Raw genomic sequence first — 222,758 nt, forward strand, 5'->3', positions numbered from 1 at the left:
ACTGCCTTCAAAACACCTAAGTATTGATCATTTAGTAAGAATACCTCAATATCATGAGTAGAGTTTATCAGACTCAAGAGCAGGTGTAGTAGCTCTGATAGCCAGTACAAGTGGGCAATTTAAAAGGATGTGTGAAACAGACTCAATCTCTGTTCAAGCAAGTACATAATCTTCATATGAAAGGTTGGCATATCAACCACTGTCACCCTAGGAGGGAGAGCATCTATATGGACTAGGGATAAAATCCTATGTGGGGCATACAGAATCTTATAAAAGTAATTGGGGAGTGTCCAGGGACATTCATAAATGTTACTGATCTTATTTGCTGTATTACTCTAGTCTGGTCTGATTTTGATCAAAATAACAAAATTAGGGAAAATGTGAGTATGAACATAAAATGGGATTTATATTTAGCTTGGATAGATTCAAGGAAACTAAAACCACAGTATTAGCAAATTTGTGCATATTTGAACTTAGCACTAAATATTTTGTTGGAGTTGGGACATAATTATTTGCCGTTGCAATTGGCATATCATAGGATAGCATTTATTGTTTGTGGGCTAAGTGGTAACATCCCTTCATTGTTCTTTCCAGATTGTTGATGCCTGAAAAGAAACATCCACATATTTAAATATCTTTATTTGGTTGACACTAAAACCTTTGATTTTTCAGTAAAAAGAGCAGGTGACAGGTCTTTTGAAGAAACAAATTGCTTTATTGTAGATTGTGACAATACGTCTTTCCTCTGCGATAGAGAGCAAGAGCTTCAAAGCTGTAAAGCCAACATAAATGATACCATATGGGCAATTAAGCAAACACTGATCAAGGGTCAACAGCTGCCTGAATCCAGCTTGCTCCGCTGCCACTTATGTGACAATAGACTGCAAATCAAGTGCAAATATAAAATAAATAAAATTCCAAGATATTTAAAAGGATACATTCAAAAGCAAGTAAAATTTAGACTGAAAAGCAAAGACAATTCAGAAAAATGCAACATTTGATTATGTGCCTGTTGTTGGGTCTCAGCAACCACATAGAGAGATTTTCTCCATCATGATCTGTCCCTAACCTGGTCTTTCAGGTCTTCCAACAGTACACTCATGGCCACTGTAACTGAGTCTATCCACTTTGCTGGTCACACTCTTCTCTTTCCTTCCACCTTTCCCAGCAATAGAGCCTTATCCAGACAGCTAGGTCTTTGCGTAATATGTAGCAAAGTAGAATAATTTGAGCCTTGTTATTTGTGCCTTGAGTGGGAACTCTGGGGTGATTTGTTCAACAATCCATTTGCTTGTTTCTTCAGCTGTCTACAGTATTCTCAGGAGTCTTTTCCAACACCAAAGTTCAAAAGCATCAATACTCTTCCTATCTTGTTTTTTTAAAGTCCAACTTTCATATTGTGTCAGAGGGAATACCATTACTGCACTATTGTGAACTTTGTGTGTGTAGATACATCACAGCATTTGAATATCTTTTCCAAGTCCTTCATGGCTAGTCTACCAAGTGCTAGTCTGGCGTATTTCTTGACTGCTTGTTCCTTTGATGGTTGAGCCTAAAAAGCAGAAACTATCCACCACTTCAGTATCTTCATTGCCAGTTCTAAGGCTGCTTGTTCTATTGTCGTTTGTTTGGTTTTCTTTAGATTTAATTTTAGTTCCATTTTTTCACTGTGCCCCTTGACTTTTATTACTAGAACTTGCAGATCCTTTTCATTTTCAGCTGTCAGGGTAGTGTCATCAGCATAGTGTAGGTTATGTTTCTTAAGTTTTAAAACCATGCTCATCTTCCAATCCAGTTTTCCTTAATACACAGTATATTCAGCACATAGGTTGAATAAGTAAGGGGAGAACATACAGCCTTGTCTCACTCCTTTGCCAACCTGGAGTCATCTGTTTTATCAGGTTCTATCTGTACTGTGGCTTCCTGACCTGTATATTTCTCAGGAGGACAACGAGATGTTCTGGGATTCCTATTTTTTAAAGCACATTCTACAGCTTGACATGATGATCACAATCAAATGCCAATCTATAATCAATGAAGCACATACTGTACTGACTTCTTTTTTGGTATTTGGCTTTCTCAATTATCTAGTATGCATTAGCAGTAAAGTATTCCCTGGTCTTTTCTAAAGCAAGCTTGAATATCTGGCATATCTTTTTAATTAAATGCACAAAAATAAGAAATATAAGTATAGCAAGGTTTTTGAGAGGATTGAGTCATATTTCTATTTATTTGTAAACATGCATAGAATTGCATGGTAATTCAGTATAATTCTGTATGAATACAAGCTGTCAGAAAAGTAAATCCCATTAAACTGAGAAGCTGTTTCCAGAAGTGTCTCTTACCGCTATCAATTGAACATTTTTCAGTTATTCTAACTTTGTTTCATTCCTTTCTTTTTGCTAAGAAAAAAAACTAATACTTGGGAAAAGGGGTATCATTTTGTACCTCATAAAATGATAAGGCAATGGTAGACCACTTCTGTATTTTTATGAAGAAAACCACATGGATAGAAAATAAGGAGAAAATCTATCTGTGTGGTCGCTGGGAGTTGAAAGCAACTTGATAGCACATAATCACCCCATAAAATTCTGTGAATGAGAAAAACCTTGACCAAGCAAAGGTCTTCTTAACACAACTTAGTGACAGGATTCGCACATCACAGTAAGCCCTAATGTGGTTTGGTTTCAGATTAATCTATTATATGAGCTTAGTCAAGCTGTAAGGCAGGCATTCGGTTCAGAACTGCTGGTTTTTAACTGCTGGTTTTAGATCTTATTCTCCCTTAAAAACCAGAGCAGTCAGTCACAAATAAGTACATATACATAGGCCTCCATCATTCACATCACAAATTTCAGTATGTCTAAAGATACATTTAAGTACACATTTGAGTTAAAGGGAAGTAAAACTTGGAATAAAAGGTCTACAATTATACGCATTGCCCATTTTCTGAATTATAAACAATTTATAAGATGTACAATTGAACCCAAAGTCTAGTTTTGTCATTACCTTTCATATAATGCTTGGGCGCATCTTACCTGTATATTAAAGGTAACAACCTTTTCAACTCAAGTTTTGATAACTATCCTTCCACCCCTTTCAGCAGTCTTGTCTTCTACAAAACCATGTTGTCTGGCATACACTGGTACAGGTAAGTAATTTATTCTTTGGATTGAACAGCATATTAAGCATCTGTAACTGTCCAGTCAGCTGCCTCTTGACTATGAAGTGCTCTTCGAAAAAAGATGCAAGCAAAAAATATCAGTCCCAATGTATCCTTATTACATTAACATTTAATATTAGATTTGATTGTAGCTATCTCTCACCTGCCATAGCTCGGGGTGGTCACTTGGTGGCTCTCTTGGCTGCTGACGGGTTGCATTTTGGCCCAGAGGCCAAACCCTAACGCTGCTAAGCCATTTTATCCTGCAAGCCGCAGTTGGAGGAGGCGGTCGCAATGCTCCAGACCGTATTATGGCAGGCGAGGGATGACAGGTTGCTTTCTCGCCAACAACTGTACACTGATCTCACCTACGATAAACCGGAGTTCGCTTTTGACGTTCGTGCAGAGCCTCGCTGCCAAAGTACAAATCGCCGACGTAACAATAGGAGAAAATTCGTGCTCGCTTAATCGATTGGGGTTGGCCCAGAAAAAGAAACCGATAGACCTGGGTGGTTTGGGCTTTCCAAATCTACCAACCCGTAAGATCGTTCTTTTAACAACCATGTGATAAAGTTTCAGCAGGTAAAATAAAATCCATCTATTAAACTTAACAAGAGGCGTGCTGGGAAGGGGAGAGAAGAAAGATCGATAACCTGGCATAAAAAGCTGCGTAACTTAGCATCTGAAATGTTGCTACCATTAATGGGTAGAACAATTGAACACAGAGATCTAATTACGTATCAACAGCGGCTATACCTTCAGCTTATCTTCAGAGCTCAGGTAAGAAATACGGTCATTTGCTCCAAGGCCGCCTCAAGAAACTAAAACCCGGTTTGAAGGAACGTTTTCTAGCTTAGGAGAGTTTTGATATAATGATCAACCTTACGGGCCAAGCGCTCAGGTACCATGGTTTGTACAGGGCTTATTATGCCATCCTGCGCACCTTTATTTAGCCGCAAGTCTCGCTATCTTGGGCTTCCTCGCAGATAAAGAGGCACGGGCGGAAACGTTTCTAGCGGAAACGTTGCAGAAACGAGGGCAGGAAAAGAGCTCCCTTTCCCACCAACATTCGAAGGGCACTTGTCCTCTGACGGTGTTCTGAGCCCGGTTCTTGCACCTCCGCACCGAGGAAGTGGATCACGAAGCCATTCGGCTTTGCTGCTAGACAGGGCTACAACTGAGCTCTGGGCCAGCTCACTCGCGCGTGAGAAGGCTAAGCAGCGAAAGGCGGCTTTCCCGCCGTCCCTCACGGGGACGAGGGAGGCAGCGACAACTACTCTTGTTCAATAACAATTCCCGCCGGACGGGAGGGGGGAGTTATTACCATGGCAACCTGGGCCCGCCTCTTGGGACTAGGCCGCCACGGCGGCGGCCTAACAGCTATGGAGAGCGGTGGTGGTTTGACCGGTTTGGCCACCGGGAACCTTGAAGATCTCGGCCCAGTCCCGAGGCCTGCGATCGACCCTCCCGTTCTCTCGACAGGTAGTGGCGGTAGCTCTTGGCGGCACTTGGAGGTTCAGGGCGGGCCCGACCGAGACCTGAGAAGCTCGAGAAACGGAGTCGAAGAGGGGCTGAGGCTTCGGGCGCGTGGCTCGGGATCCCGCTGCTGGGGCTTCCACGCGCCACACAGGCGATTCCTCTGCATGCTCGCGCGCCTCTTACCCTTTGATGGCGTGCTTGGAGCTTCCGTGTTTTTTTTTTAGTTATTTTTCAACCCCCTTTTCCACCTTAGAAGTTTCCCAGTCAAATTCCAAAACGAGAAGGAATGTCAACATTCCATTAAAATATTTTAGCAACATACACAAACTGCCAAAGAGAACAACGTTCAGAAACTGAAAGAAGCACAGGGCCAAGCCGAGTCCTGTTTACTTTTAGTAAAATAGAAAGAAAAAGCTTCACTCTTATTATTTCGTGGCTTTAGGACCAAACCAATGTGATTTACAGCCTAGATTTTTGGTCTCCCAAAGTCCAGGCAAATTTATTATTAAAGAGGAGGAGAGAATAGAAAAAGGCAAATGTTAATGAAGTTAGCCTTAAAAAAAAGTCCTGTGGCTGACAGAATGCAAGGCACCAACTAGGATGCCTGAAACCTGTGCAAAAGGGTTTGTAAGAAAATGGATTTCAAGGGGAGTGGAAGCCCAGAAGAGAAATTTGAAAGAGATGGTTATCCAGGCTGTTGAAGATGTCTATCCTTACCCCAGATTCCAGAGCAGAGGTGGAAGAGTTCAGTGTTATGGTGGATAAGCTGCACCAAACTACCCATGCCACAGTCATATATTATTTCAGTCTTCATTTTCAATTCTCAAATCATCACACTGAGTTTTGAAATAGCCAAATCTTAAAAGAACTATAATTTCTCACATTGCAGAACCAACCTGAGAAATCTTGTGTGTCCCCCAAGATCATGAACTCATGATCAATTAATTACATTTTCTTGCACTGCCTGCTTCTATGAATCCAAGGCGGTATAGAGTGTATGTGTGTATGTATATATGTCTGTGTGTGTGTACGTACACACACACATACATATTGTTAGAATATACACAGATAGTGTATATACATAATAAAGAAGGAAAGTGCACTTTAGTGGGAAAGTGGAAGGCAAAATGAAGAGGGGCCGACCAAGGGCAAGATGGATGGATGATATTCTAGAGGTGACAGACTCGTCCTTGGAGGAGCTGGGGGTGTTGACGACCGACAGGAAGCTCTGACGTGGGCTGGTCCATGAAGTCACGAAGAGTCGGAAGTGACTGAACGAATAAACAACAAAGCACTTTAGTGTTAGGTATCTGGTATAGTTGTATTATTATTATTTCAGAAATACCACAGCTTGCTGTCATGAATGAGGAACCTGCCACAATTTGTTTCAATGAAGATGATTATTACTGTCCTGTCTGCCAAGATGTGTTCAAAACACCTGTCAGGATTTCCATTTGTCAACATGTGTAGGTATCCGACCAACACATTTTCATTGTTTTTCTTCTTTCCCTCCCACTCTTCCTTTCTATTGTTAGAATACATCTACAGTAGTAATATTACTCCTTTTCCACTCACTCATTCCTGTTTCAAGGTACTGAACTGTAAAACATAAATAGCTAAAAACTGGGACTGCTTCAGCTGCAGCCTGTCTGCTACTCCTAACTTTTTAAATATATCCCCTTGACAAGGGTCATGAAATAAGGGCATCATGCATAGTGGAGCCAACCTTGATAGAACCAACTCAGGGCTTAAAACTGGTGTTATTACCATGTTTGAAAAACAAAACCAGGAAATGTGAGCTGCTCAGTCACCACAAACGTGACTGAGATACCATCCAAAAAGAAGCAACCAGCAAACTGTTGCTGCCACAGAACCCATGGATTAGTATTTTTCCAATGATTAGTGTAAAATTGCTATAGTGAGCATTCTTATATTCTAGTATGTAACAGTTTCTTACAGTGGCCAACCAGGACACAAGGAACTCTTTTTCTGTTGTTTCCTTGCAAGTTTAGAGGTGTTGTAGAGAGTAAAAAAGATGATCTTAACAGAAAAATTCAGGAACTTTTACATAGGCAAAAGGGGCCAGAACATTTTTTAAGTCCAGAACTATAAGATAACATTCAGAAGCAGCTCAGGCAGACACCCCACCCCCCTTAATTCACTGAAATATAAGGAGGAGCAGATATAGAACAGTCAGACTTGCAGATTTCCGTTATTATAGCCAATCTCAATAAAAGTAGCTTTAGCCTTGCTGTGGAGTTGATTTTCTGGTGTGGTCTACCTAGTAGGGCTGATGTATATTCTGCCTCTCATCATGATTAATAGCCATTGATGTTCTTCTTCCAAAATCTACCTAATCCCTTTTTACACATTTAAATTGATGGTTATTACAACATCTTTCCTGATTAGCCTCCATTAGTGTAGGCCCCATCACAATATATATATGAACTTAAGATGATGTTGATTTATCTTAGAGTATGTCACTTGCTTTGACTCTGATTTGCCGTTTTCATGCCTATTCATTCACTGCCACTTTATATTTGGTTAAGATTTTGTAGGAAATGTTTCTTAATGGCTATGAAAGAAGGTGGAACACACTGTCCATTATGCCGAGGCATCGTAACTAGAAAAGAAAAAGCACGTCCCAACAGAGCCTTAGATGTTGAAAACAACATGAAGAAGTTGGTGGGGAGTTGTAGATGCTGTGAAAAACAGGTACGGAGCATGCAAAATAGTTACTTTTAGAAGTGGATGATTGTTGCAAATATATGCATACTTATTCCAGAGGATCTTCCAAATTTGTAGAGCAAGTTTGGGATTATTGGGAAGAAAGCAGATCCAGTCTATCAACATTATCTGATTCAAAAGCAAATAGACACACTTGGATGCACCCCAAAACTGCATAAGCTATTTGATATACTCTTATCTATCCTTTGAGATTATTTTTTTATTTATTATCCCTCCTTTATTTTTGGTCAGCTCAAGATGGCATACATATCTAATACTCCTGACTTCTGTTTTCCTCACAGCATTATCCCTATTTGGTGGGTTGTGCTGAGAGAGAGTGGCCCAAAGACTCCCAGCCAGCTTTCATGCCTAAGAGAGGACTAGAATTCATGGTCTCCCAGTTGCTAGTCTCTCCCAGCATCTTAACCACAACACTAAACTGACTTTCTGAAATATTTTTTTCACACCAGTATTTTAAAATCTAAATACTGTAAAATGTATCTTCTTTTGCAGATTAGATTCTCTCGTATGAGACAGCATTATAAATCATGTAAGAAGTATCAAGATGAATATGGTGTTTCTTCTGTAATTCCAAACTTAGACATATCTCAGGATTCAACGGGAAACAGGTAATGTGTAGTTAGTTTTATAATTTTTTTCAGAGAATATCCAAACCACGTTTTAATGCCTGCTTTAGATTTGGCATGAGGAATATTTATAGCATAGAATTTTCTTCATGATGTTGGCTGAAATACAGAGTCTGTACACTTTATAATGTTGTTTCCAAATCTTTTTTAGGAAAGGGCTAAAATAAACCTTTATCTTTGAACTTTGGAGCTCTGGTTCCACTGTGAAATAAAATCTGAAAATTTCCTTATCGTGTAATTCAATGTGTAAGCATTTGTTCGGTTGTAATTGTGATCTATCTTAAAATATTTAAGATTCTGCTATGTGTATGGTTCATAAGATTGCTTTTATGTAAGACTACTTTTTTAAAAAAATATTTGAGCTGAAGCAGAAAAAAAGCACTATATCAATGTATTGTTCAAGATTTGAATATAATGACATCAGCATTTGCTTTTTTAAATGCATTTATTTAGATTTCTTAAATGTTTGAACAAATAAGAGCTACTGTCAGCTCTCTGAGGTTGGCCAGGTCAGGAAATAAACAGAGCAAAGGTTTCAGGAATGCCACTTTACTGTTGTAAGGTATAATAATAGAATCCTGAAGGCCTGCCAGAAAATTCCTCTGCCCCCTCTTACACCAAACAGAATCAAGTTGGGGTCGTTTTGAGTTTCTTTCTCATGACTTCTCCTTTGCATTTCCTTTCTTGTAGTAATTCTTGCATTCTTCATCAAGGTTATCTCCATTCTCCTCTACAGCCACTGAGTTTCATAGTATTTATTACTTAAATAATAAATAAATTTTCCATTGGAATGCAGCCATATTTTTATTCTTTTTACTTGTCATGGTCAGAGAGTTGGACTAAAATCTGAACAAGCAGTTTGTTTCAACCTGTTATAATAGTTATTTTGTAAGTGTCAAGTTTCCACCTGTAAATTTAAAGTTTTATCAAGGTAATCTCCTTTATTACAATTAATTTTTGTTATTTAGAAATTAAAACCTGACTCCTGGTTTGTTACCTTGGTGTACTGACTAGGCACAGACCATGTTTGCATAACATAGTAAGTCTCTCCAGTTGATTAATGGGAATGCATGTGCTGCTGTCTTTTGCTCAACCTGTAGTTCCTTAGCCTTTTTCTCTCCCTTTCCTCTAAATTTAAAAATGTCTTTATTTCTGAACTAATCCTCGGGAGAAACTTAAGAGATAAAACAACTATTTCTTATTTTGAATATGTCACTAATATTTCTGATAAAATCACTGAATGCATTGTTATTTCATTCATTTTTATATGTTCTTATTGGCTGCTTTGAAGGCATAAATATTTTAAGGTTCAATTACATACATAAATATAATTATAATTAATATTAAATATGTTAGAGGAAATTTTGTAATTATACAGCCATGGTAAAAGTGACAGCAAGAGCAAGAAGTCTTGTCTCAAGTTGCAAACAGGGAAACAAGACAGATCTAGTTAGTATTTGGAGAACCACCTGAAGCCCAAGGACTGTAGGCTACACTGGAAGTTGAAATGCATGCCCATGTATGTGGGGCGACGGGGGGTTGGGGGTGGGCGGCGTAGTTTTGCGCTGGTTTGCCTCCTTTCTCCAGGGTCAGTCCCAATCGGTGTTAATAGGGGAGGAGAGATCAGCCCGTGGCCCCTCCTTTGTGGGGTGCCACAGGGTTCAGTACTCTCTCCACTCCTTTTTAACATCTACAAGAAACTGCTGGGCAAAATCATCCATCTCTATGAGATGAGGTATCATCAATATTTATTTATTTATCAAATGTTTATCACCGCCCATCTCCCCCACATGGGGAACTCTGGGCGGTTCACAATAAAAATATGCTGATGATACTCAGCTATACATCTCCATCTCAGGGGAAGTAAGTAAGTGATGCTGTGGCTGCCCTTTCTAAGTGCCTGGGGGCTGTTGGGGTCTGGATGGGGAACAACAGGCTTCAGCTGAACCCTGGTAAGACGGAGTAGCTGTGGGTTAATGGCCCCTCGGTTCCCAGGAATTTGCCATCTATAGTTCTGGATGGGGTCCCGCTGCCCCAGACAGACCTGGTGCATAACCTGGGGGTCCTCTTGGACTCATGACTCCTGCTCAAAGAGCAGGTGGCAGTCATGGCCAGAAGGGCCTTTGCGCAACTTCGTGTTGTGCACCAGTTACACCCTTTCCTGGAGTGAGAGGCCCTTCGAACGGTCACTCATGCCCTGGTCATCTCCCATATAGACTATTGTAAGGCGCTCTACATGGGGCTACCCTTGAAGAGTAACTGGAAGCTTCAACTGGTACAGAATGCAGCTGCGTGGGCGATTTTAGGTGCTTCAAGATCAGCACATATAACACCTTTGCTCCACGAGCCGCATTGGGTGCCAGCCTGCTTCCGGGTCCAATTCAAGGTGTTGGTTATCACCTTTAAAGCCCTACATGGCATGGGACCATGTTACCTGAGGGACCATCTCATCCTCGTTACATCAGCCCGTCCCACCCGGTCATGCAGAGAGGGCATGCTACAGACCCCATCTGTAAGAGAATTCCATCTGGTGGGGTCCAGGAGGCGGGCCTTCTCTGCAGCAGCTCCTGCCCTGTGGAACATTCTTCCCCCAAAAGTGAGGTTAGTCCCCTCTCTCCTGGACTTCAGAAAAAAATTGAAGACCTGGTTTTGCCACCATGCTTGGAGTGGGGAGAGGAATAGCCATTCTTGAGGCTGGCTGGTTCCCTAGTCCCTCCCGGGACCGGCCTTACCAGCTTATGGGATGAATTAGATCTGCTGTTACTTGGATTTGACTATATTTTATATATTTATTGATTATTGGTATTATTTATGATTTTTATTGAATTTTAAATTGTTTTTACTGTGAACTGCCCAGGGTCCCTCCTTGTGGGGGAGATGGGTGGTGCTAAAAATATGATTGATTGATAAATAAATAAATAAAATGTAGTCACCTGCAGTTTAGCTTGACTTGAAAGCATTTTCACTAGTATTTTTTAACAGTTAGTAGAAAAAAATGCTACCTCCTTGGTTCCTATTTCTGTTCCTCCCTCCAATTACAAGCACATATACTGTATATTTGAGGACAGTCTGGAAGAAATTATATAGATTAGACTATCCTCCTGAACTCTGACAGAAGTAATATTGTCCACATATTTTATTCAAATGAATTTTGTTTATCAAATTTAAAGACACTGCTTATCAACCAGAGTCAGAAGGATTTATCTGTTAATCATAATGCTTAGGATTTTTTGTTTACTTTAAAATATATTCTCACTCAGTTTTAGGAGTGATTCTTCTACTTCGGAAGTGGGAGAAAATTCTAATCTACATGTTCCTGAAGAACCTGCAAGGTAGGAATAACCGTGGATATTAATAACTGTTAGGTTCTCTGACTAGAAAGAGGGCAGACAGTTACTCAACAGAAATATATACCAAAGTAATATGAAATTCGCAACACATTTGTGTGAACTGCTAGTTTTTAAAGTATTGTATGAACTAGTAAACAAATAGGTAATGCAATATGTGCCCAATTAAAAGCTATTTTTAGTAATAATGCAGTTACTGTAGATCACTGATCATAGGAGCCAGGATAATGGGAAAGTTTCACCTTCCTTCCCCTGGGAAGAGTGCATTCTTCCTCCCTGGAAGAACTCCATGGTAAGGGAAACAGTGTTGGCCCTAGTCATTGGTAGGAGAATAAATTGCCAGCAAGCCTTTGCCCACCCCACCCTGAAGGAAAAAAAAAACAATTCTCGTATCAATTGCCTGTAACTACAGAAGCAAGAGAGGGATATGTCATGGATCCTGTTCCAATGTTCCTGTGAACATCGTAACCAGTTCCCATGCCATGCTGGTGCTGACACATGTTACTGTTCGGGAGGGCGCTGCTCTTGTTCTTTTGTACCAGGCACTGATGTAGAGACTTTGGAATGTCTATTTGGGTTATCTCGCCTGTTCAAGGACACTTTCCCAAAGACCAGCAGGAACCATTAGGAACACCTGCAGGCTGCAGGAAGTGGGCTCTTACTGACTCTGGGGGGAGGGATTGGAACTATCTAAGCTTTAATTGTTTGAAAGACCCGTGCTTTTGCCATTCTCAGCTTTGCTCTTGAACTTGCATACTATCCAGTAATAAATCAGATATCCATAAGCTTCTTGTATAAGTCTGGCTGGAAACTTGGGTAGGCATTCATCACAGATACTCTGATCTCTGCTACCAGTCAGAGGTGGTGTCTCTGTCAGTCACTACAACTGACTGTTGTCAGTATTGCAAAAGCACACCAAATTACTCACTTGCTGCAAATAGCAGATGTCCCTGTGAGCTTGTTTTTCATCCATTGAGTTACTTGTACATATTGCATGCTGCTTCTCTATTTTTTATTTGTGTGACTGTTTCTTGTTGTTTGTATTTCAGTGAGCAGCCTACATTCAAATGCCCTCTATGTCAAGAAAGTAACTTCACAAGGCAGACGCTATTGGATCATTGCAATGACAGGCATCTTTATCAAGTAGACCCAGTAGTGAGTACTTGTATAAAACTTGTTGTATGTAAAATAATAAAAAGTCTTGTGACACCATAACTCAACTGGTATAACAGATGGTGTAACAAAGAGTTAATTTTTAAGAATACGAGTTTTAATTATTTATTATTTTTATTGTTATTACTAATGAAATGCCATAAGAACATAAGCACTGCGCTGCTGGATCGGGCCCCTGGCCCATCTAGTCCAGCTGTCTATTCTCACAGAGGCCAACTAACTGTACAAAGAATCCCACTAGTCTCCCAGCTGATGGCCTTCAGAGGCAGTCATACTGCCATCAAGGCTATTAGCCATTGATCCCCCAGACTTCCTTGAATTGACACAACCCTTTTTTGAAGCCATTCAAACTGGTAGCCAGCACCACATCTCATGGTAGTGAATTCCAAAGTTTAATTTTATTGTGTTAAAAAAAAAAGACTTTACCCTCTGAAGAATACTTACAATGGTAAGTTACTTTTTAAAATTATGTTAATTCCAAGACATGTTAAATAAGAGAGAATGAAGTGGCCTATTTCTCCTCCAGATTCATCTTACACTGTTAAAATATCCTCTTCCCCTGTAGACCACAGATCATTCCCTGCTCCTCCTCCTCCTCCTCTTCTTTGCCACTTCTTTTTCAAATATTTAAACCGTAATTTAAAACATTTAACCTCTTTTTATTTTGAAAGAACTTTTCCATTTTCAATAATAATAGTATTTTCACTTTATTTTTTCTCAAATGTGACACAGTTCATTCCTTGATAAGTACACAGAAATTGCATTTAATTCAGTGGACATACCTGAGCACTTAAAATATTTAGATTTGGCAAGATTTTACCAAGCTTTATATTAACATTGCAGAACTGGGTGGGAGTGATTAAGTTTTTAAAAAATGTCTACTCAAGCTTACTCAAGCTGACTACATGGACACATCTGTGTTATTTTCCTGGCAATAGTTCAGACATAGTTTGCTGTTACCTTCTTCCCAGGCCTATATCCCTGGGATTTCCTGGTGTTTTTTCCATCCAAGTGCTAACTGGGTCAGATTCTGCTTAGCTTTTTCAAGTTCAGCCAAAAGTGGCTTGGTACTGGTACTGGTGGAGATTAGTGGCTTTAAAAAATAAATAAATAAGCACTTTACACACATTCTAAAAGCCTCCTTAACCTTATGGGTAGAACATGACTAGTATTTTCTCCTTTAAAAGTGGAAATACTAGATGTACTTTTAAAACCCAGAGATGTTAGGTAAAGGTAAAGGTTTCCCTTGACATTAAGTCCAGTCGTGTCCGACTCTAGGGGGCGGTGCTCATCTCTGTTTCAAAGCCAAAGAGCCGGCGTTTGTCAGTAGACACTTCCATGGTCATGTGGCCGGCATGACTACACGGAACGCTGTTACCTGCTCGCCGAAGCGGTACCTATTAATCTACTCACATTTGCATGTTTTCGAACTGCTAGGTTGGCAGGAGCTGGGACTAGCAACGGGAGGTCACCCCGTCACATGGATTCGAACTGCCGACCTTCCGATCGGCAAGCTCAGCGGTTTAACCCCAGCGCATATTCCTTCTATAACTGTCTACTTGTTAAAATCAAATACCTATTATTATTATTATTATTTATTAAACTTGCATGCTGCCCAACTATCAGCAACATTGTTTAATCGAAGGAACCCCGAGCATGCCAATCCTGTAGGATCGAATTGGCCAGGCAGATGCTATGGGAGACAGGCAGTCCCTCAAGTAACCAGGCACTATGCTGTGTAGGGCTTTATAGGTAACAACCAGCACCTTAAATCACACCTGAAAGCAAACCAATCACCAGTGCAGCTCGTGAAGCAGAGGTATTACATGGGCATACTGAGGCATGCCCATTACTGCTCACACCACCACATTCTGGACCAGTTGAAGCTTCCAGGTGGTCTTCAAGGGCAGCCCCACGTACAGTGAATTGCAGTAGGCGAGCTGCAAGGTGACTAGAGCATGAGTGACTGTCTGAAGGCCCCCCCGATCAAAGAAAAGGTACAGCTGTCACAGCAGATGGAATTGTGCAAAGGCCTTCCTGGCTACAGCTGGCACCTACTCTTGAAGCAGGAGCTGCAAGTCTAGGAAGACCCCCAGACTGCATACCAACCTTGAAAGGTTGCTACCCTATCCAAAGTCAAAGAAGGAATATCTCCAGATCTGGGTGACCCAAACACCCACAGCCACCCTTCCCGACCACACCCCTGTGTGTCCTCCCCAACCCGCACAGTGCCTCTTGTGCACCCGTGCACTCTACCCAACCCATGTGGCACCTCTCAACCCCACGTACCCTTCCGAACCCACGTGGCACTTCTCGTGCACCCTCCCTGCACATCCCCTCACTCCCTCTCCCACCCAGCAGCAGCCACTTACCTGCCTGCTGGCCTGAGACTTGCAACTTCCTGCTGGCTTCCCCACTGACTTTGGTTGTGGGAAGCCAGCAGGAAGTTGCCTCACCTTATGACTGTGGGACTCAGTTAACAACAGCTACCAGAACTGCAGAGATTGCTGTCACTAAGTGATGTGGTCACACTTTATGACCGCATCACTTAGCACTGGAAATTCCACCCCAGTTATTGTCATAAGTGGAGGACTTTTTTTACTTTTTAATAGGAAGTAAAGAGAAATTCAGGATTTTATGTAGTCCGTATAAGGTGCTTCTGATCCTTTCTCATTTTTTAGGTCTGTCCTGTTTGTGTCTCTCTTCCATGGGGAGATCCTAACCAGGTTACTAGAGATTTAGTTGGCCATTTAAATCAAAGACATCAACTTGACTATGGAGATTTTACGGTAAGAAATTTGTATGATAGCTTTTTCTGCTCTTGAAGACTGAATTAGATCTCCGTAATCTTTGATTAACTTTTGTAGAAGTTCAGTAGTTGTAGTTGCCTATATGCTTTGAAATGCCTACAGCTCTTAGAGACTAGGCAAATAGGATGAGAGCAACTATTCAAGTATTTAGCAGAAGGTGCTTGATATTGTACAATTCCAGCCTGATGTTTGAAGGAAAGACTAGGCTGTTCTTCAGGTTTCATTCCATACCTGGTGACAGTAAAGGTAGAACTTTCATATTAAATGTTCTATTTTATTATTTTTGTGATGGCAGTTCAAATGCTGGACCTCATTCTGGATTAAATTGTTGAACCAGCATGTATCACCAAATCTTGAGTGAGAGAAGACAGAGTATTTATCTCATCTAGTTGTACCAATCACGGTAGTCTGTACTGCAGCAGCTGAGAGGTTAAAAGTCTGAGTAGTAGCAATTTATAGGAGTTACACTGTATTAATCAGATTCTACATCCAACTTTGAATGCATGATTTTTTGTAGTTTATCCACCGTATGGCTAACGGTTTCCTTTCTTGAACTAACTAGTTTGATCTTGAGACTAGCTATATATTGATACTGGTATATTGATAGTGGCTCATGTTTTCATGATTGCCATGGTAACACTATACCTCTCCTAATTAGTATTTTATCTCAGTAGTGCCCCCTCTGAATTTGGTATTCTATTTGGGTAGAGTTACTGCACTGAACGTAGAGAAGTTATGCCTAACTCCATTGCCACTGGATACATCGCTTTTCCATTGTCTTTGGACTACTGGTTGCTATGGATGTCTGCAACAGTGGTAGTCTGTCTAAATGGTTCTCCCTAAACATCTGTCTTTGGGGAATGTTCTGCCTCTTTTGTTGGCAGTGCTGTCAAAACCATAAGTGACTTCTGGAATATGTAAATGACATTGTTGAAATACACTGCCAAATTCTGATATGGGGCAAATGAAATTGATACATCCTCGACAGCTGCTTGTTTGTTTGGATACTTTTTAGTATCCAGATTCTCAAGATCAACACTGTACATTGCAAGAATATATTTATGGTATATGAAGAAGTTGGTGGTTCTCAGGAAATTAGTGTGGTAAAATGTAAAGAGCATTAAAATACTGTTCGTATAAATATTAAATCAAATACCCATCAAGTTTAAAATGTACAAGTATATGTACTGAAGAAATTGCTTATTCTTTGAGGGGGATCATGTCTTCTGCAATCACAAGTAATTAATACTGAATAATAGAAGTAGATGCAGTTGTACAGTGTTTAACTCTTACTAAAATTGCAGATGGTCTATATAGTGTTGCACTTTCCACACTTTTATTCTTCTGGCACTTACAAAGATATGTCTTACAGGCTTTAAAATTAACATAAATACTTTCAACATTTAAGTATGAGGTACACAATTTTTAATCCATGCAGATATGCTTTTTTACCATATATGCTGCTGTAGCATATTGGTGAAACAAAAGCCTTACATACCTTTGCTCCTTAAATAGCCTTACTATAACTGTCTCCTCCCTGCCTTTTATTTGGGAATGGAAGATGTTCTTTCATGCAGAATGTTCTGGGTTTAATACTAGACATCTCCAGTTAAAGCTATTGGTGTAGTATACTTGGTGAAATGGAGAAACAGTCTATCCTAGAATAATGATGGGGAAGAAGAGGAAGTCTGCGTGTACTGTAAGTGCTAAAGGGCAAAACAAAGATTATGGTGTGAGAGGAACAAGTTCAAAACAACTGTGATGCGGGAGGGAGAGACACCAGTAAACTTGTGGAATGATAGGATAGAAATGATCTCTCCATCTGGAAAAGCACACAATCCTACAACTACAAAAGCTATCCAGGTACAGAAAGTCAAACCTTATGTCTTAAGATTTCTTCTCTCCCCTCAGAGAAGAACAGAGAGATGTGCAAAGGAAGACCTTTGGACTAGGAAGTATCTTGAATCCTTTGAGTAATGGCAGGATACACTAAAAGGAAGCTTCCCGCGTGCTCTTGGAATCTGGACATAAATTCATTTAGTTTATTTTTAAAATCATTCTTGAAACATAAACAGAGTAAATGAATTTAACTCTTTTACTCTTTAACTGCTGCTCTTAATATGAAGATAAATCTAAATAAAGATCAATCATATAAGAAATGGTATATTTACAATTTCCTAGGTAATAATGCAGAGGATTAGAGAAAAATAGCTTGATTTTGAAGGTTTTGTTTCTGATTCACTGCTACTTTGTTTGTTATTTAGAATCTTCAACTGGATGAGGAAACTCTGTTTCAAAACGCTGTTGAGGAATCTTGTCAAGTGAACCTTTGAAGCCTCTAATTTGCTTACATCACTACTATCTACAAGGGGGGTGGGAGTCAAGTCTGGTCTGATGTTAATAAAAAGGAACTCTGTATCCAATTCAGTAGCAATTGTTTTCCCCTAGGCAAACTTCATTTTAAAATACTTTAAAAACATGTATTACTACATTGTAGTATGAAGTATATCTTCTCCAACTACAGTAGTAATAGAAATATTTCAAATATCTGGAGAAAATATCATTGCCTTTGAAAGAAAAGCGTTTTGCTTCTTTTGTTTTTTATTTAAATTCTTTGATTTTACAGAACTTTTTTAGTTGCAGTGAAATAAATTGTAATATATTAGAGTGAGGATAAGGGGGATAATTATCCTTTCTTGAATAGTTCCATTTTTTTCTTGCATGCTTTGTATTTTGAAGTATATGTTAAAAGCTAAATGGTTTTATTGTGACCCGTAACTTAACTTTAACTATTGCATGCAGGGATTTTCTTAATTGTTTTCAAAAGTCTCTAAGTACAAAAGCATTTACTGAGCCTAATAGAATGCCAGAATTCAGACGCTTGCAAACTATGGCATGTTAGTCTAAAAAAAAAAATGATATTCTTTTCAGTAACACCATAGCCTCTACCGCTATGCTTTTCTAACCCCTCCCCCTTTTTTTCCTAAGTATTTCATTGCTGTGATTAATTCACATTAGTCTAAGACCTGTATATGACTTTTACGATGGCAGCATAATTCACCTGAAATGTTTATTAGAGTTTTTCCTCTTGTTTTTTAAATAAAACTTTGAACAGAAATGTCAAATAGTAAGTTCTAATACTTTGTAAATGTTATCTTACTAAGGCTGCTTTTGTAATAAGAAGGAGGGTTTCATTTTTTAAAAATGCAGCACTGTTTTAGGCCAGTATTAAATTGATTTGATTCCAGTGTTTAAGTTGACTAGAAATTTCCACTAATTGAATGTCACTTGCTTTAAAAATTAGTTTGGAAACTGTCTTCATTGTAGCGTTATGATTATGGATAAGCAGATTCATCTTATATCACTGCATTGTTATTCTAGGTTTCCATTAAGCCTTTGGTTTTGCTCTATTTATATTCAGGAAATAAAGAGAATTTTAGAATTCAGATAATGGAATCTCTCCATGCATGCTCATGATTTGATTATTGGACACATTCTCTTTTTGCTTTATTAAGTAGTAGTATTTAAATTTGGCTTTTCTCTCAAACACATCACTCCTTCATTGAAAAATTTTACAGACTGATCCAGATTTATGGATTTGCTTTTGCAGAATCCTCCGGCCCCCAACCCCAGTTTTGGGAAGAGCAATAATGTTTAACTGCACCGTTAACAACAACAAATTTTTTCTTTCTTCTGTACTTCCATGGAATAGAAATTTTATTTCTTCCACAGAAATAAAACAAATTAGTAACTATTTTAAAGACATTTCTTGATTGGGTATAGGCTTCAGATAAACCTAAGTTAATTAGCACATGTAGAGAAAGGGAAAGCACCAGTAGCAAACTGCAAAAAGAAGTAATCAGATAATAAGTCCTTTATTAAATTATCAGAGCAGTGCAGAATACTAAGTACTGTGATTTCCTTCTGTATGCCACCGCTGGCAGTAATTCATTTCTATCATTTATTGGATTGTTTGATTTCTGGACCTTTCTGGTATTGTCATAACATTAAGTCAGTATGACTAATGATTCTGTAGAAGGCAGTGTTATTGGCAACATGAGAAATTAAACTAGCTCTTTATATCCTTCCTGGATTATGCCATAGAGATTTTTACTTTTTGGCTATTTCAGGAAATTGACAAGGTTACCTACAAGATGTTGCCTGCTGTAAGGCAATAGGTCACATTTAAAACAAAAACTTTTCGGTGAACTGTAGGAACTGGGGTACACTTTCACTAGAACATTCCTACTTCAGTAGTGTGCCTCTGCTATAAAAACAAGCAGGGTGGCTTATTTAGACAGATCTACCTGTTTTCCTTTATACACTAGGGTGTGGGACATCAGTTAAATATAATTATTTGCAAGCAAAGCATTTCTGAGGAGATTTTTACTGATTTTCCTTTAATTGTTGGCACTGAGGGTAAGCATCTAATCAGTTTCAGAATCAGATGTTTTCTTGAATGCAGGCTAATTTCTCCACCAATGCTGTTACCTTGTAAAACAAACATAGTTGGAACAAGTAGCTTTCTTTCAGGAAAGAGATGGCTAATAGCAAATTTACTATCCTAGGTCTTGTAAAGCAAAATTGCTTTTAAAAAATAATAGAAAAATTCAATATATGTCTATTTCCTTAATTTCCTAGCAACCTACAAATTTTATCTGAAGAGCAGTATATATATTTGTATATAAATAAATAATACATTCACTGAAAGGCTGCCTTGATGGCTTTAAACAAAAGCCTTTTTTAAAGAAAATTCAAATAATGTCAAATCCACATAATGTCAAATCCTATCCTCAGAAGGCATGGAAGATGAGAGAAACAGACAAAAGGCATTGGTAACTAGAAGTGCAAATTGAGATACATAGCTTGAGCTTTGATTAGATTGATAGATACTTTGTGTTACCAACCAGGTACCGCTTCAGTTGTTCTTAAAAACCAGCAGTGCAATCATTTGGATTTTTAAGAGGGCAGGACATAACACAAATTTAAATTCCAATATATGCTTTATTAATTTATTTCTACAATCAACTTGTTTTTGTACTCTTGTAGAAAAACGTAAGTTGATGAATGAGCCAACATAAAGCAAATTATAGTGCACCTGAAATAAACTATGTTCTGACAGGCATTTCTAGCAGTAAATAAGAATCTTAAGCAGAGATGGGCATTGGGCAGGCTTCAGGAATGTATGATCTTTGTGTTGATTTCATTTATTTATTTCATTTGTTAGATTATATCCTACTTTCCCACCAAGAACTCAGAACAATTTACATCGGCATCTTTAACAACCCTGCACCACTGAGATTGGGCTGAGAAAGTAACAGCTCCAAAGTCGTGCAAGGGCTGAGGGTAGATTTGAATGTTGGTTTCCCCAGTCCTAATCCAACAACTGCACTACACTAGGATCCTGAAACAATGTCTCAGATGATTGGCTAGCAAAACGTATGAAAGCTTTAAGAAAGAATAGCTTTAAGAAAGTGCAGGAAGAAGTACAATTTATGAAGGAAATAGCATGTGAAATACATTTGTGAGTGAGAGACAGTTCCTAACTGTCTGCTTAATATTTTAAACTGGTTGAAGTATCTTGATTGGAATAAACCCAAGTAACACAATGGTAAGGGAAGTATTTTTGGTTAACAATTTGTGTTTTTTTAAAGGAAGCAGAATAGATTCATGGACCAACAACAATTTTTATCCAAGGAAATGTACAGATGTAAATTTTAAAGGAAAATCTAAATTATTTTTCCACAGCAGTTAACTGAAACATCATTCAGATATCTAGGGAAATTGTCAAGCATGTCTGTATCTGAGAGAAAAGAAAATGTGTTGAAATAATATATAATGGAGTCTTAACACCAATATTGATTAATATATTTAAGTAATTAATATATACTGAATAATATGATATGAAGTGAATTTGGTTAGTTATTTCAGGAAAATCTCAATTCTAAGTATGTCTCAGATGGGCTCTAGAAAGCATTCAGGTGAAATGGAAACCAGAAATTTTGAGCAAGCCAGAATTTGGGCTAAAGAAGAAGGTAGTAGCCAAGAGATGGATCAAAAATAATCCAGGGCATACATTCACACTTTTCAAATTGAGAAAAGTAATTTTGTTCAGTAAATTCTGCTGTATCAGGAAGCTGTTCAGAAGGGTTCAATGATCTCTATGAACAGGGTCAATCCAGGACTTGAAAGGATTTAACTGGCAAGCTGCTACTGCAAATCAGTCCTTCCACATGTAAGGCTAGACACATGGATCCTGCAGGTATACTTCTACAGAAGTAAGACCCATGGAATTCTAAGCATACTTAGTAAGAAGTCTGCCCTCAGTAGTGTCGTTTAGTATCCTTACTTGTGTGCACAGAAGTCTGTATATAATTCTTCAGGAGATAAAAACTGCATGCCAAAAAACTAAGGATATTTTATATGCTATAGAAAAGATAGAGGTAAAGATGGTCTCGTGTTTTCTTGGTAGCAGTATGGAGGTGGTTTATTGGCACCTTCTCTTAGGATATTTTTTCAACTTCCCAGTCAATCCTAAAGCCCTAGAATTTCCTGATGGTCTTTTGTCCATGTATTAACCAGGACTAAATCTGTGTAGCTAGATAACACGCTTTATTAAGAAGCTAGTTTATACACAATCTGATTTTTGTTCTATCTTGTTCAATATTGTTTGATATTGTTTTGTAATGACATTATTGTTTGGTAATAACAATCTAGGGATTCAGATAGGGTACCCCCACCCTAGTCCAGCCCATCCTTATCTAGATAAGCTTGAACTGAACAAATGGCCCAAAACAAAGCATTGAGCTATAGCCAGGAATAATCAAGTTATTTGATTGACAGTTAATTTGCTATAATTGCTGCAGCTACCAGGTAACTATGTTCAGGGAAACAGATGAATGTTGATTTGGAAACATACACAGTTCCTGTTTACATCTGTTTCACCCTTGTTTGTCCCAATTATGTCCCAAGAAGTCTGTTGCACTTTAGTTGAGCTGGAGGAAAACAGCAGCAGGTCTCCTCTGCTGATTCGTTGCCTGAAGTAGAGTCATCTCCTGTCAAGATTTCACCCCAGGCTTTACTTGGCACTTGGGGACTGGGCATTGCAAAGCAGAGGTGGCCATTCTAAGCCATGGAAGCAGTGGGGCTATGTCAGAGTTCCTATTTTCCATGAAACCAGGGACAGAAAAAGGCAAAGATAAAAGAGAGGGACATTATCCTCTTACCAAATGTCAAATGTCAGGATGCTCTTCCTTTGATTCCATGTATCCATGGAACCCCAGAATTCCATATGCTACATATTTGGAGAGCATAGTGTCATTCCTCAAGTTCTGGCAATTCAGAAGAGTGATACACTTTTCTCTCTCTCTGGCAGAACTAAGACATCAGCCTTAGCAGTGAGATGGGAATTATCATCCAGAATATCTAAAGGGCAGCAGATTTTACCTGTTCCATGATGTCCTCTTGAATAACCCTTTGAAGGGATGAGACACCTCTAAACCATGATACTGAACTGATAAGATTTTCTTCTGAAAGCCAATGCATATTCCAAGTGGATGGTGGTAACTTTTTCTTTCCAAATTGATGTGAAAATCATCTGCTGGTTATAATATTGTTTTACCACTAGAGGGTACCAAGCTCTTTCAAAGGCAAGCCCTTTAAAACATATGAAAATAGAGTTGATGAGACTGGCTGCACACATGTCGCTTTAACACAGAGGTGCATTACCTGAGGGCCTGGGGCCATATCCGATCCCTTGGGTTCAACTCCAAAAGCTGTTATCAGATTAAAGATGGGAATGTCTTTAAATACATCACTGGAAAGTAATGTTAACTATATTCCACTTTAAACTGAAAATGAAATGTAGGATGGGTGCTGGCCCCCTCCACTACTTTTTGCAATGCAGCCTCTGGCACACTACTTAAAGCCCCTGGCACACCATCCTTGATCTGAAAAAGTTGTACATCAATGCTTTAACTGCACCCCATTTGTGAGTTGCTTATTTATTTATTTGAAGGAAGCATATTGCAGTCAAAAATGTATCTTGTAGTACTCATAAATATGTCCAAGTGGTTATAAATGAAGAGGGATTTTAAAGGCTGTTCAGAGTTATTGACAGGTGGGCTGCTTAAAGTGTGACATGTTTATGGCTTGTCTAAATAAATGTATGGCCAGCATTGCAAGGGAATATATATTGCTGATGCAACAAACGTAACTAGTTTGCTTTCTCTGTTGCCTCTTACTGTAAATGCTTTATAAAGTAGGTGTATTCACTTACAGGTAGTCCTCACTTACCAACCACAATTGGTACATAACGAGGTTGTGAGAAACATCTCAGTAACCACCAACAGACTGTTACAACCACATGGCATCACCGTAGCACATAAAACAAAACTCTTCAAAACCTATTAAGCAACCCAAAAGACCAAGAAGAAAAAACAGGAGTTATTTACAACATACAATGCAAAGACTGTAACAGCTACTATGTAGGACAGACAGGCAGAAGACTAGCACAGCACATCCACGAACACCAACTAACAGGCAGAAGACACAATGAGAACTCCTTAATCTCACAACACATGGACAGACTCAACCATAGTTTCAACTGGGAAATGGTGAGCATCCTAAACCAAGCCAAATCCAAAAACGCCAGAGAATTCCTGGAAGCCTGGCACTCAGACAAAGCAGCCATCAACAGACACATAGAGGTAAACAACATTTATATACCATTCAAAAGCCAAAAGACCAGTACACTCCCTTGCCAGCAATCAACACCCAGATATGCAAAAATCAACACTAGGATTAACACCAGATGAACCATCAAACAGCACAATACACCCTAATCAAGGAACTATTAACTCAGGCAATCAACCAAGCAGCAAACAACAGCCCAATCAAAGAACTCCCAAGGAGAAAACAACACCCCCACCAACACAAGCAGGGCAAGCCACAGTATATAAACTGAGAGCAAGGCCCACTCCCTCTTTACACTGAAGATGTTGCCTAGTCTGGCAATGAAACCTCTGCAAGAAAACAACAAGGCTCAGAGAACACCAAGGACTCCAGTGTCTTTTTTTTTATTAAGAACTTTATTCAATTTCAACATACATAGTTGCAATACAGTATAAAAAATATAGAAAAGCAAGAAAAGACAGCTAAAGAACAAAGAAGAGGCTATAAAAGTCTGATCAGTTGAAATGGCCAATTATCTGAGTCACGCAGGCAAATGTTGAGATAGAAGTAATAACTGGAAGTGTTGACTTAATGCAAAAAGGGATCCCTTCAGTGAATCTTCATCTTCCAGCACTCTGTCTCAATTAAGAACCCTATGCTATTCTTTCTCCTAGAAGTAGTTCTGCCACACCATAACTTTCTTAGAACCCAAGTCACCCATGTTTTTAGAGGCAGTCTGTTCGCTGTGCTAATTATCAGGCAGGAAGGAATCTGCCCAAAAGTGACATTTAGCTTTACATGCAAATACGAAGCAGCTTGTATTTAGAGGAAAGTTATTGGCAATATAGGCAATGACTAACCTTTAAAAAAATGCACTGCTGCCATTTTTCCATTTAATTCAATCTCAGTTGACTGATCTCACAAGCAGGGTTTTTGCTATGTACATTAGACTGATTGCATGGATTACAGGTGCTTATACATTCATCCTGAGTTTTATGAATCTTTTTCATGATTTTTCTTCACTTGGCTGCTCTCTTGTATCAATATGGAAGAAGTTGATGGGTCAAGTTATTGACTGCCCTGTTAAGTTTTCTGCCAAATTATCTGCTTCCCATATACAGGATTTCAAATCTGGCCAAAACTCCAAGCCTGCACAGCAGCAAATTGGCAGGAATAGGAGAAAACAGATTTATGCTAGCAGCTGTTGGGAAGAGAGGACAGTTACCTCTATCACTGATACCATTTTTATTCAGGAAAGCTTTTGGCTTTTAAGCTAGTAGAATAAACTTTTCTGTCTAGGGATATTTCTTTTTTATTCTTTTTGTATTGATTTATTTTATTCAGTCTGTATACCATACCAACTCTGTATGTTTTTATAATAATTATAATTTTGTATATCATCTATACTTCTATTGTTAGCTGCACTGAGCATTATTTTTAGTGGAAAGGGAGAAAATAAAAGTGCTGAAATTCTGACAGTGTATAATAAGACTGGAATAAATGCTGCCATCAGGGTGTTCCTGGGTTACTGCTTCCAACAAAGGTTTCTTCATGCATAAGACCAACATCAAACTACAATCTTATCTGAGGCATCATGAATGATTTCTCTCAGTATCTTAGCCATAGATGCTATGCAAGGCTGGAAATTCTCCCACACAATTGTTTTATTGCAGAACTGATGATCCCTAAAGCTGCCTTCCAGAAATAGGTGAAAATGGAGCTCTTCCTGAGGTGATTTGAGAAGTGGCACCTAGTGTTTTGGATGCTTGGGTTTTTATATGTTTTTAGTCTTTAAATATTTAATTTAACACTGTGAATGTTTTAGTATGTTGTATACTCCTGTAAAACTGCTGAGATCCTCAAGGGATTGCAGCAGGTATACATGTAATTAATTAATTAATTAGATTAACTGGTTCACTGTTGACTGTCTATAACCATTTCATATCTAAAGTGTTTGAAACTAAACTTTACACCTATTGTTTGTGACTTACGTTACAATTTTTCCATGTTCCAGCACCCTCAGGAAAATTATGAGTTCTGGGATCTGGAGCCTTACTGAGGTTTTGCACCTTTAGAGATGTATCAAGAACCTTCAATAAATCAGTTTCATCAGTTATTAAAGACTTACCTGTTCTGGATGTAGTTGCCATTGATTCATACATACTGTAGATTCTAATTGTAATGCTTTTAATGATTTATCATTTTTTTTAGTTCTGTAAAGCAGTCTGATTTTTTAAAATGAACAACAGTATGCAAATTCAATACATATAATTACTGCAACTCTCATAATCCATTCCTGTTGGCTGGGTTGTATGTATTTCAATGTATATGGCCACCCATCTCGCTACAGTGTCTCTGGATGGCCAACACAGAAACCAAATGCAGTAAAAACAAACAATAGCCGCATTAATAGATGGTGGTGGTGATGATGATGCAGTGGCAGTCAAGGACAACAATTACTATAAATAGTATCCATCTCGGCTTCATTAACCTCCCAACTTCTACACCCAGAAAAACAGCCATGTTTTTAAAGCATTACAAAATGCCAGCAGAGTCAGGGCTAACCAGATTTACAGGATATGGTGCTCCAGAGGGCAGACACTGCAACAGAAAAAGCCTGCTTTCTAAGTTCTGCCAGATGACATTCCCTGATAGATGGCACCAGGAGCATGCCCCTTTGCTGGACCTAGTGGGATGGTACAAACAATCAGAGTAGCAGTCCTGCAAATAATCTGGCTCCATGCCATGAAGGGCTTTATAGGTATAGAGTAAGGGAGATGGCCTTGACAGAAATATTTAAGAACCATTGCCTAGGCAAAGAGGGCTGAAATGTTCTCTAAGTTCTGGGAAACAGAATATTCAGAAGCAGTTCAGGCAAACCTCTCCCCAATTCACTGAGTTATAAGAAAGAGGGAAGGTAAAGCACAGTCAGACTTGCAAGATTCTGTTATTATAGCCAATCTTAATGAAGGGTAGTTCTAGTCTTCCTGTGGAGATAATTTTCTGGTCTGGTCTACCTAGAGGGGCTGATGTCAGGTCACAACCAGCACCTTGAATTGTATGCGGAAGCACACTGGAAGGCAGTGCAGCTTTGCATAGCAGAGGTATAATATGTGTCATGGCCCAGGACTCAGATTCTGACTTTGAAGAAGCTGCTGCAGCTGAACCAGTGGAATGTCAGCCTCAGGAGACTCCAAGCCAGGAGTCACCTGAGGCTGATCAAACACAGGCACCACTGGAACAGCTGGAGCAGTCAGATGATGATGCATGGTCTCCAATGCAGCAAGTAGAGTGGAGAGCAGAGCAAAGATGCTCAGTGAGGCTCCTTGCCAAGTAAGGGAGTAACTTTCTTGATTAAGGACAGCTGGCTGCAGCCTGATTTAAGAGGCAGCCCTGACCCACATTCCTGCCTTGGAAACAACCATCTGATTTCCTGCTGTGGTGTGGCATAATCTTGCTCATGAAACTGATCCTGGATTGGCTGACAAACCTGACTTGGCGCTCTCAAGTTTGGACTGGAGTTTGACTATTCTTCTGTATGCTCTTGTTGAAAGCTAAACCACTCAGGCAAGCTTTCTTTCCAAGAGACTTTGTTGATTTGCATTTCTTCCCTTGTCTGTTATCTGCTCGGCCTTGAATAAATTCCTTTCCTCACCTAGCAACTGTGTGTGTGAGAGTTTGAGATCTGAAACAGGACAATATGGATGTACTAAGGTGTGCCCTAACTGGTCATGCTGCTGCATTCTGGACCCATTAAAGCTTCTGGATGTTTTTCAAGAGCAATTCTATATAGCGTGCATTGCAATTAATCCACTCAGGAAGTATCAAGGCATGACTGACTGTGAACAGTGCCTCCCAATCCAGGAAAGGACACAAATGGCATACAAGTTGTAACTGCAAAAGCCCTCCTGGCCAGAGCTGCCATCTCACATTGCTTCTGCATGGGGTAGTCCCACTCCATCTAGAATGAAAAATAGTGTTGGAAGAAGTTAAGATCTCTCCCTGCCCACCATGTTGTCTTCCCACAGAACACTGTCTTCCTGCAATATTGCCTTCCCCTTGAGCAAGGTAAAAGCTTGAAAATTAGAAAATAGAATAGGTTCATACAAAGAGGATGCCAGAAAATTTAAATATGACAAACCAGAGGAGAGTGACCCTGAACCTTTTGGATGTAACCAATGCAACTCAATGTATAATCATAAACATCCACTGCCCTCCAACTCTGTTTTTATTGGTGAAAAAGTCTACAATATCTCCTGTGCCTCCACCCCTTCATTTATACCTAAAGGTTTCTTTTTGTTATGTGGGCATGAGGAGGGGCTTGTGCCATTGGGCGCTTGACCTTTCTATATACCCTGCTCCCATGCAATGAAGCCCATCACTCCAACTTAAAAGGGAAATTGTTCAAATCTTGCTGTTTGTATTATTTGCCTTTAATGTAATTTCCTCAATCTTTCAATGTGTTAAATCTATTTTCCTGAAATATTGTATCTCCATGTCAACTGGACAGAAAATCTATTGGCAAAAATACCTTTAAAAAGCCCGTAATGCTCTGAGTGGGTGATGAGTGAGCCCCATTTTGTGGCATCTCCTGTTATGCCTCAGTGTTCAGTTGGAAGTGATTTGTGTGTGTTCGTAATTATTTCCCAGCTGTTGACCGGGGCTGTGTGTCTTGTCTGCTCAAGCTGCACCTATCTGGAAAACCCAGGTAGAAAGCAAGGGGGGCTGACAAGATCCACATGCCTCAACAGGCTGTGAGCATGTGAGTGAGTGACCATAAGCTGAACCTGGGAGCAGCGTGTGTAACAGTTACAGCCAGGATTGGTTTGTGTGCTTAACTTTAAAGAAGCCGTATGCTGGAGTGGCCCTCATCTTTTGATTCCCTTGAAAAAGTTAAAAAACCTCTTTCAACACAAAATTTGCACCCCCAAGCTGTCACCACTACTGACCACCCATATCTACTGTATACTTCTTTACTTGCCTCTGGTGAGGCAGGTGATAATGTTCCCATGGTGCCTATATTCCTTGTTAGGACTGTGGAGCAGTGGAATTGGTTCCTGATTCCAACTCCAAAGGGAGGATTGAAGGAGTAAAACAAATTCCTGAGCCAAGATTTCCAAACCACCCAGGCCCCTGAACCCAAGTAAACCTCCTTAACAGTTTGCTTGGGCATTTGCAGATGCTGACTCATATGTTATCTTAAATCAACACTTGTAGTTTTAGATGGAAATTAGGAAGTAACTAACCACGAAAGTCATGCCAACCACCATTTTACTCTGTATTCTAAGCGGAAGATCTAACCCATGTTATTAAGAATAAGATGATTCACATTTGACATCATTACAGCATTTATTATACAACCATATAAGGGTTGTTTGTACCCTCATTAAGTGGACATAACCTTGTGGCCTGTCCTCAGCACTGTTCAAATAAACTTGGCTCAAGCAGATCATGTTGTCTCCATTCATAAATTGGATCATGGGGAATTTTTCTCCTTCAGTATCAGCATATTTACGATACCTCACCCTGCGCTGGCAGATGACAATACCTTGTAGTTCAAAGCATCTGGAGGACATCAGATTGCTCATTCTTCACTAGAAAATGGGTTTCTACAGAATTATGTAGTAATGTATTAAGAGATCATTTTAGTTCTCCTTTGTGGTGCATACAGATTATTGATTCAATGCAATCAGAGCAGATACCAGATAACTGACTAAAAGGGTTAAAATTTATTTCTGGTTTAAGGTATATATAAAGCCACACAACTTCAGAGAACACTAACAGAAGTGTTACAACATGGACTTTTGGCTAACCTCTTTGCTCCTAAGTGGGGTTCTACCAATCATATGGGGACTGGTAAGGAACATACTATTTTGATAATTTATCTGCATGAAGTAACCATAACTTAATCACTTTAAAGGCCAAAATACTGTTTGTATTTGACATTCAGGTCTTCACAGTAGCCATGTGCTAAGTCATAATGTGATTGGTATGGTTTTGATTTAGCTTGTTGTAGGAACCCAACTGTTGGGTTTTATAAGCCATGACTTCTGATATTACAATGTGTGAACCAGCTTTGAGCCTTTACAGAGGTCTGTTTCTATACATGTGTACTTGATAGGTAATTTACTGTGCTAAGCCATAAGCCATAGATTATACCAGGGTTTACATGGTATGTTAAAAATAAACTACATTGTGTTTTAGTATTTATGTGTGAACACAGCCTTTATGTATGAGTGGGTATGGGAAAGAGAGAGTGTGAGATCAAAGCAAACAGAAAGAGGAGAGAAACCTTTTATCTCCTGCTGTGGTCCTGATTGAAATTGCTCTTTTGATGCTTTCTGCACTACAAGGAATCACCGATTTGTGCCATCACTTAAGTCAATCCTGCAACTAAGGAGAAATTTCCCTCTTTCTGCCTATTGCAGCCCTAATTGTTAATGAAGCCCACTGTCCCTGTAGCTAAATTTAATGAATCTGCAAAGATGCATTTAATATCATGTCAAATTTTGTTGTTAGCCTAAGTTTCACTGGATTTTAGGCTTTGGTAACACAACTTTATATATATATATATAAAAAGAATATTTATAGACAGTACTGTCATTTTTCATCTTCAACTAAAGATAAAATAGAAAATCAACAAAGCTAATAATTATTGTTTTAGGACTCAAAATATAAATATGGTAAAAGTTGGATGCTTCTGCATCCATTATGATATCCATTAAGCACTGTACAGGTAGTCCTCATTTAGCAAATGCCTTGTTTAGTGACCATTCACAGTTATAATGGTGATGAAAAAGTAATTTTACAACCAATCTTCATATATACAACCTTCACAGGTCTGTAAAGCAAAGGAAAGCTGATCATAAGCACAGTCATTATTTCACTTAGTGACCACTTTGCTTAATGACCAAGTTACCGGTCCTAATTATGGTCGCTAAACAAGGACTACCTGTAATATCTATGGCAATAATTCATGTCAATTTGGTTGTCTATTGTTAAAATATTTATCCATAAACAGGGTTTTTAGTGTGCATATTTCCTACAGCTTTTTTTAGACAAGCAAATGTTTCTAAAATTCCATGCAGGCTTCTGAGTTGCAAGGAATTCTAGATCAAGCAAGGATGGGAAATAATATGACCACACTGTGCTACAGACTTAGACTATAGGAGGTCCATCCTTGTGCAAACTGGGCCTTTTGGAATCAGACAGAAGATTGCAGTAGGGACTCTCCCAAATTCTGCTTGGAGAAGGAACAAGATAATATTTGTTCGTCTCCCTATATCACTTGCCTTTAGATGTCAACTAAATTCTTACCAGAACATTCATATATCTTATTATTATTCTTTTTTTCTTTTGTTCTAGCCTGTTCAACTACCACTGGGTAAGTTTTATGGTTCAGTCTACTAATGAGTATAAATCAGTAAATCTAAAATATTCTTAATGATAGTATGTTGATATTCAGATTTTAAGCATATTTATTTTGAAATATGCCATTGCATGTAATGGGTTTTATTAATAAGTATACTATTCCATGCAGCTTTACAGAATTCATAAATATAATGACTATACTCATCCTTCATTTTGTTTTTCAGAAATCACTGAAGACAATGAAATTGATCAAGATATCTTTGATATCAATGAAGGTAATTTTCAGGTTGAAATTTATTTCTTTTTGTCTATGATAATAACATAGATAGTCACTAAAATATACTAATGTGTGTTGGGCTTTGTTTTTAGCTTTAGGTCTGGATCCGTTTGAAGGTGACATCAAACGTGACACTGAGGTGAGCTGAAATGATAAGCATATGCTAAATGAATATCTAGTGGGAAGTGGCAAGCTTATGTTTTCCCCTTCTGGAAATGGTACCTTGTATTGGGTCATTCCATACTTCATACGTTCTTTTTTTTATAGTAAATTTTATAGCTTTCAAGAGAAGAATAAAAACTAGAAAAAACCAAAAAACTAGAAAGAAAAAAACTAAAAAAGTGCAGAAACACAGAATTTTTTTTCAAATTTACAAAAAGATGTGGCTTCCAATTTTTAACAGCAAGGATATACAAAAATTTCCACAATCAATCTCTATATTAAATCAAAACACCACATTATTTCTATAAGTCATTCCACTTTAACACATAATAAAAATCACTAAGTACAGTTACTCCTCCCCCTTATATTAAAATAAAGGAAAAAAAGTTCATATAAACCTCCTAAACTTCTTTCTCCCCTCCTGAGGATAACACCTATTTAATTATTCCCTTCCTACCACTATTCTATGCATTTCTGTCTGCTATAATAAGAATCAAATTAAAAGGCACATAAGTTGTCTGCTATTGTACTTAATAGGACAATTTTAATAATCCCAGACAATTCAAAACAGTAATTCCATATCTTTAAAAGGGAATAACATCAATCAAATCCTTAAAGCAAACCAGATAAACATTCTTTAACCCTAATACAACCGTTTTAATAATTTTCATCTTAATAAACCCAAAAAACAAAGCCAATTCAAAACAGTAAATCCAAATCTTTAAAGGCAAATATCATCCATCAAATCCTTAAAGCAAACCAGATGAACATTCTTCAACTCTTATCCCACTTCAAAATAAATCAGAGCAGTTACATACCCCCACAATGTGCACAGAACTTTCCTCTTGAAAGAATCAAACAGCCCAGCTGCCCCCCTCAAAGATTCCAGGTTCTTTTCATGGCATTCCACCAGGAGATCAATTTTACTTATGGCTTGCAGATCACTCTCTTAGTTTTCTCCAACTCCACTATCCTATCTTCATCCAGCATCTCAATAAAAATCTCAATCTCAGTCTTAAAAATACCTTTCTATCACTCTTGAATTCCTCAATTTCATCCACCACATCCCCTACCTGATGGCACATTTTAGGTCTCATATTTTCCACAATGTCCTGGATATCTTGCATAAAAGCTTGATAGAAGTCAGAAGAAATCTGTTTAAAATCTTGGTGGAAGTCAGAAAGAATCTGTTTGAAATCCTCCATGCCTCATGCAGTAAATTATAACACCCCCTAGGAGCTTAACCAGCAAAAGTCAAAGATATGGAAGTGTTCCAAAGTGTGTTTACATAAAGTGAGTGTGAGATAGCAGACAGTTCTCAAGGGAAAGTGAAAACAGAAAGCTGAAGGTTCAAATCAGCCAATTCAATGTGTAGGAAAATGCTAATATCTTCAAATTTAATACAAAAATAATAACAGGAAGACAATTGTTTAATCTTTGGAATTTTCTTTGGAAGGAAAATGAAATCCAAAACTTAAAAGATTCTTTTTTTAAAAAAGAAAGTAATCTCAAAAATAACATTGAGCACTAAGAGAACCAGCTTCTCCTCGCTGTAGAAAGCCTCCCTTGGGGTACATATACTTAAAAAAAATACAAATTGGTGATTTAGAAATGGGGTGGCCAGTCTTAGTGTCCCTTTAAGGCTACAGCACAGCTTGGAAAGTGATGAAGTCCCTGCCTCCCAGCTGGCTCTTACCAGTCAAATGCGAAATGCTGTTTGTGATCTTCTGGCTGCAAGCAGCCATCTGGAGGACAGATGGGATGATTGCAGGTATTCTCCTTTATCTGGAAAATGTTTCTGGGCTTCAGGAAAACCTGCCTGAGCCCGAAAAAGGTTACCGTATTGTCAGCTCCACCCACGGGCACCGTCATTCAGTCTGCCATTCCCACTGGAAGCCCCATACTTCATACATTCTGATGGAGAAGGTCTGTTTAATTTATTCTAAGAATGGCAGGATTAGAAGATATGAAAGCTGGTATCAAAATAAGAAGTAGAAACTTTAACAATGAAAGATGAACCATGGGGGGCAGCAAAGTCAAAATGGCAATTATGTGTAAAGTGAAAAGGGTAAACACAATACGACCCATGACTGAACCTCAAGGGACACTCCCAATGAAAGAGAATTCCTGGAATTGTAATTTACCATGCAATGCTACAAAAGAATGGGAAGAGAGAAAAGACTCAATCACTCTGACTACCCAGGAACCATAACCTAAATAATATCTGGTAGGTTAAGTGTATCAAATGCTGCTGCCAAGGATGAATGGGATGGGGTGATTACAGGAAAGTCCTTGGAAAACAAAAACTTAATGCTGGAGACAAGTCAAGATGGAAAGCATTGTCTATGCAGTCACCAGCTGATGGCAGTTATCTAACCAACTAATATAGGGAACAAATTATAATCTTAATTTCTTATAAATTTGGCTGTTCCCCTTTTTAAGCCACCTAAATTGTCAACCATCACTGTTACCTTATGATAAGAAATTCTGTAATTTAAAGATGAGCTTAGAACTAATACTTAGAAATATTGTAATATTTTTTACACTTAAAGGGATAGAACGATGATCAAGAAAAGGACAGAAAGACCACAGGCCCATTTAAACAGTCTGGTTACTGTGGCATGAGGATTTCCCACTTACTGTTTGCTGAGGACAAAGTCTCCATCTTGTAGGCAACTGGCTGGTGAGGTAGACTGAATCTGGTCCAAGGATCTGGTATGAAAGTAATGTTTTCCCTGGAAAAATGTAAGAAGACTTCCTGTCTGGACAATCCATTGCAGGGAGAGGCAGCTTGAGGTGACTTACAGTCTGCTGAGCTACAACTGACCCAGCAGTTCTGCTGTGCGATTACACCCTTCCATCTGGCTCCTGGGTTGGTGCTTGTTCTGCAGTGCTATTTTGGCTGTGAGGGAGACCAGAACCCTGACTTCTGCAGCCACTCCTTTTTCTTTTTTAAATGGTTTGGTCACCAGTCAATCTAGAGCAGCCTTTCTCCACTTTTTGGCCCTGGAGGAACCCTTGAAATATTTTTCAGGCCTTGAGGAACCCCTGCACATTCAGGCTCAAATATAGGCCAGAAGTTACCAACTTATTCTATTCGTTTTATGCGTAGGCCTATATATATGCATTAACAGTGTTCTTAAACTAAAAATAAAGAATGAAACTTGAATTAAACTTCACTCTTTAATGTGAAGTTGCCCAAATTTGAAATAATTTTTTAAATAAATCGTGATCTCCCTGGGAACCCCTAGGGAGGACCTTAGGGTTCCATGGAACCCTGGTTGAGAAACCCTGAACTAGAGTATGAAGGCAGAAATTGACTTTCCTGTCCCCAGCCTAATACAGTTAGTCTTCATTGAACAACCACGTATTCAATCAACTGTCTGAAGTTACAATGGTGAGGGGGACTTACGATGGGACTTACGATGGGTCCTTATAGTTGCAGCTGTTGCAGCATCCCCACAGTCATATGATTATGATTCAGGTGCTTGGCACCCGACTTGCAATTATGAGATTGCAGTGTCCCGCAGTTATGTGATCGCCATTTGCGACCTTTGCTGCTGGCTTCTGACAAGCAAAGTCAGTGGGGAAGCTGGCAGGAGGTTGCAAATGGTAATCACATGACCACGGGATGCTGCAACTACATGGGATTCGCCTAACGATGGCAATTGGGACTGCCGCAACTGCCGTTGTAAATTGGCATGGTCACATGACATTGTGCTTTACAATCATGTTGCTTAGCAATGGAGTTGCCGGTCCCAATTACCATAATCAAGTGAGGATTACCTGTACATATAATTGAAAGGACTTGATGGTTCTGCAGCCTGTGCTGCAAGGAATTCCATTCCTAGTGGCCACTGCTCTGTGAGAAGCCCTGCCTCCTCAGTTCTTCTCCTCATGGAATGTTCCTTTAAAAGGCTTACTTCATCATAGCATGAAACGGGTACAGATGTGGCTTCAATGTACAGCCACATTTTCCCTCTCTCCTACCCTTTTGGATGGTCAGAGCTTTACATACACTGTAATTTGACACGAGAAGCAGTAATGTGATTTCTCAAACTTCAACTCTTTAACAACACTTATCTAGTTGCTGCATCTTGGTTACACAAATCTGGATGACCACTTGATGGCTGCCATGAGAAACAAAAAATCTACTTTTTGTTGTCACTAGGCGCTGATAGATTGACTGGTTAGCAGATCTTGGAGAATTGCTGTGGATGTGCCAAACTGCACACCACAGCTGAACACCTCTTTTACACACACCAACATATCTTTATTGAACTTTGACTCCAAGAACATTTTTGCAGTGGCTTCATCATGGCTGCACAAGTCCAGGCAACTGCTATGTTGGAGTTAAAAGGGACAAATGCTTTGCTGCTATCTAGAGATTGTTAGGTCAACAGTCCTTTGGGAAAAAAGTTAGAAAACGAAAGTGATTGGATGGAGCTCCCACATCTTAGAAGTCCTACCCTGGTACACATTCTATATGGCAATTGGTGTTTGATCAACAGTGATTGAGGTTTAAATTTCAACCAGAAAAACTGGCAATCACTACTCTTATTATGATGTTGAGGATTTGTGTGGACAGGAACACAACATTACCCTATTCTGGATGTGCATCAAAGACATGTTATGAGGATAGCATGATTTATGCCAAAGTTATCTCCTCCCAGCTTCAAGACAGGAGCAAAGCATGGCAGATAGTTCTGTGGATCAGCCCCATGTCAGCACTATGACTGAAAATTTAGGTCTGGAGGGTGGGTTAAGGCAGGGGTTCCCAAAATCTTCAGCTCATCAACCCCTTCATGAAGTGAGGAACTGGCATGGAACTCTACAGAGACCCCAAAAGGTTAATTGACGCCAATCAACCTTCCATCATTTATCAACCACCTATGACCCCCAGGCATTTACTGACCCCCTTTTAACCCCCCAGACATATATTGACCGCTTAGATAGTCCCATCAACCCTTAGGGGCTAATATTGACCATTTGGGGAACCCTAAGTTAAGGTCTCCCATATCTATGGAATTCCTCAAGGTATACAACACTCCATCAGAGCACAGAGTTTATCATTCATAGCCAATAATTATCCTTGATCATTAGCTATACTTTTTTCCTTTATGAATCTATAACTGAAATTATGTAGAGAGGAATTTATGAAGTAGAACTAAAATGTGATAAGCGTAGTTGCAAGGCAATGAATATAACCAGCTGAGCTATTAAGTTATATTACAGGTAGTCCTAGCTTAACAATAGTAATTGGGACTGAAAACTCGGTCACTAAGTGGCACAGTAGTTAAGCGTGACATCATGTGACTGCGCTGCATAGCGACAGCAGTTCTGTCAGTCCCAGTTGCTGTCATTAAGCAAATCACCACAGGTCATGTAGTGAAGCCAGTAGGAAGGTCACAATTGGCAATCACATGACTGCAGGATGCTATGACATTGTAATTGTGATTAGTCACCAAGCACCTGGATTGCAGTCATGTGACCATGGGAACACTGCAACGGCTGCAACTATGAGGACCAGTTGTAAGCATCACTCATTCAGCACCATCATAACTTCAAACAGTTGCTGAACAAGTTGTCATTAAGCGAGGACTACCTGTATTAGCATATTAGTTTCTCTCATTTTGAACTAGATGTCAGCACAATGCTTGAACTAATTAATAATTATATGCAGAAAACACTAAATGGAAGAGGCTTTTTTAACTTTATGGTATTTCTTTTCTAGCTCTACCAATTACAGACTGTACTTTCTCAACTAATGGCTTCATGAAATGCCATCAAGCAATCCATTTGAGCATGGTTTGATCAGAACTTTACAAAGAAATACCAACTCCCTTTCCTGAGTAAAAATTGTAGAAAAGTTAAATAATATAAATCCATCACTAATGTTTGCTTCACTAAGTACCCCTTCCTTACAAAAATATCTGTTAAAGGAGTGATTGATGTGTTTAACCAACAAAATATTTAAAAGACTGAGTGATCTTGGTACCACCTGCTCAGCTGCGCCAGCAAGACATGCCATAATTGTACTTTCACAGGCAGGGCTTATAATAATATATACACATTGTTTTGGGGTCTCCAATCCCTGGCTGAAGCTGGCTAGCTTTGCACCTTTCATGTCTTCTGAAGATGGGTAGATGGTTGATTCCTCCTTTTAATCTTGCTTCTTACAATGAAGTTTCCAGCATATAAAATAATCTACCTGCCTATTACACTAGTTGGGCAACTATGATGAGTTAGTAGAACATATCTGTCTCACTGATTGCAATAACATGTTCTTTGTATTCTGTAAACGGGGGGGAAATGATCTAACAGTAAATTATAATCCAAAGGAATTCATAATAGCCTATTTTACCTTACCCTATGTTATGCTTTGGCTATCTCAGCTAAGTTATAGCAACTGAGTTTTGAACCAAGGATGAACGACCTGTGGCTCCAGAGCCATACTCAATCCCCAAGCTGCTTCTTTTAGAGGCCAGAGCCTTCTCTGAGCACTCCTGGTGGTAAGACAGCGAATCACTTTGAAGCAGAAAAGACATTAAAACGGTAGCAAAAATCCTACCAGAGTTTCAATCACTAAGAGCCATCCTAGAACTGACCCCCAAACCATTGAAAAATTAGCTCCGCATGTTATGCATCATGTTATGCATCGCTACCTTACCTACTATAACCCTCAAGCTCCCCAGAAATGATAACTGCAAAACTGTTTTAAAGAGGCTTCATGTATTTTCTAATGAGAAGGAAGAATACATTATATACTTCATATACCTGAAGTGCATAAGACTATAGTCAGTGGGTTACTTGAATAATTTTAGCTCTTTTCTGAACATTTGCTGTTCATTTTAGAGCCATTACCGAAATGCACAAATTGGCAAGCAGTATCGATGGCCTCTCCCCATTCCATACGTCCTTGAAGATAACCTTGGTAAGATAGAAATTTCAGTATGGATCCTTTTTCATGTTTAACACTTGCCTCTGTAGTTTATCTGCCAGATAAGCTGAGTAAAACTGAAGGCTAATGTCAAAAGAAGTTTATGTATATTATAAAACAAAGTAATTGTTTATATGACAAGATAAAGAAAACGTTAGCTGTATAATGAAGTGGTGAAACCAGCTCAGCCCATTTATAAAACTGTCTAGTGTCCATTGGTCAAAATTGCTCTTCCAAAAGCTGTGAAGTGATACTATTTATGATACAATGCTTCTTGCTTAATCAAATCATGCCCAGATATATTTTGATTTGCTTACTTCCTTTACTCTAAAATTGTCCAATAACTGCAACATTATTATGGGGTTTGCACCAGATTTCTAAGATTAGGGATATCAGTCTGAAGGCTCTGAAGCAATATCTGGACTTGGGGAAAAAATCAAGCTGACAGTGCCTTCGTGGGAGTTATGAAGGTAAGGAAGTGGACAACGTAGACTACTCATATGAATCCCCACCTTCTGATCAAGTTCATTTAACCATGGTTTATTGAGTAAACAACAATAGGCTGGGTTTGCACAAAAAGCTATACCAAAACCAGTTAACCATCTTATGGCTTAGTATGTTGTGTAAATGCAGCCTACATGTGAAAAGAATAGATCACAGTCTGAGACAGAGACTAGGTGACAAAATGCTTGATAAGGATCTGAGGGGTCTGGTTGTCTCCTTAGAGATTTTATTCAATAGCAGCAGATGTTTATTGAAAAGGAGAACATTCTGTCCTTGAAATTAGACTATGATTCTTGTATTCAATTAGAACCCACCAAACTGTCTAGGCATTTGTATCGTATGTGTTTATTTATTTTATTTTATTTTCTATCCTGCCTTTATTATTTTTATAAATAACTCAAGGCGGCGAACTTACCTAATACTCCTTCCTCCTCCTATTTTCCCCACAACAACAACCCTGTGAGGTGAGTTGGGCTGAGAGTGACTGGCCCAAGGTCACCCAGCCAGCTTTCATGCCTCAGGTGGGACTAGAACTCACAGTCTCCTGGTTTCTAGCCTGTTGCCTTAACCACTAGACCATACTGGCTCTCTTATGTTTATGTTTGTTTATGCCACAAGTATAGCCCAAAGGGAAATATAAATAAAGGTGCACCAGAGTCAAGTGACTGCATCCATGCCATTTTCTTGGCAGTGGTTTGCCACTACCTTCTTCTAAGTTGGCTTCCTAGTCAGCCATGATTCCTGGCATGTTCAGATACTTGTCCATCCCAGTACTAACCAGGGCGGACCCTTCTTAAATTCTGAGGTAGCCAGTTGGGCAGACCCTTCTTAAATTCTGAGGTAGCCAGTTGGCTAGCTGCTGTTATCTGTAGAGGGAAAAGGTGATATACTTTAAAATAAATTTAATACAGCACATCTCTGCTCATAAGTGGTATGGAGGTGTATCCACCAAAATTTATTAAGGGTGCAAAGGGATGGCAAAGACCATGACCAAGGTAGAAAATATATTTTCAGAGGACTTTTTGCCATCTTTTGAACAATGCCATAATAGTTGCTATGAGGAAAGATGAATAGAAATGTATTCCTTCAAAAGAGTAATACTTACTTGTTTGTATTTCAGATATTAATGCAAAAGGTCTTATCCTCAAAGCATTTGAACAATTTCGTCTGAAAAGCTGTATTGATTTCAAGCCTTGGGAAGGTGAAGCAAACTACATTTCGGTATTCAGTGGAACTGGGTAAGAGGAATCATAATTTCAGCAACATTCATGAACCTCCTTTTCATGATCTTTCAGCAGACTCTCAGGTCAAATCATTAAGACCATTCTAGAGGATGGATAGGCAGTTGGAACATGTGAGCAGCAAAATACCCCCAGACTTGGTACCTACCAGGTTCTGAGTGCCAGCTGAATTGTTGTTAAAATAGGTTTTATTTAATAAATATTAAATAGTAACCTGGTATGCTGCAAAGTGAAGCACCAGCCTCTGACATCATATTTACTTGAAACAATGACTGCCCTGGAATATTAGAGACGAACCTGGGGGGCAACTTTGTCTTCTGATAAATGATAGGCACAACATACCTGGCAGCAAAGAGATCCATGACAGTCTTGTTATCATTTTCTAGTGCTTGGCCAGATTTCTGTGGCCCATAAACAGTATAAGATCCCCAGTAAACAGGTATACCATGACACACCAACCATTTTGCAAGTAGCCAAGTCTCCTATGGCAGCCATTTCATGACTGAACCCACCAGAGGCTCTCAAAATTCCAAATGTGCCCCCAGTATAAGCAAGCCTTAAGGCACACTCTCATGTGGGATCTTCTATCCCAACATTAGGCATCACTTAAAGAGCTAGGGCTACATTTGAAGGAACAGAGCTATTCTGGTGCCACAAAAGCTACTTTCAGCTGGGAAGGTAGCAACACCAGCTTAGAATACTCTCTTGCATTTAAGTTGCATCAATATTTATTCATTATTGATTAATTGAAACAGAAAGGTGAGAAACATGCTAGTTTTTTGGCTATATTTTAGACATTAATCAAATTGTTTTTCAAAGGGTAGAACAACACAAACACCCAGGTCTTGATTCAAAGATCATAATGTCTTGGGTTCAAAGAACTGAATCTATAAATATGAAGGAGGATGAATTTCCTATCAGGCATAATTCCCTAACCTGATGCGTTTGAGATAGGCTGGAACCCCAGCTAAAGAATTCCTATTGAGCACATTCATACTTGCATGCTGGCTGAGAGAAATGGGACTTGTAGTCCAGCATATATGGGTAGCATCAGATTGTAGAAAGTGTTTCTGAAAATTACAACAGTAAGGCTAGTAAATAATTGTTCCTATAGAATCAGTTGCTGCAAGATCTGAAATATAATCTGTTTTGAATTCTAATTAGAAACCAATTAATTCTCTGACAGAAGTTACAAGCTGAGTTTCCAGCTAATAAGTGCTCAAGGGAGTTCATAATAGTTTAACAGCCACAGAGAGCTAGTGAACCCAGTCTTCATCCTATAGAAAGACTCGCTCAAATTGAACTCAGTGGGGAACAGCATCCATAGTTTTCTTGGGCAACTTTACTGAATTTCTTTGTCATGTCTTCTAGGATATTTTTTTCAACTTTTAATCCTCCTATCAATATAAAAATCAGAAAGAGAATCCAGATGAGAGTTAATTGCCTCCATTCCTGGCCACATTCTTATGTCTCAAAGGAGACAAAAAAAAGTAGATGCATGAAAGCTATTTAAAATTGTTCTTGCAATGAAAAATCTGTATAACAATTTTGTAATTAACAGCAGCCTGGACTACCTTTGTTTCTCTGTATTTGAGAATATTTTTTGTATACATGCTGCATAGAGGAGGAAGTAATAATATTGCATTTTTTTAAAAAAGATGCTGTCTTGGCTCTCAGAGAAAGCAAAACAAAATTGGAGAAATGTAGCTCCACAGCATTTTTAATCCTCACTCGTCTTGACTATGGTCAATGCAAATGACAGTTTGTGTATATGCCACAATATAACTAGAAACCTGCACAGTCAGAGTGTAATTATATATGCATAGATTGCCATGCATCTACTCATATTTCTAAGCAAGTACTGTCAGATTCCCTTGCAAGAAATCTGGAATGGAAATAGTGAATTCAAAGACCAAGTCCCTCAGAACTCTGATTAGCAACATTTAATGGAATGAAGGTCAAGGTTACAGCACAAGAATTTCTACTACTGCTGTACTTCCAACCGAGAAACTTACGAATAGGGAATCCGAGGTGGCAATACTGACCCATTTTTCTCGAGCGTTGTTGATGCAAAGAGGAGGAAGCTTGCTTTTTTTGTGAAGATGGGGCAGATGGCACAAACTGTTAGTTTTAGGAACTGTTGCTAGATTTGTTATCACTGTGTGAAATTACACTCACTGCTACCTTGCAGTCACTGTTCTAAAGAAGACTGGGGCAGGTGAGGAGGATTTTGTTGTTTTATATCACCTCCAAACCTTCCAGTACCTTTGACTTTAGAAGTCCCTGAATCAAGTCTTGCGTCAAAGGAATAAGCATCACCAGGCATCTGCTGGGGCTTAGTGGGGAATTATTGCGCATTCAGTAAAGTAGAAGTAACCTGTGGAGACAGCTGCCAAGAAAATAATTTGTGGCAAAAAGCAACAAATCAGTCCCTGTTTCTCTGGTAAAGCATACAGGTGTCTTCAAACTCTGAAATGTTACAGTACTTACGCTTTGGACACAAGCCATTTCATTTATCTTGCATGATCAGTTTTAAAGGAAAGGCCATTTGCTGCTCAGCCGCAGGCAGCAAAATATCTTGGACAGGCCTAGGAGGGCATCCCAGTTAGGTTTATTTTATGACCAGGATTATCTTGGTTTTGAGCTCCAGTCCAGGCATCCCAGCCAGTTTACAAGTGACTCCCAGAGATTAAGGTTGTACAGACCTACAGTGTGGGAACACAGGTTAAGCCCTTTGCCTGTGTCTGGTGCCTAGGGGAAAATGGGCTTAGTCTTCTCTCATTACTCACTCCCCTTTTGTCTGTGCAGTGAGGAAGGTGAAGCGTGCTTCGAATGAGCACTAAACCATGTGCTCCCTCACTTTGCCAAAATAAGCCCACTGAGCATGATCTTTGCCCAGGTTAACTGCTTGAAAATATGGTAAGTCTCATTTTGTCTACATGTTTCATACTCCAGCAAGAGAACCTGCAAAGAAGCAAGCCTGAAGCATGGCTCTGCCTTGCAGGATTAGGGTGGTTTATTTTGGATGGAGTACAGTGTTGATTTTTTTTCCTGCATTTATTAGCTGCTGGTCATATGTAGGAAACTGGCAAACAGAGGGGCAAAAACTCTCCATTGGAAGAACATGTGACCAGATTAAGAAAATTGAACATGAATTTCTTCATGCACTAGGATTTTGGCATGAGCACTCATGACCTGATCGGGATGACTATGTAACAATTATGTTAGACAGAGTTAAAGATGGTACTAATTTCTTTTCTTTGAATAACACTGAATTTGTATCCATAGCTTCCCTTGTGACTAAATGCTGGGTTAAGTCTTTGATCCTTTAATTTCTGAATAGCAAGGGGCAATATTATCGTGTTGAGTTTTCTTTAGCTATGGGGAAGGAGCACTGGAGACTAGTATGTTTATGGCCTGAGTTTTATTATTTATAAATGTGCAGCAACCAGAACATCTTCCAGACTGCATTCCAAATTTCAGCAAATGTCATCTATAAATCTTCAGGTCTTTTTTCACAAGTGTTTCTTCGTACTACCCTTACACCGTCTGTCATCCTCTGGATGTGCTGAATATCCCATCATTTCCAGGCAGTAAACATATGTCCTGGTATGTGCTATCCAAGATTATTGGAAATGTATTCCAGCATATCTAGAGGCCTCCAAACTGGGGAAGGCTGCCAGCTTTATACCTGTCACTCTCCTCAGTGGACAGAATGTATCTCCAAAGCCTGCTGGGTTCCTCCATGAATCAGGAAACCAAAGAATTAGCTGTCACTGAGCAGACATCAATTGACCCTCAATCATGCATCTAACTAATGTCAAATTTCAAATCCTTTTTAAAGGATTGGAATTAATGCAGTTATAAATAGACGATTGCTTTGACTTATTATTGCTGAACGATATCCCAAAGGCTGTATTCATTTTCTCCAAATGTGTGCTCACAGTGTGAACACCCTGGCTTGCATTCACTCCAAGGTTGTGGGTTGTTTAGTATTTTAATATTTCCAAGAGCAATGGTCCTCTCATTTTGGAAAAAAAATCCCAAAGAAAATATGTTATATTCTTCTGAAAAATCTCATTAAAGTATAGGAATTTGTGACAATGTGCCAAGAGCTTAGACATAGAATATACTAGACAACCTGTGACCCACTGGGTCATCATTTCAGAGATATTTCCTTACCAGATTCCTCAATGACTTCAACAGTGGCAGAGGTTCTAATGTACTGAAAAAGTTCTTAAAAATTCTGGAGATATTTAAAGAGGTATCTACCTTGAAAGCAGCCAATGCTGAACTGTATAGCACAGTCAAACATTAGGAGTTGACCACAGGAAATATTTTATGACGTTTTGTATTATGTCATAAATGTTTTATAATAAATTTTATGACATAAAAATTATCATAAAACATTTTATAAATTTTGCCAAATTTCTATTCCATGGGAGTTATGAGTCCCAAATTATGGATACATTCTGTAAGTTAGCTCATTTGAGGTACCTTGGCACAAAAAATTATTTATTTAATAAATTTATATGGCCACCCAACTCACACCCAGTGACTTAGGGCGGCTTACAAAATTAAAATCCGCAATATAAAAAAAAACAACCCCCCACTCCCACAGCAGCTACAAACACAATCAGATCAGCCACTTGATTGACTCCATCTCAACCTGGGGTCTCCAGGCCCTCTGACAGAACCACGTCTTCGGGGCCTTTCAGAAAAGTATCAAGGTGGGGGACAATCTAATCTCTGGGGGAATGATATTCCACAGGGAGGGAGCTACCACAGAGGAGGCCCTTTCTCATGGTCCCACTAGATGAACTTCCCTCATAGAAGGGACCCATAAGATACCCTGCCTCCTCACTCTGGTGGGCTGAGTAGATGTAACTGGGGAAAGGTGGTCCTTCAAATAACCAGGCCCCAAGCCATGTAGGGCTTTAAAGGTGATAACCAGCACCTTGAATTGGACCTGGAAGCAAACCAGCAAGCAATGCAGCTCCAGCAAAAGAGGTGACACATGTGCAAATCTAGACTTGCACAAAACTGTGCAGGCTACTGCATTTTGAACCAACTGAAACTTCTGGATACTCTTCAAGGACAGCCCCATGTAGAGTGCATTCCAATAGTCCAAATGGGAGATGACTAGGGCATGGATGACTGTGAGAAGGGTGTGTTGGTCCAGGAACAGGAAGCTTTTACTAGCCAGGAGGGACACGGATCTAAAACACAGGTGGCTGAGCTCACATTCTCTAGGATCCTGTCCACTTCCTCAGGAGCAACAGGGTCAAACTCTTCCCAGATAACTGGGCAAGAATCTACTCCAGGCATCTCCACTGGACCAATATCCACATTGACATCCAACTGGGAACGAATCCAAGTGACTTTATCTGCCAGAAAATCAGCAAATTCCTCAGTGTACCCCTGCAGGGAAACTGAGTCCTCCTTACCCAGAAGGAATTGGCCACCGGGTGCTTTTCTGCAGATGCAATTTGTGCGAAGAAGTATTTCTGCTTCACTTAATAACAGCTCTTACCTGTGTTTGGCTGAGATTGTTCTTTGTCTTCCGCCAGCAACACTCTAGACGTCTCTTAAACCATTTCATCCCTCTCGGTTCCTCCATACACCATGGGGCATGACAAGGTCCACAAGTCAGGAGAGGTCACATGGGCTCAATCCTATCTAAAGCTTCAGTCGCCCTCCTATTTCAGGCGGCGACTAGGGTTTGTTGTCCTAGAAAACAAAAATTGTTGTCCTACGATGTACCATTTCACCCAGTCAAATGTTACAATGTATCAAACAGATACAAGAGTTTTAGCAGTATATATAAAACATATGGTCTAAAGTTAGAGTTGGTACAACCGTGTTAAGCCATTCCAGCCAATTAACATGAATGTTCACAGTGCATCCTTCCCCAAGTGTTAATGTGACTCCTGAACCATAGTCGATAGCTCTTCTGTGATTAGAATAGTTTCAAATTTTGCCTAGTACTAACTGTATTCTGAGTTTGGATGTTACACTTAACCATAGAAAAGCTACTAGTCATAGCTAAGGAGCTGCTTGAGGGTGGAATAAAGAGGTAGACGGTCAGGTTAAACAAACCAAGTGCTTTTGCATGTTTACTTCAGGGATGGAGGATGTAATTCCCTACAGCCTGTCCTCTATTATATCTCTCTTTGGAGCTTTTGGAAATTGGAGGTAGGACGGAAGAATTTATAACCATAACCTGCTGTCCTAGAGGCCACATTCTGCTATAGTTTTTAATAGAGGTTTGCAAATGTCTTCAAATTCAAAATGTTTTGAGATCCAAATGATCTGTTTTGAGTTTGAAGCAAGTGCTTCTATCTTTCCTGGAAGAAGTCCCACTTGAAACATTCTGCTTAGGTTGGAGCTGCCCATCTCAAATTCCAGTGTCTTTCTTTCAAGATTGAAACAGTGTGTGTCGAGCTCAAACCTTCTAAAATTTGAAATGTTTTGCATAGCTCTAATTTTTAATGTATTTTAGAAACTGCAAACAGAATTTTCTTTACCATCAATGCAAAAATGGAGCTATATCCAGTTAAAACATGTTTTGACAACTCTATGGACCTGATGCTTTAACAGCTTGCAAAATACCTGATATGTTATTAATATGGAAGAATTCAATGTCAGAATCCAAACATTTTTTTTAATGTCAAAAGCTAAAGCAACAGTTTAAAATATGTAGAACAGAAATACATGACGCTTGGAATCAAAAATTGGAAACTCCAGTTCTTTTCAACCCTGGACTCAAGTTTTGAAGAGCACTAAGTATATGTCCTGTGACTTAAAGTTGACATTAAAGCATCAAAAGATTGTTTTTCATATCTACTGGACACCATCTGGAATGTTTCATAAAGGATGGACAAATCATTTTTTTATGTTGGCGTTACAAGAAACTTGAGGGCACTTTAACCCATATGTTATGGTCATGTTCTTCCTTACATTCCATTTGGAGTAAGGTTATACAATATGTTGGCCGAATAATTGAGAAAACTCTGGTTTTTAAAGACATGTATGTTGTACTGAATTATATATTGACTATTTGGAATTTAACATGTTCAGAACAAAAATGTGTTCTAATAATAGCAAAAAGAATACTCCTTAGGAGATGAGAAAATACTGTAATTCCAGATATAAAGGACTGGATTTCAGAGATTTGACAATTTTTGAAAAAATCATATATTCAGTTAATCAGAAAATGTGACCTTATCTTCCCCTTTGGAAAAAAATTCTTGGACAGGCTTGGTCAGCACTGAAAGCTTGTTTTTTTTTTTCTAAGGATTTACAAGATCAGGTGAACTTATGTTATAGTTGTATGTATAGTTTTTTCTTATTTGTTGGATTGATTTTTAATATGTTTTCTGGTATATTTTTGTTTCCTTTTGTTTTTGGGTATGGTAGATTGTTCATTTCTATTTTATTCTGCATTATTTTCTGTTTGTTTCAAAATGGATTAATAGAAACTCTCTGGAAAAAATACCTCTAATTTTTAATGTATTTATTATTAGGTCGTGAACACAATTTCAAGAAATATGATGATAAGATAACAGATTCTCTGAATGTCCCTTATGACTATGCCTCTATAATGCACTATCATAAAACTGCCTTCGGGAAGGGTACAGAGCCAACCATAATAACCAACATACCATCCTTCATGAATGTGATTGGGCAGGAAATGGATTTCAGTAAATCTGACATTAAAAAATTGAATCGATTGTACAACTGCTGAAAGTATTTTAGGCACTATCATATATTTGCTTTTCTTCTAGGAAGAATTTCTTGGTTGTAATTGCCTTTTGATTTTCTTGCCTTATGCTATTTTTCAAGTCTCATCATTCTCTAATTGGAAGAGCACTGCAAAATTCAAAAGTAATGATAGTTAAGGATTGCAAATTGCCACCTCCTTGGTGTGAGTATAAGTTAATGCCAAATGTTTGGGGTGATTCCAGGAGTGTCCTCAGGGGTGGGGTAAGGGTTAAATAAGTCAAGCCCTGCCTCTTCTTTTAGGTACATCACGCTTAATGCATGTAAAAAAGAGTTGGGTCTTTAATTGCACACTCACAGCACCATCTTGACTTTATTGCCCTCCCAACCTCTGAATGTTGCAGAGTTAAGACTTCTATATAAAGCTGCCTTTTTCAAATGGTCACCCCAACTGAATTGGCTGTCTTCTTTTGTCCCTAATCAATAATCCCACTTGGTTATTTTTTACCTTCTGGATGTACTATACTTGAGTTGTCTGGAATTCAAAAGAAGGGAACAGGGTCAGAATTACTTTCTGCATTATGGGCTCCACTTTTCCAGAAACTTAGCAGTAAATGGTTATTTGTATGGTCAGTTTTCCTTATTATCACCCATTGTAGGAATAAGGTATATGAAAGTATATGCCATAATGAATGTTTTAGTGTTTGAGTTAACCCTTGAATCTTTCATATTTTTTATATCCTAAATGGCTAAGCTTTCAAAGCTTGCTTTATAAAAGATCCTTTGATTTAGAATTGGAAGGAAGATACAGCTCAATCCAATAAGCAGCACTGGATAATACAACAATACAATTAAATACAATAATAATCCAATTACTTGCTTATTTAGATAAGTAAGCCAAAGCATTTAGATGGCATTGTCTTTGTTCTTGTTTATTCGTTCAGTCGCTTCCGACTCTTCGTGACTTCATGGACCAGCCCATGCCAGAGCTTCCTGTTGTCGTCAACACCCCCAGCTCCCCAGGGACGAGTCCGTCACCTCTAGAATATATTGTCTTACTAATAATTAAATAAAAAATACTTAAGTGTAGTTGTATCCAGAAAGAAGTTAACTTACTCATATTCCTTTAAAACAGTATATTCAGCTGATAGCATTGATTGCTGTTAGGATGACTGGCACAATATCATTTTTTATTTTTGGAACTAGCTTTTTTAAATTAGATTAAATCCTAAGAGATCTGTGGGTGGACCTCCCACTTCAGAAGTTCAGAAGTTTGGGGCTTTTCTAGAAGTGGATTTTGTTTTTTAATTCACATGTGACATTAATTATAGATCTTCTGATGTTGTACCTAATTTGGGCATAAGATACATCAGCTTTGATGACTTCTGCTTAATTTAACAATTAATCTGAGAATCTTTTTAATTTATTTTTGTAGCTTCCTCCATAAGTTTTCTCGACACCTGCAGTTTTGAAACTGACAGTGTGTGTGGTATGATTCAAAGAACAGCAGATAATGCTGATTGGCAGCGCAGAACCCAGATTTCTAGCGGACCACGAACTGATCACACTTATGGTAGAAGCTGCCAAGGTAATATTCTGAAATCATATTTTAATCTCTTACAAAAATATTTCCTTTAAATACTACTACTGGTCTTTGAGCTCATTTAGAGTTTATTTGCAGATAAATTGCTATTGGTGTTAAATTACAGTTAGTCCTTGTTTAGCAACTGCCTTGGATAGCAACCATTTGCAAATAGGACAGTAATAAACAATAATAAAAAATTCATTTTCCAACATTAACAACAAAAGCCTTCAGTGTGAAACTGATTAATTTCTGGTCAGTTTCAGGCAGCAGCTGCCAGCTGGTGGAAGAATTCTAATCAACTATTATTATTATTATTATTCATTTAAATTTATTGGCTGCCCAACTCCAGTGGACTCTGTGACTAAGTAAGATCAGAGAGCAGAGCTTGTTAATTTGTGGTTAGTACGTTCTAGGGAAGCGCTGCACTGCAGAGAAAACAGCTCAGAAAGAGATTGCTTGTTTAAGCAATCTCTCCGCCATGTGAGGGGGCAAAAAAAAAAAAAGAGAGAGAGAAAATGAGTTAGGCACAGGATACTGTACAAGAGAACTTCATCTGAATGAGACAGCAGCAACCAGTGATCTTTGCAGTGTGTATCTCTCTTGCTCAGTCACATGTTCACTTAGGGACCGTTTTGCCTAATGCCAGAGTCATCAGAATCAATTGCAGTCACTAAACAAGGACTACCTGCATTGTGATATTGTTAGGCTTGTTCAGGATAGGTGTTTCTATACTGACCTGTAACTTACTTCTCCATGTTCAAAGAATAGGTACTTCTCAAATGATTGGAGGAAAGTTAATTTCTCTCACACAATTTAGGGTAAGGGTACATAAATTGCTCCCTCTGTAGGTTGTGAAGAAATTCCAAAAAGGGGTGCTGTGAATGTTTTTTAGAAAAATCAATGTGAAAAAAAGGAAAGTAATAGTAATTTTCAAATGTAGATCTAATAAACTGGGAAGATTAGTGAGGGTAAGCAGGTTGATGGGAGAGAAGGAGTACAGCCAGAAAATCAGGTATGAGTAGGCTGATGGAAAGATCAGGAAATGATCAAGAAAAGATGGGGATGGAAGTCCAATGTGTACTTTCATGCATACACAAAATGGTAGATAGATTTAATGGACATTTGTGTGGATGGAGTGAGGTTATCTAAAGAATCGAAAAGAGGGTGTGATGCCGAAAAGTCTGTGAACTCCTGTTCTAGATAAAAAATTACTCCCTGAGTCACTGGTTACATTCTGCGGAAGAATATGCTGCTGTCTTTCATGTATTGATGATCCAGAAAAATCAGCAACTTTACCAAAATACCTAAGAGCACAGAGTACACAGCCTTGGGTTTAAATCTGGATATCTTTGCAAGGAACATGGGGATGAGAATATCAGAGCTCTTCTATAAATGGAGCCTGATTGGGACTCTCTAAAGCAGCCTTTCTCAACTTTTTGACCCTGGAGGAACCCTTGAAATATTTTTCAGGCCTCGGGGAACTCCTGCACATTCAGGCTCAATTATAGGCCAGAAGTTACAAAATTATTCGTTTCATGTGTAGGCCTGTATATGTGCATTAACAGTGTTCTTAACTAAAAATAAAGAATGAAACTTACCTCTTTAATGTGAAGTTGCCCAAATTTGAAATAATTTTTTTAATAAGTCATGATCTCCCAGGAAACCCCTAGTGACCTCTCGCAGAACCCTTGGGTTCCATGGAACCCTGGTTGAGAAACCCTGTTCTAAAGCAATGGTAATTCAGTCATAAACCATAAAGGCTGTCCCAGAGAAAGGAAAGGTGGGCAAGAAGACAAGGAAATTTGTCAAGTCCTGCTTTAACTTGTGAAGCAGAGGGATGGGGATTAAAGGAAAGACAGTTTGGAAAGAACAGTAAAGAGAAGATGTGTTACAATGCAATTTAATTAAGTTAGCTAAGCCTAGCAGCTATGCAGGCTTGGTCAATTTTTTTTGTGATGGTGGTTTAGCATGTTTTGTGAACCCAGTCTATTTTGGTGAGTTTATTGTCTAAGGAGTTGTACATACTGAAAAAATGGATTAATTCAGTAAGAATGTTATGAGAATAGAACCAAAGAGTGAGGAAAATATATTAGTTTCTCTCCTTATGTTGTGTTGAAACACAGGGAGGAAAGCAAAGATCCTTAACATCAGGATCACTGAAAAAGAACAAGATAAAAGTGAGATATGCAAAGCTGAAATGTAGTTGACTAGTTTGTAGCTTGGTGGCTAGGTTCATATAGGATTCTAATATTTAATTATTATTATTATTATTATTTAATAATAATTTATTAATAATTTAATAATAATAGGACTCTGCATTCTAAACCTGGATTTTTTTTAAAATCTGTTCAGTCATGTCCCATTCTCAGAGACAGCTTGGACAAGTCCCTGCAGTTTTCTTGGCAAGGTTTTTTGGAAGTGGTTTGCCATTGCCTCCTTCCTAGGGCTGAGAGAGAGTGACTGGCCCAAGGTCACCCAGCTGGCTTTGTGCCCAAGGCAGGACTAGAACTCACGGTCTCCCGGTTTCTAGCCTGATGCCTTAACCACTACACCAAACTGGCTCTAAACCTGGATTAATAAAACAGTTCCTGTGTTCATATAATATGGTTTGCCCAATAAATCATATGATGGCTTTAGGAGATGCTCTGATTCACATAACATACTAAGACAATGTCTGGCTTCCCACAATTCACAGAACCCCAAATTCTCATTCTCTTTTTTTATCCAACTCTAATGTGATGATGAACCCAGTCAATATGTTGTGCAAACTGAGGCAACTGGGTTTAATCAGTAACCATTGTTTTGTAAACCAAGGTTTAGCTAGCAAGCAGTGCAAGCACTGTGGATTTCTTAGGCTGCAACAAGGCTTTATTAAGTGGGAGAGCCCAGCTGTGTGCTGGAATGCATGTGATAGCCAGTTCTGATCATGCAGGGTTTGGGAAGCGTTGGCATGTACAAGCCTAGACTTCTGCAGTGCCAGTAGCTGCCAAATGGACAACTTTCTTTTTACTGATTTTACTGAGCAGGACTTTTTTACTTTTTACTGAGCAAGACTTCTGGAGAGGAAGGGCTCCTCCTTAGTAGCAAATGACTGTAACCCTTTTCCTTAATGCCTGAGTGGGCCTCTGGAGTTCAAGCACAAACCTACATCTGGGGACTCTACCCTGCCTGAAAATGAATGAAAGTGGGACTAGATTGTCTCCTCTGACAAAATCATTTCTGTGTTTATGGATTGTATGAAGGAATGTGTTGAATATGACACCAGATAAGCAATCAGCAGCATACACAGTCTTGTTCTAGCAACAAATACCATTTTAACATGGTAATTAAGAGTTTTGCTTAATGAAATGAACATGAAGTCTTTTTCTAAACACTATCAAAAAATTACATTGATCTGATTCTACTCTGGAAACTGATTCCCTCATCTCTGAACTATCATTGCTCAATGCAGGTATTGCTGTTCTTCCTTCCTCTGTCTTGCTCTCCTTAGATGATGGAACATGGAGCGTGGTGCTTCCCAGCAATCCCCAAAGACTGACATACCCTGTTCAGGATATTTTTCAGCAGTCAGTGCCAACTTAGGCTATTAGGTACTGATCATAGTATAATAAAAAAAATGGAATGGCGCTTTCAAATAGAAGTGCATTCTAAAGGCAATACAGACAGCAAAACCAAATCTATCACCCCAGTAATTCATTTCTGAAGACCAAGTGGTTCCTTTTCACCCCTGAAACTATTGTTTGTGATGGTGAGACAGCTGGCCTCTTTGAGTCCATGGAATTTAAAAAAAAAATTGGCAGCCCATATGTGCTATTTTTCTTTCTTCTTTTGTCTTTGACAGAAACTGGCTACTTCATGCATTTTGACACCAGTGCTGGAAGAGTGAGGGACAAAGCTATTTTAGAAAGCCGATATTTCTATCCCAAGAGAAGGTTCCCGTGTCTGGAGTTCTATTATTACAACAGTGGAAGTGAAAGTGATCAACTGAACATTTTAGTCAAGAATACGCTGAAGCAAATCCTAATGGCATTTTAAGACTTGTGAAAACCATTCAAGGTATCAAAAAATTATTTTCATGGCATTTTTGTTCTTTGACTAGGATGCCTGAAATTTAAAAAAGTCGTATCTGAAATACATCTATACCACTTCTGACTATTCCAGGCTCCTCTATGCATTAAAAATGTTTGGATGTCAGAGTGAAGACTGACAGCTAGTTTTCTATATGCAGCATATTTTTTTTACAGGTAGTCCTTGTTAAGTAGATGCCTTGTTTAGTGACCGTTTGCTGTTATGATGGTGATAAAAAGTAACTTCCTGAGCAATCCTCACATTTACAACCTTCACAGGTCTGTAAAGCAAAGGAAAGCTAAAGTAAGATCATAAGCACAGTCCTGGTTTCACGTAGTGACCACTTCACTTAACAACTGAGTCCCAATTGTGGTTGCTAAACGAGGACTATCTGTACAGAGGAGAACTCAGTTCCATGAATCACTTTGCTGTCTTAGTGAGAACCAGGCCTGAATTTGATACTTCCTGTCTGATATTAAATATTTCTTTCATCTTTCTTTTTTTGGTGGGAAGACTAGCTTCTTAAAAATGTTTTCCTGAGTCCTCCCTCCCTCCTTCCCCATACCAGATAAAGAGAGTATTGATCTATGGTCATTTGGATCTGAAATTATAATGGGACACAGGGATGGCCTTTAAGTATTTTGAGGCTAACCTGCTACAGCTTTACATATCAAAATCAATACCTCAAGTTCTGCCCGAGTATATCCAGGACCTACTTCAAACAGAAGTTACATAGTGGCAAAGAGGCAGATTGCTACATCAGATGAAGTTTGAGGCTATCTCAGAAGACAGGGCCTGTGCAAAGTCTTGCATGGTGGGCTAGATTTGAAGAAATGAAACCGGCATAACAAAGAAGAACTGAGTTGCATCAGAAGAATTGAGTTACATCAGAACTAATCCAGAATTCTCTTCTAACAGTGGCCAACCAAATGTGCAAAGGAAACCAACAAGCAGAACATAAACACAGAAGCACAATCCTGCTAATATTCTCCAGTAACTGATAGAAAAAGGCATGTTAATTCTGAGATCAGTGCATTGTCAGTATATCTGGTAGCCATATCCCTAATTAACCCTCTTTAACTCTGTGGTTATCCCTTTATCTTGTAGTAGCAAATTCCACAGGTTAACTATGCACCATTTTAGTAAGCACTTTTAAAAAAAAATACCTGGAATCTTCTACCATTCACTTCAGCATCATTCAGCTTCAGTAATCCCTAAGGTTGCCTTGTAACATGATTCCATACCATACATTGAGACAAAGCTTTACATTCTATACACTTTCACCTAGCTTATAGCAAGGTGGACCATAAATGTTGCAATTTTTCAAAATGGGTATTACCTGCACTTGAGCTAAAGCTGATATTTGTTTGTCTGCTTTAGCCTGTTTTTATTTCTGGTCCAGTCATCTCCCTGAAAAGATGGGGCATCATTATTTTTCTTTTGAATCTTGATTGGTATCATTCAACCCACAGATTTTTTAAAAATCAGGGGAAATTCAGTAAAAATAAGACAAAATAAGGTGGATATTCAAGTATTAAGGACAATACTCTTGGCCCCGTGGTAGACCCAAGAAATGGACCGCATTAAGGAGGACATGGAATGCGTGAACGCCACCCCTGAAGATGCCTTGGACCGAGCCAAATGGAGATGGATATGCCAACAAGCGGACCCTGCCATAGCGCAGGGAAAATGCTAAGAAGAAGACTCTCTGGATTCATTAGTCTGCCAGCAAGTATAACCGATTTGTGCCTTGCTAAGGGATCCTAATGTGGGCCAGAGAGAGGTTTGCTGTAGGAAACATGTTCTGTACTTCCCAGCAAGAAAAAACAGACAGACAGACAAACCCTTTAATAAGAATTTTTAAATTAAGAAAAAATGCCTTCGTCCCTTCCCCCTTCATTTTTTTCTTCATGTAGCTAAACTTTTAAACTATAAACTTGGGGATAAAATTATCTTAGAATTACTAAGTATTACTTAGTGTAACTTCCCCTAATGCCATTTGGGGAGCTAATTTTCTCTGAAGAGCATGAGAAGTACACATTCAAAATCTAATGTCTAATTGAAAACACTGTGTGTTATTGAAATGAGTTGTAAATGTAAGTTGTAAATATAACAATTTTTTCCTCAGATTCACCTGTGCACTACTGGGAGCTATATCACGTTCCTTTGGAAATGAAAAATAAATTCCGAGTGGTATCTGAAGGCATAAAAGGATCCAGTACGTCCAATGGTGGTCTTTCTATCGATGATATCAGTCTGTCTGAAACCCAGTGCCCTCACCATGTACGGCATATCAGAAATTTCACTGACCTCCTTATTTCAACTTCTGCAGACAAGCCTTTATATAGTCTTCCATTTTACTCTCCTAAAGGGTATGCATTTCAGATTGCCTTGTATGTGAAAGGTGCCACTGATCCATCTAGTATGGCAATATATGTCGGCCTGATAAGGGGTGCAAATGATGAACATCTTCAGTGGCCTTGTCCATGGCAACAAGTTACAATGGTTCTCCTCGATCAACACAGGGACATTTGTCAACGCATGTCAAAGCAAAAGAGCCTAACAATTGACCCACAAATGTTAGGTAGGTTAACAGATCTCCTTTTAGTTAATGTGTCTATTGCCTTCAGTTGTCCTAAGGTGCAATATTCACCTATGTATACCGACAAAATAAATGAAAAAATATATATCTTAATTAGATCCTATGATCTCTATAGAGTTCATTTTTTTAAATGCCTTGTAAAACTCAAGTTAATTTTTTTATATGTACAGTCTAATTTTCTACCCTCATGGTCATTCATATTTTGTTTTTAGCTTTATTTTTTGCCAAGAAATGGGGCTTCTTTATTTCTTGGGAGACTGCAAAGGTACAATGTATGCCAACTCTTAATTAAAATGCATTCCACACTGACCACAGGTCCTTTAGCCAAATATTTTATGGAAAGGCAGGTTTCATGAGCAGATATAGTCAATTTGCCACATGCAGGTGGCACTAAACTCAGTGACTTATACATAGCCTTTCATGTTGAGGCCAAGATAGGGTAGAATTATACAAACATAAATTACATACATTCTGTCTTAAAAGGTACATTAGATGAAAGCAAACGATTCCAACATCACTAACAAAATAAAATATAATTATCCAGGTCTTGTCTTCACTGCAGCCAGAGCTTGCTGAGGTTTCTGTATGGCTATAATAATATGGCCCCATAGATTGTGCATATAATGGCTATTGCACATTTTTTAAAAGGGATAATAAAAAGGCATAACATCTGATTTGCAGTGATCCATCCTGTAAACCAGCTGTTTTATCAAATAGCACTGGTAGGAAAAAGCTTCTAGGATGTAGGAGGCATCATGCAGCTGATAAACTGCCAAAAATAACTCCTCTACAGTACTCCCTTTTCCAAGTATACAGGACTGGACCAGGATTTCAGGAGCCTTGCTCAGTTGACCTGCTAAAGTGAAGTTAAAAGCAATTTGTAACAAATGTCTAGACAGCTTTCCTCAAGCTACTCTCTCCAGATGTGCAATGGAGCCAGCTGGAAACTTTTCAGACAATCCATGGACTCATCTACTTTAGGCTGTTTAAACTATTCAGGCTGCTCCATTTCCACAGCGTTTCTGCTTCCTTTACTGGGTGCCTGACCTGAAACCCCAAGGCTGCTTCAAGTCTCTGAAAGACTTAAGGGCCCCATCCAAACTTACTGTAATTTTTCAGAGAGCAGAAGTGAGCATTGTTAGGTAGGTGGAGAGTGACTGCACCTCTATTTACATTACCTGTATTTACTTTAAATTAATTTTAATTCAATGTAAATTAGATACAATTTAAATTGTTCAGGTTCTCCCCCCTTCTTTGTTCTGACCCTGTCTGAATTTTGGTATGCCGCTCAAGGCTCAAAGGTAGCTCTAAGCCCTCTGCTGTATTGTAAATAGCAGCCCAGGTTGTACCTTGTCTTGTAGACCTGGTCTAACTTTTTTCACTTTTTAAGAACAAAGAAGACAGAATATATCACTCCGAACCCTCTTTCTGCCAAACATTTATGTTTATGATGTTTTTCCTACCTATCTAGGATCTTCCAGTGCTTATATTTGGGACAGACCAGATAAAGTAGGAATTTCAGAACAGTTTCCTAACGGCACTAAGTACAAGAGAGGTCATAGACGCGGAACAGCTTCTTTTATAACACACAAAAGGCTTAGAAGTCATGAGTTTATTAAAGACGATGGCACTTTCATTCTTACAACAGTGGACGGTAAGGATTATGGCCCTAATTTCAAGGCTGATATCTTGAACCACAAACATTTTTGAATACCAAGCATGTAAAGCTGACCCCATCCCTTCTCATGATGTTCAGTAGGTGTTCACTTTAAATCAACTGCTGCAGCTCTCCTAGTAGGTGGTAGGACCTACTAGGCAAAACATTTGAGAAATACCAGAATAATCTTGCTTATTTGCTTAATCTTGGTATTAAAATTACCAGTATAGTATCCGTATAATCTTGTATGTTGTACATGTTGAAATGGATGTCCTGTCTGTTTTCTAGAGAGGCATTTGTTTTTCCAAAACGCAATATTCACAAAAGCTGCCAAATGTTGATTGTTTTGATTTCCCTAAATCTCTCCATTGCCTTCCTAGGCTATGATTTCGTAATCTTCCAAAGTCTTTCTGGGCTATTATTACAAAACTGCTTCCATCCCGTTGTGATTAATGGGAGGGTATTGATTTTGATTAGTTGGCTGGGTGATCTCTGTGATACCCCATTTTGTGACTTCTAGGTAGAAAGACTTGGGGGAGGAGGAAATTGGTGGGGGGGGGGATTTGATGTTAAATTTCTACTACCCAAGCTTGATATTTAGGAGGGGAAAATCTAACCAGTCCTGTCACCCAGGATCTAAAGGACTATATCCTGAGTGTTCAAGTCCAAAGCATATTTAATAATGTATTAATTATAATGCAAGAGTTTATATTTACACCTCATTTATTCATCTCAGATATATCACATTTAATATCAACTAAGTCAAAGGTCACAACCACCAATAATGCTTCAGCTATAAAAAGAGTGACCACAAGAGTAGCTGATATGTATACAAATTATATCTGTGGAAATAAAAGAAAATGCATTGTGGTTAAGGATAAGCCAGTTTCCAGGCATGTGATTTATGCAGTTTTTCAAGTTAAATGATTTTAGAATTAATTCTAGGACAATGTGTTTTGTGATATTTTGTAAAACTCTTTTAACTAATGATGGGGGGAAAAAAGACTCATGGTCTTGGTCTTACACCGCGATGATAATTTAGAACTGCCATCAACTATGTCAAGTGTTGGTTGTGTAGCATGTTATTCTGTACTGTCACTAATAAACTGCTATATTCCCTTCATTTGTTTTGACCACACATAGTTCTTTTTATTCAAATATTATACATGTGAAATTTGCTTAAGTGCAAACACCTTAAACCAAAGTGCTAATACTTCCTTATCAGTTTCCCTTTCTTTTTAGGTATGATTTGAAAAAACCAAAATAGGCTGGATTCATATATAATGGTAAGCTATTAACTACAAATAAAGCAATCCAACCTCTCACCATCAAGCAGAACAACTTCCTTAAAACACTAAGCATTGCCTAACTCCTTGCGTATCCAACTGTGCAAATATTTCTGTTATTTGGGATCAAAGAACTGCAGTCTCTTTTTAACTATTTCGTTGAATCTAATGGGCCTACTTTAGGCAGAAAAAAACTGTATAAAATTTGCTTTTCAATTTGTCCTCATTGTTTACCTTGGAGCAAAGATGATACAAACTGTATAAACCACACAACTTCTGGGCTCAGTGATATTGACTTGAAGGCCTGCCTATCATCTAACCTGCATTACTCATCAGTTCATGATTTGCTATTGAAGCTGTTATATTGGAAAAGTGATTAATTGCTTAAATTGACAAGTGATATGCAATAATAAGAGGAAATAGGTAATGTGCAGGATATTTTCCCAGCCATTCAGAATTTGTTTATTTGCAGGCAGTTATAGATAAGCAAGATCTACATAACTGGGAGAAGTTCTAAAGGTCATTGTAGTCATGTTAATGTGTCATTCGTTTATGCTGTTGTCCATGGCTCATCATAGGTAATCTGATTCTATGTTGCACTTCGTGAATGTAATGGGAGCATACACAAAGGGATTCCTGTTGGGGTCACCTCTTTGCCTAATCTCCTTGATGTGTGCTTAATTTTGGGGAATTGCTGCTTCAGGTTGGAGAGATGGACTTAGGTTTAGAATAGCCTCTCCAGCCAGGCACTTCCTGGATGTATAGAGAGCGCAACTTCTGGAATTCCCCATCAGGGAGGCTACAGATTAGAAATGCTTAGCTGCACTAAATGCTTGCAAGACAGTATCTGGGTTCATACATGTGCTAATTATAGTTAGTATAGACCATGAGAAGTTGAACAAGTCATAATGGCTGGATTCACACATATACTAAACTAGACCATAAGCAAGTTTATAGTTTAAATAAGAGTCAGAGTGGCATTATAGTGGTTTAGGTACTGTACTATGACTTAATCATGAAAAACTGTTGGAAGTTTGCAGCAAGTCACTAATTCTCAGTCCAACATACTTCACAGAATTTTTGTTGGAGAAAACATTGGGGGGAGAGAACGTTAGTATATTTCCTTGAAGTCATGGTGTAATGGTAAGACATAAGTCTAATAAATCTAACCAACATACAGTGAGGGTGTTATTTACCATGCTAAGCAAAATGAACCAGACTGCATTATGGATCAATGCAATATGCAAACCCAGTCACTGCATTCTTAAAGATAGTTTTTTCAAAGTTTGTATGTGCTTCCAGACCAAGCTGCGGCAGAGAAAAATGGTTTGGGGTAGAATATAAAACAAAGTTAAAAAATAAAGTCAGTTCAAATTAAATTGTTGCTGTTTTTTGCAGATTGGTGGTACACAGGTGAAAAATGTGAAAAGAAAGGATCTGCTCAGGATGATGTTGCTAGAGCTATTATTCAATATCATCTATTTGCCATCATGTTGATCATCACCATTATAACTACCAATTGTATTAGGAAGAAATATTGTAAACAGCTGAAAGCTAATATATACCAGAATTAAATAATGTAAGTGTATTTTGCTTCTGAAGAAAATAAAGCCTCCAAAGATTTTGAAGTAGCAGTCTCATCTTTGCCAAATGTGTTCGTAGGATGAATCCATATTTCATATTTTCCACCACCAGCCTGCCCCTAGGCTTGAAGGACAGCTTCTTTGAGACGTATTTATACTGTAACTGGCCATGCTAGTTCATGATTATGCACTTTCCGTTAGAGAGGTACCAATGGCAGAATTTTCCCCATCTTGTGGAGTCCAGTATTTCTGGAAAGCATTGATTAGAGAATGCTGTTGTAAAGAACTCAAGCTGGAAGATTCTCTCATCTTGAAAGTTGCCTCCAGATTCTCCACAGTGATCCCCACGTGGCATTTATTTGGGGTCATTACTCATTAAACTTTGTTGCAAATATCAGCTATTGCCTGTATATCTTTTTTAGGTATGTAGTTTTCTAAGAGAATATTTAGCTATCAAAAGATGAAAAACTGGCTCTACTCACTGGATTTTTTTTAAAGGATGGAAACTGTGTTTTCCACATTCATATGAATGATAATGAAAAGTATTATTTGTATCTCTCGTTTTCTAGGAGTGTAACTCACAACTGCTCTCAAACAAAATTACTATACAGTAGGCAAGAGAGGACGTATTTTCCTATAGAAATATCACAGAGGCTATTTGAAGAAATCCCATACCTGTATAAGCAATGGCAAGATGCAGTTCTTAGGTCCCAGCAGTCACTTTTTGAAGGTAGGCAATCTAACTTTGCAAGCTTCTCTGCAGGTGTGCAGAGCTTTTTTCAGCTAATGCTCCTTCTATGGAGAAGGCCAAAAAGAAGGCTTGCCAACAAAGGCTGCAGATCTGCTTTAGCCAATGCCCCCCCATTTCCCCAGCATTCTTTTTCTGTCCAAGACAGAATGTATTTTAAGTTCCTGAAACACTAGCTGAAAATAGCCTGCTGACAGGGTCCAGTAGGGCATAGAAAAAGCAGGCTTTAGATTCTTTCTCTCCCATTGCTTAGTTTTGCTTTGAAACATAATTATGCTCACCTTGAAAACTGAAAGTAGATCAAGTCTTTTCCTGAAACACTGCATTTTGCACGGAAGTCCTAACCCTTTCCTCCATTTCTCTTCTAAAAGTTAAACGTTTGGGAAATACTGCAAATAAAACAAGACTAAATGCTCTGCAAAATGTGAATTTGTCCTTATGATGAGATTCTGAATTGCATGGGTTTCTGCAAATGTCATTTAAATAAGCTGTTATTCAGCTTATATTCATGCTATGGAACACAGCTATGTGTTCCATTTAACTGCGTTGTATGATCAATTGGAACAGTTATTTTGTATCTTAAACTTGTTTATGGGTGGTGGGGTTTATAAGTTGTCTTTTTCATTTGATAACAAACACCTTTTTGAAGCCTCCGAGAATGTTCACAACAACATAACAAGCAAAATTCTTCTCAACACCTTACATTTTATACCAGCAAATAATTTTGTCAATGGGGAAAGCATGAGGAAATTAATTCTTTAGAGCAGAACATGAAAATGCTTAAGAATACATATATGAAACTGAACTGTATAACAAATACTTATCCAAACATGTGTGAGCATACGTCCTAAGTTATCCAGAGTGGGTTTTTTAAACAGTTCTTTCCAGTCTCCTCAAAGGATTAAACCACTTTTTGAACTCAGAAAAGTGTACCAATTTGATTTAAAAGCTTTTCAGAGGAAGTAAGGTGAGTTGGAAAGTCCATGTCTGCTGGTGCCATTGCCTGTTGAAAAACTCATTAGCTGCTCAAATACTTTGTCAGCTCTAGAGGTATAAGATAATTATTAATGTCCTTTCTAGGGAAGTAGCTAAAGTTTTCAGTCTCCCCTTTTATGTAAACTACTACGCACTTATCAAAAACCTTTGTGAACACCTTATAAGTCAGGGACCGGTTATGTGTGCCACAGAACCACCTGAAGTCGTGCTTCTCTAGACCCCAACACTGAATATGAATTACTGGGGCCACATTATCAGTCCAGATACTCAGGAAGAACAGCTGCTGTGGCTACAAGGTAAATAATTTCATTCAAGGATATACTTGAAATTTCCTGCAGCTCTATGTCAATGGTTTGGTTTTGCTTTAAAAGGACAGATACACATTAATCTCTCTTTTACTGAACATCTGCATTGCAAGTAGAATGAGCTTCCAGCGTGCTTAAAGTAAACCCAAAAGCATTTGATCCCCTTCCAAACTTTGTCAAACACAATGTGCTCATTATAGAGGAATGTCATTAATCTTCCTTCCATTGCTAGAAGCATACTTTTTAATAATGTGTTAAAATCTGTCTTCTAATTGCCAGGAACCTTTCTTCCCTTGTATAAGAGGCTTTTGCCACATTCATAGAGTGCTTTTAAATTTCTTTTTGTGGAAAAAGGTGTGCATTTTTTTAAAAAAAAATTCATTACATATCTTTCCTGCCTACCCATCCAAATCTGAAAAAAATCCTCCTCCTTCCCCATGAAGGAGTTGCCTCATCAAATCTTCCTCTGAGATTTAAAGGAAGGGTGGGAAGCCGTAAAAACTGCACCCCGCTGAAGAGAAGATTGTGCTCCAAGACAGGACAGTCCCTCTCACACATCCTTCCATTATCATGTAATTAATAAAAAATCAATCACCCATAACCCATCCATGAGAATTTCACTGAACTTTTCTTATTCTTTTGGGGGGGGAAAGAAAAAGCAATTTAGTTTTCACCCAACTGAATAAGGATGATGAGAAAACTTGTGACAGAAAAATTCAGTACAACCCTTTTGAAATATTTTGAAAAGACTAATCAGCAGTTTGGGCAAAACTTTGCCTCATGCTCCAAAACAGCTGTTTTTCATGGCACACAGTCTTCCAGTTACATGGAGATTTGGCATTATGCATTCTGTGATACATGGAAATAAATGTAGAAAGGCTATTATTCCTTTACAAGAGATTCCATGACAGTGATGCACTCTAATCTGGAGACTATAAGCTATTGTACCCAACACAGTCTTCAGTGGCAAGGATGCTCTACTGGTTATATATTGTAGGTAAGAATGTGCAAAATATGCACAGATTATTCCATGCAAAGAACAGCTGTGTTAGGGTGGTTCATGTCCAAACTGAAATGCATATTTTCATTTTTATATGGACCAAAATGGGGCTGCTTTGGATACAGACTGAAATGCAGTGGCTCCAGGCTGTATGATAAGAAACAGCAGAGCTGAGTACCATCAGCATATTGATGACATTGCTCCCTTAAACTCCAAATGACATCCCCCAGGGGTTTCATATACATATTGAACAGCATGAGGGACAAGATGGGACTCTGGAGGACCAATATTCAACAACACAGATCATACATTAAGGTTGAACAGTGGTCCTCCAGCACCGTCTCCTACACATGCTACAGTAGGAAGACTGGAATCACATAAAACTGGTGATCCAGAAAGATACCATGGTCAATGGTCGGAAAGCTGTTAGGAAGTGTAGAACAACTGACAACTCCGTATTCTCCCCATCCAGTACCTGGCATAGGTCATTCACCAAGGTAACAAAAGCAGTTTTAGAACTGTAGTCTGGCTGAAAACATTACTGAAATAATAGACTCAGAACAATCACTGTCATTCACATGCAGCTGGAATTGTGAAGCTACCACCTTGATCTCTTTTCCCAGAAATGGAAATCTGAGACTGCTGTATAATTGTACAGGTCCCCAGCGTTGTGGGAGAGTTCAATAATGATGATAATATCCAAGGCTACTATTCCTTGCTTATTCCAAGCAGCAACTAAGGCTCTGGTCAAACCATGCACCAGAGCTTCACAAACTACCCCAAGTTCCCTCTGGAAACTCACCAAGTCTATCAAGCACCTGGAGCAGACCAACCAAATTGTTTTCTCCTGCCTGCAGCATGGGACAGCCACAGAAAACTCCAAGGCTAACAAGGAGCAATCTATCCATAATGGGACTTGTCAGAGGTTGCTGGAAAGTGTTTGGCCCGAGAGATCAGAAAAATCACACACCAGGCATTTCTATAAAAATAAATGTATTTACAGAAAGCACAAAAACATATTTACAAGCTTATGCATTCACATGTGCTCAGAGAGGACTGGAAATTGGCTACAGAAAGGAAACTGAAACTAACAAGCCCAGGCAAATTCCTTCCAGGCAATTTCCTTATATGGTCATTCTTTTCACACCCAACCTGAGGATACTTAAGTTTGACCAGTTCACCCCCCGAGTGATTTGTTACCATAGTAACTTAGTGGCTTGGTCCTTGCAAACACAATCAAATGCCAACAGGACTGATGACAACATCCCCCAGTTCCAGATCACATTGCCACTGCCCACAGATTTTTTTTTTTTAAAAAAAAGAAGCTCCATGGTGTAACTTCCAAGATACCTCCAATTCTGGGCCAAATGAAGATAGTTGAAATTCCCCAGAACTGTAAGCCTGGGGACCTTAATCACTAATGTGGTCATAGCATTGAGCAGCTCAGGTAGGGAAATGGCTGCATAGAAGTTAGACTGGTATACAAACAGTCCATCTTTTCTCTATGGTCCAATTTCACGAATAGGGTCTCACATAAGGCTATCTGTGGAACAGTGCCCCTGGAAGTCATCAGAGCCTCTTGGATGACAATAGCTACACCTACTACTCCTGCCTCAGAGCCTTGGCTAATGCCCCACCCAAAACCCTAGCTGGCACATTTCCAGGAAGGAACGCACCTCCCCCAACCAGGCCTCAGTGATCCATGCCAAGTTGGCTTCTCGTTCATCATGGAGACCTTACATCAGACCAACTTGGCATTCAGCAGAAGCAATGAAACCAGGGTGACTGAAGCTCCAATGATCCATTCTCAGGGTTGAACGTAAGGGGCTGGAACACGGCACTGGTACTAAATACTGGGGTCACTTTCCCTGAGAGAAGCCCACCCTGTCCCCTGCTATAAAGGCTCTGTATACATTTGTAGAGACAGTAAGATAATGATGCAACTAAGGTAGCATCTCCATACTTGAAAAGTATTCCAAGGAGCAGGTGTATGATAAAACTAGCAGTTCATAAGGAAAAAAGTCGAAGCAGGATGGGGAGCCTGCAGCTTCACACCTGTTGTTAAATATATCAGCAGCTCCAACCAGTAGAAGTGTCTTTTGAGACACTGCAAACTGAGTAACTGCATAATGACAGTACTCAACTTGATGAAATTAAACCAGTTGCTCCGTACAACTGTTTCAGCCAAAGAATCGGGGTCTTGACTTACCAATATTGAATAAATAAATATTGTATATTCTAATTTATTATTCTAATTATCAAATGAATACACTCTATCCAAATATCATGAAAATAGTATCTTTAATATACAAATATACTTACAACACTGACATTTCTTTGTATACATTATAGCATTAATTCTTTGCTCCTGGTTTAAATAAATGTTTCTCACTGTAACATTTTAATGAAGATATCCAGACTAGCACAAACTTCACAAATGTAACAATGAATATTCTTACTGAGCCAATATTTTGGATTTTGTTCTGAAACCTATTTTTTATAAACATGAAACTGAATAGTAACATGGAATCTAGAAGCTATTTTGAGACAGTGCAAATAAATTGAAATCATTTTATACCCAGCCCAACAAATTTCTTTATTCACAAATTAAACCCATTGTTAATTAAAACAAAACTTCTATCCTAGATATTAGCAAGGGTTTTATATCCCACTTAGTTTTCAGCTTCATTATATCAAAGAGAGATGCCACCATTGCTTGTCTTCCAGTGTCATCTTTCTACTGAAAGGTAAATTACAATCTATACTACTAACTTCTAAATTTCTCTTTAAAAAATAGTAAGCTTTGGAAATTAATGTTCAAATTGCAATTGCTCCAAATATAACATTACTACTAGTAGGAATATACGCATGAGGCATCCTAAGCCCCATTCATCCATGCATATTGTAGAAAGAAGCTACAATGCAGCACACGATTTCTGAATACTGTTGCCAGTGCTTCATTCCAGCGAGGAGCTGGATTCATGTCACTTAATTCTTTTACTTAGGTGCAGTTTGTTCCTCATTCTTAATAATTATATCTCCTCCTCTAAATTCCCAGAGGCTGCAGATGTAATGGAAAACTGTAGAATTATGAATTTGCTTATTTCAAACTTCTGACAAACTTTTAGGACGATCAGGTAAGGAACAAGATTTTATGGCCCGGAATGGATGATGCTAAGCTATCTTTTTAGTCAAACTGGTCAAAGACGTATTCAGTCTTCATACTAGTAGCATGCATCACATGAGAGGGGAATCCATGCCCCTTCAGGAATGACTCAATACATCTCTATTCTCCACTGTTCCTAAAACAAATTGTTTGAAATACTATATGGGGGTGTGGAGAGAAAGTGACATTAAGGTTTTTGTGATATTGGAGTTTTTGGGAGTGAAACTTGCTACAAAAGGATCTATAGGATCATACATTGTTACATTATTTCAGGATAAATTTAGCCATTAAATTGATTCATCCTAATTCTAGTGAATCTCTTGCATCAGGAAATATGTAATAGTATATTATAAATCAGGCATTCTCTAAGGCATTCTTGGGGACCTCCAGATATTATGGAAACTCAAATTTCACAACTAGCCAATGCGGCAGGTGGAAATTTAACACGAAATTATGAAGTTCTAAACTCAAAACATATGGAAGACCCTGAATGATACATTCTCCAGATTGGAGAAGGCTATTAGATTGGGGTTTTTTTTTGTTTTTTTATCACTAGCAATCTGACGTTGTCTCTGCATTATATCCATACTTACTCAGAAGAATATCCCCCTGGGTTAACTGGTTATTTCCTCCTAAGTCAATGTCCAAAATATTTTTAACTCAGAGATGTTTATTTCCTAGAAAACTTTATTAAGATTGTACATCCAGCTTTGCACAAGTGGACTTCAGCTCATGCAACAAATTTATTTTTCTTAAGGGCTTAGATCTGGGCTGCAAAAATTTAGATAACCACTAAATGGAAGTGAGAGAACCAGCTTGATGTACTGGGTAAGGCACCAGGCTACTGGGAAACCATGAATTCTAGTCCTTCCTTAGGCACAAAGCCAGCTGGGTGATTTTGGGCCAGTCACTCTCTCCCAGCCCTGGAAAGAAGGCAATAGCAAACCATTTCTGAAAACCTTGCTAAGAAAACTGTAGGGAGTTGTCCAGACAGTTGCCAGGAGTCAACACTCCTCAAAGTGTCTCAAAGCTCCCCCCCCAAATATGACAGCAACATGTTGAGAGAGTTCTGAATCTCTTTGCTGCCATATAGTGGTCATGTGGCTTCCTGAGATCTACATCTTCCTTTTCGTTCTGATGCGCCCCCAGCATCTGTCCTGGAAGATTGGATGCATTCTAAAATAATTGAAGGTAGAAAGGGAATTATTTTCATTTGTGACCCATTGGATATTACCCTGAGGGATTTTATTAAAGAAACTCCTCAGCACAATGCATTGTAATATAGGCATTTGATTATCAATGACAATGCAGACATATAGATGGCATTAATTCTCCTGGTTCCACTCTCCTCCAAGGAAATCCACTTGAAATCCTGTTGTATAACAGCCATATCCAATTCTAAGGGACTATTATATAAAGTATTCACTGCTGAATACAGTAGGATTCAACAGCAAGCAGTTTTTCATAGCTCTGCCTGTGCTTTCAGCTATTGCTTTCATTGCATTTATTTTTCCAACGTGCACAGGGAAGCAGATTTTAGATGTTTAAATGTGTCCAGAAGGATGCACCATTAACTCTATGAGGAAATCAACCAGAATATTTTTCCTTCTCCAAAGTATTTGCATAGCCTCACAAGAAAGTTATGGTAACCTATGCAAGCGTTTGGTCTTGTATTGTTCAAGACATCAAATTTCTGGACATACTATCAAGTTACTAGAGTCTTTATATAAATGGACAGGGTTTCAAGAATTAGCACCATTCCTTGCATGGAGTTCCCATGCATATGAAGACCACAATTAATCTTCCAACTGATTAGTATTATTAAATATATTGGGGCATATATTCAGCCTTTGGAGGGGAAGATAAAGGAGCAAGGAAGATCAACATTCCAATGAAGGAACTGGTAAAACCAAGGTCCTGGTATTTCAAACTGGATTCTCCCTTCTCTCCCTTAAAGTTTTCCTCCTTTCCTCATTCAGGGCTGTGAGCTAGTTCCAATGCTGGTGGCCAGGAACCTCAGGATTACACTAGATAATATGCTTTCTCTTCAGCCATTTATAGTAGCAGCGACTGTGAGAACATGTCATCTTCACTTACTGAACATCCATCACATTCAGCAGTTCCTGTCCCTGAATATTGCACAATTATTAGGTTAGCCCCTGGTGGTCTCTCACCTGAACTACTGCAACAGTCTACAGGTCTTCCTCTGTGCCCTCTCCAGAACTTCACAGTACTCATGGTTCTGGATTTCCTTTATTTTTCCCATGTTTCTTCTCATCGCAGGGCCTTACACTGGCTCCATACTAGTTCCAAAGCCCAATCTGAGCTTACGGTGCTAGTGTTTAAGGCCCTGCAGTTAGTCATTTCCCACTATCGGTCCTAGAAGCTCTTGTCTTGGCATAATCCTATTATGTAAAACAATCAATCAGACAATTGCTTCAAACCATTCCCTTCTTGCATGTAAACAGCATTTTTGGGGCTAAAGCACAACTGCTGTTGTATCATAGGAATTTCTAGGATTGTCTGCATAAAGCCAAATTACTCAGACATTTCTAAGAATCTATCAAATGGCAGTGCTGGACTGCTCACATGAGAAAGTTCTGTGCAAATGGGCTCCAACTTCCATTACTTTTAAAGGCGTTCACTTCCAAGTCACTTTCTTCACATAATATGCTGAATTAGGACTGTTTTGAGTTTGCCAAGTTTGGGGTATGTGTGCATCTGTGTGTGTGTGTGTGTGTGTGTGTATCAGATCATAAGGTTACAATCTTCTAATGGCCAGAATTTAGTTTTTTCCCCTTGGATATGGCATGCAGTCTTCCATCAGCTTTCTAAACAAGCCTTACATTCTCTAGATACAAGGATAACGGATGAAAAACAAGTGCAAATATCACATTCAGGAATATTGCAACAAGGCCAGAAAGAGATGGGAGAGGGTACAGTTCCTTTTGCTTAAAGCACATACATAAAATCCTTTATTCTAGCTGATAAATCCATTTGTGAATACAGGTAGTCTTCACTTGACAACCATTCATTTAGTGATGGTTTGGACTTACAACAGTGCTGAAAAAACCCGACTTACAAATGGTCCTCACACTTATGACCACTGCAGCATCCCCAGTCACATGATTTTTTGAGCACTTGGCAGCTGGTTTGCATTTATAACCATCACAGCATTCTGTAGTCATGTGATCAGCATTTTAGACCTTCCTGGCTAGCTTCTGGCAAGCAAAATTAATGGGGAACTGCGTGATTTACTTAACAACCACATGGTTCACTTAACAACCACAAAAAGGTCGTAAAATCGGGTTGGATTTGCTTAATGACCAATTTGCTTATCAACCAAAATTCCGATCCCAATTGTGGTCGTTAAGCAAGGACTATCTGTATGCAAAGTGGCACACTAGACCCGTTTTCTTTTGTAATGTTTTTGCTGAACACTATATGTGTGAACAGAAAGTAGATTGAGATAGTAGATCTTTGGTTAAATCACCATTTATTGGTAAGGGTTTCGGGTTTCTGGTTTCCAATTTTTTAATAATTTCTTCTGCCCTCTACTATAAGGGGTTCCTGAGAAAGAATACTTGGAGAGGAAAAAACCTGTGAGCTAAACATGTGCTCAGAAGCACAGTATTATGATATATTTAGTATAAATGTACCCAGCAATGCTGGGTCTCAGATTTTCTCTAAAATAAATTCCTTAAGCCTAAAGTTTGCCCATTCTTAAGTCTGTTATAGTCAAAACAGGCTAAGGAGTAAATTCATTAACACCCCACTCCCACTTCAATAATCAAATGTATGTCAGATATGAGAAATTTATAATATACATACATAATTTATTAAGAGGTTTATTATTCTCCTTCTAAGTGAAAAAAATTGCTTTAAGAAAATTATTTATTCAGTTTCATTTTGATTAGACAGGTTTAGTTTTTGGAATGTGGTTTCTTTTAATTTAGATTAATAGGTCAGGTTTTGTTCTTCCTTAACTGTATGCATTTTTAAGAAAATTAAGAAAACAAGAAGAATGTGAATTATCAGGAAGGAACCACTGAATCGCTGTACCAGTTTCTCACCTGTTCAACTGAAGTTACAACTGAAGACAGATCACTCTTATTTTGGATGCACTTTACACATAAACAATGGAGGTGCTGATCTTTACCAATTATTCCAAATTGGAATAATCAACATTTGCTCAGAATACATATAAGCATTTTAATAGTTTGCAAAGTCGTTGCAAAAACTTTTACATGGAATTATTTGCTGTTCTCTGTACACACAGAGTTGTTTCTTTTCAAATTATTAAAAATAGCACGTATTTAATCCATTGCCCCTACTAGACATCGACAATCTTTACCCTTTCTTTTTATTAATGTTATGCTATGCAAAAAAAAAAAAAAAAAATACTGGGTGCAAGAATCTATCTGCCTAGACTGTGGCAGTTCTTGATTTTTTTGTATCAGGATATGGATCCATTATTCATTACAACCCAAGAATCTTATAAAATGAATCTTTCTATAGTCAGAACAATGTGCAAAAGTGGAGTATTTGACACTTGCCATTACACATATAAAAACAGAAGGCAAAGTCTGTAACTATCAGAATAAAAATAAAAACCCAAGAGGAAAAAAAAGATTACAGGGAAATGAAAAAAAATTAAACTGATTTGTGCACCAGTTTTGCTAATCCATAGTAATAAATATGTCTCACTAGACTACATGAGAACAAATTAATTCCCTTTAATGTCCACTATTTAGCAGCTGTGAATGTTCAGGGATGCAAAAGGCACACCTTTATCCTTCTATTATGTACAAAAGTGTCTGCTCAACACTCAAAATTATCTGCATAGTAATAACTGTATTTCTCCTACTATTTACAGGAGGGAGGGAGGGAAGGAAGGACTTAGTGCAATAAAAAATTAAAAATGGTAGATTGTGAGTTAGTTTCAGGGCTTCTAGAATACTTCTACATTTTGTTGAACTAGTCAGCACTACATTTTAGGTCTCCAGCCATTAATAAACTGCAGTATTTTTTTAACTTGTAGTTTGCTGAGTTTGAAGTCCTCAGAAAGGATCTCTTCATTGAGCTGGACAAGCAAGTTGCCATCAATTTTTTCAGTGACAAAAAGTGTTATGACATCCTCAGATAAGCCTATAAATCGCAGAGACTTAGATACTTCCTCAATGGAAAGCCCAGACAGATCTACAGGTGGCTGCCAAGGTGAACCGTCACCACAAGATCTTGGTACTAGCTGAAGATGAAGGGGTGACGAGAAAGGGTAAGAAACTGAGAAGATGTCTTGCATGCCTTTTTTACCCAGATGCTGGTCTTCAGAAAGGTCTGGAGAGCTCCTATGAGGATCTTCCTCAGCACCATCTATTCTGAGAGACACAGGACACAAGTCAAGGCTTGGCTTGTCCTCCACCATCTTTGGTGCACGAGGGGGTAAGGCAGGACATGAAACTGACTGCAATGTGTCACTTATTGCCAATTTTTTTTCATCAGTATACTCAAGAGAGTAACTTGCTGACTTTGGGCAACTGGGCACTGTGCATTCTAGTTCAGTTGTAGCTGGCAGTACATCCCCTGCAGAGACTTCACTTCTCTCAAAATCAAATGTAAAAGGTGCTGGGCAGCTTCTCTTTGGTGTACTGGGAGTCTTCTGTCTTGGATAGCTATAACTTCTGCTTGGATCCAACAGAAACTCACTCCTATTAAGGCCTTCAACAGCTCCAGAAAAATGATTTGGCCATGATAGTCTAGAGGACAAAGCATCAGCAGAAGGGCTTCCCAAAGGCAATTTGTTGCCAAGCTCTTGCAGGTCAGTTTTCACCGTACCACATGGATAGCAAGCAGCAGGAATAATCTCAGAAGAGTTCTCAGCATCTCCTTCTGTAGCACTTTTGAGATTATTAAAAAAGAGGAGAGAATTAGTACATAGGTTTTGTAGTTAATAGTCATTTTAGAATTCTGTTGTTTCATGTAGTTGCTGACTAACAAAAAGCAGTACAGTAGACTCTCAGTTAACTGGCACCCATGGGGATTGGTAGATGCCAGATAAATGTAGTTTCTGGTTGCCTGAGAATTACTATTAAACCCTAATACCCACTAGATGGCAGCAGAGAGTGCCAGTTTTTTTTTTCTGGTTGCTTGAGAGTGCCAGTTTTTTTCCAGTTCAATTTTTGTGACAGTTGCTTGAGAGTGCCTGTTGCTTGAGTTCTGGTTAACTGAGAGTCTACTGTATCTATATAACGGGAGCATAGACTTTTTTCGGACAAGACATTTAAGTATAGGAATTAAACAACTTTTCCCAGCAGAGTAGTCAACTTTCCTGGCAATTATTTTCCTCTTATTAGTATTAGGTTTTCTGCAATCTAATAACTACACCTTCTGAGGTTGTAATGACATCTATTTCTGCATAAGTGAAAGTCTATACTCTAATAGGTAGCTTTCATCACAGTTCCACATGCCAATAAAACTGCTAAGGTCCATGGCACTACACATTAGACTCTTTCTAGGGGAGGATACATCAGGGCAATCAACTATATATTTTGAACTTCAGGAATGAAAGCCAGAATCTGATTATTTCATAAGGAATAGATTTCAAATCCTCCAAACTTTAACATAGTAGATATAAGGATCTAAATCAGCCTTTCCCAATCACAGATGTGCTGACCTACAACCCCCTTCATTCTCAGTTAGCATCTACAAAGGCAATATAGGCTGAGCAATACAGATAGTCCTTGGTTAACAACCATTTGTTCTGTGACCGTTCAAAGTTACAATGGTGCTGAACAAGGAGACTTAAGACTGGTCCTCGAAGATGCAGCCGTTGCAGTGTCCCTGTGGTCATGTGATCCCGATTCGGGAACCTGGCAACCAGTTTGCAATTATGACAATTGCAGTGTCCCGTGGTCACATGATTGCCATTTGCAACCTTCACTGCCAGCTTCCAACAAACAAAGTCAATGGGGAAGCCGGCAGGAGGTTGCAAATGGCAATTATGTGACATTGCACTTAATGACCGTGTGGGATTCACTTAACGACCAGAACTGGAACTGCTGAAACTGCTGTCATAAGTCAGCATGGTCATGTGACATCACACTTTATGATTGCGTCACTTAGCAACAGAGTTCCTGGTCCCAGCTACTGTTGCTAACAAAGGACTACCTGTATATGACTTGTACTCCAACACTTCTGGAAGGGTACAGTTTGGGGATGACCGACGAGGGTAGATGTTGTTCTTCAATTTACTTGGACATTTTTGCCATCTGTAAGTGTGCATCTTACGTAGTACATAGCTCTGGATATAAGGATTTTGACTTACATTGTCAAACTATGCAGCTCAATCTTGTTTGCTCTGAATGGCTGGTAGCTTTCCAAGGTCTTAGTCAGAAGTCTTTTCTCAATCCTGCTGCCTATGATCCTTATCAGTGTCAATGCCAAGAATGGAGTTCACAAAATATATGCTATCTAACAGTATGCTCTTGCATTTTTGTTGAGATTTACAAACATAACATACCACTAATGTGTGAACTAATTTTCAAAGCACAGTACAAATCCCAAATTTGTCTTAGTTTCATGAGGTCTTCCCTAAAGAATCAAAACAAAGTTGAACAGACTTCAGCCTAGGAATCTGCTTTGTTCTGTTACACAAACCCCAACCTCTGGTTCCTCATTGCTGAGGTTTCATCATTATAAAAAACTGATCTGGCGTGGGATGGTTTTTTGGTTGCTGCTGTTGCTGGCTTACCTACTACAAATCATCCAAAAATCTATCAGTAGATTCCAATCTATCTTCTGGCTACTACAAGTAAAAATGGGTAATAGTAGCCCATCATTATTTTTATATTTAGGATAAAATAAGAAATACAGTCTATTGATAATATAAGATGCCGGAATATATACTTACTACAATTGTTTTATCTATACTTGACACATATAAATTTTGCATGGATCTGTTCACATGAATACATTTGGAAGGATATGAACAGAGCTAGATTCAGTGGTCTAAATGGCCCCTTCCAACTCTCTGATTCTTTATTGTTCAGTTATTGCAACCATCCATTCTCTATTAATAAATAATTTATTACCCCAATTTTCTTCTAGTTGTCCATGTGGAGGGGGAAATCTCTGTTCATGTTTCCTCACAGCAACAGTCCTGTGAACTAGCCTAGGCTGAGAGATAATGAGCTCCACAGTCAAGTGGGATTTGTACCTGTGCTTTCCCAGTCCAGCACTTGAACCATACCCCATTATATAACAATGTATAAAATAAGGCCGACTTTGAAAAGGAAGCACTCAATACTTACATTTTGTGCAGTCCTGATGAATAGTATGAAAGAGTTGGACTAGGAGAACGAGTTTGCTGCCGCACTGATTTGCTCATCCGTGGAGGAATAGAAGGGCTAGTGGATGTTGGCTTTGAATTGCGTGGTGGGACAGGAGGAGCATTCAGGAGTCTACATTCCTCTCTGACCTAGATGGAAATCGTGCATAATTGTGATGTAGTGTATCATGCAGGTAATTAACTATCCTGAAAGCTAATAATCAATATTATTCATAGTGGTGAAACAAGGGTAAAGAAATAATGATTTATCTGAGGCCCCTCAGAGAAAGAGTTTCTAAAACAAAAGTGGAATATGCGAACTTATAGCTCATATTCTTAGATACCACATCACACCAGATCTGTAACCTTTGAAGACATAATTTGAGAAACCAGGTGACTAACTCTACTTGAGTTAGAGGCGACTGATCTGAATCCCAGGTTAAGAGACAAAAATAATAAAATAAATAAAATAAAATAAAATAAAATATCCTTCAAGGCCAACCCTCCCATCAGGCAGATAGGAATTGGCAGTATCAGCAGTAGCCTTCAGCTGTTCATCCTGACCATCACAAGCCATTTCTTCTTCTGGAGGACACAATTGAGTGTTCCTGTCCTATACTCCTTTAACTAGCAAGATCTTTGAAGTTATGATGCCAGTTGTTACTGAGTTAATTGTCCTCCCAGATTTGGATGGACTGTAATTTGCATCCTTGACAAATTCAAGTTACTTAAGAGATGATCTCTGTACTGACAATGTAAGGTTATGTCCTTCATTCTTTTTTTTTAAGCAGATCCAGATTTGTTTTTTTAAAATTAGGATTTTATATGCTACTTCTGTATCACCAGCAGAGGGCAGATGGTAGCCGCTGAAGGATGTCTGGTTAAAAAAGCTAGTACAGATGCTATTACAACCAGCATGCTGCTCAAATGAATGGGCTATTTACAACTCTTGAGGGGGAGATTACAATAGAAGACAACCTGCTCTCCCCTCTTTAAAATAAATTGTGAAATTTTATCTCCGAAGACCTTTCAAGGTTTTCTCTCAGAGGAATAGGAAATAGTTCAGAAAGCATTTAAAAGCATACAGTAACTGATTTAGGTTCTTCAAATGGAAAAAGCAAATATCTAGATAGATTTCAGCTGGGTTTCAGGCCTGATTCTAGAACAGAAACTTCCTGGATGATGAAATATTCTTGCTTAGATGAAATCCAGTTTATACAACTGCTATGTACTATATGTAGGGCTGCCTTTAAAAACAGTTCAGAAGCTTTAACTGACTCACAGAATAATTGTCAGATTAGTAATTAAAACTGGGCAGTTTGACCATATTACACTGAGGTTTTAACAGCTGCACTGCCTCCAATCCTGCTTCTATGAGCTAATTTAAAATCCCAGTTTTAATGTTTAAGTCCTAAATATACTAAAAGTTGGTAATTTAAAAACGCATTCTCCCCTGTGGATCCACCCAAAATTTACATTCTTTTTCAGAAATCATATTCTGAGCAGCCCTGCTAAGAGAAGTAAAAAGAGTACCTTCCATGGAAAGAGCCTTTTGGATAGTGGAAACCTATTACAAAAGAGGCTTTCCACAGTTGTTCGCCTGGCATCATCTTTGAACGGCTTTTTGGCATTGGATGAAAGTATTTTCTATTCGTCCGTGATTTCTAAGTGTAGGTTGAGTTTGAAAATCTGCTGAACTATCTACTCCCTAGTAGATTTAACATTGCCTTGGATATTATGATGTTATATTCTATTTTTTAAAATTACATAAACTGTTTTATACCGTAAATGGCTTGTGGAAGTTTTGTACCAAGGCAGCATACAAATGTTGCAAATAAGTGAATAATAAAAGTTATTGTCTGCCACAAAGTTTATTATCTGTCACAATTTATAGGATCATGAAAAAGAAGCTGTTTCTATAGGAAATGTCCTGAAACAAATAAAGGCACTGACTGGATTTCTTTCTCCAAATTATGCTTTCAGAATCTGTAAGAGTAATCAGTTAAAAATCTGCTTAATTATTGTCACTCACTGAAGAATAGGCACCACTTCTTAAATACTTTTAAGGCTCACACTACTCACTATTTTCATCCTACATGCAGTTTAATTCCACTACTTGAATAATTAACACTTCTGGTTTTTTAACTCTCCTTCTCACTCACCTCCCGCACACACAAAAAATTACATACAAAGTCTCCTCAGATGCAATTCTATTCATACTGAAATACTCTAATCATCCTTGAAGCAAAGTATTACTCCAAATATTTGAAGTTTGCAGCCTTTTTAAAAAAATCAAAACCTCCCTGTCTGATCCATCTGCCAAGGTAATTTGCCATCGCTTAAGTTCTCCTACATTATCCTAGGCCTGTCTCAGGAGCATTAGAACGCTTCCAAGCTGGTAGCCTTTTATTCTTGGAAGACCATCTTCATTTAACATTCTTGTTCTACAAAGATGACAAAAATAACTCTGTATGGAAAAGAAGAGCACATTTTTCCGTAAATGCGTTTCCATTTTTATAGCATTTTATAGTGTGAGGTTTCACAATAAATAGACAAAATGCTCCACAGGAGGAAAAAAAATACTCCTACTCTTTAGAATAAATCCAGAACAATTTAGACAAGTACAAAGCACTAAGAATTCAAAGAAGTGCATAATCAGTGTTGGCTAAATGTAGAAATCTCTCTTTTCTCAAAGACAAAGGGAAAAAAAACCCTAAACCATTTGTGATATATCTCAGTTTAAAACTCAGATATATTACTACAACTTGACATTGTGTAACACAACTTAATCCACCCCCCCATGAAAAATGAGTCTTCCACATATATGGCAGGAACCTCTCCACCCACCTTGGGAATAAAGCAGAGTGCCAGGAACTTACCGCTTCTGATTTAGGAGGCACCGGTGGTGGAGGTAGGGAAACATCTGAGGATTTTGCTGTTGCTATTACAGGCCCAGGTGCTGGCAGAGAAGACGTCCCACCCTTGGACCGGAAAGAACGCCTGTAGCTGTCACATTTGTTCTTTTCACTCTGTGAGCGAGTAAGAGGCTGATCATTCCCTTTCCCACCCCCTTTGTCCAACCATAGTTCTTCATATGGAAGTTCCAGTTTAGGAGGTAAACAGAATGTTTCTTCACTGATTTCAGGGAAAAGGTAGCTGCTGCTCCCATCCCCAGAATCTTGCAAAGCATCATGAGAGGATAAAGCCCACTCATTACACAAGTCCCTGCAATCATGAAGGTTCACCTCACTATTTCCATGGAGGTTGTTTCCATACACACACACTGAAAGACGGTGGAAAGACTGGGTCAACTCGTCCCGAGCATAACTGAGGGAGTTTGGCACATGATTGTGGCTGGTGGGTCGACTTTTTTGTGGGCTTTTGCAGTCTTCATTCCAGTCAGCTTTTACATCTCTTACAGCACGAGAATATTCATCAATATCAAACTGCTCTTGACAGAGGCTGAACCAGTGCTTCACAAAGGCTTCATGCCATGCCTCTCCTTTCACAAGACTTTCTGGAAGGGTAAACTTTGGAAGAGCCAAATGCAAAGGAAAGTGCATTGGAATAATTTTATTACTATGCAGTGCGCAGCAAACCACAACCGTCTTGGTTTGAATATTAACAAATTTGTAACGGTGCCCTTCACGGACAAAATGCAAGTCATAAGGATTCCGTGGGGGAGGGCTTGGCACATTCACATTCACTGGGAGCCGTGTCTTCTCAACGATGTTACGAATGGTATGCTCACCTTCCTGCATTTGCAGCTCTAAGGGACTACGTGTACTGAATCTCCCTTTACACTGGAAAGGTAGGCTAATGCTCTCATTGGTCCTATGGTTCATGCAAATCAGGCAAGGCATTTTGCCTTTGCCCAATTTGCTAATAGAATTGAGTTTTCCAATTTTCTTGAAGATGGTATTGAGCCGTGACTTTTCCTTAGAAGATTTTGCATATAGGATTTCCGCTTGCCCCATTAACGTGAGCTCATCTCCTGTGCAAAGGGTAATATTATAAACTTCTGTATCTTCATTGCATTCACCTGAAGCCACCTAGAAAACACAGCATTCAAAATTAAAATAGCATATCAAACTCTGAACTCAGGGGATAAATGCAACAACTCTGAACACTGGAATTTGTACAACTTCTTCAACCTGGTATCCTTCATATATGTTAGACTACAACTCCCATTGATTCAGCCCATGAATAGTACCAAAGTGAGAAAGACTGCTCTAGAATGTCCACATGACTGATCCCCATTCTACAACCACCCTACCACCTCCTTTTGTGAAATAAACTGCATATTAAGAGAAACAAAATATTAAGAACTTATCAGACAAAAATCAGTAATCTCTCTATGATGCACAGCCTAAGAACAGCAAATGTTTGAATCATGTAGGAACCTACGACCTTATACAACTAGGCTTGCTCATGAGCACTGAAGTGTTATTACTAGATACTTTGTTATTCTACTATAGTTTAATGCTATATTTGACTACCTGTAGTATGTTGAAGTGTAGTATTCCTGGCTTTCCCCCCTTTTACTCTCTCTTCTGTATTTAACAATAAAAGAAAGATATGTGGATATCCAGAAATTTTAACTTTCAGCTCCCAACAGCCCCAGCCAGCAAGATTAGTGGATTTAGATTGTAGAAGTTGGGGACTATAGCATCTGGACAGCAACAGATTTCTACCTCCTGGCATACAAAAATATAGAACTATTACTGTTCTCTGCTGGGATTCCTGCTTCAGGAAATATAGTCCAGCAGTAGAATGACTGAAGACTATTCCTTTTTTTTTCTTCGACCAATGAAATTAAATACTAATATATTATAGAAATCTCATCAACAAAGATGCTATAGAGTTCAGGAAATACTTTTGTTTCCCAGCCTAGAAAACAGAGCACAACTATACTGATAAAAAATGTTGGCCAAACAGCTTGCTATGTGGCTAATCATCCAGAGATAATTGCTTCTTATTCCATGAAAATAGCCAGCTGGCAAACTCTATGGTTGAAGTGTGAATCTTATATGATCAAAAGTGAATAATGCCTAGTACTTTAAGGCACTTAGATTGCCTAACCTGTACCTCCATTGTTCATATTTGCAACTTGAAATAAAAGTTAGTATTTTTCTTTCTTATCTGCAGTGTTAATAAAAAAAAGTAGACCTGAGTTAGCAATTGCTAAAACATAATGAATCTGCTAGGTAAGGAGATGCCATATTTCTGCACATAAATGTATCAGCTTTTTAAAACAGACAGACCTTTTACCACATACACATTTCTGTTGCTGAGTTATGTATAACTTAAGATTCCAATCTAAGGATCAGCCTGAGAAAGAACCAACCCTTCCAGTCACACTGGAAATTGCAAAGGCAATGCAAAAGTGGAACAAACCTAACAGGCATGCCCAGGCATCCTCAATATTCACATAATTCCATATAATAATGGTAATTCCATGCACAGAATCTAGGAAAGTCTACAGCCTTCTGATATGACTTTATCATATATCCCTTGTCTCTTGAAAAACAATTTCTGGATCTTAACATTCACTGTTCTGAATAAGGATCCAATACAGTACACAAAATAAACAAACATGTAGTGGAATCCTATGCATAAGCTTACTCAGAAGGAAGACCCATTGGGATTTTGCCCTAGATAAATGGCTTAGCATTGCTACCTTAATCTACTTTTTCTGTATAAAAAATATGAAAACATAGAAAGTAGTCAGTAAAATGTTTGGCAAAGGATCCATCCATAACTTGAGCATTGGGAAGGAAATAAAGCTGAACACTTTGTTATGTACAGCTTATCAAGCTAATACCTCAGCTGCAGAATTTCCTGAGAGGAAGTTATTCAAATAGTGTGTTATCTCAATACAGCGAATTCAGGAAACAATCAAAATCTAATTGTACATGATTGCTATTCAAAATTCAGACTAAATAGCAAGACATTATAATGCACCATTAATATAACAGACATCAGATTTCTTATCAATGAAGACCTGAGTCCTCAGCTATATACTTCCCCTTGATGGAGTTTTTAAAGGTTAATAAAAGAACTCCAAGCAGCTAACAGCAATCTTGCAGAGTAGAAGGGTGAACCAAAAAAAAAAAGGAACTTGCACATTAAGCTTAATTACGTTCAGAAATAAATTCAGTCTTCACACTGTAATTAGATGAAGAAAAATAGAGGTAGCCCACAAGGTAATGGAGATTGCTAATCCCCAAGCCCAAGGAGGAGGAGGAGGAGGAAGAGGAAGTCAGGTGACCCATGTGACATCCCACAAGCACAAGAGATGCGTTTGCTAGAGCGACCCCCTTATGCTTATGAGACAATGCTGAGTTGATCCCTCATAATTCCAACACCCCTGCCCCCATCAAAGCTGTGAGAGCAGTTTCACACAGGAGATCTTTACTCTGTGATGTCACTTCTCTAAGGACAATCTGCATATCATATGGGGCAACCTATGTATGTTCACACAGCTAGGAAGAACAAGTACATGTATTACATTTTACAAAACACATTTTTGTATACGGCTTTCCTACAAAAAAGCTATACTGTATTTTAAAAAATCAGTGAAATTATCTAGTTTTAATTTTAATGAAAGTAAGTGATAAGAATTTTCCTGAAAAAGAGGCAAGTCACCTTAATAAAGCAAACATAAGAAATAGCAATTCTTATTGTGCATGAATTTGGATCTACACAAATGTCTTAGCCAAAAAATAATCCTTCTGTTGCCGTATTGGATAGCTTCTAGCCTCTTGTTTTCTAAAACGTTTAATAAAAGAGCTTAATTATGAACTAAGATTGGGGCCCCTTGCTGTTTTGGAAGTTCATAGCAATAAAATAATGGCTTGGTTAACTGAAGGTATTTGCCTTAGGGACTTGAAAGTTTAAGATGAATACTATATGAGCTTGCATTTAGTTCAAACACAACTTTGTTTTTATTTACAGGAGAAACTTGTTGAAGAATTATCTTCTGAATTAAAGGATTGGAGCCATCTTCTTAGGCCCCTGGGGACAAAAATTGCCATTGTATAACTTGTACTCCCTATGTTATCTTTTCAGTAAAAGGAAGCGTAACGGATTTTTATGATTACAATATCATTCAAGTCCATAATTCCTACTGTCTACCTTTTAATTTGGACATTAATACAAGAGCAAGTATGAAAAGCCTGTGACTCTCCAGGTATTACTGGACTATATCTAGCAATGTAAAACAATTTGTGAGTGAATTTGAGAGTTAACTCCAAGAAGAATCCATGACAGGATAAATACGAGCCATACATGAATTCAAGCTAACATTAATCTTTCCTTTCACGAAAACAAATATTGTGCAGAGAAGTCAGGGAATTATACTTTCTTTTTTTAAATGTACAAGGTAATTTTGAGATCTCTTTCAACATCTGTACTTAAGGCAGTGCCAAACTCTTTGTGGAGAGGCCTCTGCAATGTATGGTAATACTGTAATTCCAGAAGTGCCAAGGGAGGCAAAACATGATTTCTGACCATATCCTTAGGATGGCTACAATGAGTTTCTTTTACAAGATCTCACATAACCAGCTTATGGAGCAAGATTTTCAGATCAAAATATAGACAGGTTTGAGCCCAAGCACCTTTTCCTTTTAAAAGCTAATCACTAGTTTTAATCTTATCCCCAACTTCTTCTGCCACTTAAAATAGTTCACTAAGTCTGCTTCAGGTGTCCTACCCTCTTTCTATGAGAAGTTTTTTTTTTTACTGATGCTGCTTCATCTGCTTATCTTTTTTCAAATGCCCGAAACTTCCCACCAGGTAAGGAAGATCTCAGTATGCTTCTATATGGCATCAAAGAGTCATCCATGAAGTTTGTGACCCTTGAAAAGAACCCTTAACTCATTCACCATTTGGCTTCTTTACATGTAGCTGATCTCCCAATATTCTTTATAGGTAATTCTAAATAACATCCTCCTGCAAAGGCTTGCTATCTTGCCACATCTAATATTACTTCCATTTATATCCTTTGCTCTTTTGATTCCTGGTCAGACATATCTAAGCAAGCATTCTTAGAATCACTGCATTTCTTCAAAATGGAGTGTTAAATGAGGAGAGTTCACTCTCTGTTTCTGTAGCTCCCAATTATCCACAATCAGTGATTCTCAGGGAGATTTAGTGTGACTATTTTATAGGCATTGCCCTACTTTATATAATATTGTAGCCTTGAGAAATGGATTCTGTATACACACTGAGAAAAATAAAGAAGCAAAAGGCCTAACGTTATTATTGCAATTGATCGTAACTGCTTGCTCAAATTCATGAGATTCTGTGTCCAAGAGAGGCAATGGTTCAGCACTGGTCCAGGTATTAATCTCCTTTTCTCAAGAGGAGATCTGCAATATTAAGCAACTGTCATGCTGAAAGGAGTAATCACTGGAAGCAACCAGGGTCAAACTATTGCTAGGAGTCATGGAGATGGTGTGTGTGTGTATGAGAGTAGCTTCCTTTTCCTTGTTATATTTTAATATAATACAATATATAAAATATATCCAAGCTGCAATACAAATACATCTACCCTTTAATATTTTGTCTACATTTATCATAGTCTTTCTCCCAAGTAGCAGATACTCCTTTATTTCATGGCTACAATCACCATCTCTACATTTTTGACCATAGTTAAAGATATTACTATTTCACCACTGTCTGCCCATTTGCAATGAGTTGGCATGCATCATCATCTTCAGCAGCATACTGCTTTTTGTATTCTCTTGTACTCCTTCACTTTCAACAAGGGTTTCCCTACATCTTTGTAAGAACTGGCACCATTAGTTCCAATATTGACCCAACTCATGCACAATTGATATATGCAGAATTCAGGTTTCAGGTTTCAAGAACAAGCGCACAGAACAAGAGAAAGATGTGATTGAAAAGTTCCCGCCAAAAACTCTGTTAAAACATTCCAATGCCCAGCACCCCCCTTCCTTTCTCTTTCTCACTCTGTTTCCAATGGCCAGCATTACCAGCCACAGATGTCTCCAGCAACGCGACCTTGGCTCCCTCCTTACAACCCAAACAGCAGTAATTCACACTCCTTGCAATTCCCCCCTCCCATCTTCTTTCTTGACATGCATTGACTCATCGTTGCAGATGAACACAATAGACAATTCAGCAATCATTTGATTGTGGAGTCTGACAAACTGCTCCTCCTGAAAACAATGCTCAACAGACACTACAATATTATGCAAGTGATTAAATACCTGTGAATAGGAAAGGACCACAACTGAGAAAGATAGGAAAGATTAGTCCTTGGGCTTATTAGTGTATTTGGCATGAAATTTCTTTAACAACTTTGGAGGACGAACAAGTTGGCTAGCCACCCACTTGTGGTCAGGGAAACGTTTCCAGTGAATTGGGTACTGACGCTCCCCTTTGAATTTATGAGCATCCAAGATCTTGACTTCAAAATGTTGTTCTTCAATCATCGTGGGCATGGGAGGAGGCTGATCTGATGCCAGTGAGATGACTCTCGCACCAGTTTTAATAGGCTGCAATGAAATACAGGGTATATTCGTTTCATATTCTTTGGAAGCTGCAATTGTACAGTGACAGGATTTATTATTTTTTTCAATGACAAAAGGTCCCACAAATTTTGGTCCTAGCTTCTTTGACAGCTGCAAAGATTTAAGGAATTTGGTAGACAAGTACACTTTCCCCCACACTTTCAACGGCCATTCTGGAGTTCTTTTACGGTTGGCGTATTTCTTATAATTTTCCCTGGCTTCAGTTAAAGCTTTCTGGATTACTAGCCATGTGTCAGTAATTTGTTTAACCCACTTGTTTCATTCGTCCCTAGTTTTGTTTCCAGCTCCAAGTCAAGTTCTGCTGCTTCAGTTACTGTGACGAACCTGACTCCATTACTGCACAGCTAGATTGTACGTCTCTCACGTAGCCTCAGAATGCTGTATATTCCCTTATAAGGGCATGAGTTGTATTTCCCTATTCTCTTTGTACTCACTCCCCCGCCCTGATAGAACTGCTGAATAAAAGGAGGTGGGGGCGTGGCCCAGGAGGCAGTACCAGCAACCTCCTGAGATGTAGCGTCACTCGCCACAAAAGAATCCTGTGCCTACCGTTGTTTTTTCGACCTCACCCTTGCGAGGGAATCGTTGGCTCATTCCCCCCCAGGGAATCCCATAGACCGAAGGGCGAAGGACTGGTCGCGTGACGCGACAACTGGGGGCTCGTCCGGGATCCCTTCGGTCTCACGGTGTGATCTCTGTCTAGAGGTGCACTGCCTTCACTCTCGTTACTACGCACCTGGAAAAGGCTCTGCAATCGTAAGTAATGGGCTCCCCACTCTCCAAAGTTTCGTCAGTTCATAGGGACGAACTTTATGATTTAGTGAAGAAGGCTAACTCTTGTCAAAAGGCTAACGGTACGACCATCTTTCCCATTTCAAAAAAATCGGTGACTCAACTCCTACTGTACATGGACAGACACTGCCCTGTCTATCCTTCAGAGGGGTCGCTCAAAGCATCCACTTGGGAAAGGATAGGAAAATATTTTCATGATACCCCACGAGCACCCGTGCCTATTCTGACTGCCTGGAAGGCTGTTATGGCGGCCATCAACACTCTTTCCCCTCCCCCGTCTTCCCCGGAAACTTGCCCTTCTCCTCCCGGCCCAAAAACCCCACCCCCTCTTGCCGCCCATCTCGATGCTGCCTCACCACCACCCCCTCCATACCCAGCCGTTCCTCCTCCCCCTTCAGCTCCAACCCCCGGATCCCCTCAACACCACCCCCTAGGAGGCGCCATCACTGAACTCCTCTCCTCCCCCCTCTCATTGGAAATGGAGAGTCCCTCTGCCTTTCCCATGACCATCGGCCTAGGGGCGGCGGGAGGAAATTTGTATAACAATATTGAACTTAAGGTTTTGAAACAAATCAAAGATGCTGTAACCACCTACGGCTTGCACTCTCCTTTTACTAGGGGAGTTTTAGACTCTTTAGTTACTGCTAACACTGTTATGTTATTGTATGATTGGAAAATGCTTTTTTCTATGCTTATGACCCCGGCGCAATACGTTGTGTGGCAATCTGAATACGACAAAGGGGTGGAAGTAGAAATTAGAAGAGGTCTTCCCGCAGGGGTGACCGCAAATCAATTATTAGGAAAGGGACAATTCGCAACCTTAGTCCAGCAACAGAACTCCCCCCGTCGTTGTTTTGCTATTATTCACATGTGCGCCATGAATGCTCTCAAAAGAGTGGATGATTCCGACTCTCAATCCACCCAAACGTTTTTGAAAATAATGCAAGAACCAAATGAACCATATGCTTCCTTCATAAGTCGCCTTCAGATTGCTTTAGACCGACAAATTGATAATGCCACGGCTAAACATGAGCTGCTAATGAAACTTGCTTTCTCTAACGCTAATCATGACTGCCAGACCATTCTGCAACCCGCAGTCAATCAACCGGGTGTAAAGCTTGCAGACTTCCTGCAACTCTGCAGAATCGTTGGTACCACCTCTCACAAAGTGAGCGCTCTCGCTGCCGCCATTACCACCTCGCTGCCTTCTACTAACCCCTCCCCTCAGCTCCATTCCCCGGAAGCCCTCGCAATCACTCGTCATGGAAATTGCTTCAATTGTGGGAAGCCGGGCCACTTTAAGAATCAATGCCGTGCACCCGGGGGAGGTGGGGCGCCCCCTTCCACTCAAAGGGGGCCGCCCCCCCCCTCCAAACCTAAAACTCCTTGTCCCAGGTGCCGCAAAGGCTATCATTGGGCCTCGCAATGTCGCAATAACTCCTCCCCTCACCAGCCTTCGGAAAACTAGATCGGGGGTTGTCAGCTAACCCCGCCCCAAAGGCTGAATTACCCATCACCAGCTTCCCTGTGGAGTTGGCAGAGGATCTTTTGTATGACGATCCGGGGGCTGTCCTTTCCCTTCCTCTTGTTGTCACGCTGCATAAACCCCTCCCTCCTCTTACCCCTGCTTTGCTTATTCCCAACTCCTCGCTTACGCTTGAGGGAATGGTTGCTGCTCCCTATTTGTATGATTCATCAGATTTGACACAAATTGCTCTGGCAGGAGTGGGAGATAGGTGCTTTTCCTTAAATAAAGGAACAATTGTCGCCACGCTCATACTTCTCCCTTCTCCTGATATGCCATCATTGTTTGCCTTGCAGCAACCAGTCCAAACCTCTAAACCCACCCTCCTTGTCACACTAAATGGTCGCTCTTTCGAAGGCTTGATTGACACCGGCGCCGACGTCTCTGTCATTCGTTCCGCTGAATGGCCCTCCTCCTGGCCTATCGCTGAAGCCTCCTCGGTGCAAGGAGTAGGCGGAGCACAGGCCGCTAAGGTCAGCTCTCATTGGCTTTCTGCTGTGACTGCTCATTCTCATATTACAGCGTATCTAAAGCCTTATATCTTGCCTTTGCACTGTAACCTATGGGGCCGTGACTTGCTTTCACAGTTCCACGCTTTTATTCAACTTCCCTAATGGCTTTACAGGACCCTTCAGGGTCTCTCTCTCTCTCTCTCAAAACCTCTGTGCCGGTATGGGTTGATCAATGGCCACTCACCAAAGAGAAACTGGACGCCTTACATATCTTGGTCCAACAGCAGTTAATTGAAGGCCATATCGAAACCTCCACCAGCCCATACAATACTCCGGTATTTGTCATCAAAAAGAAGTCTGGCAAATGGCGCCTCCTACAGGATCTTAGGGCTATCAACACCATCCTTCAGCCCATGGGACCTTTGCAGTGTGGACTTCCCAACCCCAACTTGATTCCGGAAGGACACGACCTTATTGTAATAGACCTCAAGGATTGTTTTTTTTCCATACCATTGGCACAAAAGGACAGAATTATTTTCGCATTTACGGTACCGGAACTTAACAATTCAAAGCCTACTGCTCGGTACCAGTGGAAGGTCCTCCCACAAGGCATGTTGAACTCACCCACAATGTGCCAATTTTTTGTCGATAAAGCATTGCAACCCTATAGATCCCAATTTCCGCATTTTCTTGTGTATCATTATATGGATGACATTTTAGTCGCTGCTGAGGGCCCGAAAGGGACAGTTCAAAAAACTTTTCCTATTCTTTTAGCCACCCTAGCAACGGCAGGGTTGCACGTTGCACCAGAAAAGGTCCAGTCTCGTTATCCAATGCAATATCTAGGCCACAAAGTTTTAGCCTCCACTGCTGCCCCACTTCTACCTATGCTCACGCTTCCCCAGCCGACCACCTTGGTCCAATTACAACAATGTCTGGGGGTCATTAACTGGGCCCGCGCATACCTTGCTTTAACTACACCCATGTTATCACCTTTATTCCAAGCGTTAGTGGGTTTGACAAACCCAGCTGACAAGGTATACCTTACAGAACAACAATTGCACGCCCTACAACAGGTCAATGCCGTCCTTACGACCCAATGGGTGGACCGTGCGCTCACTGACAAACTACCCTCTCTTGCCATTCTTTCGACACATCAATTATTAACTGCCATCATTGTCCAAACGTCTGATAACAAACATCTACATATTTTAGAATGGCTACACTTGCCGCACACACCTAAGACATCCATCATCACCAGAGCAGCACAAATGGCCTCTCTTGTTGAGAAAGGCCGGAAGAGGATTAGAGCCCTAATGGGACTGGATGTTTCCACCCTGTACATTCCCCTTAAGGTTACTCAATGGGAACCCCTCCTACAAAACTCCACTGCACTGCAGGATGCCTTGGAGGACTGGTGTGGCCAGGTGTCATGCCATCTTCCCCCTGATCCTCGATTGCAACTGTTGCGAACAGTACCCTTTACACTAACCTCGCCGTTCGTTCAGCAGCCACTCAAGGAAGCCCTCACTGTTTTTACAGACGGCTCCAAAACCATAGGGGCTTGTACATGGCAAAATAATTGCAAATGGCATAAACGCCTAACAGGCCCACAAGCATCTGCCCAACAGGCTGAGTTAGCCGCCTTTTTGCTAGCCTTGTCTCTTTTCCCTGAACAGCCTTTGAATGTTATATTAGATAGTATGTATGTCACTCAAATGGCTGTGGCCATGTTTGATGCATATATTTCCCCTGTTACCCCCCCCTCTCTCATGACGCTTTTTTTGCAGCTTCAAACTCTCCTGAAGGACAGAACATCCCCTTTGTTTGTAGCGCATATTAGAAGCCACCAACAGCTACCCGGTTTCCTGTCCGAAGGCAACCACATGGCAGATGAGGCTTGCAAAATTATGGCCTCTTCCCCTCTTCCTCCGCCGCTTTCAGCAGGGGACAGCCATGCTTATTTCCATCAAAATAAAAAAGCCTTGGTGCGCCAATTTGGCATTACATATCAAGAAGCTACCGCCATTCTTCAACAATGTCCAACCTGCAGTTTGCAGGCAAAGTGCATCCCTGAGGGAGTTAATCCCAGGGGTGTCCATGCTTGTGACACATGGCAGATGGATGTCACTCATTATCCCTCTTTTGCACCTTGGAAGTATATCCATGTATCTGTGGATACCTATTCGGGATTCATCCTGGCAACTTTGCAAAGAGGAGAAGCCACGAAAAACGTAATCAATCATTGTATTCGCACTTTCGTCACATCGGGATGTCCCAAAACTTTGAAAACTGACAATGGCCCCGCTTACGTCAGCACTCCCTTTGCTGAGTTTTGCCGTAAGTGGTCCATTACTCACAGATTCGGTATACCATTCAACAGCCAAGGTCAGGCTATTGTGGAAAGGGCTAACCAGACCCTAAAGAATGCCCTTGATCGGCAAACGGGGAAAAAGGCCTTAGGCCCCCCAAGCCTCCCGATGTTACAAAATATCCTTAATCTCACCTTGTTTACCTTGAATTTCCTTAATCTTACCGGTACCCCCCCTGCTACGGCTGCATCTCGACACTTTTCCAAGCCAGTAGTTCCCTCTTCCCGTCCCCTTGTTTATTTTAGGCAACTGCCCAGCCCTGAGTGGAAAGGCCCTGCGCAACTCGTCACCTGGGGAAAAGGCTACGCTGCTGTGCAACTACCTGATCGAGTGCTCTGGGTTCCTGCTCGCTGCATCCGGCCATATCATGGGCAGCCTCCTGACAAGCACCTTCTTGACCCTCCTTCTCTGTTATCTCTCTTCCATCTCTGCTCCCCTCACAACGAACCCTAAAACAACCTCTCTCATTCGAACCCATCGTTTACGCTACCCTGCCACCATTGGCCGCAGCTCAGCATCCAACGCCATGGAATGTCTTCAACGCTCTCCCATCAAAAGAAAAGGCACCTTCTGGCGCTGGTTCCGCAACAACACCCTTCTCCAAGATGGCGATTCCTACTCCATCACTTATCACTTTCGCCAAACTACCCTTGCTATCACCAACGTACAGTTGACCGATCTAGGACAATATCACTGTGAAATAACAAAATTAATTAAGGGGTTCGCCACCTCATCTCGCCTTACGCTCACCTTATTTTTACTCTCCCTTCCTGAGCCCGCCCGTTGGCAGGGACGACGCCTACTGGCATTTGACGCCCAGGGATCGCATCGCCCTTACAATATCACCTGGACAATCCGCGATGCCTTGGGACAGATCCTGAATACCTCCTTTTGTTATAGCCCAATTATATCTTGTTTCCCTAACCTGTATTTTGACTTTTCAGAAATGCTTTTAGGAGTGACAGCCTACAGGAGGCTGGACGGCTTCCCAGAGCCCAGCCACTCCACCGTTAAAAGGTATCCCCTGTATGTGTGCCCAGGACATGACACCAGCCCTGATCACGTGCACGACTGCGGAGGCTTAGCAGATTACTTTTGCAAATCTTGGTCCTGCGTTTCCACTGGCTACATCTACTGGACCCCTCCATATAAGACTGATTACATCACCCTCACTCGGTTGAGAAAGGACATTAGGTGCACCGCAACCAAAAAGAATGCGGCAGGACAGGGGGGTTGGAATAGATGTAATCCGGTTATTGTACAATTCACTGCTGCAGGAAAAGCTCAGGGGAATGCCTGGGACTCAGGTGTAAAATGGGGAGGTCGTATATATGCCGGATGGCCCGGGTATCATTACGGCAACATATTCTACATTCAACGACAGGTCACTCTCCCTCAGTCCCCACCTGTTGGGCCCAATGCCGACGACATTCACTCCACCTTTCTTAAACCCCTCACCAAACAAAAAAACCCCCTTGTCTCTCTTCTTAACTCCTCCTTTTCCCTTGTTCACACCGCTTCTAACACATCTCGATGTTGGCTTTGCTTGTCTTCCTCCCCACCATTCTATGAAGCAGTCGGTTCTCCTGACCCTATCCGAAACTCTACCTCAGCCGCCTCCTGCCGCTGGCAAAACACCACGTTGACTATCACCTCTATAATAGGGCAGGGCTGCTGCCTTGGCCGTGTTCCTGCTAACTATATTCAATATTGCCTTAATTCTTCTCATGATCACTGTGCCCTCTATCTTCCAAAAAATCGCTTGAACATCAACGGTCACACCGGCCATGGTGGCTACGGTGTACTCTACACTACCTCTGGTAATATCTCTGCCCGATTGACAGGGCAATACTTTATCCCTGGGAACAACTCTGTTTGGGCATGTTCTTCTGGCCTCACCGCATGTGTATATGGTGATACCTTGTTACAAACTAACGCCTTTTGTATTCAGGTGCTCCTACTCCCCAAGGTTTCTATCTATTCCCCTGACGAACTTCTCTCCATTTTAGAGCCCCCTCATTATCCCCTCAAGGCTAAGCGCGAAGTAGTGACTGCTGTAACTTTATCAGTCCTACTGGGCTTAGGTGCGGCTGGAGCCGCCACTGGTGTGTCAGCCCTTGTTGTCAATGATCAGAACCTGCGTCACCTTAGCGTTATCATTGACACTGACCTTCGCGCCATCGAACAATCTATTGTGGCGCTACAAGATTCCCTTACCTCTCTATCCGAAGTGGTTTTGCAAAATCGTAGGGGTCTCGACCTTCTGTTCCTCAAACAAGGGGGACTGTGTGTTGCTCTAAAGGAAGACTGCTGTTTTTATGCCGACAACTCAGGAGTAGTATTGGACTCTATGAAAGAGCTCAATTCCCGTTTAAAAACAAGGGAATTGGAGCGCCAACAATCCATGTCATGGTATCAAAATATGTTTAGCATTTCTCCATGGCTAACCACACTGTTGTCCGCTCTGTTGGGGCCCCTCCTGTTATTGATTCTCGTATGCACCATAGGCCCCTGTGTGCTGGGTCGCGTTCTCCGCTTCTTAAAGCAGAGACTTCATACATTGGACTCAGAGGTATCCGAGACAAAGCTTGCTGTTCAACACCTGGTCACTGCTGTAGGTATGGAGAAAACACCACTCTTGGGATGGTCCTCCGATAGTGAATCGGAAATGGACAAGGACCCCCGGTCACACTACCCCCCGAGAGAGGACGCTGGGATGGGTCTCCTTGGACTGAAGACTCCCTGGCTCCCCGACTCAGACCCTCTGGGGGAGGAACAAAATTAAATAAAAAAGGTGGAATTGTGACGAACCTGACTCCATTACTGCACAGCTAGATTGTACGTCTCTCACGTAGCCTCAGAATGCTGTATATTCCCTTATAAGGGCATGAGTTGTATTTCCCTATTCTCTTTGTACTCACTCCCCCGCCCTGATAGAACTGCTGAATAAAAGGAGGTGGGGGCGTGGCCCAGGAGGCAGTACCAGCAACCTCCTGAGATGTAGCGTCACTCGCCACAAAAGAATCCTGTGCCTACCGTTGTTTTTTCGACCTCACCCTTGCGAGGGAATCGTTGGCTCATTCCCCCCCAGGGAATCCCATAGACCGAAGGGCGAAGGACTGGTCGCGTGACGCGACAAGTTACGCCTAGCCTTGCTTCCAGTTCCGAGTCTTGTCTAGAGGTTCCAGCCACGCTGAGTCCTGCTTCCAGTTCCAAGCCATGTTCAGCTGTTTCAGCTATGCTTAGTCCTGCTTCTAGCTCTGAATCTGGTGTTGTTTCTCCAGCCACACTCACGCTTGCTCCCAGTCCAGAGTTTCACCTTGCTGCATTATCAAGAACTGTTGCTGCCTTTGATCCTGTAGCACCTTGCTGCTTATCATTGCCTGGGTGGACTTGATGGTTTTTCTTAATATGAACTGCTACTGATGTAAATAGGTGTTGAATAAAAGGGTCTCTTTTATAATTGTCTGGCCGCCTCTTAGTCTGAACAGGACAATTCATCTGCTCCCTGCCTCTGGCTTCCTGCTGTAAGGTTCTCCACCAAGCCGGTGTTCTCTCTGTCCCATCTCCAATGCCAACAGACCAGCCAGGCTTGGGCTGCTTAATCAGTTCTCTTTCTAGGAATTCCTCAGTCTCCAGGGAGGCAGGTCTTCTCACTTGCTGCTTTTTGGCTGTCCCTCCTTTTTCCTTCACTTTTCCCCCTTGGACCTTGGACCTTCGCTCCCTTACTTCTAGTGGCCACAGCAGCTTCCGTGGAGGGACTTGGAACCTCTCCATCATCTCCTGCCTTCTCTGGATTGGGTTGTGTTGTGCTCTCCATTCCGCCGCAGTTGGACTCTGGAGAGCTCAGCAATTAACTTTCCTCAGAGAATCCAAACTTCTCCTGGCAAAGTTAAAATCTTTTTCAATCACAGCTTTATGTAAGAACTGGCACCCTTAGTTCCAATATTGACCCAACTCATGCACAATTGATATATCCAGAATTCAGGTTTATTAAGAACAAGACCACAGAACAAGAGAAAGATGCGATTGAAAAGTTCCCGCCAAAAACTCTCAATTAAAACATTCCAATGTGGAGTCCTTGGTGCTCTCTGAGCCTTGTTGTTTTCTTGCAGACATTTCATTGCCAGACTAGGCAACATCTTCAGTGCAAAGAGGGAGTGGGCCTTGCTCTCAGGCCCACTCCCTCTTTGCACTGAAGATGTTGCCTAGTCTGGCAATGAAACGTCTGCAAGAAAACAACAAGGCTCAGAGAGCACCAAGGACTCCACAGTTCAACTCTGAGCTACAAATATTCGCTTCAATTGGTAAAACATTCCAATGCCCAGCACCCCCCTTCCTTTCTCTTTCTCACTCTGCTTCCAAGAACCAGCATTACCAGCCGCAGATGTCTCCAGCAACATGACCTCAACTCCCTCCTTACAACCCAAACAGCAGTAATTCGCACTCCTTGCAATTCCCCCCTCCCATCTTCTTTCTTGACACACATTGACTCATCACTGCAGACGAACACGATCAGACGATTCAGCGATCATTTGATTGTGGAGTCTGACAATCTTCCTCTGTTCCAGTCATCAAAGAGATACCATCAGCATATCTGAGTTTACTAAGCTTCCTGCCAGCAATTTTAATTTTAATTTCTTCTAGGGTTTCTCATGATATATTCTGGAAATAAATTAAATAAGGTGACAGTATGGAACTGTATGATATTCCTTTCCCTATTCTAAACCATTTAGTCACTCCATTTTCTGTTCTGGTGCTTCCTGGTCATCACATAAATTATTTAATTGTTAGGTGAGGTGGTCTGATACACCAATGGTTTTAAGAGCCATTCACAATTTGCTGTAATATAGACAGTCAAAAGCCTTAATACAATAAAAAAGGAAAGGTGCCATTACTTTACTACTTACTTTATGCTATTCATCAGATGTTATAGGATGGAATGTGATTTTGGATGTCTCTACCCCTTTTTCATCTGGCGTTTCTCATTCTATGTATTGTGCAAATCTGGATCACAAAATCTTGAGCAAAATCTTAATAGCATGACAGATAAGTGCAACTGCTTGGTTGTTTTGTTTTTGTTTTTTGGTACTGGAATATAAATGGATTTGGCCACTATGGCATTTTCCAGCACTTGCTTTCAGATCACAAGCAGCATTTTAATTGCATCATCTTGCAAGATTTTAAACAGTTCTTCTGACAGTACATCAAATCCTGCAGCTTTGTTTGTAGGAATAATTTCTAGGGCCCTTTTACCTTAACTTCCCAGATAGTCTAGCTCTAGTTCAACTCTTTTATGTATTATGTATTTGTGATACTTTTTTTTTTTCAGTTCATCTATATGTTTGCATCATCTTGTCTTCATATCTTCCTTCAAGTAGACATTTGCCGTTGTCTTTTATCATACCAATCTTTGGATAAAAATTTCCTTTGATTTCTTTAATCTTTTAAAAATAAATACCTTTTCCTTTCAATTTGTTTATCCTTAGTTTCTTCACATTGCTTATTTAGATACAACTACTTGTTTCTTCTCGTTTTTCTCTGGAACTCAGCATTTACTTGGGCAAACTCTTTTGGTGTTGTATTTTGCTATTTCTTCAACTATCAGTGAATCAGAAGACAGCCATTTCTTCTTCTTTTGCTTTTTGGGATATTTTTGTTTGCTTAACTTAAATGGTATCATGAATTTCAGGCCAGAGTTCTCCAGCATCCTATTTATCAAATTAATCAATTTAATCTATTTTGTAAAGATTCTTAAATAGTTTTGGGATTAAATATTAGCGTTAGCGGATTTGCTAGTGTTCAAGAAAGTACACAGAAGTTAGATTGGGATCTACTATTAGAACATTGGGTTATTTTTAGTATAACGGTGTTATACTAAAGTACAACTGCTTAATAATAGAAATGATAAAATAGCTCCCTTGCCATCTCAAATTATGTAGCTGAACAAAAGGAAGCCTGGGGAACCAGGAATGGATTTTTATATGCATGAATAATGAGCTCCATTCAATGGAATATTCAAAACAAATTGTTAGGCTCATAGGTCTTTCATTCTAAGTGTAATTCTTGTATTGATCCTAGCTGGTGGAACTTGAGAATCTAGTAAGAAGATAAATAGATCTCATAAGCTTGAAGTCATCCCACTACTGCAGAAATATACCCATCCTGGTCTACATAACTTCCTGGAAAGCCTGTGCAGATATGAAAAACCCATTATCCCTTAATTAGAAACCGTATTGTTTTTAGGCAGTGGAAACTGAACTGGAGCTTTCAAACAAAGCCCTCTTTTATTGACAGAGTTGGAGAGCATCGAGGTCTCATTTAGTATTGTATGTGTATATTTGCTATCATCCATTGAACTGAGACAGGTTTTCTGCAATTCACAGGAGACGCAAATCAAGGAAGGCAGGAAAGCACATGACTATATTGATATGAAGCTTAACTGTCAGGGTCAAATATTGCGGAAAGAATAGAGAAATATTTCATGCGGTGCTGCAGTTCAGGATAATTCAGTGAAATCAACTAATAATAAATGAGAAGATCAACAAGAAGTAATTTTTCATGCAAAACTTTTACTCTATGCTAACTTAAAGTGTTGTGATTGTCTTTTAACTGGTATTTTTATTGTCACTGTAGTATTGTAAATCACTCTGGCTAAAAATCAGGATGAGATGCAAAACCCATAATCATTACTTGCCAAAGTCAGTGTAGTAAGATCTACTTAAATTAATTTAGTTTAGGATTTATTCTTAACACAATAATTACTGATAAACATAAATGTTAATCTCTTTATGTTTTGCTTTCTGACTTTTTATGTATCTTCAAATCAACAGGCTAAAAATTCTCCACCTGATCCAACTGTTGATATAAGTAATTTAAATCCATTTTACTAGAACATAGTAGTGTTCTAGAAGTCAGTGGTCAGCTGGCTTATTGCTCCGTTTAAAAAAAAAAAAAAACTGTCTTAGAAATAGTTTGAGCTAATTCCTGGAGAATCTGCCTTTCAATAACTATAAATTATGACAGTTAAGCAGATCTTTGAATTTAGAGCCAAAATTTCTCCAAGTAGCAAAATGCTGGCATGAAACAAAAAGATCTTCTTGTGGTTTCCAAGAAACACTTTGCTGGCCATGCAGCTAGATGCTAATTTTATTTTATTGCATGCAGTTTGTTACACCTATTTGCTATTAGTCACACTTTTAAGACACTGGAGCCATTAGAACAATTAAGGCATAACCCATAAATTTGTTTGAGGTTTTTTTCTGGTTATTTTAGGTTTTAGTCTCTGGATTCCTTGCCATCCCTTTCTATGTCCTACCTAAATTTTTGCACCACTATTGTTATACTATTAATATTCAGTTTGGAAATACCTATAGAGTTTAGTGATTTACTGATTTTATATTCTGTGTTAGCCATCCATACTTATGGCTGGTTAGTCATTTTAGCATTATATATAGTTTTATACCATATAACAGTATACCAATTACATAAATTTATATGCATTCATAGTTGATTTTTTAATTCTAATTACATTTATAATCTTAATGATATTGATACTATATTATGTTTTTACATTTGTGCTAGTATGATGATGCTTCAATAAACACAATTATCTGGAATATCTTGCTGGCCCTTGTTAAAATTAAACTATCTAACCAGATGGATCATGATCTGTTCCAGCAAGATAATCCTTGTTTATTTTCAGAATATTATTGAGTTTTTTGACTGAGACAGAACCTGGAGCTGGATCTCCCTGGTTCATGTTTAATTCTAAAGGTAGGCATACCGTTTCTGGGCTGTAAAAATTCCAATGACCACTACTAGATGGGAGCAAAGTACAGGTAGTTCTTGCTTAACTATGGTAATTGGGACCAGCAACTCCACTACTAAGCGACATGGTCATAAAACACAACACATGATTGCGCCAACTTACAACTGCAGTTGCAGCAATTCTAGTTGCCGTTGTTAGGCGAATCCCGCTCCTGCTGGCTTCCCCATTGACTTTGCTTGTCAGCAGGGCTGCAACTAGGGTCTGTGTCACCCGGGGCAAACATGGATTCCATGCCCATTTTGGAGCCCCCCTAGCGCTCATATTGGCGTCCCCCCAAGTGAGCCACCCGGGGCACATGCCCCACTTGCCCCCCCCCTCAGTTGCGGCCCTGCTTGTCAGAAGCCAGCAGTGAAGGTTGCAAATGGTGACCACAGGACACTGTGACTTGTCATAATTGCGAGTCGGTTGCCAAACACCTGAATCGCGATCAGATGACTACAGGGACGCTGCGATGGCCACAACTATGAGGAATGGTAGTAGGTCCCCTTGTTCAGTGCCATCGTAACTTCAAATGGTTGCTGAATGAGTGGCTGATGAACGAGGACTCCCTTTATCTCTTTTTGCATCTCTATTGTTTTTCTGGAATTTTATTACTGAGATATGGTATACTTATTCAAGCAGTAAACCTAAAGACCTTTATATGTTGCTGGACTGTAAATCTGGTTGTGGTCACATATAATGTGAGTTGAAATCCAACAAAAGTAGGAGAGCCACAATAGAGGTTAAATGAACATGCACATGACTTTCTGGTAGTATTTCCACTCCTAGGAGCTTCTGATATAGAAAATGGAGAACAAAGATAGATACTGTATTTCTTAAAATCAGAGATTAATGTGTCAGAAGATCACACTTCTGCAGTACTAACCATCTCCTGACATTATGTGAGCAACAAGGCAGAAATTTCACAAGCAATTATAACTTCATAAACTATAGACTACAATGTTTTGCATCAGGTGTAAAATTAAAATACATTATTTTGTGTTAGTACAGACATAACCCAAAGGGACCTTGGACTACATCAAGTGCTAACAGGAGATGTAAGATCTCTTAGTATAATTCAGAAAAAAAAGAGACAACTGAAGCAAGATATGAAAGCTGAACTTTCTTATTTTTTATTCAAATCTATGTGTAGAAAACTGAAGGACTGAATCTTTGAAGAACAGGGATTAATCCAATTTTATACATTATTCGCTTTTTAAAATTTAGAATATGTTACTTTTGAAGCCCATCTTCAGTGACTGTTGCCACATTGAATATAATAAAATACAACTTTTATAGCACAAGAAAGCTGCTAAGTCTTTTGTGAGACTGGCAGTTATATAAGTTAAAATCAAATATGAATAAAATGAATGAAATGTTTTATGTCTATAAAACTTCCATCGCACCTGGAGTTAGACTTCTCTCTCTCTCTCTCCTGCCCCCCTCTCTCTCCATGGAAATTACTGAAGTTTGTTAAATGTACCAAGATCATTTCATCCTGCAAGATTGGTAGCAAAAAGGGGCACATTCTGCAGAGACTGCACCCATGAATTTGTGAGTTGTTCCCCTCTTTCATACTGCTTGCTTTTTGCACTTAAACCTACAAGAGCTCTTTTTGTCTCCATACACATCATTTTATTTTTCTTTGATTCCCTATAGATTTAAAATCAAAATGTTATTAGTATTTTTTCTAGAAATTTTGATTATTCTCAGCCATCTGAGTTGAAAAGTAGATATTAAAACATCATTACAGTTTATATTGTCTTCATGTGGCCTAAGACATACTGTATTGTAGAGTGAATGAAACAGCTGCTCCTTTACCAAATAAAATCTAAGGGGTCAGAGGTGAGGGAGCGGGGGTACAACAAAAGAATCGCTGTCTAAAATTTGGAGGCAGTATTCCAGTTGAACACTGGAAGAGAACACTGCTGATTGGAGGTGATTCCCTCCTTGAAAAGTTCTTCATATCTTGCAAGATTAATAACCCTCAACTTCAGCCTAAGCAAAATGTACACAGCTAAATTGCTGTCAAAAGCAAACAGATTAAGACAAGACAAGAATCCCAAATTACTTTATCCACAATATAGAATTGCTCAATTGCAATGTAAAAAAATGGCTCAACTGTAAACTAGGGATAAACATTTGTTTAGGGGCTACCTTAACGTTGAATGTTATTTCCTCCATGACGTAAACTCGTTCAGGAAATGCTTTAGCCACCTCCTCCACACTGTTAAAATACTGCACTGGCTCCTTAATATCACGGTCTTGTTCCAGCAGCTTAAACTGCCCTGAAAACAGATGATAAATAGAAGAGCAGTAAGATATTTATATTGGATTGCAGTTTCTGTGGCAACTGCTCACACACTCCCTACCCTATTTAAGTTGGTCAGTTTCCTCCAATTATTAACAGTTAGGCAATGGAAGAAAAGATTGCACACATTTTTACAAACCTGAAAAGGAAAGAGCTACCAAGCTTGGCTAAACCAGAATTAGAAGAATGTGTGGGGGCTGACGTGAGATTTAATAGAATTTACAGGCAGGCTTTCTGGAAGTCAACTGAAAGTACTAATACATTCTCAGGATGGAACTACACACAGGCTTCTGTATGCTTAGAACTTTTTCATCATGTTATATAGTTCAAATTTCAAAACAGGAACTCAGTTCATAGAAAAAGTTTCACAAAAACAAAAGAAGAAGAAAAAAAAGACGAGGGCAATTATAGATGTTTAATAACTAAACAACATCTGTTGACCAGTTAATAAAGCAAGTTTCTGAGAATCGTTTTAGAGACATACACAAAAGTTCCCATGTTTTTCTCTTCTGGTGGAATTCCTTATGTTGATTCAGGCTTGACCAGAGAAAGGAATATTCCAGAAGAAAATGGGGATGTTCCACATATAGAAAAAAAAAAACACCCATATGATTTCTACATTATAAAAATATTCCAACTTTAATAGGCCTACAAAACAGATTCAGTGGCAAATCTTATCTATCTTCTCTTAGAAACTGATATGTGCTGTATGTCCAGGAGTCTTTGTAACATGGTTTTTAGCGAAAGTAAACATTTATCGGATAAGGATAAATAACTGATAGATAAGGATTTATTTATTCTATGTAGTTATTTCAGTGGAATGCACTGAATTCCATATCTATTAGTTATTTACAACTTATCTCCATGTGCTAGTAAAGGTAAAGGTTTCCCTTGACGTAAAGTCCAGTCGTGTCCGACTCTAGGGGGCGGTGCTCATCTCCGTTTCAAAGCCTTGGAGCCGGCGTTGTCCATAGGACACTTCCGGGTCATGTGGCCAGTATGACTCACGGAACGCCGTTACCTTCCCGCCGAAGCGGTACCAATTAATCTACTCACATTTGCATGTTTTCGAACTGCTTGGTGTGCAGAAGCTGGGACGAGCAACGGGAGCTCACCCCGCCGCGCGGTTTCGAACCGCCGACCTTCCGATCGACAGCTCAGCGGTTAATCTTTCACAATTATTAGCTTCACTTGGGCAAAGGTCACATCACACTAGAAGAAAAGCTTAGATGTGCTTATTCAGTTAGTATAATAGTATTTAAAGGCAAATTGTCTGAAATACATTTTATTTAAAATGTTACATACATATACGCATATCCATACACATATCATGCTACTCCATTTTGAGATAAGCAATGGTGAAAGGGCATAGAAAAGGAGTATGAAATAGTAAGCCAAAGTAATTAAAGGAATGAGACAAGAAACTTAGTGACGGCAATCCCAGCCCTCCCAGTTGCTGGGATTAGTGATGTTAGTGATGATCACGGGTCATTAAACAAGGACATTATCACAACTTCCTGCCAAGTGTGGTGGGGCTTTGGGTGGCTGCTGCAGGGTGTGTGTGATGGGCTGGTAAGGCATGGTGTGAGCATGGCAGGTGTTGGTGTGGCTGTTGCAGGGTGCTGGAATATCCAGAACTTCAAGGACTGGTTTTAAATACTACTCTTTCAGTGCCATTGTAACTTCGAACGGTCACTGAACAAGTGGTCATTGAGCAAGGACTACCTGTTACTGCTCTTATCATATTCAGCAACCAAACTTCAACCCTATATTCCTGCAAAGTATTCGGTATTCAAGCCTATTCACTGTCTTCAAATCAAAAACATACAATAAACTCCCTTTCTCAAATTTATACATTACTCACTGACCTGCTGAAGAGCAAAATTCTGTTTCTGTTCCCAGCATAAAATTACATTGCACTGCATGTCCCAAATGACCTCCCTTACTCTTCTGATAAGAATTCAGACAATCGCTTTCCCAGGCATTTTAACTAGTCCCTTTGTTATATTTGTACTCAGTCTTGCTGTCTTTCCCTTTTTCCAGGGAAATAAGAACACTCTTGTGATCATCGAGCGCCAATGCAGTGTTCACACATACACATTAAATGGGTTGTACAGCTACTCCATAAGCAAACCCATACATATTTTAACATTTTTCCACTCACACAATCTACACCTGCAGTTCTACCAGTTTTCAATATTCTTACAGCAATTGCAAATTTTTCATCAGTTTTTTTTCTTATACAATAATAGCATCTGTTTCAATCTCACTCTTCTACACCCCACAATCATTCTTGTATGTTATGTTAGTATAACTTGAATTCAACTTAGAGAGAGACAATCAGATTTGTAGTTTAAAGCTTTAAGGCACTAAAAACTGCTGACTCTGTTAAGTCTAATTTACACATTTAATTTAATCTTTACACAAATATTTTTGATGCTCCTTTCTGATGAGGGACAGAAATCAATTCACACTATTTTCATAGGTTTCCAAATGTACTGGCGGTTTGTATTTCATTCAGTGCTAAGTAGGGTTTCCATACCATGCTCTTCTTACTTGGTCAATTATAGTTATATAATGAGAAAAGTGGAAGAATGAACAATAAATATGTGTACAATCCATATTCAACACTTTTCAGTATTTCTAGATTACAGATAAGCCACCTAGGGCCTTTCATATGTTTTGAACCATTAACTCTATAATTCCTGTTCTTTGACCATGCTAGTTGGGGTGTATGAGCACTATAGTTTTCTAGAGTGAATGAACAGTCTTTGAAAAACAGTGCTGTTAATATTTTGGGAAACCTTATGCCATGAACTGTCCTATTTAACCTTGGGTTCTAACAGGCTGGTAGTTCTGCATCATTATACTAGCTATACAGAGCATAGCATCTCAGTTTGTAGCTGCAACCTGCTTTTCTGCATTATGGAGGCCTGAATATCTTTGGCTCATGGCAGAATTGTTACATCTGGCATTCAAAAACAGAGATTAAATAATCAGTTGTGTTTATCCTTTCTTAAGAGAATAATATTTGAATTTTTAAATCAAAAATTAATATCAAGCTACAGAAACATGATATCAGAGGGGGAATTGGCAGAACACTCCCACTCTCAGTGTTTTTTATTCTTTGGTTGAAAAGGCTTGCTGAGTGGTTATTCCTACTTCAGGGTCTCTTTCTTTAATTGAATGACTTGTTTCACTCATTATAAAGCTGCTTATTGAGCATTATTCCTTGTCTCTCCAGTTTTGATCCTGGTCCATGTTAAACACACTGCGGTGGAAGTGTAGGATGGTGCACAGTAAAAAATTCCATCTGACAATTATGTAAACATTTCTGCTTCTGCTTGGAACTTTGGACAGAACAAACAAACCTTGAAAGAAACACTGCTTTCAGAAAGCAATGTTTTTGAACACATACATAGATCAATTCCATGTAAAAGACTACTCTTGCTTCACGGGCAGGAAGCTTTTAAGTTTACCGAAAGGGAGAAGTTTGAAGCCAAGAAAGAGATTATATAGACTTTGGCAATATATATTCATCCTACATTACAACGTGGGCTAATACTCCAGTTTACCCAGAGTCTAGCATTTCAAAAGTAAAAAGTCAGTAGGTGTGACCTGCAAACACTACACTGACATTTGAAGATGAAAAAGCTTTTCTATGGAATTTTGAAGACAACAATATTCTTCAATGTATGGTTTTTATAGTCTGTAGCATACAGTGCATGTCACTTGTATTTGTACAAGTTTCACACTAAAAGGAATTCTGACACATCTGCCCATCAGAAAGGGATTTCTACTGCATGTTACTCCTAAATCAATAAAGGTCCAATTAACAACATTCTTTAATGCCTTGTTACAAAGAATGAAACTCATCTTTGTATACTACAACTTTGTACACTACATTATTTAATTATACCTAGCCATACATTAAAATGTATATTTATAATCTATGTCTAAATAATAAAACTATAACGACAACATAGAAATAAAATCAAAATTGTCAATATGATAGCTTGCTTCTGAAATCATTTGGTTGAGAATTTATTTTGAGCCACCCATAAATTGTGACAAAAACAATTTATAAAAAATAGCTTATTAAATTATTCAACAGGACTATACTAAAGCCAATTCTATAAAATCATCACATTCATAATCCCATGTTTTTATAAAGATTATTTCAAAAAGTTATTAAAATAATACTAGTACTAACAATAGTAAAGGTAAAGGTTTCCCTTGACGTAAAGTCCAGTCGAATCCGACTCTAGGGGGTGGTGCTCATCTCCGTTTCTAAGCCTTGGAGCCGGCGTTGTCCATAGGACACTTCCGGGTCATGTGGCCAGCATGACGACACGGAACGCCGTTACCTTCCCGCTGAAGCGGTACCTATTGATCTACTCACATTTGCATGTTTTCGAACTGCTAGGTGAGCAGGAGCTGGGATTAACAACGGGAGCTCACCCCGCCGCGCGGTTTCAAACCGCCGACCTTCCGATCGACAGCTCAGCGGTTTAACCTGCAGCGCCACCGCGTCCCTCAGTACTAACAATACAGTAGTTAATGTACAGATAACAGAAAATCCAGTTTTCATAATTTCCATGACCTGTTTTTTAGTTTCCTTTTATCAATTTGCTGACTGAAATATTTAAAGGTTATTCATTTAATAACCAATGAATTATTGGTTATTAAATGAATAATTATCACCAACTTAGTAATAGTAAAAGCCTGGGCAACATGCAGTACTACAATTTGGCTATCTTTACTGATGATTTTCATTGGTTTATATGGGCGATGCAGCACCTTTGGACATCATGACAGACAAGCATCCTTTTTGCAACATCCCAAAACTCAATTATTTTTAATGGCCAAAACCTTGTAAGATCACTAAATCTGGCATTTGGAGCTCTTGTCTGGAAGCTTGCTAGATTTTGAGCAAGAACTTCATGATCTCAAGAGAGTTTAAAGAATAACAAAATGTGATGAATGTGATGATCTCATGTGATTTTATAGAAGATATATCAATATATGATCATGGGGTTCTACTATGCTGTACTCTTCAACATTTATATTAAGCAAAATAGCTAATATCCAGATTAAAAAAAATTCAAAATTATCTTGACAGTTGAGAGAATGGCTTGAAAGTAACAGCACAAATGTTAGTAGATACTTTTTTCACTTAGGCATCAAAAATCAAATTACAGGCTTAAGATGGGTGATACTTGGGTTGGCAATAGTACTTGTGAAAAAGATTCTGATATTGTATTTGCTTACAAATTGAATATGAATTAGCAGAGTGTTGTGGCTACAAAAAAAAGCAAATATAAGGTTAGGTTGTATCAAGAGAATAATAGTTCCATTTAATTTTGCTTTAGTCAGACCTCAGCTCAAATAATGTGTCCAATTTCAGGCACCTACTATTAATATGCACAAACTGGAATAAATACATCGAATGACAACTAGGATGATAGAAGAAAATTAGCCCTATAAAAGGCGATTGATTTAGATTTTGGAAAGAAAGACTGAGGGAAGATGCAATAGCACTCTTCAAATATATGAAAGGATGTCATACGGCAGAAGGTCAAAATTTTATCATCCCAGAGTACATAATTATGATTCTATTCAATATATACAGTGCTGGTGAACAACCTGCACAACCGTCATGGATAAGAGGTTGGGAACTACTGGTTGAGACTAAATAATTCAAATTTCATTTGTAGCACTTGACAGGTTGATGCAGGTCAAACATATTTCAGGATCTCTAGCTTCACTGTCACAGAAAACTCTCCACGTTTTGAGCAGAAACTTCTTCAGAGGAATGAACCAAATTTAATGCAGAGTCTTGAATTGTACTGCCAATCCAGGATTAAATGAACTGTTGGTGTGCGTTTAATCAGTGGGCTTTTATACAGAAATCTGCAAGGGTAGACTGAGTTATCCCATTGGACACTTAGAGCTCAGTGCTAGGACTTTTTCCAGAAACAGAATTATCTAATATGTCTAGATCATCCATTCTGTTTCACAGCAGTACCATTAGGGTACTACCATTTGGTCATAGAATCCTTCTAAATTTTGAGTACCGTAATGAGAATTCTAATATATTGCTGTTCTTCACATTATCTGAAGAGTAATATTATGATTGAAACAATATAAATGGAAGCTTGTTTACTGATCATATGGGATTGCCAACTTCCATTCCTACTGAGTGGTATGTCACAGAACATTCATCAACATTCTACAGTAGCTACTGAAGGAAGGAGGACTCAAAAGCAGTCTAACATTGCTGAGGGAAGAAAAAACGGTCCACCTGGCTATCGTAATGCATCTGATGGGGACAGCTTAGGGGGAGGCCAAGGCCAGAAAAAGATTCAAGAATATACAGTAAGGACACTTCTGGTAGGGAGCCCTAAGGGACAGAAAGACTGCAAAAAAGGAGAGTCACGCAATGTTTCACTATATGTATGAGCAATCCAACCAGTTCTTTTCAGCTGCTGGCATTTAGTCTTCCTCTAAAAGGAGGATGTTGGACACCAAGTTATATTTTCTTGAAGGACAGGTTTGGCATGATTGCAAGCTGACTGAGAAAGAGAGATAAGAATTAACTTTTTATAATATGATATATTAAAAACTCCTGAGAGTGAAATGTACAAAGTGGCATCCTGACCAAATATAAAACCAGAGAGAAATAGAAAACACTGTTTTTTCTGTTAGCTTTATTTTTTCTTAAACTGAATAATGTTCAGTGTATATACTTGTTGACAAATACCATGATCAATTGTTTCAGTGATGCTGGCACATTTATACTTATTTATAAAATCTCCATTCTACTTTCTCAACATTAAAAATGATGAAAAAGATAGGTTGAATGCCAATCAGTAAAACAGGAAAATTATAGTCAACCTTAACCCATATCTTCTTTTACTTGAAGTTCCTGGCTAAGGTGGGATGAGAGTCTGGGGTGGGGATGGGGGTGGGTTCCATAAGAATGAACACACACACACACACACACACACACACAAACGAAATCACTTATACATACAATCCCTTCATACACATAAAGACAGAAGATCCAAACAATTGGAAAATGAGAATGAAAAGGAACTGAAATCAAAATTAGATAAAAATGAATAGCAAAATTATTATATCTAAAACAGCTGAGAAAATAAAAAATGGTGGTGGCATAACCAGTTAGCCATCACATGGGTTCTTTCTTACAGAAGCCCCCCTACTGAATTTATTCAGGAATAGGTAAGAACATATGTAAACAAGTACTTGATTAAAATCATTTGGTCCTAAGCTATGAAAGACTAACAAGCCCAGATGAGAACTCTGAACTCTGAACAGATCAGAAACTGGTTTAACTGGCATAGCAGCATCATAATAAGGTCATGACACCACTCCCATCCAGTAATTTAGCCACTGCGCTAAGATACTGATTGTTGTTTCAAATCTGTCCTCAGAACATCCTGCATCCCCACCCTTTTTGGGTTCAAGCTGACAGAAGAGTGACTGTGTGTGTGCATGATGTACACTGGATTTTAGTAGCAGCCTGCTCGTCAAATAGTCCTATAGGGAAATAATATTGACAGAGAGACCACATCTGGTCATTGACCCTAATAAAGGATTTGATTTGATTTGAGAGAGAGTTACTTAATTTTCACTCTAACTGCTGAAAGAAAAGGAGAAAAAGTGTGAGCAAGAGCAGTGAGGCACCCTGCATAAAATTCTGAAGTATAATATTTCCTGGGAAGATCTTCTCTCCTTCATTTGGCCCTCACTCATTAGCAACTCCAAATTCTAGGAAGGGGTCAACTATACAAGAAGCTGTTCTGCTCAGCCTCCCCTGCTCCACTCAGCTTTGCCTAAAAAGGACAGGGATCTACTTGTGGGGATGAGGGACATAATAGCCCAGGTGTGCTTAATGGTGAAAGATACTACATGTAGGTCTCGATTAGTGCTGATAATGAATCCCACAAAATGGTCGCATCATTCAAATTCACACTATTTAAAGTGATATTTCTATGGAAAATACGGTAATTTTTAAACATATCTTTTATATGTTTATTAATGAAATATAACCGTAAAAGATTAAAAGAATATACAACTTACATTTATTTTTAACAAAGTCACAGAGTAGTTCTAGAAAGCAAAATAAAAACAAAAAAAATTCTAAGTATCATTCCTAAAGGTAAGCTTACACTGGCAAAAACATCTTTGTCATGTAATGCAGGAAGTGGTAGCAAGATTGTTACCTAGACCACCCTTCAGTTATTTTTTTCATGGTTTTAATGTTTTTTATTGCTTTATAATAGATTATAACCTGCCATGAGATCTTCTAAATAGCTCTCATAAATACGATAAATAAATAAATCAAGTGAACAAAGGACAAGTTAGAAGATAAACTCATATCCAAAGCACATCTGCTACTGTATCTCCTGTATTCTCCTGTATTTCTTCAAAATGAGCCTCTTTTTTTGAGCTTTCCTTGAACAGAACCTTCCCTTTCTCCATTTTGCACATACAATGATTAGCATCTAAAACCCCAATGACAACTGTGCATGAACCAGCCTCAACTGTGTGTGCACTAGCCTCGCATTAACTCAATTTTGGCTCACATTGTGATCCGGTATCAATTTATAATTCGCACTAAATTGAATATCACACTATTCGAACTCACATTAATTGTGACCCACCCTTATTTAAAAAAGGAGTCCACGTCATGTGTGATCCTACCAAACAACCCCTCTGAGCTTGGACTCAGGGAAGAAGATAATGCAATGAAATTGAGGGAGCTCTCAATTCAGAGAGTTAAAGATGATATCAGACTGTGAGTCCACCATCTAGAAAACTTGCCCTGATAATACATTTCAGAATACTTACCAAGGACAGGCTACATATGTCTACACTTGAATGGAGGGAAACCGGGATGAACCTTCCTGCCAAATATCTGAGGTTTACCAACATCTGGCAAGTCTGACATCAGACGACCTCATCCCAGATGCTGGCTAAAACACATCTTGGAAGAAGACAATTCACAGAAATACAGCTGTACTATTGTCAGGTTTCAAAAATCAAGGATCAGAGAAAAGTTTTGGTTTTCCCCGCCTCCTTTCAGAGTCTCTTTGATTAGGCATTTTCTGCAATTTCCATTATCACAAATGGATATGCAGATATCATCACTTTAAATCCATTGTTTCTATATGAAAAGGAAATCTAATTTTAGGTTGCCCAAAATTGCTAATATTTTGAAAAAGTACCTTAGTTTGAGGATCAGAGTTTATAGTTACTGCTTTATAAAGTGTAATCTTCCAATAACAGAGAGCTTGCTGTACACTTTGGTTATGTTATTAAACTAAAGAGTTTGGTATCAAGAATAGACTGAAATACGAACAAGTTTGTTTAAACAATTCTCAACCTTTTTGCCCAAAAAGGGAGAATTCATAGCATGTCAGGACTTACGACTAGAGTTACTCTTAACTAGATAAATGCAGCTTTTTAAACCTAGTACTCTAAATATATTAGTTTACAATTCTCAGAATTCTTAGCCAGCATAGGAATTTATGTCCAATATATCTGAAGGGCACCAGAAAAGGAAAGTTTGATAAATGATCTGAACCAGAGTCTTACTTGTTAATTGTTAGATCAATAGCAAAGGAGGATGTAAAGTTTCACTTGTATTAGAAATGACTCCAAGACTGATAGAAGGAAGAATCCATCTCTTTCCTTATAGGGCCCTATTGCCTATTGTCTGTAGGTACTGCCTATGGTGGTTACTTGACCTAATAGGATTTTCAGAGATAAATTATTAGTTTGCATTATCCCTGAAGCCATCTAATATTTATAGGCATTTCATTTAAAAGAAGCCAAGTTTCAAAATAATACATGGATTTCATCCAGATTTCCATTCCATTGTCAATGCATATCAAATGCAATTAGCTTAGCCTTGATTCAACATAAGAGATTTAGAAATCAGGATAGTTAACTCTTTATTTTGCCACATATCAATGCTTTTTTCTAGGTGCTGTATTAGAAGGCATGATGTAATTTTTCACACAACCGAAAGAAAACAGTCAGAAATACAGTGACAACATGATATTAATAATGCAGCTGCGTGAGCTCTTTTTGGTGCCCCTAGAAGGGCACATATACCACCGCTGCAGCGCAAGCTGCATTGGGTACCAGTATGCTTCCAGGTCCAATTCAAGGTGTTGGTTATTACCTTTAAAGCCCTATATGGCATGGGGCCAGGTTACCTGAGGGACTGCCTCTTCCCCATTACATCAACCAGTCCCATCCGATCTTGCAGAGAGGGCATGCTGTGGACCCCGTCTTTAAGACAACTTCATTTGGCGAGGTCCAGGAAGCAGGCCTTCTCTGCAGTAGCTCCCGCCCTGTGGAACATGCTGCCCCCAGAGGTGAGATTGGCCCCATCGGTCCTGGCCTTTCAGAGTAGTCTGAAGACCTGGTTCTGCTGCCTCGCTTGGGGTGGAGAGGGGAATAGATCTACATGGGGATGGCTGCTATAGACCACTCCTCCCACATTTGGACTGTTTTAGATTCTTTCGCCACTTGGACTTTTTATCTTTACTCTTATTTATATTATTATTGTAATTTTATACTATATATTTTATGATTGTTGTTTTAATTGATTGTTGTAAACTGCCCAGAGTCCCCTGATGGGAGGAGATGGGCGGGGACAAATTGGATAAATAAATAAATAAACAAATTTTGTTCAATATGCTGACCATGTGAACAATCATTTTAAAAAAACATGTCAGGCAATCTGTCCAATATGAACTTAAAAATTATTTCAGTACAAAGTACATGTGTCTGGCACAGGAGAACTTGGGGACATCAGAGCAGGTTCTGGTTCTCCATTTTTCTGGGCTTTTTGGACTATAAGACACAGTTTTATGGCCCAAAACTGTCCTCATAAAGAAACATTTTCAGTCTTCAGCATATTTTAAAGGTCATTTTGGAAAAATGTATCAACTCCAAACTTTCCTGACTTTAACAAACCACTTTCACATAGTATTTGAAGGTCACATTAGGCAATTCTAGCAGAAAACTTTCGTATCTGATGAAATTTATGAGCCTGTTTTCAAATCACACTGGGTGCACACGGAGCACAGAAGTACTTAAAGATGCAGACGTCATAATGTATGATCACATTTGTATATCATTAAATTTTGTTTAAAATAATTACAGGTGACACAAGACCCAATCCTTATTTTTTTAAAATTAACTAGCCCATATTATTTTTTCCTACAAAATTTGTACTTGAAAATTCTTACTTGTTCTAGAAAAATCCTAGGACAAATAATTTAGGGAGTAATTTTGTCAGGAATAATGATAATGATAATGATAATAATAGATGATAGATGATAATAATGATAATAATAATCTGCAGTGGTGGTCCCAGTGGTTGTCGGCACACTGGGTGCCATACTGGAAAACCTTGGACAGCACTTAGAAAATCTGTGCACTGACAAAATTTCCATCTTACAAAAGGCCACATTGTTTGAATCCACACATATACTATGCCAATACATACATTCTTGGCTAGATTAGTGGTGTGGTCACAGTATCAAGTGAACCCAGCCATTAAAGATATGCAGACATGATCAAGCATTTCACACCTTGCCTAATCTAGTCCCCAGGTAATAGCAATATTCTTCAAGGGCTCACTTGTGAAAACTACAACTGGAGTTGGCTATGAATGTTTTGAGGCAGCCAGTAACTAATACTGTCAGCCAAAATGCATTGCGAAGCTCTTCTGTTTACCTCCACTTAACAAAGATTTCCTCTTATATGGGAAAACATGAGAAGTTGCAAGTAGAAGCTGAGCTTGAGGCAGAAGAATTGCTCAACATCACCTTTCTTTAGGAGGATCTTAGCCTGATGTAAGTATATTATTTCAGGGGTGAGGTCAAATCAGAAATGTTACACTATATACAAACTGGTGTCATTTCCTTTTATATTTGGTACCTACATGCTTTCAGTAAAAAAATGCAGTGGCTATTAAGATTTGTAAGACAATGCAAATAAGTATACTAGAATTTTAGCACCTTATATTTAGCACCTTATATTTACTTCTAGCAAATGGAATCAGAAGAAGGACAAAAAGAGTCTGTAAAGAATAATGTTGTGAAATTATCAATACATTCTGTTTGTGTCCTTTAGGCAAAAGGTACACCTTTTTACTGCTGCTGGAACTCTCCTGTGGCTGTTTCAACAATCTGAAGGGAAAACAAAATCCTTACATCCTAATTAATAGGCAAGACAACCCTTAGGCAACCCCTCATGCTCTGTCTTGAAATGCTGACTCTTACAAAGTCATTAACCAGAAAAGTTGCTCAAGATCTGTGCATCAGGCTACTCTAGGAGTGATGTCTGTTTTGCTTCATCTAGTATAAATCAGAACATGCCATCTGCATCTCTCATGAGGTAGGAGCTGCCTTCGTAAATTCAGCTTACACTACATATTGCCTGTCTGCAGAAATAGTTAAGATTTCCTATAAAATGTATCCAAAGCCATATTAGACATAAAGCAACTCTCATGGGAATTAGAAATTATAAATAATTTAAAAACTATCTAATGTTAGTCTATTTCCCTGCTACTGTATTTTCTTCTGTAGCTGTTTTAGGTTACTTTAGTTCAGTTTTAAAATATATGCCCAATAGTATCTGACTGGAATGTTTCTTTGTGAATTCACATGGATTTTTCTTTCCCAAAAGCCCAATTAAGTGCTGCAAGATACTTAACAGTTAAGGATATTGGCACATACAGAATAAATGTGTATAATACTTGACATATTACACTTTTTTAAATGTTCACAGATGGCAACCTTCAGCTAATTAATTTCTCATCTAAATTTAACCAATTTTTTTAAAAAATGAATTCTACATCATCCTAAATTAGTAGTTAAGCAAGATAGTACTTGTAGATCTCAAGGCATCCATGGTATCCCAGATGGCTTCTGTGGATTCCAACATTGAAGAAAGAAATAAACTGGCCCAAATCTTGCATAGTTGCCCAATGCTTTGACATTCTTTCTTTAAATTATGGGAGATTTAAGATGAAATTTCAGCATTTTTATGCAAAATCACTGATATTTTGAGCATGAACACTGCCATTTTGTGAGCTTGGGATCATTCAGAGAGGCAGTATGAAGGCAACTGTTACTTACAGCTAGTATTAGCTTGCAGTGTTTGTGAACAGATAGAATAAAGAGCACAAGAAAAGCATTTTCTTTTACAACTGTTTTCTTTTATGTACTTTTTTAAAAAAACACATACTTGCACCATAATGAACTTTTGAAAGTTTGACAAAGTACTAAATAAAAAATAAGCCCTAAATAAATTAGGATCACTCCTAATTAATTTTGCAATTTCCACTCAGATCTGCTCCACAATTTAATCAAGTCACCATTTAATTATTTGCCTTAAACAATATCTCAACTACTACATAAACAATGCATGAAGAGAGTTTAAAATATTGACTTGATGGTAGGAGAGGCAAGGCCAGGAGTGATCTTACATGCTATTAACCTAGGAAACATAAGGTATTATTCTACATAATACAATAGTGTCTAGTAATTTCTTACCACAACTCTTTTATAGTATTCACACCTGTGCCTGAAGTTAGCAGCTTACACTAAATACTTATATGCCAACCAGCTCTTTAATGAAGCCATCCAGCGCGCTAGACCAAAACCAACGTATGTATTTATTCAATGTACCACAACTTCCAAATAATCTTTTGGAACTTATTATATTACAGTCAACAATTCTTTTGTGGAAATAATTACTTCCCTCAAGGAGGACAAAAGTGTTAAAGTCCCAACCTCAAATTCCAAATTTGTTAGGCTACAACTCTCAATATGCCCAGCAAGCATGGTTATGTCAGCTAGGGTGGTAGATTTATTGGATGTCATCCAATACATCTGAAAGACACCATTTCAGAGAAGGCTTACTCATATACCTTTTCTGCCCCTAATGGCAGTCAATACCAAATACACTTGTTTGCAACTTTACAGCCATGTTTTCTCTCTCTGTATTTAATGAAGTGAAAATCCATTAATGCTTAAAATAGCAAGGATTACTTCACTTGATTCATTGCTTTTGGCTTCTAGCTATATGTAAAATTAGTATCCACAAATCTATAAAGAAGACAAAACTTCTGTTTATCTGATGCACTGATACTGAGATTCTAATTACACAGATTTTTTTCTAGTAAATTCCACTGTATAAGATATCCTCTGTATTCTGAGTTCATTACCCTTGTGTCAGAAATGGAAGGCTATTGCTTCAGCTTTCATTGTAGAATCTCATATTACCTCAGCAACATTACAACGGAAGTGGGCTTTCACTCAACTAAAAGGTTTGATTCCAAGGCCCTTTATGGAAATCAGGGCTGACAGTTATGAAATCCAAAAAAGGCATGAATAATGAACTATCCTGTAAGCTTCTTTCATCAATGAAGGAGGATTAATAAAACTTATTCTATACCTATTATAGAGCAGGCGACTTATTTCAGTGTGGAGAATGCGCTTTGTGATCTGTCTCAGAATGTGAGGTCAGTGATGTTGTAACTTCATCTGAATGGATGGCTAGATATTGTTTGTTTCTTTTTTGGTATTAAAGAAGGCCTTAAGTCTTTCCAAGAGTCAAAAAAGGACTCCTTTTATTTCCCCTTCCTTAAATATGTCTTTCTTATATTTTTAATCTGTTATCAACAAGTGGGCAGGAGATGTAATTAAGAGAGTTACTGATTTTATTTCAATATTTCTCTAGAGCATCTTGACTTTTTAGGTGCTTTAATTAAAAAATATTTTACAATTAATAAAGACAAACTGATCTAATTCTTTTTTTCAGTCCCACATATATACAAATAGATTTTTCACATACAGTAACTTCAGCAAGTATACAATTTTCCCCAATACATTTTATTTTTCTGTTTTTTCAAAGTCTCTGAAATTGTTTGGGTGTATGTATCTTATATTGGTTTTTTTTCAAGAAGTAGGTGAAGTCATACCACTGTGCAGAAAATAAATCATTTCCCTTCATTTTAATTTATAAATTATCTTTTCCATAAAGGCCAAAGTTCAAACTTTCATACCAAAGCTTCAATGAAATTTCTTTAATATATTTCCAATGTTGAACTGTAACCTGCCTTGCTGGTGTAAATATGAAAAAAATTATGGTTTGATTTCTTAAATTTTTATTCTGTATGTTAAATATATGTAAGAATCCCAGCTGTAAAATTTATTTGTTAAATGTGTCTTTTTCAATATATCCTCTGCATCATAAAACTGAGTAACTATCTGTCATATGAGAAAGTACAGCAGAGGAATCTTCTCCAGAGCACTGTAAAGTACCTTTCTTGATTTTTTGCAATAAAGAAAACAAGGTTTTCCTCCCCCAGAATGAAAACAATGTTATTTTCTCAAGTTGAGTCCTTAGGTTCACTTTCTATGCATGCTACTTTAATGCCTGCTTTATTGTCGCCTACAAAACATAATAGCAGTCTTCATAAATTACTGTGATAGCCTTGGGGATAAGAGTTTACTTTTTGTTCAAAAGGCATTAAGCCTCAAAGAACTTTACTCAACTTTTTAAAAAAATCAAAATTATGCAGATCAGAACTGCTAACAAATTAGGAAGCTTTCAAAGAAACACCAGCCTAATTTTACCATCAATAAATAGGAGCAAGCTCTGCCGGTTCTAAATAAACATAGCTTAGATCCTAAGAACCTCCACTTAGAGGACTCTGTTTTATCTGGACTTGCTCCTGAATATACCATCTTTTTCACTTCCTCTATGCAAAGTAAGGCAGAAAGTAGATTATATATACAATCCAATTTAAATAGAACGACGGTAGCATATTTGTTCAGTCACTGAATAGAAATTACTTGACAGAAGGTTTTAGAGTGACATACTGGATTCAGGTGGGCCACAAAGCAGCTATGGCCTAATCAAGAACTGTTCAAGCATGATAGAAATCATGTGCTGTGAAGTTATCAAGAGAAGCAGATTTTCATTTCTCAGAGATTTGTCACCTGCATGCTTTAAGCTTCAGGTTTTTAACATGCCTGTTAAAACTCCAAATTCCTGAGGTGTTTCTTCTTGAACATGCACACTTAAGCATGACTGAGCAACCATCCTATGTTATGAACTCCGACTAAGATTACTGTCTACAGAGATAATATTCCAACAGGTTTTTTTCCATTATGTTTGATAATATTTCCAACAAGGAATTCTAGGAGGGTTTTGTGTGTATACGAGAGAGAGATAAAATTCTGGGGCAAGAAGTGCACAATATATATATTTTTTAATTGGGGGAAGGTTCTTTCTCATCTATTTCTTGGTTCTGTTTAGTTTGTTTTTTAACCATTTCTTAATTGTCTTTAGTATTCTGTTGTTTCCTTCACTGTCTATTTTTTGTATCTTTGTACACTTTAAAAAAAATGCTATAAAAAACAAAAAAACTGGAAGGAAAAACACATTAAAGAAGTTCACAATATCTAATAGAACAAAAGAGTCCTGAAATGCACACAAGCCAAGCTAAACAATAATTCCCATGATAACTTCACAAAAAAGATTTTCAGAATGATTTCTAGACAACTATATACATATGGAACACCGTATTAGAGCTGGAATTCAGTCCTAAGCATGTTTACTCAGAAATAACCGCATGATTCAGCTGACCTTTAGCTATTCTTAGGCTTGCTGCTTTAGCCATTTCACGTGGATTTTTATAGGGAAGATGCATCAGCAGTATTCCATTAAGAAATATTAATCCAATGCTTCTGTTTTTAAAAAGTCTATGAGCAACAAGCTCAAAAAATATCTGTCCATCCCTTCCTTCCTTCACAGGAAATTCCATATAGGGATAAAAAGGGAATCTGAAAAGGCCATTTCTATTACAAATGCAGTGTCTGTTGCTGTAGAGGGAAGAGGGAATGGCCTTGAAACAGAGGAGGAAGAGCCACTACCAAGGCAACAGTCCGACTTGCAATATTCTGTTACTGCAGCTTTATAATTAAAAGTAGTACTGACCTACATGGCACTGTTTCCCGGTCTGGTCTACCTTGAAGGACTGACAGCTCCTTGTTATTATTTAGTCCATCCTAACTTTACTTTTTCATTTTGTTCTCTGGACTAAGCAGACATAGCTGCTGCAGATGCAAATCACCCTAACCTTTCCCTCACTTCCCACTGGTGCCTTTACATACAAACAAGAACAGGTATAGGGTAGTGGGTCTCAAAACAGTCAAGATGGCAGCCACAACTGTGATTGAAGTATCACCCTTTTTTATATGCACTGGATTACACTTCTGTGTACAAACCTGTCTTTTGTCAGAAGATGGCAGATAACTGAAAAAAGCACAAAAGCGATGTGCTGTGCTTCCTTTCCTGAGCAATATGCAGAAGTGAGCAAATGATATATCCTACTTACTTCAGGAAAAGAAATGGTTGTTGCCTGTTTGTTTACCAATTTGAGACAGATGCCCACCTCTATTTAGTTTCCTTCTGTGCTCTTATCTGTACGAATAGCAGAGAGCTTGTGCAGTGACCCTCCCAGCCCATTTTAACTTTGTCAAAAATAGTGTGGTTATGACTGCATGCACTTTGATAGCTGAAAATGCAAAGGATCTGCAAGCTCTAGTAATAAAAGTCAAGGGGCAAGCAGAAAAATGGGAAATTAATTAAAATTAAATATAAAGGCCAAACTAATGACAACAGGTACATCAACCTGCCTTAGAGCTGACAATGAAGATATTGAAGTTGTGGATAGCTTCTGCCTTTTAGGATCAAACATCAACAGAAAAAAAAAGCAGTCAAGAAATATACTACAGACTAGCACTTGGTAGACTGGCGAGGAAGGCGCTGGAAACGATATTCAGATGCCATGAAGCATCTGTAACTACAAAGATCAGAATAGTGTAGTAATGGTATTCCTTGTGACATTCTATGGAAGCAAAAGTTGGACTTTGAAGAAGCAGGATAGAAAGTGCATTGACACTTTTGAAATCTGGAGTTGGAGAAAACTCCTGAGAATACTATGGACAGCCAAGAAAACAAACAAATGGATCATCAAACAGATCAACCCAGAGTTCTCACTTGACAAATGGCCAAGCTCAAATTATCATACTTCAGATGCATTATGCGAAGATTTAGCTTTCTGGAGAATGCTGGGAAAGGTGGAAGGAAAGAGAAGAGGATGATGAACAATATCAATGTGGATGGACTACACTATTCTAAGACCTAAAGGGCCAGGTTAGGGACAGATTGTCATGGAGAAAATCTGTATGATTGCTAAGAGGTGATATTGATTTGATGGCACATAATCAATCAATGACTCTGTAAACCTTTCTTGAACCCCTCCCCTTTACCCCACAGTTGCAATTTAATCCAGCTATTGGGCAGCTGGATTAAAGGTCAAGGTAGACTACATTGTTTCTGACAGTGGCTGTCCAGATCTTTAATTTCAGATTTGAGAAGAGGAGATTATGGTTTGGGAAGTAATTATTCTAAACTGACTTTTCACCAAGCTGCCCCTTGATTGAAAGACTTGGCAACACTAGTTGGAGAGGTAACTGGGAATGGAGCAATGGAGAACAAAAGCCAAGTATACATTTGTTTTTATGTATATTTTTATGTAATTTTTATGTGGCTATGTTTTTAATGCTATTTATTGTAAACCGCCCAGAGTCCCCCATTGGGTGAGATGGGCAGTGATATAAATGTAATAAATAAATAAATAAATAAATAAATAAATAAAGTATTATGAGAGTGAAGGCTACATAAGATAACATTAAAAAAATTGATGCTATGACAGAATCAATGTCTTAAGATGTTCTAAATTAAATTTTATTACCCCTTGAATAATACTCTCTGCTTTCATAGTAGGAAAGCATACTCTAGCTCAAGCTCCATATGTTCCTTTTCTTATTTCCTCTCCCCTACTATTACAAAGCCACCAAACTTAAACAGCATGTGCATTTGATTCCCTCCTTGCTAATGGACTGTGCCTTTTCCTTCATATGATTTACCATCACTGAACCCTAGCCACTTGTCTCTCTAATGCATGTTAGGAAGTAAACTAGGTATATATCAAGGCAAACTGAACATGAGGAATGTTGGGACCTGGGAGGTTTACAAACTAATAAAATATTTAACCCATACAGAACATAAAAATAGTACATAGATTTCTGAGCAATATTAAGTTTTCTTCTAAACCTGCCACTAGTCTAAAAGCGAAGACTATGAAATATACTCCATTGGGAGATGTACTTGACCCCAGGGCCAAATATGTATCTCAGTCTGATGTATTTTCATAGCCTTGGAGCAATGTAGGAAGTGTATCAAAAAGACCAGCCTTTGACATATTATCTATTAAAATTTTAATTTTGTTAGCTGCTTTGAGTACTTAATACATAAAATAATAAATCCTTGTCACTCATTACCGAGTGGCGGAAAACAGTTGTAGTAGGAGCTTATTATACATATACAGTTACCCAGTATGATTCTAACCCAGCTACAGTTGTGGAAAAAAGTAAGTACACCCTCTTTGAGTTCTACAGTCTTACATATCAGGACATAATAAAAATCATCTGGTCCTTAGCAGGTCTTAAAATTAGGTAAAGACAACTTCAGATGAATAACACATGACATATTACACTGTGTCATTATTTATTTTACAAAAATAAAACCAAAATGGAGAAGCCATGTGCGAAAAAGTAAGTACACCCTTACTGCTTCCATAGGTACTAAGAAGCTAAGTAGCAGCCAGGCGCTGCTAATCAAATGCCCTTGATTAACTGATCACCAGCAAGTGTGCCCACCTCTATAAAAGCTGAAGTTTTAGGAGTGCGCTGGTCTTGAGCATTCAGGCGGTGTTAACACAATGCCAAAGAGTAAAGACATCAGCAATGATCTTAGAAAAGCAATTGTTGCTGCCCATCAATCTGGGAAGGGTTATAAGGCCATTTCCAAACAATTTAAAGTCCATCATTCTACAGTGAGGACACTTATTCACAAGTCTTGCCAATCTTCCCAGGATTGGACGTCCTAGCAAATTCACCCCAAGGTCAGACCGTGCAATGCTCAGAGAAATTGCAAAAAATCCAGGAGTTACATCTCAGACTCTGCAGGCCTCAGTTAGCATGTTGTTAAAGTTCATGACAGTACAATTAGAAAAAGACTGTACAAGTATGGTTTGTTTGGAAGGGTTGCCAGGAGAAAGCCTCTTCTCTCTAAAAAGAACATGGCAGCACGGCTTAGGTTTGCAAAGTTGCATCTGAACAAATCGCAAGACTTCTGGAACAATGTCCTTTGAAGAGCCAAGACCAAAGTGGAGATGTTTGGCCATAATGCACAGCACCACGTTTGGCAAAAACCAAACACAGCATATCAGCACAAACATCCCATACCAACTGTCAAGCACGGTGGTGGAGGGGTGATGATTTGGGCTTGTTTTGCAGCCACAGGACCTGGGCACCTTGCACTCATTGAGTTGACCATGAACTCCTCTGTATACCAAAGTATTCTAGAGTCAAATGTGAGGCCATCTGTCCAGCTAAAGCTTGGCCGAAATTGAGTCATGCAACAGGACAATGATCCCAAGCACACCAGCAAATCTACAATGGAATGGCTGAAAAAGAAAAGAATCAAGGTGTTGTAATGGCCCAGTCAAAGTCAGACCTCAACCCGATTGAAATGCTGTGGTGGGACCTCAAGAGAGCTGTGCATAAACAAATGCCCGCAAACCTCAATGAACTGAAGCAATGTTGTAAAGAAGAGTGGGCCAAAATTCCTCCGCAACAATGTGAAAGACTGAAAAAGCCATACAGAAAACAATTACTTCAAGTTATTGCTGCTAAAGGTGGTTCTACAAGCTATTGAATCATAGGGTGTACTTACTTTTTCACACATGGCTTCACCATTTTGGTTTTATTTTTGTAAAATAAATAATGACATGGTGTAATATGTCATGTGTTGTTCATCTGAGGTTGTCTTTACCTAATACTAAGACCCGCTAAGGACCAGATGATTTTTATTATGTCCTGATACATAAAACCATAGAACTCAAAGAGGGTGTACTTACTTTTTTCCACAACTGTATATGCTGACTGAAGTTATGACGACAGAGTTCCTCACTACTCTCCTAGCCTGATTATTTTCAGTTTCTTATGTGACTATCCTAGTCATCCTCAACAGCAGAAAGGTAGTGGCAATATTTTACCCATGGTTTTTGTCTTGTTCATGACATTTGATACTGTGAATTATGACATCTTATAGATTATCTGGGATGGAGTGGTTGGAATGACATCAGCTTTGCACCTCATTTTTCCTGAGATTCCAGAAAGCTGTTCAAGTTTGCTTTGCCTCTATGGGACATATTTAGTTCCAAAGTAATCAATTTCTCTTCTTAGGAGTTCTGCAGAAGCTTCACCTGTGTCAGAATACTGTAGCCAAACAATTGGCAGGGGTTTATAGTCAGTAAAATGTCCAACCAGTACTGCTTAAAATTCAGGGTCTGAGTGTAAAATTAAATTTACTTTGTACTTTGCTAGTTCTTATATTTAAGCCTTTCAGAGCCTGAGGCTGGGTTAAATCTTCATGCACAAGCCCCACCCCCCACCTCCAAAGTCATCTTCTAGAATGTTCTCCTGGTTTCTACTTGATCAGTCTTACAGATTGCCCTGCTAGCTTTTAAAAACTTGTAAGAACCATTTTGATTTAAAGGCCTTGAATACTCAAGCAAGAACCTTGATGGTGTGTGCTATCCAAATTCTAATATTTTGCAGTGATTGCCATCTACAGAAATTATTTTAATTAAGCCTATCACCTGGTTAAAGAAAGCTTACTTAACTGATCATATTAACTTTGGATGGTCAATTTCATATGCATATTGGTAAAAAAAGAAAATAGTTCAATAACTAAAGACATCAGGTTTGTTTCTAGCTTGTAGCCATGCCTCATAGCATATATTTTCTTAAAAAGAGCTTTCCCCTCTCACATAAAGAATAATTTCATTAAAATGTTTTTGATTGTTTTGGTGTTACAATTTTATAACTAATTAATTTGTTGGATATTATTGTTTTTCTTTTAATTTGTTTTTGCATATTTTTTCTCAATTTCTCTTTTAAAAATGCAGTATTTTAAAAAAAAATAACTGGATAATTTTGGGCATTACAATACTTAATGTAATATTTTAAATTAGGTTTTTTAATTTACTTATCTGTTTTTTAGATGTATATCCCGCCTTTTATTCAGAAGCTTAAAGCAGCAATCACAGTGCTTCCTCCTCCTATTTTTATCTACAACAACCACTTCCTGAGGTAGGTTGGCATAATGTCACTCTGTGAGCTTCTGTGGCTAAGAGTGAACTAGAATCTCGGTCTCTCTATCCCTAGCCCAACACCATAACCACTATGCCTCACTGGCTGTCAATCAATTGTTGAGTTGCCACAAATGGCTAACACACTCATATATACACTTACATTATATATAAGCACATTCTTTACACTGAAATTAAATAAAAAAGCTTCAATCTCCATTTGACTCTGCAAACACTCTACAGTGTATGTGACTCACATCTTTCCACTTATATGCTTCACATTTGCTTTAACTTTCTCATTTCATTTTGTCCCCTGATCTCAGAAGGTAGCTAATCTAACCATTTCTGGTTTAAGTAATATTTTAAAAATCAAATTTGCAGTGTAATTTTCTCCAAATAGGCATTTTTAGTAAATGCAATCCCTTTGTAAAATATTTGAATGGAACCATGTAAGTCATTAAGTGCACTGATTTTTGTAATCCTTTAAAGAACAAATTTGTTCACCTTATAGAATCAGTGTTTGAGAAAACAATAAACAGCCAATTAGGAGAAACCATGATTAAACAGTATCTAAACTTTTATTGTTCTAATAAATACAAAATACACTAACAGGTTTCTGAATTTTCTCCACCTACCAATCATTCCATGACGTTTAATAGGAGCAAAAAAGAAAATAGGAATGTTTTGTTTAACACACATTAAAATGAATAAAATTAACAATAATACCATTGCTAAATTTTAACTTTATGTAAGTTGCCATAGTAAATCAATCTTCTGTAAACTGAAGTATCAGTTTCTTGTAGAATGAAGAAGTAATTCAAGGTTTGCCTTGAAGGAAAAGGAAAGCTTTTTTTTTAATCAATTGAACAGATTTATATATTATATGAAGAATACTTCAGTGTTACTTTATGTTTCTCTTCTTAAAAATTAAGACAGTAACTTCTTGATATTAAATATCTACTTACATTCTCTATTAAGATAACCTTTCTCAAGCTGCTGGCTTAACTACTTTTTTTACTGGACAACCTGTGATCTATCGGGTCATCGTTTCAGAGATATTTCCTTACCAGATTCCTCAATGCTTTCAACAATGGCAAAGCTTCTAATGTACTGGAAAAGTTCTTAAAAATTCAGGGAGATATTCAGAGATGTATCTGCCTTGAAAGTAGCCAAAGTTGAACTGTATAGTACAGTCAAACATCAGGAGTTGACCACAGGAAATGTTTTATGACATTTGTATTATGTCATAAAATGTTTTATGATAATTTTTATGTCATAAAATGTTTTATAAAATTTGCCAAATTTCAATTCCATGGGAGTCATGGGTCCTGGATTTTGGACACATTCTGTAAGTTAGCACATTAGAAGTAACTTGGTTGAAAAAGTTTTGCCCTATGACGCACTGTTCGCCCAGTTAAAGGTTACAGACATAAGAGTTTCAGTAGTATATAGATAATCCTTAAATTACATGGCTAACAGTCAAAGATTATGTCCACCACATCTGTCAGGTTGAAGAAGTCTGCAGTAAGGATTAATTGGTACTCAAGTAAGACTTGATAGAGATAAAAGCATTGGAAATGTGATTAGAGCGTAACAAAGTGTTCCCTACTGTCCTTAAAAATTCTCAGAAGCATTCCTCCTTCTAAAAAGCCAGATTTGTATGAAACTCCCCATGACAGGCACAAAGTATTTCATTAAGGTCACAGCAGAACAGAAGTAAATAGTTACTCTTTAACAGAAGTGTGATGGAGTGGGAGAAATGTATTACTACATCTAGGGGTAACATAGCAACATGTGCTGGAACTAAACCAAACTAATGTATGAAAATGCAACCTAAATGGATTAATAAAAACAAAAAAAATGACACAAAAAGTGATGACGCAGGTGAGTTGCGGACCCCTGATTCCTTCTAATGATCAAATTCATTACAGAAGTAGAGACTGACCCAGTTCAAAACACACTAAAGTTCGCTTTTTTGTTTTATAACCCAGTACTGGTATCTTAGAAAAAATGTGCACATTACTGGGGAAAAAAGCCTTTTAATCTAGTGAAAAGATCCTGCTGGTAAAATGTGTTTTCTTCATTTTCCCCACCTAGTCCCCTTTATGTCCAGAAAATCTGCTCAGGATCTGCCAGAATTGAGGGTGTGTGATGTGTGCAGACAACAGGAAATTTGGCAAAAAGTATCTCCTGGCTTTCTGCCAGGAGTATTGTGAACAGACTGCTGCACATGGGGGTGGAGGGGGGCTGGGTTATCTTCTGTTGGGATTGCTGAATTGTAACTCCTAGCAACTGAAGCCAATATGAGTGATGGTGCTTGTGAGAGATCCTGGGAAGACCACTGGATTCCTCCTCTAGCTTAGAGAATGGTCCTGAGGAAGCAAACCACTGATTCAACCCATGAATAGTGTTGTTCTTTCTTTGATATTGGAGATCAAAATATCATATAATGAAATAAAACTCACATAGATAGACAGACAGACAGACAGACAATCCTCCACCCCAGTTCCTCAAGGTTTTTTTTTAAACCTCATAGCAATCACCACTTAGCACAACATAGATGACAATGTCAAAATAAAAAAAAAGTAGACACTATGTACCTTAACAGTTTAGAAGCGGAGAAAAGAAACAGAAGCAAAAAAAGTAAAAGAGAAAAGAAGAAAATAACAAAGTAAATAGATGTTATTTTCTCAGACAGGGTAGACTGTATCTATTTCTGGAAGTAATTTTTTAGTGTGTCACTTTGGACTTAAATTTACTTCATCAAAGCAGCTTAGTCAACAAAACAAGAATATATGATAGGGAAAAAAGCCTCTATGAATGTAAAATATAAGAAGTTTTACAAAATGTCTAAGAAAAAATGGACTCAGATACCTCAAATATAAAAACAATGAAGCATGGCAGGAGGCCAATAACAGAATTAGGAATCAACCTTGTAGAAGAAGTGGGAATGGGTAGCAGGATCAAGGGAGCCATTTCCTCTGAACCTTGCCTTCTAACCTCAGAGATACAATGCCGTGTTGTATATTATGGGAGCAAAGTAAATGCATTTTACACACCCAGTTGCTGCTGTTGATCAACAAAGCACACCTGCTCCCAGGACTCATGATAAACACTGGTTCAAGTTCATCCCTAGATAGCTCTGAAAAGAGAAGTAGATCACAGAATTGGAAAGGGCATTTAGGTCATAAAGTCCAATTCCTGCCTGGTGCTGGAATCTATATTAAAGCATTCCTAATCAATGGCTGTGTAGCCTCTACTTCAAAACATCCAGTGAAGGAGAAACCATCCTCTAAGTAATTAATTGCATTGTCAAACTGCTCTTGTAATGTTCTTTTTTCTACCTTCCAATGGGAAATCCATTTCTTGTAAGTGGTACATGTTTTTAGGTATCTGATGAGAGATATCAACATTCACCCACAGATTCATTTAATCCCAAAATTAAATGCACCCAATTCCTTACCCTCTTTTCATAGGACTTAGTTTCTAGTTCTCAATCAGCTTCACTGCTGTTGTCTGAACCTATTCCAGTTTCACTGAATCCTTAGGAGTGAGGTGACTCAATACTTCAGGTGGGGTCTGACCAATAAAATGGAATAATTTCTTCCCATGATTTGAAAATTATACAGCTGTTGATTCACACAAAAATTGTATTTTTTTTTGGGTAGTGAAATCTTGGTAGCTCTGAACCTTGTGGCACCTCTTAATCCTTCACTTAATAAGAAACAACTGATTATCATACTTTAGGATTTTCAGTTATGTGTCTAGTTCATCCATGTGACATTACCTGCTCAAAAAATGAACTAATGTTCATTTGGCAAACCAGTCTGAACAAATCCATACTAAATCCTGGTGATTACCCCATTATTTTCAACATGCTTACAGTTCAAATGGCCTGAACTACTGAAATTTAAGCTGAAAACTTAGAAGTATGATCCACTGATCTCTATGAGGCTTGCATTCGAGTAGATGCTCACTGTATTTTTCTGTAAATGTACCACAGTCTATGTTCCTAGCTCTCTGATGACAACATTATTTTTCCCCTTTGAAATCAGAATAGAAAAATAATGTGTCTGGCTTTTTATCATACAACTGAATGAGCAGCCCACTATTGAGTGGGAATCTTATTACAAACTCCAGTGCCATATGTTTTTCTTATCCAACTGGCAAATTAATACCAGTTTGTTCTTTTATACTAGAATTTTGGTAAAGCTGGAAAAGTTTCTTGAAAAATTCATAAACCACTTCAGTATCAACATGGTGACTTTATTTTAAGGCTTTAATGCAGGAAGACAAGTATGACAACAGATTTGCAAGTTACACTTTAATGGCCAACAGGTCACCAGCTCAGTACAAGCAACTTTTGGTAGAACTTTAAATTCTAATTTACAAAGACAAAAACATTCAGGATTTCTTCAGCATCTCATCTACTAGTCACACAAGATCATAGTTTTCCCCAGGCTCTTCTGCTCTACAGAATGTAATGTAATTTCTATTATAGTGGCAAGAAGATAAGCTTTGCTTAGACAAACACCTTAAATTAATTCAGGTTAACTGAAAGCACCCAGCACATATGTGAATATCCTTTTTCAAAACAATTTATTTTTCATCACTTGCTTTTCACAATGAAATGGAGTACTCTTCCACACACATATACCAATTAGTTTTATGTGACTGTATATTATGTATAATGTACACAATAAGCATTTGTTCACAAATTGCTCAAGCAGCAAGCTTCAGTTCAGCAACAGACATTGCCTGGTACCACAATTCAGTCACAGTCTGAGAAATCTATGATGTCAGTTTCTTTAATAAGTAAGGCTGACGTGACTGGCATTGGTTCCCAGACATGAAGTGCTTTTGGTTTCCATAGGGAGGATGCTGACTGAGGTATTCCAACCACACTTACCAGCATTTTCTAAACCCAGCCACACGTATTTCTGAACATCTGAGCAAACGTTAAATAGGACAAATTAATCAAACACTGTAGATATGTTTTTCAATGCCTTCCTCTTAAAGCATCAAGAGCCTCAAATATAGTACGTATTTAATAGTCATTAAAAAAATTGCTTCCTAACCAAATGAATATATTTGGTCATAGACTGCATATACTTTTCCCTATCAAAATTATTTTGGAGTGCCTATGGATGGACTGTTCTATGAATTGCCACCACCATTTCCAAACTTAGAAGCCACCCCAAAGAAAACCCACATCCAAGAGAAAAAGGGAAAACCATGACAAAAGGCAGTGATGACCTACTTGGGTTCATCACTGTTGAAATTAGATGTGGATAAAATGTTTTTAAATTCACCAACTGGGGATATGGAATAGGATCAGTCTCCACACTCATATTCTCATTCTCTCTCACACACATACACACACAGACAACCCAAGGAGGTAAGTAGCAAATGAGTGTCTGCTATGAAAACAAAAATAAGGGAAAAGCAGTCAGTGAATGAAAAACGAATGTTTAGAGACAAAGTAGAATGAGACAGAGAAAGAGCAGCAAGGGTGGAGATATGACAAAGAAAGGAAATTGAAAAGGTATATTAGCAAAGAGATATAACCGGGGCACAGTCCAGAGCAGGACACTTGGCTACCCGGTTAACAGTCTGAATGCGCCAGGCCTTTCAGACATGGAGAAATGGGAACCAGGGTGCCATCTCTGTTCATCTTCTGCATCTCGGAGATATATCCATTCCTTTTCATCTCAAAGACCAATCACAGAAAATACATTTAGTTAAATACATAGAAGCAACCTTCCCCAACTGGGTGCTTTCAAGTTGTGTTAGACCAGAACTCCAATTATTTCCAGAAAGTGCCAGGTTAGTGCAGGCTGATAACCTCCTGAACAGCTCTTTGAAAAGAACAAGTGAGAGAAGACAGGGGAAGAAAGAGCATGAATATATTTTACGTCTATAATTTTATATCTATGGATGTGAATGACAATGAGGAAGGTGTAATGACAAGGATGACCTGATCTATGGATGAAATAGTGGGTTACTTTTAGTAGCTGTGTTACAGCTGAAACAAGATGGCAGAGGAAACAAAACACGCAGAAGAAAGATTATCTGACTTCTCCCCCATCCAAGGGCCATGGCAACCCTAGCCAGCTGGAGCACAGCTGTGGAGTCTCACTCTTCCTCATTCTCCCTCCCACTCATGCACAGATTCTCCCTTCTTGTTTTTTCAAGCTTGGCTGTTAAAGTGATCCTTGCAGGAGATGACTTTGGCTCACACACTCAATTCCTTGCCAAGTTTTTGCCCTGACCCAAATATTATTTGACACAGAAATTATCCTTCTCTTCTCACTTGGGAGCAGTGGAGCAGCAGTAAGATGCTTGCACGTGGATTTGCCCTGGCACATAATTCATATATGCAAGTCCAATGATGTTGGGAAAAAAGCCCTTAACTTGTTTCAATAGCCAGCCATTTGTTTCAGTGGGAATTTGATCCCTACAACATTCCACTTGGTTACATTTCTAAGAAGCTGCAATGATTTGCTCCAGCCTTCCCCAACCTGCTGTCCAGATCTACCGTTCCTTCTGACTGGGAATTCTCAGAGTTGTATCTGGGATGGGGTAGGGGACATCAAGTTAGGGAAGGAAAGTCTAACCTGCCTAAATGTAACAAATATTATCAGAGTTCATACACAGTATATTCTTTAGCTGTGGTTTATTGAATGAGGCATAATAGTTGGATTTACAATTAAGATGAAACCATAAACTAGAGGTGAGCCTGGGAGCCACAGCTCTCTCTCCCAACCAGGCGCAAAAGACCCCAATGAATGGAGCAGAGCCTTGGGGGTTTTTTTAGTGGTTGATGGGGGCTATGTGAAATTTCAGTGATGGAATTTGGGTTGTTAGCTGCTTGCATATGCCCACAAGATGACCACTCCTTCCACAAACCATTGTTTATAAATCACAGTGGATCAGTTCACATGATATACTACCCTATACGAGATGTGATGCTGTCTACCAGCTCGTATGGCTTCAGAAAAGGTTGAACCAATTCATGGAAGTAATAGGAATCAATGGCTATTAGCCTTGATGGCAGCGTGATTGCCTCTGAAGGCCATCTGCTGAGAGACTTTCTTGTGCATTTGGCTGACCATTATGAGAAGACTGCTGGACTAGGAAGGTCACAGGTCCAATCCAGCAGGGCACTGCTTATGTTCTTCTGACACATACATGCACACACACATGTCCCTTTGTGGATTAGAAGAAAATGTACACCTGGCTACTATCTCATGAGTGCAATTTTAATGTATATCTCCGTATACAAAAGTGCTTGCTTTCAGTGGCATTGCTGGCTTAGTCTTGTGGATCAAGGAGTCAAAGAACTCCCATGTTTTTGCGAAAAGAAAAACATCATCCTAAAAATTTAATATATACACAGCTAACTTCAAACATTTTATCTAATATATAGATGCATATATGCATGCAGTATATATTCATACAAGCACAAAATCTTGATGTGTATTTTATTTATTTACTAGATTTATAAGGCTGCTGAACTCAAACAATGTGACTCTGGGTGGCATACAGCAATGAAACAAACAAAAAGCCAACCAACAAACAAAAAAAACCCATACCATATGTCATTAAAACATGTACAATATATAAATACATAAAGTGATAAAACTGTTACAAGTTAGCTCCTGAGCCACTTATATGTGGCTGGTAATGACAGAAACTATCCTTCACATATATGTTATAGTACAGCTTGATACACTTGGAAGGGAGATGGGGCTGCACTATGTGGAAAAATGTAATTAGGGGCTTCCTTTGAGTACAAAATTGGTGTTTCATAATTAAAGAAGTGGAATTGATTGGAGACTTGTTCTATTTATCCTTACAACCCATTGTTTAATCGAAGATGAGTTGTTATGTCACAACAGTCATCGTTAGATTGCCACGTAGCAATATGTCAAGCATCCATGAGACTAAATGTTTTTTCTGAATGAGGTTTACCAATTATTATTGAACTCCTTGGCTTAAATTTTAACTGGTGCCATTCCAACTGGATGAAATTCAAGTCTAGCAGCGTCCATTTATAAAGGGAGATCTAGCTTAAGATCATTTTGGTTAGACTTATAGACATAGTGACCAATGGTAAGAAATACTTACCATTTATGCTCAAGAAATGAGCTGCTGCCAGTAACCTCTTTGCAGTGGAACACAACAGATGAAACAGTGTACGCCACCACAAGTAATCCTTCTGTCCTGATTACCAGGAAACACACTGAGACAATGACTTGGTCTCTAATATTTATTAGTAGTACTTAACAAGAATCCTAACAAACTGAGGAAGCGTGGGAAAAACCCAGCCATATAAACCCCAAAGGTTAAGGCGGTCCCGATCTGTGTCTCTTTGAATGGCTGAACAGTTCCTCAGTGCTATGCATGCGCTTGACAGTCTGGGTGGGAGCCCCCTGCTCGCCATCCTTACTCATGACACTTCTGTATACATTTTTATATGAAAATGCTGCTTATTAACCAGGTTTGTTGATTTCAAACCTGCCATGGACATCAGTATTGAGTATAGGTAGTCCTCATTGAGCAACCACAATTGGGACCAGCAGCTCTGTCACTAAACAAAACAGTCACTAAGTGGGAAATTATGTGACCACAACTATGCTTTCCTTTTCCCCACTCCCCTGCCCTTTGGAATTCTCACCCCGGCTCTGGAATAATTAGCAAGAAGGAAATTAATGTTTGTATTTACATTCATTGGAGAGGAACAGATTACAAGAGAGTAAGCAGGCACACAATGGGGAATACACATCAAAAGGAATGCAGTGGCACCAGCAGCCCCAAGCATGCTATGCAAACAGCATGATGTATTCCCATTGTATGCCTGCTTACTCTCTTGTAATCCCTTCCTCTCCAATCTCTCCACTTTGCACAGGGATGGAGGGGGAGAAAAATCACAGGTCAGGCACAGAACAACATGTACCGACTGTAATTTTTTATTTTTATTTATTTATATATCAAATTTATTCACTGCCCATCTCACTCAGATAGCAATCACATGACTGAGGAACACTGCAAACGTCATAAATTCGGGCATTGGTCATAAAGTTATTTTTTCAGCATCATCGTAACTTCAAACGGTCACTAAAAGAGGCAATCAGTGAGCAAGGTCTACCTGTAACTCTGGAAGAAATCTTAAGGGTATTGTTACGTGTTGTTAATAACAATAATAGCAAAACTTTGCTTTGATGTGTACTTCTGTTCCAAGCATTCTAGATAATACTGCCCTAGTAACTGTTCTCAGTCTGTTCTTATCTGACTGTTCTACATAGGACATTGTTACAAATTGGAGTGAGGGTTTCTTTTTCATTAGAGGAAAAAGATAATTATTTACGAGTTATAACAGGATGGGACAGAGCTTGTATTCTTCGTATGCAGAAGGGCACAGGTACAATCCCCATCACCAGAAATTGGATTACAAAGGTCTCCTGCCTAAAAACTAATTGACTCATATCTAATCAGCACAAGCAGTACTGAACTAGGTGGATCAGTGCTTCACTCTGTCAAACACAATTTTAATATTACTGCTATCATTATTATATGTGGATGATAAAGTATTCTTGTACATAAAGTGGTGGTTTTGGGCAGAATGCTTATGTCTTTTGGACCTTACTGAAAATATATTTCACAATTATCTAGATGGGGCATTAATTGCTTGATCAGTAAAATGTATTCTACTGACAGCAACATGCCTAAGATCAAAAATAGCAATTTGGTGCTTGAGAGCTCAGGCTCCAACTCTGTCATAACCTCAGATAAGATCAAACTGTTCTATAAAACTATCATGCTTGGAGAAATCAGGGGGCATCATTAAATAAGGCACATTAATACCTAGTGTTGAAAAGGTAATGTTCAAAATGGTGGCTACAAAATTCAAAATGCTGGGTCCACGTGACCTCATTTTTGAGATTATATGAATTGCTTGTCACTCTTGAGCTTTACAGTTATTTAATTTCTGAGTGGGTTCTGTGGATATCTATGTAGACTGCTCAGGGAATGGGAACTGACAAGCATACTTGGACTCAGCTTGTCTCTAACTATATGGCAGTTCAATAAAGCGGCTGGTTGGCCAGATTCTTAATTACTCCTGAAGAGAAATTTCCTGTGATCAAGTGAAAGCCTTTATCATCACCTAATTTATGAATTCCTCTTCCTTATAAGCCACAGGATAACCTAACACTAAGCAAGTGCCACAATTCTATCAGAAAATGTTTTTGAAACAAATCAAGCTAAAACAAACACTTCATCAATTGTAGTGTTATGTCTCAGTTACTCAGCAACAAAATGTATTCTATAAGTCACATCATCTCAGCAGGTTCATTCTTCAAACCTGTGTCTGACATACTTTCAAGTTTAGCTAGCAAATTAAAAGTTGCAAAAGGAGAAATTTAGAAATATTCAGATAAGGAACAAGCTAGGACATGCACTGATTATGTACTTCCAATATACCCTGAGGCATTATGCTTTCAACACCCACTATATATTACCACGCAACAAAGCAAACAAGATATACTCTTTATAGAACCGCAGTTCCCAAACTGTGTGCCATGGTGCTCCAGGGTACCACAGTGAACTCACAGCAGCACTGTGGGATATTTTAAATTTTTGCAACATCCATTTGTGAAGCTGGGTTTTGCAACATCCATTTCTGACGTACATCTTTGCAAAGCTGGGTTTTTGGTGCACACCTAAACAGCAAGTGCTATGCAAAAATCAGTGTGGAACAGGAAATGAGGGTGGTAGTGTCCAATCTTATTCCAAGATCTGAGAAGGTGTGCAGTGTTCAACAGGCATACACATTCCATTAGCAAGAATTTGTGGTTATTTAAGAATGAAATAAAAATATTTTTACTTTTAATTTATCTGTACTGTTTTTTCAAATGGCTGCTTTGTTAGGACATATATACTTATTAAGTAGTTTGGACCCAACTATTTAATAAGCACAACTGTTAGGTATTTCTTTTCGTCTAGGGATGCCACAAAAAAAATCCTGAGACACTAAGTGGGCCGTGAACTGAGAAAGTTGGGAACCTCTGCCCTAGAAGAATGGACACCATGCTCATGGACAGTCATTTTCCACCATTCACTTCAGAAATTGTAAGAAACAAGGAAGATTTGAGAAAAGCTGCAGCTGAGGCTGTTTGGTATAATCACAACGCTATACGTTCTGAAGTTCAGTGAAGTAACACTCTGAAATATAGGGAGGATGTTTCTCACAGAACTCATATCATGATTATATAACAGTGGCATTATTTATTGTAAACAAACAAATAAATAAGAAATAAAGAAAGATGCCTTGTGACAGAGCTTAAACTGATCTGGTAGAAAGCCCAGATTCTGTGAGATAGCTTCAGCTTTTGTGTTTGGAATCTAACGCAAAATCTGACTAAAGATGCTTACAAACATACGTACATCTTTAATTTAGAAATTCCATAACAAAGAACCAAACAGAGTCAACATTGGAAGAAGACTCTATAAACAACATGTATACTTCTCCTTTGTTGGCCTTAAAAAGAAAGCTGCCCTAATTCCAGCCACCATTTCTCTTAAATTCTAAGGTTTCTGAGACATAAAGTTCCAGGACGGAAGTGCATTAAACACTGAAATGTGTAAGTAGCCCTTCAAACCAGGATGGCAATTCTTCTAGATTTAAAAAGCCTGTCGCCATTTGCACGCACACGTGCACACACACATGGTAATGCCAAGTTGTCTGCATGCAAGATTCTACCTAAGGAGCAACTTCGCACTACAAAATTTCCATCAGTATAACTTTCTACTCTTCTGCAACAAGGAGAACAAGTATGTAGGTGCAAATCAAAGAGATCTGGCTATGTTCTTACATTTTCAACATGAACAGACAATCTAATGAAAATATCTTAAAGCTGGTTTGTTCCTAAGTAAAAGGCAACTATCATCTGTAAGGGCTGAAGCTGGTGTGGTGAGAAGCAGTGGTGCTCAGGCCAGACAGAATCACAGTGTAAATATGGAGAACATGCATTACAGTCTCAAGATCAGGAAAGAAAAGATCAAAGTCCATTGATTCAGAAGGGCAGGAGAAAAATGTTTAAGAATTAAACCCTTCACCCCAGTTCAAATCCTACATCAGACTACACATCTGATGAAGAGAGCTGCAGTTTGCAAAAGCTTACGCCTTTTAATAAAAGTGGTTATTCGGAAAAAGTGCTGCCAGATTCTTCCTGATTTTTTGCCACCATAAACTCACACAGCTCTCCTCCTACAATGCATGTACACTCCCACATATAGGGCTTGATTACTGTATTCTGCATTAGGCAGATTTTTGGCATGTATTTTGTTTTTAATAAAGCAAATTATCTAGATATATTGAAATTTCTCTTATTATCAGCTCCTGAATGCCAGGCAGTTTCTGAGGAATAGAAATTTACAGCTGTGCCTGGCCTAAGTCTGACAAAATCAGTCACCCCCATGCAAGCCTGCCCTGGAATATTAAGGAGATAAATAGCAGTTTGTTAAGAAAGCATACTGATAGTAAGCATCCCCTGAACTATTGCACAACAAAGTAATTCCCAACACAGTATTTCACTCCTTAACAAATGTGGACCTGACATTCTTTACTTTGACATTTATTTACTTTGGGAAAAGACATCATGTACTGCTAAACAAATACTTTTATAGTATTTACAATTTACAGTTTTGCATATAATACAAAAAGCAAATGAGGCCTTAGATTTCATTTTAAAGTGTGATTCTTATTAGAGGCGTGCAGAACAGGGAACTGGAGTGGCTAAAGATGCTTTGGATCTACTGTGGGCACCCTTGTACTTGTTGGCAGCTCCTTAAAGGAACCTCACCCTTTTCTGAATGACACAGTAGCTGCCTGGGCTCAGGAAAATATATGTTTGAGTAACAGAGGTGTTAAGGAGGTGGTAACAGGTCACAATACTTGATTGCATCCTGTCAACACATCCATAGCACCTCCTGAATTCAAAATATTTTTCTAACCTGTGTGACAACAGCACAAACCCAGGAAAAGGTGTGGCTCCTTTAAGGAACTGTCAACAGTACAGTGGAGGTGCCCATGCCAGATCTGAAACACCTTTGCCCACTTTGGATCTGATTACTACACAGCTTTAATTAGTTTATCTGTTATCATAAGGGAACAAGTAACATCATATATTTTAATTACACTAAATTGCACTAGATGTATCTTTAATTTTTAGTTACCAATTGCATTGGCAATACAAAACAAAGATATATGAAATCTGGTTTCTCCAAAGAAGTGTCCAAATGATAGCATCCTAAGGTAACTAAGGACACCTAAAAAAAAACAACATACCTGCCCCCACCAAAATATATTGAAACAATTTATAGTACCTGATAGGCAGGTAGGAAATGCAAAATACACAGTCTTGCTTTCTACTGACTGACTTTTTAGTAAGAAAAAATAAAAATCATCCCCTTGGCTAATCAACTAGGTTAAGTGATAAGAAGCAGTCAACACAGACTACTATCCTATCTACTTTGTGGCCTTAAGATGAGAGATAAGGAACAGGAGGGCTAGAACATTTGAAATGTTTAGGTTTGTTCTACATGAAACAAACATGTTTGTCCTGTCATTGCAAGTTAGATACTGATCTAGAAAAACAATTTGTTTTAAAATTAAACTTGAATTAAATTTGAATTGAGACGAGAATACGCACTGTTATAAACAAATGTAATTTATTATATAATTATCAAATCTTCTTCTTTCGTATCCAGATCAAATCTTAAGCTGCCAGTATGATGCCACCTTCTTGGCTTTGTCATTGGCCAAAAACAAGTCATTTTCAGTGCATACTATTGGTAATAATCAGCAGGTCAGCAGGTGGGCCGAATTCTGTATCTTTCCACATTCACACAGTGTGTTGTTATCTGTCAGCAATCCCCACTTGAGCATATTAGTCTTATACTTAGGCACTCCAACCCTTGACCTATTCAGAGTCCTCCAAATAACATAAGGGAGGTCAAATCCCTCGGCCATATTCTCCTCTGGGACTCTTCCTTGGTCAGTAATTCCTCCATCTTCCAATTTGGTTTTGGTCTTGCATGCCCTCAAGGGTATTTGTTCTTGCCATGAAACTCTTCCTAGATTTTAGTCGACGAGTTTGAGGCTCATGCCCATACATAACAAACACTTTGAGGCTCTGCATAACAAATACTCTCTTCCAACAACCTAAGAGACGGCTTTATACGTGGACTTCCCCAGGTGGACAACACCGAAATCAGATTGACTACATCCTTTGCACCCAAAGGTGGCGGACATCTATACAGTTGGTAAAAACAAGACCTGGAGCTGACTGTAGTTCAGATCACGGACGACTTCTTGCACAATTTAGGATCAGACTAAAGAGAGTAGGGAAGACCCACAGAACAGCTAGATATGAGCTCACTAATATTCCTAAGGAATATGCAGTGGAGGTGAAGAATCGATTTAAGGGACTGGACTTAGGAGATAGGGTCCCGGAAGAACTATGGACAGAAGTTGGCAACATTGTTCAGGAGGCGGCAACAAAATACATCCCAAAGAAAGAGAAAACCAAGAAGGCAAAATGGCTGTCTGCTGAGACACTAGAAGTAGCCCAAGAAAGAAGGAAAGCAAAAGGCAACAGCGATAGGGGGAGATATGCCCAATTAAATGCAAAATTCCAGAGGTTAGCCAAAAGAGATAAGGAATTATTTTTAAACAAGCAATGTGCGGAAGTGGAAGAAGGCAATAGAATAGGAAGGACAAGAGACCTCTTCCAGAAAATTAGAAACATCGGAGGTAAATTCCAGGCCAAAATGGGTATGATCAAAAACAAAGATGGCAAGGACCTAACAGAAGAAGAAGAGATCAAGAAAAGATGGCAAGAATATACAGAAGACCTGTATAGGAAGGATAACAATATCGGGGATAGCTTTGACGGTGTGGTCAGTGAGCTAGAGCCAGACATCCTGAAGAGTAAGGTTGAATGGGCCTTAAGAAGCATTGCTAATAACAAGGCAGCAGGAGACAACGGCATCCCAGCTGAACTGTTCAAAATCTTGCAAGATGATGCTGTCAAGGTAATGCATGCTATATGCCAGCAAATTTCGAAAACACAAGAATGGCCATCAGACTGGAAAAAATCAACTTATATCCCCATACCAAAAAAGGGAAACACTAAAGAATGTTCAAACTATCGAACAGTGGCCCTCATTTCACATGCCAGTAAGGTAATGCTCAAGATCCTGCAAGGTAGACTTCAGCAATTCATGGAGCGAGAATTGCCAGATGTACAAGCTGGGTTTAGAAAAGGCAGAGGAACTAGGGACCAAATTGCCAATATCCGCTGGATAATGGAAAAAGCCAGGGAGTTTCAGAAAAACATCTATTTCTCTTTTATTGACTATTCTAAAGCCTTTGACTGTGTGGACCATAACAAATTGTGGCAAGTTCTTAGTGGTATGGGGATACCAAGTCATCTTGTCTGCCTCCTGAAGAATCTGTATAACGACCAAGTAGCAACAGTAAGAACAGACCATGGAACAACGGACTGGTTTAAGATTGGGAAAGGAGTACGGCAGGGCTGTATACTCTCACTCTACCTATTCAGCTTGAACGCAGAACACATCATGCGACATGCTGGGCTTGAGGAATCCAAGGCTGGAGTTAAAATTGCTGGAAGAAACATTAACAATCTCAGATATGCAGATGATACCACTTTGATGACTGAAAGCGAAGAGGAATTGAGGAGCCTGATGATGAAGGTGAAAGAAGAAAGTGCAAAAGCTGGCTGCAGCTAACCCTGAAAAAAACCAAGATTATGGCAACCAGCTTGATTGATAACTGGCAAATAGAGGGAGAAAATGTAGAAGCAATGAAAGACTTTGTATTTCTAGGTGCGAAGATTACTGCAGATGCTGACTGCAGTCAGGAAATTAGAAGACACTTAATCCTCTGGAGAAAAGCAATGACAAATCTTGATAAAATAGTCAAGAGCAGAGACATCACACTGACAACAAAGGTCCACATAGTTAAAGCAATGGTGTTCCCCGTAGTAACATATGGCTGCGAGAGCTGGACCATAAGGAAGGCTGAGAGAAGGAAGATCGATGCTTTTGAACTGTGGTGTTGGAGGAAAATTCTGAGAGTGCCTTGGACTGCAAGAAGATCAAACCAGTCCATCCTCCAGGAAATAAAGCCAGACTGCTCACTTGAGGGAATGATATTAAAGGCAAAACTGAAATACTCTGGCCATATAATGAGAAGACAGGACACCCTGGAGAAGATGCTGATGCTAGGGAGAGTGGAGGGCAAAAGGAAGAGGGGCCGACCAAGGGCAAGGTGGATGGATGATATTCTAGAGGTGACGGACTCGTCCCTGGGGGAGCTGGGGGTGTTGACAACCGACAGGAAGCTCTGGCGTGGGCTGGTCCATGAAGTCACGAAGAATCGGAAGCAACTAAACGAATAAACAACAAGCCCTTCTGAGGGCATTCTCCTCCAGAGCCATCACCATGGGGTGGGGTGGGGGTCTATCCCTACTTCACCAGCTACTGTCCCAGGAGTCTAGCTTCCTGCTGTACCAGCCAGTCTTCAAATTTCACCTTCCAATACCACTGCTCATTGTCACCTGATAGTAAATCCAATCTCATGTCTTTTTCTTTCTCTTCCTCCAACCACTTCCTTCTGCCATGAATCCACCATATTCCTTCCTGCACAATTTCTCCACCTGTAATCTGATGTCATCCATTCTCTTACAACAATCTCCAGGGAGACAGAGGAAAAAAAACCCTTGCTGACTGAACTATACAAATACTGAACATAAACAATGGGAAACTGGTTTCTGGGCTACCCCACGTTAAATCAAGCTGTAATTGATTTTACTGCTATAGCATAGCAATGATTTTTATTACTGTCTGTGCTGTGCCCAGAAATTCTAAGACATGATCTTTCTTGGAGGTACTGATATTTTTGCCCTTAATTAACTAGTGTGAAAACTTGTAATATTTTTTTGAAAGGTAGTAAAAAATGGTTTTGCCATTTGAATGTGCCTGTCTTTTAGACTGAATGAAGAGATATACAGTATATGCCCAACAAAGTTTATATTAGTGAATAAAGTTTTGATTGCCCCTGTAAAAAGAAACTAAACTAAACAAACAAAAAGAACCATAGCAGAAATTAAAGAAAATCAAATTTGTGGGCTGACAGTGCAATAAATCTACCCTGAAAAGGAGCCTGTTGAGCACTGAATTCCTACAATTTGCTAGAAAGAAAAGATCAGGATGAACTTTAAGTAATGTAATGAGTACACCAGTGGTAGGCAATCTATAATCACTGAACAATTTTTTGCAATCCCCAGATTCATCTTTGTCTGTGGTTGCTGAAAATTGTAACAAAATATCCTTCCATTTTGAAATGAGAAAAACTTAAAACTGTAATATAAACCCTAAAGTAGGCTTAAAATAGTTTTAAAAAAAGAAAAAAACCCCAAGCTCACCCCTTAAACTCAGTAAAATCTTACAGACTGTCTCCACCCAATTTGCATCATCAATTTAGTCACCCCTAAAAGATTAAGTGCAGTGGAAGTGCACTGGAAGAGGCTACCCAATACTTGTTTACAACAGAACCTATCAATAAAAATATGAGCTCAGCTCACACCTTTTCCACAGTTCACATGTGAACTAACACAAAAAGGCTATCAGGTCCTTAGATAAACATTTTAAACACAATATAGCTGCCACTTGACCATTTTTTACAATGACTTCTGATAATAGCTTTGCATGAGACATGTACCATTTTCCTTCAGCGGTCAGTGAAACTTGGTTAGATAAGTCACACCGTTTAACAGAAGCATATCAAATATTTCTGCTGTAGGGGTAAGCTACAGTATTTCTATGGACCTTAGTCTGCTAAATTATTGTCAGTTTCTTTCAGGGGTAGTATTTTTGTAGCTGATAAATTGGACAGCTACTTATACACCGTTTTCTAAAGTTCACAGCTGAAGCTATACTTACCGGCATAATGCACAGGGATTTCTATCTTCGGCCCTATGACATAATGGCCCTCCTCTAGACTATGAGCTGTAATAGTTGTCCACTGTCGGCATGAATGAATCAAAAGGTAATCACTCTCTCGAAGACCTTCTATAGGTTCACCTACAAAAAAAGATTAACATTTAAGTCATGTATTTATTTATTATTTTATTTTCTATCCTGCCTTTATTATTTTTATAAATAACTCAAGGTGGCGAACATACCTAATACTCCTTCCTCCTCCTATTTTCCCCATGACAATAACCCTATGAGGTGAGTTGGGCTGAGACAGGGTGACTGGCCCAAAGTCTCCCAGCCGGCTTTCATGCCTAAGGCAGGACTAGAATTCTTAGTCTCCTGGCTTCTAGCCTGAAGCCTTAACTACTAGGCCAAACTGGCTCTCCAGTCATGATTGGTTAGTTAAGTCATGATTGATTAGTTAAGTCATGATTGATTACTTAAGTCATGATTGATTAATGATTAAAGTAAGTTAATATTCAACTATAATCCTTTAGGTAGTACACTGTGGAAACTAAGTTTTGAGCTCCCAGTTTAAATCTAATCTAATCTAAGCAATAGGTTTTTTACAATGCCACTTCCTGCCAACTCTGCCCTGCAATCTACAACATTAGGCAAAGCTGAATACTCCTTAGAGCTGTTATAAGGTTTACTGAATTTACAGGAAATGCTTTGTATACAAATTCACTGCTATGCGTTATTACAACTATGTTGCTACTTTGCAAATCAGATATTTCTCACCATCATTTCATGCATCAGTTAGGAGGTGGACAGTACTTTTTCATCCGGGGACTGCTTTGAGGCCAAAGGATTATGAGCATCAGGCAAGTAGCATGGTCAACATTTGCAGAACTGTGTTTTCCTTTTAGAAATGTTTGTGGGGTGGTAGTTAAGGAGTGAACTTGCAAAGGCTTAAGGTACCTATTTTGCTGCTTAAACTGCCCCAAAATGGGAAAAACTGTCCAAAGGGGAGGGGGGAAGTTCTAGATTTTTAAGAGATATCAAAGCCATTTTGCCTCTTAAAATCACTTCAAACCTCTGGGGTAGTGGCTAAGCTGTTGGACTGGGAAGACCTAAATTCAAGTTCTTCTGAGACAATGGACATGCAATTTTTGGGCCATTGAGACCCCCCACTTTTGTCTTTTGCAACTCTCAAGGCTCTCTTCCACCACAGTTGCTGAAAATCAGCAACACGATTTCCTTCCTGTTAAGAGAATTGTACAAATGTAGTAGAATCTCTAAAACAGACTTAAAATTGTTTAAAAAACAAAAACAAAGAAATCCCAAAATTCCCACAAAGCTAGGGAGGGAAATGAACAACAACAACATCCCATGCCCCTCTTCTTTCTCCAAAATATTAAGTTTGCCCTAAGACCACAAAAGGATGCTGTCCCTGTATGACTTTGGATGGTTTAGTACCTCTAAACTCAATCCAACCACCTCACTACTCCATTGTTCTTTTGAAAATAAAATTAGAAGAAAACCACACTGACCTTCCAGAGGAATTATGGGATATTAATGTAATAATGGCAGCTAGATTAGCATGCTATATGTTATGTAGTATATCTCCAGTTTCCACTGAATTCCCTCAACCTTTTCCTACCCCCCCACCACCCACAGCAAAGCAAAGGATGCAAAGCAATGCCAAGGAAAGGATGCATAGAGTCAAGGAAAATTCTAACAATCCTTGTATGTGTCACTATACAGCAGTGCTTCCCAAACCTGGGTAAATTACTCAAAATTGGGTAAAAGTGGTTTTTCTTTGGGTAATGACACAAGAACCCACTAGCCAATCATGACAGGGACATTTAAATTGACTTAAAGATTGCCATGTGTACTAAAATATATTCGAAAAATTCCCAAAGCATTCCTATTAAGATGAAAATTGATGAAATTACCAATGGTAATTTGTTTAAATGACATGAAGATCATTCAGTGATGTTTTTATAATACAGGTAGTCCTCGAGTTACTACCATTCGTTCAGCAACTGAAGTTACAACAGTGCTGAAGGAAGGGACTTACCACCAGTCCTCAAAGTTTCAGCCATTGCAGCACCTCTGCAGTTGTATGAACAAAATTCCGGCACTTGGCACCTAGCTCCCACTTATGACTGGTTGCAGCATCCTGTGGTCAGATGATCACCATATGAAACCTTCCCTGCTGGCTTTTCACAAGCAAAGTCAATGGGGAAGCCAGCAGAGGTCGCAAGTCACTCAGGTAAGTCTCACCCACCCACCCCAGCCTTTCTTCACTTGCATGCACCGCAGCCTCCTTTACCCCTTCGCTTGCATGCACACACCCACCAGCACCCTCCTTCCCGGGCCTCCCGGTGCTTGCACACACCCAATGCCCTCCTTCCCCAGCCTCCCTGAGTTCATGCCACACCTCAGCACCCCCTCCCCAGCTTGTGTGCAGCCTGCACGGGCCTCCTAGGGCTTCCCCCACCCCCCTGCGGCACCCCCCAACTCCTTACCTGGGACTCCCTGTGCTTCCCACTTAACAACCTGCACGTCTTGGGGTTACACCGGTTTTGGGTAATGAAGGAAAAAGTTTGGGAAGCACTGCTATACAGTGTGTTGTACTATGTAATTTTTATGCAAGTGGTGATTGTGACAGAACATTTTTTTTTAATAATGGATGGGGTTTTTTTCCCAGAAAAATTCCTCTGTTTCTGTGTGAAAAATATAGTGTTTCACAAACTCAGGAAAAAATCTACAAAGAACCATGCAAGGTTTCTTCTTTAAAGTACTGTACTGCTGTTCAGCGAAACCCTTAATTCTTAGGTCATGTTTTTCAGAAATATTAAAATGTAAATGTTAAAGCTCAAAATTATAAATATACAAAATTGAGGCTTTAAGCTAAGCAGAACCTCAGTTTCATTTGGAAAATTGCATTATTTTGTATCCAACTTGCTCCTATACAAGCCAATTAGGTAATTTAATGTGACTTAAGTTAGATTTTACTGGCATCAGTTGGGCTTATGGAACTAATAGCATAGAGTCATCCCCTTATCACCAGAAGCAAACATACCTGTCACAGTGCCCAACCTACCAAACATATGCATCTAATTTAGACAGAACAGACATATACTAACATTATCCATTTTCATTCATGAAAATTATTGCTATTCTTTCTTAAGGATCCTTCAAAACCAGCATGGTTTCAATGAAATGTAATTTTTACAGTTAAGAGAAAATTATTCTTTCCTACCCTTTCCTGACCTAATAATTATCCATCACAAATTCCAGTTTTGTGATTCAATCAGATATTTTTTGGTTGTGCAACACCTACCACCACAGTATTATTGTTGTACTCCAATGTAATTTAGTTGTTTCCCTTTATGTTTTGTAATCCCTCTTGTGTGGGAACCAGATCACTGAAGACTATGCTCATGGCAAACCGATTTGACTTGTACCTCCTTCCTATTTGCTCTTGTTGGGTGGAAAATTTGTAATGTGCGGTTTTAAGATAATTACCTGCCTACATATAATATTTTCACTCCTCCTGGTAATGAGAACTTCAGGGAATTAATGTAAGTCCATACTTTGTTACACAATACTTTCATCATTCTCTCACTGGCCAATTCTTTTTTGAAGGAAGAATCACAACACTCTGAAACAAAAGATCCAAGCTTGATCCAAGAGTTTCTACCCAACCAGACGATGGTCTCTTCAGATAAAGATAATTCTATCTGGTGCAGAGGGAGAATCTGAGTTATCCCACTACTAAGGAGCATTGACATCAAAACGTGAAAATAAGGCAGCCACCTGCTGCAGGGAACCCCATCTAGAAGTCAGAAGCAGGGGACTTCTTCAAAGAAAAAGCTGACTTCCTCTGCCATTGGTTGGAATGCATCCATACAGATCAACTTTGCCAGGTCTGTAAGAGATCAGACTATAAAACTCTTCAGATCAGGCTTGCAGGCTGCTAAAGTAAACCTGAGACTAACTCTTCATCTTTTAATCTCATAACCTTGCTGTTTTGACCATGCCTATATCACGATAAATCTTGATCTCAACTTCCCTGAAGAATCTAGGTCTTTGTTGAAGAGTTTGTTCCAGAGCCCTCCAAACAGACTGGTTTTGACTGTCAGACAAAAAAAAAACAGAACAGTTTCTGTGTTGGGAAGGGAGGGAGCTGTTCATTATGATTCGCCCACAAATTGCAAACAAAGCATCCAGTTTTGTGGCCACAGCAAGATTCTGCGTGTTCCCAATTAGGATTCACATGTATAGCTGAGTCTCCTATCAACTGCAGTTTCCCATGCCACCAATTCAACAAACATAATGACTTTTCAGAATTAGCAAGTTGAGGGAGCATTGTGAAGGTTTTGTCTTTTTTCTCTCAATATTTTATGAGTTATAAGATAAAACCTTACATCTAAGTTTTATAAAAACTGGCACACACTTAGAAGCGTTAAGAAAATATGTCTACAAACATCTGAAATTTGATGAAGATTGATTTGGCCAAAATATAGCAGCTTGAAAGTATCCTATTTTTTATAGGATAGACAGACAGACAGAAAATGAAAGGCAAAAGTTGCTCTCGGTTATTTATGTAAAAATTCAAGAGTAAGCACAATTATGCTCTTAAAAATAAACTAAACATATCTTGCAAACAATGAAAGTACTATTTGAGGGCCTGCATGGCATTTTATTCAATGACAGGTTTGGAAAAGATTTGATTTTCCACGTATGCTCGACTGAGTACAAATTTTGTAAGAGAAGGCTATTACCTTTAAGAGAAATTTTTTTAAATGCTGGTCATTGCCTGTTGCACCATAGCTTTCTCTGCCAAGAAACAGCAACAGTTAATTTCTCTAACTGCTCTTCATTGATTAAGAAGGCATCTGTTGCATCCCTCTTTTAAACAGAAAACTAAGCATATTTTCTTAGGAGGAGTTTGAAGAGGACTTGGTGATAGGAAGAGAACTGACTCAGCTTACAGCATTCACAAATGCCAAGAAAAATGCAGCCAAGTCTTTTTCCTTCTTCCTTCCCCTGCCTCTCCTAGCACATAGCACATATAGCAAATACATAACACAGAGCAAATACTCCTACTTGATTTATTCATCCTTACAACGTAAGTTCTTTTCTGTCAGCATTTCTTCAGCCCATCACAAACTTTTACAACACTTCTTTTCTGACAGAAATCATGGAGATTATCCCAAATTAATTTTTAAGCAAGTCATTAAATCTCAACCACACAAAATAACTGTGTGTCCATTATGTCAATGAACTGCCAGCTCATAAACAGAAAGTGAACATAAGTCTATCATCAAGCATTGTAGATCTGGGGAAATTCTATCATTCTACCATTGTTCTTTTTTGCTATTACCTAAGGGTGATAAATCCATTGTTCTATAGTGATAAGTTCCACATTTTTGGTGTGTACAGATAGTCCTCATTTAACAACCACTCATCCAGCGACCATTTGAAGTTACGACAGTGCTGAACGAGTGATACTTACGGCCAGTCCTCAAAGTTCCAGCCATCCCAGCACCTCTGTGGTCACGTGATTGTAATTTGGGTCCTTGTGAACCGGCTCACACTTAAAATGTTTGCAGCATCCCAGGATCATGTGATTGCCATTTGCAACCTTCCCTGCCAGCTTCCCACAAGCAAACTCTATGGGGAAACCAGCAGGAAAGGTTGCAAGTTGCTCTGGTAAGTCGCTCACACCCTCCCCACCTGGCAACAGCCACCCCCAGCCCTGCCGCGCTCATGCCTTACAGGCCACCCTTGTACCCTTCCCTGCTGGACAGCAGCCACCCACAGCCCTGTTGTGCTCACGCTGTGCCTTATCTGCCAATTTGTGAGCCACCTGGGACCTGCTTAACGGCTTGCAATCCTCCCCGATGACAACGGGGAGTGCCAGGATTGCCAATGCTAAGCGATGCATTCATGTGACATTGCACTTTATGACTGCATTGCTTAGCAACAGAAATTCTGGTCCCAATTACCATCGTTAAATGAGGACTACCTGTGATTCAATAGTGCCTTTACATCCTTAAACTGTAATAATCTTTGTAGCACCTTTAACAATCTTACCAACAGATAACATTTTAGCATGTTGTGCAAACATGGTGAAAAAAGAGATGAAAATATTTGGGAGGGGGTGATAAGCCTTCTGTTACAATAGTTCTCCAACCAGCCACCCTCCAGACATGTTGGACTACAAATATCATCATCCCTCCCAGTTTCCTTTATGATAGAGAAGTTGATGAAAGTTGTATTCCTATTTCTGTAGAAGTCTCTACTTTTGGCCACAGTAGATTAGGAACATTATGAGTTGTATTTCCACGTATCTGAAATGAGCTGGGTTCAAAATATGTTGGTTGAGAGAATCATAGGAGCAGCATAAACCTGCTGTTCTTGTAGCATTTTATCTGACAATACTTCATTATGCAGAGGGCCACACATTGTCAATCTCTGATCTAGGCCAGGCACTGTCTTGATGTATTGTTTTTATTTCCAAGATTCAACATAAATCCATGGAATTGAGTATGTTCCCTATATTATTACGTAAAGCAAAACAAGTTTGGATATGAAGCAAAACCCATGTGTGCAAGTCTGAGGTTCATGGAGGAACAGTGACATACAAAAATATCAGTTCAATAAATAATTCTTAGTAGATTCTTAAAGGCAATTTGTCACTTAGACAAAATTTCTATTCAACAGTTAGTACCAGAAACGATAGTATGGCTAACCTCAAATGTATGAGAGGCATGAAGTTAGGACTGATGCATTTTGAATTGCAAATTTCAAAAATATACAGACAGATCATATACTCAAATAACTAGTTAAACAGAGTAATTTAAACTGGCAAAAATGTCACTTAATTTGTCAATTCTGCAAATTATCAATCATGCTTTTAATCTCAGTGTTGCTACTACTGTACAGAAAGGTAAAGATGCCTCCAAGTCATGTGGTCCTGGTGACCATGCAGTTTTCTTGGCAACAGTACGGAAGTGGTTTGCCACAGCCATTTCCAAGATGTTTTTTAACTTCCCAGTCTAGCCAAACTCCCTGCTATTCTCTGGTGGTCTCCCAAGAAAGCAGTAATTATCCCCAACCCTAATTGGTTTTTAAACTTAGACAAAGTTGGCCAGGTGCTGTCACCTGCTTTAGAAGCTAAAACAAAAGTTAGACAGTAACAAGTCAACTGTTATATTGCTCATGTCCTACAATTCAGGAGATGCTTGTTTTTACATATACATGTGTGTGTATGTGGGTGTATAAATAATGCTACCATTTCTGTTTTGAACCAGTAATATAGAATGAACATAAAGTTTATTAAAGAAAGCCCTTTAATCACTTAGTAAATAACTTAAATAAAATTAAAGTTAAACTATTGAAATTTAGAATATTAATCAAGGCACATAGAGCTGTCTGATGAGCAGCTACATTTAAAGGAACAATCTTTCGAAAGGGCAATTTCAATTCTTGTCTAACTTGAGCCATTTATTGCTCTCCAGTACATATGTTATATAAAGACATATAATCATATATTTAATTACATGGGTTTTTTCCTCAAACATGTTGCCCACTGTAGTGGCAATGCAGAAGACCATTGTTATTTCGAGGAGTTTAAATGACATATTTTGATTTTCTCCTTCACACGAAGAAGCTTAGAGTTTATTTTGAGTTATACTAATGTTTAGTTGGCTTGATGTTTTTTTATTTCTATTTGAAATGCGGGGGGGGGGGAGAAAAGAAAACCCCAAGATTGTTTACGTTAGCACTAGCTTATCTGTATAGCTTCCAGGCTCTTGAATTATGTCATGAACAGATGCCCAGACCCTGGGAACTCTCCAGTCAAGGTCAAATCCTGCAGTCTCTGAACCATGGAAACAGAGCCACGAGGTTTTAGGGCCAGACTTCAATAAAAACCTTGGGACTGCCTTTTGAGTTTGGGAGCTTGGCCACAGACCTGGATACCGGGTGCTGTGTGCAAAATGGGCTTGGGAAGCTTCCCCTCAGACTTAGGGCTGAGTACTCCGGAAATGGAGCCGCCTTGGGGTATGTTCACAGGCAGCTTCTGCACAGACCTGAGCACTGAGCCGCCTTGGGGTATCTCCACTGTCCTTATTAAGGGGCTCCTGGCAGCCTATGGGAGATTGGATATCATCTTGTTTGGTATGTTATGATTTTTCTTTCTTGCTCTTATGCTTTTTATGCTTCTGTTAAATCTGCCTAAACTGTGTTTCTGTTTAAATCTGTTCGCTTAAGTTAATAATAAAGCTTAAACTCTCTTTATTCATTGGTGTGCTTATTGTCTCTGGATCCAAAAGAACCAATTGTTTGAGTACCTGATTACTGCCTGGACACTTGGCAAAACACCCAGGTATATCACAATTTTATAGTCAGTAAGAAGTAGTTTCTTTATACTTTAGTTTAAGTTTTCAACTAGCATTTTGCTATCACTAAAATTTAAGGATTAAAAAAAGTTGGTATTTGCATGCATTCTCGAAGTTCACTACTTGTGTATTTTTAAAAATTAAACATAATTCAGCCCCAAAGCAGTTCAGATATTTTTTAAAAAAGAGAGACCTCATGCTTTGCAAGTACTGAAAAATATTCCCAGTAATTTCTGTTTGCTAATATATTAAAGCTTGATTACTATATATAATGAAAAGTGGACAAGAATGAGAGGGGTTTCTGATAGACAAATGTTAGGAACACAAAACAGAAATTCATATATTTGGATTCCATTAAGCAATAGCATTTTCCAGCAAATATTTTTCTCTACTTACAAAATGCATGCTGTATTTATTTAAGGAAATGCATGCTGTATTTATTTAAGTTATTTAACTTGGCATTAGATTGTATTATTGAGCAGGTATGGGAAGCTATGTGAGTACTGATGCTCCCCATTCATCTGCTTGGCCTACTGCTAGGAAGCATGCTATCATGCTAGAGGAGTCCTCTTTATCCCTTCCTCATCATGAGGAAGAAGCTTTCTGTGCGCCTGCCACCACAGAGGTTTGATTGAACAAGCAGTTCATCACACTGCCTAGGAATGAATGCAGACACAGGTCTGAAGAATTACCTATTCCTGCGGTAGATACACCTACTTGCCTTAATATCCACCAGGCTCTGATTTTATTTGAAATAAATATGTATTCCAAACAAACAAACAAATAAATTACATACATACATACAAACATACATACTGTAGGACGTTAGCACATTGTACCAGCCACAAGCACCATATTTACTTCCAAGAATGCTTCTGTGTCTCATTTATTTTCTTTATTTTCTAAGACTTATTGAGATGCAATTTTAGAAAATAAAAGAGTGGTTGGCTTTAACCCATTGCTTTGTCTGGCACTTACCTATCCAGAGAAAGGCGAAGGTGAATTGGTAAAAAGCATCTCGGGGAGGCACGGTCTGAGTGGAGGTATAACTTCACAAATTATATACGTTAGCTGTGAAAAGATGCACGAACTTGGGGGAAGGGATTAAAATGCCAACACTACCTTTTAACACTCATTAGAGAGAAAACAAATGCAGTGAATTTTTTTTTAAAAATCGACTGGCTAGAGATGTCATTATCATCATTCCCAGTCCAACAAACGGCAGGGGAAAATACTGCTTTTACAGCTCTGTAAACAGAGTACAAGGCCATTGCCTCTTTGCCCTAGTATAGGAGCAAATGATAAGAAACCCATTTCCCCATTCACTGAGATGACATTTTCTGTGCCTATGTGGGAGAAAAATGAGCAGATATGAAATAAATCAGCCCACTCTCACTCACTTCATTGTATGCCCAAAGTATTTAGCATACGATCTTTCAGACAAGTTAGAGGAAGCAAAAAAAAAAAACCAATCTGCTTGCTCAAAGGAAGCAGCTTTAGATCAATTCGATTTATGTATGTATGCATATATGGTTACATCATTTACAGTATTCCATACCACTTATCTTCAAACTCAGCTGAAAAATAAGTGGGGGTAGTTGACGAAGTTTTTTTTTATTTAAAAAATTAAACAAAACAAGAATCATAACTTAGCCACAAACATGAGCTTCTTATGGACTAAGAATATCTTTATTATGGTAAAAAGAAAATGAACAGGTCCTGTCTGGCATCACGGAAACATTTTATATTTAATGCAAAAGTGAACAAACTGTGGAGTCTCTTCTACTGAACAAACTGTGTATACCATCATACAGATACAACGAACCCTTGTTTTACTAGACGCAGTGCAGTGAACCTCACATGCTTGGGACTGTATAAGAACCTCCATATATTCTTTTAAAACATGAGACCATAAAACACTATATAGAGCACAAAGCTGCAATATTGCAGTTTGCCTGATCTGATCACATTTCTTGATCCTGATGCACTTCTCAAAAAATTCCAAGTCTATTTCCAAGAAAACTGTACATCTATCTACAGTAAGCTTTAAAAAGCCAACAAACGTAAGCTGATTACTTTGGGATGCACACACAGATACAGGCGAAAGAGGCTATGCTCTATGAAATACTTCTTCTTCTTCTTCTTATTATTATTATTATTATTATTCAGTCACTTCCAATTCTTTGTGACCCAACAGATATCAGTTCACCAGGACTGTCAATAACTGCTTCTTTGATTTCTTGTAAGCTTATGCTTGTATCATCCATCAGTGGTAATATCTAGCCACCTTGTCCTCTGCCAGCCCCTTTTTCAACTGCTTTCCATTTTTCCAGGCATCAGAGCCTTCTCCACTGACTCTTGCCTTTGCATTATGTGTTCAAAATATTTAAGCTTTAGCTTCCTTATTAGGGACGCGGTGGCGCTGCGGGTTAAACCGCTGAGCTGCCGATCGGAAGGTCGGCGGTTCGAAACCGCGCGGCGGGGTGAGCTCCCGTTGCTCGTCCCAGCTCCTGCACACCAAGCAGTTCGAAAACATGCAAATGTGAGTAGATTAATTGGTACCGCTTCGGCGGGAAGGTAACGGCGTTCCGTGAGTCATGCCGGCCACATGACCACGGACGGGTCCTTAGGGACAACGCCGGCTCCAAGGCTTAGAAACGGAGATGAGCACCGCCCCCTAGAGTCGGACACGACTGGACTTTACGTCAAGGGAAACCTTTACCTTTACTAGCTTCCTTATTAGTGCTTATACTTAGCAGTCTGGATTTACTTCTAGAATTCAGTTATTTGTTGGTTTTCTATTCCAAAGTATTCTCAACCATTTTCTCTGGCACCACAACTCCAAGGCATTCATTTTTCTTTGTTCAATTTTTCTGATGGTCTGGCTTTGGTTTTCCCAGTTGTAACATATCCTTTACAATGTAACTTTGTTAGTGTGATGTCTCTGCACTTCAATATTTTCTCTAGATGTGTCATAGCTTTTTCCCCAAGAAAAGGTATCTTATTTATGGCTACAGTCACCATTTCTCTGAATGTCTGAGTGTAAAAAGATCAACTCTTACAAATTCAGCTTCTTCTCTATTTGCAGTAGGTTGGCATTGCCTGTTGACACAGTATTTTTTAAAAAAATACTGAGCAACAGACCAGTCTTTGCACTCTCTTCTCTCAAGTTCAACAAGAAGTTCCTTAAATCTGCCTTGCTTCCAGCCACTAAAGCGATGTCATCAGCCTATATAAGGTTGTTGCTTCTCCCAGTAATTTTAATCCTAATTTCTATTTTTTTTAGTCCAGCATTTCTCATTATATATTTTGCATTAAAGAAGGTGGCAGTTCACCTTTCCCAATTGTGAACCATTTATTTCTCCAATATTCTGTTCTAATGGTTACATGCAGGTCATCACACAAATTGTTTGATAGTCAAATGTGACTTTTTTTTTAAGGGCTATCCACAGTCAACAAAGCAAAAATATATGTTTTTAGAATTCCCTTGCTTTTTCTATTATCACCAGATTTTGGCAAAGGGGTTTTAGATGTCTCTGACTTTTCTGAATGTAGCCTGTACATTTGGCGCTTCTTGTTCCATCTATTATTGAAGATTAGATTGCAAAATCTTGAGCATTATCTTACTAGCATGTGAGATAAATTATTAAAAACCACTAGCAAAATCACAGCTCCCCTTTTAAAGAGTTAAACACTGGATTATTTATATGTTTTAAAGGTTCTGATATCATTCCATGATTGACATTTTTACTAACCCTTATTTCTCATTCATATATGTACTGGCTGGGTTCATGTATCATAATGCTATTTATTGCTTAGCTTTGGCTTACTGTTGTGCAAGTCCAGCTATTGCCATTTGTAAACCATGCTTTATAGCTTAATACAATGTGTGACCACAGCGAATTATAGCTTATTAAACAAAAAGCATTAAAATGTGGTTTAAAACAATGTATAAACCCAACCACAGGCACACATGCATGTAAAACATTACATGTTAAGTTTTTGTTTTTCCAAATAAAGTTATATAAAAATGGAACTTCTTATTTCTCCTTTTGGAACAGGGAATGTTATACATTATAAGTCTGAAGAATCCAACATATGATTTCAATATTATAGGCAAGAATTGAATCCATTCTTTTGACTGATTAAGGATAAAACTGTGGGTAAATCTACATTTAGGTTGCCAATGTTGTATATGGAATGGTAGAGAAGGAACTGATCAAAATTGTGCCTGGATCACACTGAGGAAAAAACCTTGCTCTGTGAAAGCACACAGCAACTTTTGTTCTGTATGCTGTATTTTACACTGGACTGCATCTGCACTATATATATCTTGAATTGGGACATATATATATCTTGAATCCCAATTACTATTAGGTTTGTCACCAGGTTGTATAAACACAGTGTATAGTGTGTACCTATAGAGCAATGCAGCATGTTTTGCCCATAGGGGTGAACTTCATTTCCAAAGACAGCCCATAACTCCACCCAACCAGCCACTCCCAAAATCTGGAAGGAATTTCCAGTATAGCCTCTGACATTTCCCATAAGAATTGCTATTGGGAAGAGTCATATCATTGGAAGGATGTATATCACTTAAAATTCTTTTCTGACAACTCTTAGTTGGGCAGAATTTTATTTTAATTTATAAACATACAAAATACAGAATGGCATTAAATTCTGGGAAAAATAATGTAAAGCAGAATTACAAAGTCATAGATATAATTTACCCATTCAGAAAAATAGGCTGCAGTTTGCAATATAGATTTATAAGAGAGTTTTAAAACATCCTGTGGAACTAGCGATAGTAATTAGTGCATATCTGAGAGCCAGTTTGTTCTAGTGGTTGAGGTGCTGGGCTAGAAACCAGGAGACTATGAGTTCTAGTCCTGCCTTAGGCATGAAAGCTGGCTGGGTGACCTTGGGCCAGTCACTCTCTCTCAGCCTAACTCACCTCACAGGGTTGTTGTTGTGGGGAAAATAGGAGGAGGAAGGAATACATGGTATGTTCACCACCTTGAGTTATTTATAAAAATAATAAAGGTGGGATATTAAATAAATAAATATTATTTTATTTATGCAATATATTTTATGAAATGTAAAATTATGGTTCACTTATATTGGTAGAAGTCATGCTGGCTTTTGAATAACTTTCCAAGAAAATTAAAAAGATTCATCACATTACTGAAGCCATTACTTAACATTTTTGGAAATACGCTCATTCATGCTGTAGAAACCACAATCCCAGAGTTCACTGAGAATTCTATATTCATTAGAATTATGCTATTAGAAAATATGGCAATATGTTCATAAATCTCAAGCCTGCTCCCTGTGTAAGTTTTTAAGCCTTCCTGGCTGGATTCATACATTGTTTTAAACTATAATATGGTTGGTTTAACTTATTTAACAAACCATAGTTACTTAGCACAATTTTTAAAGCCAACCCCATCTAATAAAAACATATTTCACCATGACTTTTCAAGATTTTCTGCTTTGAGGATGTGTTTGGTTTTACATTGCTTTTTTGATTATTTCCATGTGCTACTTTTTTTATTGCTATTATTTTTAGGATGATTATTTTCTTTATGCTGTAATTGAGTTTTATTGAAGTCAACTTCATGTTATGTCCATATACAGCAACACCAAATACCAAGGATCTTACAACTGCCTCTCAGTCTTGCTCACTTGAACATATGTTGGCTGAAATGACTATCTTATGGGTTTGTACTCTTAGACCAGCCCAGATTAGGGCAGGTTGTCTGAATTCTCCATTTAGAATAGGATAGGCAGCCTGAGTGCCAAAATAATCTAAAACCAACTTGCTTAGAGGGCCAGTACTGGCCGCAATATATTCCTTTTCCTGAACATCAACTTTTTCCAATCCGGAATATAGCATGATGTGCAATGGACATGATGCACAGGCAAGTGTGGCATATGGGCAACTGATTGTCCTGGTTTCTTGCTCTATCTCTTCTTCCAGCCACTAGCAGAAGGAAATACTAATAGCAGTAGTGGCCAGCAGATCAGCACTGAAGGGTCTTCTCTGAGCAGCCAGCCAAGGTAGAATGCTGTCCAAAGTGCAGTGCCTTGGATGTAGGTGTTGGGTCTAGTTCTGCCCAGTGGCATGGCTGGTTCAGGAAATGTGGGAACTTCACAAAAATAGCTAAGTGCCAGGCCTGATGGATGCTACTTTGGGCTGTAAACTTGGGATGGGTGCACTAGTAACTGAACTCTGTACCAGGAAGCTTTATGCTGCAAGTGGAGGTGCTGGCTATGATCTGCCTACTGACAATTGACTGCATGTACTGAGAATGCTGGCTCTGTTGGCATCTTTGGTGGTCTCTGTCCATATTCACTGCTCAACCTGATGGAGCTATGATGCTGCACAACAGAGCTGTGCAAATCTATGTTGAGGCAACTTGGCAGCATCTATTCAATAAGTAATCCCATGCTGTGGCCACTTGGAGGGAAGGAATTGACAGAAGTACAGCAAAATGGCTGGATATACTGCAATGAAGTGGTTGCATGCACACTGCTTTGACTCATTTCTCACCTGTGCTTTCTCACATGGTGCAATTTCCACACTCAAAATGCCACTGCACTGGCTAACATGACCCATCAAATTCCCTCGACAAAGATTTTATTATTGTAGTCTTTTAAAAAAAATCAGAAATAATAGTAGTAACAGTAATAATGCCAGCACTTTAGAAATATTTATAATTCCCAATAAAAGAAATTGTTTGCCTGGTGTATGATATAAACACAATACAGGCCACAGCATGTGCATCTATTCCATTTTTAAATGCTGATGATGAGTGTAACTGAATTCTACAGCTATTATGATTTTTACAAAACTGTTTTATCTATTGTAAAGAACTCTAACAACTTGAAAAAGGCAAAATGATCCAAGCAGTCTATTTTCTTCTGACTTTTTTGGAAACAGCAGAGCGATAGGTAGAAATTGCAAAATGGGTGACAAATGTACCACATACTAGAGTATTTTCTACATTACAGCAGTAAAGAAAGTACATCACTATTTCTATTCAACCAGGTAGCCTTTTTAGTCTAAATCCATTTTAGTTTATATCCTGACACTTTCTGTGCTTCTGACACAAACACAACCTGAGATCTTTTGCTAAAAACTAAAGTACATGAAAACAGTGTATCAGAATCCCACCTACTAAAGAACTATTCATTAATTTTCATTCAGCTTACAACCAAAACAGACACTATCATCCATATCTTATTTCATTTATGATGAATGTTTCCTGTAGTCATCTCTTCTACACAGTAGAAGACTTGCTTCAAAACCTGCCTGCATACCTTCCTAGTTACTGGAAAACTGGAGACATAATTCATAATTTTTGTCCATGGCCTTACCATTAAATAAAATAAATGGAATAATACTGAAGAATAATTTTGTTTTAGTGGAGGCAAATATTATTTGTCTGGTTCAAAATGTGATAAACAGGTTCAACAGTGATTTCATGACATCCCTAACAGGAATTGGGAATTGAGCAATCAAAGAAATTACTCTGAACTGAGACATGCTAGTCTGCTCAACTGGAATGCATGCTTCTTCACAAAACTCTGCAATTTGCCTGAGCAACTGGAAAACATAGAATTAATTATGCAACAGAATTTTTTTCATATATTAAGTTGAACTAATCTGGAGAGCCTAACAAAAGGGTCATTTGATTTGATGGGAGCTAAGACAAAAAAAGAGACAAGGGAACTTGAGACTGAACATTACTTTTTAGTCTTACTTCGCACTGGAGGGTGAAAAGACTTCTTGAAGAGGTCACAGAAAGTTCAAAGACAAATGAAAGCCAGTTTTTAGGTACCATTCAAATCAATAAGGAGATTTATACTACACTTTCCCAAATGTCACCCTCTGGATGCGTAAGAATACCTAGCTAATTGGTGGCACTCTGGCTAGGAATTCCAGGAATTATAATTCCAACATATACACGTGGGTGTCATGTTGGGGAAGACTGTTCTAGAGTTTTAGTAATTTCTAATAAAGCATATGAAAAGGCTAGTATCCTACTCATGATAGATGAGAGATATTTGATCTCTTTATTTGGGAGAATGTTGTTTTGGTCTCATCACCCAGGATCAGGATTTTTATGTTAATTGATATCACTTCTCTAAACATGTGATGATTTGAGAGAGAATCATGTTTTAGTATTAATGAAAGAAATGCTGACAGTAGATGAACTGGTAAATATCTGAATGGTATGTTGTACGTCAGCAAGGCATTCTCACTCTCAGTTGTTGAGCAACAGCAAAAAGAAAAAATATCCTCCCACTGTCAGTTTTCTTTATTGAAACAGTAATAGATTTTTGTAGTAGAAGAACCAACAGATCAATTCTGTGGTGAGAAATGATTTCTGGCTAAGTATGTAAGAGCCTGGAAGAAGAAAAAAGAGGGAGAAAAAAACCTAAACATGGGGGGGGCTTTTTTTTTTTTTTAACCCTCCCCATATTTACTCCCAAGTAAAACTGATAGATAATTCACTAGCTATGTTCCAGGACTATCTCTGTGTTCAATTCAACATGCGAAGCAACACACAAAAAGCCATAATCATCCCCTTCTTCTATTCACACCAGTGATATAAGCAAAGTCTCCATGCTTACAGTATGATTATCTGGAACACAGAGCCTTGCTCTACATGCAATCATTTCTACATGATCAGCAACCCTGACAAAGGTATATGTACTTAAAGACTCCCTATTGCAAACAGTCATGCTATGCTCCTGAAGACTATCACTTAAGTCACAAGCATAACAAGAAGAGGGGAGTAGCTCCTCACATGCAGAAATCTACATGTAAACGGAATGCCTCAGAAGCCAGATGTCTCTCCCTTTTTTCATCCTTACACATGTAGTGTGATTAACTGTACAGCCCATCATAGCACAACAGTAAATAACATACATTCTAGCTTGGAATCATGCCCCTCACAGTTCTGTCCTTCTGGTCCTAAGTCTAACAGTGATGTGTATTTCTTTTGAAGGCAAATAAAAAACCAAGATTCCCCCCACCATATGTATACACATACCCTTCCATACACACACACACACAAAATATTTGGCTGCAATGGCCTTGGTGATATTAACAGTGCACGCTAGCTAGCTAGTGCAGAACAGATTTTACACAGGACTCAACGGAGTGGTGTAATATAAAGGAAATGCTTTCAGACAAAGGCACATGATAAATCCTAAGCATATAAACAATATATGAACAATATTTCCTTCCTCTAATAACAAGAATCAATGTTTACTGCAATACACCAAGTAAGACCACTATGTCAGACATTGTGCTGTGTCAGGCTTAGGTTTACAGTGCATACAATTCCAGAACCAGTAATTACATCAACTAAATATTTTCCCCATGATTTTTTTTTTAAAAAGGTTAAAAGTTGGAGAAATCTAGTATCTTTACAGAATGCTAAGACCCAAGTAAAATTAATCCTTCCCTGTACCTCTCTCCTCATGGGATAATAAAAGATGCAAATCCAACATCTGCTGATGTACCCTTTGGGAAATTTTAATTAAACCTTTATGAGTGTCTACTGTATAAGGATCTTCCATTTCCCTACTCCAGCTGTATCATTTATTTATTTATTCATTCAGATTTCCCCTAAACAGATTCTGGGATATACCGAGAGCTCGCTGACAATTATTTCTACTAGGGGATGTTTTTAACCTGATAGATTTGTCTAGGCATATTACAAAGGCTGCTATAAAGGGCACGCTCACTGGATTATTGTTATAAAACCATGTATTGCATTATTTGAATGTAGTATGTCAGCACACAGCCTTTTGTGGAAATTCCAAGCAGTGGCTGAGGCATGGGTGGGATATGCAGTAACTCGTAAAATGATATAAAGGGGTTTGTCTTAATTTAAATATGTACTTAACCCTCACACATGCCTGCTTTAGCCATCAGAAAAATTTACTGGAAACTAAAGAACTGCAACAGAGTAGCATTGAATACATGCAAGCTTCTGCTTTTTAGCCCTCCATCTGGAGCATACGATGAGCCCCCATCTTTCTTTTAATTTGGGAGCAGCAGGTGGCATAGTTCATCCTGGCAATTCCCAGCTACAAGACAGGAGGAGGGCTAAAGGTAAGATACCAGAGCCCTTTGGCAGGACAACAGCAAGACCTTCCATTCTTCTCTGCTGCAGATCACAAATTCATATGTGTGTTTGTGGGGGTGTCCTCTTCCACAGAACCCTGAATGGCTAGGCTCACACAGAATGGATAGTTTCCACGCTGGAAGACATTTTAAGCTACTGGTCAGCTGAAGTGTCAAGAGAATTTTGGCTACCTAGTACCTAAAACAGAGAGGCAGTTTGGTCTAAGTGGTTAAGGCACCAGGCTAGAAACTGGGAGGCCATGAGTTCTAGTCCCATCTTAGGCACCAAGCCAGCTGAGTGGCCTTAGGCTAATCATTCTCTCTCAGCCCTAGGAAGGAGGCAATGGCAAACCACTTCCAAATCTTGCCAAGAAAACTGCAGGACTAGCCCAGGCAATCACAGGAGTCAACAATGACTTGAAGACACCAGAAGAAAAAAGTGCCTAAAAAAGCAGGCAGAGAAGCTATGGAAGTAATAACAACATCTGCAACTAAGGACCAGGTAGTTGCTAACAAAACTTAGGAACTTTTGTTGGATGCTAACAAAACTTAGGAACAATTCACTATTGTAAAGAACAAGATTGTCTTAATATCAACTCGCCACTGTAACCACTTCTAACAAAGTGAGTGTGTTTATTATTATGCTGTAGAATGCTTTACAGCAAATTTCTAAACATCAGATTGACTGATACCAAGCACCCCAATCTTGAATTCCATAACAGAAGGAAAGAAGGCTATAATTATAGCAGATAAAATACATTTTAAAAGCCTCTTCCCAAGACAGCTGCACTATGTATGAAATCTAGATGAAGGAATTTCATTTTCAAGAGTTTAGAAAACTGGTGGCAGAAATAGAAGTATAAAGGAAGACTATTCTGGGCTTTCTCTGAAAACATTAAAGTGGTTAGGAACAAGACTCTCTGCTCTGTCACTGAAAGTTACTTCCACATATTAACCACACCAGGGGACTTGGAAAAAGTAAAGGCAATGAAATAGGGTGGAAGTGGCCACAGCTCTCCTGTTTACTTCTGAACTTAGGAAGTTTTCTCAGTTAAAAAGGCAACAGTTCAGTTCTAAATGTGTCACTGATAAATAAAACCCCCTGAGTTGGGTGGGATTTCCTCCCAAATACATTTAGCATCCATTGTACCTTGCACTGAGATGCAGAACAGACTGTATGTTCAAAATGTGAGTGCTGACTCTGAAGTGTAACTACTCCTTAATTATTTAGAATCCAACTCCAAAACAATATCCCTCAAAACAACATAGCAAGTCTGTTGCACAGTTGAGAAGCATGAGTTCAGAGCAGTGTTTCTCAAGCTCAACAACTTTAAAATGGCTGGGGGAATTCTAGGTGTTGAAGTCCACACATCTTAAACTTGCTGAGCTTGAGAAACACTGGTTTAGAGTAAATTAAAAACTTTCCCACCAAGTTATTTATGGAGCACAAGCAACGTTCTTAATGGAAGAGTCAAACCGTTGTTGTTTTACATGATAGAATCAATAGAATGCAAGGAAACAAACACAGTTCCAATTCTCTTACACTATAAGGCAGATGCAGAGGACAGTAGGGATGGCTCAGAGTGCGAAGTTGCTTAATTTCCATTGGGCGCTACTTGGCATGTGTTGGTACAGAAAACCTTGTATTTGGAAGAGCTTCATATTCACAGCCATATCACCACATGCTTCATAAGGCAAGCTCTTTTACTGCATTGCCTCCCATGAATTTATGCATTACTGAAATATTTACAGATTATTTATGCAGGATCAATCACTGTGTTAAACGGCCACATCTCAAGCTAGTTTTCTGAAATCTTAACACATTTCATACATAGCACAGATTACAATCTAATAAACAACAGTGAAGTTTGCTCCCTATTTCTGATCATCTCTAAAAAAAAACACATCAGAGTGACATTCATTGTTAGCCTAAGCCTTCAGAACAAGCCCATAGGGAACGAGGAACTGGGTAAATGGCAATTTCTGCCCTTTCCATTTAATTTCATGATCCAAATGACTGCATTTATGAATAAATAAATCATATTTCTTCAACCTGCTAGCAGCAGACCCGCATGCCATAAGAAGGATACTTATTATGATCAACTTCATAAATAGTGACTCAGGTAGCTGCTGTTAAAAAAAAAAAGACAAGCATTCCCTATAGGTTTACAATTTGGTTTGGGAAAAAAAAAAAAAGGATAGAGGAAATAAGACCATAGTCTATCACAGATATTTTACTTTTTAAGGACATCATCATTTGTCTTTGTCTTCCTTTCCCCAAAAAAGCCTTGCTATTTTCATCCATGAAAGCTAACTTTTCGGGAACCCAGAAGAAACTAAACAAACTGCATTAAATCAGTATGTTGTTATTGACACTGATGGTTGAATATTTATTTTATATATAGATTGCCTTAAAATGGAGCACTCAGAACCCTTACCTGTACATGTTAATAACTAGGTCAAGCAATTTTGATATGGTTTAGATTTAATAACTAAGGATTTAATTAGTTTAATATTAATACATGTATCTTATTTTTTTAGTTATTTTCTTATTTTATCTTTCATTTATTTTAATCACTATAATGTATGCAAGTTTTTTTTACTGTACATAAGTAGTGTATTTTGTTGTTCCAGTGTTGCTTGTTTGTCATATTTAACTTTTTTTTTTTTTTTTAAAGAACTGGTTTAAACTTACTTTCTGGCAGGATGTGTAGAGAGAGTTGGAGGTCAGATACAAATTCATCTTCTGATGAGAGAAACATGGTTTTCTACCATTCTTTTGTGAATGTTTCCTCCAGAAAAAAGGCTTAGTTCATACACTGCACTAAACCATAATGTGGCTTGTTTGGACTTGACTTGCAAACCTGCCTGTGATTAATTCATGATTAGGCACCTCTAGATTACAGTAGTGTGGTATGTGAACCAGGCTTATGATTCACATCAAATCATAATGTATTTTGATTTGGGGCTTAGCATGATATGCAAACCAGCCCAAGGTGGAGGTGGAAGACTTCATTTAAAGCTACAGTGGATAGATCTGGATATGTGGGTAGAAGGGAAAAACTAGGGGAAAAAATGGCAGTAACATTCCAAATTATCTGAAGTTTGCACTTCAGAGCACCCCATTGAAAATAAAGTATTTATAGTAGATAGGGAACATAGCAGGCACTGAACATTCAATATTCTACATCTTCAGATCTGTGGTTATACCCTGCTTTGGATCCTTTTTTCTTGACAGTGACAGGTGACCGGGAATGTCCCTGTCAATTAAAAAAAAATCCCAGCATCAGTCTAAACGATGATGATAAAATAGTGGCAAGCATTAGGGTCAAGCTGTCATTTGCAGATTTCCAAATGTGTCTCCTTCCATATCAGCAGAAGACAGTATTACAGCCCTGTTACGGAGTTCACTCACCATCAAATCTTTGTGACTGACGTGAAAAAGCTTTACATCTATAGAAATTTTCAGCCACTAGTTCTCTTCTCCTGTCATTTTTGCATTTATGGATATGCTATTCCTGTTCTGAAAAGAATAAAAATGGAGCATAGCCCAAACCTATGGATTTAAAATATGGCAGCTGGACCACTAGCTATTAAGGGCAATAGCTACAAGGGGATTGCAATGACATCAAGACAAGACTGCCTAATGTTTATTACATCCAAGTATACTAAGGTTAGACACAACACAGTGTTTAAAGATATTGGAGAAAAACATGAACTATCCTAAATAGTACCACAACTGTAGAGCTTAGAATAGTTGTTAGCAGTATTTCATATTAATCAATAAAGTAACTGTTTAAGATACGAGAAGCTTTAGGCAACACTCCCAAAGGCACAAGCTAATATGGGTTCAATAATGAATTTAAAGATGACAGAGAAAGCACTGCTAAGATTTGTTGCATGATCTGCCAAATTAACTTTATCTTTCTTTCTTGCTGGCTGTTGAGAACACCGAGCACAAACAAGAAGTTCATATGTTCAAAAATATTTGAAGATAAGTGACAAATAGAGATGAGTGAGAAATTCTTTTTTTCTTAAAGGTATGTTTACCCAACTTTATTTCCTAAACCAATAAACAGACCAAACCAGGGCTACAACTAGTGGGGGACAAGCAGGGCATCTGCCCTAGGCACCACGCTGGGGGGGCGCCAAAATGAAGAAACAGTATTTGTATGCTGAATGTTTTATTATTTTAATGTATAATAGAATAAAACTTGCTAACACCTTCCTCACCAACCCATGAGGGGGGGGCACGGAATCCATGTTTGGCCCGGGTGACACAAACCCTAGTTGTGGGCCTGGACCAAACAAGAATTATCCTTAGATATTTACTCCCCCACCTGATTCCAAATATTACAATGTTGTTTCCCAAAGGGAACAAAGCATGCAAAAATATATTAAGAGAAACATATGCATTTTCCTGAATCCTTTTCTTAAAGCCACAAAATGTTGTGGAGCAGAGAAAGAATTAGCTTAGATTTTAAAAAGGTAGAAACTTAATGAACCAAAGCATTCCATCCCTAGTAACAACAGCATATTCTAGTTTATTAGGGCAAAATTCATTTGTCTGAACATAACTAAAATTTCTTTCATTGCACCTCTCTACAGGGAGAAAACCCACACAAGCTGCACTGAAACAGATAGATGCAGCTATCATTCATTTTCTACTCTGCAGCACTTATATGCACTGGCCAGCTGTTATAAGTTTATGCTTTATGAGTTTTTATTAAGCCTACACACTGAAACTGATGTATGTTCATTGTTATCCTCCTGCAGGGAAGTACAAGATTCCTACAGAGACATTCCATTCTCACTCTGTGTCTTTTAAGCCTCTTTTTCAAAGCTTGCTACTCTTTCAAGCAAACTCACCATAATTTACTTGTTAATTTAAAAAACATAGTTAAAATGAATATAGTTATTTATCACTGCCCATCTCCCCCAAAAGTGGGACTCTGGGTGGTTTCCACACATGCCCTCTCAGGAATCACTCTCAAAATTTATCAAAATGTCATAAATTTTAATCATGTACTTTTTGAATTATCACAGTCAGCAGTGGTAGATACGGATTAATCAGCAGATTAGATGCAGTTAAATCAGTAGCATAATTAAAATAAGATTTCTTTAGGAATACAAAATGTAGTTTATGTTCTAGATTCTGTAGTTTTTCTTCTTCTAACAGTCCATGTCAAGATGCACTGAAGTAGAATGCTTATCCCACCCTGTCTCTACAAATTAGCAAGACTGATCATTAATTTGGGAAGGGTAAAAACACACCCATCTGCTCAGAGACATTTTCACATTCAGGCATGTATTTTGATAGATAGCGACAGACAAAAGAAAGAGAAACTGATACAAGCCCATATCCTTCAGCTTCATTATGAAGATTTTTCAGGGACTGGAAACACTGACTTCTAATAATTCTGCAAAACTATCTTACAAAGCTACAAAAGGGAAATCTGGGAAGCAAAATTGATAGTACAGCTCTGAACAAGCTCTAAGTTTAAACTATTTGTATACCAGTTCACAAAATCAGTAGTGAATACAGCCAAAAATTTGGAGTTAAGGGAGTATGGAGCAGATAGTTTAGTGGCTAAGAAAATGAAATATAAGCTGTGAATGACACAGATCTAAACCACCCTAAATAATGAACAAAACTATTGTTCACTTTCTAAGTATTTATGAAGTAACATGTGAATGACCTTAAGAACTAAGGAAAAGCCTTTCAAATGCTAATGAGAATTATTGTTAATGATATTCTACTTTATTCAGTGATACAGTACCAAAGAATTCTATACATTAGCTACATTAGCTTCGAGTGGGGAAATCTGATAATACTGGACCAACTAAATTGTTACAACATAGTGAGCAAGCTTCAAATTCTCCAAAAATCTTATCTGGGCTAGGTCCTGCACACAATGATATTTTTCACTATAATACCATCAGCCACATTGTCTGGAACTGCCTGGAATGACAGCATGAGAGTTCAAATCATCTGGAGGGCACCAGGGTGCCCACCTCAGGTTAAATATGATCTCCCCAGCACATTACACCTGTACTTCAGGCCCTGCATTAGTTGTCAACAGGTTTCCAGATGTAGTTCAAAGTATTGGTTTTAACCAATCAAGTTTTTTAAAGTCTTAACGCCCAGATATCTGTAGAATCACTCACTGACCTGTCCATTCTTTTCCGGGAAAGGATTCTGGTTATACCCCCACTTTTATGAGGTAAAGGAATGGAGGTCAAAAGGCTTTGTTTTCCAGTCACTGCTCCAGCTTTTTGGAACAGCTCTCCTTCCCCTCCCCTGGAATTAAGGCTTGCACCAGCTATCTTAACATTCTAGGGGCAACTTAAGATGGAACTCTTCCATAAAGCATTTGGTGATGTACAGGACCACAGAGATGACCCTGGAGAAGGAAGGTGGTAGCAGTTAGCAAACATGAATTAAGAGGGAGGAAAGGGAAAATGCTGTCAGGCTTCCAAGATTCTGTTACTATAGCTATAACTACATCAGTAAAATAGAATTCCAGTATTTCTTGTGGAGTATGTTTCTTGACCTGCCTCAAAGACTGACATCAATCTTGAAAGCCTGACAGTATTTTTTTTTTCTTCGCTCTCTCTTATACCAAAGAGAGTCAAAGCAGGTTCAATTTAAGTTTTTTTCTAATGTCCTCTTCCCAGGCTTAATTCATGTTTTGCTAACTGTTGCTCCATTTCTTCTCCAAGGTCATCTGTGTGGTTCTCCACAGGTGACTAGTTAAGTGTCACAATTTTAAATTTCAATTTAAGGGTTGTATTCCATTTTTATCTTGTATTTTGGCTATGTTATTTTTCTATTATTGTTATTATTTTGTTTATAATACTGATTTTAATAATGCCAATTGTGGACATTTTAATTGATTGCATGTTTTTATGGGACACCTGTAAACTGTTGTGCCTTGATAGATTTGGCAGTGCACAAACAGAATAAATAAGTAAAATGTTAAGCAGAATAAGTATTACATAAGTGTATTTGGGCAAGTAGCCACTGCACTAAGGCACAGAAAAGTATTTTGAGCAAAGGTTTTGGGATAATGAAACAATTAGGCACTTACTGAAATTCTGATGCATAAGCTTCACTGAATTCAACAGCATTTGTTGAATTGATATCCCCAGAACTGTGCTATCAGGTGCAAACTGAATGATTGTAAAAGATAGAATGCCAGCAGATTTGGTAAGATGCCCACATGATTTCAATGAATTACAGCATAGGCAGGAGAAATAAATAAAATAGGAGGTAGTAAATAAAACCATGGGTTGAATACCAAGATAAAATTATGATTTCAAGAAATACTGCTGGAAACTATGGGGAGCAAAACACACAGGAAAAAGATAGTAGTTGGCTCCACATATCACACTAAGCCTTTGCCTTTTTAAACCATGGTTTGTTGAAAAAGCCACAGTGACTGGTTTTACATCTAATGCCAAGCTGTAAATTTTGATTTAAAACCACAATAGAGCACACATATATTAACACCAAATCCAAATAAACTGCATAAAAGGTTAGCATGTATGTAAATCTAATCATAATGAAAAATCTTTCTACTTCAGAAATATAAATCACAACTGAGGCTGGTCCAGATTTAGAAATCCAGCTTCTCCAAAAGGAAAGAAAGGCGCACATCAATATCTATGTTTGTGCTGTTGCATGTGAGAGAAGATGAAAAGTGAAGAAGCATCACATTATAATTCCCAAGTAATGGAAATTCAAATGTCAATCACCCTTTGTGCCCAAACATGATATATATGTAATTTGGTTGTTTTAGTTTTTTTTTTACTTTTTTATAATTTTAAATTTAAATATTACTTTTACATATAAATTTAATAATTGTAATTATGAATAAAACCTTAAACATCCACCCCACCCCAAGGACCAATATTTTGCTTAATCATTCCTCTTTCCAGAAATGTAATAATTGTTGTGAACGTGTACATCCCTTCCCCTTTAATAAGACGAATTCTACAAATTTGTTCCATCTCTCTGCAAAATTGTTTTGGCTCTGCAACCCCCTTCTAACTTTAATATTACACATTAACTTGCCATTGATTGCAATATCCCACACTTCTTTATTTTGTTGTTTATTCGTTCAGTCGCTTCCGACTCTTCATGACTTCATGGACCAGCCCACGCCAGAGCTTCCTGTCGGTTGTCAACACCCCCAGCTCCCCCAGGGACAAATCCGTCACCTCTAGAATATCATCCATCCACCTTGCCCTTGGTCGGCCCCTCTTCCTTTTGCCCTCCACTCTCCCTAGCATCAGCATCTTCTCCAGGGTGTCCTGTCTTCTCATTATGTGGCCAAAGAATCTCAGTTTTGCCTTTAATATCATTCCCTCAAGTGAGCAGTCTGGCTTTATTTCCTGGAGGATGGACTGGTTTGATCTTCTTGCAGTCCAAGGCACTCTCAGAATTTTCCTCCAACACCACAGTTCAAAAGCATCGATCTTCCTTCTTTCAGCCTTCCTTATGGTCCAGCTCTCGCAGCCATGTGTGACCACGGGGAACACCATTGCTGTAACTATGTGGACCTTTGTTGTCAGCATGATGTCTCTGCTCACCTTGTACCTTCCATTTTCTAGCTATCATTAGTCTTGCTGCCATCAATAGATTTGTAATTAAATCTTTAGTAGCTTGAGTGCATCTAACCTTGTCATACATTGATAACAATGCAATATCCAGATATATTTCCAAATTTATCCCAGTTATCTCATTTATCTCTTTAAATACCAATTATTTCTGTACCTGTTTACAACTTGACCACATGTGGAGGTAAGTGCCAGACTCCTGGCATCCCCTCCAACATAGTACTGAATATTTCTTATCTATTTGATTTACTCTTACAGGTTATTTTAGTTCTAATACAATTTTTAGATGTACTTACAACTAATATTACAGAAAAATTAAAGCAAAATACTCATGAAAAGTGCTGTTTCTGATTTACTGAATATCTGATTTAATCAGTTCAGAAAATCCTTGACAGATCTGGATGAACAGGTGATGTAAGAATGAAAACAGTTTCTATTTAATATTTAAAGAGAATATAAATACTGCATTATAGCTCTTGGTCTTTTGTGCTATGTAGATAAAAATTTAGTTCTTCAAATTAATCGATGAACAAGCTAATCCCTTGCCATTTTACTCTAAAATGTGTTCATGTCTCAAAAGTGCACAACAAATGTTTCCAAAGAGTGAAATTCTACTTATATTTGGAACCAGAGATAAACACACAGAATCAATATAACGAAGTTTTTCTTAAAAACAAGCAATCAAAAGTCCCATATCATAAACCATATAACTGTTTCTGACTCACTCTGGAAGCACAGTGAGACTATAGAGTGCAACAGCTATCGCTATTACTATAATGTATTTCATGAACACCAGTTTCCCTAAATGCATCCTTTCAAAGTTAAATATAACCTGTCAGAATAAGCTGATATATCAATGGCTCTTTAAATATAGAGTTATATTTCTGAGAAGTTGAGAGACAGAATCATTTCAGTTGATTAATTTAAGAGCTAAGACAGTTATATTAAAATTTCAGCAGGATTCGTGCCTCTTGCTAAGTCACAAAGCACTCTGGCACAGCATGAGACATAGTGTAACTTTAACCATGGACAAATGCACACCAGATAACAAAACAAACTACCAATGGTCAAGATTTATTCGACTTGGGCCAGCTGGGTCATCAAAGTCTGTTCATTAAAAAAAAAGTTTGCTAGCCCAAATCAGGTTCACAGCTTCTGCACACAGGATAGATGGTGAATGTTGAGTTTCACTTCAAGTCTCTAATTTCACTCTCTACACACCCAATCGGGATTAATTTAAAACAGGCATGGACTAGGATCATACACAGAAGTAAATCCTAATTCTTGCTTTAGTTTAGGCTTAGTGTGAGGAGAGCTGCAATATCTGGGCTGCAAAAATCCAAGAGACCACTAAATGGCAGCAAAGTATCTATCTTTTTTTCATTCGGATTTTTGCAGCTCAGATCCCTGCCTATGGCTAATGCAACAAACCACAGCTTTGTACACGTGAGTCCAGCTTCAAGTGCAATACTCGGTGCATTGGGCCACAATCCAAGTCCCTGTAGTTTACTATTTAGTTCAAACGAATTAAGTACACTTAACTCTTGAACTGGATTCAGTCCGCTGACGCTAATACCCCAGCCCGACAAACCCTTATGGAGTTTAACTTCCAGTTGCATTGCTCGGGAGCTCAGTCCTAACCTTTTACACCCCCGTACTGGGCGTGTACCTGGCTGATCTTGTCTGGATTAGGAAGAAGGTGAGGGTAAAGCACTTCCGTACTGTTACCTTGCTAAGAAAACTCACTAGGAATCGAGCTGGTCTTTATCTTCCTTAATAAGTATCAGGACTTTAAGCTGCCGCATTTGCCAACAGTAGTAGCTCCATCTGGACTCCGAAGGAGCCCACGGTACCATTCAAGACCAGCTGACTGATCTCCCGAGCGTCGCGCGCCGACGGCACCAACCTCTTGGCAATACCGTTGACCCCCCGCTTTCCGCCCGCCCGCATTACTCCACAGGCTGAAAGCCCTGGCGTTGCCCCTCATTAGGGCCCATTCATATTTTGGTCACGTGCCCCCTTTCCCCAATGGGCTCTTCTCCCCAGAAGGACTAGCGGCTCGGAGCTGGAGTTTGGCCAGCGTGCAAGCAGAGGGGGGCAGCGCTGGCGGCGCCTAGCTAAGGAAGAGGAGTTGGTCTTCCCTGCCGCCGCGCAAAGGCTCCTCTGACGGCTCGGCTTCTTGCCCCTTCCATCCCTCCCAAGTGCAGTCAAAGCTCACGCCAAGCGGCATCTGAGGCTGCTTCTGCCCCGGCCGGCCCCTCTGGCTCTACTCACCGCCATCCAGCTTGACGACCTGGGGCAAGCGGTAAGTGCTAACCAGAAGGTCCAAGGGGATGGACACGGAGCTCCATTTCACATCCTTCAGACTGAAGCCCGGCGAGGGGGCCGCATCCATCTTCCCGCCTTCTTTCGGTCGGAAGAGTCGAGCAGCGGCGAAGTCTTGGGGAGAGCTGCAGGCTCCCGAGCGGAGCGCGCTTCCCTCAGCCTCTAGTGTTGCCGCTGCCGCCTCCCCAGGCCATGCTGGGCTTGGCTCAAAGGCAAGGTGACTTGCCACCGACCGCTCCTGCTCCGCCAGCGGCGGCGTGGGTTGCAAAGGAGGCTGCTGTCGCTCCCGCTGACTCTTTCGCTGATAGCTCCAGTTGACCCAGTAAACGCCATCCCAGCACAGCAGACTGACTAATCAACAAGGTGCGAGAGACGCCTGCGCAGTTCGCGCTCCTCCTCTTCTCCACTCCCAGGGAAAGTGAAGTCCCGGCGCTCCCTCCTTCTCTGATCAACGCGGCCGGGGGGGGGGTAGGTGGGGGAGGACAAGCTCTTGGCATATTGGCAGCCCGCCGCCAATTCTGGCCCTCTCGCTCCCTCTCCCGGCCGCTGAAAAGGCATGCAATTCCGCTACCCGAGTTCAGGCTGGAATCGGTAAAAGGTCTTTTGTCTAAAAGTGTGCTTAGTTGCAAGCTCCTGCGCTTTTGCTTGGAGGAAAGGAGCAGAAAACACTGGGATTTAACTTCAGAATAAATATGAGGCTTATGCTGTTCATAACTGGGAAGCCTGACCAATATTTTTCTGGTTGCTGTGTTCGTTACGCTGCAGGCTTACTTGGCAGTTAAATCCCATTGAACTCCTTGAAGCTATATACATACAATACACTAAACCATGGTTAACATAGTTTACTAAATTAAGCCAGCTGTGGCTGAGTTGCACAAAATGTACTTGCAGGTACCTGCACAACCTGCTTGTAACCCTGACCTGAGTTTGCTGTTATGTTATAAGGCAAACCATCAAAGACAGTCTTTGACTATGGTGTTCTTCCAAAAGGATTTAAAATACGTAAAGATGTGAAATGGGACACTATTACAGTACAGTAATTAGGGAAGTTGCTGGCACACTGCTTTTTAAAATATATTATGTGAACTACTGGCAGATATGAACCATGGGAGCACAGCTGATCCAAAACACATGCAGTCCTTATGTAGCCTAGCTCCTTGCTGAGAGGGTGTAGTGGTTATGGTGTTGGATCAGCACCAGGGAAACCCAGGTTCAGATCTACCTTCAGCCATAGAAATTGGCTGTGTGACTTTAGATCAGTCATTCTCAGCTCATCCTACTTGATAGGATTGCTGGAGGTGTGGTGTGGTTGGGGAAACTGGAGACAAGAACACATACATACATCACCTTGAGCCCAGAGACAGGATATGAGTCACATGCAGTATGCTGGTCTATGACCATAATAAAGATATGATTTCATTAAGTCACATATACCTGTGCATTTTGTTGTTGGGCTCAGCCCCAGTGGCTATGATCCTTCTGCCAGAGAGTTGTGGCAACAGCAAGGAGGAGGGCTTGGCTCCAGCCCTCACAACGAGTGTTTCTGCATTCTGACCAGAGCCCAGCCCTGCTGCCACCCAGCCTTACCATCCATACCTGCCCCACTCCAGTCTCTGAAGGGCAGGCATGACATGCTGCATCAGTATTGGGGCAAGGTGAAACTGTGTAGAACGACAGCTGGTATAAGCAGAGAGGATTAAATCTCTCTCCCATCTCACAAGGGAAGTCCCAATAAAAGCATATTTTGTGTATTGAAAAAAAGTGGGAGAAAAGTAGCTTTCATCTGGTAGGTGAGCTAAGCTACACATGAATGTTAAAAACATAGCTGAAAAAGAAATCGTCTTAGGTGTTCCTCATAAAAAAAAAAGCTTGCTATTCCATAATCTTGCAAAGTTTAAGAAGCAGTGTGCTAACCTACTTCCTCCTTCAGTTCCTTTTTAAATATAATTTTAATTAAAAAAATTTTAAAAGATAAAAACTAACAGAAACTAATATAGAATGAGAGAAAAAAAGAAAAAGAAAAAAAGTCAAAGCCAAAAGTGCAGAAAAAAGAAAATAAAGAAAATATAAAGAAGTAGCTTCCAATTTTCATTACAGTAGTCATAAGTACAAGTATAAATTTACCTCTTAGTCTATGGTTACAGCATAACTCACTTTTTTCTATAATCTATCTTTTATAATCATCAAAACAATAAATCATAAGTTCATTTTTTCTTTGTTTCATGCAAAAAGTCTTTAAGGGGTTTCCAGTCAGCAATAAACATAGGTAATGTCTTTTTTCAAATCAAAGAAGTCAATTTGGCCATCTCAGCAAATTCCATAATCTTCACCATCCATTCCACCATTGAGGGTAATGTTGAATCTTTCCACCTTTGTGCATATAATAAACTTGCTGCCTTACTTCCTCCTTCAATTCCATCCTTCTCTTATCCTTGACTATTTGAGCTGATCTACTTGCAAGTTCAGCTGCCATGACAGCAGTGGGCTTTACCACCTGTTGAAGAACAGTCCCCTCAAGTCTAAGGAAAAAAGGTGCTTAATTATATAGAAATCATTTATTAAGCCAGGTGGACCAAGTTAAATGCTTATTGCTAGATAGGGAAGCTTTCTAGACTTTTCAACTAGATACTGTGTAACCCAATTACAATTATTTAAATAAAAACTATTCCATTTTTGCAAATGTAATAAAATAAAGGCAGTAAATGTTATCAGAGGAATGAAAGAAAACAAAGATCATTCAACCTGGTACAAATAATTGTGTTAGAACAATATACCTTTGAATTAGGTCAGCACTATAGGTTTGTTAAAAACTAAGTAGGTAAGTACCATGTGGAGCCTTCAAGAAAACATATTACAATCCTGAGCAATCTCTTCAGGGGTAGTAGCTTTACAAGACATGCAAATTAAAATAAAATTTCCCTTGAGAATACATATCCATGTTTATTTAGAAAGCTCATTATTTGGTGGTTTCAGTTCTGATTACTACATGTGCTATGTTTACAGTAGTGTTCTATTACAAATATCAAGTACATTTTCAGTGTAATAATGAGGATTACGAAGTTCAAAAGCTAAGGTTACTATTTCTGGATTCCAAAAATCCAGCTAATCACAGGATTGCAGAGACATAGGAAAAACTAATACTTAGCTGTTAAAATGGACATCTAGATTTTTGCAACCAAGATACAGCAGCCCAGATTTGAATGTAAAAGAGGTTTTAGAGCATGTGAATGCAGCACCTGTCTGCATTTTCGTAAACCAAATGTGTTTTTACCTCAGAATCACATAGCAGTGGTGGAGGGCAGCCATGTGATCTAGAAAAAGACACAGCTGCTTTCAGAAGTTGCAGACAGGTGTTACATTCATGCCTCTGTACTTTTGCTCTCAGCTCCAAAGCATAGTAGAGTCCATATTATATGCCATTGAAGATATGTATTATAGAACATTTTCTTGTAATTGAAGAAGGAACTGATTCTCTGCAGATGGGAAAATTCATATGTATAACTCAGGGACACCCTTGGTCAAAACTTTTGCTTTAGAGGAGTGCGTGTAATGCTTCAATTAAACAAAGAGATATATAGAGCCCTAGAATTTTAGCATTTGTTGTAATTGTGGCAGATGGTCATACCTTAAAATAGATGTACTTATTTTATTTGTTCAGCGGTTTGGTGTTTTGCACTTCGTTTTTTGCATTCAGTCGAAGGCAGAACAGCAAACACTGCTGTTCCTTACTCAGGTCGAGATCTGTTATACTGCAAAAGCTAGCCAGATCAGAGACCAAGTACAGATCATTCCAAGGAGACCCTTTGCCCAGCTGGTATTTTAGCTGTGGCCTTACCTAGAACAGGATGCTCTGAAGATGGTTATACATACCTTTGTCATCTCATGCCTGGATTACTGCAATTTACGCTGTGGGGGGTTGCCCTTGAAGATCACTCAGAAACTTCAGCTAATGCAAAATGCAGCAGCCTGTGTGCTTACTGTGCAATATAGTATTGTCACATAAGATCACAGTTATGGGAGCTGTGCTAGTTATTGTTCTGTTTCCAAGTAGAATTCAATATGCTGGTTATTGTCTACAAAGTCCTGTATGGCTATAGGCCCCAGGTCTCTTAGAGATGAGCTATCTGCCCAACTGACCCTGATGAATAGGGAGTCCCTGCCTGAAGGTCCTTCTTATCAAAAGGTAAGACTGGAGGGGGCATGCAGGGAGGTGTTGTCAGTAGCTGCTTCCCTTATTCTTACCCTGAAGCTAAATGACCCCCCCCACCACCACCACCACCACCACCACCACCACCATAGCCTTCCAAAGAATAGTTACAACTTTGGAGACTAAGTAGGCCATCATTATTTAGTATTTCTTTATGGTTTTATTGTTTTTAACCCATTGTTCCCTGTATTGTTTCAATTTGATACACAGCCAAGAACCTCCGGAGTGACACAATTCATACATCTTATAGAATAATTAATGTAAAAATATAATAAAATGTTATTTTGGCATATGGGACAAAAACCCATAAATATATATTCTCTCTTTCTATACTTGAGCTGCTTTGGAAAAAATGACATGGGGATAAACTGATACTCACTTCTAGTGCTCTCTCATGCATTAGGGTAACTGACTGGTTACCAATGGGAATGGTCACAGATGTTGTTTTGTTCAGTAAAGTAACTTATGTCTGACAGAAAATATACCTTGTTCAGTGTGACAAACATCTCAAGCCTGCCATGCTGACACTGTCTCCCAAAGGAAAAGCAGAAATAGGTCTTTGAAGTAAAGAAGTCAGCCATATTGGGTGGATCTTAAAATAATAGGCTTTTGATAACTGTGATCATACAACTATGAATGAGTACTGCCTGCACTTAAAGTAATTTCAGGCCCTTAAGAACAAAAAAGCCCTTCCAAAATAACTTACAACAATAAAACTGCATACACTAAAAGCCTGAAAAAACAGTAAACTCACAAAGACCGATGATTACAATATCCCACTAGAGCAGTGTTTCTCAGCCTCAGCAACTTTAAGATGTGGGGACTTCAACTCCCAGAATTCCCCAGCCAGCACTAGGGTATTAAAATCAGACTGTATTGCAGCTAAATCTCAGAAGACAGCCAGTCATGGGGAACTTTGAAGGAACAGATAGGACTCTAGGGCTTTCATAAAAGGTGTCAGAATTGGCTGAGACAGCAATCCATATGGGTACCATGGCTTATGGAAACCAGGAGAACAACTTGTAAATGTGATGAGTCCCCCTTCCTGTCTTAAAGTGCTGACATGTTGATATAGGTGAAAACTATTCTTCACATAACTTGGTCCCAGAATACCAGCAATTTTAATTATCTTGGAAATGCATAGTTAATACCATACAAGTATCATGTGTTCTGACTCCTTGTTCTTACCAACTCTTGGGTATTTAGATTCTATACCAATTGAAGTTTGCAGACAGTTCTTAAAGGCAGCTCTGTACAGAATGCATAATAATAGTTTAGCCTGGATAGGACTAATGACTGTGACCCTCAGCTGGCCATTGAGGCCATGGGAACCCCAGATAGCAAAGGTTTCTCAAAATAAACAATCCTTCAGGATAAGTATAACCCCATCAAAGACCTGATCTAAGCCTCTTTAAGTTCACTGTTGTCCCTGAGAAGAAGCCTTCAAACACTCCTTCAAGAGTTCTACAGTCTCTGTGAGATTGGTAGATAGAAGTGAAAAGTAAAGCTGACTATCATACTGACTTTCCCCAGGACATATAGCTGCATTAAAACCTGGGGCACAAGATGGAACTTTGCAGCACTTCTTAGCTGATAGTCATGAAGTGGACCAGAAATTCTCTAGCACAACCTTCTGAGACTCTTCTTCCATGAAGGATCAGAATCTTTGCAACATTATTTAACTGTAAATGTTAAATGTTAAATGTTAATGTCAGGCATATTGTGTGGATCTTAAAATAATAGGCTTTTGATAACTCTGATCATACAACTATGAATGAGTACTGCCTACACTTAAAGTAATTTCAGGCCCTTAAGAACAAAAAAGCCCTTCCAAAATAACTTACAACAATAAAACTGTTACATTAAATGTTACATTAAATGTTACATTAAATATTTAACAATATTTAACTGTTCTGTAAAGCATGGTACAGTGGCACTGGCCCCTGCTACTAAACATTGGTCTGATCTCAAGATCTGATTGTTTCCCAATGTTTCTGCATACAACTCAAATTCTCAAATGACTTCAATTTTTGGTGGCTGGTATAAAGTTTTACAAATGCCATTATTTACATAGAAATAAATATACCTTCCTAACTGCCCAATGGCATTTTTGTGCCAGCCATGATAACCTCCTTCCTCGTCCAGAGTAGTAATATAATTATTCCTGGGCAAAGTCAAATTGAAAGTGACTTATGTCATAAATGCTATCTGAGCATTTGAACTTAACAGTGATTCATGTGGGAGCCTGAGGCTTCTTGCTGCGTTGATAATGGGATAAGAAATAGGTAATGGATTATTTTCATCTATTCTTTTCTCTTGCTTTATTTGGTTCTCAGAAGAGATCTAATAATGTTTTAACCCATAAAAGCTGCAAGTTTTTGTGAGGATACCAAAGTTATCCTAGATGTTAAACAGCAAGACTTCTGTGATAATTTTCTGGTACTCTTGTCTAATGCATAATGGCATGATTCTGTGCTAGACACATAACTAGCCTTAATCTGTTTCTCAGCCAACCACATTCTGAGTCAAACAAATGAGGCCTACTACCTGCAACCTTCGGTGGAGTTAGGCTTTTCAGTTAAAAATGTTCTTGGTCATGCATCCAGGTTTTCATATGCTATAAAAACAGAGGTGATATCTACAACAGGTGAGGTAACTACTAGAGCCAGGGCTTGATCAGAATTCATATATTCAGTCAGGGCCATAGTCTCCACTCTGGCTGTTCTGCCAAGTGTCCAGGCAGTGATCAGATACCCAGACAATTGGTTCTTTTGGATGCAGAGACAATAAGCACAAGTGAGTAAAGAGATTGTAAGCTTTATTATTAATCAAGCAAACAGATTTGAACAGAAACACAATTTAGGCAGATTAAACAGAAACACAAGAAAACATAACATGAAAAGCATAACATACCAAGTAAGATGATACTCAGTCTTCCATCAGCTGTCAGGCGCTTCCAGCAAACACACCTCAGGGTGGCTCAGTTTCCAGAGTACTCAGCCCTAAGTCTGTGCAGAAGCTTCCCAAGCCAATTTTGCACACAGCACCAGGGTCTGTAGCCAAGCTCCCAACTCAAGAGGCAATCCTAAGATTTTTTTTATCAGAGTCTGCCCCTAAAACCTCATGACCCTGTTTCCATGGTATGGAGATTGCATGATCTGACCTTGACTAGATAGTTCCCAGGGTCAGGGCACCTGTTTATGACATAATCCAAGTGCCTGGGAAGCTATACAGATAAGCTAGTGCTAATGTAAACAATCTTGGGGTTTTCTCTCCTCCCCTTTTCAAGCAAGAGTGAAGAACAAGCAGGTTAAACATAGCTCAGGATGAACTCTAAACTACTATAATTTTCTTAATATGAAGGAGAAATCAAAAAGATGTTACTTAAACTCCTCAAAATACAGTGGTCTTCTGCATTGCCACTACACTGACCCATTTTATCCTTCTGTCCTAATGAACCTCTAAATGAAGTGAGATCATCTGAGGTACAGGGTCTAAGGTCTGAGTGCCCATAGAAATTTACAGTAACTGGTTGGTGATTGCTGTCCTCTCTTACATAAACCTTAATCTCTGAGAAAAGGGAGGCTTTACTATTTGGGACACATAGATATATTCTAGGATACTATTTGATTTCTCCCAGTGGTAACTAAAAGAGTAAGCAAAGCTTTGGTCCTTGCCCTCTAGAATATGCAGGTTACACTTGCATACCAGGTTTAACAACTGTATATCAGCAGCATTTCTTTTCTGATCCCTAAAGGACCATGAAAGTACTACAGAGCAGAATTCTTCAGGAATGTTGCCATTGTTGATATGGTCTTATAGAGATGGCCCCAGACTCACACTGAAATCACCTAAAATAATTATCATTGGTTTGAATCTTTGCGATTAACCTTATCAAAATTTGTTCTATGTTCACCCATATATCGGGAATAAGTAGACATTTGTAGGGGCATATAGACATTCAGCATCACAATCACAGAGGCCTCATTCTGGAGTTGGACAGCTAAGAAAAAAGGCAAACAAGCATCTATTATCAATTCCATGCCCTTTCAGCCTAACTTTCCCCTGATCAATATGGTCAGTCCCCCTATTGCCTGGCCTTTTTCTTTTACCTTCCATGCCATGGTGGCCCAGATTTAAAGCCAGTTATCAAATCTATTCATCTCCAGCTGTTAGCCAGGTCTCTTGTACTGCAATCATACCAAAGTTGGACAGAAATCAAGGTAATAATTTATTCTTCCCACCTGCTAGATTCCCAATTATTATACAAATAGTCATATCGTTAATCATGCCTGTAGGAGAGAAGGAAGAGAAGCTAGACAGGGCTGGGTTATAACGTACCCCATTCAGTAATTCATCTACAGATATGAAGACAACAGAACCTGAGGCATTCAGATACAAACACTGAATAGTGGTTTGAATTTTTCTTGATGTCGCTATAGGGTGAGACAGCTTGCCAGGACCATAAGACTCATCACCAAGTTGACTGTCTTTTGTTGTTATATTCTTTCTACAGTAGTATCCATGTGTGTCTTCACCTGACAGTTCAATGCACTGATGCTTGGGTCATCCATCTTGGACTCTGTGTCCCTGGAGATCTAGATGTCCCCATTATTTGGTTGAGTTTGCCAAGACAAAGATGTTGCTGAACTGTTCCCTGTGATTGGTTCATTCAAACTATTGAGAATTTTCTTCTGTGGGGTCCCTATATCATGTAGTCCATTTGGTTCAACTGTCGGCTTTGAGAGAAGCAAGGCATTAGAACACCATGGATTAGCTCTTACATCAGGGGAGATGGAGTTATTAAATGGGTGCTGCAAATTCAATCTCTCTTTATCTATTAGGTTTACAGATTGTCTTCCTTCTGGTTACTTTTCTGCTGGCAATCAGCAGTTAGGTCAAAATGTATCAGAGGTATGTGTTGGTGGTGGTGGTTGTTGTTGTAACCCCTTTTAGGAGATATTGCCACTAAGTCAACCAGAAGTTCTGCTGTTAGACATGTTAACAGTGTCTGCTGTAAATTGGTTAATTTTCTCAATATGTAATCTTGCACACAATTTGGCAGTGTTCCAAAAGAATGAATCAGCCATACTTCTAGAGCTTCATCTGTAATCTTTCTGTCACTAATTGTCTCTAGGTATTTATCTGAGTTTCTCTTTGTCAAGGCTAAATTCTCAAGTTTATTTGCAGTTGGCAGCTTTTTATCCCCAGTGTCTAGAGAGAGATCTTCAACTTCCATAGGCAAATGAAAAAGTGAGTGTGTTTTATTATCCCAAAATAGACATAATTGGAATATTTGAAACGTATCTAGAAAAGGTTTCATTTTGAGCAGCATACCAGGGACTGTAGGGAATCTGAACATCAACAAAACTCCTTTGCCATCCTATTTCACTGGGTAGCCATTCTGCTGCTTGTAAGTCTATCAGATGGAGTTAACATCAGAGGAATTTGCTTAAAGATAAAACGATAGCCCTTTTGGTGTCTCAACAACTCTTATAAGCCCTATTAAGGTAAATATGTAGGGAGACCTGGTTATTCTGAGGGATCCAATTATTCTTAATTCCCCTCTCCCTCTTTTTGTCACACAGTAATAGCGAGTCCCTCTCCTGTTGGAGTATAAATGTGTCTTGCTGTTAAGTGCAGGATGCTCTCTCTTAATGTTAGTTTGTGCTTCCATAAGTGCAGTTAGTTTATCTAGTTGGTTCTGGCTAAAAGGCTTTTTTAAAGAACCCATGCTGTTGCTTATTGTTAAGTTGTCAAAAATAGAAATTACTGTATCCACTGTTAAAAGGCATTGCCTAGATATAAAGTCTGGGGCACTCTCATTTGTGAGATTCTTGACCTGTCCCTCCCTAATGGAAGCTAAAGGTGCCGGGGGGTGGTAGCAGCCTCAGGAGAGGAATGTGTTGTAAAAGCATTTTGGCAATCTTCTTGGAGAGACAGAGAGAGAGCAGTTGTTGCTCAATCTCTGTTTAAAGATCCCATTCCAAAACTCTGATTGACTTATGTGAGTAAAATTTCTTCTATTTTTATTATTAGATTTACTTACTGGTAACTCATTCTTGGGTGCTAGATTTTTGGTTGCTCTGGAGGCTTTGAAGTGACTACCATTCCTGATTTTATTCTAGGTCATTTCTTCCTTTTTCCCATTCTCTTATTCACTTATAAAGTGTTTAAAAGGGTTCACTACAGCCTGTCCTACTGTCTTTAATCAAAAGGAATTAGAAAATGGAAGAATAAAAGCAAGATAAAATAGCATAAAATTAGAAGAAGAAAAAAAACCCTTAGGAGCAATTAGACAGCATGTGTGTGCTCCTTGCCATCTTGTCTCCTCCAAATTAGAATTTCATATTTTATTTTGACCACAAACCTATAACATGGAAAATTACTATAGGAATATTAGAGAATACTATATTCTTGAAGACCTTAATTTAAGGATGGGCAATATATGCCTCTTCAAATTCGATTTAACAATGCAAGATCCATATAACAAATTCTTTTTTACAGTTAATTTTAGGATTTCTGTTAAGCAAAACTTCATAACATTCAAATATATTGATTTAAAATAGAAATCCTACTGAAAGTTTATACATTGAGTTTTCTTTTGCTAAATTTTGCCAGTATATTTCAGACAGCGTGCTTAAGGTATATTCATTTCCTGCTAAGGTGAACCATGCTGATTCGACTCACAAGAAATGAAAGAGATGTTTAAGAATGTAGCTAAAATTAAAGTTTAAACACAGTACTATCTTTGGGCCATGTACACAAATGAAGAGTTGACCTTGGACAAATGGAAGGAATGAACGAGCCATTAAGCAGAGGACTTGCAGAAAAGATTACACAGTCTTGAGAAAGAGGGAATTGTGAGAAAGAAACTAATAACCCTATCCTGATTTTGTTTAGCATAAGATGGAGCACAGAGGAACTTGGACAGACTGTCAAGTTTCTGTTATTCTACCTTTCTACAATAAAGAACATTCCTGGAATCCCTACCATGCTTATTTCTTGACCTGGCCTATCTTGATGGGCTGACAGACCAGTTCATACATGTTAATAAGTCCTCCAAAATATCTTGGCCAGAATGCTATGGACTGATCCAATATAGTTATAGATTCTAGTTTCTGCAAGTGTAGCAGTAATTTGAGACAAATGCATGGAAATTCCAAAGTATATAATTGTAGCACCAATTAGACATTAGATATGGGTTACGTGTATACATTAATCCTATAAATGTCATTGCTTACTTATTATGAATGTTAAGTTTATCACTTGCACAAATATAATGAAATCTCAGATACACATATCTGCATGTAAGTTCAGCCCCAATAAATTTTTGAATGGATATGTTCAAAATCACATTTTGAATGGCTTCCTTTATTGGGCTTTATAAGTGAAAGCTTGTGTACAGGGGTAGGGGTAGGATCTAGAGTGAAAACTATATGAAAGGTAATATGTAGTCTAGAATCCAAAATTAGACTTTAGCCTCTCAGATGTTATCTATCAAAGCTGATAAGCTTTTCATTTGCCCAGTAATTACCATATTTAAATTATAAGCAGCATATATATTTAATAGTCAGATCACTGATGTCAAAAGAAACCAAAAATTGGATGCCTTTATCTCACCAGATGGTAGCACCTGTCTTTCATTGGGCTTCGAAATGCAGCAAGGATGGTCCTGGTTAGCACTTGGATGTGAGGTTCCCAGGGAATTGCAGGGCTGTAGGTTAGACTGGGAGGTTTTTTGTTTTTATTTGTTGTTTTAAAAAAGCAATGGCAAAACAATTCCATATTGTCAAGAAATCAAACAAACAAAAGAACATTAGCTTCTAGGATATGTTGATATTTAGTTGCATTAATTCTTCTTTCCACCTGCAAAACATCTGCTGTGTCACTAGGTGCCCTACAACTACAAATTATAATAGAGCCACCTGTGTGCTTAATAATTGGCATGGTGTTCTTTTCTGAAAAAGTTTTATCCATTTTTCTCTAAATATGACTTGGACCAATCATTGTGTCATCAGCCCAAACCACCTTGTTCTAAAACATGTCAGGCTTAATCAGTATTTTTATGTGCAAACTTTAGATGATGACATCAGAAAAATGTTTCCTTCTGACAACTCTCTTACACAGATTGTTATTGGTACTGCATTGTGGGCAATTACTCCATGGTTAGTAAAGTTTTCAGCATATCTGACCAGTTTTAGATAGTTCTAGGAAAGATTTAATGCTCTGCAGATAGTGAAGAAGCTGAAAAGATGTTGGAGCAAGATATGATTCAAAACATACCTTCAAAGCAGCCATGAAGTATTTACAAGAAAGAAAGATAAAGGTTTTGAAATGGATTTGAGACTCCCTAGATTTGAATATTATTGAAAATCTGTGGGGAGATCTCAAATGTGCAGTGTGTGCAAGCAGACTTAAATATTTCTGAGTTACAAGAATTCTGCAAGGAAAAGTAGAGAAAAATATCAAAAGCAAAAATGGAAAGACTCTTAGTTGGCTACAGGAAGTGTTTGAAAACTATCATTTCTACCAAGGGATGTACTACAAAATACTGACTGAAAGGATAGCCAAGGTTTTGCATATTCATGGACTTCTTACTTTGAATCTGTAAACAACTGTACATAAGCAGTAAGTAGGAATTCAAATCCTTAGAAAGATGTTGTGTTTACCTTTTAGGTTTACTGTATAACCAAACTACATTGGCCAGCTTTCAAAGATAGTTTGTTTTTGTTTTTGTTTTATTCTTCCATTCTGAATAACTTACAGTCATGACCTATAATGTAAATCTAATGTTTGGTTTACAACAGCAATTAAATAAAATGCCAATGAATAAAGAACCTGTTCATTTGTTAATATCAGTACTTAAACTGAATAATTGATATATTAAGGAGTTCCAGTCTTTGGCATATACCAAGTCAGCAATACTAGTAGCTTTCTCTTTCTTTTGAGAGTCACAATTTGCAGCAAGATCTTGGTGGTTTTTGTGGTTTTTCATCTAGGTCCACCACGTCTAAGTCAAGTAGTACACAGGAACTCTGATGGGGAAAAAGCCATAGAATTACGTTCAGTGAAAAAACCAGTAATAAAGGAATGCTTTACCTATTCTGTTCAGTACTTGAAATAAAGTCATTCAAAATAAAATTATTGTTAGTGGAGAAAAGAAATTCTGAGTCACATTCCCTTGTAGTAATGGCTTGGATGATGCACAAGGATGGAAGGGGGCATTATTTTTCAGTCAAGTTCATCTTCCTGAAAGCTCAGCATGCTGCTCAAAGGGCCTTCTGAGGTATGTACACGCACAGGGGACACTTGCTGGAATTGCCAGTGAAGCAGCTGCTGCTTCATTTCACTGCCTATCCTGGTGGACCATGCACCCAAAGGCATATTCAGATAACCTCAGAAGGCTCTTGAAATAGCCAAGCCAAGCCTTTGGGAGGATGTAAATATCTTGATTTTTAGAGGAGCAGATTTAGGAAGCAGCCCCGCAAATAATGACTCAATAGTAATTCATAAATCTCTTTAATGCTGTACTTTGTACAGCATTACTTTGTAATGCTGTACAAAGCTTGGCTTTACTTGTTAAACTCAGAGACATATCTGAGCTGGATAAGACTATTTACTGCAGGAAAAAAAATGAAATTATACAGAATAGGGTTTTTTCATAATTTTAATTTAAAACATTTAAAGAATAAAATGATTATGCAAAAGAAAAAGCAAATGAGAAAAGACATAGTAGATGGAAAATAAAATATCAGTAAATAAACACAATTTACAATTGTCATAACATTTACAATTATTTTTTCATTATTTCAGTGATTAAATAATTGAATATATAAAACTAAACTCATTATCTTGAGAAATAATTGTAAATCATTGCAAAACTCTAAATTTTAACATTTATATTGATATCACCACTATTTGTCATTATCTAAAATAAATGGACATGATGTTATTAAAAAAGGAAATAAAAAATACTAAAGCAGTAAAAAACAATATTAAGTTCTAGATTACCTCCCATTGTACCGACTGGTGATTACATCGAATTATTTATAAACATTAAAACTGCTTCTGGTTACTATCTTTACATCAAATATTTCCCCCTTAAAAACCTTACTCTAAATATCTGAGTTTGCCTTGTTGTGTGAGGTACAATATATATGGAAGCCATTCTTGATTAAATTTAGTCAAATGTCTATTCTGGATTTATACTGTTAATTTTGCCATTGCTTTGTATTCTCAAGCTGGGTTTCCCATCTGATATTGTCAGCAAAGTTCTCTTTTCTAATGCTGGGCCAAATTTGTCCTTGTGGCCATCACTATATATTTTAATAGATTGTGCTATTATTTTTTATTAGCTCTGGAAAGATTCCTAGTTTTAAAAAAAACAAAAAACCCTGTGGTTTCAATTCAAGCTTTGTTTTTGAATAATGCTGGGTATTTCTTTCCAGTACTTTTGAATTTTTATTTACATGACCACCACATGGTAAAATGTTCCTTCTGTGTCACAACATTTCCAACCTTTACTATTATATTACAATTATGGATGAAGTTATATGCCATCTGTAAAACATTTTCTACCAATTTTCTTTTAAATTACAGCTTGGAGTAAATTTAATTGAATTTTTCCATAAGTCAAACCAACTGCAAGGATTGGGATGGGTGGCAATGTGTTACAGTGATTTTGCTCCTCCCTGAATGGGCAGTTCCAGTCAGTAGTAATCGGGAAAGAGAGTTCAAATGCCTGACACTTCTCTGTGGTGTGCCTAGATACCTAAATCACTATTAACTTCTATATGAAACCACTGGGAAAAATCAGTTTGATGTGAGTATCATCAGTATGCAGACAATACCCAGCTGCTTATTTCTTTGATAGTCAAGGCAAAAATGCAGTGCAATGCAATTCCTTATCCTGTGTGTGGAGACTGTGAGAGACTGGATGGGATAAAACAGGCTCAAAGTGGACTCAGGCAAGACAGAATTACTTCGTGTTAACTTATATATCAATTCTGGTTGAAATTCACCCCTCCTGAAGGAACAGGTTCATGATCCAGGAGTTCTCCTAGACTCAATACTCCTGCTTGAGCAGCAGGTAGATACCTTGTCCAGGAAAGTCTTTGCCCAGTTTTGGCTGGTTTAGCAGTTATAACCTTGAAGAGCATTCAGAAGCTTCAGCTGGTACAGAATGCAGCTCCCCAGGTTGTAAATAGTGTTGGCTATTTGGCACTTGTAACACCACTGCTTCAGGAGCTGCATTGGTTGCTGGTGTGTTTCCGGGTGCAATTCAAGGTGCTGGTTGTCACCTTTAAAGCCCTTCATGGCTAGGGACTGGGTTACCTGAGGGACTGTCTTCTCCCAGTTTCTACCCATCCAATCTGGTACGGCAGGATGGGCATGCTCCGTGTCCCGTAAGCCAAGGAATGTCAGCTGGCGGGGACCAGGAGATGTGCCTTTTCTGCCATGGTGCCTGACCTCTGGAACATCCTTCCTCCTGAGATTAGGATGGCCCTGACCCTTTGGCTGGATCAAAATGCAGCAGCCCAGCTACTGGTGGGTGAGAACTATTCAGCAGAATAACCCCTACATTGTGGCCACCGCACTGATAATCAGCAATTCAAAATTCTAGTAATTATCTATAAAACCCTCAGTGGCTTGGGTCCTTGTTATTTGCGGAGCTGTCTTCTCCTTGTAGAGTCTATCTGTCCTGTAGGTAGACTCTAGGAAGGTATGCTATAAATTCCCTCCCCTTTCTGAGAAGGTCAAGAATTCAAAATTAAGACTTTCAAGTGGCTGCCCCACCCCTATGGTATAGCTTGCCTGTAGAGTCAGAATAGTCCTCTCCCTACAGATAGTCCTCGGGTTACAATGGCAATTGGGAATGGAATTTCTGTCACTAAGTGATGCAGTTGTAAAGTGTGACATCACGTGACCGCATCGCTTAGCAACAGCAATCTTACAGTCCCAGTTGCAGTCGTAACCCTAGGACCGCATGGGTCGTTAAGCAGGAAGAAGCAGGAGTCCCAGGCAAGCAGGCTGATAGGTGAGAGCTGAGGGTAAGAGCTACAGGTGGGCAGGAGGTGTTGCGGGCAGGTGCTGTGGGCAGGTTCTCCAGAAAGCAGGTGGGTCCGCGGGTGCTGCAGTAGAGCAGGGAGGTGCCACAGGCAGGCACTAGGGAGTGTGGGCGGGTGCCACAGGGGGACGGGGTGCTGTGGATATTGGGTTAATGTTTTTTATTTGATTTGAAATTTATAGGAATTTTTTACTGTTTTAATGAATGTTTGTGTTTATTATTTTAATGATTACTGTTTTTATGACCATTATAGAATACTACTTTTTATTATTTGTGAGTCACCCAGAATTGCAGATTGGAGCATATAAATAGGGTAAATAAATAACTAGATAAATATTAACATCTTAGAATGAATTGGAAGGAACTATTTAAGTACCTCAGTATAATAATTGATCATAGTGTGGTTAGCACTGTACCCACTTTTGCTTACATTTTGGTAGATGGATGGAGTTACGTAGCCAATAGGCGTAAACATTTTGAAAATATGGGCCTTTCTGGTCCATATTTTCTTTCTTCAAAGCTTCTTTGCTTATTATGATGTAGTATGAAATATACAAGCAGCAGACAGATCTCTTACCTTGGACTGTCTCTCTTACTTCATAGGAACTAGTTTAAGAAAAAAAAGTTTCTTCCAATTGCTTACCTTGTTCAATATTTCTTTGGCTAGAACTGAAAATGCATTTTCAATATTTATATTGTCCTTTGCACTGGTCTCAAAGAAAGGTATTCCATATTCCCAAGCAAGCTGGAATGCGAAAAAGGAAATAAGGGAATACGTTTGTTTAAAATATAGCTCTTAGCAAAATCAATTCAAAAAGTGGCTCACGCATTGTGATTATAAACTAATTCCAATGGTGAAATCAAGGACCATCTGATTACATATATTTGTTCCTCTAGTTACTGAATAATCACTTTTAACTAAAACGTATAATGGGACACTTAAGTAATGCTTCTTCACTTTCAATTTATCTAGCTTTCTTTAACCTATAGCAGATACTTGTTTTATTAACTAGGTTCAAATCTATGCTACACAAAGATTGATATTCTCAAAGATGGTACATTTATGGGTTATAACCAGCAGATAACTTTACATTAAAAATGATGTAAACAGAAATTTAAATTTGGAGGGCCTATAACCCCGTGGTGGAGCAAATGTTTTGTATGAAACATGTTTAGTTAAGATATCCAGTAAAAGGATCAGATAGTAAATGATGTGAAGGATCTCTGCCAGACAGATTAGACTGAACTGAGCTAGATAGACATACAGTCCATGCTGTTCTGTTAGATAAAAGTGATACTCTCAATTTGAAAAATTCTTTGATTGAATACGTTTCGAACTAAAAAAGTGCCTGTCTGACATTTTCATCTGACCTTATGTCTCATAATAAGATAAAATGGGTATGATTGTTCCAGAGGGATGAGCAACCTAACCCTAAGCCTTAGAACGTTACTAATGGCATTATAATATACTTTGATTAAACCATACGTTTAACTGACTTTTGCTGAACACTTTCTGAAATTCTTCTCTACAAACCCAATTGAGAAGAATGGAACTTTTGCAAGAATTCAGTCTCAGACACACTTGTACAGAAACACTTTTGCAGTTCCCCCCCAAAAGAGGTTGAAAGCTCAAATGTACTTGGCTTGATACTCATTCTCAACTCCATACTGAAATAGTTCTATTAAAACACTCATTCACAATTTTAAAATACAAATGCTTTAAAATTATCTACAATAATTTTCAGAAAATGTAATATCTTCCTCCAAGCATACCATATCTCTTTTTGGATTAAAAATGCAAAGTAATTATAATTGAGGTGAAGAGTTTTAGCCCAATGTTTGGTTATAATCGATGTACTAGAGACTTAATAAACATTTAAAAGATAATTTTTTCCACCTTACAGGATAATATAAAACTTTAAAGGTGTGTTTTCAGTTTATAGTAATTCTATGGATAGTTCTCACACTCCCAGTTGATGCCTCTGTGCACATAAAATCCCCAGCCAGCAGGATGCCCTCAGTGAGTCTGCAGTAGTAATTAAATAACATGATTTTAGATGTTTAATATTCTGCAGGCCACAGATCAGGAACTGTTGCATTTCACATGCAGATTCTATAGGAGAGACTTTGGAAAAATAGGAAAGCCAAATTGAGGTGGAAAAAAATTGCCTGCCTTTTTGAGTAGCAAATGTCATTGTGTCAGCTGGATTCAATATAGCTCGGTAGCAAATATCTTTCTTTCAAGTTACCATGGATGGAAAAGCAGAGAATTCATAGCTATTTTGAGCACCTGTAATTACTGGCTTCCTCTAGTTTCTATAAATTATTGCTTGGAATAATAATAATAATAATAATAATAATAATAATAATAATAACAACATAAAAAAAGACTGAATCACTCATGCCAACAAAAGCAAGCCTAAGGGAAGCAAATGTTGTAATGGATAACAGGAAGATTTCTAGAATCCCATCCAAGTGAAAGCCTGGATTGCATCTTCTATTTTGGGAACTTCCTTTTTATGCTGTGAAACTGTATGTACAACTTCAAATGGCTTTTGGAGAGTGGGACAGATTGAGGAAGGTGGGAACGTTTTAGACATTTGTTCATTAATTACATTTCTACCTGCTGCAATTGTGAGACACTTGGTAGTTTACAGCAATAAGACAGAAAAAAATGAAACATGCATGGTAAAATTATGTATGTATGTATGTGTATACACACACACACACACACACACACATTCATTCATTCATGAAATCCTAACTACAATCATCCATCACCATAGGCATTCTGGAACAACTCCATTTTCAATAGTTCCTGGAAGCCAATACGGTGAGGTCCAAACCCTTAGGACATAATTTTTGGTCTGCCACTTAGGGAACAAAGTGTTTTAAGACAGTTTTGCCTTCCCAGTTTTTCTGGAGCCCCCTGCGGTATGGGAAACCTGCAGAGTGGGCTACAGAGCAATCTGCAACATTTGGAGTGACTGCTGAACTGCCTCTCCCACAGAAATGCACTAGATTCTTTTTTTCCTCCACAGCTCCTGGCTGGATCTGACCCATTTTCAACTTCAGGTTTGCTTTTTGCTCCTATTACAATCTGTTGTTGACAGCCACAGCCCCTTCACTTCTTTCCAACATTCCACTGGTTAGGGGAAAAAAAAGAATAAACCTATTCCTACATTTAGAACTAGCTATAGTAATGTTATGGTTCAAAATCAGCTATTCTGCAATGTTCCTGACTCCCTTCATCAGTGCATGAGGATAGGAACCTACAGAGCAAAACATATCAGTTTTCCCACTCTTAAAAAAAGGAACACAATCTTTGCAAAATGAGAGGATTTGCACAGCACATTGAACCTTAACAAACCTCACAGTTTGTCCAACAATGTAAGCTAAAACATGGTTTACCAATTTGTATAGTTTGCTACACAAACACAAAATTAGAAAGCATAATTGCATTTTAAAAAACCTGGGAAGTGTTGTGTGGATGAGGAAAAAAAGTGCCTTCCTTTTCTGTTTTAATCACCTAACATTGTATGTTGATACATTTTCTATTTTTAATTAAAAGAACAGAGAAGAATCTTATTCTGGGTTTGCACACTGACAACTAGGTTTCAACCTAGTATGTTAAGCCAGTCCATGTGGTTAGTTTATGGTTCAGTGTATAGTGTGAATCCAGATGTTTGGTTTAGTGAAAAAACTATAGATGTACTGTATCATGAGATTCCAGAGTTAAAAACAAAACAAAAAAGTACTTACATGATAATTTGCAAAAACAAACTGATTGCATGTTTACATGTTCAGGTTATAAATCTAAAGTTGAACAGAGGCACATTGTAATGTGAATGTTAATTCTAGGAGAGTGACAAAAAAAAAAAGAATGAGGGATTTGGATATGGTGGAGAAGGACGTAAGATTTTTTTCCTTATATAACTTCCTTAATGGAAATTCGGTTCAAGTTAATTGTTTAAAAACTGATTTCAGCAGTGATTTAAAATTGCCACCTTAGTCCAGAAAGGAGTCAATGAATTGTGCTTACAGCAATGAAGTGAGAAAGCAAAAACTATTTGGAAATCTGTTTTTTTCTTCAAACTCCTCTAAAGATACAGTTCTTTCAGTCACTGTTGTCTGCACCTACTCATGTAGTATGTTGTTGTTGTTTATTTGTTTAGGCGCTTCCGACTCTTCGTGACTTCATGGACCAGCCCACGCCAGAGCTTCCTGTCGGTTGTCAACACCCCCAGCTCCCCCAGGGACGAGTCCGTCACCTCTAGAATATCATCCATCCACCTTGCCCTTGGTCGGCCCCTCTTTCTTTTGCCCTCCACTCTCCCTAGCATCAGCATCTTCTCCAGGGTGTCCTGTCTTCTCATTACGTGGCCACAGTATTTCAGTTTTGCCTTTAATATCATTCCCTCAAGTGAGCAGTCTGGCTTTATTTCCTGGAGGATGGACTGGTTTGATCTTCTTGCAGTCCAAGGCACTCTCAGAATTTTCCTCCAACACCACAGTTCAAAAGCATCGATCTTCCTTCTCTCAGCCTTCCTTATGGTCCAGCTCTCACAGCCATACGTAACTACGGGGAACACCATTGCTTTAACTATGTGGACCTTTGTTGTCAGTGTGATGTCTCTGCTCTTAATTATTTTATTGAGATTTGTTGTTGCTCTTCTCCCAAGGATTAAGCGCCTTCTGATTTCCTGACTGCAGTCAGTATCTGCAGTAATCTTCGCATCTAGAAATACAAAGTCTTTCACTGCTTCTACATTTTCTCCCTCTATTTGCCAGTTATCAATCAAGCTGGTTGCCATAATCTTGGTTTTTTTGAGGTTTAGCTGCAAGCCAGCTTTTGCACTTTCTTCTTTCACCTTCATCATCAGGCTCCTCAGTTCCTCTTCGCTTTCAGCCATCAAACTGGTATCATCTGCATATCTGAGATGGTTAATGTTTCCTCCAGCGATTTTAACTCCAGCCTTGGATTCCTCAAGCCCAGCATGTCACATGATGTGTTCTGCATACAAGTTGAATAGGTAGGGTGAGAGTATACAGCCCTGCCGTACTCCTTTCCCAATCTTAAACCAGTCCATTGTTCCGTGGTCTGTTCTTACTGTTGCTACTTGGTCGTTATACAGATTCTTCAGGAGGCAGACAAGATGACTTGGTATCCCCACACCACTAAGAACTTGCCACAATTTGTTATGGTCCACACAGTCAAAGGCTTTAGAATAGTCAATAAAACAGAAATAGAAGTTTTTCTGAAACTCCCTGGCTTTTTCCATTATCCAGCGGATATTGGCAATTTGGTCCCTAGTTCCTCTGCCTTTTCTAAACCCAGCTTGTACATCTGGCAATTCTCACTCCATGAATTGCTGAGGTCTACCTTGCAGGATCTTGAGCATTACCTTACTGGCATGTGAAATGAGGGCCACTGTTCGATAGTCTGAACATTCTTTAGTGTTCCCCTTTTTTGGTATGGGGATATAAGTTGATTTTTTCCAGTCTGATGGCCATTCTTGTGTTTTCCAAATTTGCTGGCATATAGCATGCATTACCTTGACAGCATCATCTTGCAAGATTTTGAACAGTTCAGCTGGGATGCCATCGTCTCCTGCTGCCTTGTTATTAGCAATGCTTCTTAAGGCCCACTCAACCTCACTCTTCAGGATGTCTGGCTCTAGCTCACTGACCACACCGTCAAAGCTATCCCCGATATTGTTATACAGGTCTGTATATTCTTGCCACCTTTTCTTGATCTCTTCTTCTTCTGTTAGGTCCTTGCCATCTTTGTTTTTGATCATGCCCATTTTTGCCTGGAATTTACCTCCAATGTTTCTAATTTTCTGGAAGAGGTCTCTTGTCCTTCCTATTCTATTGCCTTCTTCCACTTCCACGCATTGCTTGTTTAAAAATAATTCCTTCTCTCTTCTGGCTAACCTCTGGAATTTTGCATTTAATTGGGCATATCTCCCCCTATCACTATTGCCTTTTGCTTTCCTTCTTTCTTGGGCTACTTCTAGTGTCTCAGCAGACAGCCATTTTGCCTTCTTGGTTTTCTCTTTCTTTGGGATGTATTTTGTTGCCGCCTCCTGAACAATGTTGCCAACTTCTGTCCATAGTTCTTCCGGGTCCCTATCTCCTAAGTCCAGTCCCTTAAATCTATTCTTCACCTCCACTGCATATTCCTTAGGAATATTAGTGAGCTCATATCTAGCTGATCTGTGGGTCTTCCCTAATCTCTTGAGTCTGATCCTAAATTGTGCATGAAGTTCGTGATCTGAACTACAGTCAGCTCCAGGCCTTGTTTTTACCGACTGTACAAATGTCTGCCACCTTTGGCTGCAAAGGATGTAGTCAATCCGATTTTGGTGTTGTCCATCTGGGGAAGTCCACATATAAAGCCGTGTCTTAGGTTGCTGGAAGAGAGTGTTTGTTATGCAGAGTGAGTTGTCTTGGCAAAATTCTATCAGCCTATGTCCTGCTTTGTTTTGTTCTCCCTGGCCATGCTTACCTGTAATTCCAGGTGTCATTTGACTGCCCACCTTAGCATTCCAGTCTTCCGTGATGAAAATAACATCTCTTTTAGGTGTGTTGTTCAGTAGGTGCTGCAGATCCTCATAGAACTGCTCTACTTCAGCTTCTTCAGCATCTGTGGTTGGGGCATATATTTAGATCAGTGATGTTAGATGGTTTGCCCTGCATTCGAATTGAGATCATTCTATCGTTTTTTGGATTGTATCCAAGCACTACTTTAGCCACTTTACTATTAAGTATGAACGCTACTCCATTTCTTCTGTGGTCCTCTTGTCCACAGTAGTAGATCTGGTGGTCATTTGATGTGAAGTGGCCCATTCCAGTCCATTTCAGTTCACTCACGCCCAAAATGTCTATCTTTAATCTTGACATCTCACCAATAACCACATCCAATTTGCCCTGGCTCATAGATCTTACATTCCAGGTTCCAATGGTGTGTTGATCCTTAGAACATTGGATTTGCCATTCACCACCAGCACCGTTGGCCTCTAGCCATCCTTTCGGCTTTGAGCTAGCTGTGTCATCACGTCTGGGGCTAGTTGAACTCATCCTCTGTTCCTCCCCGGTAGCATTTTGACCATCTTCCGACCTGGGAGTCTCATCTTCCGATGGTATACCAACATATCTCTGGTTGTACTGATCCATTTAGTTTTCACGGCAAGAATACTGGGGTGGGTTGCCATTACCTTCCCCAGGGATCGCATTTAGTCTGACCTCTCTGTCATGACCTTCCCCTCTTGGGTGGCCCTTCACGGTTTAGCTCATGGCATCATTGAGGTGTTCAAGCTCCAGCACCACAACAAGGTAACGATCCTTTGCTGAAGACTAATGTAGTATAACTAATACAATTTTACTGGTTTATTACTAGCATTGCAAGATACGACATTCATTCATTCATTCATTCATTCATTCATTCATTCAACTTTGTAGCTGATCTTTCCTTCAAGATCTTAAGGCAGCTAACGTGGGGACCACTCTTCATTTTATTGCAATAGCAACCCTGTGAGGTAGCTTGAGCTGAGTGAATGAGACTCGCCCAAGGTCATCCATAAGTTTCCAAGGGTGGACTTGAACCTGGGACTCCCCAGACCTAGTCCAACATTTTAACCAATGCTTCCTAGGATGCTTTGATTAATAAAGTAAACCAGAATATTTCATGTTCTGACAAAGGAATGTAAAGGCAATTCAGAACAGAAAGGAAACCTAGGCAGGAGGCAGATCAAGGAAAGGATATAATGGATTTTGTTCCATTAGTAAATTAACCTAATTGCAGTCATAGAAAATTGGAAAATGAGCTGAAACATTTAAAGTGAGCCAATGAGATATCTCAACACTGCCACCTTGTGATCATTTATCATGATAACTTTTAGATGTGTGGTCACAAATTACTTTTCAAGAAAACACACCTGTTTTATGTCTTCCATATAAGAAAATAAATTTATTTATATCTCCTTCCTAAATCAAGTTAAATCACCTGTTTTGTGTATTCCAGATAGATAGGAACACAGATGATGTGTTCTTAAGAGAGAACGACTATGTTTTCCTGAGATGCCACTTGAAATACCTGTCATTGTATCAAATTCAATCTATGCCATTAAGTATTTTTTTCCTCAGGTATGTCTGGTGGAAGATTGTTTGGGCCACATTCTTTCTCTTTTTATACTCATTTGAGGGGTTACAAAATGCAGGAACACTGATTTTTGACAGCTGGGATGGAAGGAATTCTGGGAGCCACAAATGAAGTGGTTCCCTTTTAGACTTATCCAAAATGGATGTTATAAAAAAAGTTGAACATGTAGAGTGAAGGGAAGAAGGCCGAAATAAAATAGCTTCTGAAACTGTCCTGTTTTCCTTCTCTACTTAACGTTCTTTGTAAGACTGAGGGTCATAAAACAAATCTTGGCAGGTAGGTCATATTTTTTTGAAAAGCTCCCCCAAATTTAAATGAATTGACTTGTCTCATACTTCATAATTTATAATGAAATCCAATTAACAATGTAATCTTAGAGAGGGCAAAATATAAATGCATTTATAACCACTGTTAATGTCCTAACAAGCAGGAACCACGCTGAGATGAGGAGTAAGTCTCTAGTGTTTTATTATTGCTACAGTAGACAGAAAATCCTAACAAACTGAAGAAGCGTGCGAAAAACCCATACAGATAAACCCCAGAAGTCAAGGCGGGTCTGTTCTGTGTCTCTTTGAATGACTGCTCAATTCCTCGCTACTATGCATGCGTTTTCCCCCCTGGAAAGGGGCCCCCTCCTGCTCACCATCAGTGCTCATGACAGTTAAGATTGGAAGCCATTTTTTAATAATTTTTCTTTTTTCTTTTTCTTATTTGCTTTCTTATCTATTCACTATTTTTCTTTATTTTCCTCATTTCTTCTCTAAAATTTGTATTGTCTTTATCTAGTTAAAAATTTAAGAAAAATATATATATATACACACACACAAGCGCACACACTGTGTGTGTATATATGTGTGTGTGTGTATTTTTTTCTTAAATTTTTAACAAGATAAAAACAATACAATTTTTTTATTTTATGTATGTCTGTGTGTGTGTGTGTGTGTGTATAAATAAAAATGAAATCCAATGCACTGTTTCTGCTAATGATACTGCTTCTGCTAGTAGGTCAGTAGGAGCATCCTGAAAAATCTATTCTGAAAAATTGAAAGACACTCCTAAAACAGATTTTGAGTCCACATCAGGGATAGCTAGAGGCAATGAGAAGAAAAACTATAATCCTATGAGTAGAAGCCCACTCTTACAACCTTGGATTCCACTCTACACCTATATCCAGAATAATATTTTAAATGCAGTTTTATAATATTTTTAAAATTTTGATGTAATTAAAAAAATAAAAGTTTCACATTTAATGCCTACGCATTTTTGTTGGTGGTTTATTTTTGTAGTTTACCAAGTATAGAAGCAGTGTTTGAAGTAATTTTTCACTATATTCCCCTTCAGTATGAAAACACACTATCTGCAATAGTAAACAACTGCACTTTATGATCACTTTTTTTTTTCATCCGTTCAATCGTGTCTGATTCTCAGAGACTGCCTGGGCTAGTCCTGCAGTTTTCTTGGCAGACTTTTGGAAGTGGTTTGCCATTGCCTCCTTCCTAGGACTGAGAGAGGGAAAGTGATTTGCTCAAGGCCACCCAGCTGGCTTTGTGCCTAAGGTGGGACTAGAACTCACAGTCTCCTGGTTTCTAGCCTGATTCCTTAACCACTACACCAAACTGGCTCTCACTTATAATCATATTATAGTGTATATTTTTATAATATACCCCAAACATTTAAGCAACAAGGCAATCATTTATAATACATGCTTACCTTTTCTCCTCTGTTTTTTGAAATTACACGTTCTGCCTCCTTATCGCACTTGTTACCCAGTAGTATTATGTCCATATTTTCACCTGCTTTCTATAAATATACAGAATATGAATATCAAGACATTGAAATATAAAACCTAGCTGTATTCTGTTTTTATTCTTTTGCATAGCCCTACTGTATAGATCTTCTCTCTCTGAAAAATAAAATCCTACTACACCCAAATAAATACAGAAAATCTAAAGCTGAGGAAAACCTCAACTGATCAAGAGAACAAAATGTTGAGTCTGAGAAGTATTATGGCTCCATTCCTTGTTTGCTTCCAGTATAATTATTATAAGGAAATGGCCAGTCTTTAGCCCATTCTGGCATTCCACTAATATTATGAACATTGCAACATTTGTACACATTTTTAGGAAAACTCAAGCCAAGCCAGAAATTCAACTATTAAAAAATCATCACAAATTAGAAATGATGGTGCATGAAATATTTTTAAAACAAATCACCCACAGGTATCTTTTCACAATGCACATAATTTCATGGGGCAACAAATATGATCAGTCCTCTGACTTTACAATACTTTAATTTTAATTCTTAGATCAAGACAACCAACAGTTAAATATAAATCTCCAACTATATTCAGCCATGTGATCGAATGGAAGACTGCAGCTACTTTAAAGTATTATAGATGGGTGCATTGCAGTGCTCTGCAGCCCCCATGCTCCGAAGTGCTTTTTGGAGCCTGAATCCAAAGTACTGTTTTGTCTAATATGTAACCATCTCACACTAGAAATTTTGCACATGTTGGGTTAATACTTAAGAAAGAATAGAAATCCACAGCACCCGCAAAGCGCTGAACCCATTATGAAAGCCTTTGCCTTCAGTTTCCTCACTTAGCAGATTTGCCTTGAAACAGTAAGATATCTCATGACAGAACCTGACTCTCTTCATCAACACACACTACTTCACAAAGGATGGGATAGAATCTATTGTTCTAGCCACAATAAGGCAACCCAAAAATACTGACACACATACTATGGAATCAAGCCCTACTAAACTTGGCTGGGCTTTCCTCTAGGTATATAGACAAATAAGTAGTAAGCAGGTACTTTAAAAAGTATTTGTGAAAAAGGAATCTATTGTTCGAGCAAGGGAAACCATCCTAATTCTAATCATTTCTTTACAAGGTTACTGCTGGGAGTTTACTTTCAACTGACTTGGATTCATTCTTCCTGGTCCTTTCTGACAACTGAGAAATCCTTTGAACTCAAGGTAACAGAAAGGCATGACTCTTCTCTACAACTTTAATATGTAATAGGGTATATAATGGAAACTTTCTTCGAAGAAGTTGATAGCATATGTTTGTGTGTGTGTGTATACACACACACACACACATACATACAATAAGCCTTCAAAACAGACTTAAATTTAAATGCACTTTATATAATGCATGCATAGCATGGGAATGGGATTTTATGCATACAAATTTTATGTATTTCATCCATGCATAAAATGACCAACTGGATGTTATGCATATGCAGAAGCATACAGTGTACAGACATATTTATTTTTTTTCTGTTGCATCTGAAATCTGTTAAATCAAGGTCTGTTAAATCAAAGGTTTACTGTGTATTCCAAAAACAAAATCTGGAATTTGAAGGTTTATGTCTACTGTAAATTAGCAATGACCCATCCAAAGTATGAAACTTTTCCACCTTCTTTAACATTTAGAGTTCCCAGTTCCCATCCAAGGATTCCAAGGGTTGAAGTGACCCTAAAGAACAGTGTCAGATTGCTCCTAGATTAAAAAGTCTATAGAAATCAGTCTCACCCTAGAATTCTTAAATGGAATTATGATCTTGTTTAAGCCTAAAATCAGGAAAGTTGACAAAATTAACATCAACACATATAACTTTAGCAAAAAGGAAGAAATGTAAATAGAACAATACAAAAAGACTACTTGTTTTGCATCTGTTAAATTACATGGGTACCTCTGCATTAGCAGAGGTATAATCTCATATATTTTAGCCTAAAACAGAAAAGTTTGTCCCAACATGCAGAAAGGAACAACACTGTTATTCATGACGGTCAATAGAGTTGTTAGTAGCCTGCATACCTACTCATAACTGCATTGCTTAGTTTTAGCAGCAGAGCACTAGGCAAGATTTATTAAGGTCTGCCATTCCATTTTTTCTAATTTTCTCAACTAATCTCATTTCATAACTGCAGCTGATGTTCAAGATAATGCACTTTCTAAAATGAAGTAAGCTCATTATCAGAGTACAGACTTAAAATAATGAATCAATCTAACCTGTATTAATAGACCAAAATGTTAGTTGTTTCAGTAGGCACTGGAGCTTTACTCATTAAAGTCAATGGTTCTCCTACATAAAATTATATGAGTGCATTCCTAAAACACAGCATTGTAAATAGATAAATATATCACATAATCATTTGTGATAATTAGAAAATAGATTTCAATTTTATTTGCTTCCTAAAAAATATTTGACTAAAAATTCTTACATTTGAAAATCAAATGATGAACATAAGATTTTCCCCTACTTTTTGGATCTGTGCAGCTTTATTTAACTTCAATATTAATTTCAAAGCAGCCATATCAGAAAATAGATAGCAAAATGAGTTTTTCCAGAAAAATACATTTACATATTACTTCAGTTAAAATCTTAAAACAGATTCCTTCCTTGTGTGGTGCTATTTGCACAGTTCAGATAATCAACATTAATTTGAGAAATCTAGGACAAATTACTTAATTCGTTTTTTTCCAGTTATTCCTTAAACCAAGGGCAGGTAGTTTCTTCATTATGGGAGAAATTGAGACTGATTTTTCAGCTCTAAAAATTAAGAATAATCAACTCATATTCTGGGTTCCTTACGAGCATCACTATGTTTTTTATCAGCCACTAGGAGGAGTAATTCAACAACATGAACATTAGTATACAGAAATAAATGATTAAATATTGAGGCTCAGTGCAAGGGAAACCTTGTTCTGGATTATCTGAAAAATTTAGGAGCCCAAGCAGATCTGCTATTTAATGTAACTTTGCAATTAACATGCAGAGAGAAGTGATTTCACGTAAAAACTAGCAGCTGTTTGAATTATTATAATTATTAGTGGAGCCTGAAGGAACTCCCTCCTCTGAAGATGTTTTTTTGTACTGAGAGAAAAGTCCTCTAGCATCACCAATGGTAAATTCTGTTCAATAGCACCTTGCTTTTAGTCGCTTATCTGCTTTTTAATCTTATCTTTTTCCTGCTTTTTAAATAAATGTTTTATTCCTCAATTGTTAATCACTCTGAGGTTTCTGTTGAGACATCTGGTGGATTAAAGTTCACATATAACCACTTGATTAGGAGGTGAGGAATTACTTTTGCTTAAGAGCAAAGAGCACTTGAAAAATGTATTTTGCCCGATAAATAACTACAACAAATATCCTTCACGGTAAAAGTAATTGTTCAAGTACGTGCCTTTTAAATTAAATCTCAGTAAAACATCCATACAATACACACAATGCAAGAAAATGACACAACAACAACTTTTAGGATAAACATGTAGAACGTGCAAAAACAAGTAACATTCCCATACAATTCTGTATACCTCATGCATAGAACAGGAACACATGTAAATGCTTTGTTCTAACAAAATACATTTAATTGCTTGAAATAGAGATTCTTGCTATTAAAAAGTAACATTTGAAATGTCCTTAAGAGGGCTCCCTAGGATGCATAAAGTACTTTGTAAGCCATAAGTTGCTAACATGTAGATTGCAGTTTTGTAAATACATCATTTGTTTCAGTTAGATTAGCATGTAATTAGACAGGTTATATCAGTCCTATAAGAGGGCTGATATTTAGCTCAGGTTAACTGCTAGAGCAGAATATTAAGGCAAGAATATTTTATTTTTAAAAAAATCTAGAATGCATGTTCACCCAATGAAATTGTAAATTTGAAACAAATTAAGAGGAAGTGCTTCTATGTCATAATGAATAATTAATACATGGATTTCAACACCACAAAATATGAATTGCTGGTTTATAAAGTAGCTTTATAAAGTACTAGATAATGTCATGGAAAATTAACCTATCATGCCTATTAGCAAAGATAGCTAAGGAGAACTTTAACTGTTAAAGGGACGTTTCACTGAATGCAATAGCAAAGCGGCACAGCATTGTGAAGTTCATTGCCATCATATCCAATTGTGGGCTTTTTGGAGATGTCCAATTAACTCTTATGAGAAACACATTGGATTAAATGACTCTCGCTCTAATCCAATAGAATTCTTCTTACATTTTTGCAAACAAGCCTAACCAACCAGTAAAGATGATCAAGCTGGCATACAGTAGATGAGTAAGTTTTTATTACAGCCAAAGGCCAGCGCAAGAGAACATTTAGAAATAATAAAATAAAGATAGTATAAGGACAATAGGTTTCTGGCTTCTCTGCATACTAATCAGTATTTCCAGATAAGAATCAAACTTTCTTTACTGTTGTTCACAAGACAATGCTAGGTTTGTTTAGATGTTAACTGAGATCTAACACTGTAAGCCATCTGACATAATTTTGTCACCTGGTATATAATATCTTCATCCTGAACTTATATAAGTAAGGAAATGTACAGTAAAACAAATCTGTGATACCTGGGAATGCCAACAAAATCACCATCTCTATTAGAATTAGCATATTCCACAGGAAAAACATTATTTTCTATTGCTTTTGATCCACAAGGGCATGTATGTTCCTTAAGTAGAATGTTATTAAATTTACCCTGTAAAACTACCAAAAGTAGCAAGTGAAATTTTGCTTTAGCAAACACTCTGTTATATTTAGGGACTAAGCAAAAAGAGCGAGCTGGCAGGATGGATCAGCCGCTCCCTGATTCTGCCAATTTGGGATCTAATTTCTTGTTGGTTTACATCTGTAATATGTTGTCTTGGAGCCATTATTGTTTGTGTATAGAGCAGGGAGAGAAAAATTCAGGGGAAAATCCAAGGGAGCACAGTTTTAAAACTATACACTGTTTCCACCTAGATTGGAATTTAATAAGATAGACAAACAGACAGGCCAACTTGGAAGAATTTCATTTTTGGCCAATAATTGACAATTGTTATCCAAGTTCTAGTTTCACATCTCTTTATCGCAACCTCCAACTATACATCTGTGGATTCACAGTTCCTGAAGAGTGAAATACCGCCCAAGATATTTGAAACATTTAGCCTGTTTTATCTTTGTGCCATTTTGGAAACATTAGGTGACCACCAAGCTGTCTTGAGAAATCTATAATCCTGGGAAAGATAGAAGGAAAGAGAAGATGATAACTGGCAGCAAGGTGGATGGACTTGATTACAGCAGCAATTGGTGTACTTTTTGATGATCTCAAGGATCAGATTGTCCTGGAAATGGTCACTAACAGCTGAGAGTAATTTGATGACACATAATCTTTAGTCTCTCAATAATGCAATTGTACATCTTGGGTCTTTTAGGAAAGACCATTGTTTTGGTCTTTTGGTAGCTACAGTAACTCCCTCACTACATTATTGAAGTGAAGAATTCAAAGCACCCGCTTAAGGCTAATAGACTTGTGAAAGTAGCACTGTATCATCAGCATAAAACACTATTGGAATTCTTAGTTCTGCCAGCATAGAAGCAAAATGGTACACCATATTGAAACTCCTGGTTAAAGTATTGATGTAAAAATTGAATAAGAAGGGTACCAAAATGCAACCTTATCTAACAGCACTGTACTAAGATTGTTTTAGCATAATGATTATATGATTTATTAGGGTTAAAGCAGTCTGTTCCATCCCCCTTTTTTTTAATCTAGAATGGATTTTCTGTCCAGTCTTGTAATTTCCACATAAGTGAGTGTCACAGAGTTTATTTATAATGTTCAACAAGTTAATTGGTCTCTATTTACCAGGCTCATGGCTAGCTTCCATTTTAAAAATAAGAATTATGATGGCCAGTTCTTTGGGATCAGTGCTGTTATTGATATATGTAAAAAGAGGTGCCAAGATTGATGCCTACCAGTACTCATTTGTCCTTATTAACTGTGGTGTGATGTTATGGGCACCTTTCCTTTTTATAACTGTTCAATTAATATTTCTGTCATAGAGATAGTGACAGGTGGCCAATCAGGAAATACTTCTATAGAGGATAGAAAACTAACTTAATTATCATTTAGCTGGCTATTGTAAAGGACCCTATAATGAGATTCGCCAGTGTTCTCCAAAACATGACTAAATACCTGGTGAGGAGATAACTTGGGAGGTCAGCTACCAATCACCAAAGGCTAGCTGTGTCCTTCTTTTTAACTATACTGATGAGTTGATGACTAAGGTAGTTGTACAGATTAAAGATCGATTATAATGTTTTCCTCTTTTTGATTTTTAGCAAGGATTTATATTGCCATTTTAGGTCTAAAAGATGTTTCTTGGCATCCTGATCAAGCCAGTCCTTGGATCTAAATCATTGGGCGAGAGGTATTGATTGCAACTGAGGATGTTAGAAATGTTTGCATTTTTTTGAAAGTAGGAATTATAGCCCTCCAATGTTTATTTGCCTAAGTCTGGCTGCACTAGGCAAGAACAATTGGTTCAGAACTGAGAAATGTTTAGCAGAGCCATAAAAGCTTTCTGGTATCTCTCACTGTACTTGATACATGGCTGCCTCTCTTCCACATCTGTAACTGACCAAAAGTAGAGTTAATGTTTAATGTTCACCTTAATAGAAAATGGATATTATCTAGATCTATTTACCTCTAGTTTCTCAACCCATGAGAGTAACATATCAGAGATAAGGAAGTAATCTAGGTGGGTATTTGCAATTCTACTCAATAAACAAATGCTCTAGGATAGTCATCCACCACTGCCCTATTTAGTATCTTCAGATCTAACCATGTTGGGACTTGGGTTAAACTCCAACCAGCTGTGTTACAGGTGGAGTCCTTAAGTACTCATGGAGAAATTGAAACACCTTCCATGTCTAGGGAATGTAAATTATACTGAGCATTTAGATCATCTCTGAGAATTATATGGGTGAATGGGGATTTATTATTAAGTTCTCTTTCTCCAATTCTGCCCACAAAAGTTTAGTCTGAGTATGCAGATTTTGGGGTGGTAGGTATATATTAATCAAGAGAAACTAAACAGTCTAAATTTGTGTAAAGCAGCTATCACCAAGTTGGCATGGTATGGGAGAATGAAAGTCTTCTCCTGCTACCTTGTTGAAATAAGTGATTCTAGATCTCCTTTGGCCCTTATGCCTTTATCACTTAGTGTGGCCCCAATTAAATGAAAATAGTATCCATCCAATTCCACTCCCCTGAGAGTCCAAGTTTTTTGTAAATAAACATATTTAGTCAGTTATCTCAGAAATTCTGTATTTTTGTGACCCCTATGCTTATCTAGCTATATTCTAGGACCTGAAGGATAGATTATGTTGGGTTTTCAAAGAGAATCAGTCAGTTTGATTTATGGCAACTGCCCCTAGCTCCTCACCTCTGACAAATCATACACCTTGGTCTAGGGTCTTAACTACTAAGATAAGTTTTGGGAGCTCCCCTATGTATAGCGGAGAACATTAAGAGCTAATTCAATAACTAATTCTGAGTCCAGCTGACACAGTTCTTTTCAGGGTCATAGGTATCTTTAATAACCACTGATGAAATCATAGGGATCAAATTCTTTGAGGCATTTTGCCTACTATACTTGCTAGTCTCCTTCAGTTGATAAATGAATCCTGAGAAATTTTCTGATAGGTTTACTTCAAACATACAGGGTAAACAAAAATAGTTTAGCTTAACTGCAATTTCTGTGATTTCTATAATGATTCCTTCCTAATTTGAACTATTCAGTTGTGTCTTGTGTGTGGTCTTATTGCTATGCCCCAGAGTCCTCAGTATTCACAATTGTTTCATTTGGCTTGCTAGAAGAATCCATCCAAATCTAAGTTTTAGCCTTCCTATGGAGTTGATTTCCTGGTCTGGTTAACCTAGTAGGGCTGACAGCTAATCCAGTGAAACCATTAAGTTTATTTGGGGGGAAGGGAGGTCACAGTATCACAAAGTTTCAGAACCCATGAGTTATATTAAACTCCATTTACAGAAGTAGGGATATAGAAAATATATAGCTGCATTCATTCCCAGTAATAGATTTCCTATAGGAAATGCGGCTGGGCACTGCCAGCAACAAGATGCTGGGCAAAATGGACATAGCAGATTCTGTTCATCATCTTTTCCTCTTCCTTGATATTCTCGCATACATATATATACAGTATTCTCACATACATACATACATAAGGTAAAGGTTTCCCTTGACGTAAAGTCCAGTTGTGTCTGACTCTAGGGAGCGGTGCTCATCTCCGTTTCTAAGCCGTTAGAGCCGGCGTTGTCTGTAGACCCGTCCGTGGTCATGTGGCCGGCATGACGACACGGAATGCCGTTACCTGCCCGCCGAAGCGGTACCTATTAATCTACTCACATTTGCATGTTTTCGAACTGCTAGGTGAGCAGGAGCTGGGACTAGCAATGGGAGCTCACCCCGTCGCGCGGATTCGAACCGCCGACCTTCCGATCGGCAAGCTCAGCAGCGCAGCGGTTTAACCCGCAGTGCCACCGCGTCCCCACATACATACATACATACATATATTTTACTTATTTATTTGTCATATTTTTATTACCGCCCATCTCCCCCACTTGGGGGACCCTGGGCAGTTCACAATAAAACAGTATAAAATACAATAAAATCAGAATAGTATCAATAAATATACATATAAAATATAATAAAATCCAAATGATGGCAGATCTAATTCCACCCAAAGGGGACCAGAACCTTCAAAAAATTTCAGATGTCACCACTTGCAAACACTCTTCACAATGATGCCATTCAAAGAATATTTGGCTGGGAAGCATGGGGAGAGGATTTTGAGTCCCTCCCCTCCCCTGAAAAAAAAAATGAGTAAAACTTCCTGCTTTCTGGAATTCCAGATGTAAAGGAAAGAAGTCAAAGGAAAGCAAAGTGGGTGCACTCCCAGGACTTAAAAACTATACATGAACACCTCCCTAACTGCTTAGCTACACAGACAAAGCATATAATCATGGGATATCTTGCCTCTTTCTCAACCTCACTTCAAATAAAGGCAACCTCCCCAAAATGCCAGAGCAGGATATGCAAAGGACAACCAGTATGAAGTATGTCATGTGTTGAGGATCCTTGAATTAATTCCTAAGAATAAACAGCATGGATTTCTATCCAGTACAAGGGAGGGAGAGAGGAAGGAAGGAAGGAAGGAACAAACCAGCCCCTTTCCCTATATCAAGGCAGCTGTATTGTCTGTAATGCTTTGCCAAGGAGCACTCCAGTTGGATAATGCATGTTCTGTTGTTACTCTGCCTTTCCGCATCCTCCCAACTGAGTGTCTCAGATTCTGTACTACTCTACTCACAGCCCCCGAGCTTGACATGCTTTCATTCCTATCACTTCCAAGTCCCAACTGGCCTATTTTTTAAGTGGGAATTAACATAATTCCAATGAGTGCAATTATTTTTCCTTCAATCCACAAATATTTCTTTGTAAAGGCACACAAGCATTATTTGATGTTTTTATTTGTGCTTTGTTACAAAAGATTTTTCTCCTACATTTTTGAAATACTCCCCGTGTGCCATTTAAGTCCATTAACACACTACCTTGGGTTAGAAAAGTTCTGAAAAGGATAGATGATAGCAGCAAGTAATGAATGTCAAAAAAGGGAGATTTTTTTCTGAGACAAATGAAGAGACATATGAAAACACCTTAGGTATTTATCTATCTGAGAAACTGCAATGGTTTAGCAGTCTTACTTCTTTTTTTTTTAATCTTTTCAGTCATGCCTGATTCTCAGATACTGCCTGGACAAGTCCCTGTAGTTTTCTTGGCAAGGTTTTGCAGAAGTGGTTTGCCATTGCCTCCTTCCTAGGGCTGAGAGTGAGTGACTGGCCCAAGGTCACCTAACTGGCTTTGTGCCTAAGGTGGGACTAGAACTCACGGTCTCCCAGTTTCTAGCCTGATGCCTTAACCACTACACCAAACTGGCTCTCTTTACACATTTAAATAACCCTTTTCTTTCATTTTCCTATAATCAATTTTTGCACATTTCTATGTCCATGGTTTTTTCTTCTTGGAACTGAAGTAAGTATTTAGCTACATAGATACTTCATGAGTACTGAAATTATTTCTATATACCCAGGCATCCATCCAATTTTATGGGAGATACCATACAACATTTTCCATGGGGGGCATATGTGTGCATACATGTGGCCTCTCTGCCTGCACTAATCAAGGTGGGTGAGGAGTGGAGAGAACATAGAAATAACTGGGTTCAATAACTGAGTAGTCAGATGAATTAATGCACAGATGGAAACAGATGTGAAAAGTGACAGATGATTTCAAGGAGGTGTTTCTCTGCTCTAAAAGTGTTTCGATAATAGATGAAGGAACCTTGTGGTCTCATTAGCTTTCCTGAATCTACTGATTATTATTATATAAAATATTTTGTATCCAGAAGAGCAGAAACTTACCTCATATATATCTTTCATCCAGTATGCAATTCCTTGAAAGCTTTTTGCATTTGTGATATCATAAACAAGAACAACTCCATGCGCTCCTCGGAAAAAACTAGTAGTAAATGTATGAAATCTTTCCTGGCCAGCAGTGTCCCTAAAATACATCATAATAAATAATTTAGCACTACTATTCACTGCAGAACTGTGGACAAAGAGCCACAATGCACTCAGTGCAGTTCGCTATGAACATCACAGTAGAAGCAGTGCTGACTAGTGGAAATTCTGACTGATCCAGCCGTTTTTCCTTTGACATATATCTCAGCACTTCCACACTAGAGATTTGTTCCAGAGCAGATGCTTTGCAAAACTATGTAGGTAGTATTCTTACACTTAATCTGAAGCCTTGCCCTATGAAAGAACAGGCAGATTTTTCTCTTCACCCAATTTATGACCTACACTGCATACACCATGTGTAGTGATTAAGGCACCAAGCTAGAAATCAGGAGACCGTGAGAAACAACAATATGTTCACTATTTTTTTTCTCGACTAAAGAAGGTCTTTAGTCTTAGAAGACCAAAACTAGATACTAATTATGTTCCTTACAAAACTTACCATATTTGAAGTTTCATAGCTGTATTATCACATGAAATTGTTTTCACTTTGAAATCAATGCCTAAGAAGAAAAACACAGACCTATTAATGTAACTATTAATAAGAGAGCAAATCAAAAGACAGAGTAACTGAATGAAAAAAAAAAAATTCTTATCAAGCAGAGTACGCAGTAAAAGAGCAATTTTCGTATAAACAGAAACTCCACAGCTATATTTTCCCATTGAGAAATCATCTCCTCCTCAGAAACATTCTGCAGCACGCTGTAACTGAATTAAATCATCTTTTTGCATTTAATGCATATTTAGAAGTTTGGTTTAGTTTAAGTTCAACAAGTGATCATTTTATTAACACTTCAATTACAGAAAGACAAAATAAAAAACTAAAAATTATTATCTAAGCCCAATACGTTTTTCCTTCATTGTATGGAGCCAGCTGTACAATTTAATGTTTGAATTCCTTTTGTGCAATAGCTGAGGCAACATCTGAAAGGGGCACAATATGTGGTAAAAACAGGAAGGTCACTTTCAAAACACTGAGCTGGAAATGCTTAAAAAATAATAACTCAGCAGGGGATTTCCAGTCCTACAGAAAACATTTTATATTTGACATAAATTTTAATAATAAATTGACATGAGCATTTTTATTTATAAAAAGACAACTAAAGAGTGCTGAATCAGACAAAAATTTAATCTAAATTAAAATAAGGCATATTGACTTCTTAAATCAACTTTACATTTATTGACCTAAAAGGTCAATGAATGTTAGTGAAAAACAGAAGTCAATAAGCATTGCATGCATCAGTTATTCATAGCTTTATATAAAATTTCAAACAAATTTCATAAATGGACAAGGCTGAAGTGGGGGTAGAGAGAAAGAAATAGAGCACCAGTTGTACCACCAATAGTACTAAGCAGTCCTATTGCAAAAAGCTAAACTCATCATACTGCATCTGCCCTAATTTTCTTCCTGCCTTTTTAATATTATTATAAATGTGGTACACAACAATCTAAATCTAATTCTCAGAGGCACACTTAGATTTCAACTATCTTATTCCTTCCAGTCTGGATGAAGTGTCAAGTATGACTAAGAGCTTTAAAAAGACTAATAAATGGCACAGTATATCCCCAGCTCCTAAGCAAAATGTTCCTTTCCACAATACTGGGTAGCTACTAAACTGGAGATGAAACTGCAGAATATTCAAGAGGGCTGTTCAAGTCCATCTCCACATATTTTGCTTGTCTTTTCTAAGCTAAGTCAGTCAAGGTTCCGCAGGTGTTTACATGCTAAAAACAGGCCTTTAAAAAAAGATGGGATTTCCTCATATATGTTGGTAAATATACACAGTTTTCTAAACACCTCAGGTTCTCCCAAGCATATTGATGCATCTCTTATTCCTCCATGGCCCTACATTGGCTCCAAATCCTGCCTGAACCCACTGAGTTTGCTGTTAACCAGAAGTGATATTTAACCTCCTGTCTTCTTTATCTATTCTTGTCCCTTTTCTTGCTTATCGACTTTTGGGTGGAAGTGTTCCAGCTTCTGGAAAGAAGGAAGTAACAGCTGAAAAAATTACTGTACTCTATGCTAGGGTATATTTTCTGCAATAGAAAGTTAATGCCTCTCTCTTTCTTTTTAAAAATCTGGCTAGTGTTCAGACATCAGTTCTTCTGCTTCCTGCTTCACTTGGCTATTTGCAAATGAAGAGGTAACTCTTATGCGGTTCAAGAATGGGATAAGATAACTCTAAGTGAAGATGGAATAATGGGAAGGAATTGAGGTTACAGAGGCTTTTCATATTTTAGCACTGTGTGCCTGACCAATATATTCCTAATATGAATCAGTGGCATATGTACAAAAATAGTTTTTATTACTTACATCTATGTGTGTAAAATGATTTTATATTTTCTTGCATCCCAGTGCTGTTTATATGAAGAGAATGAATGGCTGATGTGTGAATTTGCACAACAGTGTCTAATATAGTGATATTTAACACACAATGCTGAAAGATAGCAGAGATGGTTTTATTCTTTTGCTATGTTCTTTTTTTCAGGCAGACCAAAAGGGGCAACAAGGCCAAGCTGTTAGTTACAGAGACTACCTAAATAGAGGTTTCTCCTTTCATACTTTGACAGTGACAAAAAGCTACCCGTCTAGTTACGCACTTTCAAATCCAGAACAGTACCTATGCAGATTGCAGAAACTGATTCTTTTAGCAGACCTTACTGATTTGGGAGCCTATCATCATTTGATCTTCTCAGAGCTATGAGGATGTATCTGTATTTGCTCTACACCTATCAAATCATAATTGGGTTTAAAACAGGAACTGGCTAAATCAAGAGGTAGCACACAGTAGCTGTGAAGGACCCAAGAAAACAGAGATACACCACAATTTGATCTGTAGACCTGAGATCCTTTATCTCAAATTTATGGAAACTTTTCAGTTTTGCAATTGTTCATTTATAAATAACTAGTAACAGATCATGTAACTATTGGTAGTTATTCATTGTACAGATAGTTGAAAGCAAATTAGGTCAAAAATTGAAAGAAGTGCATTATTATCTTCCTTAATGCCAGCAAATGATCTGTACCAGTTATTTTATTTTTCTTGATTCCATGTATACCTCACTTACTACAGAAACCTCAACTGTAGCCATGATTTTATAAATTATAATTGTCTACATTCAAACTATGCATGATTTACAAACCACAATAGTGAACTCACATTTCTTGCTGAAACAAAACCCAACATGAATCACTCAACATAATGTACAGTATGAACCCACCCCTTTAATGTCATGATGCAGCAAGTTCTAGCTTCAGATAATCAGTGTCCAGAAGTGAGGTGGGGAGCCAGCCATCACTCTAAAAAAACAGAAGTAGATGCATGGTAAGTTCCAAAAAGCAAGAAACAGTCCAGAGAACTAGAGAAAGAGGTACTTGATGAAAACTAAGCAGGAAGAAGGAAGATGGTATTTAGACACTTTCACTCCAAGGTCAAAGGCAAGAAACATATGGGCCTGTTAGATCAGAAATAAACCTTTAGTCTGCTGGCACTGAGATCTAGATGGCACTTTAAATTGCAGTGTTCTTTCTATTCAATATGCAGTAGAGTAGAAGGCTGATGATGCAAAAGTCATGGCCTCAGTACTGGAGCCCAACTGGATACATCTGTGCATGCATACTTGTACTTTTCAATGAGAAAAGCAAATATCTGCCAGGATACATTGAATAGACTTAGGAATTTAAATTCTAAAGTCATTGAGCATCAAGTATTGCCACTGCTATTTGGACAGTTATACATTTCTGATAATTTGTGATAATTTAAGTGTATGTTCATCTCTGAGTAGATGAAAGATATTTGGTTACAAATAAGTATGTAATTATCTGAAAACTATAGGGAAAAAAACAATGTAAGAATGCATTTCAGTGTTGCCACAAAGCAATTGAAAGAATGTTCATGAAATAGATGAAGACATGTGATGTGACCACCATGCTGAGGAAGGGCCATATTTGGCCAGTATTTGGATGGGCGACTAACTGTGTGATATATGTGTGTATATGTATATGAATGGGGGGGGGGTGCAAGAAAGAAAGGCAGAATGGAACTCTTACCTTTTTGTATATTAGCAAGGACTCTATCAATGAGTAAAACAAAAATGCTTCTACTTTGAGAGCAAAGATGAAAGAAAAGATCCTGTTGGCCTGTAATTCCTCTGCAGAAGATAAGTTTTGCCTCTAAAGAGTTCTAAAAACTCAGTACTTTCTTGTATATACTTATCATTGTGCTATTACAATATTCATTGCAAGAAAATATGTCATAGAATATTTCAAAAATTTATCTGGCGAAGCATCTCCATGTTCACTTGGACATGCAAATCTTTCTTCCCATAAACTTTTTCCCTGGTGTTCAATGAGGTGCCGTTGTTTAAACAAAAAACAGTTATTCTTTATAGTCTGCTATTCTCAATGTGATGAGTCTGCCTTATGATCCGTATAAGTTTAATTAGAAAACTATAGCTGCTTATAATTCACAAAAACTGCATAATTGAAGAGGAAGAAGGGCAACCATCCCTGAGAGTTTAAGTGCTGAATAAAGTGCTTTCAATGAAAATTTACTGTGACTGCTTTTTTTTGTTTTTTTAAGGAAAGCAAATCTTGAACAACTAAACGCTACTATCCACAGCTGCAACCCTCCAATATTGCTAGCAAATTAGCAACATGCAATTATAATTCTGGAATTGTGAGCAGGAGCTGAAGAGCCCCAAACTATGAGAAACAAGCATTTAAGCACCAAGAAATGACATTTTATCATATTATCCTACTCACTCTGTATTCCTTTGTCTCTAAGCAAAGTGAGGGGACTCCCATTCCTTGCAGAGAGGAAATTCTAGGGGGACCTGAGAGAGAACTTTGGAATTAAAAGAATTGAGGCCTTCTGTTGAGATCTGATGTGACTTTGCCCAAAGATACAGGGCTACTTTTTTTAATTGACACTGAGCTCTTGCTGCAAAGTTGTATGGTATTCATAAGACTGCACAACTGTAGTATATTTTTACATTGTAATTTATAGTTATGAGAACAGAGAACACAAGCTGGGCACAAATAACTCCTCTCATCTTTAAACATTTCAAATCTATATAGAAACAAAAACTACATCAGCCCAGCTACACAACTGGATACTGAGCTGCTGATGTATGATAGATGGCATCTGAATTGCACCCCACCCTCTGGGGTAAGATCCAATTCAAGTATTAATTGCAATTGTACAGCTGCCCCACCTACTGCCAGTACCTTCCCATTCCTAATAGCTCCTCCACATGATCTACTGACTGTGGTTGGGCAATGCTTCAGCAGTCACATTGAGACAGCTTCAATGTTGATGTCACTCAGGTCATTCCTATCCAGTGTGGAGGCAGCCTGCAGTCATGCTTTCCTAGTCCAAACATTTTCTGTCTTGCCCAGGCCTGAACCTCTTCGTGCACTTTCTCTGCTGCACTTTAATTTGGTCTTGACAATGTCTGAGCTCCTACCAATCAATGGAGGGATCTGCCAGAACATCCCCTTTACTCTGGTCAGTGGTTGTTGCCATCAAGAGCCATTGCACATTCCCACTTAAAGCCTGAATCCCACTATGCTTCAGCCTCAGGTATTATGTGGCTTCCTTCTATATCTCTAATAAGTGGTGCTCTGAAACACAGGTTCATTGATTCTTACTACACATTCAACCGTGGTTGCAACACTTGGGGATAGCAGCAGCTGATCAGAAAGAACCACTGACCTGCCAATAGAATGATTTATAGAAATAATGTGATTTTGGTTTAATACAGAGTAAGGGACTGATTATGGAAATCGTTGTATATCCTTGCTGTTAAAAGTCAGCAGTCACCTCTTACTGTAACCTTTAAAAAAAAATTTCTTGTATTTTTACTCTTTTTAAAGTTTTTTTTTCTTTGTGGTTTTTGTTTTTTCTGTAGCTTTTATCTTTATCTGAAATCTAATAAAATTCTTATTGAAAAAAAGAAAGAAAGGAAGAACCATTGACCCTTGGGACTCTGCCCCGCTCCCTACCCCACTGGTGGTGGACTACTGAAATGTGGAACCTTTTTTTAGGTTAATAACATGTTCACCAGTAGCTCAGTAATTTTTTTTTTTTTTTGTAAAAAAACAGCTTTAATGGTGGGCCACTGAAATGGAGGATTCTCTCTCCCTCCCTCCCTTTTTAAAAAGGGAGAAATTGGCAAGAGTTTTAACACTTTCCCCTTCTAGCCCAACCCACAGTAAGAACAGTAAAATGTGTGTTCCACTGATGGATGCATCAAGCCAGAAGGTGTCAAATACTAGGAAGAGTTAGTGGAGGAGGGCTCATAGAAAGGTTCTGCCAATGGAAACCACATCTCTTCAAATTGGCACTTGGGTTTCCTAGCATGGATAGGAAAGAAAAGGTGGGTAAAGAAGTAGGGAAATACACCAGTGAGGTGGATATGGTAACCACCACTAATCCCATATCATTGTCAAAGCTGAAGAACAGGCTGAAATCTGAACAACTATTTTTTTAAGCCAGGTTCATTTCCAGCCAATTTTACCACGAGTCAGTAGCTTAAGGCTGCTGTTCAAGAGAGAACTGAGACTGGCAACCACTGTCCATTTTTCAGATAGGGAGTGTAACAGCAAGATATGATCTCACCTTCTTGTTACCTATATCATTCTTTGCAAGGAGGGAAAAACAGAATGAGAGATAATAGGCATAAGCCATCTTTCCCAGTAAAAGAATCACAGCTTGAGCTGCTAGCAGTCTCAGTAAATTCTTTCATTCTTCCCAAGGACAGCAATGAGACGAAGTTACAAAAGCGAATTATACTTTTAAAATCACAATCCAGCTCTGACATGGATCCTGACACCATGCTGATGTGAGCACAGCAACCACACCAGCAACTGTTCCACTATGTACAGTACATTCTACAACTTGGTTGTGCATTGCTCTGTAGCCGACACACAGCAGATGTACATGATGCAGATTGCATTGCTGTGTAGCCAATGTAAGCAACCAGTCTGCAGATTTTCATCCACGCACACCCAGTTTTAGCTATGCTTTAGTTAGAAAACAATTTGTAAAAGAGGATTTTAAAGCTAGTCATATAATAGGTCTTTTAAACATCAAGTCTAGCTGAAAAGCCTAGATCAGTCCAAAGCATGCACAAAGCTGCTGTATCTAAAACCTTCAAGAATTAGCTTTGGATGATATTGCCACATGATTGATTTGTAGTATAAAATGTTCTGATTCTTATCTATTTTAACACTGAAATGATTGCTCAGTTATAAACATTTCAGTTATATTAAAGGAAAGTGCTGCTTGTTTATGCTTTTTCATTTCAAATCTAAAAGGAACTCATTTCATTATATTTTATATATTTATATCTATCTCACAGGTAAGGACACTTTCTTTTCTAGAATCAATGATCTGGTGATAGCTGCTTTAAACATTAAGCTTCCAGATGGGGTTGACTATAAAGAGCAGATCTTCATTAGCATATTTACATTAGATTGACAGAACCTAGCCTTAATTCATCTACCTCTCATAAAGATTCTGAAGCTTTTATTCAATTTGACAAACCAAATGGAAATCAATGAGACTGAAGAATGCTTAGAAGAATAGCATAATTTGTATGCAAGTGAATCGTTTAGTGTAATTCTAATCCAAATATGCAGGAGTTGTTTTATTTATAGTATATGTCCATGCCTCTAAAGAAATCAAAAGGATTCCATATACTGTACGTACACATAAACACGGATAATTTTTAAAAACCATGGTCACAATGAAGCACAGAATTAGACATACATAATCAATTTAACAAGCATATTCAGTTCAGAGTTGGATTGTGGTCAATAGATACAATTACTACTCTCATACTATTAACATAGACAATAGATTTACCATGTCAATTATATTCCTAGCTGTGAGCATGTATAATTGCATTTACCAGTATTTATCTACTATCCTTCCCTTCTACAGCTATCACTATCAAAATGTTGACTGTATAGTCTTTAAAGACAGGACCATGGGTTTTTTTGATGAAACTCTTTAAAATTATCATGTAATTTCCCAACTTAGAACAATTCATCAACAAGAGGCTACATAACACATATAGAAAGCAGACTGTCATACCCTTGCCCTGCCCAAACAACTTAAAGTTTCAATTTCAACATAGGAAACAGAAGGAAGAAAATGTGAGGGCTTCGCAGTAGTCTTATGCTTACTTCCATCCTAACTATAACTTTATTCACATGAAATATTAAGCTGTAAAATTCAGTTAATGGAAGATCATACCACTAAGTCATTTCAACCCCCTCTACACCCACATTACCCCTACCCACTTGTATGTGGCTCTTTAGCTAAGGCTTGCACCTTACTTTTGAGCAGACCTGAAATGGAGTTTGTAACCTAGGATAAACCTTGGGTACAAAGTCTTGTTTTGGGGACTTGAAGGTGACATCCATTTCACTATGGATGACACAATAAACTGGAGACTTCACTTAAAAAGCTAGGTGCATGTGTAACATGGTAGTGTATGCTTATTAACAGAAATTTATAGCTTACCATATCCTGAAAGCATAGTCCATATGTTATATTGTACACAAAGAATGCAGCTGACTCTAGGCTTTCAGCTATTACCTGAGGGAAGATCCATGAGCTATGTTCACAGGATGTATTTTGTCACAGTTTGCATAACAAAACACATTTGGCTGAATTCATATACCCCTGCACCCCAAAGAGGTAAATCACATTTTGGCTTAGAGTTTTGCACACACAGAATCAGTCTCAAATTATTAGCATCAGTTAGTTAGGAAGAGGTACCCTTACACAGATCTTAGTTCTATCCTCCCAAAGGTGGTGTGCACAGGATTGCAATACACTTTCACGTAAAGTTACAAGATGCAGGGGAACAAAGTTACATCCAAGGCAACAGGAGAGATTTTAATGTTTTTATTTATTACATACATATGGTGATAAAAGAATTCACCCAGTGGTACTGTCCCCACTAACCATAGAGGGTCATCTGTTATATTGTTGAGGCAATATAACGGTAACAGGAATACTCTTTATATTGCTTCAAGGACAGCTGGATGATACTAGAAGATGCACTCAGTCACTAGAGTAGTGTTTCTCATCCTTGGCAGCTTGGAGATGTCTGGACCTCAACTCCCAGAATTCCCCAGCCAGCATGCTGGCTGGGGACTTCTGGGAGCTGAAGTCCACACATCTTCAAGCTGCCAAGGTTGAGAAAGACTGTATTAGTGGGAAAATGGCCCACAAGCAAATGGCTTCCTTACTAAACATCCAGTCATAAACCATGATTTATAAGCCACAGTGGCTGGGTTCATATATTAACCCAGATCAACAGTATATCAAGTTAGATACATAAATCATAGTATGGTTTAGTGCAGCCTTTCTCAACTTTTTGACCTCAGAGGAACCCTTGAAATATTTTTTAGGCCCTGGGGAACCCCTGCACATTCAGTCTCAAATATAGGCCAGAAGTTTAAAGTTATTGTATCTGTTTCTTGTGTAGGCCTGTATATGTGCATTAACAATGTTCTTAAACTAAGAATAACGAAACTTACCTCTTTAATGTGAAGTTGCCCAAATTTGAAATAATTGTTTAAATAAATCGTGGCCTCCCAGGGTGCCCTCTCACAGAACCCTAGGGTTCCACGGAACCCTGGCTGAAAAATCCTGGTTTGGTGTAATGTGTGTGAGCTGCAAAAGTTTCAAGTGCAAATAGTTAAATTTCACATTTTGCGGACCTTGGCAGAATTCAACCGTATCGCATTGAATGAAATCTCAACGACTACCGGCTTTTTTGGATTTGTGTTTGTTTACTTTATGATACAAGGAAAGAAAGCGGCTGGACACCGCGGCGATATTCTTATCTATCGTTGGCTAAATTAACCCAGTTTTCTGGGTCTGCATAAGGAAATATAGGGGCTGGGCTCGCCCAGTACGTTTTCGCCGAGCGTATTGGGCGTCCCGGGCACAGAAAACGGGCGCTGTCGAGGCGCGTTTGCTACTCACCGACGGTGGTGATATAGGAAGACGGCGGCGCCAGGGCGGTGGGGCAAAGATCGGTGTAGCGCCTCAGGACAGAGGTTTTCCCCACGAAGGAGTCACCCACCATCACTATCTTGGCCAAGCGCGCTTTCGGCGCCCCGCAGCCTGTCCCCTCAGCCATGGCCCGCCAGCAATAGGCAGGCGTGGACCGAAGCTGGCTTATCTGGAGTCGCTCGTTGGAGTTCTTCCTATAGCAATGGTGGTGAGATTGGCGGCCGGAGCGCCCACCCCAGTTGACAGCTGGCGCTCCTCTTCCGTCGCTGTGCTCCCGTTCCGTTCTCAGAGTTTGGGTTAAGGGTTGTTCCGGTTCCCGAGGCGCCTGCTTTCTCTAAATGCGGGGAGGGCAAGCTGACGAAGTTCCTTCCCTTTTCTGCTCAACGGGTGTGCGGTCACTTGCTTTTCCCCAGCAGAACACTTTGAGCAGCTGCGTGTTGCTTATTCCACAAAGTCCACTGGAGAAGTTCCTTCAGCCCTTCTGTTGGAAAGCAGCAGGAACTGGCTGCTTGTTATAGAGCCCTTATTATAAGCACATGAAACCTGCCAGAAAAAGGAGCAGGACATGATTATCCTTTTTGATTGGTACTAGTTGCTTGGCGTCACCAAATCTGTGCTGGCTTTCCCAACCTGATTGTCCTCCAATGCACTGGGGCTCCAACTCCAATCACTTCCAGTTTGACCGGGAGACCAAATTGTATTGATTTCCTTGAAATATTTCCACCGTTGGTGAAACATGAACAGTAATGTGTATCACCTTTAATTAACCTGACCTGGTATCTGATAATTTTCACTTTTTTTGTCTGTCACAGTATGGAAAAGCTATAAGCCTTTTTTCATTGTTATTCAATGTGCCAACAGTGATCTTGTTGGGGAAATTCTTAAAAATGAATCTGTAAGAGAATAACCAGCATGATTTTTTAAAAAAACAATTAAATATTTATATTGTATTTTGCCAAGGCAATAGCTGCTATGAAGTGACTGACCCAATATAATTAATCTAACAGAAATATATATTTAAACTGTTGCATTGATAAGACACAGAACAATCCCAATTTTAAAATTCTATACCAGCACCAATAGTAAAAGGCAGTTTTGATAAAGATTTTTGGAACTCACATCTTGTGAAACAAGAAATATGTGCCCCTTGTGGGTGCCAATCAGCCTTGGCACACACCTTGATAGTGGACTTGAGAGAAGAAGGGGGGGGGGAATGATGAGAATAAATTCCCCCCCTCAAATTACAGAGTTCAGATCCTATTTCTTCTATTGATTAACACTGAACATTGTGCAGTGCCTCTGATACAGCATGATAGAAGAACTGGAGACAGGATGGAACACAAAACCAAGCAGGGCAGGAAAAAGGTGCTACTAATCAGTCAGCAGTTGCCAATTTAAAGTTGTGTAAATCTTTTCTTTCCTACCAAGGAACTGACTCTGCACTAAGTGAGAAGAATCTGAAAAAGGTGACTGAAGGAAATAGGGAGACAGAGCGGCTGGTGGGAAACATGAAATTGTCTGCTCACAATTATGGAGGTTGGAAAATAGAGGAGGCAATTAATTATATGGAATAAATGAATTGGAGGGGCAGGAATAAGTTGGAGAGAAGAGGCCACCCATATGCCTGGAGCAGCTCTGAAGCAGGACATCAAGGCTTGGCCTTCCTCATTTGTCACTTAAACATGGGATTTAGAAGTACAGCCTCTGTACATGAAAACACCGTTTAATCTAGTAGCTATTATTGTGTCTTCAGCTGCAAATGAGAATCTGTTGCTCAAAGAAGAAGTAGCTATACAATACAGCTGAATTTTTCTTTATGTCTGTACAAACATGGAACGAATGGGATGTGCTTCCTGGATACATATCATGGCTTAGCTACAAATGTTAAATCAGGCAGTAGTTTGTTTTTAAAAAAATATTTTGTATGTGGTGAATGCAGTAACTGCCAGGTCAAATTCTTCCAATAAATAATTTGTTAGAAGGTTAATTACAAAGGTTGGGGGATACAGACATACCTGATTAGGATCATGGTCCCAGAGAAGGGGCAAGTTTTAGCCCTTTCTTATTCCTCTTATTAATTACCCATCATCATCTATTCAGCAACCAAAGTTTGTTTGAGTCTCCTTTGAGTCAAATATGACTCCGGGTAACATGTCCATGTCATCCATTTTCTTGGCAAAGAGTATAGAACTGGTTTGTGATTGCCTTCTTCTGGGATGTTTTTATTGCTTTCCTCTGTAGCCTACAGTCCTGCTATTTCCTGGTGGTTCCCCACCCAAATACTAACTAGGTGTGATTCTGCTTAGCTTTTTGAGGTCACCCAAGGTCAGCTATGTGTTGCTATCTAGGATACTCCTATCTGAAGTGCTCTCAAGTCCTTATGTAAAGACAAATAGCCGTAAGAAGAGAGCTATAACAAACTGAATTGGATAAGATTTAGAAATGTATCAGTAAGTTAATACTTGTTGAAAGTATGTTCACTTATTTTTTGCCATATTAATTCTTGTTAGAATCCACCAGAAAGAATAATAAAATCTAGAGTCAGTAAATTTGGGTCTGCATACAGGAAGTTCCTAGTACAACCAATCAAATGGCAAAAGCTATTCTTTTCCTCCTCGATAAATGTGCCTATTATATGGGGGACACAAATAATAGGCACATTTATCAAGGAGAAAAAGAATAGCTGTTGCCATTTGATTGGTTGTACTAGGAACTTCCTTGGGTAAAGAAAAAGATGAAATAAATTATTGAGGAAACACAGGAGGAGATTAAGTGAAACTTCATCAGGGTTTTCATCACATTCTGTGAATTACCACTGGCTGAGATATCTCTTGTAGCATACTGGCGGTCAAAGAATGGGAAAAACATATCAAGAAGCAGAGAACAGGAACAAAATTTTAGGCAGAAACTAAATGGATTCTCTACTACCTTTAATATAATAATGTTGTACAGTTCTAGTTTTGAGTTCTGTTGGCAATATCATTTAGTCAGATGTCAGACCAGGGCCGCAACTAGGGTCTGTGTTACCCGGGGCAAACATGGATTCCGTGCCCATTTTGGCACCCCCCCAGCACTCATTTTGGCACACACCCCCAGCGCTCATTTTGGTGCCCCACCAGTGCAATGCCCGGGGCACATGCCCCGGTTGCCCCCCCCCCCAGTTGCGGCCATGTGTCAGACACAAACTTGCTTAATTTTAGAAGTGCGATTGTCATGTATGTTTACAATAGTCCCTTACTTAAAATTATTACCCTTTTTGTTTCATTTTATTCATATTCCTACCCACAAGAGGACGCTCTTTCCATTTTTCTTCCAACGAATATTAAAACAAAAGATTTCAGAATATTATTAGCCTTTCTAGACCCTTCCTCCTAAGTTCAATGTTTTTAATTGTGCCAATAGCTATAGTCCTGATTCAGTATGTGGGTGTCATTAGTTTGACTCACATTTTAATGTAAACTTAGCAAATTTCAGACTTTCAGACCAATACCTGACTTAAAATGTGACTTCTCCTGTTTTGCAACATGGGTGTCTAATAAAAATGTGTTTACAGTCATCTACATATTGGTGCATAGAAGTGCTTATATATGTGAAAATATATACAAAAATGCAACATGTTAGGAAAAAGTACTTACAAACATGTATATATTAACAGAAACATGTAGACAAGTAGATTAAAAAGGCTACCTAAAAGTAGCATGAAATGCAATAGCAAGATGCTAGTCAGTTCAAGATACAGACATAATATAGTACGTCTCCTGAAATATCTGCATTGCTTGCCAGTTTATTTAGTAGGTCTAATTAAGTTACTGAAGTTAATCTTTAAAGCTTAGATGTCTTAAGACCTGACTGTTTGAAGGACCATCTCATGTATCACAAACATGTCTGAGCGTTCAGAGTTGTAAGAGTGAGCCTTCTGAAGATGCCTCCACCATCAGAGGCTTGTTAGTCCAGGACATGGGAAAAAGTCATCTGCTTTGTTCCAAGGCTATAAAATGAGCTACCTATAGAATGGGAGACAATATGCATCTCTTTCACCAGGCTTTTAATTAATCACCATTTTATTTATTTGTTTGTTTAAACAATTTATATGGCTGCCTATCTCACAGCAGTGATTCTGGGTGATATACAAAGAATTAACCCCCCCCCCCAAAAAAAAACCAATAGAATTAAAACAACCAACAATCCACATAACATATGGAATTGAGAAAAGAATCATTCCCAATTTACAAACAGAAAAAAACAGCAATAAAACCAATCAACCAGTAGAGCTCACTTAACCTCTTGGCCCAAATGCCTGAGGGACCAGCCAGGTCATTAGTGCCTTGGAAAAGGCTAACATGAGACCATCTGGATCTCCCAGAGGATGTTGTTCCATAGAGCAGGCCCTGCGACAGAGAAAGCATGACTCCTGGATCTGCCAAAATGATGTTGCTTGATAGCGGGGACCAGAAACATGCCCACCCTATTGGTTCTGGTGGGGTAAGCAAAAACAATAGGAGACAGGCAATCCCACAAATAGTCTGGCCCTGTGCTGTGTAGGGTTTTATAGGTAATAACTAGCAATTTGAATTGCACCTGAAAGCCCACTTGGAGCCAATGTAGCTTGTGGAACTGCGGTGTTACACAGTAACTGTGGTATTATTGTGAAATGCCAAATGTTCCACATGTCACTGCATTCAAACTACCAGTCGTAGTTTCCAGATGCTCTTCAAGGGCAGCCCCATTACAGTAATCCAAATGGGAGGTGACTAAGGCATTAATTACCATAAGGCCTCCCAATTCAGAAATGGGCACAATTGGCACAAGGTAAACCTGTGCAAAGGACTCCTGGCAACAGCTGCCACCTGTTCTTTGAGCAGGAGTTGTGAGCCCAGGAGAACTCCCAAACTCCCAAACCCAATTGCATCTGGGGGAGTGTAACCCCATTCAGAGTTAAAGATGGAAAAAGTCCAAATCTACAGTCACTTCGTCTTGCCAGGATTGAGTTGAAGCCTATTTTCCCTCTTATCTGAATCCCCAGAGCCTCTAGACTCTGGGAAAGAGCCTTGACACCATCTGGGCATCATCAGTATACCAATGATACCTTACCTCATTTCAGTGGATGACCTCCCCCAATGGTTTCATGTAAATGTTAAATAGAATCGAGGAGGGAATAGAGCCCTGGGTCTTCTGCAAAGCATCTCTTCCCCCTATCAATAACACGATTGATGGTATTAAAAGTCTCTGAGAAATCTAGGGGGGCTAGGATGGATGCACTACCCCCATCCTGAACCCATCAAAGGTAATCAGCAAGCACAATCAGAGCTGTCTCAATGCTGTGACATGGTCTGAATCAAACTTGAAGGGGTCCAAATGATCCACTTCTTCCAGAGCCCTCTGGAGCTATAATCCAATCACATTCTCAATAATCTTTCCTAAAAAGGGAAGGTTGGGGACTGGATGAAAATTGTCCAGGTCCATTGGGTCCAGTGATAGCTTCTTGAGGAGAGGGCAGACAACAGCATCTATCAAGGCAAGTGGAATCACCCCCTTCTGCAAAGAAGCATTCACTACTGCATGGACCCAACCACGTGTCACTTCCCAAAAGGCCTT

The 222,758-nt window shown here is 38.6% G+C and overlaps 4 protein-coding genes across 4 annotated transcripts; 2 read left to right on the plus strand and 2 right to left on the minus strand.

Moving 5' to 3' along the window:
• Positions 1-3,869: 3,869 nt before the first annotated feature.
• RNF138 (ring finger protein 138) lies at positions 3,870-18,797 on the plus strand. The gene is made up of 9 exons (XM_063299235.1): positions 3,870-4,645; positions 5,982-6,108; positions 7,192-7,357; positions 7,883-7,998; positions 11,277-11,348; positions 12,413-12,518; positions 15,218-15,325; positions 17,611-17,839; positions 17,871-18,797. Exons 1-8 carry the CDS (start codon positions 4,489-4,491, stop codon positions 17,677-17,679), a joined length of 921 nt encoding a protein of 306 aa, XP_063155305.1. The 5' UTR covers positions 3,870-4,488; the 3' UTR covers positions 17,680-17,839; positions 17,871-18,797.
• Positions 18,798-29,815: 11,018 nt separating this feature from the next.
• On the plus strand, positions 29,816-61,009 carry MEP1B (meprin A subunit beta). The gene is given in 15 exon segments (XM_063299960.1): positions 29,816-29,875; positions 31,385-31,403; positions 31,615-31,665; positions 31,760-31,806; positions 38,685-38,763; positions 40,394-40,511; positions 43,579-43,757; positions 48,041-48,259; positions 49,672-49,824; positions 53,663-53,818; positions 53,821-53,877; positions 56,018-56,473; positions 57,963-58,145; positions 58,885-59,045; positions 60,799-61,009. Coding segments are annotated over 15 exon segments (2,148 nt in total). The 3' UTR covers position 61,009.
• Positions 61,010-70,711: 9,702 nt separating this feature from the next.
• GAREM1 (GRB2 associated regulator of MAPK1 subtype 1) lies at positions 70,712-170,675 on the minus strand. The gene is made up of 6 exons (XM_063299236.1): positions 170,195-170,675; positions 140,759-140,899; positions 100,227-100,357; positions 78,438-79,610; positions 75,542-75,708; positions 70,712-73,129 (listed from the first exon to the last, which is right to left on the minus strand). The coding sequence occupies exons 1-6, from the start codon at positions 170,313-170,315 to the stop codon at positions 72,220-72,222; spliced, it is 2,643 nt and encodes an 880-aa protein (XP_063155306.1). The 5' UTR covers positions 170,316-170,675; the 3' UTR covers positions 70,712-72,219.
• Positions 170,676-182,209: 11,534 nt separating this feature from the next.
• On the minus strand, positions 182,210-217,679 carry LOC134494205 (ras-related protein Rab-10-like). The gene is made up of 6 exons (XM_063299237.1): positions 217,134-217,679; positions 207,563-207,623; positions 206,965-207,103; positions 196,397-196,486; positions 187,166-187,267; positions 182,210-183,490 (listed from the first exon to the last, which is right to left on the minus strand). The coding sequence occupies exons 1-6, from the start codon at positions 217,288-217,290 to the stop codon at positions 183,407-183,409; spliced, it is 633 nt and encodes a 210-aa protein (XP_063155307.1). The 5' UTR covers positions 217,291-217,679; the 3' UTR covers positions 182,210-183,406.
• Between the last annotated feature and the right edge of the window lie 5,079 nt (positions 217,680-222,758).

Source organism: Candoia aspera, chromosome 3 (genome assembly GCF_035149785.1).
Source record: "Candoia aspera isolate rCanAsp1 chromosome 3, rCanAsp1.hap2, whole genome shotgun sequence".
Taxonomy (NCBI): domain Eukaryota; kingdom Metazoa; phylum Chordata; class Lepidosauria; order Squamata; family Boidae; genus Candoia; species Candoia aspera.

Coding starts and splice junctions, on each gene's coding strand:
- RNF138 (XM_063299235.1), top strand. CDS start 4,489: ATGGCAACCTGGGCCCGCCTCTTGGGACTAGGCCGCCACGGCGGCGGC. Junction 4,646..5,981: donor CCCTCCCGTTCTCTCGACAG/GTAGTGGCGGTA, acceptor TTATTATTTCAG/AAATACCACAGCTTGCTGTC. Junction 15,326..17,610: donor TTGACTATGGAGATTTTACG/GTAAGAAATTTG, acceptor TTTGTTATTTAG/AATCTTCAACTGGATGAGGA.
- GAREM1 (XM_063299236.1), bottom strand. CDS start 170,315: ATGGATGCGGCCCCCTCGCCGGGCTTCAGTCTGAAGGATGTGAAATGG. Junction 75,709..78,437: donor TGCCTCCTAAATCAGAAGCG/GTAAGTTCCTGG, acceptor ATTTCCATCTAG/GTCAGAGAGGAATGTAGACT. Junction 73,130..75,541: donor TCATCAGGACTGCACAAAAT/GTAAGTATTGAG, acceptor TAATCTCAAAAG/TGCTACAGAAGGAGATGCTG.
- LOC134494205 (XM_063299237.1), bottom strand. CDS start 217,290: ATGGCTGAGGGGACAGGCTGCGGGGCGCCGAAAGCGCGCTTGGCCAAG. Junction 207,624..217,133: donor TTCCTATATCACCACCGTCG/GTGAGTAGCAAA, acceptor TTTTCTTCTTAG/GCATTGATTTCAAAGTGAAA. Junction 187,268..196,396: donor CAAAAAACAGAGGAGAAAAG/GTAAGCATGTAT, acceptor TTCGCATTCCAG/CTTGCTTGGGAATATGGAAT.